The sequence below is a fragment of the Anser anser genome (assembly GCF_964211835.1).
Source record: "Anser anser genome assembly, chromosome: 5".
Taxonomy (NCBI): Eukaryota; Metazoa; Chordata; class Aves; order Anseriformes; family Anatidae; genus Anser; species Anser anser.
This window is the reverse complement of record NC_139725.1, coordinates 5672472-5910674: the sequence shown is the minus strand read 5'-3', so window position 1 is coordinate 5910674 and position 238203 is coordinate 5672472. Positions and strand designations below refer to the sequence as shown.

The 238203-nt window shown below is 39.6% G+C and overlaps 4 protein-coding genes and 4 long non-coding RNA genes across 51 annotated transcripts in view; 3 read left to right on the top strand and 5 right to left on the bottom strand.

Moving 5' to 3' along the window:
- Positions 1-16840: 16840 nt before the first annotated feature.
- LOC310901120 lies at positions 16841-25518 on the bottom strand. 4 transcript variants are annotated; one of them, XR_014585619.1, is made up of 5 exons: positions 25310-25506; positions 24998-25099; positions 20980-21227; positions 20165-20334; positions 16841-19368 (listed from the first exon to the last, which is right to left on the bottom strand). It is a non-coding gene; the product is annotated as an uncharacterized lncRNA (long non-coding RNA). The 4 variants fall into 4 exon arrangements; XR_014585616.1 differs by having other exon boundaries at positions 16841-19452; positions 20165-21227; positions 25310-25518; XR_014585617.1 differs by having other exon boundaries at positions 20165-21227; positions 25310-25518.
- On the top strand, positions 17937-23978 carry LOC310901122. Of its 2 annotated transcripts, XR_014585621.1 has the most exons (4): positions 17937-18071; positions 19898-20349; positions 21734-22165; positions 23869-23978. It is a non-coding gene; the product is annotated as an uncharacterized lncRNA (long non-coding RNA). The 2 variants fall into 2 exon arrangements; XR_014585622.1 differs by lacking the exon at positions 23869-23978 and having other exon boundaries at positions 21734-23855.
- A 55-nt stretch (positions 25519-25573) lies between the features above and the next one.
- PLEKHA7 (pleckstrin homology domain containing A7) lies at positions 25574-175442 on the top strand. Of its 21 annotated transcripts, none has more exons than XM_083838639.1 (29): positions 25591-25754; positions 25866-25942; positions 26047-26104; positions 105920-105967; positions 113049-113132; positions 121105-121216; positions 124280-124384; positions 126153-126225; positions 127400-127500; positions 134680-134798; positions 136818-137303; positions 141037-141556; positions 143606-143692; positions 145989-146042; positions 151399-151467; positions 151657-151737; positions 152821-152970; positions 154805-154906; positions 158657-158765; positions 159839-160077; positions 160520-160708; positions 160930-161047; positions 161655-161734; positions 162129-162329; positions 165480-165638; positions 167751-167884; positions 168747-168889; positions 172095-172203; positions 173903-175442. In XM_083838639.1, exons 1-28 carry the CDS (start codon positions 25672-25674, stop codon positions 172190-172192), a joined length of 3879 nt encoding a protein of 1292 aa, XP_083694765.1. In that variant the 5' UTR covers positions 25591-25671; the 3' UTR covers positions 172193-172203; positions 173903-175442. The 21 variants fall into 21 exon arrangements, with proteins under 21 accessions (XP_083694763.1, XP_083694767.1, XP_083694764.1 ...); XM_083838634.1 differs by having other exon boundaries at positions 134620-134798; positions 159839-160074; XM_083838623.1 differs by having other exon boundaries at positions 134620-134798.
- Positions 175443-183345: 7903 nt separating this feature from the next.
- On the bottom strand, positions 183346-189236 carry LOC310901118 (small acidic protein). The gene is made up of 5 exons (XM_083840250.1): positions 189078-189236; positions 188762-188842; positions 188088-188148; positions 186184-186293; positions 183346-184943 (listed from the first exon to the last, which is right to left on the bottom strand). The coding sequence occupies exons 1-5, from the start codon at positions 189135-189137 to the stop codon at positions 184737-184739; spliced, it is 519 nt and encodes a 172-aa protein (XP_083696376.1). The 5' UTR covers positions 189138-189236; the 3' UTR covers positions 183346-184736.
- Positions 189237-208838: 19602 nt separating this feature from the next.
- LOC310901119 (uncharacterized protein) lies at positions 208839-220934 on the bottom strand. The gene is made up of 2 exons (XM_083840251.1): positions 220524-220934; positions 208839-213067 (listed from the first exon to the last, which is right to left on the bottom strand). The coding sequence occupies exons 1-2, from the start codon at positions 220917-220919 to the stop codon at positions 212981-212983; spliced, it is 483 nt and encodes a 160-aa protein (XP_083696377.1). The 5' UTR covers positions 220920-220934; the 3' UTR covers positions 208839-212980.
- A 474-nt stretch (positions 220935-221408) lies between these two features.
- The window catches only part of SOX6 (SRY-box transcription factor 6), a 482345-nt gene continuing 465550 nt past the window's right edge, over positions 221409-238203 (top strand). For 4 of the 20 annotated variants that reach the window (XM_083840231.1, XM_083840215.1, XM_083840214.1 and 1 more), the window contains exons 1-2: positions 221409-221696; positions 222193-222372. The gene's annotated coding sequence lies outside the window, so the exon portion shown is untranslated. Of the gene's footprint in view, positions 221697-222192; positions 222373-226606; positions 226745-227348; positions 227487-227833; positions 227988-228851; positions 228983-229696; positions 229809-238203 lie in introns of those variants that run through there. The other 16 variants (XM_083840212.1, XM_083840228.1, XM_083840239.1 and 13 more) reach the window with 11 other exon arrangements.
- LOC310901121 lies at positions 222496-226917 on the bottom strand. Its single transcript, XR_014585620.1, has 3 exons — positions 226781-226917; positions 226018-226441; positions 222496-224151 (listed from the first exon to the last, which is right to left on the bottom strand). It is a non-coding gene; the product is annotated as an uncharacterized lncRNA (long non-coding RNA).
- LOC310901124 overlaps positions 227720-238203 on the bottom strand; it is a 14069-nt gene continuing 3585 nt past the window's right edge. The window contains exons 1-3 of the long non-coding RNA XR_014585624.1: positions 230613-238203; positions 227927-229825; positions 227720-227850 (exon numbers count right to left, since the gene is read on the bottom strand). The exon at positions 230613-238203 is cut by the window's right edge and continues 3585 nt beyond it. This is a non-coding gene — a long non-coding RNA (uncharacterized lncRNA). The remainder of the gene's footprint in view (positions 227851-227926; positions 229826-230612) is intronic.

The window sequence follows — 238203 nt, the reverse complement described above, 5'->3', positions numbered from 1 at the left end:
TTGTATATACCCTTTGCCAACAGGATTGTGTTATAGCTAAATTGTGGTATGTAGAGCACCGATATTTCACTTTAAGTGTTTGCCACAAGAGAGCAGTGTTGGTGTGATATGCTAGGGGAGTGTGAGCTTCTGGCAGCCTAATTCTTCCATCAAAATGTGCATGGAAGTACTGCAAGAGAAGTTCACATACAGTACGACAAATCTCCTGGGAGTTCAGCAGGGTTAAGGGATAAAAATGATGTCTGGTGCTTAATTTGAGGTACTGAGTTTTTTAGAGACTTAATTGAAATGACTGTGAGATCTTTGTGGAATTTCGAGGAATTTATATACGTTTTTGTCGCACTGTGCTGATAATCTAAAGATGTTTGCTCCAGCATTCACTGGTGCAGGTCAGTGACATCAGTGCTGTTTCTGGTATAGCTAAGAGTACAATTGCTGATGCACGCAAGTTTGTGCATTGAATAGCCAGTTCTTCAGACCTGCAGACCCGCTTTTGCTGAGTGCACTGAGAGGTGAGATTCCTCCTCTGTGGAACTGCAGAACAGGAGCTCTCCGTGGATACGTCTAATGCTGAACTGGGCTCATCAGCACCCAGACTTTGCCTCATTTACAAACACGGAAATTAATCTGCTGAACTGTGTGCTGTTGGGGAAATGCGAAACTACCGCTCCTCTGCAGGTGCCCAGGCGCCACATACACAAACCATTACAGCTGTGCCAGTAGACTCGCTGCTCCCTGCCCCTTTCTGGCTGGGGACCAGAGCTGCAGCATTAACTGAAACACTACTGTCAACCCTCCCTGTTTTCAGAATTTCCCCCCCCCAACCCAGGAGAAAAAAAAAAAAAAAAGTTCTTATTTGGAGAGAGGGCAGATTTCTTTGGAAGGAATGAACCTTGATCCGTGTGCAGTTTCTTAATGATATTTTGTTTCAGTTTCACAAAATATAAGTACATTTGGGTGTTAATCAAAATGACTCATTTTCACTGAATTGTGCAAAGATAGCTTTCTATCAACAGAACGCAATGCAAATTTTTGAAAGTGTGGATACTGTAGTTTCTGAGTTGAAAGCCCGGAGTCTGATTTTAAAACTACCACTGTGACTTGACTTGGAGCTGTCAACGGTCTAGTCCATGTGACAGAAAAGTTGCTGTCTAAAAATGACAAGGAAAGTATGTGTCAAAATGAGATACAACGGAAGGTGGGCTAAGAAAGTAGGAAGGATTACCTGAGGATGAGATGTGTCTAATGGAGGGATAGATATAAATGAGGAGGAAGTTGCTATGAGAAAAAAAAAAAAGTTAAAGAATGATCTGGTCATGGATCAGCATTTTGAGCTTGAAATAGTGGAAGAGAGAGACTGCAATATCTTTTGATAAAATAAAAGGCTGAACTTAGCAGAAATACATCAACAGCTAATTTGATCCCTATGGAGGAGACCAACAAAAGCATCTGGCTGAGAGAAGAGAAAAGTATGGGAGACCATGGCTGTAGTATGGCAGGGTACAGTAGACTAGCAGGCTGTCAGCATATCTTGAAATACCTCCTGTTGGATGTTTAGGAAAGGAAAATGGCAAATTTGGTTACTTTTCTCTTGCTTTACCGGTTAGTTTTCAGAAGAGTAATATGCAGAAGTAGTCACAGTATGTGCTATCTTGTCAGCAAGGATGAGAGCTGGCATAAAGTGTATCTGAACTGATTAGATGAATTAGAGCATTTCCTAAAGTAGCCAAAACTGAGCATCGTTTTGACTAAAAATAGTTATCTTTCCTTATCTGAATGTCATGTATCTACTATGCCTTCCACTTCCGAAATGTTATCACAGCTGCAGTGTCCTGCATCCTAAATTTAGAACCATTCATCCTACTGAATTTTCCACTACAGCACATGGATGCAGAACAGCAGCTTTTTTTAGAAAATAAAAAATAAAAATAAGGTAAGAATAACATAATGCAGTGCTGCTAAACTGAAATGCCTCTACTTAACCTTCAGTAGCTGTTACTGGCTTTACTTCAGCCCTCATATTAAGTAATGGCTATATAGAATAGGTAGGGACTTTGCTGTGTCTTGATTGTTAGTGGTGCTTCTGTTTTTCCTTTTTCTTTTTTTTTTTTTTCCTAGCGTACTTAGGAGCGTCCTTGACAGCCCTTCTGTAAAACATCAGCTATAGCAAGCGAAGTCATACAGGACACAAATTGTGCTGGCTAACTGTACCGCCGCAGAAGAGGTCAGGCTATGATGCTGTTTGTTGCTGCAACTTAGATTTGAACGTGAAATATATACCTAATATGCAGTGAGATGAGACCAGGGGTTTCTAGAGCTTTATCAATTTATGGCATTTTATGACCCTCAGAAGCAGAGGTATTTTTTTCACCAGTACATGCAGGAGTAAGGACATAATCTTTTTTCTTCTACTCATACAGAGTCGTCAGGACAATAGCCCCTATAATATCTAAGAGCTGATATATTTTCATATTTTAGGACTTCCCAGAATACCTTTGACTAAGTCCAGGCTTAAATTAAGGGCACATACTACTTTATAGGTTTCTGTTGTAAAATGCTTGTAAACTTCTCTTTTGTCTTTTGTCTAATCAAAATGTCTCTCAGAGGCTAAACAATCTGTTGCCAGAGCAGGTGAGTAAGCCTTTATGCTTGATTAGAAGGTTGCCATTCTGCTGACAAAATGAGCACAGTTCTTGATACATTCTGAGTTGCTGTTAGGTCCAGTAAATGTTGATTTTGTTGTAAGGTTTTGCTAGTTCTTTTCTGATTACCAGCTAAAAAAAATGTTAGTGTTATGTGAAGTGTGAATTTATAGAACAAATCTGCTTTTTCATTCCTGACAAAGGATGCAGAAATCTCAAGGGACTTGTAGATTAACAGAAAAGTGCTTCTCTGTAATCTTTACATCTGTTTTCCTTTGCAAACTCTGTAAACTCCAGTGACAGCAAGAATCAAGTTCTTTGGCTGGATTCTTAAGGTGACATTGGTAGAACACAAAAATCCTATGGATGATGGGAGAAAGAAGAAAAAAAGTTACTTTCTGACATTTTGAACATCAGAATGCAGCTCCTCACGGTGGCCAAGCCAAAGCGGTCTTTAGACGCAGCTATGCAGGGTGAGCAGTGCTCAAAGTGGATTTCATGCTCACGCGTCCTCCTTTGTGTGGCTGAAAAGAGCGGCTCCTGCCCAATGCGGGGCCGCGGGGCTCAGATTCCATTCCCAAAGCAGGCTGGCTGCGAGGCCACCCTTCTCCCTGCGCTGCCTGCTCCCAGAGAGATACAGTTTTGTTGTCATCCACAATTTCAGCGCTTTTCAGAGCGCTGCAAATCCCTTGATAGAAGAGTTGTCCTAAGTCACTTTTACAGGGAACGGCCGTAAGAGCTTGCAGGCGTGTTGCTATTTTAGTTTGCAGGGATTGAATGGGGCTCCCACCGCAGCTGGTTTGTTTGTGTATTCTTTTTAGAATTCAGAATTTGATGTTATTTTTAAAATGTTTCTTCTTATATTTCAGAAGAAATAGAGAGACGGATTTGTGCGTCCTCCCTCAGAAGCAGTGCAAATTTTGTCTAAAGCCAAATTGTTCTCATCAAAAATGGATTTAATGATCATTTGCTTTCTGCCGGACCAGATCAGTTTGATGTGTATCTGAGCTCTGTCATTATCTTCTACACCTCCAGACATCACCTCTGACCCTTCTGCTAAGCGTCTCTTCACTGACAAACCTGAAATCTCAGCTGCTGGCTTCCTCACTCAAGTTGTGTTCAATTCTTGTCCCTTAGCTTTTGGGGTAAGCCAGTAAAACCTAGGTCCACACTGCTGTTTTCTGTTGAGAAGGGCACAGTGCCACTTTTCAACGATTTGGCATTCTTGCAGGGCTCTCTTTTGTAATCATCCAGGGTAACTGTCTGGAAAACAGACTTAGTCATTTCTTTCTTAAAAAGCCACTCAGTTTCTTAACATAACTACCTCAAACAGTTCTGTGGCAGTTTCACAGTCAGAGCAATCATTGGGAATGTTCATTTTTTCATTCTTTATCGTGGTTATGTTTAGTCAGACATTAAATACATATCATGCTCTGAAACTCTGCAGCTCTCTTTGTGCATTGTGTGACCCCATACCTGGACCTTTAATCAGCCTGTGGGAGTGCTCGTGTATCGCACTTCCTGAGATTAAGAATAGGTCTCTGTAAGAGAAAGTGACTCAGGATCAAAGATTAATAATCACCCTTTTGTTGCTTTTGCCATTTGTCCATTTCAGAATAAAAGGCATAGGATACAAGGGGAGGGAAGGTGGAATTTCAGGCAGCACGGTTTATTCCTGCTGTATTTTTAGATTGCTTTAAGCATTTTAGTCAAAAAGCTGAAGGTTGATGGAAGAAGGACTGTGGGATGCCTGCTCACAACTGGCTCAAAGGGAGGAGTCCATTTACAATAGAAATGTTCCTGTTCCTAAAGGCAGATCCGGATCTGAACTTCTGCAAAGCTTTGAGATGGGCTTCAGTTCAGGTTTCTCCCCAGTCTTTATTTGCTCTTACAGTGCCTGAGGGCTCCTGGTGAGATCAGGACTTCCTTTCGCTGAATGGTTTATAAGAGACAGGTTCACGAGATGAAGAAAAGGACAGAACCAGCACGCAGGAGAGGAAACATTATTTTCCTTTGTATATTTGTAAGATGACAACTGAGTCACAGGGTCCCTCTGAAAGTCTATGAAATGTTTGGGAACTGAGCTCAGATGTCCCCAGGTCAGTGTTCCAACATAAGACATCCTTCCTCTGTTTTTCGTGGTTGTCGCATGGTTGGGATGAGAGTAGAGTGAAATAAACTCTTGGAAGCTACTTGGGAGTTTTGGCAGCACTTTCTTGAGCTTCCTTCTGTATGTGTTTTTCTTTGCCCTTAGTCCCTGTTCCCATACGTTGAAATTTCGCTGCAGCAAAATTTCAGTGCTCCAATAATAAAGACATTCTGAAAAATGACAAAGCGCAGGTCTCTGTCTGGCCTTTCACCCTGCCAGAATTCATCGTTTTTGTCCGTAAGTAAAGTGTAAACCTGCGAGCTTTTATTAAACTTTGTGTTCTGCTGCGTTAGAGCAGCTCTTAGCAGTAGAATAATTCTGGCTGTTAGCTTTATCAAATATAATCCTGAATCGAGTATCACTAATTTTCATGCTTTATTATGTACTTCATAGCTTTTCTCTTTTTTTGAGGCCTTCAGTCATGTTATTTGAAGATGTAATGCTTCCAGTTCTTACTGGGGTGGGTGGAACCTCAAGAGTGTGAACCTGGGGCTTAGAAAACAGAAAGCAAATACAGTCATCTTTATTAATATTATTTAATCAAAAAAATGCTGCTTTGCTGGCAGCCGCCCTTGACACAAAGTGCTCCACTGCAGGGCGCTGAACCTCCTGCGGCAGCTCGTCCTTCACAGCAAGCCTGAGTCAGGTGGGAGAAGGGGGCAGCCCCGCCGTGGTAACTGCCTCTCCTGTGCCCAGCCGATAAAGCCAAACTGCAAATTAAATCAGCCTTAGGGGTGGAACTTTTGTCTTGACCGGACGTACTGTTTGTATAAAAATGAGGGAAAGCTGTGACTGAGTGTGATCAGGGAGCAAATACCAGCTACATGTCTTGCTAAGGCAGTGGAATTATGTTTTTTCTTACATGTCCTTTTAGTGGAGTAAGAAAGGCAACTTCAGGCACATCGTTTCTGTTCCCGTTCGTCTAACACACACATTTTAAGACATACACTTTTGGGAAGTTTTACCTGCTTTGATATGGCTCTTTCATTGTTGTCTTTGTCTTCTGCATCCCTTGTCACTGAGAGCAGCGTGCCAGGGCTGTGGGAATTGGGGCATGGATCACGCTGCAGATATCAGTGGGAATTATGTTTGCGCATCAGAGGGAAAACTTCAAAATGCTAGAAACAGAGATGTTCGTGATCTCCAGTACATAAAAGATGCATTGTATTTCCTTTAAGTGGTCATCTCGCATTGCCCTCACATCCTCCCAGCCTCAGTGAGGGATAAACTCTTCTTTCAAATAGACCAGAGTAAACTCACAGTAGCTGTGCTGAATGTGTATGGAACTTGACCTAGAATACCTGCTAGCATCGTGTCTCCATTAGCATGATCCATAATCTGAATGCTGTATACGACAGGAGCTATGGGGTAACAGCCTTGCAACAGGAGAACTTTGCATAGAAAAGTTTTAAATAGTACTAGTCTTTTTTTTTTTCCTGCTGCTCCAAACTTTCCCTGGGGCTATTATCGTGGATTGTTAGAGAGTACAGTGAATTCATGTCACGTATGCCAGCAGGTAAACCAGCTTAATTTCAATAAATTGGCTTCGATAAGCAACAGCAGCAGGCAGTATCCTTTGCTAACCTTGGAGCTGATGAATACGGAAGCTATGTATTCATCTCAGAAGGTGCCTGATAACCCCAAAAGAAGTCATGCCAGCGCCATTAAGTAGAAAGTAAGATCTTGAAGAGACATTCTGGGATAGTCACAGGTAGGACTACTCAGACACGCTATCAGTTGTCCCTCCGGTTTTATGTACATGCACCAAAAAACTCCATATTAGCTCTTCCTCTAACTTGGTGGTGCGGTCGTTCAGTTAGCGTGAACGTGACAATGACATCTCCTAACCAGGACAACAGCAAGCCCTGCTCCTTTCCCCAGGGTTTCAAGGAGAGATTTTGTGCTCTCCCCTCCCCAGCATTCACTGAAGGAGCCAGTGATGCTCTGATCTTGCTGTCTCTGTAGATGGGATGCTCTAGGCCTTGCCAGAGGTGACTGTGCTGGTAGAAAACTGAGTGCTGTGCAGGGGGAAGACTTCAGCAGAGGGAGACCTGGGGGCTTTGTACTCAGTGGCACCATGACAGCTACCCCGGGGCAGTCTCCTCCCAAAACCCAGGTGCCAGCCCTCACTGCTTGACTTCTTGCAGGTGAGGGCAAGCCTGACCTACAAAACGAGCCTTGAAGGCATCTTTGTGGTGGGCTGTGAAGAGGGATGAACTCTGCTGGGCTCCTGAAGTGACGGTAGAGGTCCATGCATGAAACAGGTACTCTGGCAAGCTGAGTTATTGCGTAGCCAGTTTGTTCTACTGAGAGGGAGGGTGGATTTCTGGCCCCACCATGAGCTCTGTTTTGCCAGGAGATCCTGGGTATACACCAGGAGCGTTTTGCTGTGATAGTTTCCTGGGCTGGTGAAGCAGTTCTGTAGCACAGAAAGCCTTGAACCTCCTTGTCCCACAATATGCAACACTTTATCGTTCTGGGATCATTCTGAGTGTGCCAGCACAGCGACTATGAGCTGCTGGCTCTGGTCTCACCTCTCGCTGTCTCAGCCAGAGGAAGGCACTAGGAGTCCCCACAGCCACACCAAATCCACTTCATGAAGGCATAATTTGTTTGGCATGGCAAGGAGTTTGCAGAGTATGGCTGGAAACAGCCTTGTGACTTTAACTAGGACTTTCGTTCCTTGGCACTTGCTTAAAGACCGTGATAAAAAGCTGTTGGCCGGTGTTGATGCGTGTTAGCACGGCTGGACCATAAGCTTGGGCTTCGCTGCATCCCCCCTTTATATTAGCTCTGTCCATGAGGCCTGACGGTGCAATAAATCCACACAGTTAAGTCATCTCATCTGGACGCCAAGTTTTTTCACGTAAAAGCACTTTCCATTGACTTGTTAGAAACTGTACTTCAAAACCTACTTGTTTAGGCAAAGAGGATATAAAAACTAAAACTAGGAGCGGATCAGGCTCTCTGGACTCTGCTCTGTGAGGATCAGTGTGTTCCTTTAAAAACAGATATTGTGAACTTAGGGCATAGGAAACTGGGAAACATGCCAGCACAGGATAGAATGAAGATTAATGCAGGCAGGTCGTAGGCAAGTTTTCCACATTTCCTTTACAGGATGTCAATATGTTAAGATTATTTATGAATTTATATAGGATATTATTACAAAGGCTGCCAACAAAAGACCCTCCTTCTTAGCCTAAACTGTAGCACTTCTTATGTTCAGTGTGCGGCTTCTCCTGTACAAAGCTGCTACTGTGCTGAGCCATGCTCGTTTGAGGAGAATACATTTCTGAAGGGATTATGTTGAAATTGCCCAACTTGTTTCCATTTAGGCTTAGGCTAGATTTAAATTTTGGCTTCTGGATGTGAATAACAAATGCATTGATTTGCTGAATTGCTTCCCATTCCCAGAGAACATTTCCAAAAAGTAAAGATGAGATTCTTCTGATTTTTTTTTTCTTACACCCCTTAATATAGGAGTGAACGCCAGATTTGTCCCGAGACAAACCTGCCACATTAAGATAAATATTAGCACTCACACATACCGTGTCCCAGTTTTTTATGGATGCTCCAGTTTTACAATGGTAGCCAATTATGTCTGAAATGAGCGGTTTGTCCCAGTTTCACTAAAATAACACATCACATTTATGAAGTGCCTATTATCTCAAGTTCTTGCAGCATTTTACCAATGACAAAAATATCTCTTAATACCTGTACAAGCTGCTGGGAGATGGAGGTGGCAATTGGAAATGGAATAACAGTGATAATATTAACAAGAGAAAAAACAACAAAGTATCATACTTTGAATTCTTAGAATTAATAAGTTCGAAGCTACTTGCATTTTTGCAGTGTCTGAAATCAAATCCTGAATCAAAGTCTAGGAGAGCAGAAAATGTTAAGATTCTTCCTTTACATTTGTCAGAAATACCTTTGATTTCAGCACAAAAACCCTCGTGAGCGTTGCCAGGATTCCCTGTGGATTTCTATGACGTCTCCTAGTAAAAAATCCATTGTTGAAATGCTTTTTAACTATGGGATTTCTTCACTTTTGGTCGATTTTTACCAGCTTAATAAAAAAGCTACTGTTCTGTCTTGATTTGGAGGACTGTGTCTGCCAAATGAAAGTTCCTCACAAATTAATTAAAGATTATTTCCTGCTTTGCCTGGCATTCCTCAGTAATAATGCCATTTTTTTTTTCCAGAATTCGTGCATGACCTTCTCAGTGAAGCTCTGTTGGGGGGGGCGGGGGGGAGGGACACAAAACAAAACAACCACAATAAGCTTGTCATAAGTGTATCTTTGACTCAGTGCTATTCAACATAACGCAGTTCCATTTTCCTATTTTCTTTGTTCATTGGTGAGACAGGATTATGCCTAATCCTCTCAACAGCCTCCTATTTGTGATGTGCTGGCATCTCTTCTACGTATTGTGTTCTGTCAGTTATTACAGAGGCCATTAGAGAGATGTGTATAAGACATTTCAAATTGTTGAGCTGGCAAATGTTTATTCTAAGTGGCTTTTGATTCCTGAGGAAATTCCAAGGGGATTTGAATTAGTCCTTTGCTGTTTGCCTTGTATGTTAATTTTCTGGGGTGTTTTTTTGGCGGGGGTATACTAAATATTTATGTCAATGAAACTGTTAGGTTAAAAATGCCACCAAATGTAAATCAAAATGTTTTGTGAGGCATGCTTAGTAAACCACAGGCAGACGTGATAAATAATCCACAGTGCAACCATTCTTATAGCTAAATTTCCCTTGTGCCCACGCAGGAATAGTGTTATCCCACTTCAGAGATGCTAGCCATTGTAGGTGGCCTTACTGCAGCTGTAAGAATTGCATCCAGTTCTTCTCAACTTGGGATTTCTAATACCGTTCAGCAGAAATGATACAGCAAGCTGCAGGAGGCCACCAAGGAGATGGATCCCTTTCCACTGGAAACGGCAGAAACATCGCTTGTTCCACAGTGGGAAACTTCTCCCCAGTTCGCAGAACATCCCAAATCTCCAAGCAGGTTTTTAGGATGTGGGAAACTTTTGCTGCTTAGAATGAACGCGTTATTCTCTTCCCTCTTCCACCTCCAGGCCTGCAGAATATAGTTATAGCTCAGCAAACGCGTAACTCTTTGCTGGGAATCTGCCAGATCCCACTAGCTACAATGGCTGGGATGCTGTTATACCCTCTGCAAAACAATCTGTGTACTTGATTTAAAAATTCTTCATTGTTCCATGTCTACCTCTGGGTCCTGATACCCACCAAATTCAGTTGAAGTGGACTTCCACCGGATGGGTTTTGGTCTGAAGATCTGGAGGTAGAAGGAAGGCAAGTGAGATGAGAGTTGTTGAGTAGATGGGGCACTGGCCTTACACTCAGGAGACTGCTTGCCTCTTAAAGTCTGTGACTTTGGCTTTTTTCCATGTCTTCTCTTTCCTTGCTTTTTGTCTTCTATCTTGTCTTTTTAAAGGCATTACTCTCCTGAGTAGGAAGGCTCCCTTAGCACACATTTGCATGGCATGGTGTAGAGGCACCTTGATTATGGTTAAGGTCTCTAGTGCCACCACAGTTTCTTTCTTGCTTTGTGATGTTTGCTTATCTTCCAAGGCGAAGGAGCTGTTAGATGGCAGGGACTGTGCCAGCCCTGCTGGGTCACGCGCTCCTCTCTGGGAGGCTCAGCAACCCAGCAATGGAAGCCACATAGAAGCACGTATGTTAGCTAATGTGTAACTAGCTTCTTTTTATTGCTGCTCTTTCCAAGACTCTTTTTTTTTTTTTTTTTTTCCTCCTGCCAGCACTTCAGTGCTTTCATTTTCTTCTTTGCTTAGAAATATTGGACTTCTTGGATCATTGGATCCAGCCTACTGCTATCACAGGTAAAACAGCATTCAGTCCCTTTCTGAAATCTGACAAACTCTGTCTTAAAAACAGTTACAATTATTCCCACTGGAAGGCTGTTTTAAAACCTGCATCTCTCACACTTGTAAGTATTACCTGAGTCTGTGCTTGTGCACCCAGGATAGCAGTCCCATACTTGAAGATACACTGTGTGACGGAGGGAAGTTTTCCTGCTGGACTTATTTCCCTGCTTTCGTGAAAGTGATACAGTAAAACAAAATATTCTGTAATTTTTCCAGTTTTATAAAATAGACCAAGCCTTATCTGCAGGTAACAATTGTACCATTGCAACTGCATTGTTTTTAGAAGATGCTTTAAGGTATGGGTCAAGTCTGAATGCAGGATTTGGTTCAGGTCAGTTGTGGGAAGGAAGGGGATAAGGGGGGCAAGGATATCACCTGCAAGGATAGGAAAATGCCACACGAGGAGCCTGGGTGAAGGACAGCAGTTTTTTCCCTTGCAGGTAAGGTGGAGGTTATGCTTAACCCTCCATATCTTGTCCCCGTTGCTACGCTGCTGGCATGGGCACGTTGACCAAACGGGACTGGCAGCAGGCTGTAGCTGTGTGCAGCTTTGTGATTGCTTTGCTGTCATAACCGGATCCTGCTCAGTCATTTGCCTTTGCTCTTGGTCAAAACAATACATCTGTTTTTTCTGGCTGTCTTAAATAATCTGACATGCTCCCACAAGAGGAGGGTAACGCTTCACCAAAGAAGTTGCTAAACGCATTTAGTTGCATTGGTAGTTCATGTGAACAGAAGCCTTAGTAACATTTTAAGTTTAAAAAATAAAAAAAAATGACTGTGACCTTTGGTTTGGTATGCATCTGATTTTTCTTGTTCCTTGAAGAAGCCTTTCAATGCTCATTGCTTCAGGGAATGGGAAAGCAGGAAGCTGATCAACAGCAGCTTTCCGACAGTGATTTGCTGCCTCTTTAGATGACAGCAGCTTTCACTGAGAGACTTTCCTGCAGGAGCTCAAAATTAGGTTCTGGGAATGACATTTCTACTTAGGCAAATAACGAGACAAGAGGATTTTCAAATTGCAAAACACATTCATGACATGTAAAACCAGCAAAAATCAAAGAACACCAAAAACCTGCCTGAATCCCTGCGTGTTAGGCAGGAGCTACCTTTCTTGTTCTGCTCCCCCATGCCTGTCTGAAAGAGCTTTCCTCATTTTTCACTATGTACCTGCTCTTTGCTCTCGGGTCATGAGGCACCCGTGGTGAGACATGATTACAAATATTTGCACTCGTTGTATACTGACATATATTGCATTGATCGCTTCAGACAGCTAAGCTTGGGTATGAATTCGAAGATGCTGCATCATTAAAAGCACCCACCAGAATGCAACCTGGGCACAGAACCCCAGCCTGCAGTGGTGCCCCAAGACCCTTCAATCACCACAGGCTCTAGTGGTGCCCCAAAACCAGAGCAATTTAACCGAGTCCTTAAGACGCACAAAACAGGTGTGAGGTTTCAAAGTCTCCTTCCCTGTGCATCCAACACCTCTGCCAGGCATGGCCAAATGTTTTGGAAGATCTACAACACAGACCTTCTTGCGGGAGAATGGGAAGTCCTAGTGCCCTTTTGTATGTCCTTACTAGGGAGACAACTGAGAGCAAGACGTGGGTGCTGTAGGCACCTATAGGTTCTTACGCTAGCAGGGTGACTCATTGACTTCAGTGGCTGAATGTACGTAAGTTCAAGATGCACTTAAATGTCTGCAGGACTGGCTGTAGTTTTAGTTGTCCTGACAGTAAATTTAGAAGGACTGGTCATGCTGGGTGTTCAGACGACACTTAACTCCCTTTGGTCAATCTCTCCATGTACTTGGGTCACTAATGTGATTAGCTGACAAGTTTAGATGTAGAGCTTAGGGATATGGTTTAGTGGAGTACTTAGTGTTAGGTCGGAGGTTGGACTCGATGATCTTGAGGTCTCTTCCAACCTAGAGAAATCTGTGAATCTCTGTGAATCTGTAATTACTATTATTTAGAAGAGTTTGAGATTTACTGTTGGAATGTGCTGTGTGCTACATGCTCCTGCTACTAGTAGTATTGGACACAGGCACATTCTGGAGACTTGTGCCAAATCATTGCCTTTTATTTAAGCAGCTAAATTGATCTTATCTTTGTCTCTCTGCCTATCCATTTAATCACACTGATGTTCTTCACAGTTTCTGCATGTTTCCAAAATATTTTAAAGGATGGAATATTAATATACTTTCTTCACGGTGGTCAGGATGTTCCCACCCCTCAAGGAATTAAAATGAAGGTGGTGATTATTTTTTAATTCGTGTCTCCTTCATCTAGAATACTTTGAATACATGAGTCTCTGAAAATGCCATACATACTTTAATATCCATATGCAGTGTAATTCAACCGTAAGTATTTACAAGAAATTGTATATTTGTCACAGCTGGGGTAAAGCAGCAATGATGCAATTGAGAACTGTGTTGGGCTGTTTACAGTAATTTACCCTGGGTATTTGGAATGCTGGAGTGTACTGGTTGTCTGCACGCCTGGCTTTTATTCTGGACTGATGCAAAATTAATTACAACTCCTGATGCCCTGTGTGTAGTTGTTATCCCTTTAGAATACGAGAATCACACTGGGGCAAAAACTTATAACGAACACTGAAAGATCAAGGTATTGGCACTTGAGTTTGCAACAATGTGAGTAACTCTGCCAGTAGAATCAAAATCTTCAGTGGTCCACATGCAAAAAACAGTGACTCCAAAAGAAAATCATTAGACATAATCTTCCTGCAAACTGGAATCAATAAAATGTAATCTTAGGCTACCATACATTTTAATTAATGCCTCTTTCAGATGGATGGTGGTTTCTATAAATCCTATTTGCATATACAGTACTGCCAAAGAAGTTGGTATAATCTAGAATTCTGGTCATCTTTCTTCTTCACAGTGACCCCTAGTACTCAGATTATATTTTAGCCAAACTACTTACCATGCTTGGCTAATGACAAAAAATGGTATTTGACTTTAAAGTTGGCTATTAAAAAAAAAAAAAAGTTTTATATTTCTATTTGCCCATGAGGCTAGCATGAGCTATTGAAAAGTTTTTTTGTTGTTGTTGTTACATTGGCATAGATGCATAAAATCTAAACTGTATCTTCTCTTGTGTCCTGAGATATAGTAGGAACTATGTATGAGGAAAGTAAGAGCAATTGTAAGAAAAACAAATTAATGTTCAGAAAAGTACAATTAAAAGCCAAAGTTTTGCCTTTCCTGAGTTCTCAGTCCAGAGCACAAATTCCCATAATGTAGAAAAAAAATGCTTGGGAAACAGACAGTTAATATGGGAAGAAAGACTACTTAATTCCACACTGTTTATTGTACCTGATGTATCTCTTTTTGTACTAAAACCTGCTCTTACAAAGTCTTAGTCTGCCTCTACAATTAATGGAACTATTCATCATCATAATTACCATTATGTCAATTTTTATCACTGGGAATAATATGTAATTATCACAGTGTACAGATAACGTTTAAAAAAAAAGTTTAAGAGAATTACTATTTCAGAAATCTTAGTTTCTCCAACAGACATATAACTAGTTAAAATTGCACAGAGCATCTTTAGCAGACGCAGTGGTACTGCAACAATGGACAAGAGAATTGCATCATCGTGCAGATCCTGCCTGGAAACGAGATCATCTTGTTTGCCATTTCTGCTGACGGAAGTCAGTGGCATGTTATCTACTTTCAGAAATGTCTATTTCAGAAAGCTGGTCTCCTAAGGAGAAACATGGCTGTGCAAGAATCGGCAGCTGACTTCATTAGTGTGCCAAGGTGGTAGAGATGGGCTGAAAGAGCTCAGCTCTCCTGGTATTCCATTGCTCTTCTCTTAATGTTATTGATAGTGATAAAAGTGCTTGAACTCACAAAGCATTGAGAAGAGCTTCAGGCCATATCAGTAAGACAGTTATTGTCTTTTAGAAATGAAGGGAAGCTGTTTCCAAAGGCAGTGATATAGCTATTTAACCTCGTTAGTAATTCTCTCAGATGTTCTTTAAGACATGATACGGCATTGCCCCCGATGGGGAAAAACAAGGGTGAAATGGGATGAAAATAAGAAAAGAGACCACATTACCCAACTTCTCCTTTCTCTGTGCACTTCAGAGAGGACTCGGTTGGAAGGAAACACACTTAGCCTTTCAGCTGGATGGGATGGTACCAGAGGGCTTTCCTAGCCTGTGAAGTAATACACCCTTCAAATGCACATGCTGATGAGCTTTGGTGGCTTTTCTGAACCAGTAATCTACACTACTTCATTCATTGTAAATGGTGTAATGTTTTGCATTTAGAGAGTGCATTTCAGCCAGAGCTTTACAAATAGTTGTTAAGCCCCGAAACACTGCTCTGGAATAGATGAATAAATTATATGGGGAAAGGAATCATTAGAAACCAGTGTTGTTTTGTCAAATGGTGTACAGTTTTCATGTAACCAAGGACTTAAGTGCAGCAAGTCCTTGACACCTATTTTCACTTTCCTATATGAATATTCATTTGGCCTAAGTTAACATTTCATCCCCACATCTTACCAGAATTCAAATTCATCCTCCTCTAATGGAAGCCGTGCTGTTGCACTGCTGCAGACAATGGTTGGCATCAAATAAAATTGCTCTTTGTTCCATAACCATGGTTAGAATTCAGTGGTTAATCAGATGCTGACAGCAAACACTCAGGGCTTCCTTTACATCCACGTGACGATACAAAAGACAATTGATATGTGGCTAACATGAGACTAACTCTTGACATTCCAGGCAAACTGGGTTTTGTCAATATACCAATACACAGCTTGTCATTACACGTCTCCTTATTTTGAGCTGCATTTCTTTCCCCTAGTGTGAAACAGTTGTGTACTGAATGCTCTTACAGATACATCTTAAATTCTGCAAGTAGTCTTACACTTGGCAAGTGCTACAGTTTATTCTTAACATCTTTCCAGAATGTTAAAACCCAAAGAAAGGATGCTTCCAGGGACATATGGTGGGCTATTAAACAGTTTCTCCTACATATCCACCCCAATCTGACCCACTTTGTTAATCGCCAGGTGTTTCCCATTACATTAGCATCGACTTGAATGAAAAAAGTTTAGTCAGGGTGCTCATGCCCTTTTTTGCTAGTCTTGTCACTGAAGCTGATGTTTGAAGGAGTGGAGCTGGAGCTGCTCTTGATGCTGCCACCAGGCCCTTTCAGCCTGGCACTCAGATGCTCGCTGAGCCCAGGGTAAAAGCCTGCAACATCCTAACTCTTCTCGTGACCGCTTTATGTACAGTAGGATACCTTTTGTTCTTAAGCTTGATTTACAATCAGACCAAACAATCTTAGAAAAACATTCTCAAAATAACTACAACTGGAAATGATAAAGCTGATTTCCCATGCACCAAACTTTGATTATTTTCAAGAGTTTATAGGGCAGTAGCTTCATTAACAGCAGCTGTTTTTCACAGTCCTGATGGAGGTAATGCTGATAGAAAGTAGAATTTTTAACGTTTTTATCTGATTTGCTTTAGCAGCAACAACAGCCTCAAAAGCAGGGTTAATTGTAATAATGACCTTCAGTTGAGGCATTTCTTTGGAAATTAGTCTGAAAGTGGAGAGAATGGCCTGAAGTGAAAATGTTAGCTTGTTTTGTCTCTGGAAATACCTCAGCCTGCTGCTGCCGTTACTGCAGCAAAGCTGTACCCTCCACTTGGGAATTAGCACGTCCCTGACAGATTTGCATACAGTGGAAGAGTAGTTGTGATGTTTTCTCAAAAAAGTCTTTGTTTTCACCATGCCTTTGCCAAACCTGAGCCAGAAATGTGTCATGTAAGGATTCGTTTATGTATTTAAGAAGAGTGCTGCTTTTACACTGTTGCCATGGGACAGCTATGGCAGGAAACGAGCAAAACACCCACATAATTATTGTTGACAGAATACAGTTCCAATTTTATCAAGTGTAACCCCTGTGTGGTATGTTGTTAAGGCAGCCATCAACATCTCAGTGAATGAAACACTGATTTGCAAAGTATGCAGTGCCCAAAAGAAACATACAGTCGTTATGCCTGAAAAACAGAACATGTGAAAGACATCTGCTTGACTGAGATGACAGGGGAGTAATTATTGCCAAGTCTCTGAAGAACACTTAGAGTTGTTCTTTTTATTAAATTTTTGTGTTATGATTGACATAGAAACTGAATGAATCAATATGTAAATCCAGATTACGCTGACCTAAGAAGATACTGCGAAAGATGATACTTTGCAAAATCATCTGTGGAAAAATTACAGTGCTGAGCCAAAAACCTAAATTTATCATTTTGCGAACTGTTTTTTTTTTTTTTTTTGTATTTATTCTGCTTAGCTACTATTTAAATTAGATTTCAGAGGACTGTGTAATTAAGAAGTGGGATATAATTCATCATTTGTAGAGATTACATCCGTCAGATATCTAAATAATAGAGGTTATTTATAACAATGTCTTATAACAACCATAGAGATTTTTAACTATTATATGATAACAATGGAAAGACGTCAAAGTATAAAACTGATTCAGGTATAACAATATTCCAGTTGTTAGGATGTAACTTGCTGAAACACGTAATTCTTTCTCCTTAATTGCATGGTAACTTACTTCAATGATTAAAAGGAAATCTATTTCGGGTGGGTTTTATTGAAAATATGAACACATTTATGTGTATTTAATAGACATATGGAACAGTCTTAGACCCTCAGAAAGGGAATATCAAATTAAAAAGAATAATTTGTTGAAAGGTGATACTGCAGTAAATAAAAAAAAAATCATTTCTTGTAATTTGTGTAAAATATGGAGTTCACTAAACATCTTTTTTTGTGCAAATTGAGCCTGCATTGCTTATCTGTTTCCACGCTCATATTTTAAAAAGAGAGAATGGAAAGGTGTGACATGTATAAATGCACTAAATTACTGAACAGCGTTTTGCAGCCTGCTGACCTGTAAAGTAATCTGAGGCACCAGGTCTATTTTGGTCCTTTCTGCGGAAGGCCACCTACACAGGTTCTAGAGGAGTGAAGAATATATGAGTGCTGAAAAAAGCACCTTTTCTTTAATACCTTTATCGGTGCAGTGAGGTTCAGGAGCTCTTCTCAAAACTCACAGAAAGCTCTTCTGGTTTAAAAGTTACTGTTTTAAACGATTTCTATTTTAAAATTTTGAATTCTCAGAAACTGCAGTCCAGGTTTGCGCAACAGCAAGCTGTGTCACCAGCATCGGCAGGCAGCCTTCCTGCTTTGGGACGCAAACAGATAGATGTCTTCAGGCAGCGCAGCACCACTGTGCTGTGGAAAACGTCCTCTCCCAAACCCTGGCTAACCTCCCAGCCTCCTCCTGGGACTCCCTGGTGAGGCCATTGCCCTTAAACTAGGGGGGGGGGGGGGGTGTTTTATTTCTGTCTCACCCTGTTTTGGGCTAGGGAGGAGATACAGTTAAGTAAAGATACGTAGGAGTATATTTAGGGAACCCTGCAATATTTGGGGGTAGAGGGAAGATGGGAGACCTCTCTTGGATTTTATTTTTGTTTCATTTTTGTTTAAAGTATGCTTTTCTGTTACTATAGCTACTGGCTCTGTCATGCTCACACAGAGATGCTTTATCACATTGCCTTTAGAAACTGACTGATTGCTGTTCCAAACCATCAAAGCCTGGGGTGAAGGGGATATAGCTGTGTAGCAGGTGACTGGAAAACCATGGAAGGACCAGAGTCCAGCATAGGAAGAGAAAAAAAAATGGGTGCAGAGGATTGGCAAAAAGTCATGGCTGCTAGGCTTGTAACAGAAAGATGGAAGAAACAGAAAAGAAGTAGGGTATTGGGAAACCTGTGATGAAGTATTTACAGTGTGAGAAAAATCAAAGAGCTTGGTTAGCCCTGCATTATCTCCTGCTCCTGGAGACAAGCAGGTAGCCAAAATTTAGATTCTCCTGCAAAGGAGTCTTTGAAAAAGGAACTGGGAGACCTCTGTGAGAAGAGATTGCTCTGCCAGGCAAAACTCATTTAGAAAGAGGGCTGAGACCTCGGCGAGTTATGAGCCTGCTGAGAAAATAACATCTCTGGGAAGACTGGGCAGAAGACACTAAAACTGAATTTTGTCTGGAGATTTGTGTGGGGTTTGTTATTGAGGGGACTCCAGGGAGGTGTCTCGAGTCTTACAGTGCAGATGAGGAACAAACTTCAGGAGGAGCCTGGATATTGAATTCAGTGACGTTTAGTTTCTCTAGAAAACAGGTCATAATGAAGATTACTGGGAATATGTGACATTCTCCTTGCCCTGGGTGTGGTATGCAGTTGCAAAAAGGCAAATATAGTCATGACAGCTGCCAGAGGTCCTGGAAAAGGGTAATGCCAGCCAGGAGCTATTACACAGGATGGTGGGCTTGAAGCTGGGAAAAAAGCTTTGACCGAGAAGAGAAAAGTGAGGTCTCTAATTCTGGGGAAAGGAGCAGGAGGAAAGTGCATAGTCAGTGAGGAAACTTGAGAAAATTCAATAGTTGGATTTCAAATTTTAAGCTTTTAGTCTTAGATGGTCAGTTAGAGATGTCCATCTTCTATTTCATGCCTTTTCTTACAAAAGGATCTCCTCTTCATGCCCATGTGCACATGGCTGTGGGATGACACACGTGAAACTGGCTTCAGGTCTCTGCTTTGAAAAAAAACATATGTTGACAGCCACAGATGTGTAAATGTTGAACTCAGTGCTTCTCAGTGTTGTCAGGCCTACAGCAACCTTTGCCAAAGAAAGTAAGAAAAAGACCCTTAACTGTTCATTATAAATCTTGTTTAAATCTCTGGAAATGATCCTGTACTTTGACATGTAATTGTTCTTTTGCATTTTTAATGTATTTCTCCCTTCTACAAATAACTCGAACACTGTGCAGCCTGATAACTATAGACACTTGTGTTATTTTGGAATGATATGTAGACAAAATTATGACTGTTACTAGTTTAATTATTGATTATGAAATATAACTTAGTTCAAGGATTCTAGGCATGAGATATGTAAATTATTGGGAATTTGGGAATTGAAAAAGAAAAAATTGAAGAGAACTGATAGGACTGTGTTAAATATAGTAACTATAAAAGTTCATGTGACAGAAAATTGTAAATTGACATAGTCATTAGGCAATGTTTTCGTTCATTTTTGCTTTCACATGCTTTTTTGTGCATTTTAGGGGACAAGCTTAACTTGGTTCCTGAAATAAAAAATTTCTAGGCAACAGGGTATTCAGGTGAGTAAAGGAATTGGACATATATTCAGATATTAGCATCTAAAAGGTAAATCAGCTGGATAAAAAATGAAGATTTGTATGGAAAACACAAACAAGTAAAATTCTTTTGAAGTTATCTTCTGGATTCCACAAAGGTGCTTTTAGCATGAATACAATTCTAAACACTGACAGTGCTTTGGAATAGAAAACCATTTGACTAAAAATAGTTACCTTTTTTGTTTTGTTTTACTCCTAGGAGAGTTCAGCATGTTTTGGAAGGAGAAGTTTGGATTTGTTATGCAGCACGAGTGTTGCCTTCTCAATGTCATTTTCCCATCTGTCTTGCTCAGCAGTGTTACAGACTCAGCTGATCCATGTGTGCAGTCATCAGTCAGATCATACTGCATAGTGATACAGTAAGCCTGAATAATACCCTTGTGCAATGTCTGCCATGCTCCATAATGTTCTCAAAGGAAACACGGTTACAATTTGAGCTTGTTTATATTCTTTCCAGTGGTCAGGAAAATGAATAATTCCTTTTTCCGTATTTGGAATTCCCTCAATAATGGATTTTACATTATTTAATCTTCCTTGCTTTATGAGCTCTATTTATCTTCTGGCACTCTTGCCTGACACTAGTCCCATGGAAATTTAGGGTAACCTCTTAATCTATTGCAACGGAAGCAGGCTCTAAAAATCTTACTTTTGCTAATATTTGCCATCACTTTCCCCATGGCATAAATTGCACTGTCCACAAAATGCAAAAGATCTGTTTCATTTAATATCAGTGATTACAAAAAGATGAAACGCAATCCATCAGTGACAATACCTTTCTGGTTCTCTTCAACATTTATTTGGAATTGCAAGCAATCAGTTATTAATATCTTTTTGAAACTGAATGCTTTCTAATATCCTTCATGAAAAGGCCACCATTGTCACTTTGCTTTGGATAGTGGTTTTGGATATATGTTAATCCTGTCCTGAAAAGTACTTAGGCTGGAAACAGGCAACATCTTGCAGATGTTTTGCCTGACTTTTGTACATACCTCCTGACTCTTGCCACCTCTTCCTTGTGTCCAGCTCTTTTGTCTTCTGTGGATCATGTGGTTACCACACGTTCTTTCTGTGAGCTAGGTAGCCACTTGATAATGGTGCTCTTCAGTAGGCAGCAGGTGATGAAAATTTTTATGTCCTCTTATTTCTAAAAAAACTTATAATTTTGAATCAGCTTCTGTTTTCCTGGAAAGGTAGGCTAAAAGGGATCTTGTGAGATCATCTGCTCACAGCTCCTGATCTGGAAAACAACAACAACAACAAATAATACTTAGAATCTCTCTGACAGAAATTTTGTCTGGACCAGCCTTTAAAAACTGATGATAAAGAGAATATCATGACATATTCCTACTTAATCTATTTTATTGAAAATTACATTTGGGAAATTTTCTATGCAGTATCTATCTTCAAATTTATCCTCGTATAAATCAAGATAATTAATATTCACCCTAAAATGGGTGAACAGGGAATACAATTGGTTGATATGTATTTAAAAAAATACTATATTTTTATTTTGGAAAAAAGATATTTTTGCTTTCTTATTTGCTTCTCATACCTAATAAGGTAGTATTTTGTCTGTGTTAAATATTTTTTATTGGCCATCTTCTTGATGAAAGCAATTTTTGTATCTCGGATTTAAAAAAAACAAAAAACTGTCAGCATGTTTGATCTTTTTCTTTATGGTGTGCTGTAATCATACGGCACGGCATGAGTTCTAGCTTTGCATGGCCTTTTTTGATTTTTCAGGTTATTGAAGAGCCCTGTTGATGCCACTAATATTTTTACTCTGCACTGAGATACTGACATTAGGTAATCAACAGCAAATGGTCTCCTTTTTTCTTTATAATTCTTTTTGAAGAGACCCTACCAGGAAGTGTCTTTAAGTGTTTGAAGTCTACCATTTCTGTGGGTTCAGACTTATAGCAATCAGGGACCTCAGCATGTTTCCTTGAGTTGCCTAGAGATAGGCAAACCTGTTATTCTTATTGTGCTATTTTTGGAATCATTAATGCTGTTATCTGAGATGACTTTCCCATGCTGTTTGAGAGTTTAACAGTGAAGTTGTTTTCCTTAATTTGAATGAATAAACCCTACCTGTTCCTTAGTGAAGTTCCTCCATCACCTGAAACAGTGTTGCAATGTTGGCAAAACAGTATCGGAAATGTTCCTGGAGTACAGGTTAGCCGAATTTCTCCAAGATCTTTCATGTTTTCCCTATTGTCTGATTAACATATTCTTCTGCCTGTAAGAATTTAGGTTTTGATTTCTGGTCTCTTAAACAATTGTCACTTCTGGATGGAAATCTCACTGCACAGTCTTGAAGAACAATTCAGTTGCACAGCCTATGTTTGAGTGTAATGAGAAAAAGAATTGGGCAAACTGCTCCAAAATGGTCTTCCAAAATAATCTCTATCACTACATAACTTATTATCATTTTAATTCTCAGCTGTTCTGAGCAGAGCTGGCAAATCACGTTAAAAGGCATATTATACATTTTACAACATGGCTTATGAGCCTTCCTATTCAGAATTCATTAATTTGAATTCATTGCTTCTCAAATGCTCTGCCTCTGACTGGCCTCTCACCTTTCATAGGTTGTCTTTGTCCTTTAAAAAACGTTCAGACCATGAAAAATTATGAAAAAGCCATAACTAGCAGGTTTTTCTATGTATTGTAGCTCACTTCAGTTAAGTTTTCCTGCAACAGCAGCAGCTCTTGACCTCTAAGACCACCAAATTCAATTATACTCAATTCTCAGAAAAAATAGAAAATAGATCATTAGAGTACACAGCCAACTGCGTGAAATCCAGCTGTGATTCTGTAACCTCCTAGACACTGGATCTAATTGTGACTGATGGAAATCATACTTGAAGACTTTTTTGGTTGGAGATTCTTACAAAGCATTTCCAGTGTTATTTCTAGATTTCTCTGTATATTTTGTTGAAAAGTTATATGAAGGGTTGAAAAAGTGCAGGGAAATAAGCTGACCTCAATGAGGCAGGGGAAATAATACAGAATTGGGGAGAAAAAAAAAAAGAAAAAAAAACAGAAATGAGTGAGATATTGGTGATCAATAAAAGTGGACTGTAAAGCAAAAGGCTGAAAAGAAAGTAAAAGGGTGCTCATATTTGGTTGTTTGATTTTATTCTTGAAGTTGCAAAGTGTAGATAAAGATTTTGGTGTACCTTTTTAAATATATTACTGTCCTCCCTAGGCAAAAGAAACTTAACAAAAATTATCTGAGAAAGTGCTTCTTAGGATGCAGACAGAACAAATAACCCTAGTAATGCATTCAGATAGAGCTGCCAAATGTGGGTTCAAACCCATAGTATTTGGGGACCTCAGCATATCTCCTTTGGTTATCCAGTTATCGACAAAGGGAGCCTGGAAACTCTTAGCTTTTATTAGACTCTTAATCTTGTTGAATAGCACATTTCATTCCCATTAGCTGAATTCCTGATACTGTGGCCTGAAACTCCTGATTTAACTCCGAATGACTTACTCCAGACAGTTCCCTACAAGAGCAATAAATGATATGTAAAAGAAAATAAAAGTGGCTGAGGTCAGCCAGGGACAACTGAAACTAGAGCTTTAGCACCAGCTATAAGCAGGAAAAATAGTCAAAAAAAAAATCAGAAGAATTTGGTAAACTTATAAATGAATGATACCTGGAGGCATTCTTTCTCCACTGCTCTAAGTCATAAACCTGCCTCCTGATGATGAACCCAACACAAGTCAGCTTGCGAACTTTAATGAATTTAGATTGTTTTTATCTTGATCTTAATTTTAGAATAGAGCTCTGCATGTTACTACAATAGAACATGGCTTTTAAATACTGCATTTATCTGAAATTAACTGATGTATGTATTCTAATGCTACAGGCACTATGATAGATCAGCTCAAGATTTGGTAATATGACAAGGGTCACAAATTGAAAAAAAGGGAGCTTCGAACTTGATGCAAAGAAAGAATCTTCTAAATTTAACGTTGGCCCTGCAGAAGTTGGACTCTTCCATTGCCAGCACTGAGGGGAATCAATTAAATTGGAGCTGGGTTCAAAGCAACCAAAAGGAGGCGATTCTTCATACACACTTCAGGTAAGACGAGCGTCAGGAAGAGCTCTCCACTGGCTGTTTTGGATGTAGGCTCTAAGGTAGTCTGGACACATTCACAGAAGAGATCCATTTGGCCAAAGTGTGGTGGAGTTACCTGCTAACTTTAATGAGTTCACACAGCTGACAGAATGAAATATTTGCTCCATGGCATCGAGGTACATTAACCTCTCTAGAGCATGAGATTCTTATCTCTTCTGTGCAGATTTCACATGTAATGACGCTAAGCAACTAGTATTTGATTTACTGTATAATTGCATGAGAACTGAACTTACCGCAGGTACTTTGTGTGTTAATTCACTTCTAATCATATTACCAACATGTCCCCAAATTGATAGGGTTTCAAAGAAAAGCAGCACAGAACTTTTGGTTTTGGAAGCTCTGATCAAAACTTTGACAGGATAAAGGGCTAGAAGTCATTCTCTTCTGCTTTTTAATCAAGCAGGATAAGTGAAAATTCTGTGAATTTCCTTCCAGTAGGAAGATGGAAAAACTGAGAAAGAACTATATGATAGTGTAATGTCAAGGAAATCAGTCTGTAGAAGTTAGAAATAGTTCTGCAGCTGTAAAACTCTTGCTAGATTTTCACAAAATCCCCACCAAACTGGACTTTAAACCCATGTTTCCTCATGTGTAACTCAAGTCAAACCACTTTGCAACATTTCTCCCATAATGTGTCTCACGGTAATGCCCGGTGGCCAAAAAGGGTGAAGGACCAACCCAGTCACTTCTTGGTGCTCTGCGTACGGGCTGCAGCCCCTCCAGGAGCCCGACGTGCTCTCCCCATGCTGGAGGGCTGACACTCGTATCGCCCTGAACCATCCCGACTGCAGCCAGGAGCAGCTGGTAGGGGCTGCGTGTGCCACAGCTCCACACGATGCCATCTAGATGCACATACCTGCGTGTTGGCTGAAGGTCCCGTGAAGCAGGGCAAAGTCCCCCCTCTGTGCATTGCTGCCACTTTTCATACCTCCTATTTCCTTCTGATAACATCTTTTGGCTACGTAGAAGAAGAAAAAGTACACGTGCGTTGTTTTTTCCCCGTAAAGCAGTAGTTTCCCCTCGTTCCCTTCCATATTACCGCGTTCTCCCTCACAGCTGTGCCCTCAGTTTTCTCCGTTTTCCTTCACTCGCTGCTGTAGCCGAGCGCAGTGCTGACACCCGCTACCTGACTGCGCCCTCTCAGCCCCGCGGCCACCTTCCCTCCTACCTGAGGGTCTCGCTCCCTCCGGCCTCTCCCTGCCGCCGGGAGGCCGCCGGGCACCTCACGCTCCCGCCCGCGCTCCCCATCCACCTCACGCCTATCCAAGCGCTCCCCTCAGCGCGGGCGGCGGCGGACAAAGCCCCGGCGGCCCCTCAGCCCCCCGGGGCGGGCGCCCTCCTCCTCCTCCTCCTGCTGCTGACGGGCGGGAGGCGTCGCCCCTCGCCCGGGCCGGGCCGGGCCGAGCCGCCGCGCCTCCGGCGGCCGCGGGGGCGCTGCCGAGCAGGGTCGGGCACTGGGCGCCGAGCGGCGGCCGGCGGCCCGCACCCCCTCCCCGGCCGGCCGGCCGCCTGGCTGCGCGCACGGCGAACATGGCGGCGGCGGTGGGGCGGGACGCGCTACCTGAGCACTGGTCCTACGGCGTCTGCAGGGACGGCCGCGTCTTCTTCATCGAGTAAGGGGGGGGCGGCGGGAGGGACGGGGACGGGGGGCGGCGGGGAGGGGCCGCTCGCTGCCCGCCCGCCCGCCGCTAACAGGTGCATGTTGTCCGCTTCTCCCCCCGCAGCGACCTGACCCGCAGCACCACCTGGCTGCACCCGCGCACCGGGGAGCCCGTCAACTCCGGCCACATGATCCGCTCAGGTGGGGCCCTTCGGGGTCGTGCGTGCGTCTGCGCCCCTCCCCTGCTCCCCTCCGAGGGGCCGAGCCCTCACCCCCTTCCCCCTTTCTCTCTGTGTCTCCCGCAGACCTGCCCCGCGGCTGGGAGGAGGGCTTCTCGGAGGAGGGCGCCAGCTACTTCATCGAGTGAGTGAGTGGGGCGGCGGGGGGCGCGGGGCGGGACGGACCCCACCGGACCCGGGGGGGCGCCTAAGCCCGGCGGGCAGCCCTCAGGGAGCGGCCCGGGCCCGGCACCCAGCGGCGGCCTCGCCGCTCCCGGCAACAGGTTGCCCCCCCGCGGTTGCCCGCTCGGGGCTTTGTTCGCTCCTCGCCCCGACCTCCGGGGGGTTAAGGCGCGTGGCCCCGTGGAGATCCGGTGCGGGAGGGTGCGGAGCCGGGCCCCGGGGCCGCCGCTGGTGCGAGCCGCAGGGATGCTGCAGCGAAACAGGGTGCTCCGGGGAGCCTCCTTCGGAAATGTGAGCGCGAACTCGCACGCGTGAGCGCTGCGGTGAAGGTCGGGGTTCGGTCAGGTCGGTAAAACGCGGAGGCGCTGCGGGTAAGTGGTTGCGTGTCACCTGCGGTGCCTTTGCGTTTTCCTTGGGAAGTCTAAAAGTAAGATGAGTTCCAGGAAACTAACCGTAACGGGCTGGAAAACGCTCAGAGTACCTTGCTGCTTCAGTACGGGGCTGTTACAGTAACCCAGGCCGCTGCTGGCACCCATGTGACAGACGTTCAGTTTTGATAAGCCAGAGCGTGCCCCAAAACCTTTGACAAACCTGAGCTTTACAGTAAAGGTCAAACTTCGAAACCGCCCTGTGCTAGGAGAAGGAGGGATTGACTGACCGAAAGCATCTGGAATACCTCCAGTAGTAGGATGTTTGTTAAACACAAGTCCAGGTGATCCGAAAACATGCATCGGGCCCCACTCTACAAAGCAGGGAAAAGCCAGGCAGCGCTGACCCAGGGAGCCCTCAGGGTGCCGGGCGGTTAGGTTTGCCTTCGGCTTGTGAACGCGAGATAGCAGCACAGCGCTGGGGCACGGCTGGATACTGCGTATGGCAGCCGCTCTTAAACTGCAGCCAGTGTCTAGTGCCTTGAAAGAAAGGAATGAAAGTCCTCCTGGTTCCACAGGTGGCCAGTGGAACCCTAAAATATGGTACCTATCCAGGCTGTCAGTGTAGTGTAAACAGATCCTTTACACAAATACAGAAACACGAACTACTGCTTCTCAGGAATACACCCATTTGTTCCTCTGTCCTGTCCAAAAGTTTACTGAGGCAATTTTTAGATCAGCTTACGGTTCCTTTTCCCAGCTGCTCTATTTGGAAGAGTGTTCTTGTATCTTGATTGTCAGGCAATTACAAAACTTTTAATTTCAGATCCATTAAATTACACTTGTGTGCAGTGCATTGTCATAACTTGCGCTAATAGCATTCTTTAGCTTGAGTTGGAATTGCTGCAGGAAATGAAATTCGGAAAGGAGCATGTATTTTACAGAGATAAATAAAAGTTAAAGTTGGTCCTCTTCAGTCAAGAAAATGTTTTGCGAGGGGCAACAGCAATTTTTGACAGAACTCAGTTCATCTGTACTATTTCAGACCACCGATTCACCTGATGCAGTACCCTTGTCAGCAGTGATAATTCCCCCAGGACAGCTCCAGCCTCTCTGTTTCCATCTCAGGGTGGAATTTCTCTGGAGTTTTTTTACGTGGATGTGTTGAGCTCCTCTTTTGCTCGTGTAAGCATCAGCATCCTTACATAAGGATTTCCACAGTTCATTGCTCTGTGCGTTCCTCCTATGTTGCTTCCACGTGATGAGTTCTCAGCTTACAGAAAAGGTTACTGGTCCCTAAATGCATGATTTCACGTCGTACTATTAAATACCATTTACTAGCATTCCTGTCCACAAAACTCATGGGCTCTTCTTTAACTATCCAGTTCTCTGTACCTGTGATAGTTTCCAGTTTGGTGTCATCCACAGAAATTTCGTGACCACGTACTTAATTCTCACTCCTTGATTACTAATTTATTGAATGGGGCTAGGAGGAATGCTACAAGTAACCACTGTCTCCTGTGACAATTTCCACTTCGGTGCAACCTGTTGTAACTTCCTCGTTGATCAATTTCTTTATGTATCTTTTAAGTCTTATTCCTATTTTAAATAATTTCCCCTGGGACATGTTATCAAACATTTAAATATACGTAGACTAACTTCACTTATATAACTAATTTCTAGTGCATTAGTAATCAAAATGCTAAACGAAATATTAGATGTGAGCTGTCTTTCATTTTAAAAATCAACGATTTCTGTGTCCATTTACCTCCATGTATTTATTCTTTCCTTCAGTACTATGGACAGTCTCAAAACATCATGTAGTAAAACAAAGGCTTATAAGGTGGTCAAGCTTAATGAAACCAGTTAAGCTGCTTCTCCCCTTTCCCTGTGCTGGGAGCTCTGAAATTTCCAGGGGGTAGGATGGGTAGGAGCTTCCTGAATTGATGTGCTCTGGTTTATAATCTGTTTTTTGGTTTGTTTTGTGCCAGTGCTGTTTGATAGTTTAGCAGCTGTCCTGTACATTAGGGTGGGCAAAAGGGGGCTATTTTCCCTTTGGTTGTTTATATAAGATGTTTGTATGAAATTGCATGCCTTCTTAGTCTTGTTTTGCTCAACTAAGTAAGCGAGGTTCTTTGTCCAGTCCCCTAAAAAGGGCTCTCCATCTGGTGAATTATCCGTAGTCCTTCTCTGCACCTCTTGCAGTATGAAGTCATCCTTGCTGCATGTGAGCGAGCTGAGTTGTATACTGGAATGAGCTTTTGTGAGTCTCAAACAACAAAAGTGCTTTCTTGGCTTTACAAATTTCTCAGCTTTCTGTGTTTGAGCTTGTTTGCCTTTTTGGGGCAGACACCCACACTGACAGCACATGTGAATGCTGCCAACTGACTGATACATCTAGAGCCTTCCTTTCCTTAGCTGTGTTTACTTTTAGGACTGTAATTTCTGTTGGGAAGTCATCTATGAAGCTTCATTCTAGTTCTTCCCAGTGCTGCACATCCAGGTCTTCCTGAATGACTGTACTGATGATTTTTCAGGTTTTCTTGATAATGGCAAACCCTGTTGGGGTAGTCCTGCCTTTTATACTGAAATCACTAAATCATTGAATAAATGACATGTACACTGATCTTTCTGGATCTCCATTTGGTAGTTTCAGTAAAATCACACTTTTGCAGCTTATTTGCAACTTAAACAGCTTGCCGTAAGGAGAAAATGGGATAACTTTATATGCAGCTTTATGTCTTTCTGTATACATAACCTCAACATCTTTGTTAATCAAATAGAGTCATGGCATGCTCAGCTCTACTCAGTATAGATACCTATTATGAAAGGTTGCAATTTCGTCACCTTTGCCTGAACTGTGAGACTTTTTTTTTGTCTGTATGACTTATTTCCTCTTTTCTTTGGATGACAAGAATGTGCGAAAAACAGCAATTTAACTTTTTTTTTTTTAACCCCAGAAATGGAGTATTCAATTTGCTTAGCATGCCAGCCTTTGATCCACTTGAAGAGGAATATTGATTTAGGAGTGCTCCTAGGACCGGGTGTTGCTTTGTCTAACAGTATGACAGGCACCTTTCCTGACTTCACGATTTCCTGACTTGACGATTTACAACACTTGCTAGGGTTGTTTCAGGTAGCTGGGTTGCTGATACGAAGCACGGCTAGCAGATGCTTTCGGGGGAAGGAGTTGTGACATGCAAGGAAAAATATAGGTGATGCAAAAACAGTACATGTATGCATTATAGTTCAAGCTTTTCTTTCAATTTGCTTGTTGTCTTTTTCTGATCATCCAAAAGACTTTGGGAAGTTGAAAGGCAGTGAAAATCTAGAATCCTTTTTTGTTACCTTCTTACAGCTTTGAAAGATTGAGATGTCTATGTATGTAAAAGGATCTGTTCTTCCACTGTTAATACCTGGCAGACTTGTATTAAAATATATTTAAAAAGCATACTGCAAGCTGTGGAGGTTGTTTTAGAATGCCGAAATAATACTGCGTGTCACAAGGGTAATACTGCATTCAAAGTGTAGCTTGAAGTTAGGCACAAGCACGTGGAAATCGGCACTTAAACAGCCAAAGTTAGCCCTTTGACTGATTCCTGAAATCAGTTTTGAGGTGAACCATATGCAATTTGGGATCTTCATCAGGTAGCAGCAGATGTACAAGAGACATTTTTAAGGGCCATTGTTCGTAGCAAAAGTCTGTAACTGTTTGCATAATGAGCCTTTTTTTTCTTTTTTTAAAGCTTTTATTGTGTATAGAAAGGTAGACAGTATGTGGTTTCAAGCATTTGGAAATATTAAAAAGGGGAATTAGTGAGCACCCAATTGAAGCCTGTGTTCGTAGCTGTGGTTCTGTTCTCCAAACGCATCCTTTCAGGTACCTTGTCACTGGAAACCATACCGGAGCTTGGATTCGCTTCATGTGGGCTGTAGATGATACCCAGGTAATGATTATTTAATCGTAGGAGGCGGAAGGGGAAGAGACCATCTGGATTGAGTTCAGCCATTGTGATTATCTGAGAAGATTGTTTTATAATCTCATTAATAAGTGTAATCACCATGTTTCTTTTGCCCTACAGAAATTGATGTCTTCTCAGTTCCTAGTAGAATGTCAAAGGCTGCTGCGTTTTAGTGGCTGTCTAGGTGGGCTAAAGCACTACTTACTGCATGGATGCCATGGCCTGCTCTAAATGCGTTTGTTTGTTTGTTTTTTCTTATGGTGTTTCCTGTGGTGACTATTGCTATAGAAGCAGAAGGTATTGGGGCACGTAAGTCCTGTGAATGAGGAGCAGTGACATCCCTCATGATGAGATCTTTGAAACAAAAGATGTTCTTTGTGGTTTTTGGACCCGTGCTTACATAAAAGGTTTCAATTAGCGTGTAAGTAAGTACAAAGTGGTGTGAAATCCACCTGCAAGGAGCTGGCCAGAGTGTAGTACTTCGCTCTGTCCTTGCTCTGCATTGCCACTTTGAGTTGCGTGGAGCTCCTCAAGTGGAAAGAAATGCTGTAGCTGGGACCACGTGCCCACTTACCCGACCAAAGCACAAGCTGTCACCACCATTAGAGCATTGGAGGGTAGTCTTTGGCAAAGTGCAGGGGCTGTGCGTGTTCTAAAGTGTCGTGGAGAAACTTTTGTGGAAAGAAACGTCTGGTTCCATAGCGCCAGCTGAGGCTCTGGTTTGGATAAAGCTTGGTAGGGAGTGTATGCAGCAGTCTCTAGGTCATGAGCGGCTCCTAGAGCTCAGAGTTGCTCTTGAGGGGACTGGACTTCATCAGAGTAATTTGTAGATGGGTGGAGAAACAGATCATAAATTTACAGGTGGAAGAAAAACGCTAGAACTGGGTTTTGCTGTGGAATGTAAGGGTAGAGAAAGCTGTCCCATCCTGCAGCTCTGCAGGAGCAGAGACGGTCTTCAGCGGCCTCTGCTGGTTCACTGGCAGGAAATGGGGCAGCAAGGGAAAAGCTGCTGGGTGAACCCATGGTGGCTTTTTGGATTTTTTTTTTTTGTTTTAAATTTATGATTGGAAAAGTGATCTGTTTGGAGAGTGAGGAAAAAAGATCTGTATAAAAAAGGAAATTGTATTGCTTGCACTGTATTGAGAAGCACTCTGTCCTTAGCTCCCAGCCAAAGGGAAGAGGGGACGCGGGTGCAGCCTGAATTGCAGGGCGCCCTTTGGAAGAGCAGGGTTGGAGCTCTGCAGAAGGCAAACACCGTGTGTGGTTCGATTCAGCGGCGTGTACCAAGAGGAACATTGTGTGCATGCCTGGGGGGGCAAGGAGTGTACGGGGGAGGCCCCAGGTTTTGTTTGTTTCTAAACAAGGCTGCACCAGAACTACTTAGCTGGGTTTGTCTGTCCCCATTTGCCCTCCTTCCAAAAGACACGCTTAATTGTTGGGAAAACTGAATTTTGGCTACCTGAGGACACCAACAAGACCTCCTTTACATGACATTTCCAGCATAATTCCCACTTAGTTGAGGTGTCGTTTGGGCGTTGAGTGCTTCTGACAGGTAAAGTTTGTCTGGGAAACAGAGGAATTTTCTTTTGTCGTGGTTAGGGTTATTTGACTGATGTGTGGTAGCTCAGAAAGCAGGGTAAGATTTGGTTCTCCAGAGCTGCTGGCATCCTCTTAGCCTGTGAAATCATTCTTCCAAAATCCCCACCTATTTTGGCACACGTTCAGCTCCTTTAACATGAATCTGTCAAAACCACACTTGAGTCATTCAGCCTGATTCCTGAAGCAGGATCCACTTCTGCACTTGCTGAGTCTGTGGGCACCTGAACATGTGCATGTGTTTGAGGTATGTTGCAGTGAGGGTTTCAGTGCTTCTGAAAGTCTCACTGAAATGTAAAGACTAAAAATAAACACAATTGTAACATACAGGTTTAGATTTAGCCTTAAAAAATGTTTTTGTCATCTTGCGTTACATTTTAGACTGATGTTAGAAGTGTGTAGTATGTCTACTGCATCGGGTGAGGAAATAGATAATCTATTCAATGCTTCTAATTTTGTTTAGTTTATTACTCATCTATCAAAAAAAGATAATTTAACATATATGGAACAGCAGAATTTTGATATTAACAGTACATCTTTTGTTGAAGAAGTTTGCTTCATCAACCTATCAGTAACCATTGAACTCTATAGCAAGTAGACCTAGTTAAAAGAACTTTACTGATTTGTGGACAAATATATCATACAAGATATCTTTGCATTTTATAATGGATAATAAAAAAGTACATTTTACAGATGAGTCTGGTGATACTAAACAGTCTTAGCAAGTGCTTTGGTGAAGGGAGAAGTGTGTGTGTGCTTTGAAGTACATAGGTGCAGGTTTTTCTCCCTGGTTCTGTGCCCTGCATTTTCGAATCCTTCCATTCGCTGCAGATGGGTTACACTAAAGTGAGGTTTTTATCTCACTATTGATCAAAGTATGCCATCATCTCGAACATTTACATTTCGTTGGTACAGACTAAGTATACTGCTTTAGTATTGTTATGCTGCATCCCTGCAAGGACCAGCTGGAATGATGTAGTTTCACATGTACTTAACATCACGTCTGATGCTATCCAATATGACTGTACATTCAAATTTACTGTTAAATCTAATTTGTTTTGACTTTGCCTTCTAGATGTGCTTTTTAATTTCTTTTATGACCTTGGCTTGCATAATGATAAAAGATGGGGCTAAAACCTCATTTTATTTGTAGCTTAATTGTCTTTTCCTGCAGCATTATCAGACAGTTCCAAAACTTCTGCTTTGAGATATTGTCCTTAGAAGCAAATTTCTAATTAAAGAAGTTAAAAACCAAAAAGAATCTGGTTAAGCTCCCAACCCTTCTTTTTTTTGGGTGTCTGCCACGTAGTACTTGGCAAGAACATCACTGACTTGTCTAGACAGGTACAAAAGCTTGTTGCCAGTAGGTAGTAGGTATGTGCTTTTCTTCCTTTAAGCCTTTGTTTTCCTTGTTGCCTATCTGTATCTCTGAAGGATTTATCTTTAGCTTAAAAAAATACAACCACAAATGCCAGAAAGTTTTGAATGAGTTCTGGATACACTGCTGAAATGAAGAATTTGAGTGATACTAAATCATATTTACAGTGCTGTGTCAAGCCAAGACATTTATTACTACTCTTTATTTACTTCCTAGAGGCCAAATATCCTGACCTAAGAAGAGAGTACTGAGCACTCTATAAATGTGCATTGGTGTTGCAACATGCAGGTGATTTACCGGCAGCTCTGTTTAGACCGGGACTGTCAAATATGACTAAGCAGCAAAGCTGCTCATAAGTTTCTATTTTATTTTATCCGAAAAAAATGTAGGGCTACTGGCTTTTTGCAAGCCACATATTTGTTTCAAAATGTCATAGTTTCACAGTAGTCTTCAAACTGGCCAAGTGCTTGAGCAGGAACTTGCTTTTAACTGCAGCGTATCTCAACCCTTTCTCTGGGTGGAAGGCTGACTCATTTTGGTGAACTAAAGATGTTGGTGTTAACATCACGGAGAGCACAGAAAAGCTGGAGGGACTGCGTTTGTTTATCAGCCTGTGTAGATCAGAAGTCAAAAGGCCATTGTCTTTTTTTTTTTTTTTTAATGTGTCCTTAAAAGCTGTTTTTTTAGGTGTTTTAGATGTGGGCTCTGAGGGTTAATTTCTTGATGCTCAAGTTCAATGCCTACTTTGGATCAAAGGGAAAGAAAATGGGACTTATCCAAATACTTAGAGTAATAAATTTTCTATTTTATCAGTGTCTGCACATCTGCAGACAGAACTGTACTAATGAGTGTGATTCACTATATGTCATTTTCATCGATTGGGAAAGCAGCATTAATATTTTCTTCATATTTTTCTGGAGATTGGGAGAATATCTGAAACTTTTTCAGAGAGTGATGAGACTTATTCCTTCAACACTGTGCGTGTAGTCTCAGTATTCAATTTTGAGTAGCCTGATCCCCTTCCTTTTGCTGGTCCAGTTAGTCATGGAGTGAGTCTCAGTTCAAGCTCACTTATAAAAAAATGTTTTTTAAAAAGACCAGTGGCTTATTTTTACTTGTCTCGTGCGAAATCATCATATGAAACTATTTTAATAAATACATTGCAGGCATCAAATCAGGCTTTGATGTATTTGTTTGACAGCGTACTTAGAGTTCTTAGTTAAAATGCAAAGTGATGCATCTTTACTTACCAAGTGTTAATATCAGTGTGACGTTCTTTAGGGTCACTGCCTGTTTGTTTTGCTCTTAAAGCTAACTGGGTTGAGAAGCTGGGCATCTGCCTCTCGGACAAAGGCTTTCTTGCGAGTCGCATTTCCATACTCTTGGAGAGTACTGGGTTGTCTAAGGAAATATTGAAACAACGGAGTGGGGGAAAGAAAAGTGAATTACTGAGCTGTCTGGCAATGCCATGTGATGAAGAAGTAAACCAGTACTCATGTTTTTGACCATCACGTTTGTGGCATGTTCTTCAGTATGTGGTTGGTTGGTGTGAAATTCAGAAGCCATGTTTGTGTTGCATACTGTAGACTGTTTCAAAGAGAGTTTCTGGGGGATTTAAAGGGCCTTGGAAAAAAGGAAAAAACAGCCAACACCTAAGCAATTTTCTGCAACTTTTGCTGCATCAGTATTGCTTGTAAGGAATCTCAGTCTTTTACTGTTTCTGTAGATGTAACAGGCAGCTCTTGTGCTTGACATGCTCGTCGTTTCACTGGTCAAATCTGTGGTTCTGGTAGCTTGGGGATGGATACCCGGGTAATGAGAAGGTCTGGAAGCTGCAGGAGAAGATGAGCAGGCACGGATGAAGGCGTGAACGATGTGTGTGTGTGTATATATGTGTGTGTATATATATACATATATATATATATAAATACATATATGTATGTATGTATCTGCCACCTCTGAGGAGAACAAATTCTTGACTGGTGAACAGGATGTAAAATTTAATGATGTGAGAGGGTTGGAAAGCTTTGCTTTGAATTAGTTGCAAATAACCAGTTTTATGGTATTGATAAATAAAGAGGGCTGAAGAGAGAAACCAAGGGGGAAGTTGAAGTTTCTTTATGAGAATAACGTGACTTTTCTATTCCCTCACCACAAAAGCAGCAGTCGCAGGGAAACGATCTACAGATGCCAACAGGAGTTCAATTTTTACAGTTCGTCTTCCTTGACAGACCTAATTAAGGAACTACAGTTAGCACTTTAAGGGGTGTCTCTGATTACCAGCGTGCTCTTCCTGTGTCAGTGTGGTAGGAAGACAACAGAAGTTCAAGGAAAAGGTGATGTAGAAGTTGAATGAAGCACTGCCTGAAATCTTTTTTTTTAAAAAAGCAGATGCAGATTGTGTTTTTAAGTGATGTAAGGAATAAAGCAACAAGACTTTTTGAATTATTAATGTACAGAAGAGAATTTTGTTTGTGTAGGGAGATGAGAAGGCTTGGAGATTTGTTTAGGCTGTCATACAGCTCTTTCCAGAGTGGTTTCTGTAACTATGATGAGGTACGTTGTAAATAAGCCTATTACATTTTTTTATGTGGGTGTAGGAAAAAATACATTTTTTACTGTTAATGGCCTGTTAGTGAGTATTATGTTTGTTTCCTGTAGAGAGAAAATTTCAGATGGTTTATTCTTGATGAATTTTTAAGGTTTACGTGATTAGAAGCACAATAGGAAGTTCTGTTAATGAGCTGAATAAACTGTGATGATTCCAAACCTGGGCAATGCAGACAGTCAGATTAGGAATAAAGTTCAATGTGGACAGTTTTTTTTTTTTTTTAAAGTTAATGCTAAATTAACCTTTTGTCATTTCATCTCACCTTTAGGAGTTCTGGTACTGATAATGAACGTGTTTTCCCCGTGTTATCAGGTCTGCTTAATGGTTTTGGGTGAAACCGATTTAAAGAAACATGCTGAGAATGTTGTTCTTAGTGAATTTCAGCATTTTGTAAAATGCATAGGTGAAAAGATAAAATAAATTAAGCACAATTTTATGCTTGATTAATTTAACCAAGTTCTTAAGTATTCTGCCACAAGGTTTCTTGGTTCTAGAGATATGTAGAAATCTGCTGACCTCTGCAAATATATGAAAACTTACACTTCTATTGTATTACTTATTTTTGTTTTATTCACTTAGCTCAGCAGCTTCCATGCCAATTAACTTGACATTCCATTTATTTTGGCTGCTGAAGTTTGCAGTGAAAATGCTAAATTGGTGTATAAGGCTTGTCTACCAGGGAGGTGACTAGAATTTTGAAGAAGGTACGAATTCTGAGTGCTACAGTCTGTGAAGAGTGCCCACGTGAAGACTTAGAGTAGAATAAGAGTGTTAAGAAAGCCCTTGTGTTTTCATCTGGTTTGAAGGTAGTTAACCTGTTCTTCCAAAGTTTTGGGGTCGAGCCCTGTTCAAAAGGTATGAAATAAATGGTTAGGAAACATCTGGACCTGCCATGTAGGAATGGATTTGTGTACAAGCAAACAACCTTCCTGGAAGCTTTTAACTACTTGTGAGGTAGACAAAAACAGTTTCTGTCTAATAGGCAAAGAAAACTTCTTTTTTGTGCAAAGTGGAGTCTGTGGAATTTAGCATTAGTTGGAACTTCTGACTTCATAAGTGAAATTACTTCTATCTGTTAACCTTACCCTTCTTAACAATTGAAGTAGCTTTCTTTATTTGTAGCTGTTTGTGTGTCATGTTTTGGATTTTTCTGAATATGGTATAAGAATTCTTTCAGAGGTTATTTCATGCTGCACCCGTGTTTCCAGAAATGAATGTTTGGTGATCTGGAGTAGAGGTCCCAAAACAGCTTAAGTCGTGGCAAACAAATATGTGGGTCCCACTTGAATTTCATTTCTGAGTTGAGCTGACATAAATTGTTTCTTATGGATACGTTATAGAAATAGATTTGTGAATTTCTTGATAGACTCTTTATGAATGCCTCAGATCACTGTAAACAGTAGATCTTGATGTCATGTTCTAATTTCAGACTGCTTTTAATCTCAGTCTGTGAATTTGTTCTTCTGTTCCTACCTGGTAATAAATTGCAAAATGAACATGAGTGTAAGTGTTTTCCTGTAGTTTTTCTCAGCTTCTGACATAGCTGTAGACTAAATTAGCTGAATAAGAAGAGGAAATATTTTCTCTGTGCCTGCCAGGAAGCTAAAGCATTAAACAAACTTTGCAAAGTAGCTCAGAGGTACAAGAATTATTTTATCACCATGTGTTGTGGGCAAGTTAAATTAACTCATTAAAATGTGAAGTTTCTGATAGTGTAAGAAAGATTTGTGCAGTATTGTCGTGTTTAAAGAATCATAAGTGCATACATTTTGAATAGCTCCTGATCACATCAAGCTCTTAAAAACAAGCCTTTGTACTTCGTTTGCTATTAGGGGGAAAACAACAACAACACAACAACAACCAAACACAAAACCCAGAATTTTAAATTGTATGTATGAAAACTAAAAATCATGTGACTTTTTTTTTTTCTTCATGTCATTCCATCTAAGATAGCAAATGCATTTATAATGGCTTCCATTCTTTAAGGAAGGTGCAGAGCTCTCATCTTGGAAGATTTGAACAGTGAAATTATTTTCACTACCTAATCAGTTGGTGTTTAAATGTGTTTATGTTAAAATACATTTATGACGATGTAGCTAACCTCCTCCTCGTGCTTTAAAGGAAGTATTCTTCAGAAAGCTCCAGCAGGTCAAAGACTCTGAGGGTTTGTGTAGTGGAAGCTTTTTTTGTATCTCATACTAGGAAAATCTTCCGAGAAGTGAGCACTTGCCATCTTTGTAGAACAAGATCATCAAAAAACTCTGCTTATTGAGACAAATGGGTTTAAGGAAATGTTTGTGTTTTGGGTATTTTGCTTGATGCTGAGGGAAAAAAAAGATCCCAAAGCTTTGGAAAACAGTAGGAAGAATTCTGTCTGTCTTTCTTGATTTTTTTTTTCCTGTTTCAGCTGTTAAAAGGTCAGTAAACTTCTAGCTTGTAGAGTTGTCCTGTTAATTTTCCATTGTTGTTTGAAGTGTGGACCTTTTATGTTCACATAGACCTGGGCAACTCTTACGGTGAAGCATTTATTTAAGCCGGTTAGTCAAGAGGATGGATACTTGCTTCTCAACAGATCTAAAAGTTAGAGGAAAGAGTTTACGCCTAATCTGAAATTCCACAGCAGAGGAATGGCCTTTCAAGTTTTCTAGCTCTCGATTGTCCCTCCGCCCTGCCTTCCCCAAAGGTGTTAAGAACAGTTTCTGCAGGGCATGAAAAACAGGTTTATACTTAGGTAATGCTTCTCTGGAAATAAAGAAAAACTTATAGAAATAAAAACAGCCTTTGGAGATTTTCTGTTGTGGAAAGCAAGTATTTGAGTGCTTGGGGAAAAAAGGCAGACCAACCCACTCAAATGAGCCACTGCTTAGTATGTACGTAGAGAAAAAAATCAACATTTCTTATAAAAGTAGGCTTCTCCTTAGGTTGGCTGCTAAGGAGGCTTATCTTAAATATCACAGCTGCCTTTTTAAAGGTGGCTTGTGTAATGGTGTCTTATATCATATGTGGTCTTAATTGTTCGGAGTAGCTGCAAACAAGTCAGGGATCGACAGTGGGCAGCTAAATGCTCGCCTTCTGTACAGAGTTGGTACTGGCCATGGCGTAGGTGCTGCTGCTGCTGGGGAAGTGTTCCTGTTTTGTTAGGAGGTCAGAGGCAGATGCTTGTGGCCTGCGTAGTCAACACAGCTTGTTTCAGCATGCGCACGCTGAAGCGAAGCTGCAAATGGCAGACCTTAGCACTCAACTGCTCGAGGGTTGTGAGGAGGTATTTCCTGTAGGGCTTGGGAAAAGGCCTTCTCTGCCTGCGTGGGGAAAGTGGCGCCTTGCTGGGTCGAGATGGGTGGGTACGGAGGCTGAGGGCTTCCTTCCAGGAGCAGAAGGCTAAGAGAGCTGCCGACATCTGGGGACAGCGCGCAGGTTGGTGGTCTGGGCTGAGTTACTGTTACCGTATGTACCAGGAACGCTGCTTGAAGAGGAAGCTGTGCAAAGCTGCAGCACCACTGATCGGAGACTGAGGTGTGGCTTCACAGCTGTTTTGAGGCAATAAGGAAACCTGGTGATTTCTTTTTCCCTTCTTTCCTGACCCATACCACTCCTTTTATATGGGCGTGTATATGTGTGTATGAGTTCCTTATATTCTGCAAGCAATGAAGGAGAGCTAGATAAAACTATATGAAAGACTTTGGCTTTGATAGCTTGGGGTTTTGACCAGATAACAGTTTTTTTCCTATGGGATAGTTTTACTCAGTGTCTGGTTGTTAACATTTCCTTTTAGGTAGCAGGGTTGTGATGTAGAAAACAGACACGAACTAGGATAACTGTGAAAGAGAATATTGATTTATTGATTTCAAAAGGGTGGAAAAATTGATTAATCTTGGAAACAAAAGAGCTGTTGAACTTGTACGCCTAGAAGAGTACAGCTTAATGATTCTTGATTCTCGTCTCTTTGAGAATCTTTACTGAAAATGCAGCATGAGCACAGTGATCAAAACCACCCCAAAACCTTCAGATCTCCGGTGTTGGCATGCTGGGTTGGTAAATGGTCTCACGATTCTCCTGCGTAGTTCCTGAACTCTCCGAGGAGCTCTGCAGTGTGGTTAGCGGGCTTTGTCCCGGGGAACCTGCTTGTATGCTCAGTGTCAGCCGTGTGCGTTTGTGCGTTTCCATGACCACTGCATAAGCGGATCTGCGATTTGGGGCTGGGAGGCGGTCCCAGGCTGCTGCAGGACACAAGGCAGTCTGCTGAACAGTGCACGCATCCGACTCTTTGCAGGAAGACTTGCACCACAGCTCCGTACAAACCAGTTTAAAGAAAATGCTTAGTGATGCTTGTCCATTTTTTTTTATCTGTGCTCTTCTGAAGTGACAAAGTAATTTTGCTGATGTTTAAGTAAAAACTTTATTAAAAATATTTTTAATAAATATTTTTAACAAATTTATCTCGTAATTTGGAACCTCAATTGAGAACTTTGAAAATGCCTTTTTATAAACCAAACATAGATGGTTTTTTGTCTGAAAAGAGACAGTTTCAGATACTCAAATCATTAAAATGTTTTGTTATTTTTCTAAGGTTGTATGAATATTCCAGCTGAAATTTTGGGTTTTGGTTGAGGGATTATAATAGGCTGAGAAGGAGCTGTGTATTTTTTTTTTGGTTGTTGTTAATCATCACACTGAGGTAAAAATACTGACTGAATAGCTAGTTTCCTTTTTGAACAAAAGGGGTTTTCGGCTCTCAGGCTTGCTTGTTCACTCCTCTGTTCTGCTGAGCAGTGCTGCGTGTGGCATTTCGAGCGTGTTCTAGGGAAATACGACCATGGTCTGGGTTGTCACAAATTCCCTGGCAGCTGAAATCTGGTGTTCCTGCGCTTACAAGCAGTTGTTTCCTACTTCGGCTGCATTTGGAAGAACGGAGCAGCACCTTTCGCCTCTGACTGCCTCCATAGGAGTGAGACTGTGGAAACGGGCTGCCGGTGACTCTCCTCAGCAATAATCTGGCCCGCGTCCCCAGCGGTGGGCAAATGCAGCCCGGGGTGATCTGAGAGTGAGCTGGGAGCTGTGCTGGATTGTCCGTGCACGGGGAGACCCCTCCACAGATAACGGACCTGAGGCCTGCCCGGTCACTCCTGTCTTGCAGAGAAATAAGCAGTGCGTTAGCTGTGCTCCCTGGGGGACAACGTGCAGTGATGCTGCTTGTCGCTTGTTGCTCTGCCTGCAGTACGGCCCTGGGGATCGGCAGTCTGTGGGATGGGAGGGAGGCAGGCCCGCAAGTTGTTGCCTATTGTTGGCGACGTTGAAATGCACCAGTACTTTCCCAGCAAAGCTGTTTTTACACACAGTCTTTAAAAAAAGACTTGAAATGGCATGATAATTCCCCTTTCAGGAATCCATCAAAGGACCAGTGCTCAGTTCCCAGAACAGCTTTCCTAAGGAGTTTGATTATCCTTAGATTTACAGGAGGGACCAGATGCTCCCGCTACTTACAGTAACACTCAAAAGCACCATGTAGAGAAACCAAGTTCAAACATTTCTTCAGATTCTGGACAATGTCTGCAGTTTAAGTTCAGTTTATTACATGCTTTCCTATTTCATTTTAGCTTCAAAACAAGACCTGAGAAATACATGCTTGTTTTAAATTGTTCTTTGCAAGAATTGAGTACAGGCTCTGCAGGCTTCTGCTGTGCCACAAGAGGGCGGTTTTGGTGCCAACTGTGCTGCTACTAAGGAATAAATGTGCTTTTAAATGTCTCACTTTGGGTGTATTGTTGAAAAATAGAATTGACATGATGCTTCTTTTCTCCAAGCTCCTTAGTTTCATAACGAAAAAGCAATAGTTTGGCATCTTTGTGTTCCTAGTTAGCATTGAATTGTTCAGTGCTTTTTGTAGTTACACAAAGCCTAAGTATTCAGAGTAGATTCTTTTAGATTCTGTCTTCTGTGCCTTTAATAAATAAAGTTAATAAAATAATTAAAATAAAATAAAATAAATTAAAAATAAAAATAAAATAAAATAAAATAAAGGTTAATATATAAATGATTAAATAAATGGTCTGCCTGGTAGTGATTACAAAGAATTAAATGGGATATGGAGAAAATATGATGCTGTAGTTCTTTCTGGAACAAGTAACTTTAGTAAGGTGATTCAGCATGGAAGATTGTACGCATAAGAGCAGTGTATCCTTTTGTTCTAGTTATATAGAATACAGGAATAATAAAAGCAGAGGAAATGTAACTAGAAGTATTGTAAGTACTGCAGTGTACTGCAACAAATGCAAGATACCATCATGCTAACCTTTTATAGAGTTCACATTCTATTGCTGTCAGTCAACAATATCGTAAACGGGCGATATAATTGGACTCACATACTGCATGCGGTAAGTATGACGTGCTGTGTCCTTCAGAGATGCCCACCCGTTGCAGTCGGACAAGCCAGGTTCTTCCAGTGACCCCAGAGCCCGATGCTTGTTGCGTCTTCACCACGGGTGGATGCTGTGCGCCGTTGCTTAGCGTGTGGTGGGATGCGTGCTGTGCCAGGTCCATGTGAGCATCTGTCCTCTTACCAATGCACAGGCCTCTCCCACCTGGCTCTCCTCTTCTGAGAGGGCATGCTGAGGCACTGCGGTGGCTCGTCCTCATCCCCACGTCCCATTGTCATGGGGGAACGGGGCTCTCTGCTCGTAAAAAGGAGTTGTAGGAGCAGAATGCTGGGAGAGCTTATTCCACATGAAATCCCTCATGTTTTGTGCATTCCTTAGGAAACATGGCAGTGAGGAAGAGCACATAAGCCAGATGAATTCTTCTGACGGGTTGGATTTGTTATGCGAGCTCAACTAATCTGCAGGGGCTTTCCGATCTCACTGAACACTGAGCATAATTGTGGTAGGATTTAGTTTGTTTGTTTTTTTTAAATGTGTTGATTTAAGCCTTGCAAACCATTGCTCATGCTCTCGGGTTGGTGGGAAGGCATTTACAAATACTACAAAAACAACAGTGGAAATGTGAAGCAACAATTCTGTCTGCAGCAAAACACAGATAGGTTGTTTAACATAGCTTTTGCTCAACCAATTTCACAATGGAAGTGAAACAAACAAACAACACCCCTCCTATGACTCTTATAATCAACCCATGCATTATTAGTCTCAAAGCATTAAAGTATTCTACAGATTGAAAATAAATATCATATCTATGTCCACGAAAAGTTAAGTTACGGGAAGACCTTTAGCTTTATTTACTTCAGTCACTGGCATTTTTTGCCCTTGAACTAGCATTCTAAAATACACAGGTTCATAAATCAAATTCATACTGAAGTTGTGTCTTTAAAAGTCAGTAGTCAATCTGGACAGACTGGAGAGCTGGGTGATCACCAACCGCGTGAAGTTTAACAAGAGCAAGTGCCAGGTCCTGTACCTGGGACGGGGCAACCCTGGCTATACGTACAGACTGGGCGACGAGACGCTGGAGAGCAGCCCTGCAGAGAGGGATCTGGGGGCTGTGGTTGACAGCAAGTTGAACATGAGCCAGCAGTGTGCCCTGGCAGCCAGGAGGGCCAACCGTATCCTGGGGTGCATCAAGCACGGCATTGCTAGTCGGTCGAGGGAAGGGACTGTCCTGCTCTGCTCTCCGCTGCTGCGGCCTCACCTCGAGCACTGTGTGCAGTTCTGGGCACCACAGTACAAGAAGGATGTGAAACTGCTGGAGAGTGTCCAGAGGAGGGCTACAAAGATGGTGAAGGGCCTAGAGGGGAAGACGTACAAGGAGTGGCTGAGGTCACTGGGCCTGTTCAGCCTGGAGAAGAGGAGGCTGAGGGGAGACCTCATCGCGGCCTACAGCTTCCTCACGAGGGGGAGTGGAGGGGCAGGCGCTGACCTATTCTCTTTAGTGACCAGTGATGGGACCCAAGGGAATGGTGTCAAGCTGCGGCAGGGGAGGTTTAGGCCAGACATCAGGAAGAGGTTCTTCACTGAGATGGTGGTCACACACTGGAACTGGCTCCCCAGGGAAGTAGGAAGTAGTCACTGCACCAAGCCTGTCGGAGTTTAAGAAGCGTTTGGACTGTGCTCTTAGTCATATGGTCTGAAATTTTGGGTAGACCTGTGTGGTGCCAGGAGTTGGACTCGATGATCCTTATGGGTCCCTTCCAACTCAGGATATTCTGTGATTCTAGTTCGCTCTGCATCAGGAAAACAGACAAATGTGGTTTTGTTGTGCTGTTCTGCAGCACGTCTGCATGGTTATTTGAAGGGTGGTTGAAGCCTTCTAAATACTTCTTGTGGAGGGGTACACTGGCACTAATAATTTTCTTACATCAGCTGAATAACATGGATGCTAACTTTTAATAATGCTATTCTGTAAGATTTGCCATGGTTCATTATGAAAAGCATTCATTCTCCTGCTGATGTGGTTCTCTCTTGGGATTTTATTTTATTGTGCTGTATATTTTTCCTGAAATTTATGTGCTTTTGCACTTGGCGTGCCTGGTTTTGTAGCTCGCTTGCCTATAATGAGATTATTTCTTCGCTTGTTTTATTCTTTTAGAAGAAAACCTACTTTATTGGCTTAAAAAAAAAAGTATGTGAAAACACTGTTGTAATGTACGTGCTTTGCAAAAAGAAATAGCAAACTGAATACATGCTGAGAGAAAGACTGTCCTGAGCAGATTGTTCATCTGGGTTGTGCAGTGGCTCCTGTGTCTTCTAACAATTTCACTTGGAGGCTGTTGCGGAATTTTAATCTTGTTGGAATGAGCAAGTGCGTGTGCTGGTGACTCGCAGTGTTTACTCCTTGGGAACAATGTTTTAGTCATTAGGAAGAATTTATTAATGCTAGGGTGGTAATTACAAACATTTGATGTATTCCTACTTTCCCAGTTTTAGATCTTTTTAACTTGTTTCTGCACAGAAGTGCAAAAAGAAGTGGTTCCAAACTAAAGCTGGGTTCTTTTCACAGTGTTAGGGGCAACAATGAAAAACGTAGAAAGCTACTGGAGATTAGGGTTTGCCATGTGCTTTTAAAGAAAGTGTGACTGAACAAAAGTGAGTAAAGGCTAACCAGTCTTTGGCTTCCTGGATTCTTAAAGCGTGTCCATGGAAGAAGTACTGTCATAATTGGCACCAAGTAATTATCATTTTGACAGTGTTAATTGAGGCTTTGCTTGGATTACTCATGGAATCTGTGTTGTCCTCCTCTATAAATTCTGCTATAAATTGGTGCTAAACTAAAGGGGAAGTTGGTAGCGGTCCAGAGACCTCTGCAACAGATGTACGTGCCTACAGATACACGCGTGGCTCGGATCTCATGCTGCCAATGAAGCGCTCTGTCAGAAACCCTTCTGGTCTCAATCGAGAGTCTGGGAACGATGACAAGTTGTGCTAGCTGTATTTAAAAACAAACATACCTTCCCTCTTCCCACGCACACACGTGTGGAAATGACAGGACTTACCATTAGCATCAGCGTAGAACTACAGAATTTGTTTCCATACACGTGAGGAAAAACCACATGGGATTTGTAGAAAGTAAGGCACATTAAATGTCTTGTCACAAGTCACGTTCTGAACAGCACGGTCTTACGGAGATGCTGCTGTGTTATCTCCAGTGGAGACCTGGCCAGCAACCGAGCAGTGGATTGCAGGGAAGTTCTGTTAAAGCTTCATTACTGCCAATTGCTGAAGCTGTTGGGTAGTACAATAACGGGCCCGTTGTAGTGTATTTGCAGTCAGCCTTAGGCAGACCAGACAATGATTCCTTTTGTTCATATGTGTACTGTGAATGGCACTGCTCAAGTAGTAACCGTGTTTAGCTTCTGATGCCTTCCAAATGGGTTTGGAAAACAGTATCTTCAGCTAAGATGATTCATTATTGAATAGACTGTGCTTTATAGACAGAGTATTTTTCATAAGAGTTTTCTAATTTAACACTATAACTTCTTTAGAAAAGCTCTTGATATGTTCCAAGTCATACGTGCTTTTTACACTTTTTCACTGTTAAAACAATGGATGGTGTGTTTGTATGGTGCCAAACAAATTTTACATTTCACAATTTATAGCACAGGAGAGGGAAGGAATTAGTGGAGGGACAGAGTGTGAGCGACTGTTCCCGAACACCCCACGTTTGGACACAAGCCTTTCTGCGATGTTGTGAGGAGACTCATCAGCTGTATCCTGGTCTATAAATGAGTAAATAGTAGTTCTCACTTTACTTCTGGGATTACTGTATCACTTTTTGCGGGAAATAAAATATAGTAGTTACCAAAATAAACGGTATGGCATTACAGGATATAACAAGCATGTCTGCTTTGTGGTTTAAAGCCAGGGCCAAATCCTGGGAACGTTCATTTGGCCATGATGTACGTGTTACTACCTGCGGTGCTTTTCAATGTATCATGTGCTGCTCTTTTATTGCAGACAAAATTGTTTTGTGTACAGAGTAGAGTGCCTCACCGAAGGCATTGTACTTTAATAAAATCCTCTATATGTGACGTTCCAGGGTTTTGAGGAGGAGGAAGCAGGGGAAAATAATTTTATTTACCCTGGACAAAAATAACCTTTTGACTTGAACTACGTCTTTTCATGTGTTCCTTAAAATACATCAGTGGCTTCCAATTCCTGCACTTAAAGTAGCTGAACAATTAATAGCAGCATATATATCAAAGCTTCGCTTGTTTACAAAGTCTCTTCTACAAATATTTAATAAACAGAATAAGGAAAAGTTTAACACCATATTATTTATGATATTTGGCACAAAATAAGGTGTCTGTATTGTCTATACACTAAGTGTATATACTGTTATAGATAAGGGCAGTTGCATTTGCTGGCCTATTTCCTTGATAGTTGCTGTGGGGTATGTTGTATCTTCGACTATAATGGATGATGTCCTGGTTCGTTAATGAACATAAACGTTTTTTGGTGATGATTCAGCTGGCGAGACGACCTCAATGGTGCCTTTTTAGAAAATGTAATTTCTTTAGCAGTTAATGTTCAAACTTGTCATGTGTTTTGTGGCATTTCGTTAGGCCTTTTGTTTTTAAGCTAAATAACGAAATTGGATGATAGCCTGTGTGTGTGTTCACAGTTTTGAATCTTGTTGGAGTTGAGCTTATGTGAATACTTAAATTATCAAATGTATATAGCTAAACAACTCACTTTTGAGAAAATAGTTACTGCTGCTTATTTTGGAAGAATATCACAACCGGAGAGGTTTCATATATAGTTAGTCTAACGTTTCGTAGGAAGATGGTAGGTTGGTTTTCTATATGCACATTTAATTTTGTGCAGAAGACTTGGGTAAATCTTGTCATGTATTAGGTTAGTACAGCTTACAGTAGTGCTGATGTACATGTTTGTCACGTCTTGCGGTGTTTAACATGGTTGTAGCATACTTGTTGCTTTGTGCATGAGGATTTGCTAGGTCTGCGTAGCTGTTACTGTAGCTGAGATTTTGTGTGACCACAACTTCAGTTGCATCACGTCAATATAATTAACTCTCATTATGCGTGCCTCGTAAGTTCCATTCAGTTATCTGAGTCGTAATCATCTGAAAAAGTAGTGGAGATACTGTTGTGTTCTGCAGCCACGCAGAAGAAATGTAGGAATGTGTAAACAGTGCTCTGATTTGTGTTGGGCAGTGCTGGAGCTCGGCAGGCAGCACGGCAGCCTCCAGGACAAGGAAGCCGAGAGTCCTGCAAAGAAGAAAAAGGTGTCGGTAAGCTACAAGAGTATTGACCATGACTACATGTAGAAGGAAGCGCATAGGGAAATGCTTCACAGTAGAGGAACTGAATGTACTGCATTTTTTTGTATTAATTCTGTAGATAGAGATGTGTCCATTGCTCTTACGGTGATCGCTGAAACAGTCCTCTCTTGAACCAGAAGTCAAAGCTGGCAGTTCAGGAGCTTTGTATGTTGCCTGTAAGTAAGGTACTGATCTTGAAACTACGCTTTTCAGATGCCACCACCCTTCTCACCAGTGTTGTAAAGCTAGTGAGTTCTCCATGCCTACAACGTTTATCCAGAATGTGCGTGTCATCCTTTCTGATGAGATTTCTACCACAGTACCCGTCAGTAGTGAGTATTAGTGACTATATGTACAGAAAGGAGGAGAAAATTGCGTGGGAAATAGAGCAAAACTTTTTAAAAGTGTATGTTTGTTTACTTGCACAGTAGAGATTAGCATACTTGAATGAAATGCTGAATAAAAATTAAAGGTTTTATTCTGTTATTTTATATCCCATGACTTTTTCTAGAAACTGTTTCCATTCTCTGAGGTAAGCCCACAATCTGTCTCTCCCTTTTCCTTTTAACGAGCTTTTAGTTATAGTCTTCAAAGTAAGCTGAGTGTGCTGATGGTTGTGAGAATTCTTAAGTGAAGTTTTAAGCAATGGAGAATGAGGAAGGCCAAATAATGTTCTGTTGAAATGAAAAAACTAAATTTCTTGAAAATTAATGTATTTATAATTGCATGTTGCAGATTCATTTCTGTATGTTGTCACACTCTTGACATGCATTTTTACTGCAGTTTAACGCTTGAGGTGTGCGAAGGAATATATTAAAACTGGGAAAACTTGACTCTCAGAGTTCTGTATTTTAAAACTGAATGTTTTTATGAAGGAAACATCATTTCTGCCTATTCAGAAAATATCTTACTTTAACATAGCCAAACATTTTGTAAAAGAGTTATGTTTTTAGGCTATGTGGAAGTTGCAGCAAGTCCTTTGAATGCCAGTGTACAGCTTGGACTTCTGTAAAAGTCCTTAATGAATGGAATAAGTGACAAATGTTGTTTTTAAGACAGTTTTCCATATACCTTTCTGTCCATTTTTAACTAAGCTTTGAAAAAATTTTATTTGTGCTTGTTACAATGTTTTTATGCATCTCTGAAAATGGGAACCTAAAGTGAAAAGCAGTTTGTAAGGTAATGTTTATTTATCAGATAGAGTATTTGTTACTCTGTGTGCTGCGTCCCCCTGTCACAGCCTGCAGATTTCTCTTGTTCCTCTCCAGTATTTTGATTAGTAATGTTTTAAAATTGTCACTCCGAAGAGCTAGTTATGGTTAGTGATGCTTTCCCTTAATGTGGTGACTAAGTAATTTTTTTTCAACTTTGGAGTACGAGTACGACCAACTACTTTAAATGTTCTAGGTGATTTTGTTACAGATAGAATCAAGTAGTCAAATTACAATTCAGTGTATTCTCCCCATGTATATGTGTGGGAGTTGTATACTGTGTAATGCCTTCATTTTTTCAATTATTTCTAAATCTAATCTAGCACAAGCTGCAGTCCTGCCTTAGAAAATGGTTAAATGCTTCTTTGCTAGGCTTTCATGTGATATTAATTTAACCTTTTAAATGAGCTTTCAGATTCGGCAGAGATTAGTGTTCAGTGTCTCCTTCCTTCCTTTATGTTGCTGGCTATTCCTAACGTAATCGGATCCTGAAGGCTCTCAGTAACCGACCGATCTTAGTTATGCTCTTCAGTATCTCTGTATTCCTATCTCTATAAACCTCCTCAACAGCATAATTTGGTTGGCAAAATATGCTGCTGCAGCGTTTCCTCAGAAGCATTTAATATATAGATATGCACATATATTTATTTTCGATTTTTTATACCATATATATATAGCTGTTGATTTAATAAATCATTAAATTTAAATAAATAATTAAAAACGTGCAAGTTTTAGAAGAGAGAAACTTCCAGGTGTTGAGTGAATGTTGTGTGGTTGTATCTGTCAGAATAAATACTGTGCGATCTGGGGGGATTCAACAGTACGCTGATCTTGGCTGAAGAACATTGAGCTGTTGATTAAATAAATTATTTTGGTATTTAATATTTTAGCTTATATATCTCTTCATTGCAGTCTGAGAATAAGGAACTTTGGTAGAATATTTATATTTATTTATGCATTTAAGGACAGGTTTGCATACATGTGTATGTATATAAAGCCTGTTAATACAGTTAGATTAAAAATGTAAATGGAGAAGATTAAAGATAAATTTGATCCAGTCTTGAAGCCATTAGCTAGAAATCACGCACTTTTTTTCTTTTTGTCCAACTGTAGACGTTTGTAACACAGATGGCACCTGAGATTGTCGCTTTCAGGTTCATTTGTAGGCAGCAGAAGAAAGGCATTTCTAGGGCAGGTTCATCCATCTTAAAGTGCCTACTATATATCAGATATATCAGATAAATTATATATCAGATAAATTGTTCTTCCCAATTCCCTTTCTTTCCTCTGTGAAGTGCAGTGCATGACTAGCTCAGCTACTGACATTCAGAGATGTACAGGTAAATCCCATGCTCTGTCTTAGGTGCAAACTGAATGTGCCGCTGCTTTCTGCCAACTTAGGCAGCCAGTACAGGTACAGGACTAGAAAAGTCACGTACTTCTCTAACTGTTCTGGGTAAACAGCTTTTCTTTCCTCAGTGCTTTCAATGAACCTCCTAAAATTAGTACCCACTTGTCAATTCTGGGGCTTGTTGATTTGGGTCCAGAGGGGAGAACTTTCTCCTTGTTAGCCAGTGCTTTCAGCTTCCCTTTAGTATGGGACTGATGGAGGAATGAGTGTGAAAGAAAATAGTAGTGTTGGCCTTTTAAAATTCATGTTATTCTTTCAAAGTGAATATTTGCTTCTGTGTTGTAACATTTCCTATTCTTTTCTTATTTAGTTAAGATACTCGCTGGGATTAATCAAAGTTTTGATTCTAAACAGATTCAGATATCTTGCTGTTTTTCAGCGCTTGGTTTGGCTCTAAAATGCATTTTGCCTGCATACAATTAGGCTGTTCAATGAAGTCCCCACTTTTGCTTCTCATTTATGACAATAGCTGTTGTGAGCTTTCAAATTCCAAAGCAGTGGCAAAATACTGTCAGCATATCTAAGTGAAAGATGAAGAACAAGATTGACTGTGGTCAGAAAATCCATGAAGAAAGCACTGGGGGTAATACAGTACCTATTTTGAAAGCAAGATGATGGTAAAACTCTTCTTCAGATTGTAAAGCGTATGGGGAGAAGAAACAAGGCTTTTGAAAACAACTGACCTTGAGTTGTTTTGTACTTTTGTTTTCTCTTGTGTACCACTTGCTAAGCCTGCTCTCCTCATCCCGTTAGAAGCATGTGCATGGTATTTTATGAGAAGCTTTAAATGGTGCCCTGAAAAAAATCTTGTTGCTTTTAAAAACTTGGCAGGAATTTCTTTCTTGTGGTGCTGTTTTTATTAGGGGGGTACTATGTGCTTGGGCCACCAGGCAGTGGGCTATTTATATCCAGCACGTGGAAGTGTCAAAGGAATTAATATGCTCCAGGTTCTGAGCATTTCTATAGAAGCAAAGGACAAAAATAGTAAATTATGTGCTTTTACCGCTCCAGGTCATTAAAGGTACAATCTCAAGCTTGCTGATTTTGGTGGGCTTTGGAGTACTGTATGACTGTGTTATGGAAGCCAATTAATTCAACTTCTTCACTATCATTAGAAGAGAAAGGTGTGAAGTCCCATCCTGGCTGCTGTGGATGAGAAGAACTCAAATTAGCTAGCTAGTAAGTTTCGTGAGGGACTAAAACTGGTTTAAAGCTGAGCTGTCAGTGAAAGGAACACTAACGTTTCCTTTACAGCCCATTCCCAACCAGTCCTGGAACGCTTGTTTAGCAGCCTGATGCTTCAGCTCACTTCTCTGATCTATGTGAAAAATAAATCCTATGAGAGATTAGTTTCAGCTGAATCATTTGCTCCTCACCTCACTGGATGGCTGCACAAGCACCAGTGGTGGTGCTGAGCAAGCACTGGGAGCACAGGAGGTGGGACTGTTCTTTCCAGTAGCGATGGGACCTTTGTTGGACTTAAGCCCTTCACAAAACGACCATTTACTGGGACTGCATGGCAGGTGAGAATTAAGTAGCAGAGATTTAGAACACCCAAGAGACTAGGCGTTCCTTGAGATTTGGCAGTTGCCCCTTGAACAGCTGCTTTATACACTTCCCATTTGAAGTAATTAATTTGATTATCTTTTTACACTCGTTTTCTGAAATATCTCTTGCCTAACCATAGCTTTTTACACCTGTCACATCACTGAGCCAAACTGAAATAGTTTTAAGTAAATAAAAACAATGTATAAGAAAAAAAATAGTTTACTTGTGAAAGCTTACCTTGGTTTTCATGTGAGCTTTGAAATGAATTTAGTGTGCCAAAAATCCTCGGATGGAGATAGGAAAGATTAACAGTTTTTTAAATGATGTTTAGGTTTATGAGAAGAGTTTTAAGCTCTTGAGTGTTTTTTTTTTTTTAAATAAATGGGCACTTTACAAATGCTTTTAGTTAATGGATTCCTTGTGCAGTTTTGAATACAGATATGCATGGTTTCAAAATAGTTTAGGCTTTAAAGTACCATTTACAGAGTCTGATTGTTATATAAGGATGCACAGACACTCAGGCTAGGTCACCGATAGGTTCGGGTACATAGTTATGGCTTATAGGCTTCCCTGTAGAGAGATGTGGGACTGCTTGGCATTTGATTTTTTGCTCCCTTTGAGATTGGGAAACTGAGTTTGTTTCTTTTTCTAGAACTTCAGAAAATGCCAAACCATTGTTTTGGTGTGGAGAGAGTTACTTCTGTAAAAGTTGGATGTTTTGGTCCTTTCTTCCAAACAAGAAATACAAAGAAACGCTGAAATATCCAGCCATGGTGGGTGTTTGTGGTTTCTGCAGGGACACCACGTACATTCCTTCTCGTGGAATGTACTTGGTGTGACATTTCACAAAACAGGGCGCCTAACAGTTTCAGACAAGACCAGCTTATTTCCAAGGATGCCCGTCCTGCAAGATGGCACGTCTTCCCTACAGCTCGAGAGAAGACATTTATGCTAAGGTAGAAAATGAGATTGTGCTGCTGCTGAGTGCTCTCCACAAATTCGCAGCCTAAACCGAATTACAGGGGTGTGCTTCTAGGTATCCCAGAAAGCAGGATTACCCGGCCGTGTGTGGTTCCTGGTGAGCAAACTGAAGTGATTTCTCTGCATATGTAGCAAGGATTGGTTTTTGTTTTTGTTAAATATTTCTGTAGTCACGTTGAAAATTGCAAGTAATTTGCAGTCTGCTACAGTCTGCTTCTTATGCTAAGACGGTTTTGTTTGCAGGGGTGTTAGAGGGAAGCCTGTTGTTGTGTTTATCGATCTTTGGGGTATCCACAAGCTGCAAAATAGTTTTCACAGATGGCAAAACAAACTCAGGTGTCTAACGTAAGGTGGTGAATTTGGATGTTTTACTTCTGTAACTCAGTGAAATCCAACAAAGAGCATAGGTTTTGTCACTTTTTGTTGTTGCAGAACAAATCTTACCAAAACACTTGGTAAAGAGTTGTATTTGACAAAGCCTGTCTATTTTCCTGTTTGGGGAGGGAGAGTTGGTAAGAGTAACTTTATCTCCAGAAAGAAACCACTTGGGTAGAATGAGGTGCTGATTGTGGACTGTGATCATTGAGAGATTACAAACTTAAGTTCCATGGTGTCAGTTGTGAGGATCTGTAAATAACAGAATACAGTTTAATGTAAAAGTTGTTTTTTTTTTTAATGGAACAGGCAGATTGCCTAAAGATGTGTCTATCGTGCACTCCATTCTCAGCATTTCTTCCTCACTGGAAACATCAGATTTTAATTAAGGCAAGATCAAAATGATGTTCGGTTAGCCCCTTTTTGACGAGGGGCTAGGATTTTCAATATTACAAAAAATAGTTCAGAAAGAATAAAATTACAGAAGCAAATTAGACACTCCAATTTAGACAAAAATATACTTACAGATTTGGCAGTGAAGCAGAGTATAAAAATAGATGTTTCTGGATATGTTTTACAGAATGTGTTTAAGCCAAGAAAATTTCTTGATGACTCTGTGAATTAGAATGGTATATGGTTATATATGGTCTCAAGTATTCTTGAGACACTGAGAGAACAGCAGTACTGAAATAAAGTGTAATAAAAATTCTTATCTGAGCCTGTTTTAGAGAGACATCATATTTTACAAGTAGAAATAACTTAAAAATCTTCATGCACCAAAGAGCTCACTGTTTGTACCTCTTTCAGATAGGTCACGAGCATTAATAGTGTAATTTGACTTTTGCATTTCTCTCTGCTCAAGCTTCATCTTTGTTGCAAATGGGAACATTGAGCTCCTTGAAAGCAGTGCAAGTGTGTTAGTGCTCTGGAGAGTGCAGCTGGCGCGCCGAAGGAGCTCAGCGCGTGAGGAAGGACCTTTCGAAAACCACAGAAGCTGAACCTTGTTGGAACTTAGTTTTGACAGATCTGTTTCCAGGGAAGATGGGGACAAGGAACTTCTAGTCTGCAAAGCATGTTGAGGCTTCTGTAATTGTTTTTGTCAGCCTGTGCTTTTCTCCACGAGCCTGTCAGTCCTCATCAGTGAACCAGTTTATTTTGGCGTTTCCTGTTTCTGAGCAGAAGGAAGGTTATCTGTCCCTTTCCCCCTGCTTTCTTGATACCGCTTGTTCTATAAAACATCAGGTGTGTAGACTCTGTCATATTTTTTTGTTTGTATTTTTTCTACTTTTCCCTGTTGTAGTGGAGAAGAAAAGATCTAGAATGAAAATTACACAATAAATAAATAGCGTTCAAGTTCTTCACCAGGACCCCTAGGACCACCTGTATGAAGCTGCTTTCTAGCCAGGCAGCCTCCAGCCTTTGCTGCAGCGTGGACTTTTCCCACCCCAGATGCAGGAGGCTGCATTTGTTGTTGCTGCATGTGGTAGGTTTCCATCAGCACATTTCCCAGCCTGTCAGAAGCCCTCTAAATGGCAACTCCGTCCTCTGGTCTAGTATTGTTGAAAACCGTGTCTTGTAGCAATTTTTGAAGGCTTAGTAGGCTTGGCTTTTGGTCAGCTCTTGCTTTGGGTTCCTCTTTAGTTCTGCATTGTGAAGAATGGCTATAAGAAAGTATGGTAAATCAGCAACCTTCAAGGTGTAGGAATTTTAGCATCTTACTGCGCTGGAGCACGGAGTGCTGAGCCGTTCTGTCTCAGTTTGCTTATATAACATAGCACAAGTAAGGGACTTTGCATATTTGACAAACGTGGAAGATGAATGCTTTTGTGTAAGAGATTTTTGCGTGTGTTTGAAGAATGGTAGAGAGCTCTGTAAGAGGTGTTTGTCGGAATCTACATTCTTTGGTGCTTTCCTGTGTAGGAGCTAAAATATTTGTAAGTAAATATTTAAGCTTTCAAAAATCTGCTGTTTTTTTAAGTCAAGCTACTGTTACTGAACTCCATTACTGTCAGCGATGCTATAGCAAAACGTCAGTCAAGTTAGAGTAGAATTAGAAATGAAGAATTTAGAGAATAAAAAAAAAGGGGGGGGGGAGGAGAGGGGTTTCTGAGGAGTATTTCCTAGCTGAGGAAGACGTCATTGCTTGTTTGAGACATCCAACTGGACATCTGTGAAACTCTCTTAAGCCAAGAAATAGGCATTGCTCAACCAGAGCTTTGTTAGCAGTTTGAAGCGGCAGAACAAAAACCTACCTGTAAGAAGACTACAGTGGACTTAAAGAAATTATTTTCAGAATCTAAGCAGTTTTTAACACATTGTACATTACACAATGTAATGCCTTCACGATGTGGGAAAACCATATTCTTTTTCCAGCAAACTAAAACATGACTTGAACCTTTAAGGCTTTGCTGCCCTCTGCTCTACAGTAACGCTCATTATCTCACGCTTACCGCTCATTTAAAGGGCAACTAAAAAAAAAAAGTTAAATCTTAGCCCACATAGTACCTTAGCATAGCGAGCTTGTAATAGATTATCTTCTAATATGCTTCTGACAAAGTTTTCTTTTGCATGTTCTTGATTCAGAAGAAAATAGGTTCTCTGGATTTTTAAAGGATTGCCAAATGTTCTGGAGCTGGAGAAGCTTAATTTCTCAGGGTCTACTGATACAGGAATTAGTGGCATGCCGTTTTGAAATAGTCCTTTTTTTTTTTCTTTTCTTCACTGAGTTACATTTCTATGGAAACAGATACATTGTAAGATTCTTGTAGAGAGGTACTTAAAATTGCGAAGTAGTAATAATAGCATCTGAAGAAAAGATGGAGGTAGCTAAATTAAGCATTCCTTTAACTTTCTTATATTAACAGAGTATGTTGCAGTCTTGTTTATGTGGCAGTTCTTTGCTGCTGTAATGTATGGAAGTGTAGTTATATCAATGTTACATATGGAAAAAATAATCCATTTACCAGTAACTAGCAGGTGACTTTCTCTGATGTAGCAGTTAATTGGTATCCAGTGTCCTTGAGAATATTTCATTTCAGAAGAAGTACCACTGCTTACAAACGCGCTCTGTTTTTCACGTGTCTTACTTTATTTGAAGTATTTTGTTTGGGGGTGGCAGTCCCTGTCTCATCTCTGGTCTCGTACGTCTATGCACGGGAATGACGGTTTTGTGACCCATTTCAATGCTTGGCATTCAGGCCTGCCAGCTTTTAGCTGGTAACCTCCTCCCTCCAGGAAAGCTGATGAGAAAGCAGCACAGCGTGTACAGGTGAGCCCACATCCTGCTGGTAACCTTCCTGTGCTCCTGTGGCTTGGCAGGTAGCAGCTGTCTCTTCTCCAGCCGGCAAGCAGGAGCAGGGAACAAGGAGTGAACTCCGCACTCCTTCGGTATAAGGTGTTACCACTTCTGCCTGCCAGCCCCAGCGCAGAAGGCAGGTGGGCAGACACTCCTCTCCCAGGCTACACGAGAAGTCCTGGCAGTGTTTTTCCTCTTGTGGGGTCAGGCAGAGCTAGAAGCATTAGCCTGAAGAAGGATTCACGTGAAAAGGGAGTGCAGGGAATTAGGAGTGGGTGCAAGCAGGGCGGCTGTTGGGGTGTGGATCATGAAGAGGCACACGAGGACAGCCGTGCCAGGTCGTGCCAAAGACAGGGTTCTGTGGTGTAACACTGATGTTCCCTGCGGCCCAGGTGCTTGGAAAAGGATGCAAGAACAGGACAAACAGATGGGGAAAGTTCTTCCACTACAATTTGAAACGCAAGTTGCTGGAGGGTAGGAGAGTTTAAGCCAGAGGCTGTGTTTTCAGCTTCGGTGGGTTTTCCTTCTGTGATTAAACCAAACTGTGTCATCAACAAGATCCTTTAAGAGTTTTGAAGTTTAATTGTGTATGGAATGAAGAAGCCTGTCTGTTGGACCCCTCCTGCCCCCGAAAATTATTTTGATTCTTAGTTTCATTTGACATCCCCTCATTCCTGTACCCAGTTATGTTCTCTGAGCTGTGGAGTAGGGAATAGTCCTAGTGAGATGGTGGTTAGCAGAGGACTGTAAGACTCTGGAGCCAGTAGAAGAGCTATGAGACTGCAAATATAACTGCATTGCTAAATATTTTACCTAGAGAACTAAAGCTACCTGGAATCATTGTGCAGGAGGCTTGGCAGGGACACTGGTGTCTGCATGTTGTGCTCGTAGCTATCTAAAAAGTTTTCCAGGAAAATAACAATAATAATTTTAAAAAGCTCTGAAACTACATTTTAATTTAGAATGCAAAAAGTTAATATGAAACTATTGTAATTAGTTATACCTGGCTTAAACTTTTAAGTCCTTTAAACCTTTAAGTCCTTGATACTATTGAGGCTTCTTGACTACATTATCAAAAGATAATTGTTTGAATCCTTATTCATGTTGATACTAATGCAGGCACATGTCAAATATGCTGTTGGTAACTCTGCTTTCTATCAGCTTATTGATTGTAATAACCTCTTTGCTTCCACTTGAAAATTTTTTCTGAACGTGAGCTCGTGGTTTTTCTGCAGCACCGTAGAAGACAAAAGCAAATAAAAATACCGTGGTTCCGTCACCGCTTTCTTCTTGACTCAATAATTAATATTCTGATTGCTTGTTTTAAGTGATGACTACCAATGGCATTTGTTGGTAATTTGAGTGAGAAACGAAGTCAAGGAGCAGCTTCATGACAAAAGGACTGTTTACTCCTTGCAAGGTGTGCTGTGAGATTACATGGTTCTTTTTCATAATCTTGTCTGTAGTGAAAATAGTGAGTGTGCAGTACTAAATTTATGCAGCTGAGCTTCACCAAATTGATTGGATACTCATGTAAATTGCGTTTATATTATTTCTCCAAACCATGTCAGTGACAGCTTTCAGACTTCGATTCAATATTGCTTTGCTATTTCATAAACGTTGCAGAAGAGCTATTTGGCAGAGAAGATGGAATTTCACGAACATGTTACTCACCAATCTTCAATCAACAGTAAATACTTTTAAAGGGTTTGGGCTTGAGAATTATCACTCTTCATTCTTTGATTTATAATACAGATGTCTACAGTAATAGCTGGCTTTCATTGATAAAGGCCAATAACCAACCTGATACCTGAAAGGCTGACTGTAGTCCATGGATAAGTCCAAGTAATAAATTTTCCCATAGAAACTTGGTCCTAGATATGTTGTCCTTTAGCTCTATAGAGAGAAGAGCCTGTTTATTCATCTTTAAAACAAACCAGCAGTTGCCAGTCCTTTCTAAAATTTATCCTGTCTCTGCTACATTGAGCAAACACAAGAAAAAGGTTTCTTTGTTAGGGACTGTGGTATTTAGTTTTTCTTATTGATTAATCTGTTTCATGTTATCCTGAGAGAAAAATCTTACTCTTTTCTTAAACTGTTTGTTTCAATGGAAAATTTTTGCCTTTTAAAGATTATTTTAGATGTTATTTGTAAGATCTGACAGTTAGAAATGTTTGAAATATTTGCAGGTTGATTGCAACTTGAAATAACAATTAAAAAAATCCAATTAGACATAGTTGGAGCAGAGAGTGGTTGGTAAGTATGCTAATTACTTTTCAGTTTGTATTGTCAGTTGTTGCCTGTGTTCATGAGCACAATATGAACAAAATGGATGTGTCTTACTCATAAAGATTTGGACGTCCAGATAGGTGTTGATCTTATACACCGCTCTTGTATTTCACAGGAAAGAGAGGTTATTACCAACCAATTGTCTGCAAAAGAGATTTCTGTTAAAATGAACCTGCAGCAAGCTACTAAATTATTTTGAAAAGCTGAGAACTGGAATTTTAGACTGTTGTGCTGTAAGAAAGGAAAAAAATCTCATTCTTTTATGAAACAGTTCTTGGGAAATCAGTTGTCAGGGTGCTTGCTGTGCACTTGGGGTTACCAGTGGCCTTCAGTAGCCTATAAGTGGGTGGCTAGGTGATATTACTGTGCGAAAAGCTAAGCTTTTTGCTCTGTCTCTTAGGGTTTAATTCAAATCTTGGAATTGACTTCATTTCAGAAACGATTATGCCATTTCTTGAGCCTTTTCAGATCCCGGATAGGGATTGTACTGGCTCACTTAGACAATGCAAAGACAGACACGAGATAAGCTGCAATGGAAAAGTTAGAAAGGACATTGAACTTTTTTTGTCATCCCTTGGCTCCTCTACCAAGCGGAGGAATGGCTCTAGCTGGGTTTCTGCATGAAGTGAAATAGGTTCACGCTCCTGCATGTGATTCTTAAGATTCCTGTGTTCCGACAGGTCGGCATTTTTTTTAACCAGGGTACAGGCACAGCAGTGTATTTAAACTTGTACTGAAGGCAACTTTTCAACAAAAGGATACAGATTTTGCAGAATGAAGTATGGTTATGTACTAATGAAAGACTTTTAAAATAAAAATATTTCCCCCTTTCACTTAAGCTTTTATCCTGCCTGAGCTTGCTTGTGTACGCTGGTTAAATAGGATGCTGCTGCTGCTGCATCTAAGGTTGCAGTGCGGTTACGTGGTGTTCCTGCTTTGAGTAGTTTTGATTAATATAACCAGAACTCAGGAAAAAAAATATCCTAGTTTTGATCTATTTCTGCTAAAGCTATTTTAACTGAGGTGCCTGAAGTAAATGAACATTATCACTTTTCCAGTAAAAGTTGGATCCAGTCGCTTCTTCTCATGGGTTGTCTGTTCATTTTGTTACGGTGCTGGCTGCCTGAGGTCTAACAGCTGGGAAGGCGCTTACGGGACTTCTGTCATTCTCTGCTGACCGTGGCGGGTACGTGGGATGGTGGTGCTCACACAGAAAGGTCAGGGGAGTGGAAAATAAACAAGATCTTATACTGAGACTAACTTCTGGGGGAGTAGTCTAGGCTGCCCCCACCTGAATACTGGGACATTTTTAGTGTTTCTGTTCTGTGATTGTAATAGTGGCATGTAATGCAAACTGGGTTAATCTGTAATCTTAGTATATGACAATGCTAAAGCTTTGGTTCCGTCTTTTCAAATGAGAGAAATTCAGAGTTTTTCTTCATTCTGCTTGCTGATTTTTGCCTGTCTGCATTTCTGGTGTTGCGAATTTTTGCAGTATCTAACCTACTTACACTCAGCATAGGTACCGTGCATCGCGCATTTCTTTTATTTCTCCTCACTTCTTATGCTGATATTTATTCAGCAAAATGTTACTTAAGCACTGTGCCCTCTGCCTTCGGATGGACTAGTTTCTACTACTGGTTATGCAGCAAGACAGCAGTGCTGGCTCGTTGTGCTGGAAGCAAAGCCACGACCGACTGTCTGGCTTATCTGATGGCTGTTGGTTCAAAACCGCTAAAATTGCAGCTGGATTTCTCTCTCTGCACTTACCAGTCCCATAATACTGCAGCTGCGTGGATTTCACTTGCTGAAGCGCGCGCTCGCAGGTCCGCAAGTAGGTGTTTGCGCATTTTGAGAAGTTTTGTGGCTTCAGAGATATAAGAGGATCCAAAATATTTATATTCTTAATGAACAGTCATGAATTCTTTGCGTGAGTGGTGTTATGAAATACGAGTAACTACATGAGTTAGCTTTTGTTTCTAGTATTTGCAGACAAGAGGCTGGTGTCTGCAAGCACCTACTGACTCAGTCGAGCTCTCTGATTTTCACCACATCATTTAAACTCCCTCGTGGACTGATTAACTGGCATCTGTCTTGTTTTGTTTTCCCTTGGAAGGGTGAGAGTGTTTGTTTGTTTCTATTTTCCTGTACCTACCGGATTGTGTTAGAACAGCATTCCCAAAATTTCTTCATTTCCAAGTGCTGGCTTGTACCGACTCGTGGCAATCTAGCATCTGTTGGTCTCCTGCCATCCCTGCTGTGTGATGTAGGCAACTTTCCCTCCTCTGGTATTTGTGTTGGTCAGTTTGTTTTCAAACAGAGCAGCCCTACACCCTACAAAATAAGGGGCTGAACGAGGTGCGTGTTAACGCTTGTCTTCCGCGTGCAGTGGGTCGACCAAGGCCCAGCTGGTGTAGCGCAGCACCGGCCGGAGGCAGCGGTTCTCGGCCCCGGCAGCATGGCCACGTCTGCGTGGGGACGTCGGGGCGATGCGGTGCCTGGCCGTATTCCCCGACAGCCACTCGGGGTCACACCAGATACGCCAAGTCCTTCTTTTTACGTGCTCCTGTTTGACATTTTCTAAATCTGGATGATCTAGAATGGCACATGATATACCCGATCAACTGTGTTTCAGCAAGACTTGAAGACTCTTTAAAATATTTCCTTGTCTTTTCTGGAAGTACCTGTCATGATGTACACTGGCATTGAGTTTTGTCTTTTTCACTTCTATGTCCAATGCTAGGGTGCCTGCTGCTTACAGAGCAGCGTATTGTTGGATGTACATTAGGTATCGTCTCTGCATTTATCTAGTTCAGTTGTTAGCTCATGCTTTGGATCTAATTTTGAATGTTGTATTTCCCTTGCTTTTTAAGCCTGTACATTTCTTTTACTTAAAGTTGCGTTTGAATTACGTCCTTCATACGGAACTCTTTGTTCGATAAGTAACAAAATTTCTTTGTGCTATATTAATTACACACTTCCACCTCTATTAAAAAAAAATAAAAAAAATCTGCTAATCTGTAACAGCGGGATACAAGACTGGAGTGAAAAATAACTTGGGAATGAAAGTTTGTCTTGCCCAGTTCGCCTTTTTATCAGATTCCCCCCCCCCCCGCCCCCCCCCGAATAGACAAGCCGTCGTGCAGTTACTTCTGCTTCTTTTAAGTTGATTTTAGGCTTTTCTATCTCAACATGGCCATGACTATTTCATTATATGTTTGAAGAATTGCTTTGTTGAAAATGGTGGAAGTCATGGTTTCTAATAGCTTCTGGGTAATTATTTTATATAACCTCAGCTGACCTCATCATGTTTCTTAAACCAAACAGTACTTAAAAGAACAACAAACTGCAGGACTCTTACTATTACATTGTCATTGTTACATAGTAATACACACAAATGTATGTAACAGTTTTAAACCTAGTAAATTTTCTTTTAGATGAAGAGCTTGATTTTTTCCTCTACCCTGTTCTGATTCTGGCTGCTTGTAATGAGGCAATCCTTCTCTGGAGCTCCAGCTGTTCCTAGCCTGTGCTGCTCATTGAAAAACCCTGCTAGCAGAGGAAATGTGGTAAAGCCCTGTTTCTGTCTTGGCCAGGCTAGGTGTACGGGGAGGAAGAAAATGTGAGGTTTCTGGAGGAATAATAATTCTGTTAGAAACCATAAACGTTCAGGAGATGGGCTTTGACTTTGCAGCTACTTTGTCTTTGATGTGGTAAGTGTCTGTTTGCTATGCAGCGAGTATATTGCTTAAAAACAAGGATGCTGCTGGTTTGTTTTAATCTTCTTATTGTAAACCCTCAAATTAAGATAGGGTCAGTCTTTCCATTCAGTGTAATCTGAGTCTGATTTGAGAAGATTTGAGAAAATTGTTGTTAACCATCCTTCTTACCTTAGCGGAGGTAGAATTGCCAAGACGTGGTTAAGAAAAGTTTAACTACATCCAGAAAACCTTTGCTGCTGCTTTTGGCTGGTGTTGGTGTGCATGCACGTTTCTTTGCTCTGTCCAGAAGCACCGTGTCACTGGGACTGCCAAGGCATGCACAGTGCATGCAGTATGCCAAAACATACTGCACGTTAACCTTCTAGCATATCTGTTCTGCATTTTTTGGGTTGAAAACCTTCATTTATGTTTCTTGCAGCTTCTGTTTTATCAAAACCAGTGTTGTTGTTGTTGTTTTCTTTTTCCCCTTTCCTTCTGGATGTTTGTTCTTTCAGTCTTCGCTAACATCTAGGAAAAGGGCAAGTGGCAGTTTATCTTCACTTTGATGGAATCTCAAGATTTCTTCCTTTAAGCAGCGGTTGACTAATAGGAGATGGTGTAAAACTGCAAATCGATAAGGTTCTTAGGTAAATTGAAGCATGGAACATGAAGTGAATAAGAAATAAATAAAGATGCACTTCTGATGTTTCAATTCTGTGTAGGTGTTCTCGAAGAGAAAAGAGTGAAGGGCTTAGTGCGTTTTTAAAGGCCATGTACAGGGACAAAACTCTTGCAGTTGAGCAGGAGGTTGTGACGGCATTGCACTCGGACTTTTGGCACTCCTTGCTCGCCTGTCTGCTCTCCGCTGAGAGTTAACTGTCCCTGTGGGTCTGCCAGCATAGAGGCATTATGTGGTCTCTTCCTAACCTGGTCTGTCAGTGGGCTGGCCTACCTTATGCTCTCCAGCATAGTTTTCAAAAACTAAGATGATTTTGATGGGACTGGACCAAAGAACAGGTACGTGGGCAGTTGCAGTGGCTGTTCGGAGGGGGACGTTGGCCTTTCCAGGAGTAAGGCAATGAGCGTTCGGAGGTGCTGGCTGCAGCAATGCCTCAATTGCAGCACAGTCTGAAAAGTGTGAATGCACTCGTGGGAGCCTTTAAACCAAGTTTTTCCAAGCATGGTGATCCTTTTAATCTCAAACCTGCTGTTAATCAGTATAGACTTAATTGATACAACTTACTTATAAACTGAAATCTATGCAGATTTTGAACTTGTTGATTTCATAGCTTATAAAATAGTACAACTGGCTTTGTTGTAGATTTTTGTCATTTATACACTGTGAAAGGCCAGAAATATACGAAGTAAGACTTTCACAATCCTTATAGCTGTCCTGGCAGTTTTAAAATTACTGTTCCTTCTAAGAAAACTGTGGAGTCTTTGAAGCCATGGTATTGTCGTCTTTGTAAAGGGGATGAGAAGAACACTAAGAACAAACAAAACTTCTTGGAAAATTGTTCTTTGCAAGAATTTCATAGATCTTGAGTGAAGCCTCAACTCAGGGACTCAGGCCACCGCGTAGATTCTGCAGTTGTCATCATCTTTTCAAAATGTATGGAGTATGGAAATGATACGCAATCTGAGCGTATGGGGTAGGTGCATAATTATTATTTTATTATTATATATAAAATTATTATTATATATAAAATTATATATCACTTGTCTAAATACTCATTAGTGTGGTACTTCTTGAAAAATTATACGTGTGAAGTAGTATAGTTCTCCTATGAAACTCTGGGAACCAAATAAGAAGACTGTGAAGTAGTGTAGGAATGCTAATGTGAAGGGGGGAAAAATGAACAGCAGCGATGGCTCGCTCCAGAGCAGCTGGGATCTCACTGTTTTGTACGAATAGCAATGCGTATTGTCACTTAACACTTGATCAGAATGGTTTGTGCTGCCATCATGAGGAAATGTATTACAAGTAGCTGCTTCTACCATGCGGTTCTCATTCATTATTTAAGCAGTTTTAAGACAAGACTGGTGAAGCTCCTTTTAAGTTTCTTTGAGTATGCCTACAGAATTAAGAGCATATCTTGGATAATTAAATTAATTAAAAAAAAATCTTTAAAAATATTTCAAGCACCAGCATTTGGAAAATACAAGGTAAAATGTGAAAGTGAATCTGGGCAGCTCTGGTGTTTGGATTTCTGCACTTTTGGTGATTTTTTTTTTTTAAAGATATCCTGTGAAGCCTGCAGTATACTTTTCTTCTGAAATTTAGAAGAAAAAAGCATAGGACACCTTCTGTAGCATTCTGGATCCATTATGCTGCTTTTAGCCTGCAATGCAGAAGGAAAAATCATATAAAATAACCCATCATTTATGATGTGAAGTTTATGACGTATGTTTAATCTGAACAACCACTTGGAAGCTCCTTTAATGGGATTACAGTGGTTCTCTCTATGTTAGATGGCAAAATTTGTTTGTTGGAACAAAAATAAACTGGGAATGATTTTGTCTTTAGGATGTTTTTAACAAAACTGACTCGGGAATAAATCAAAATTTCAAGTCTTTTGTAGGATCTTAGAGAGTAATAGATTACAGGGTCTCTGGTATTCCATCTGTAATTTCTCTATAGCACCAAATGTTTACCATGTGTGTGGGAAACGTTACCTTGGGTCTAGAGAAGTCCTCTGGAGGTTTTTCGTTTGTTTTTAAGTACTTCTAGAGCCATTATAATTTTGAGTTTCTTGCATAATTTTTCTTCCTTTGCCAAAAGCATAAAACTTATGCAAGCTTTTCACGAGGCTTCATGTGGCTTCAAGGTTTTTCTCTATGCAGAAAAGCAGTTTAGCTTGTTGGTGCTTCCTTCTTTTTGTACATTCTTTTCTGGATGACACAGCCAAATTGGAAGACAGGTCCACAAATCGTCACATGCATCTTATATATGATCTTGTTCCTTTCTTTTTAGGGGACATCAGTATCACAGATGCCATAGTTTAATGTTCCCTTCTATTAACTTATAAAGCATAAAAGCTGATGCAGTTGTATTGCTTTTTTCATCGTCCTAGTTTGAAGACTAATCTATCTCCCTTTCCCCCTTTTTAAGTGAGAAAACCACTGAAGTGTAATAGAGGAGCCTTGAAGTAAGTTTGAGATCTTTAATTTGTTGAATTTAAATGCGGGGGGAAAAGAGTGCTCACTTGTTTGAGGCGGGGGTGGTCCTGCTCTGTGTGATTTTGGTAGTATATTTATCAACCATTCCCTTTTAGAATTAAAAATTGACGTTAAAACAATGTGTACTTCTAGGTAATGAGATGATTATGATTTTTGAAGAATGGTAAAAATACAAACTTCTAGGCCAGTTGAGAAGAAATGCTTCCATTAGGCAGGGCCAGGATTTCTTAGTCTTACATATTAAACAAACAAACACACAGCAAAACAACTTTGTTTTTTTGCAAATGCCTGAATATGATGAGCAGACTTCGTGTGGTAAATGGATCCCAAGTTCTGAAGGTGTCAGGGACAGAAGCAGCAGCAAAGAAATTATCGTGGAGATGACAAGGAATGTCTGAAAAGGGAGCAGAACAAAAATGAGTGATTGACCAGGGTGGGAAGGTTGTGACAGGGAGAGCTGGGAGCCTCAAGGATGGGAAGTGGTTGCTTGAATATCTAAAATAATTGGATAGGGCAATCTAAAAAACATCTCTTGGCAGGTGTATTGATGAAAAGTTCCTATAGGAAAAAAAAAATTCCTTGTAGTCAGGGCTTGTGGGAATTGATTTTTCTGATAGCTCAGTGTGGAGAAAGCATCTACGGCAGGTTCTGAAAAGTGGCTGGAAGGATGGGAAACCAGGATTTCAGCAGTCACATGTAGCTGGGGCACCACAGGAAAAAATTCGTCCTCTTCCACCTCGTGCAGTTTGTGGGAAAAAACAATGTGGGAACTGGTGTCAGGTCATGCAGGTAATCAGTGAGACTTTTGTATAAAGTAGAAGAGCGAGAGTTTGTCAGCACCGTGCAGCCAAGATAGAGCAGCTTCTTTCTGATGTTGCTCTAAGCCCTTTGTGTGCTTGTTTCTATTTTTAATGCACCCCTAGGAAGGACTGTCTGGGACATGTTTGCTGATGTAACATTATGTAAATTTTATTTCAAAGCAAAAATAAGGTACTGTTGACTAATTAACATGATGATTCCAGCTTAAAATAGTTCATACTAAGCAGAGATCGGTATTAGTTTGTAAACTTCATGAGCACCTGCAATGAAATGTAAAGTAAGTAAAAACAAGTGTTGAGCTATGATGGACTGTAGCTTTCCTAGATCCCGTCGTCTGGTCGGTGTTAATGGAGCCACTTGTGTAGCGTTTACTCCTGGAACCGCTTCTTTGCATGGATTTGCATATCTCATTTATTAGGTAAATAAGAAGTAATGGGAGTATTTCCAAACTTTGAAGTTTTTGATCCTGCAATGATGAGTAAAATAAAAGCTTAGAGAAAAGTTTAGTTTCTCACCATGTATATTTGGTGACCTGGAAGGGAAACAGAAGCCTTGCAGTTCTCCAGATTTTTTAACGTTTCCCTTAAGAAAAAGAGCATGGTAGTTTCGCCTTTTATTATTTACATCACATTTTATTGCAGTCAAAACACTTTTATTTAAAAAAATAAACTGTATGTAACTGTAGCAAATATATGCTTATGCTATAAAGACAGACCTCTTTCAATTTTATACTGAAAAAATTTATACCATGCGGGCCCCTGCCCGCTTCACCTCCCGCACACGGTAAGTACGGCGCTTGTGCTGCCAGGAACAGCGGCACTTGCACAGAGGCTGTGCTCTGCACCTGCAGCATAGCTGAATTCATCCTAAACCCATCTTCCGCACTATGTTGGAACTGGCAGAGTGCGTGTTGAGTCTCTCAGAGAAAGTGGGCTGCATAACGTATAATATTACACGAACAACTTTTTGGAGAAAAAAGGCACAACTTTTCTTGCAGCTGGCTGTAGTAGGAAGAGCTTTAAGGCAAATTTAATAGAAGCAGCGTGGCCTACTTCAATTAGCATGAAATGCTAGATAATTATCTTAATGCCAGGTGTTGTTGAGACTTGGCTACCAAGAGCAGTTAGGGTGAGTTTTTTGGTTGGTCTGTGAGGAAGTTTGTTCCAGAAAACTTAGGAGCAGGTTGAAGTGATCGGACCAGTCCTGAAGGCAGTTTTGAAACAAAGCGTAACAACTCCTGATAATTTAGTTACTTTAAAGTAGGAGTCAATGGGACATGTCAAGGCTCTTTCAACAAATTGAATATCTTGCAAAATTGAAGCGATTTTGAATTCATGTCTGAGGAGAAATTTACGGATTCAACCCACCCATCCCCAAGTGCTCCAGTTTCAGAAGAACACGCATTAAAATCATGCCTGCAATAACTGTTTCTGCTCTGCTTAGAGGAATTGATCCGAGGAGGGATATTTTCTTCAAAGATGATATTTAATTTGGCTTTGCATAACAAGATGATTAACTCGTTCTAGATGGGATGAAACCCAGAAAGCGATCGTTTGCAAATGTAATTTTGCAAAGCTGCTGTCATCGCCGTGAGAAAAGTGTGAACAAGGCCTAACGTAACAAATCCAAATAATGAAACTCTATTAAAACATCCGTTTCCTGGGGTTGAGAACTATCTGGGACATAACATCTTGATTATAGTTTCTTTGGTATTGAAATTAATTTCCTTTAGCTTGAAACAGAAAGTGGATCTCCAGCAGTGAGTGGTTCTACCGTCAGTGCAAAATCAGCTAACATGAAATGTACAAATTTATGTCGGTTACATCATGTGAGCTGATTACCTTTCGTTTCTCTTAACCTACAGAACCAAAGCACCTTTAGTCCTCTGTCTGCGTGCAGCTGGCCTGTTGGGGGGAAATAGCGACTGCAGTGAGTTGGGCAGTCTCTGCTCTGGGCTTCGTCCCTCCCCTTTCTTTCTTCCCTAGGCAGAGGGAGGGCAGCGGTGGCGTTAATGAATTTTTCAGCAAATGGGGAGAGAGGAAGCATGGTCCTTTTTAATGACCGTGCTTCACTTTTGAATACTTTTGAATGCTTCGGGCTTAATCATGAGAATGGTTAATGGCTGACTGAAGCTGATGGTCTGTAAACACTGCTATGCAAAAATATTATCTCAGGTATGTATTGGTGTTCAGCCCTTGCAAATAGATTGTAATGCTTTGTTTGAAACCCTCTATTTTTTCCTGCGTTTTGTGTACCGAATGCCTCAGATAATGTATGGGGTTTGTACTGATCTCTAGCTAACTCTTTGGGCTTTTCCATGCTGTAACTTTAAAAGCACGGTGTTGATTTAGTACCACGTTTTTCAAAGTTTGTTTTGTGATTAGAATACCTGCCTGGAAGTTGAGTGCTGTTATCTGAAATAATTATGGCGATGAGTGCTGGACACTCCTGGCACATACTGTTAGCATCCAGTCTCTCCCTGTGCTTACATTCCACATTTGTGAAGGACCCCGATGCGAAGGGTAGGATCGTTTCTTCGTTATTGTGGACTTTGCCTTCAAATCGATGATTAATTCTTATCAAAGTGAATAAATATTGTCATTATTTCAAAAGTGTTTAAATAGATTTTATTAGGAGGGATGAAGATTGGAAGTATTTGTAATGCCTTCTGAAGTAATTAGGTTGCTCTAGCAATCAGAAGCTGAGTTATGAATGAAATCATGCCCTATCTCAGAAAATATCTAGCTATTTCTTACAGTGGTAAGTCAGAGATGTTATTATCCAGGTTTGAGTCTACTTTTGCATTTTTATCCTTGTAGTTTTTAAGAAGGAAAATAAAGCTTTTTTGGTGAAGCATCTGAGGTTACCGAGGTATTGTAAGCATGAATAATTTCACAGGCTTGAGAAGATGATCAAAATATAATCAATTATTTTATTTGTGTATGTATGTCAGTGTATGGTTTAAGGGACGTCCTGGCTGTGTGCTTTATTTTGCATAGAACTGCATTTTGTGTCCTCGGAAAGCATGTGCCTTTCTTCTTTTGCACACTGCCATCCAAGTTTGGAAGTTAGGGTGCCTGGAGGTATTTCATTGTTTGGCTTTCCGTAAATCCCAGTTCTTGCAGAGTTCTGTGCAGCCCATTCGGTCCTTAACAGCCTGACTGTGATTAAAATGTGTATTGTACGTTGTATGATTTCATGCTTGAGCTTAATTTCTTCCGTTTCAAGGTAGTGTATAATAATGGAAACAAAAATAGCATAACTGAATTAAAAGGATTCCTTAGCATTATTTTTTTCCTGATATCAAAGTGACGTATGCCAAAGTTAAATAAATGAAATAAGTTTTTACACCAATACAGAATGGGGCGTTTAAACAGCTGAATGTTTAAAAAGACTAGTATGAATATTTGAATTTCAGAGAATGGAATAGATTTATCTTGTTCAGTCTGTAGTGCCCAATTGCCATTTAGAGGCACATGAATTGACCTAGCAAATAAAAAAGTTAGGCTAAGCAAATTAAAATTCTTGAGCGTATTGAATAAATATAAGTACAGTAAAAAGCACCATCTGTCTAATTAAGCAAATGAAATATTTCTTCAAGGAAGCTGGGGTGACAAAAGCTTTATTAAAACTTCTTATACAGCATTTCTGTCGTATAACCAAAAGGCACCCACCCTGCCTTTAGCAGTCCAGGTGTGCCTGTAGGGACAAATAAGTAGAACTCCGTGGACGTAGTGCAAGAACCGAACGATATGTTTGGTTTCTTTCTTTTTTACTGCTCAGATTATAATGCATTAAGACAATGGTTACAAACAAACATTTAACCTTGAACTGATTTAAATATAGAGTTCTCAAATTTTTTTTTGCGGGTTTAGTGATGAATTTGCTATCCATCCCATGTCTGACCTTTATTTTTTTTTCATTCCATAACGACCTTGAACCGATTTTAATATGCTGGAGTCAATACTAAAAATAGTTTATCGAGAATATTTCAGATTACTTGTAACAGTGATATTAACTGAATGCAAGCCAGCTCTGGCTTAGACGCCTTAATTAGGAGAGCTTATTTTGGAAGTGCTTTCATTTATCACCCTGACCTCAGGAGTTTGTACACCCTACGGTTTCTTTTTACTCTTACACTTTTGAGCCATGCCAAATTAAAGAAACTGCAGACTTTGAAGCGAAACACCAGTGTTTCATTTGTCTCTGTAAGACTTTTCAATAAGCTGCTATTTCATTTGAACGATTGTCAAGGCATTAGCCACAGTTGATTTGTTGGTAAGAATTATGAATAGGTCATCCGTATAGATACGAATTTACCTGGGCTGTTACCATAAAATTCCTTGCAGATAAAAAGGATGCTATGTGACAGTTCTCTGGTTTACAGGACTTTGTCTGATTTACCCTGATGCCCAAAGACTCGGCCTGCCTTATTTGCAGTCCTGGGAGAGCTCCAGCAGATACTCTGCAGCTTCGTGCAGGGGTAGCAAAGCAACGTTTGGATGCCATTAAGTAGGCGTCTGTTTAGTTTGTATTAATGAGAGTTGTAGCTGTTGGAGAGACAAACTTACTACATTCTGGTAGCTCAAATAAATTAAAATTCATTTGGGTCATGGGAGAGAGAAACCAAGGGCTGTCTTCTAAATGACAAGTTATTTTAAAAGCTGTTGTAATATCGGCGTTCTGGCTTCTACATATGTTCCTGGTGACTGTATTTATTTAATCACTTCAATGCAATTTGCATGCATCCATACTCGGTTAAATATTACATTTCCTGTTAGCTTTTATTAGAAATTTATTCCTTTAAAGTTTCTTTCTGACTCATTTTTTTATTCAATTATTTTCCTTGTTTTCTGTTCAATATTTTAATGTCACCTGGAGGTAAGTTTTCATCTCGATCCAGTATAACTTATTTTTATGTAAGAATCCCATTTCAGGTGCTGGTTTGTTTATTTATTTATTTATGTATATGTGTATATAATAATGCCTTCAGAAATGGGTTTGTTTTAATGTTGTTGTTATTTAGAAGAGTTATTTGTGATGAAAGAATCAGGAATTATTTCATGCAGCAAGAGAATGGAATTTGATTCTGTAACTCTCTTTGAACAGAAATGTGGAATACCTGCTGAATCTACAGCACGCAGGATTTATACTCTTCTTTTTTAAATGCAGTACCCAGAAAATGGAATGCTCACTCCCAAGTGGTATTTGAAGATGGTCAGTACCTGGTACATGTCTTACAAATCGTTGCCACCCAGAGCTGTTTGGAAGTCTTGCACAGATCGGTCAATTTTGGTGAAGTTCTGCAAGGAACGGGGTGGGGTTCTGGTTTGGTTTGGGCTGCTTTAGGGGTTTTTGTTCATTTTTGCTTGATTTGTTTTGGAATTCTCTCCCCTTTTTCTGGCCAGCCACAGTGCTGGCACGGATTCTCAGCCTTGCAGCGCAGATAGCCCTGGCTTTCAGGCGCGCGAGTGCTGCAGCCTTTCTGTGCCAGGCTGCTATACCCGACCTGCGCTCCCGCGGCGCATTGCAGGCGGCAGCCCTTGGGCTCTGTGTGCGCTGCAGTGCTGGGGGAAGCGGTGCCGAGTCCTTCAGCCACCTCCTTCCAAAGCCAGGCTGAACAGACTCGACTGATGAAATGCTGTGTCACTGGTGCCTGCTGCTGCAGCTGTGCCTTGGCCCTGAACCCCTTGCTTTCCAGCAACAGCAGTCTGTCTGTTCTGCTCTGCTGGCAGGTGATGGATGGCTGGTAACCAGCAAGGCTGTGTGGCCAGATGGTGTTTGCTCTGTACCCGGAGTAAAGGTCGCGGGGAGGATAAGGGGTGATCCCGGTGATGGAGGACAGCCCTTCCTGCTGGCAGTGGGGATGAGAGCATCCTCCCAGAGCTTAATGAGTCACCAGGAGGTAGGTCAGACTTCCGAGACACGCAGTAGGAGCTGTTCATGTGCACAGGTACAGCGTGAGGTCTGCGCACCTCCGTCTGTTGGTAACAATCAGGTTAAAGTTGGAAATTAGTTTCCAGTTGCAGGTTACTTGTGGCTGTTGGTTCAGCTGGAGCTGCTGTTGGAGAGGAAGGCAGGGTCATAAGGAGGGTACGTACCCTCTCCTGTCTCCGTCACCGTCAATGGATTTGTGTCTGTGAGGTTTCATGAATTGCACTAGGTTCACTTCCAGCCCAGATACTCCCCTTCTGCCCCAGAAGACATCCAGATGTTTTATTGTCAGCAAGAGGCATTTTCCTCGCTCGTTCTGCGAGCAGCTGTGGACTCATCGAGCCAGCTGCAGGGCAGGATGGTCTGGTTGAGGACAGGGGACCTGGCGATGCAGCAACCTGCCGGTGGTTGTGGGTTTGCAGCCGGGGATTCGCCGTGGTAATTCTGCAGGTCAGGGCTCTGTCTCTGACAGGCAGGGTGCCAGCCGTGCGTAGTCGCTCCTGAATCAGTTGGGAACCTTTGGCCACAGTGAAGAGTTGTTTAGCTTCCTCCTGAGCTCTTGCTTAGCAGTAAAGAAACACGTGTTGGTTTTCTGAAATCTAGATCAAGATTGCAGTTTATACCTCTCAGCTCTAGTGCGTGCTTTCTTCCTGTATTTGCTGTCAGGGGTAGCAATGGAGAGCGATTGGGAATTCATGGCTGACAGGACAAAGCCTTGATGGAAATGAATTCCTTACATTTTGGACACTATGCTTCAAGGTCCTCTTTAGTCCTGCTTTATGGAATTCCACCTCTTACACCAGGCGGCGTGGTCGCAGAGAGGAGTGCGTTGGCAGCCTGCCTTGTCCTTAGGGACATGGTTTTAGTGACATTAGTAGCACGGTGATGGTGGGACCAGATGATCTTGGAGGTCTTTTCCAACCTTAATGATTCTGTGGTTCTGTGATTCTCAGCAATGTGAGTGGTGCAGAGGCAGCTGAAAGCTGAGCCCTGCGTAACTGCTCCAGGCTCTCACATCTAGAAAATGTTTGGGAACACATTTTTCCCTCTTTAAAGTGTATGTAAGGAAAAAAAAATTGTGAGCATCCCTTCCTTCCATCAGCTCAGCTGTGTGCTGTGGCTGGTGCTGGGCTGGGCTCCTCTGCTGCTGGCTGGGGGGAGCGAAGATGGGCTTATGGGGATAGGTGACGGACGACTGCATGGTGTTTGGGGACTCTTCAAACTTGTGTGTTGTTTCTGTGCTAGTATTTGGGCGCAGGCAGTGGAGTGTTCATCTCGTGCCAAGGAGAGAGTAAATCTCTCATTTTCTTCAGTACTTTTTCATTTGATCTCTCTAGCCTTTCAATGGCTAACATGGGGTCGGCTGCAAATCTAAGGCTCCTTCTAAAGGAGATTTCACTTATTTTTATGTCATGAGAGATGCCAAGGTTGTGTTCCAGTTTGAGAAAGCGGCTTTCCACTCAGTGCTTCCTTCTAAATACCAACGAGAAACAGACAAGCTTGAGAAACTAAGAGGAGATTTTTGCTTTTCATACGAATTGTGCCTACTGAGTCAGTTCTGTGTCATGATCGCTAGACATACTTCAGAGAATGGCAGTATATGGACAGGGAGTATATGGAGAAATCAAGGGGAAAGCTCCCGTTTCTTTGTGAAGACCACGTAGTTGTTCAGTCAGCTGTTGCTTGCTCTTTGACGTCTGGATGTTGACATAAAAATTTTGCTGGGAGTGATGCAAAGCTGCTGGAGGCTGAGGACAGACAGCAGGCATCCGTCTCCAGGCTGGGCAAAGGGACTGCCGAGCTGAACAAGCTTGTAAATAGGCTTCCAGGGCAGAACCACATGTATGGTCAGAAAGCTGCCCTAACAGGAGACGGCATGATGGAAATAGTCCATGGGGGCTGGAGGAATGGAAAGCTACTGAAAGGTAAATGGAGGTGTGAGGTGGTGGGAGGGCAACTAAACAGGGCACCTGAGAGACTGGAAGGCAGGGAGGAGAGGTGGAGGAAGGTGGATGTGTCTTTTGCTTCGAAGAACCCGGTTTAATTGAAGCCTGAATATGAACACTTTGTATGCTGCCTGTTGTCTTACAGAGGTTGCTCGCTTTTCTTTATTTTTCATGGGGTGACCTACCTGAAAGCAGCAAGAAGCCTGCCTATTCTGCACCTCCTCGTGCGGCAGGGATCCCTTCAGTGTTCTTAGGAAACTGGGCTGAAAATACCTTTAGTTGAGTTATTTCAACAAGAAGTTAGGAGTCCAGAGCTGCATTATCACTGAACCCACTGGTCTGCCTCAGGGAAGAGAGAAAGCCATCTGTCAGCACCTCGATCAGGTAGTGCTTTGAGGTAGACGTTTTCTCTCAAGTTCTGGTGGTGTTCAAGTCCTCTTTCCTTCCTTCCAGTGGTTTTTCTGTTACCACTTCTGGCTAGTTTTCTTTTCTATGTAAATACCCAATTAGTCTGTTTCTGGATGAGTTTGGAGTTTTTGGCCATAGTGTCCTTCATCAGTTTTGAATTTGCTATTCTGCAGTGTTGTTGAATGTTTCCCTATCACCGTGCTTTGTATAGAAAGGGAAAAAAAATCCATTATGTCTTTTAAGTACCATTCATTATATCAGATATCTTTGTAATATTTTCTTTGTAAGGGTTTTTGTATTTTCAAACTCTGTGTAAGGGATTTTCCTACATTTCCTTTAAATTTTTTCTTCTGTTTTAGTGTCTGCAATATATTTCTTATCAGATGGGGAAAATATTGAATAAAACATTTTGTATGGGGGTAAATTACTGATTTATGGTATTGACATTACAATAATTTCTGCATGGCACTTCATTCAGCTTTTTTACAAATACTACCATTTTATATGCATTTTGATATATCGCCACATAACTGTGTGCAATGTGTCGAGATTTGATGAAGCTTCTGATCTAGATTTTATGAAGTTAATTTAGATTCCAGTAATGAGGTTAGCTTCAGTTTCTCCTTCAATCTGCCTTTTCAAATTACAATAATTTTGTCAGCTTACCAAGAATGTCATTTGTCTGAAGTACCAGAAACCAGTCACGACCTTTTTAATGTGTTTTTCTTTTTTTTTAAATTGAGTACTTGTTCTCCTCCTGTCTTTCAGACTGTCCCTGCTTTTTAAAGTGCAGTTACACCTCAGTTCTTGCATTGCATACATTTTCACCTAGCAGCATTAAATGCTGTAACGGGTCAGTTCCTGTTCACTGCTAAGGTCATTGTAAATTCGGGAGCACACAAAGCTGGCACCTCAAACTCAGTTTCCTTGTTTAATTTTGTTCCAGCAAAGTCCTATGTACTACATGGCACGTTCTACCAAACAATCCTAATGTGTTGGGTTTTTAAAGAGTTCGTTTGCTGGCACTGAAACCTGGAAGCAAAATGCAGCTGAAGAGGCCTGTGTTTGGAAGGGAACCCATTTGCCGCCTTAGTGCTGCTGGTGGCTGGCAAGTGGAGATGGGTTCCAGCCGTAATCCAGCTGCATGTGCCAAGAAGCGAAAGGGGCACTTGGTAATTGTGGGTATCACTGTCTGGAGGTTTTCCCTGTGGTCTTTACCAGTTTTTCTCGTCCCCTCTCCCTTCTCCCTCTTGTGCCGCACATTCCCTTCCTGTTTCCCAGTCGCCGATCGCTGGGGAATCACCAGCCACTGTGTGATGCTTACAAATGCAGGATTCTGCTCCTGTAAAGATCACCTTCAATTCAGTTTTTGCCTGTCTATTGTGATCTCAAATATTCCCATGTTTAAATGCTGCTTAATGCTGTCCACCTGTTTAAAATCTCAGTAGGTTCTACCACATTTTAAAATTTAAATGGCTTTTATATTTAAACGGAAATCTCAGCCCTATAACGCTTCTGTTGTGTTAGAGCTAGGAGGAGGAGACTAAAAGAAACCTCTATTCCCAATATTCCCACGCATCTTTTCCCTCAAATACAACAGCTGTATTATCCCTTCATAAAACTTTAATCAAGGGATTTCAATACTTAATTACAAAAAAATGTAGCCTCCCATCATTCCTCTGCTGTCAGCGAGTATTTTCCTTATTATGTGGATAAGCCAGGCATTAAGTGGCTGAGTGACTTCTGCAAAATGGCGTAGCAAGTCGGAGGCAGATCCTTGTTCAGGAGCCTGGGATCTGCTGGCTTGATGTTACCGTGCTTGTCAGCTGGCAAAGGAAATGGTTCCCCCCAAATCCTGCTTGGCGCTACCAAAAGCTATTCTGAGATGAGAATTATTGGATGAATGTGTTAATGCTGGCATTACTGCTGCTAAGCAGGCGCCGAATGAATGGAGAAGAGAGAAAATGAAGCACTTCAGGACAGGGCAGCTGGTGGTGCCCCCGCACAGCGGTGCAGCAGGGTGTCTTGGTGGCAGCAAGGTGTCTTGGTGGCAGCGGGCCATACTCGTCCTCCCAGGGAAGCGTGGCTGGGCCAGTTTTCAGAAGGAAGTTTTCCTCTTGCACTCATGTACAATTTTTTGTTCTTACTTGTGTGGTTTTTGAGAGTGGTGGTTTTTGGAATTGCTGCTCCGTGCTGTACATGGGAGAGATTATATTTATAATAGCTGGTTTTCTAACCTATTTGTAAAAGCTCAGCTGATATCATGCCGTTGTTTGTGCTCGACTTGCTTTTTCTAGCTTTTTCTTTAGAGTCAGGAGAGGCATAAAAACTTCTGCAAAATGATGTGCCCAGCAGCCTGTTTGTTTTTCCAAACGTATCGGGTAGGCTAACAAAAAGTTACTTCTCCGGGCAAACCTTGCTCCGTTTGTGTCATTCTGGCGTTTTGATTGGACTTGAGGAATTGCTGCCTTACGCAGTGACCTGTGGTGTCTGAACATTCATCCGTGTGCAAGCGCGTGTTGCGTTTATTGTGCAGAATGGCTTGTCGTTCCTGTGTGGTGGCTGGTGTCGGGTCAGTCACTTGATGGAGCTGTGTGCGTGAGTGTGCAGGGCTAATTAATCAGCACTCCCAACTTCTTGAGGCCCAAGTCCTTGTTCTGCAGTCTTTGATTGTTGTTGGTGTCTTTCCCCTACTGTTTTACTGCTATGTGAAACGCAGATACCATGTTGCAAAAGTAAAGCCCCCTTTTTTACACCTTGACAAGTACTGGTTAGCAATGAAAACGTCACAGTGATGTTCAAACCCTATGAAAATAGTGGAGTTACATCAACAAGAAACTGAATGTTTCACTGAGATCAGATTTACTTTAAATTTTCAGGTACATTTAGGGTAGGAGAACAAGTTCCCATTCCTCTGTGTCAGACTTTAGAAGTTACCTAGAATGGTGACAAATTTTTGCACCATTTTCCTAACGACTGAGATATTTATTGGAAACTGGTAATAAACCAAGTGAAACTGGTTCGGTTGTTTTCCAAGACTGAGAGACAGAATGTAAATAATGTGTCATGGTGTGGATGTATTAAATTCCCCTTTTTAATGTTCTCCAGTGTGCTTAGTACAGATAACAAAACACATTTTAAATCCGTCCTATATAATGTTTTGCCAAAAGTAAGCAAGTCTTCATGTGAGGGCACTGTATGCCTTCTTTGCTCTGAGAGTTGTGCAGGTAAGTAATCATTTAATTCTATTTGACATTAGCCGTGCACTAGGCTGCCGTGGCTCCTCACGTCTTCCTGCTTGTTAATTGTCTTTTCCCTTCCTGAGGAAGTCATGCGCAAAATAAACTTTCATGTCACTTAGCGTTGTACTGTATATCAAAAGAAATCTTGCTTTTGATATTTTTTTGATTTGAACTGTGGTAAAACACTAGAGGAATGCAGGCACAGAATTTTATTTCTGTATTCAGTAGCTTAAGTAATGTGGTTTAACATCCCAGCTCCCTGCCTTCCCTCCTGCCTTCCCGTGGTCGAGGGGCTCATGGTATTGTCCTTTATTAGCAGGGGGAAGCTCAATGTGATTTTCCTGACTCCTGTGAAGTGCAGAAATGCAGGCTGATGTCGCTTAGAAAACAATAGGATGCATTGTACATTTAACTGAAAATCGTGAAGGAAATCCTTGTCACCGAGCTGAAGGTCACAGATCTCCTGCATTTTCAAGGAAATTCTTGTCCGGGCTACAGTCGTGCTTCACCTGCAGTCCCGATCCTCATTAGCTGATAGAGGGATTTGCGGCAGTGGCACTAAGTTGTGCTGCCTGCTGGCCGCCTGCCAGTGCAGGGCTGCTGCCTGAGCCGCCAGGTTGCTGCCTGGCTCCAGCCGGCGAGGCACCGCGCGTGCCGGGGGAATGCGGTGCGGGGTCCTGCGCCCAGCCAAGGCAGAAGAGCGGCTGCCCTCGCTGCGCTGAGGCAGTTGCGTGTGTGTGGTTTGGTAGTACGTGATGTCATGAGGGTGTTGGCTCGGAGGAATTGCACTACTGAGGAAGCAGTTTGATATGCAGGCAGAATTCTCAAACCTTCGAACGTGCGTTTGGTTTCTCTTTAGTTAGCTTTGGACAAATGTACAGATGGATACGAGCACGTGTGGTTTTTTGGTAAGGCATTAACATGTGGAATACAGAAGCGAATTAAGTGGATACAATACCCGAAGGCAATGTCGAGTCAGTCTGGGTTTTCAAACTCTCTTCCTCCACCAGGATATCCATTCTACCAGGTGTCATGCAGGTATGTCGCGTGTTACATTTCATGTTTTAATGCTCTGGCATATGGAGCTGTAGCAGATTATCAAGAGATTTGTGCTTCCATTTGTTTGCTGTCTGAAAAAAAGAAAACAGACAAATAAGATGATGAAAAATATAAATGCATTTTTAAGTGCTTTGTGCTGGACTTTTTAACTAGGATGGCATTTATTTAAAGCCAATATTTTTTATTTCTAAATGTACTAAATGTTTTGTGAGTTTTTCTGACTGGGAGAATTAAGTTGTAACCTTGGAGATTTTGAAAGTGACTTATGTATTCTGATTTCTCAGTCATTTGCTAGGAACTGGGTATCTACATTGCTGAGAATCAGAAATTACGCAGATTTCTAGAAAACACGAATCATTTTAAGTATTTTCATGAAGAATTGTGTAAAGTGAATAAACAGAGTACTTAGCTGTCATTGTGCTTTTAAGACAGCAATTCACAAAATATATGCACATGGGGAAAGGTGCTAAATGCCAGTGTTACGATAAAGCTTAACCATGCAGGGTTCTTGCTGCTTTATCTTTTTGATTCAGCAGTCCTGTTTTATGAAAAACCTTTCCTGCCAAGAGTGCTAGAGAACAGCCTTCGAGAGAACGGGTTGGATTCTAACCGTGAAATTGCCGTGCCTGCCGTGGAAGACTGTAATGTTGCATAATAATTAGAGGGAATGTGTTACAATACTTCTTTGGCTGGGAGGTCTCGGGTTTCTGGCACACCTTAATAATGGAATGTGGTCTCTGTTTATTGTGTCTAAATCTGAAGTCCTGCCTCTCATGCTGCAACAATAACAGAGGGAGGGGAAAATCTGAGTCGGAACAGGAGTTTTGTTCTATTACTCATCTTTCTGTAATGCATTTGAAGAGTAGGGTAAGAGAATAAGTTAATTATTAACATGTTCATATGCAGAGACTGTACCTGGCAAATAATCTTTGTAAACTGTAGAATGTGTGTGGGTTAGTTTTGTAAGGCTGGAATGATAAAGAGTCATTTGTGAGTAGAAACAATAGTAGTTCTGCATATTGTTCATTTAACCACCTTTCTGTGCGTTACTTGAAATAAAGTCCTGCACTCACTTGCTTATTTATTTCCTTGTAGCACTACTAGGTTGTCTGGTCAAAGGTACCAGTAGGGTTTTATTGAAACCAGAGTTAGCCATTTAAGGTCAACTACAATGATTGCTCGTGGCTGCTGTTCTTTGGCCTAACTATGGAGGATGCTGAAGTCTAGCCTTTTTCTTCCTTTTTGTTTTTTTTTGCCTTTTCCTTTTTATGTTAATAGGCATGAATAAGCTAGAAACAGGCATTCAGTAAATGGCAGCTGCTGTAAAAGCCTGCTTTTCCCAGAAATACGTTAGATGCTCAGTCAAGTACTTGCATTTTCATTCCTGCTCCATAGGATCAAAATGAGCGTAGCCTACCACCCAGCTCCTTGGTTTCCACAGTTACCTTCAGGACAGAAGGAGGGGCTTGGAAGTGAGTTCCGACTCCTCACCTCTCCGTCGCGAAAAGACAGAAATTGAAGCTACTGAACTTTTGGCTCCCTGTTGTTTACCTGCATTTTTGGTTTTTAATTCACTCCTCCCTCTTTCTTACGTGGTTTTTAAATAGTTGTTCTGCATTTCAATGAAGCTTGCATTTAATAATGTTCAGATAATTTCTGTGATATGCAACATAGATGATTAAATCCTGTTTTATGTATGTAGAATTGCATGGATTTATTTGTTTTCATCGCTAGGTTATTCCAACCTTGCAAGTTTACTTTTGGTCTGGTACCTACAAAGACAGTTTCTTTACATATCGTATAACCATGGCTAACTTGACAGCTCCAGCTAGATCAAATTAGTGTTTCTGCAGTCATTTTAGAGCTTGTGCTCAGGTGCAGAATATTCCTTCAGCACAGTAACACGCGGCCCTTTCCGACTGGGGCACAATACGCTTTGCGGAGAGAGGGCTGAATTAGGATTTGTATTCTCTGCTAGTGGTTATATTCTGGTGAGTGAAGTTTTTCCAGTAAAATTAATCAGCGGCTAGGCTACTGTTTACCGTCAATGCTTTATGATCAGTCTGGAGCGGGGTTGATTAGTATACGTTATGTGAAGTTTGTACGTTGGCGGAGTCGTGTTAATCGGATGTGGCTTGCATCTGGGATTGCGGGAAATTGGTGGTTCCAAAGTCTTCAGCAGAGGTCTGGAGAAGCTCTGTCTTCATGAAACTTTGTCTTTTGTGTAGACAAGCTTCATTTTCTAGAGGTGTTTGGAATTACGTTTTCTGTTGCACATACGGAGTAACAGTATTGGTATGATACTTACGTGGATGTGGTCTGAAGTATTGATGCCAGCCTATTTTGGAGAAGCGTGCAATCAGCATTTTGTTAATGTGTGCTTTTGTAACGTTTGCGTGTAGCATTGTTCATACTCCATCTTGGAGGTGACCAAGGTGCAGTCGGCCCCCGAGGTCACTCGGCGTGGCTGGGTCTGTGGGCTGGCTCTCAGTTATGGAACCGCGTAACCGAGGCGCTCGTCCAGGTGACTGCGTTCCTGAGCCATATCGTAACTTGCCTTTGATACCCGTGCAGTGCAGAACTGGGATTTCTGAAGAACATTTCCGTGTTTAGGAAAAAAAAAAAAAAAAAGAATAGCATTTATGTTGAGTTTAACAAATTTCTTCTTGATTCTTTCATGGCACGACATAAGAGAGCTGATCTGGACAGTAGCTATAGAAAACGTTCTGTGTGACTGGAAAACTTCCACAAGTAACTGATCTTTCTTTATAGATTTGCTGTTTAATATAGAAATATTACAAAGAAAATATTACCATCTACGATTCCTGTAGCTTAAGAAAAGTAGCAGCAAGTGCAATGTTAGTATTGGTGGTTAAACTTTAAACGTTCCCCAGGGCACAGCGCTAAACATAGGCGGTGCAGCATACGGCCTGCTTGTGGCAGCCGGCGTGGCACCGGACAGGCAGCTTGCATTTTTGCAGCTGCTTGCTGTTGTAATGCTAGTTTTGTGTCATATTTCATATAGGACAGCACTGAGCCTATTCAAAAAATAGTCTTTGAAAATATGGTTATCGCTCTTCGATTTTACATGAAGCTTAATCGGTAGAGATTAAGAACAAAGTTCTCTCTGGCAGGACTTGCAAAGACTACGCTCGTGTCTTTCTCCCAGTTACCCGGGCAAGGCAAGAGGCATTTGCTGTAAGAACATTTGCTATTTCTCATTGCTCTAAGCTGCCAGAAGATATCCTTGGTGGTAGCCTTATGAGGTTTTCCTTAGGCAAAGAGAAAAGGAAGAGATCTAGTGTCCTAGCCATGTTTGCCAAGAGAATCCCCTGCAAAATGATCATGATTTTTGTGTTGGCCTCAAAAAAAGACGCGTTCAAAAATAATTTTGAGTAGAGAAGGTGTTTTTTTGAGTAGGAGGAGTTACATAGCTGTCCTCATGTGGAGAAGTGAGCTAATGCAAACGCAACCCTGTCTCAGCGGTGGAGCAAACGCTGCTGTTGCTGGAAGGTAACTGGAGCTGGGCTGGAGGACTGATGCTCTTAGCAAAGTTCCTCTTCAGACAGAATCTGCTTGTTTCTGACACAAACGCATAGAGGTCAAGACATGTTTGTTCTGCATCACATGGAGAGCTTACTGTTTTCAGTAGCTACATGCAAAGCAGCAAAACATTTTTGAGGGTTTGTTAGGTCTGGCATAGTCCTTTGGCCTAACTAATATCAGAGCCTTCTGCAGCCCTTTGTAATGCTGGAATTTTGTCTTCTAGGGAACGTGCTGGAAACCCTATTCACAGGAACAGGGTGCTGTTCCTGTCAAGACTTCCTTGAGTCAAATGTGCTGTTATACTGAATAAATAAATCAGTAAAAGATGGCTGTTCAGTGAGGAGAAGGAAAACTTGAAATTTTGTGACTTGAAGATGAGTCAATTGCATCCGTGCAGTCGATTCAAAATGCAGTGTTGCAGGTCCCAGCCAGTCATAGCGATGTCCTAGGTAAGCAGTTGTAATTGAAACTAAGCAACAACCTGACAGCGCTCAACTGTGGAAAGGGAAAGAGATGTTGCTGCATGAATCTGCTGCTTTTTCTTTGAGGAAGACGCCACTGTCCATTTCAAATGTTGGTATTTAATTAGCATCAAGTCCTTAAATTTAACAGAAGATATTTCTTACTGCTGTATGTTAGATGGAGGTGATCAAGATTTATTCCTCTGTGTTGCTGAGTCTTAGGAGAAAGCCATTGCTTTTAAAGAAACAAAGCAATTACTGAGCTTCCTTTATAGCATAATCTGGCAAGCTTAGTGGAACTAAAATCTCTAAGAAATAATGAGGTCAGGCAAAGAGCAATCAAGAATAAAGTGAAGGACAAAAATTATATTAAAATATTTGCTTGCTTGGTAGCATGAACCAAGCTCCTGGGTAACTATTTAATGCAACTGTTCTGAATATTTGGAAGTATGCATGCATATGACCAGAATTTACAGTTGCATTTTCTTGGAATAATTAAATCAGTTAAGCAAAACTTCCTGTATTTTTTGTTCTTTGTTTGTGCAGAGCCATTCCCTTTCCCTGTAGGAGGAACAGGAGTTGAAAGGGGAGGGCAAAGTTATTGACAAAATAAATGCAAGAACATGGTGTGCTACATTCTAGCTGGCAGTAGAAGCTGTTTCCCCATAGAATTTGATTTTATATATGCCTGCAGTAACAGTAGCTTTCATACTGGAGAGAGGGAGATGGGTGTCTGCTTTTTAGATAGATAATCCTTTGTCGGGACTTGGAAAGAACTGATGAAGAAAGCTGGTGCTGCTCACACTAGCTATCTCATTTATGTCAAAAAAGAATAGGTTAAATTCATATTTGAGAGCTAATAAACTATGAAGAAGAAAGTTTTATATATTTTACCCTCTACAATATTTAAAATGCAGGCAGGCTATTTCTATATTAAAATGGTTTTAATATTATATAGTTGCTTTGCAGGCAAATATAAAGATTGCTTTTAAACAAATCACACCAAACCAAACCAAAAAAAATTTCCAAGGAGCCCCATGATTAGAATGTCAGCAGTTACTTGGGCTTGACAGAACAAACAACACATTAAAAAGCTTCACGTAATAAAAAGTAACTCATTAAGCAAGATTGAACTTGAAAAAGAGTTTTGCTTGCAGGGAATAAATCTTAAGTACAGGCTGCTCTCTGAGAAGACAAAATAGTAGGAAAACTGTTAAAGACGTGGCAGGTTGCAAGATCACCACCTCTAACTTTTGTCCAGGAGATACAAGCACAAAACCGGGAGTAGGAGATGTTGATTAAGGTACGGGCTGCAGTTTCTGTACGACTTTCAAGTGCTTCCTTTGAAAAGTACTGCTAGGTAAGAATGTTTTTCGTATAAAATGTCTTTGTTATGGGAAGTCTCTTCTCTCTTCTTCATCTCCTGCTCCCCGTTTTTTCCCCCTAGTGTATTTTATTCACTTCTTTTAATCTCCCCTCTGCTGTCAGATCTCAATGGGAAATGAAAACCCCCAGCTCCTTGCAAGTGGCCGGTAGGTCAGTGATCCCAAATGTGGCTCCCTTGTGATCTACAGGACAGATTTGGAAACTGCCAGGGTCTCGATGCTGTACCAGTGTTGAACTGGGCACTTGCAAGACTGTTTGCAGTGGAAGGCTGCTGGTTTCACCTCTGTTGAAGTGTACTGGATACTGCCTTCTGTAGACATGCATGTCACTTGATTAACCCACGTTACTTTCTGGCTCCTCAAGTCTCTTTCCACATTCCTAGCATGGCTCCGGTTACACTTGGCGGTAAGGGTGTAATCAGATGAATGCGGTTGCAGATTGCAACAATTCATTATAAATCATTCTGTCAGAAAAGAGGAACTCTGAAGAAAAATGGGAGCATTATAATAATGCTATCTGTTAGCCTCCTCAGAAGAAGGCAAGAGTGTAAACTGCATATGATTCAATGTAATAGCTCTGATTTTAATTCTTACTCTCTGAATTAATTCTTACTGCAACTTTGAATATTTCTTTGCATTTATTTTGTGATATCTGGTATTTCAGGCTCTTGTGCACAGAACTGTAATGGTAATTCTTCTAATGACATTGATATTTGGCCAGCAGAACCAGTTACAACAAGTTCTGTGTTACTTTTTCTTCTAACAGCTATCTTCTAGCATATCCTTCAGTATAAAAAAAAAAATCTAGTGTAAAGAAAATGTCTTGAGATTCTGATGTAATATTTTGTATTTTCATTATTCTGGGGATTTCAGCGTGAAAAGGCAGTTTCTTTCTTGAAAAAAAAATTGAAAATTTCTCTGTCGGTGCAAACATATACCACCACCTTGTTCTTCTGAACAATACTGGTTGTTCCGAATTCTGTCCAGTTCTTCTCTTCTTTCCATTAACATTTCTATCTCAGCAGTTGACTAATCTACTTACAGAACTGAGCTAAGGAATTACAGTTCTCACTTCAATAGCACGCTTCCCAGGAGTTACACTGTGATTACTTCTCTTAGAGGTGAAACTGCCTGGATACCTCTTGGATCCCTTAGAAAACCTTACAGGGATGTGCCATGAGCTTTTCTGAGATTTACGTGATGTGTTCAGAGGTCCTTATGCAACAAAATGAACATCAAAGAGCCATCCTACAAAGCTGAGAGTTTATGCTCTTAATACATTGTTTTTGAACATAAATATTGAAACTAACATTGAGTGTGTTTTAGAAACTGAATCCGGAGAGAAATGACCCTTCTTTCCAGTACAAATAAAGGAGACGTTGACTTGTAATAAGCATACAATTTAAAAGACGGTCCTTGAAAAGTCCTGGTTCGTGCAGCACTCCAGTTGGTCGTTAGTGAAATGTGAAGTGTAGGATTTAGTTGCAATTTGGTTTGGAGTTGAAGCACTGGTAGAAAATTTCTAAGGCATAAATTTGCAAGTTTCTTCTTTGTGCAAATTCAAAGCTTCTTATTAAATCAGAAACGAGGACATTGCAGTAGCTTAAATGTGTTATTTTTAAAGTAATTAACCATAGAAACATTTTAACCAATGTAGTGATTTGTGTTTAAATTTTAATAAGTGCCAGCTAATATTTGAATTATAACAAATTGTTAAATACAGATAGTATCTATTCAAATAAGGTGTAGCTTATATTTAGTCTCACTTTCTATGCTGTTATTTTGACAGGTATTTGATATATGACATTGTTAATCCAGTTTTGTGAGTCCTGCAATTCATTTGGAGGACATTTTCCTGCAGAAAATAAGTGTAAATTTGAGCACTCAATAAATGGATACTTACGCATTCCGTTTTTAGATTTTTTTTCAAAAATAGCCTACCGCTTTCTCATGCGCTGAGGAGAGCCATCTTAAATTAAAGACATTTGAAACAGACGGTCAGTCCTGTTGACATGCAAATGTGCAAATGCCTCAGTACACCGAACAGAGGACTGCAATGCAGATAATACCGATGCCGCTAACGTTTTTAAAATTTACATCAGGTTTTTCAGCTCTCAGTGGTTTCATTTATTCATAACTTTAGGTAAGGAATAATAATCTGCTGAAGACGCGCCATGGTAGTGGGGAGGATTGTGATGGCTGAGAGTGTGACCTCGTGGGGAGGTGCCAGGCAGTACATAATCGTGCCCAAGGTTGTTCCTGCTTCTCCAGTGCGTCTGTCTGAGATATGACTTGCCCCAAGTGAAAAAACAGACTTCTGTCAGAAATTAAGACCCGTCATTTACAGACAGCTCTCTGCATTAGTCCTCTTTCCTTGGAAACTCTTGGGTGCTTTACTATTATGTTTTGCTTGCTGTGACATTCGTGATGTTAGTTGTGTATTCCCTGTGTCTATCACTGTCTTTTGATGGGGTAAATCATCCCTCCTGTTCTCTTTTACGCCCCAAATTCCAACCTTGCCCACACATTGCTGCCCCTTCCTTTCCTGAAGTTGTGTCCCTGTTTCCGAAGGATTTACAGAGCCTCCTGGTAGACGCCTGATCACTGCTGGGTGATTGTAGCTTCTCAGTGCTCTACAGCACTTCCTCCCTACCCTCTTCTCCTTATTCCCATGTAAGTAATCCACATTTTACCTGCTGCTTTAACTGCATCACCCATTTTAGAAAATCCGTTTCTTGGCTCTCCTGTTATACTGCATCAAGTTCAAGCTTGTCTTCCTTGCTTTAAAGACATGTCATTAGCTCTGTCCCTACTCTGGTTTCTTGCCAGGTTACTCCCTCTGTTTAAGTCTATTCAAATGGGGCTGTAGTAAAAATGATTTTTACATTTGTCTGCTGTTGGGTAGGTAAGACTTCTAGACTTGAAATATGCCATAGTTTATGGTACTTGTAATTCTCGGTGTGTAAGAGTAATTATTGACTTATTACTGTTCTGAAAAGTTAATTATCTTTTGTCTTTCTCAGCCAGATTTGTTTTTTAACTGATTTCCTTTCCCTCCTCCTCTCCCCTTACAGGTAAAAGCTAGAGTGTTTCCCTTCATTTTCTTACAGCCTGTCTGTTCCATTGCTTGAAAAGATGCCTGAAGGAAAATAGAAGACAATGTTAGAGCATTGCCTGTAATTGCGAAGTCTTTTAATTCTGCCTCTGATTTCTGTTGGCATGATGCAAGGAAAGATGGGCTCCAGGTGATGTCAGAGATCTAGAAACATTTTTTCTCAAGGGTTTCTCCATGGCAAGTTGCTCACACTATTGAAAAGAGTCCGTGGGTGTACATGGATTAGAGAAATGAATGTATATTATTTTGCAGGTCAACTGGACTTTAATGAGAATGATGTTCAGTTGTGTTGGCTAGGTACCCCTCTGCTTTATCTCTGGCTGGTGTGAGTTGCTGTGTGATGTCTGAAGAGCGGTAACGATTTTGGTGTTGCTTTTGGTTGAGGAAAGATGCAGTCAAGTTGTTGTTCAGATTCCGACCACAAAGAAAATCACGTGGAAAGCTTACAAGCAGATTTATTTTCTCCCTTCATTGTGTTACCATAGGTGAATAATAAATCTTGTAAAATGCAGAATATTCAGTATGTGGCCTGTGTCAACTTGTAATCCTAAAATCTTGGTTCACAATTAAGAATTGTTCAAATTGACGAAAAGCAGTCCTGATCTATTAATACCTACTGAGAGTCTTTTGTTTTCCTTCACTGGCAGAATGTTTTTCTTTTATGGATTTATTGCGTCTGTCTGTCAGGTCTGCCTTATTTCCATGTGCTGAAAACATTAGACAAATCTGCAGTGGATTTGCTAATGTAAACTTTTCTATTGCTATGCACCATGGCCCTTAATTTCACTCCATTGTGCTTTCTCTCTGTTTTTTCTACCCACTCTCACCCCGCTGGGTCATGGTTTGCTGTATTTCAGATGCTAAAAGCTCCTAGAGACAAGCCCCTTCTTTTTAAGCACAAGCTGTTCACAAAACCTCAGTTGCTTAAATGTCATAATTTTCCAAGTTTTAAACCCAAATTTTCCTGAAGCCTAAGCTGTTGGATGTTTGCAGGTAGTAAGTTTGGGTAGTTTACATAGGAAGTTTCTTTCAAATCTTTGCAGTATGTAGTTTACCAATATTAGCATCCATTAAATTATTCTTGGTATGGCATCCTTCTGTATTCACCTTAAACCTAGGTAAAGCGCGGTTTCTCCAAGTTCACAAGCATACCCCCATAACCTCTGTTTTTTGTATTATGACTGGGAATTTCCAGAAGTTAGAAGCCTTACAGATATGTCATAAGTGGCAGCTTTTCTTTGCTACATCAGTCCTGGATGGGCCAGGAACTGCCAAGTGTTTGAAGTAATGCTATTGCCCTGCTAGTTAGTCCTGTTAAGTGCTGCTATTTTTCTCTTCTTTTTTTTTTTTTTTTTTTAAACCAAGGAAGTATAGTTCTAATACATGAATCCATTCCCTGCTGTGTTATTTTTAAACTATTGCATCTTACTGGTTGTTTTTCCAGTTGTGCATACCCACGTGTTGTTTGTTTTTCTTGACAGTTTATTCAGCTTCTCATTGCATCACACAGAGCGTGTTAAGCCCAGTTTAATATGGAAGTGGAGATCTGTAAGTGTTAGGACATGCCTTGGATCCCGGCCATACATGTTGATGTACTTCATAACAACCTGACGAAATATTGGCAGCTTTGACTGGAGCCCAGCTGGCGTCACTGTGTATTGTGCAGGGGTTTGTGATTCGAGTTCAGAAACACAGCTCAGAAGGTTGAGTTAGTTTTCAAAGCAAGCTTCCCCTTCTGGACAGTGTAAAGCTATTAATATACTACTGCCCAGCCTTTCCTTAAAAAAAAAAAAGTACCTGGGACCATGCTGTTAAGATCTGATGCTCTGAATTCTGCACCTGACAGTATCCATCTTTAAAAGTTGGATGTCCAAGCTATGCCCTTAGCACTAAGGCCGTTGTTTTTGAAACATCATCATTTGCTTCCAAATAGCATCTGTTGCTTCCTTTCTGCTGTTGATTTATTCTGAATTCAAAGTCATCATGATAGGGCTCAGGTTCATCATTTGCACATCTTGCTGTGTTCTTGTATGGGTAATTCTCACGTATGCAGGATCTGAGGAAGTTTTCTTTTATAAAGAAAGGGCAGAAAGTGAAATAGGAGACACCTTTAAGACTGGGTGTCTTTGCAGTCCTTGTATCAGATGTCTGTAAAGCTGCAGCATGGCCTTGAATTAATATTTTCGGAAAATATCCCATGTAACGTACGTGCAGGGCACTGGTGCTTTGCAAAGTTAAAGTATGTTTCAAAGATTGTGTAGTCTTGTTTACTGCCCGTAAGGATCTCTAAGTTGCAGTGCTAGTATATGAAAATACATGGAAGTTTAATCTGACAGTAAATGTCCATGTGGTCATCCGGTCAATCACTAGGAGCTCTCTTATTGAGAGGATCTTCAGGTTAACTCCCTGAGGATTTCTTTTTGTTTGTTTGTTTTATTCGATTAGTAACGAGAAAAGGATTTTTTTTAACTACAGTTTATTGCGAATGTATAGGCAAAAAGGACTTTTACAGGAAAAAAAGGGAAACAAATAGTATGTCTGAATAAATGTTTGAGGCAAATAATTTTGTGGTGTAAATAAGTGAATAATTCTTCCTGTAAATATGAGATATACTAAGTATAGAACTCACCTTAAAAATGTGGCACTTTTCTGTTTGCTACTTTGAAAGACCTGGTTATAATTTTAACTTGGAACTTACTTTAACCAAAATTGTAACTCATGCTGAAATTTTGCACCCTTTTAAATCGAGTATTTGTAATTTGCTCAAATATACTCTTTGCCTTGTATAACCGATCCCGATGTTTGTGAATTTGGAAGTTCTTATTAAGATCTTTCTGGAATACCAGGTAATCATTGAAATAGTTTCCGTAACCCTTGGGCTAGCAGTAGGTAGCCTGGTTAATATTAATATCACTGGTATCTGGAAGCTGTTGTTTTTAAGACACTGCACCTTTTCAGTAGTAAAACTAGTGTTTTGCTTTCTGACATCACAGAAGTTTCGTCTTCTGTACGTAGTACAAATTGCAGCATTTATACGATTGGATGGATTGCCAAACATAAGGGCTTTTGAATTAAAATCCCTTGCTGGCTTATGTTTTTAGTTTAATATTATGAATACGTATTGGTAGTTGATACTAGCTTCCATCACTTTGTACTTTTATCCAAAAAAAAAGTAAACTTTAAAATTCAAAGAATCTGACATAAAAGTGAGGCAGAGCACAAAGAGAATTCACTGTTGCTAACAGATGAGCTCTGTTTCCTGGTGCACAGGAGAGCTGAAGGTTGCAGTAACAAAATCGTTCTTCTTACACCATCTGTGTGTTATGTAGCCAGTATATGATTAAAATGGAAGCCCAGGTGCTGAAGATAGCCAGCAAAATGTTTAGAGTGATTTAAGCTAATAATTAAGAGTTGGTAGGATGGAAGAGTTGGCAGGATGGAATAGTTACTCCTCTATTTCAGATGTGGCTTTCGGGAATGCTTCATTTTCAGTTAGTTAAAGGTATAGTAAATCTCACTGGAACTAAGAGCACCAGTTTCTCACCTGGCTTGTGATGCTGCTGGTTAAGCCTTAAACAGGAACAAATTGTAGTATCAACAGGAAAATACAGCTATGATACATATGTGCATAAATCTCATTGCTTTTATTACCACTCTAATGGCTACAGATAGCTCTAATGCCAGTATCACAATGTGGATTTTTCATCTTGAATTCTGATCTTTGTTTATCTGTTAGGCTAGAAAATCTTACCCGTTGTTGAAGTGAAATGTCCTACATCTAGCAGATTTGGTTTCGCATAACACAAGTAACTTGTGCATCCATGTATTTCTTCCTAATAGGGCGTGCTATGAGTGATCAGCTGTTAGATAAATAGCAAATTCTGACACTTCTTAAAAAGGCTTGGATTTCTCAAGTGATGCTGGCAACTTGTATCACTGGAGGCTTTTGTGGTAAGGATTGATTACATTAATATTTCATAAAACCCTCTATCCAGGTGCTATATGCTAGTGATTTACTGTCCTTACCAGCCCAGTCTGGATTCAAGATACTGATTTAAATAATCCCATTAGTACCCCAGAGTCATTTGGTCTCTGTAGGGAATTTGATTTAAATCAATGTTTGTGATAAAGACTCTACAGCTTTTGACCATTAACTTCTATAGCATGGTGGTTTAAACAGAGTAAATACAGGTTATTAGTGCTATAGATTTTTATTTATATGATTTTCTTTTTAACCAGCATACATGGCAGAGTTTGTGTATGTGTACTGATTTAGAACATTCTTCCTGTAGAAGCCTCTAAATTGCATGGACAAACTTGTGTCACAACTTGCCTTTGTTAAATGTGCATTTCAGGAAGGCAGTTGGCGCTCAGCATTGTTTGGTCATGATTTGGAAAAATATGCAGAAATAAAGGGCTTTGACTCACTACCATTTCTTGCCCTCATAATAATAAGTAATTAAACACTAACTCTACATAGAAGGACATTTTTAGTAGAAAAATAGGTTTGTGTTTTCTGAGAGTAGTCAAGTCTACTCTTTGTCCTTTCTACTGGATTGAGTCCTTTCTACTTCATTAAGTATCCTTGGAGAATACTGGATGACAATAGACATGATGTCCTTGATGAAGAATTTCAGGTGAGTAGAAATCCAATTTGTAGAAATTAAATGCCGAGACTGGAAATTATTAAGTACTACATGTAGCAGCAGTAGACCATTCAGCATGCACTGTGCTTTTTTCCACCTCTGCCTCTTCTTTTAGTGGTTTAGATCACTTCCTGCACAGAAGTTGTTGAGATGCTAGCTCTAGAGAGATTTGAGGCTTCTGAAATACTTCTGAAGTACTTTCCTTCAGTGTGGCATTTTCAGTAAGTTTGGCCAGGCTCCTTAAGTATTTGTTGTATTAATGAAACTGTATTTAATTTGGAGTTTAATTCTTCCAACACTGAGTTTAATGCTTCCTTCCAAAATTTTAAGTTTCCTTTCATCCTTTTTACTTTTTAAAGACCAGTAATTAATTTGTCATTCTGCATGTAATACCATCTTTTCATTGATATGAAGATCTTCCTTTCTCACTGTGTTGAAAATGTGGTTTTGTTCTCCACATTGAACTTGAAACTTCACAGTATTAAAGCTTCCCATGTGTTCTCCTTGAATGTTGGTTTTGGAACTTTTTCCCTGGATGACTCTTCTAGGTTGAATGTAGATTTCCTACTCAGGACATCCTGTAATATCAGAATAAGTAACTTTTCTTTATTCTTCTACACATTTGTTCTGTTGCTTTTTTTTTTTTTTTTGTGTGTGTGTGTGTTGTGGTTCATCATGATGGTGGTAATCCACATTCAAAGTTTTCATTTAAGCTTCATGTCCTGGGACATTTGAGATCATTCTCATTCGTTGTGCCTTATTCTTCTCTGAACTTACTTTTGTATTTTATTTGTTCAAGCATGGGATTTAAAATGTCATCTATTCACATATTCTGTAAAGAATCCAATTGTATTATTGATACGTACATTCTGTATGAATTTATTTGCATTACCTAAACTTCCATGCCTAGTGGTCCATTTTTTTCTTGTGCCATAAGCCAGCATCCTTAATATTAAAGGGAAGAAGTTTTTGTAGTTGTGGCTGGGAAATCTAACTGCATTTCCAATTGATTCATATCCCTTATTTGTCTACGATAAAATTTCTAAGCAAAGAGATTACTCTGAAATCTATCCAAATACAATTTTTCTGCCATTTTGGATTTTAATGTATATATTCTTCTATTGCATGAGTTTCTTTTTTCACATTTTCCCATATGACATTTGATGGTGGATGAGTATCAAAAGAGGAATGATCTCTTTGCTCAGTGATCCAACCTGATGTTCCAAATGTGCTATAACTAAGGGCAAACTATGAGATTATCAAGCTGTATCCATTTGCCAGCTCGCTGGAGAAAAACATTGCTGTGTGGTTAAACTAAATAACTCCTGTGGTCTGTGTATTGTAGTAGCATCAGGAAGAATTACCACCAAGTGCTCCTCTTTTTATCCCCTCATGCATTTTTATCAGGGAACTGAAAATATTTTCTGATCCCCAGGCTCGTTTCTGCATACTGTGACTAATGAATGGCCTTGCAATGTTTAAGAATCTACGGGATCAGAAACATGATTATTTTTCTCAAAACAGCATGCAGAATAGTATTTAAACAAAACCAAAACCCAGTCACTTAAAAGAACATTGTCTTTATTTTTCTCCAAGACTAAAATCTTGTATGCTGTTGGGAGCAGCTGGGAAAGAGATGAGAAACCACTTCTGCAGCTTTGCCTACAGGTTTTTGCAGTAAACTCTCCGGGATGATACTTGGCTAAGTTAGTCCCTGACAAATATCTGAGATTCCCCACTGAGGTGACTTCCAAAACTCGCTCTGCACTTACGTGGAGAGAGTTCCAATGGCCATCTTATAACCCATATTCACAAATGTAGTTGGTAAATAGCAAGCGTTAAATATAAATGTGGAAAAAAAATATAAAGATGTTTGAGGGAAAACTCGTCTTCTTCTTGAAATCTTAAATCGGTATCTGTACTTCTTTAGAGGAGAACTTTGTCTTACTCGAGGTGTCAGCAGAATGAATGGCAGTAATTAAAATTCCTGTTATCTTCTCCAGGGGAGCAGAGGGGTTTGTTGTCGTCACAGGGACAGCTGAGCGACAGCTCCGAAGCGAGCAATTGCTGCTGAGAGTTCTAGCATTGACGTTTGTGATCTTTCAGAGGGGATTGCAGGACAAAATGGAATTTCGGTTCTGGGCTTTCAGAGCATCTTTCTTGAACCTAATGTTTTTGTATAAGGAAGTACTGTCTAGATGACTTTGATTCAGAAGCTTCTTTTTAATAACCATGTGAAGTACCATTGCTAGTGGCTGTTTCTTGGCCTGCTTTCATCAGAAGGACCAAATTCCCTGGAAGTGCTACCTGGTACTGTTAGAATTTTCAGTGTCCCACAAGTCCTTTATATTGCTTTTTTTTCCTCTCTAGCACGCTTTCCTTTCACAGCATGGGTATGGAAGCATTTTATCCTAGAAGATGCACGTCCTATGCCTGCATGTACAGTCTGTATATATAATGTTACTGCATTTTAGTGATTTGTCATGTGTTTCAGGTGGCAAGTTTTAATGGATCCTTTGTCATAGAGTAGTGTTGGATTATAAAAACTTCATTGCATGTACAAATGTTTTATGAATTCATTTTTGTAGGATTTTACTGGAAAAGTTGCCTTAGGGTTATACTTGCTTTTTGAAGCTGAAGAGTTTCTGCGAATCCCATTTCTGAATAGTGGACATTACGCATTTAGTGAGAAAAGCTGTATTCTTGATTTTGCAGTCTCTACATGACTTTTTACCTCTATTAATTCCATGATTTTAAGAATGGCAAGGAAGTAAAATGTGCAAGTTGTAAGGGTGCTTGTAAACTGTGCTTTGTCTTAGGTATTACTGCGCTAACAAGTGCGTTGGTCTCACACATGGAGCAGGAACCTGGTTACATGCACCCCATTTATCTGTATTTCCAACTTCAAATTGGGATTATTTTCTTAAATTCTGGGAGTCGTTTCAGGAAAAATATTTTAAATATAGCTTTCGTTTCAAATGTATAGAATTTAGTGACATCAGGTTAGTTCAAGATCCCTTGAAATAAGAATTACACATGATCATTGCGGTGCATTGTGGTGCCTGGCTGCATGACTTTGTGGTCTTCTGAACACTGGCAAGCACAAATTAGTTCACAGGAGTTTCTGATATCTCAGTAGCTTATTGATAATAAGATGAATTTCAGGTCTGCTGGATTTTAACTCCTTCATTCTGTCTTGCTAGTGCTGCTTGGATTCATGTGTCTACCTCCTGTGTCTGGTCTCAAAGTGAAAACCTCAAGTATCTGCACTTGTGCATACACATGCATGCCCATGTGCTCACTCTTTAAAACTGTGTGTATGTCTATATTTATATAACAGTACAAGTAAATATTTATTAAATAATTATTACAAGTAAATATTTATTAATTATTTATTAAATGTTTATGTAAATATTTTGTTTATTTTTATTGTTAGTAAAAAGCAGCAGGAAAAGGGAGTAATTTTAATCTTCTTTTTTGACCGTGTAAGTTCAGGAAACCTAGTTAGCCATACTTTAAGCAGGCTATTAACTGGAACAACTGGAGAGCTAAAGGACTGCGTGTTTGTAGAGGAGAGGTCTTTGAGAGTATGCTATGGAATTTTCTTCATAACTATGAATTCAGTCAAATTTGGTCAGACTTTTCTTAGTGATTGTGAAGCATCTTAGATCTGAGCTGTCATTCTACCCCCCGTAAGCCCTGCCAGATTTCTGTTCCGTTTGCCAAGGAATAAGTGAAGTAAGGGTGTTCAAAGTACTCTTCTGTTTGTGTCTGGTACGTAGCTTCATGAGCTCAGCGATTTAGAGTAAATTCCTACATGAAAAGTGGTGTTTAAAAATGAGGCCCAATACATTAAGAGCGCTGAAGTATTTTTTCCCTTCATTGCAAACTGTAAATGTTATTGTTTCCTATGTGTTTTATAAGGAGACTTTCATTTTATTAGGTTATCTCTCTGTTTTGATCATCCTGGGAGAATATTTAAGTATTGATTTTTTAAGATGTCTTTTTGCAAAAATCCTTTACATACAGACAAAAGGAGAGGTAACTCAAACTACAGACATACTAGGTGTTAAAATAAGTGTTGAGTTTTTCTAGTGTGAGGGGTCATTTCTAAACATTTTAATTGAAATAATGTATGGTGCACTGGTTCAGAAAAAATAATGTGTGACGTTAGTCTTCGTGTCTTGGAGAAAGAGAAAAAAAATGTGTGCAGAACTTTGTCATTTAAAGAAACAAACAAAAGGAAAGATTTCAAAACAAAGCTCCTTTTAACATGGGGAATATATGCAGGATGAAGCACACCTGTTTTTTGATCCAATCAGCAGGTGATGCAATCTTTGTTTTTTACATAAAACACCCATATTTCCCATCGGATAGTGCTATTACCCCACTTCCTTCATCAGTCCTCTGTAGGAAAACACGCTTTTTGCCAGTTAAAATAAATGCAAAATACTTGATGGACAAAAGCATACACAAGCCAAGAAAAGTTGGCACCTTCCAAGTTCTGCCATAGTCCGTAGTTTGCTACTTGGGTTGCAGTAATTCTTAATCTATGATCTGGAAGTCTTATCTACTCTAATTCATGTGTTTGAGGATGTGTAAGTAACTTAGATGGGTTCAGCTGTAATACCTTTTATTCATGCTTTTTAGAAGTACTGGCTGTTGAAGTTTGCTGTAGATGAGAAATTCTACAATGGAAGTCCTGAGATGCTTTAATGTGGTTTTACTTCTGTGGTCATTATGACCCTTCGGCAACAAGGTAAAAAAAAAAAGGCCTTTCTGACAAAGGTGAAGGAAACAGACAAGGGAAGGGAAACTGTGCAAGAGCAATGTTATTCTGTCACTCAAGGGACTGCATTCTCTTTATCTTTGTGTGTTTTGGTGCCAGCTTGTTACAGATGCCTGATAGCTTCCTGTGAATGAAGACTGGGGAAAGGTAGTGTAAAATATTCTTTAGAAAGCTGGATATGGATGCATCTTGAACTTCAGCTGGTTTTTGGGAGATAAAATACATCTGTGCAGTCTGTCTGATCCTAATTCAGGATTTCTATAGTGATCACAGTGGTATGGCAGACTAGTTGAACTAAAAGTAGTGCAAAGGGAAAATCCTGCTTGGAGGTGAATAGTTTACAGAGAATGGGGGTGGGAGAGCCTGGAGCAATACGTGCGCAGCATTGTTATAATATTTGGAGATACGAGTGTCTGAAGCTTCTCATTTACAAAATAATACTGCAAATGCAGGCTCTCAGAAAATGTAACAGGAAAAGTTTTCTAAAAGTCTTTTGTGTTACGGAGGTTGCAATAGAAACAGCATTGTAAAGACTGAATTGAGAATCCCATTTTAATTATTTCCTGAGAAATCTGCTAATTGATACCACTGAGATTTAATTTGTAGAAAAAACCGCTGCTAATGCCCCACATTCAGAGTTCTGAACGTCTTCATTTTAGAAAGCATTCTCCATTTGGAATCTCACAGGTCAGTTAATTTTTGATTCTTGAATTTAGGAATGTATACTGATCATGATTATTAAAGTTGTGTAATTATACATGCATATAATATACATGATTCTAATACGATTATAATGCAGTTATAATGCTAGTTATTGTGTGAAGAGGACAGGATATTTCTTTGGTGAGCTGGAATAACCTGTACTCCAGCCCCAGGGAACAGCTGGGAGCAGAAGATAACATCTCACTGGTGGAGGATTAGGACACAAGGAAAATCCCCATAGCGCTTACATAACTTTTTTACTTGCTGGAATTTGGTTGCTTATGGTTTGCCTTAGGAAAAGGCCCGTGACTTGTGCTGTGTGTATTACGTTGTCACTTGCCTATTGAAGGACGCGCAATTTCTTGCCAGTCCAGTCTGCCCCATTATTTTTGACTGAATGCAAACTGAATGTGATGGATAGAAGTGAAACGTGTGGCCTCCACCTTATCAATAAGCTGCTTGTGGTGCTAGAGCAGTGTAATGCTGTAATTATCTTATGGATTGAGGTAGTTTGTGATCTGCAAGTACTTTTAAAAAAGTATGTAAGATGACAGTAGAAATAATGTATATTTCAGGTATTTCCAGAACCCTTTTTTTATATTTCTACCAAATACATGGACATGTCAGTTCTACAGGCATGTAGTGGGGTTGAGTTGTATAAACTGTCAATGCAACTTAATGGAAAAACAGCCCTTAAAAAAGTTGGTCATTCCCTTGTATTTACTTATTGGTTGGCTTATTAATGATTTCATGAAAGGATTTCCTGAAGTTTTTCCCTCTTCTGTTGGTAAGCAGTTGGAAGACTGGCTTCTGGCACATATCTTTGGTACGTTCCACTTGGCATTAGATGAAGGTTTTGTGCTTCCAGAAATAGTTGGTGTTGCATATCATCTGTGTGAATTTTCCTCTCCACTTAAGAATCTGCTCTGAACTGTAGCAAGAAATAACCTTAAAATGGAACTATGATCCTTAGGTTCATGATTCTGTGGGTTGGGTAACGTCACTTGGTTAAAATGCTGGGCCTCTTTTCTTTCTTTTCTTCTTCCTTCAGATAAACTTCCAGGGAAGACTGTTAACAAACATAACGTGATTCTTGGTCCTGCTGTCAAGGCTATTTTTGGTTCCCCCCCCCCCATGACTGTTCACTGTACAATGCAGGAGCTGGTCTCACAATCCACAGCAGCGTGTCGGACTGCTCTCCGCTGCGCCGCAGCTCACTTGGTGCAGCTGGGTGGTTGGGGTCTTCTGCCCATGGGGGAATTCGGGCTTCCCTCAGCTGATGGGGAGTACTCGAAGGCTATTACTGATAACAGCTAAAAGTAAAATATTTGTATCTAAGTCATGGGAATCCAGTTTCAGTAAAACAGCTCTTTACAATGTCTGCTAAAGAGTAAGTTATCTGCGGTTTCCTAATGGAAGTAGGAGTGTGTGCTGGAGTCTGGATGGATGAAGGCGGATCCCTTTCAGTTTCATCTCAGAAGGTGAGATTGTGAGGCTTTTCTTCCCCCTCTTTCTAATATTTCTTGTCCTTCATTGTAGGGCACGCTGACTAATCAGGAACATTACTGTTCAAACTTCAATCAATTATATTGCTAATTTTCTTTAAACCATATTATTTAAAAGAAAAATATTTAAAGCCGCTCGTTTCTGTCCCTAAAATGTGATTGACTACTTCCAAACAGAACTACGGAACTTTGGTGGTAGGGGTTTTTTCTTTTTATTTTTTCTCACAGTAATTCTCAACTGTCATTTTCTAAAGTATCAACAAAATAGCTTTCATGTCTATTTTCTAGTTCTCAGGCAGATAAAATTTGCATGTCATGCATATCATGTCAATATAAATATGTGAGAGTGAAGACAGGAAGGTATGTAGGACCAGAAATTCCAAGATGTCAGAAAGGTTGAGTTGCTTTTTCTTAATGTCCTGAGAACACAGCAGCTTACTCTGCAACCTGTTCATGTCAAAGGAATGTAAAATATGCACATGGTATTTGCAGAATTGGTAAGCTGTCTGAAAACAGTTCAGTTCAGAGGTATTAAAACTTAAAGTAATGGTGTATAATATGTATAACATGCAAGTCCCAGAATGCTGGGCATAAAACAGAGATGTTGTCTGCATCACACAAGATGAGAAGAATTCATTATCTTATTTTTCCTAGAGAGAGTCTTGTTATTCAGAAGCAGGGCATTTTCTGTCCTTTTATTCTGACTTGACATTAGTTTGCATTAGAATGTAGTTGTCTTTACAGTGCTGTACTTTGAGATGAATGAATATTGCCACTCATTGCTTTTGGAATTTAATTTACTGTATTAACATGGCTAATTTAGATTCTTAGATTGTTTTAAAGAAGTTGACAGCACCAAGAAGACAGTATGTGATACCACAAAAGCAAACATTCAGAGGCATCTTAGGCTGAACTTGATGTTTTGGTGCAGTTATTTTTAAGTCATATGCGGGTGAATTAAGTTAATAGTGACTGGGAAGTAAGTAATGGAGCAAAAAGATTTTGCTTAAGTAGTACTGGAAGGGTAATCTTCGTGGGTTTAATTTTGGAGACTTGCATACAAAGGTGCAAGTTTCAGATGGCATTGTTGCTTGAGTTTTGTAGAACCTCTCTGGCAATTTAATCATGACAAATAACTTTATTAAATTTACTTTATGGTTATTGTAATGCATTAGGCTTTATTGTATTTGTACAGAATTGTATTCTATTGTACGGTTTTACCTCACAGCTGTGAAACGTACATTAGTAAAAAAAAAAAAAAAAGCAATAATCTTCTTCCTGCATCCATACACCTAGTACTCGAAATAAAATGAATATCAATAGATAGCCAAAGTCCTGCCTTCATAATAAGGAAGGTTTTGTGATGGCTACAAATATTATAAGGAAGAAAATTCCATGCACTGGAAAAGATTTTCTGTCGATCTTTGAACAGTTTAACTTGGAAGAGAGCAATGTGGCATGTTCAGCTCGATTCAGCATTTCCAGTCTGACTGACCTCTGAGGTTTGCTGGAATTCTTTGGGAAGGCCGAGGTAGTCCTTTTTGCTGTTGAAAACAATGAATTATTTTGCATTTATGTACTGTGCCCAGAAAGCTGCAAACGAGGTTAAGACTCTAAATTGGTAGGCACTTGTCTGTCTTTTCAGGGTCTTAAATGTGAATAAAACAGTGATTTTACAAAAATAGGATTACTCCTATTAGGACCTTTCACACAAGAAATCTGCTTCAGAGCTAAGATCTGAATCCCAATCTTCCAAATCCTGATGTGGTACTGCCCAAACCATTAACTTCTTTTTTCTGTTACGGATACAGAAAAACTTACTGCACTAGAGATTTTACAAACATAGATACTTCTTTCTCTTTTCTTGTGGCAGAAGCACACTTCTGTGTAAGGACAGACTCCGAAGTCCTGCTCCAGTGTCCAAAATAACTGAAATGCCATCACTCAATGAATTCCAATTGTTTCAACTTTCTAATGCAAAATGAATTTAACCATTAAGCAGAATCACTCTGTGAGTCAGTGATGACTCAAAAACTGCCACTCTGAATTGCCACTCTTTTCCGTGCTTCTTGCAGATTGATTTTTTAATTTTTGTTTTGTTAGTGTTACTGAAGTGTCTAAAGTGAAAAGCAGAGAAACTTAAGTATGTCTTATGGAGTTAAAGCTAAAAAAAATTATTACAGTGTGGCACACCTTCCAAGAAGGTGGAAATAGCTTTGGTTTCCATTGCAGTAGTGTCCAATATAGTTTTAAAGAAGAGGGGAAGATCCTAAGAGTTACTGAGAAAATTGTTGCAATGTTAGTGTCTGGAGGTGCTTTAGTTGTACACGTTTCATTATGTAACGTATACAGTAAATCTTCTTTTGAAAATAATTGAAGTGCTAAATTATATACTTCAGCAATTTTTATAATGTGTGTTTGCTATAGTTAGTAAGTTAAAATGCAACTGAAACACTGAAAGCTTGAAAAGGTACTGTGCTGCTTCCAATCCTCCTGATCAAATGTATATGCATATAATATATATAACGTTCATTGTGTTGCCTTTTTTTTTCTTCTTTTTAAAGCTTAGCATTGAGTAAAACCATTTTCGCTGTAGTGCTGGCCTGGACTTATCTGGAGTGTGGAGTGCTCAGTTCTGGCACGGCTCAATCAGGTGCTTTGGAGCACTTTAATCTTAATGCATTTTAACGGGGATAAAGCCTTTTTAATTCCCCAAATAGTGAAGGATTATTTAATAACTGTATTTTGAGAGATAACAAAGTTTTCTCTAAGTGGAAGATGTACAGTTTTCTAAGTCATTCAGTCATTGTAAGTGTCGTTAAATAATTACCTAAAGAACAAACATTTCATGTTGAGTTACTTCACCTTCCTAGCTGCCAAGTTTCAGTCACATGCTTGATAGAGGCTTACTTGGCATCAAGTGGAGTTAACGCAGGATCTGAAAAAGTTTTTGGAATTTCTTTCGATCTCTAATCCTGCCCAGCTCTCCCTGTCCTCATCCCAGGCCTTGTCAGCAGCGTGAGAGCTTGCTCGCTGCCAGATTCCCTTGCCTCAGCGTTGCTCCTGCTGTGGGCCGGTTTGGGGAAGTGGCGGGGAACTTGTCCTTGCCTTGTGAAGGTGAGAAGCTGTTCCATCCTCACCGATGGCAATGCTGTAGGTCTTTTGACCACGGTCTTATGTCAGGGCATGTTTCTTTGATATTCAGCTGTGCAAGCTCTCTTGTGGAGCCATAGGGGCTGTGAAGGTCCCGGGGATAAGGCTGCAGGAGTTGTACTCCCAGAGGCGTTATCCGCACCAGCTTTGTCTTGGTGGCGAGGGAGGGCTCGGCTGCGGGTTCAGCATGGTAGAGCTGTAGGACAAGAACCAGACAAGAGACCGTAACGTGCTGCTCAAGTGGTGCAGGAGGAATGTAGCTGATAGCTCCGCTATATTTAGTGATGTGCTAAGAGCTGTTGGGTTTTGCTGCGGTCTTGCTCCCCGAACCAAAGTCAAGGAGCTTGATTTTATGTCTCCTCTGCCAGTTTTCCTTTTGGCTGTTACATTTGGCTGTTGATTTCCAGGCTTATTGTGAAAGGTTGTAGTTGCTTCATCCTTCCAGTTAATTTGAAAAATAATAGCACTTTTCATGTATTTAAGGAAGAATTTTTCATCTTTCCCAATGGGATAATGTGGTTTCACACAGAGCCTAATTCAGAGCTGATTTTAAAGATGCATGCTGTCCCCAAATGACATTGCTACCAACAAAGTGTGTCGACATTAGTTGATATAAATGTAAGCTCCTTACCACTGCATAGAAAAACAACAAAGTAGTTTTTAAAATGTCTTTGCTAGCTAAAGCTTTGTTTGAGACTGAAGGAGCACAAATGTTTCTTTCTACATTCATTGTGCTGTTTTTCTTAGCCACTAGCTCTTCGTATTGGCATCACCTTTGTCTTCTGGGGACTTACTCAGAACTGGCTGTTTGGGCACCATTGGTGTGTCTACATAGAGGCGTTAAGAAAATCCAAATGTGTCTTCCACTGGTGCCTTGTTGCCTTGTTTTCAGTGCCACTCTTCTCACAGCTGTCTTTTTTGTATTTTATTGTAATGTTTTATTCTCAAATTTTCACCTTCTGATAGTGCAATGTCAGTGTTGATTCAAAAAATTAAACACAATGTCATTATACAAGAGCTTTCATATTTGATTTACATTTGATTCACATACATAGACATAAAATATACTAAATTCAGCACCAATACATTATGCCAACAGTATAAATTGTTATTAATTTGTTATAGGTTATATTGTGACTCAACGTGCTTTGATTACATAGCAGTGGGTTTGAGGGTTGGGGAGGAAACAATGCTTGACCAAAAATAATTCATTCTCTTTCTTTGGGTTTATTTTGTTGGTTTATGTTTAGTAAAGGAAATTCTGGCATTGCATACACCAAAATAGTTCATTTTCAAAACAATTTACTTGGGTTTCTGCATCAAATAAAGTGGTGAGTATTAAAAACAGAAAAGTTTTACAGAGTTCAGAACTGTTTAGTATGTTGTTATAATTCCTTTTGCTAATGCTATTTTATTGGTTTGCTGGTTGTATAAAGTTTTATCTAGCATTAGTGTGTGTATCTTAGCATATTTTCCATTGTATAGATGCCATAAAGACTGCTAGAATTTAATTCCATGGCAATATGTCTGTGATTGCTTGGAAGTGTCTCAGACTTTCTCTGCTTGTCTGACTGGGAGCCACTGAGCATTTCAACATCTCTGTAAGGGTGAGTTTGGTCTAGGTTATATTTTTGACTTGGTTTTACTGAAGTCCTGTAAACTCATAGGGCTATAAATCTCTTTTTAATGCCAAAGAGCTTTTTGTTGAATTAAAAATACATTTCTGGATAATTTTATAAACTCTGTATAATCTAAAAAGAAAATCTTCCACATCTGTTTTACAGTTTTAATTCCTAAAATATTAATCTGGGATTAGTTTTAGGCTATGAAACATAATGTGTCTCTCGCTACGCAGTGGGGATATATTTGAGTAACGGTATGATGGAAACATTTGGGTAAATAACATTTTAGTACAGTTTTATCAGCTTTATAGCCTTGGCTTCAGAACCATTTTCTATGAGGCATGAAAGACCTCGATTAATACACAGTAACTTGTCATACTGTACCGATTGACTGAAATTTATGTGTTTTTTTTTTCTAAAGCGGTATTACTCTTTGACAGTGCACCCCTTTTTGTCATGCTTGAAGCCACATTGCACAGCGTGGCAGCTCTGAAGTGCTTTTCTCTTCTGACCAGCGGGACCCCTGCCCACCGCTCGTGCGTGCCCCACACGGGTCTGCTGCAGGCCAGGCTTCGGCCCTCACTGCCCCGGCTCATGAGCCTTCTGTCGGTATAAATCCAGAGAAATTCGGCTCTGGGTTCATACAGGATCACGTATGACTTGTGCCAGGGGCCTATGAACTGATACTAGAGTCATGGCTTTCATATGTCAGAGTATTTCAGTTCTGTGTGTGCCAGGCCTCTGGAGACAGGAGGGTGAATAACCAGTGTCTGTCCAACTCAGCTCTGGAGAGTGAGCCTGACAGGATTCCTCAGTTTGCCCTTGTTACCTGAGGCAAGACGTTCTTTTATTACCAGTCTTCTCCCAAGCAAAAGCTTGATGTGCCTTGCAGGAGTACTGTGGTCCCCTTTATACTTAAGATTTGATAGGGGAAAAATTCTTTTCTTCTCCAAATGCATTTACATCTGGAGGAGATGCAGCATGTTTAATCCACCTGTGAGATGAATGAGGGTGGGGATGGAGGAATTCCTTTTAAACAGTCAAGAGTTAAACAAACCAAAGGAAGCAACTTCATTGCTGTCATTTTTTACGTTGTGGCTTAAGCTTGTCCTTAGAGTATATGTATAGAGTTCGAAGCATTGCAGAATTAACCGCCAGACACGCTAGAACAGCTTGTTGCTAATGAAGGCACTTTCTGAAGTATATGTGCCAGTGAACACCACAAGCCAACCCACAAGAATAGGTGTGTGCTGTGAGAACTGTGGTTTGTTCCTATTAAACTGTACTTCGGGGAATGTGACGCTCATATCCTTGTTTATTCTTCAGCCTGATGTCTGAAGGAGATGGAGTTTGTAGGATTGCCTTTCATGCCTCAAGATGGCTGTCAAGTGGCAGAGAACAGGGGTGGGGACGGAGAAGGGAGTGAGACAAAGCCATGAGCATTTTGTATGTCCTTAACTACAGGGAAAACTTCGGCAGGGACATGTGCCCTACTAGATAAAAAGCACGTAGCCACAGGAACCCAGGCTGAATAAATTTTCATCTTTCATGGAATTTGTATTGGAAGAAATTAAATGGACTCAAATCGGTGTCAGCTGTGAGGTCAGACCAGCTTGCTCAGCTCTTCCTGCATTCTGGGCTTGGTTGAGAACTTCCAAGGGCAGAGACTGCGCAGCCCATGTGGGCAACCCATGCCAGTGCCCTGCCATCTGCTCCATCCATCTTTGTATCCTTGAGGTGAAAAAGTTTCTCCTACGTGTAGCCTGAACTTCTTTTGGTTCAATGTATGCCTGTTTTCTCCTGCTCTCCTGTCAGGCACTGCTGTGAAGAGCCTTCTCACCGTCTCCTTGCAGAAGGCCGCTGGTAGGTCCCCTTGAAGCTGTCTTTCTCCAGGCCGAACAATCCTGGCTCCCTCAGCCTCTCCTCGCAGGTCAGGTGCTCCTGAACATCTTGCTGCCCCTCTGCTAAATCTGCTTCGGTTTGTTGATGTCTTTCCTGTAGTGGGGTCTGAAATTGAATGCAGTACCCTAGGCTGTATCTTTGAGAGAAGTTCATTGATAACAGCTATAATTCTTTAATCCTGTTCTGAACTCTTGTGATTGTGTAAGAAAACAGTATTTGAGTAAAGCTTCGTTCTTCTGATACAGGTTATGGATAAAGCGTTTCCATGCTATGGAGGGAGGAGAAGGGCAATGTCTTTCTGCAGTCTGTCTGAGGTCACACACAGCAGCCAAGCAAGGTCTCTTAATCTGCAGTGTTGTCCTCTGACGGTTGCTTAGTCACATTATGCATTAAAATCAATATATCAGAAGTGGGCAAGACTTAAGTTGAAATCTCTGTTCAACATAAAAAGCTGGCAATGAGCAACCTGTGTTTCTCTCTACGTGTTTCTTTTATTGTGGAAGGACTGGTTTATAGCAGCATTTTGTGTATAACTATTCTGCAGCTTGACTACTGAAATACGGTTGTGTCATGTCTGTATAGTTTTCTTACGTATGACAGCCTATCGGACAAGTACTGCTTCATGTATGGTATAGAATTTACTAGTGATAAAAGGTGCTGCTTCCCTGTCACATCAATGACCCCAGTACGAAACAACCAACCACCAACAACAACAAAACAAATCCATGCTTCCCAAAAATATTTGATTAAAAGAATACTTGCCTCCTAAGTGAGCATCCATTTTCAGAGTTTCTGAATCTAATTGGACCATTGGGACCATTTGTAGGAAGGAGGGATGAAAATTAAACCCAGAGGAGCCAGTTATCTACATCATTGAAGAAACAGCTGTGCCAGCATTGGAGATGATGACTGGAAGAAATACATTTATATACATTTTTATAGATCAATATTCATCTCATAGATACACATTTATATGCACATATGTTTGTGTATGTGTATGCATTCAAATATATATATGCATATGTCATTGATACATGTATTTAACTGTTGAACCTACTCCTGTTTCCATTTCAGACTTTCAAAATTTGCCATAGATGTTCACATGGTCTCTGTAAAGTACTGTACAATCAATTAGGTCTGCTGCTCTCATCGCGATATTGCTGACATTTTATTGTCACTCTTTGTCACTCATTGTCAAAACTCTTTTGTTTAGGTCACAAGGTTCCGAATTCATTTAGATATTTTTGAAGGTACTACATTTTGTTTGTGGAGACATCACCTGACTAACTTCAAATACTTGAGTGGGAAAGAAAGAAAGGAACAGTCCTAAGTGAGTTACAAGCCTGAATTATTAAGATGATGTGATATAATAAGGCGGTCTTTTGCTTTTCTAATTTTATTTTGGTATGATCAGAGAGTGTTTTTTTTTTCGCTGAAATTTTGAAGGCAAGGAGTGTAGTTTTTCTAAAACTGGGAAAGTAAAGAAATAAAATCAGATTTGACTTTTCAGGAATGCCCCCTTTTCTGAGGATTTTCTTCTCTTAAAAACTTTAGCTAGCATACTTTTTTTTCAAATACAAAGAAAAGTGGGAATAAGTGATACAATCTGATGTCATGCAAGTGATCCCCTTACCTGTCTTTGGGCTTTTGTGTTCGTTGTAGTCGCAGACAGAGCTGCTCAGGCTAGTTACAGAACTGTGTTCTGACTAACAGCTAAAAGCTTGTGATGTTCTAAGGAGGATATGAGATTTGAGAGAATCGCGTTTACTCTGTGATTCTTCCCTAAAAGTTAATGGTCTAAGATGTTAGTTAAACTATCCTATGATTCTATAGGAGAGGGTGATGGTTTTGACCTTATTAAATCTACTGGACATTGATTTCAGTGGACCAAGGATTTTACTGCTACTCTGAAGAGGCACCTAGCTATTTTAAACTAAAATCCTGAAAAGATGTTTGTGGTGTGCGTCTAGCTTGTAGTAGTGGGTACTATTGGTATTGATTAAAATTCTTCTAAATTATGTCAGTATTACACTGCATTTTTCTTAGAAGAATATTCTTCACAGAACTTCTGTGGCACTGATTTTCTTGGAATGTCTTAGATTTTCTTTCCAACCAATTCTCAAAGCTGAAATGAAAATACAAACAAAAACCCCTCAGCAGTGCTTAAGCTGTTTTGAAATTATTTGTGTATTTCAGCAATACGTTATGAAATAAAGCAACCCATACCTGAGTGGTTGCCTGGTTAGATACAAGCACTTGATCCTTTTGGAGAACTCACTCTCACTGCAGACCAGCAGCTCTTCACCACTCAAGTTCTTCTGTCAGCTGCCCCCACAGCAGGGTCTCCCTTAGAAGCGCAGGTGCTCACCCCTAACTCTCACTGCCATTTGGGACTTTCAGCGTAAAGTTGTTGGTGCTTGTGTGGTCTTGAAGATAAGCATAACGGAGTCAGCCAGCAGGAGAAGTAAATATCACAGAAATGGCTTGTAATAATTTATAGGGTAGTCCATTCAATGACAGCATGAATTACTTTTGCAATCTGTGCATTTGTTGTTAAGGTGATGAGGTAGACTCAATCAGTAGTTGATTCACACATTTCAAGATTCATCTGTCTGGGCATTTAAATTACTCTAGAGGCAATATATAAACTTGCTTGACTTCAAATGCAAGGTCATCAACGTAAGTCATGGCCAAAAGTTAATTATTAAAATCTGGCTTCACTTCAAATACAAAATGAACTGAAAGATAAAAATAGGTGAAGTTGTGTTGATTATCACTGAGTTGGGAAAAGGGCCTGCCCTTGTGAATTACATTGCAGGACTGGAAACTATTGCAGTTGTGAGGTTTTTCAGTATTTAAATTGGTTAAATTTCAGAATACTATAGGTTACGTTAGTGCAAACAAATAGTAGGCAATGCTAAATTTGCAGACTTGTTTAATCAGTAATACTTGAGAAATCTCGTAGGCTGTACTCTGATGGCAAGCAGCAAGGTGTCAGCAAAGGCTATCGGGCTGTCACGCTCCCACCCCCCAGGAGGATGATAAATGGCTTTCAGGTTGCAGGAGGTTTTCTGGTTCCAGCCCTTAGCCCAGGGCCAGCTTGGAGGTTATGTTGTGTGTTCAAGCAGCCAACTTGCAAATGTGGCTAATATTAGCCAGATGAGTGAGTGGTAGATATAGCTTGAAGGCCTCGAGTCTTTCTGAACTGCTATAGTACATCGGTCTTAAGAAATGTAGTGGGTTGCTATCGGTTCTTACGTGTGTAAATGTTGTGTAAACTAAAATGTTAAAGGACGATGGCTAACAAAAATACCACGACTGAATCACACAGCCTGAAAGTTTAGCATTTTGAATGTGCGGCGGTGTGCTAATGCAGATCACGGGGCCTTCAGAGCTCCCACGGCAAAGTGTCAGAAGCTTTCCCCCGTTTTGTCAGGGGTATCAGGTCTTCCTCTGGAGAAAAAGGGAAAAAAGGGGCATGAAGAGTGACAGCAGCATATCATGTGTCCTTTTATTAAGGCTCGCTTGTTGTGCCTGTTACACACGGTAGATTTCTGGACAACAGAAACTTAGCAATTGCTATCTGGAGGAGATGCAGGTGGTGAACTGCCGGGAGGCTTGGTTAGCCTGTGTGTCTGAAGAGCAGCTGTGCCAGGGCTTTTCTTCACGTGTGCTTGGGAACAAGGAACAGTTTTCACTGTGCGGAGTCACTAGGTCACTGTCCCCAGCGATGTTACTGTTCTCACTGGCACGTAAGCAGAGAAGTCACTGTTAAGCGAATGGCTGAAAAACATGAACACGAGAAATACTGTGATCTAAGTCTAAAAATCTAATACCAGTTCGGGTTTTATTTCATTCTAATCAGAGAGGTACTGCTAATATGCCTGGGCCGCATCTATTTAAACACTGGGAAAAGGTTCACAGGGACTGTAAGAACTGGATGATATTTGCAGAGGTGGGAGCAGCAGAGAGTGACAGAACAGAATAACTTGAGTGGGAAAGGAACTTCAGGACCCCTTCAGATCCGGCCCCTCCTGTGCAAAGCAGCTTCAAAGATGGAACCAACCTAGAAGTTTGATGAGATTGCTCGGGGCCTTCTCTGGCCACGTTTTGAGTATTTCCAAGGACGGAGATTCCACAGCCTTGCTAGGCAACCTCTTCCAGTGTCTGACTGCTCTCATTGTGGGCAAAAATCTCCTTGCTCTCTAATTCCTTGTTGCAAGGCATTAGCCATCTGTTGTATAGATTGTTTTGAACGGTATTGCTTATTCTTAATGGGACCTATGAGGCAAAACATTTAAATTCTTACTTTTCAAATTCAAATAAAGCACTGTGTTCCGCAGAACTGCCTGTGGTGCTGTTTCTCTCCTCCTAGTCAAGTGCTGAGTATTGAACTTGCAGATTTGCAGAAAGTTTTGGCCTGGTATGTGTCTTTGTCTGTGAAATTACTAACCGCTTTCTCTAAGAACATAGCTGTGCTTCTGTTTCTCTGCTCTTCTCGTTCAAAATGGAAAACTATTCCAAAATGCAGTTGCTCAAATACTGAAGAGGTGTTTGCTTTGCAGCTGAAACTTTTATCTTTAGCAAGTAGTATTTAGTCTATTACTAATGAACTTGCTCTATAATTACAGCAACAGAACCAATTCCTATTCCAAAGGCCTGGAGAATTTATTTCAGGGGAAATAATAGAAGTTGTGTAAAAGTGCAAGTATGGTATAATGGATAACTTCATTTCCCAAATTACCCTGGAGCACTTCTGGAATAGAGTCCTTTTTCTTAGTCTTAATTATAGAGTTATTAATGACTAAAAGCCTGCAGATGAAAACTTGTTGACAGTTTGTCAGCCTCTAGAGAATAAAGCTGACAATGTACTTTCGTTCTTACGGCTGACAATGTAATTGCGTTTCTGGTTGTACTCCTAGCCTACGTATCAAAGGTTAAGCGGACTGCTTCGGTCCTGATTTGAAAGGAAATGCTCTCAGCGTAAAACTGTTCGGACTGTGTGATGAAAACGGAACTTAATTGTTACTGTTATAGTTTATTTATTAATTTCTTTGAAGACATCTGCAAGTTCATATTCCTTTCTTGGGGCGTATACCCAGACCTAGAATACAAACTGAGGTTAAAGTGCTGCCTCTTCAGAAAACGATGCTTCTCAATCCTCTTAGGAGAAAAAGACCATGGCTTCTTTGTAGATATTTGCACTGCAGGGTTACTGTAACTGCTTTCTCCCCACCTCTGGTTTCAGGAGCAAGCTGAGGAGGTAGAAACTGACAACTTCTGTCACACAGCCACCTCTACAGCAGAGGTTGGCTCTCGCCAGCCTGGGCAATGAACGCTGTCGCTGCTGTGCTGGGTGGCGTGTGGCCTGATATGTTGGTCGCAGCTTGTACTGGCTCTAAGGCTAGAATTTTCATTAGAGCTGGGGCTTGGAAAAGTCCTTTTGGTGCAATATAAGTTGTCACTGCTCTCGTTTTATCACTGATGTTTATTATATTAGTCCCTTATTTATGGTATTCTGTAGCAAGGCAGATTGGAAGAGGGGTGAAAGGTTTACAGGACAGACAGCATCCTCTGCCGCTCATGGTTTAAGTGAGACTTTGTGGGAGCAGGTATCAGTAAGAACTGAGAGGAGACTCAACTGCATATTTTTTTAATCCAGGCACATCCTGAGCTATTGACATTTGAAAGTTATGTTTGCGTGAGCTGTTTGATTTTCAGCTGTCTTGTATGCTGTAGAAAGGCTGTAACCTTTTTGGAATTTGTTTATCCTGAAACCCGAGAATACTTCCTTATACCCTATTCTGTTTCTGGGTGGACATCCTGCTATGCTAGACTACTAGGTCAAATCTGTAAGACCTGAAATGGCTGGTCATTACAGGAGAGGAAAAAAACCACACTTTAAAACAGAAGAATGGAGAAGTATTTGTTTTTGAATCTTTGAGGTATAAATCATTTAACAGACTTACTTTTTTATAGTTTTGTTTTATTGTTTTTTGTTAACATTTTGCTGCATTTGATGGGAATTCTGCTTTGGGATATTGTTGATATTGTTTACCTAAACGTTGTTAACAACTAGCATAGAAATTCAGAACATTAAATAAGTGAACTGGTTCATTACTTGTTCATTCTAAGGCTCTCTAGCAGTGAGTCAGTGACAGTCTTTGTAATTAGGAAATAAGATCTTAAATATCATATTTCTTTAAGATTTGTAATTTGTATATGTCTCCCACTGGGAGGTAGAAAGACAACCAGTTTATCTTGAAATAAACTTTCTTCACTCCACATTCTTGCATTATATGAGTACAGTTATCCAGGTAGATAAAGTAATTGCCTTTAATGGACAGTAATAATTTATAAAGGGTGGTAAAACACGTAGATAGTACTCTGAGGGGGGAAGGTTGATTAAAAAAAAAAAACACAATTTAAATTCAACTCAGCTGAAATACTAAGTTATGTTGCTTTATGTAGGCTATGCATCTAAACAGTTAAGGTTAAAAATAATCTTGTGTGTAGAGGTACAAAGAAAAAGCACTGAAGATATACTAGGGAGGAAAAAAACATCTAATAAATGGCTTCCGCAAAACATCTCTCAGTGATCTCATTAAATATTACAAATTGTGTGGGACTGTGAACTGTCCAGCGGCATTTTAACTTATTTGACTAGTTTGCTGGGTGAAATTTACAGAAATATGAATCAATAATTTATGTTGTGTAGATTATATGTTAGTGTTTAAATAATACAGTAATAGTCAGGTATAAATATTCATAAATTCAAGTGCGTCTCCCTAACTAAGCTTTGTAACTAGTTTACTTTTAAAACATTAACCTCCTTAATAATTAAAAGATACAGTATGCCATTGGCAGTCAACAAGAATGCAGCAAGAAGCTTGAAAAGTACCTAAGAGATACGTTAGAGTAGCAGAAGCCAAGCGTCAATATAAAACGTTCTGCCTTTTTAGGTATCATTGGTATATTTTACTGAGTTTAGCACTTCAATATTAATTTTTTTTTCTTTTTTTTCTTTTTGTTTTCCTTTCAGCCATAATCAGCAGACCACGTCATTTAGACATCCTGTGACAGGACAGGTTTCTCCAGAAAATATTGAATTTATTTTGCATGAAGAGTAAGTAGTTCTATACCTATGGCAAGAGATCTAAAATAATAACACATTTAATTACAGTGGTTTAGTAGTTTGACAATTCTTCTGGTACTGTAGCAAAAATGTCATACAGCTTGATGCTTAAAAATGTAATTCTCATTGAGATAGCATGTTTTTGAGTCTAGCACTGTTCCACATAAGGGCTGGAGAGGAAAACTCCACCAGTTCTTTATTTAAGGAAAAAGAAAAAAGAAGCATTTAAATAGGATATTTACATAAATTGTCATTGTTTATGTGTCACACATACATAACAAAGCTTTCACATCTTTGCAGGAAACTGAAAGGTTTGTACTGAAACTGAAATACACAGAAATATTACTATTTTATGTTGTAATTCATTGCTTTTCTTACGTTTTAGTTTTTCTACGTTGATTGTGTCTTTGGACTGTTTTTTGTTCAAAAAATTTTTGTCCATTCATTCTTCAATTTATTCTAGAGAAATAAAATCACATATATTTTCAATGTATTTCCTACTCCTGTCATCCATGCTGCATATTAGGTTGGAATAGGTAGGAGATCCTGAAATCCCTTCCGTAGCTGGATGGCTGGGTATCCCTTCAGTGCTACGTCACTTCTAAAACTACCCCAAAGAGCAAGAGGCAGAGGACAACACCAGATATCTTTCCCCGTTCCAGCCTCGTCTTACAACACTGTTTCAGCAGCCTCCAGCCCTCACGTGCCCCTCTTCACACAGGACAGAGCCCAGACACCATGTTGCAACACCCTGCACCTGGTGGTTTGTAAGGTTGCCCTCACGATTTTGAGCACTTTGTATTTCAAATTATGTGGCATTTTAATCCGCTTTACATTTAATTTAAAGCAATATTGCATTAAGGGTGGTGAGGTGGTATTGAATTCACAGGCCTAGAGAAGGGCCTCATGAGGCTCCCAGGAGATTGAGCCTTTTGTGGCAATGCCTTCTGCTGCGGACCAGGAGAGGAAAGAAGAGGTAGAGCATGACGATACGGCTTTCTGCTCAGGGCTTCTGATACAGCCCTGAGAAGTGCCTGGTTTAATGGTTTTAAAAAAAGCCAAGCACTATACAAGCTTCTCACCCAAAAGCCCAAAGCAAATCCAAGGGCCAATCATATGTTAAGGCCCATGCTAAGAACCAGCACAAAGTAGAATGGCGGCCACATTTTGCTGTGATTAGGTGTAAAGAGTGTGGAAATGCTGCTGGGCCGGAGGCCACCCCAAGTGTTCAGAGGTATGTGTGTGGCTTGCTGCTCAGGAGGGGGGTGGCTTGTTACAGGCATGCAAACGAGCTGTTCCCAGTCATTTAGCGAGGAGAACAGGTATCTTGCAATGGGCAAATCTCCAAGGCAATGTAGACAACAGCCACTGTCCATCTGTGATCTGGCTTCCAGCCATTAATAGATATTTAATCTGCTGGACAGTTTCAATCAAATTTAGGATGGAGAAAATTCATACACGTGTCAAGGAGAGTAGGTGTTTGGACAGAACTCCTTGGAGCACTTCCCTGGGTTACACACGCTTCCTTGGGTTGTTTCTGGTTTTGTAATTGCGGTAGCAGAAAAAATGCTGTAAGAATTGAAAGACTAACTGGCTGATGGCATGTGGTTTTATTGATCTTCTGTATATATCAGAAGCATTTTTAGAAGAGAAATTGAGGTGTTTATTTGGAGGGCAAACAGATGAGCAGGCATAACTTGTCATCTGCAGACTTCAATTACTCATACTGAGATGATATCAAAAGCAGAAAAAAAAACTTGCAATGCAGTAGAATTAATAGAGACAAGTGGTTTTTATTCCAAGTGAAGAGGGAATGACCGGAGGGATATAGAGAGGGGTATGTGTTTGTAGTAACTACTCAGGAAACGGTCTTTGCAAGAACGTTTTTCTGAGCTTTGTTATTGGTCTGAAGTACAAGCAGAGTGTTTTTAACATTGGATATTTTTAACATACCAGTTAAAATTGCTCAAAGGATGACATTAAGTGCCTGAGATGCTCTGATTTCCTTAGTTTTGTACTTCTGCTTGCAGCAGTGTAGGTTTTATACAGACGCTGTTCCTCACCATCACGTCTGAGTTTCTGGCAGATGACACTGTTGACATACGTGGATGTCTCTGCTGAAATCAAGGGAGCTGTCAGCACCTCTCTGTCTTTCGATGTAGGAATTGTAATGGGGCTGGGTGACACTTTCGGTTCTTTTCTGTCAGGCATCCAGGATTTGTATGGCATCACTGTTGTAGGTTGTATATTAGTTTGGAATTAGTGTGGTAGATCATATCCTGTAATGAAATTAATTTCACAGACAGGACACAGTCGAAAAGGTAGTCCCTGGGTTTGCATGATCTGTGGAAACTGTTTCCATTGTAAGATCCTTTTGACCAAGAGTACTTTCTCTTCTACGTACAAGTTTCTTTTTTATTCTGTAGCTCAAGCATTCTGACTGAAGTAGCAGCTCTCTTAAGGGTTTCTTATACATCAGTTTCTTCTTCAGTGCTGTTGTGACATGATTTATTACTTAAAGGTTGATTTTAATTTCAGATTAGGGCCAAAGTCAGGAGTCGACTAGTACTAGTGGGGAGACCTAGGCACAAACTTGTTCAAGTTGCAACAAACATATCTGTTCAGAGGACACATTTAACATCAAGAAAGTAATTTACAGTAATCTAGAGATGATGAATGTATGGACTGTTCAGGCCATTTCTTATCCGGGAAGCAATGTACTGGAAAAAAGATTTGAAAAGAAGAGTTTTGGGAAATGGTGAATGATTTCATCCTAATGTACTTACGATCGGTTATGAACCAGAAGCCCTTGTCTCACTTGATCAAATGAGAACAGGGATGCTTTCAGTAGAAGGTTGATACTGTGCCTCAGTAGTGTTTTCCAAGGCATTTCGCCTTTTAAGCAATATCACATCAGTCTCGATGCTTAAGCCAAACTCCAGTTTTCTCACATCCATTGTAATTGGAAGACAAACACAAAGAGTATTGCTTGGAACCTGTAACTTTTAAGTTATGCTATCTTTTTGCTATCCTTTGCTATCTTTATGCTATTCCTGCTTCCTGAAGATATTTAGATTTTTATTATTATTAAAAGTAGTGATTAATGATTCCTTATTTCCTAACCCTTTCTTAGCTAAGACCACTGTCAAATCACCACCTCTCATTCTCAGGCTGCTGGACAGGCATCAGATCTCGCTTAAACCCATCATGTGTTTAGCACAATACAGGCTGGGAGGAGAATGGATTGAGAGCAGCCCTGAGGAGAAGGACCTGGGGGTGTTGGTTGAGGAGATGCTTGGCATGAGCTGGCAAAGTGCGCTTGCAGCCCAGAAAGCCACCCGTACCCTGGGCTGCTCCAAAAGCATTGTGGCCAGCAGGGCGAGGGAGGGGATTCTGCTCCTCTGCTCTGCTCCCATGGGACCCCACCTGGAGCCCTGCATTCAGCTCTGGGGTCCCCAGCACAAGAAGGATGTGGAAGTATTAGAATGAGTCCAGAGGAAGGCCACAAAGATGAAGCGCTTCTCCTGTGAAGACAGGCTGAGGGAGTTGGGATTGTTCAGCCTGGAGAAGAGAAGGCTCGGGAGACCTTATAGGGGGCCTACAGGAAAGCTGGGGAGGCACTCTTTGTCAGGAGTGTATTGATAGGACAAGGGGGAATGGTTTTAAACTAAAAGAGGGTAGGTTTGCATTTGATATTGGGAAAAAATTCTTTACTCTGAGGGTGGTGAGTCAGTGGCACAGCCTGCCCAGAGAAGGTGTGGATGCCCCATCCCTGGAGGTGCTCAAGGCCAGGCTGGATGGGGCTTTGGGCAGCCTGGGCTGGTTGGAGGTGACCCTGCCCGTGGCAGGGGGTTGGAATTAGATGGTCCTTAAGGTCCCTTCGAACCCAAACCATAATTCTATGATCATTATATATGCATTTCTTTGAAAAACCTATGATAGAATTGCTTAGCTTAGATGTGTGCATGCAATGTTTAGTTTTCTTCTCTATTATTTTTCTATAAATAGCAGTTCTTAACTTTATACGGGACGGAATAAGCAGGCACTTATAGGGACATATATAATTGCATCTGTTGCTAAACACCAGTAGTTGTGTATTAGAAATGTTACAGTATATTTGTGATAGAATTATGCTTGCAAATGAGAAAACAGTACGTTAAAGTTAAAAAGGATAAAACTTCAACATAAATGTAGAAATACAAAAAATACATTATGCGTTTAATGCAATTACTGTTATCCTTTTTTGCCTGTTTTTTTGTGCAACTGATAAATCCTGTGGATTATCTTTGGAGAGAGAGACATCCTATTTTTTCTATTGCATATGGTTACTATAGCAGCAAAAATATCAGGTGGATAGACAGGAGGAAACCTAAGCAGCCCCAAAATAAACATCTGGCATGTTTACGTGTATAGAAATACAAAGACAGTTAATTTTTATCTAACCGAATAGGAGATTTATTAGTATGAGAACTAGATTAACATAATGTTATTTTGTTCCAACAAAATAAACTTTTTAAGTCACTGGTATGAACGTGGATCTTTTTAGTCGACTAATCTTTACGATTCTTTAGAGAAAAGGAGTTGCTTCTCTCATGAGTATCGCATTTTTCGATATGGACTACTGGTGTAAAATCCCCTTTTGTTCATTTTTTTTTAAAAAATAAACTAAATACTGGCCATGTGATTCTTTTAGGTAGTAAAATGTGATTTCTTTATAGACATCCCAGCATGGCTTAAGTAGAGCAGGGAGTTGCTAGACAGGAGATATATTATGTAGAGAGTTATTTTCAAGTATTTCATAAAGATTTACAAGGGACTAGAGCACCGAATGCACACACTGCCATTTTGTGTGTGTATGCACACCCCTGGGGGAAGCAGCAAGAAAACTCTCCAGAACACAGACAAAACCCAGCACTGTGAAGACAAAATGCAGTATCTTGAATAACAAACATTATGAAACGTTTGGTAATAGTGATTCTGACCTAATGCTTCTGAATGCACAGGGTTAATGCTTTATTCACTTATTTATGAAGATGAATCTGTAAACACTGTTAAGACGGTCTTAACTCCATTAAGCATGTTGGGCTGTTGCAGGTAATTCCATACATTCTCCATATTTTTCTTTTCAATTTAAAACAGACTGAGAATATTAATTAGCTATTAAGAGACTTGAGCTTGAGTTTGGTTTAATGCAAATCTGTTACAGTATTTTATAATTGAAATGCTACATTTGAATATTTTAAATTCATTGTCAATGCTGTTTTGTGTTTTCTGTTACATCTCAGGTACAAAAAGGTCGGATCACCAGTGTTTGCTACCAAAGGCATTGTTTTAGGGGAATAATAATGTTTTGTTGTGTGGTTTTTTTTTTCTGTTTCAGTAGACTTACTGTTCCTTGTGCTGGCTATGTGAGTTCTTCCATGGCAACAACCTTGCTCTTTTATTTTTTATATATTTTTTAATTCTGTTCTTTTTCCAGTTGAAGTTCATCATTAATCTTGGTACTGCAAACAAATGAAAGCTTTGTTTATTGACAGTGATTGTTTTCAGTAAGAAGTGGAAGAGAAATCACCAAATGGCAAAATTATCAGTTCTTTAAAATTGTGCACTTGTTGTTCTGTATTGCATTGCAGTTTTCTGGTAGTGCTAGTGATTTTCTGTTAGATCTCGTTAAATGTATAAAGCTTATCTTTTTATCTTTGTAGTTCTGAACCTTGTTCTGTTACTCCTTTTTTTTTTTTTTAACTGCACAAAGCTTGACCTACTGTAAAACAGTATCTTGTTGAACAGTGGATATGCTTCAATTTGAGTTTATCTACTCTGATTTGTAATTAAAGGCATTCCTCTGGGGTAATTTATTTTTCCATATTAATGTTTTTATTGCAAAAATTAATTTCTAATATGTTAAAACTTTAGTTTTTATTCTTCATTTTTCTCTTTCCTGAGACAATTAGTGTGCTCTCTCTCTATATGAAATAGGTACTCCATAAAATGAAGAGACATAATCTAGGCATATTGTCCACAGGCTTCCCAGCCTACAGATTTTCTGAATATGTATGTTAAGTGTTCCTTTCTCTGCCCTTCACCTCCTCCATCTTCCCTCCTTGCCCCAGTGAGTACCTGGACAATCAGTAACATGCAGTAAGTGACTCTCCTACCCAATAGCTTGTGGTCTGGAAATTGTAGAGAATCTAAAGGAAATATTAGGAAAAGGCAAGTACCTTGTTTTTGCAAGAAGAATGCAGACAGTGTAGCTTCGTGTTTACTACCTGTTCTGAAAGTTTATAGAGTGGAACCGTAACTGGTGAAAGTTGAGGCAAAAGCAGATGGTAATAAGACTGGCTGATCAACAGAAAGCATGGTCAGGCTGTGTTATATGCAGGAAGTGTCTTAATCTACTCCTTGCTGAGACTGGGGATTCCTAAAGCTGGTGAAATGCTAAAATAGGGTGCCCTATTAAATATGCTAAAAATGCTAAAAATAGGGTGCCTAGGAGGTAAGACAGATTGGCTCAAACTGAGGTGATGCAGCTCTCACACACTGGGGGCTGGTCTGGCATTTTTGGGACTTGCTGTAGTTTGTTCTCATATATGGGACCTGAATTTACGTACAAAAGCTAGAAAGAGAGAACTTAGGCCAGATAAGTGATGCGTAAGGGAAATTGGATTAAAGTTGCGGTATTACTTCCTGGCAAGCTTAATTTAAACTGTGGTCACAAATGGAAAAATGTGCTTTCTCTGACATCAACTATAAATGCTTTTGGAGAGGTAACTGTTCAGGTTTTAACTGAGATAGAGCAGTGGTGGCAAGCACCTTGTCCTCCTCAGTTAAGCCATGTATTGGTCTGCTGCAGCCAGCAACCTCTCTGGTCTTGTGAGTGAGACCACTCACAATTACTGGTCTCTGCCACATTGAGAATTTGGTTGAATTTTAGTGGCAGCAGCAAGAATGCTTGGTGTGGTTTGTATTATGTTTTGTTTTGGTTTAGTTTTGTTTGTTTGTTTTATTTTAAATGAATGCTTCAGTAACTTACTGAAAGGCAAAAAGGAGTTTATTTGTTAACAGTTTTTTTTGGTGTGATTGTAGTGATACCTCCTAATGATTTGATGTTTCTAAAATATAATTTACTAAACTGCTCTTAATGATTTTTGGAAATACCACCTGTTGATTTAATTCACAAGCTTGGCTGCTGAGGCTTATGCTAACAATCCGCATGTGGAATTCCACCAGAGTCTGTACTTGCATTTGTCCTCCCGCTTCTTCATCTGGGCAGCTGTACTGAATTCTTACTTGTCGAACAGGTTCTTACAGTAGGATTCATCTCACTATGATTTAAATGGGTATCTCTATCTGAGCTAGTTATCTAGATTTCTTGTATCCTAGTATGACTCGGAGGCTATTTCTAACAATATTTGCCATGAGTTTAATCATTTCACTTAAAAGATGTTCTTATTTTAACAATTTCTATTGTAGTGTGGCTTGTATTTTGGGCAGAATGAAAGATCAAACATTAGGGTGTCCACACTTTTAGTTTAAACAATAAATCTGTAATTGCAAAGTGTGCTGACTCCTACCCCTCCCTTCCCACTACTGTCTCTTCCACACGTTTGTGGCCAAGCCTCTAGATTGGGCATAGTTCAGTTTCTGTGCATGAGCATTATCTTCTCTGAGTGCTCTTTGTTACATCTCGATTCTCTGTTGGGTTTGCAGTTTGGGAGGTTTCTGCCTCCTGATACATTGGCAAATACTAATTATTAGATGTCACTGACAGAATCTGCTTGAGAAATACCGGAAATCAAAATAATAGGGGTAGTGCAATGGAAGTGGGAAATGGGAAATGTTTGCCTTGTGTTTGACTCGCCTGTCATTCATTTGCTCACTGGGAGTCTTAAATATAAAAAGGCAAAGCTAAGTGTTCAAAAACCAATGTGCTTTATAGTATCTGTTTGTTTTTGTTTTCTAGACTAAATTCACCTATGTCCAAGCAACAAATAAACCAAAGACCTTCAAGCATGGTCAGCGAATCATCCACTGCAGTAACTATGTCTGCTGTTGATACAAAGCCTGGTTCTAAGGTAAAGGAAACAGACTGTTGTTTGAACTTGATGATTAGAACTTCGCTTGCCTTAAGGCCAATGCTATTTTAGCGTTGATTTTAATCGGTCCATGAATTAAACTAGAAGACTAGGACTTAACAAGGTACTTATGCATTTGAGTTTACTGTTTTTATGCTCATTGTCATTTTTTTTAATGCCAGCATTAGAGAGAAAAGGTTCAGTTTTTCACTCTTAAAAATCAATTAACTTAATGGGGACCTGGTACTCTGCTTTGAGATGAGGAATTTTTCCAGTGATGCAGTTGGCTTTAAGTTATTTTTGATCACACTTTTGCCAGTAAGTGTACACCCTTGTCACCTGCTCCTGCTGCTTTCCTTTGTCATGTAATTGCACTCATCTAATCAGGCTTTGCAAAACATAGAGAACGATAATGATGACTGGATACAACTTAGAGGCCCAACCACGAGAAAGAACTAATTCACAGGAAACATGAGAACTGCACAGCTAAATGTGATAGTAATGCTCTTTCCATCACAACTTGGAGAATATCCAGAATCTCCTCCCAAAACTTCAGCTGATCTGTTTCTGGTCTCTGCTGTTATTTTGTTTGCTGTCCAGTAGAAGTGTGGCAGTGTATGCTTCTGCCAGGCTGCTAGATGTGACATTCTTTTAAATACCCTACAGCTTTAGAATTCAAATAGACATCTCATAGAGGACTTGCTTGTACTTTCCTTCTCCACCAAATTTGTTTATATGAGATCCATCCAGCTGTGGACCCTTGATAAATACTTTACTTGAGTTTTAATTAGGACAGAGAACCATAAGTCTTTCTCATATACACTTTGGTTCAGCATTGCATGTGTTTCCAAGCTTGAAAACACCCCCCATGTTCTGCAGAGTCAGAAGGAGATCTGTTAAATTCCTTCACAAACTACCATATCAGAATTAATTCAAGTTAACCAGCACCAAGAACAAAGGCTGTAAAGTGAATAACCGGTGTCCTCCATTTTGAGGTCGTTTTGTAGCATTCCAAGAGTAGATTTTAAGAACCTTTCCTCTATTTTCTAAACATTTTCCTCCATGAATTCTATAATCATTCTTTCTGAAGAGTGAGTTCCCAGACACAAAACTGGGAGACTGTCATGAAGCCAGAGGTACATTCTGTTTATCATGGCAAGTTCCCGTAGCTACCCATAGCTAGTTATTACCTTTCATGAAATGCTTTCACTATTTTGTCCTGCAAATGCTATCACAAAACTGACACTGTGTAGGTGTAGGGTTGGAATCCTGGCCAAATTCAAACTGATTTTTATAGAGAGCTATGTGCACTGGAATTGTACCAAATCAGAAAGTGTAGAAGCAGGTACAGGGCTTTCAGCTTGATTCTTCTGCAAAAAGCTGACAGCTAACAATTGCTATGTTTCGGGTGGAGAGGGAAGGTAAGCTGCCAGCTGCATGATAGATTTGTCATTCTCGGTTCAAGATGAAAGAAACAAAGCCTACCGGCTTGCTTGCTGCAGTATTCAAGTCTGAACTTGGATTGAATAAAACTTCTGAAATAAGAAGTAATTGTTTGGAAAGAGGATTTCACATGCACTCTCCAACAATGTCAGCTGCACGCTGCACAAGGAAAGGAGAGTGTTGGAAACAAAACAAGCAAAACCGCTACCAACTAAAACTAAGGCTTATACTTATCAACCTCTCATTCTGTTTTATTGATATACATATAAATACATAATTCCTAATTTTCCAAGACACATAATATGGGCAGTTGCAGAAATGTGCATAGATTCTTGGGGTGGGCCTCACCATTTACATGCTGGCACTGTCTGAATAAGTCATCTCAAGACTGCATTTAGACCACTGCAGTCATTACAGATGAGGATTTTCACCCATTATGAACCATGTTAAAAGCCATTCATACTGATTATGAATAAAGGATATGGAGAAATAAAGGTCTAGTTCAGTTTGAGAATAATTTGGAATTCATTTTTTTTTTAAAGCATCTAATAGTGTGAATGGAAGCTTGCAAATGTTACTGTGTTTTCCTGTACTTTGTGTTCCCCTTCCAACTGAAATATTCTGTTCTGTATATCGCTGGAGTATTTTATGATGATATGTGCTGTCTTCTACTCCAGATGTTGCCTGACAGGCAGAAGCAGTACACTCAGGTATCTTTATGATATCATCCCTTGCGTATGACAGATGTGTTAATTTTCCAGAGCTGCTGTTTGTCTGCAGCTGAAGGAACATCAGAACTGGTCGATTCCCTGACCAGTTGAGAGATTCGAACAAATGAGACATTGCAGGGACGTGGTGGGAAGGAGACAGGGCGTGAATCTGGACAGCTCTTCCCTTGCAGAGATCGGGTGCAACTGTAGGGGTGGTTTGTGCCCCTCAGGTTCCTAAAGCAATTGCAGTAGCAAACTGTGCTGAGGGTGGAAAAGAATAGGCAGACCATTTATGAGGTTCTTGCTGTTTTTTTTCATAGACTGGTAGGCTTTCCCTTCTTGTTTTTGAACTCATTTTGCCAGGGTGAGTCAAAACCAAGGTTGCAGTAAAGCAAACCATTATGTAGCCCTCGTGTTTTCCACTTACTGCCATCTAGGTCTCTTCCTTAGCAGTCATGCTGCATCTACTCCTTTTGTTTGCAGGGTCAAAGTCCAAGCATTTTATTAAATTGTCAATGTTATTTGAATTTAAACAGGAAAAACAAACGAACAGAAAACAAGCAACAAAGAGCAAGACTAGGATTCATGCATACAAACTTCTGTGTGTGTATAAGACATGTGACATGTTGTAGAGAGAGACTTGCATGTAGTGCCCTCAAAAATACTTGCCGATAGAACTTCAGCAGTTCTGCCTTTCAGACTGGAGCCACACCAGCCTAGCACTGATATGTTGATGAGAGTGGGAAATTGGCTTTGCTATGTTGTAAATGTTATTGTCTATTTACTTGCCCTTGAGAATGCTATAAATGCTTTGTTACTGTGTAATGAATTACTGCAGTGAAGTTATTTAAAACATGAAGCGTGTGTCAGCGCAGTTTAAAAAACACTGCTTTGTTATACTTCCTTACAGGTAGTGAAGACTGGAAACAAAGTTCATAGCTTTGGAAAGAGGGAGCAAGCTATCAGAAGGAACCCCAATGTTCCTGTTATAGTAAGAGGCTGGCTACACAAACAGGTAAGTATGCAATCCTCTGTTTCCGTCCATATGCAATCATCAAGTAAAAGCTAGCGCCTTTCAGATCACTGAAAAAGCAGAAGCTGGAATGGCGGCGGTGGTGGGAACACCCATGGGCTTCTGTAATGAGGGGCTTGTGCTCAGCAAGTACCAGAACTGAGATTTACATACAGGTTTGATTCAGAAGAGGAAACAATGATAAATGGACACAGTTATCCTGGTTAAATGCTGAGGCTATAACTTTGTTGTCCAATTCCGGTTATTTTGCCTGTTTTATCCCAACTGCTTGTTGCCATGCTGATTTCAGTCTCCCTCAGAACACACCGCTAACCTGAGGTTGGCTATGAAGTTCATCAGTTTGGTTACACCCTTATGCCCTAGATCAAAGGCTTAATTCCAACTCATTTGCATTTTGTTCTCCAGAAGCAGGAGGGAGAAGATGAAGGGAGAGACAGGGACCCATTCACCACACATTCTGTCACCAAGGCCAGTGTCCAAGCAATGAGTGGATTATAGAATTTCTTTCAACAAACAGAATTTTAAAGCTGCTGCATCTTGAACTCTTAAGCTAGCAAAAGCACGTCCTTGAGTGCAAAAAGTAAATAAAGCCAGGTGTTCTGTGAAAGTATTTCCCTGCTTTTAATTTGGCAATCAGTGTCCACCAGACTATTATCAGAGATTTAGCTGCTAAATTAAGGAATGAGTAGGAGAAAGCTGAAATCTAAGGCTTAAAGTTATGATTCTACATACAAAGGAAATTTAAATTGCTGACAGCCATTCACTTCCTCCTGTGTGGAGCTCTGTCTTCCATGATCAGTTCTGTTGACATCCACTATCTGAGTCCATTAGTTTTAAGGACAAAAACGGAGGTCAGACGCTATATGTGTTGGCAGCATTGTAGCATGAAAAAAGAAAGGAAATAAAGTCATTGCATACTTAATATGACTGCAAAAGGAAGGAAAATAAATTGTATGTACCATACTCCTCTAGCTATTTCCTTCTGTCACCTACCTCTACTTGCAAGCACTTAAACACCAAAGATGCTTTCTATACTGTCGGTCTCATCAAAGCCTACTTCAGTTTAATGAGTTGTACTTGCTGACGTTACAGTTTGGCAATTTTACAGGCTTCTGAAATTAATTTCAATGTAAATATTACTCATTTTGACAAGGTGATGTATATTATATGGAGAGAGATATATCTCTACAGGCATATTGAATTATACTTCATTAAAGTTTTCACATTAGTGCACCCTGTATTATTTCATAAGGAACATTTGATTAAATTACATTTTGAGCAAGGGTAACATATGGGAAATTGACTGTAGAATTACAAGAGATCATTGTCTGAAATGTGAGGTCATACTTCACAGCTGTGTAGTGACTTTCATCTCAGTGCACAGGCAATCTTTGTTGGAGTTTGTGCCATCAGGATGCATACATTTGTTTCTTTATTGTGGGACAAAGCTGTCTAGTAAAAATATTCATTGATTGTGTATAAGGTTAATCTGAATGCTGTGTGGAGGTGAGTTTAATTACTTAATGAAAATCAGCAGTTTGAATATTCTAACCTGATTATTTTATAGTTGGATGTGTTGGCTCTTATTCTGTGCCTCTTATGTATGTAATATTTCACTAAAATATAAAATGCATATTTTTGCAGTTAATACCATATGCAGACGTCTGGTAAGCTACTCATTGATACAACATTGTATGATAAACTGTTATTCTCATTAGATGAAAAGTCTATCACCTTTCTTGCATTTCAGGATAGCTCTGGTATGCGATTATGGAAAAGACGATGGTTTGTGCTTGCTGATTATTGTTTGTTTTACTACAAAGGTGAGTAGATAATAATAGCTCTTTTAAGTTAGTCTGTTAACAGTTTACCCGTTCAAATCACACTGCAATTGAATTTTTCAGATACATTTAGGTGTTCTGAGATGCATCATGAAACAATGACTTGCCTATCCGTCTTTAATGTGTGACAAATTTCAAGCCGGGGTTGGGGACTAAGTGGGTGCTGTATGATCTTTTGTCTTGTACCTCGTCTTTGGTACATGCCAAGATTTACATTACAAAATATTTGGCAGCAATTCCTGTTTAAGACTTTTTCTTATCCCTGTTCTGTGTACCTCCTTAATTGTGATTGCATACTTGATTTTAGGAATGCACTTTGGCCCTATCAGGGCAGCTTTAATCCAAGTGATAATATAAGAGTGAGAAATCCTGAAGCTAGCTTTTCTACCAAAAAAGGCTAGGTGTAGTCTTCCTCTGAATAGGAATAACGGCATAATGGTTACATAAGGTTATTTGTAAGTTTTGAATGTTGTATATAGCATGTTACAATTTTTGGAAAGCATTGTAGAATGTGGAGCTCAAATTCATGTTTGTAGGCACAGCACTTCTGCTGATTGCTTTAGAGCCAGTGGTAATAGAGGTTTCTTAATTATAGTAATTAGCCTACACGTAGAATGCTAAATGGAAGGTCTATTGTGTTACACAACCTATCAGAGTTCATTTGTCAAAATAAGCATTATTCAGGAAGTGTGTTCTTTTGTGTGAACCAACAGAAAACAAAACAAAGAAAAAAAATATATTTTTTTCCAAAATGTCAATATTACTTCCTTAAAAATAAAACATTTTTCTGAATTACTGGCGTTGAGTTGTAAGAAAATTCAGACTTCAGGAAGAGCCCTGTCCAACCTCCTGGTCAAATCTGGGTCCGAAAAACAAGGACAGACCAATTTGCTCAGGGGTTAACCCTGTCGCACACTGAAAACCTCCAAGGATGGAGATGGCAAAGCCTCCCTGGTCAGCCTGTTCCATTGCTGCTCTGTCCTCACAGAGAAATTTCTTCTCCTTATATGCAGTCTAAACTGCTTTTCTTTCACCTTCATGCCTGCTGTCTGTTGTCCCTCTGTAGTACACCACTGTGTGTCCAGAAGGGAGAATGTATTTATTACCCTATTGAAAAGTGCAATTAATTAGATTTTTTTTTCTTTTTATTTTACAGACAGCAGAGAAGAATCTGTGTTGGGTAGCATACCATTGCCTAGTTATGTAATATCTCCAGTTGGACCTGAAGATCGCATAAATCGCAAATTTTCCTTCAAGGTACAGTTAAAAAAAACTTATTACCTCTTCATATTTTGAAATACTCAGTTGCATTAGAAAAGATACCGTCGTAAGCAGAAACATCTGCTTTTCTATATTTTTTAATTTATTTTTGAAAAGCAGACAGGCTTATTGATGGGCTATTCAGATGTCACAAAGCAGTTTTATTATTTATAAATTGATTTTCATATATCTGTTACTATGTAAGTGTCTTCAGAGCTTAATTATGAGTCTGTGAGTAAGGATGCTGTTTCTAAAATTAGAAATTAATGCTGATAAGTTGTTCCAGTACTCTTTTTCATATTGAAAGAAAAGTTGACTTTTTTTTTTCTTTATAGAATACTTAACCTTGTAGCAGACTGATGGCCTTTTTTTTGATAATAAAATAACCAGCTCAGTTTTCACAGTGAGAAAATGACAATACCTTGGCTTTTGACATATAATTTCCTCCTTTCAAGGAAAGAAAGAGTAACCAATTTATTCTCCTTTTTTGTTTGGGAGCAATAATTGTCCTAAGTGACAAGGAGCAATTTTCTGAATTTATAAGGTACAAATACTCTTGTTTGAATCAGCTCACATTTGTGGGTTTTGTTTTGTTTTTCCCCCCTTGTAATTGTATCATTTACAGTTCTATTCATTGTTACAAAAAACTAGGAAAGTCTAATAAAACATGCATTCCTTCATGACAGTGGAAAAACCTGCCTCTCCTACTGATTGTTTGAGCTGCAGTACTAAGACAAAGTTTAGAAATGTCTGCGTTTGTTTGCAAATTTAAATTATACTGATACTTGGAGCAGAACCTGGTTTTATATCAAGCAAAAAACTACTACTAGTAAAAAAGAAACAAACGAAAACTCAGTTTTCAGTCGGGTATAGCTTGAGATATAGAAGAAAACTGTTTAAATCTTTGCTGAAATTACAAAGAATGTCTTCTCAGTTTACGCTTCTCTAGGCTTCTCTTGTGTTTTGATTCTTGGGGTGTTTTAAAATCACAGACTGTCCTTTGTTGCATTAGGATTTATTTTCAAGTGGGTAGTGGTTTGAAATGTATTAAACAAATATTAACCTGGGAGATGTTTTTAAAAAAGACCTGGTGCTCTTTATGGAAATATTTGTTATACTTTTTCAAATACATTGAATGTGAGATAGCAGGACAAGCTACAAAAGAGCCTTTGTTAAAAAAGTGAGTTCACTCTAATATTTATTAAGTGTGATTCATGAAGTTCGTTTCTCAAGCCTTTTCTTAGGCAGAAGCAGATACTAAAAAAAGGAGGGCCCAATGTATGTTTAGGCTTCTACATGTCTTACTGTTAGTGTAGGCTGGGGAAGGAGATGAAGAAACTAGCAACAGTATCTACTTAAACCATGTTGCTTTGGTGTTTTAAAAATATCTTTTTAATTTCATGGAAGGATGTTTGCAAATGTTCAAGTGCACGTTAGGATTGTTAACCAGTTTAAGACATCAGTGATAAAGGGAAAAGAACCCTGGTGCATGAATGCGTATGTATGTACACACACACATATATACACGCACACACATATATTTTTATGTATATGAACATACATGCACATGTAGTTCCTATGTGAGCTGTTCTGTAGGCAAGGTCTCAGTCACTGCTGCCTCTCTCTTCCTGCAGAACAGAACCCATGGTTGTGATCATGGTTAAACATTTCAGAACCAGTTGCAAGCTTTCTCAGTTCTGAATATTATACCTATACGAGCTCTACTAAGTCTTTAATCTGAGTCTTCTCTGAAAATTAGCATGAGCCAATAGCCTGGAATTTTCAGTGTAAGATTGTTAGTAAAAAGTTGATAGAGAAATAAGGAGTTGTTGGTAAAACAAACTCTATGCTAGAAAACTGATAGAGAAAATCCACATCATACATTTCAGGTTTTGAAGTTCATTGGGCCAGTCTTGACTCTGCTTGAGGTGTTTGATAATTGACTGCAGGCTTGACGTTGCAGTTTCATGCTTTTAGAACCAACTCCTAGGGCAGTAGGAGGATTTTGTGTGATTCCTGTCACAAAGACCCAATCCAACGCTGGCGGCATCGGCTGTGGGTGCAGCGTGGCAGGAGCCCGGCCGTGCTGGCATTCCATCACTCACCAGCCATTACCTTTATCTAATCTGCTTCGATAGCTAGAGCATGGGTGGACATTCTGTCTCACAACGTAGCACAGCCAGAAATAGAAAACACAAGAAGATTAAGCCCAAAATAAAGATCGGACTTTTTCACATTTAAGTCCTGAATGAGGAGGAGAATGCGCCACATCGCTTCTTGCATTTGGCCTGTCATTTACTCCAGTTGTTGTAAGCTGTTTGGTACAATAGAGGCCTCCATTTTCAATGACTTTTTTAAGTAGCAGTGAGTTTTTTAAGCTAGGTAAGCGGTCAATCTCTGAAAATTTTATTTTGTAAAACTAAAAGAAGGAAATTTACTTAGCAAATACATGGATGCTTTTTGTATGATTCAATTAGAAGACTGTTTGCAAAATACATGCTTAGTAGGATATATGCTAAGCCCTGTAGCAGATAAAATGTACCCTGTTGACATTCTCAAACTTGTGTTCCTTCCATCACCTCCTAAAGTCCAGTTTCGGATTTTTTTAAATGCTTGACAGTGACAGGCCTGTAGAATAGTGTATGGGCTGTTCAAATCCCATCAAGACCTACTTTGAAGCGTAGGAATTTGCATATTAAATTGTTTTGTTTAGAAACTTTGCTTCTTTGTCCTTGACAAACTTTTCACATTGTTCATTTGTCCCAAGCAAAGTCCTGTGATTAGCTACAAGCTACTCACCTTAAGCTGTGCCTTCAGACTGTAAGATCTTGGCTGCACATTTACTTCCGCAGCTAACACAGGTATTTAATTAACTGCTCTATTTCTTCATATAGTAATTTTGTGCTGATGCAGATGTGAGGTATCACGAATCCTTTGTCTGGACTTTACTGTGAAAAAGTGTGCACAACATTAATATATAACTGAAAATACTCCCTGTGACAGAGAATTTACTGTACTTCTTTGTGTTACAGTTGTAAACATTAGCAATTTATGAAAGTTAAAGTCATTGCAGTCTCTTCAGAAGCCTCACTGTCCTCAGTTAAGATTATTTTAATTGATCTTGTGTGTTAAAAATATGAGAGAATACTCAAAGTAAATTCATTATACAAATTTGACTTTGATATAAATTGAGAAAATTGGAAGGCGTCCTTGTGTCTGCTGTAAGAAAAGCAAGAAAACTTGCCTGAAAAAGCAAGAAAAACTTGCTTGAAAAAGCAAGAAAACAAGCAAAGCCATTGTATGCAAATATATGTCTGCATTTAGGTACATATCTAAATGCAAATAGAATCAATGAAGTATGCTCTGACACTTGTCTAAGAGACAGGAAGTACCACTGGAGTTAGAAGTGAAGAAAACAAAACTCCTTTTGATACTACCCATGGCATTTTTTCAGAGATCTACAGAGTCAGTGTGAGGACACTCAGAGCCAAGGAAGCCAGGCCAAAACATTATTTCCAGAAGATGCTACTGTGCCTCTTTTTTTTTTTAAACATCTTTCCATTATTGATACTGAAGACATAATGATGCAAGTATCTGTTCATTGCTTAGATGGCACCAGGACAGACTTACTTCTTTGCCTGTGATCTCACTGGTTTTCTTAAAAAAAAAAATCTCATGTTTTGTTCCTTTGTGTTCTCACAACAATTTTTGGTTCCTTAGGCTCCCATGTTACTTATAAAGCTTCACTGGGTCTGGGGAGTCATTTAAGAATTTGAAAGAGAGGAGGGAAGGTACCAGCATCTAGAAGTTTTGAAAAAGCTCAGTATTACTTGATGGGGAAAGACAAGTTAGATTGTAGTGTGTTGTTGTGTTTATAGTAAAGGGACAGAGTATTGTTCTAATTTTTGTTCATAAATGCTTCATAAATATCAAACTTTAGAAGAAGGATGGGTTTCTGGTATTTTATAGCTTATTGGGAGCACTAAACTTGAAGGTTGCAATTATTATAAAATTGTTCCTTTCCCTCTGTTCAGTAAACTCTGCCTTTTTCTCTCGTAGGAATTTTAAATTAATGGGAGTGAACATAACAGCTGTAGACTTTAGCTACTGCATACTTTTATTACTACAGTCTTTTGTTAAATATTTTCTTTGGATACGTGAATCTTTACACAATTTAAACTTGTTTAACTTTTTGTCCTTGTCTTGTTCTATCAATATGCTCTTGGGGTTTACTCTCCATTTCTCCTTCTGTGCATTATGGGAGAGAGACTGCTTCTCTTCTCAATCTATCCACATTAAGGCATCTGAATGCATGAATAGGTACCAATATTATTTTTTTCCCTGTTGTGTATAGTGTATGTGTGCGCATGTGCTGTGTTTTTGGCTTTTTTTTGTATGCTGTAGTCATCCTAATAGCTTTTGCTTTAAAAACAAACAAACAAAAAACCGCTAGCTTCTGTGTCTGCTAGCAGTGACAGCTACAGGACATTAGCACAAAGCGGCTTTCTTGCATATTAGATATGCTGCTAATAAATAACTATAAGGTATATGAATTTTCCTTTAACTGGTTTCATACATTAGAAACTTAAGAATGTCAGGTTTGTTGATAATAAAAGACCATCTCCATTACCCCTTCTGAAGCTATGAATGTTTATAGTTGTGATAGCTTCAGTCTCTTGGGAATGGTGCAACATGCTTTGTGTTTTTATTCCGTTTTACCTGTAGCCTCTTAGGCAATGCTTTCAGCTGTGTTCATCATTCACCACTGAAAGAGAACGTGAAAGGCAAACTGATTATGTTGATCAGGACATACAGGTGAATTAAATCCGTTTATTGATGCGGTATGCAGTCTGCACAGTTAGTTATCCAAGGTTGTGCTGCTTTTTTTTTAATACAGAGAGTGAATAACCAATGGAAGGCTAAGGTCCTACTGCGTTATCCACAGTGGGGCATACACAGTCTGCTTTTTGCAGAAGTTGATTCACTTCCATATTCTAGCATCTTCTTCTATAGACTCAACATGGGCACACTGTAGTCATAAGATCTGGTTTTAAAGTTACTGATTTCTTTTACATCTGGAGCTCCTTTTCTTGGTCTGTTCTTGCACTGGACACTACTCATAAATCACAGTGAATTAAATTCTTCTAAACCATATTTGTTTTGAATATATCTGTAGTAGTTTCAAGAAGGTCAATTAAAAAAAAAAAAAAGACAGACCCCCAACAGCAAAGAGAACCCAAACCCAAAAAACTCAACCGGTCGAACACAAATACAAACCCTTTGATTCCTAAATATGCAACTGATCAGAGCTATTATTTCACATATGTAAATCCTGCTTTACTGTGTTAAGGTAGGCGATAGTGGGAAGGAAAACACCACCTCGTATTGGGTTGTCAGCCAGTGCTGTTAGGAAGCAGAGAAAAGTCTGTGCAGGAGAGTCTTGGAATTGTATCAGCCCTTCCTCTTCCTCCTCCTCTTTGTGGCTGGCTCGTGTGCGGCAGTCTCAGCCTTGCCTCTATGGGCACAGTGGCAGTCCAGGGGCTGACCACTACAAAAACTGTACTGCCAGAGTTTTCGAAAGAAATTTCCTTGCTTAAGACCTGCAGCAGAAAGGCCACATCGTGCACATCTGTAAGAACGGGATGCAGTAGAACGGGAGTAAATTTTCCGCAAAAGTTAAAGCTGTAAGAACAAGCAAATATTTTGCTTGTCAGAATTGTTGATATGAATCTCTAAGATTACAATATCAGTGTAAACAGCTGAAAATACGTCTTTTAGGGAAGGCTTCAACAAATTAAATAGCCTGGGTTTTGTCAAAACTATTGCTGTTTCCAAATCCACCTGTGATTGTAGAGCAGTTTTTATTTTGCAATAAGGAAAGGGAGAAGATTTCATCAAAATAAAAGGACCAGTCTTTTAGGGAAAACTCATGAAATATGTTTAACCTTCAAAAGAAGATGTAGCGTAATGAAAAAGCTGAGAGAACTTTTTCCTTTTAAAAATAAACCAAACGCCTGTCTCAGCAGTGTTTTATGCCACTGGCTTTCACATGTGACAGCAGTCTTAGTTTTACTGAAAGCAGTTTAAATTATTAATTTAGTTTTAATATTGTTACAAGAGCTTTCATGTTGAATATGCGAGCTTCAGTTTTCTGAAAAGAAGTAAGGAAACGAGTCTTTTTTCCTACTAATTGTGTTAACAGTAGTGAAAAGCACCTGAAGTGCTAGGCAGCAGCTGAATCTGTAAAGTAAGATGGAGGAAATATTAGTCCTGAAGCACTTCACTGTAGAATTTAGTAATATCTATACTATCACTTATACAAAGGTGGGTAAGATTTGATTAAATTCAACTGGCCTGGAGTTATAAAGACGTTTCATCTTGAATATTGTTTTGAGCATGACATTAATATTTAGTCATTTATTGTGTTTATAGAGGGATTTTTGAATACCTCTAGTTTTCAGTGGAATTTCATGGGGTATTTTGGTATGAGGAGGTAGTTGTCAGTATTTTAGACACTTTGATAATTCCATCAGTATTACTAACTCTCAGTAAGACTTGTGATTTTGCAGCTAATATATAGATGCTCAAGTGCACGCTTTAACTGAAAGATCTTAACATGCATTATAATCAGTTCTTAAGTAAGCATTTTAATTGCTTGAATTGTAAGGTTTTTGTCTGTGTTTTGTCTGACTAAATTGCTTTATGAAACGAGCTGGGAAAATTCGCTCACTTACGCATGTCTCAGTGAGAATTACTTTAATTTGTTTTGTGTGGTATTTATGGTAAATGAAACATATCAGCTAAGGGAAAACGAAAAGCTGAAAATTCCTACTCCGAAAAACAGAAGTGCTGCATTTGTAGTTTAGAAGTGAGAGAAAGAGGTAGAAGAATTTCAGTAACAATTAGAGTGCTGTTGAAGTTGGCTGCACAACTGCCAGATGTGGCAGGATAATAATTTTACCCTGAATTCAAGAAACAGTCAAAGAATCTTGAAAATTTTATTCATTTATTTATTTTTAAGATATCAGGAAAAGTTGCAATAAGCTTTCTGGGAAGAAAATGGAAGTGATGTCTGATTACTATTTCTTTTATTTCTGTTTTTTATTTTGGTGACAGGCTGTTCATACAGGAATGCGGGCATATATTTATAATAAGAATTCTGTTATTGGCTCTCAGGCAGAGCATTCAGGGATGCGGACATACTACTTCAGTGCAGATACCCAGGAGGATATGAATGGCTGGATCCGGGCTATGAACCAAGCTGCTCTTATGCAAACACGCTCTTCACTGAAGAGGCAAGTTCAATACACCAATTCCTAGCTTAAAAACAAACAAATACTGCTAAAAATCAGAATGATGGTGATTTCTGAAAGCAATATTTGTAAACATGTGCTATGAAACTTATTCCAGTTTTAAAGAAATAGTTCTGTTTAATTTACTTTCTGCAATGGTTTCTTCCTGTTGCAAATCAGTTAGTTAACAATTAATAAAGGCTGGCGTTCAGTATTTGTTTTCACATACAAACTATATGCCCACATTGAATGACACGGATTTATTTATATATATATGTGTATATTTAGGGAAATTCAGTTAAAGGGTTACGAATTTTGTGAGCAAATTCATGCACCTGCAACAGCCAAATGGCAGCCTTAAGGAAAGTAAATAAAAGGGAAAAGACAAAAGAGTAAAGAGTTGTTTCAAATGAATGTTTAGAACAAGGATCAAATGCTGTTATGCAGGAGAAGAATGTTAACGTTGGATAAACTGCAAATGCATGGTTAAAGATATCAACTAATTTATACATGTATTAACTGCTTATTTTTGGCTTACTTTGGTGACCTTTAGTACTTGTAGGAGTTTTACGTTTCCTTGGTGTAGAAAAAAGCACTGTTAAAAAAGGAGGATGTCCTTTTGGTCCATTGTTCTTAACCAGTGCTTGAAGCAAACAAATTCAGCTGTGCCTTAGTGTGCTTCCAGTTATTCCTATTTATTAAACTGGATGTAGCCTTCTCGACGGTTTGACTTTGGGAATGTGATTCTTTCCCTAAAACCCTTTGTGAAAGAAGTCTCTGTACTGTGAGGTAGCCCAGCTTTTAACCCTTGGGGCTCTGCGAATTAAAATGTCATGGTGCAATTTCTCAGAATGTCTTGCTGTAGTGCTTGCTTCTGGTGAATTTAATCTAATATAAGCAGAGATTCTGTATCTCTTCCAGACTTTTGGATTCTGTATGATTTTGTGTTAGGGTTTTCTGGATTTAATTTTAACTTCAAATAATATGTAATCTGTTACTTGTTCTTCTTTATCTTCTTTATAAGGATAGGAGTAATTGAAAAAAAAAAAATCAAGGAAGCCTGGCAAGTTAGATGTATTGATATAGTGTCCTTGGTCCTAGTAGGCTATTCACTTTGAGACACTAAATAGACTGAAGATAAAATAACTGTTTTATGGTGCTTGCTTGGAATCCACCTCCTATCAAGCTTTAAAGAAACTGAACTTAGTTTCAGAGAAAATGAAGCAGTACCCACAGATCAATGATTCTATTAAATTGTTAGAGAAAAGTCTTGTGCGGAAGCTTATGACTATAAGTAGATGAACAAAATTGCAAATGAAGTGTGTTATGTGTCAAAAGCAACATAAAGCTCTTAGGACCGTGATAAGTTTGATATCAAGAATTCTGATATGGAATTTTTCAAATATTTAGATGATAAGGCAAATTAGTAAACTAGTGTGTATGGCATGTGTTAGGAGCAATGTAGGTTTAACTTTTTTCATTTTGTTTTTTAGGAATAGCAAAATTACAAAGTCAGAGATTCCCTAGACAGTGATTGTATTGACTCAAGTGTAGATGCTGTTCTGTTTTCTTGGCCAGAAATAACTAGTCCTTAGGACATCTATGAAGATATGAAATACTTTTTTGACTTTGAAATGTGCACTTGGCAGTTCATTTTCTGGTTTTTGGCTTCCAGTGCTTCCGAGGATTGGAAGATGACTTTTTTTTTTTTTTTTTTACAGTTGTATGTACACAATATTATGAAAGTTCAACACTTTTCATACAGTCTTAATATTTTCAGTCATTTTTACAGATGCATATAAATGATTTGTGCTTACTTGATAGCACTGTAAAGGTAACTTTTGTCTGACTGTGATAACAGCTCGAGTTTTGGTGAGCATATCTGTCTTAGCATACTTCAGTTGGATTCATCACAGCCTGGAGAAGGTGCTTTTGTAGCTATCTTTTCTAAAATATTAACAAGACCACATCAACTTCTGACAATTAAGCAGTGTTCATTACCAACACTTTTTTTTTTTTCAGGGAAAATGAAAAACTGGATCAGCAGGCTGTTCCCCAAGTCAATCATGTGGATGCCTGTAAAGTGTGTGTGAAGTCAGAGAGTACAGATACAAAAGAAAGTTATCAAAAATCTGCTGAAATGCTTGGTTATGATAAGCGTGAAGAAACAAGAAGAGAAAAAGAGGAGGAGGAGCGTTATATCCTCAGAAAAGAAGCTCTGGACACTAAGAAGGGAAAGGCTAAGCATGCGTTAACAGAAGTTGATTCATTATTTCCCGATTTAACAAATGCACCACGGTCTCAAGCAGCTCAGCCTCTGCCTGTTGAGAAGAATGGAACGCTTCCTAGTTCATTAAGTATGAGTGCTGGCCTAGTGGAGCAGAATGGTACCAGCTCATATAAAAGAGGGTTTGTTCCCAGAACAAATCCAGATAAACAGATTCAAAGAAAAAGTAATATGGCTCAAGTGGAGCACTGGGTAAAAGTCCAAAAAGGAGATACAAAAAGGTTAGTAACAGGCCCGTCTTTAAATAGACTGCCAAAGAGAATGTTCATAAATTAAAGGAATATGCATTTGGAATATGCTTTGTGCAAATTAGAACAATATTTTACAGAGACAATATATTACAAAACTTGCTTTCTCCTTCCCCAGTACAGAATGGTATTTTTCAGGTGTTTATCTCATGAGAAAGTCAATATGGGATTGGCTAATCAAATTCCTTTAGTGTTGTCACTACATTGCAAATAGAAAAGGTGAGATTAAAGTGCTACTTTTTTAAAAAATGTTTTTAATCACTGTAGATGCTTAAAACCTTTTAAAATTTGCTAACACAAGGGAGAGAGAAAGTGAAGTGGAGCCCTCAGTTACCTCTTATTCAAAAACAACTAGACAATGTAAACATAATCATTTCTCCTAAAAGTAAAAAAATAAAGAATGCTGTTTTTTTTTCTTCTGCTCCTCTTCCCAACATCCATTCACTTCTATACATACCATGACTGCATTTGAAGTCACAATGTGTGCATTGCATATTGAAAGGTCTCTGGATATTCATTTAATTAATTAAGAGGTCCTAGGATGTTCCCATGGTCTCCAGGATTCTCTTTTCCCTTTTCAGTCCCTGAAAATTACATAAATCTTACCAGGAGCTGGAATGCATGCTGGGATGCTTTTGTAATTTGAAAATCTCATAATTGCCTTACTTTCAAAATGTGCAACCAGATTATGAACCAGTTTGAGAGAATGAAGGGATGGGTATGTGCGTCTGGTGTCACCTTGGGTCAAGCGGCAGGAAAGGCAGCTGCGCTCTCTGCTGAGTGTGAGGGTTTTTCAGATGTGGGTAACTGTCTGAGTTAGTACCTTACATATTTGCTAAAATCTTATTGTAACGTAGAACAATGGGAGACACTAACGTGGTTTTTAGGAGGAAAAAAACATTTTGGAGTTGTTTTTTTTTAATGGTTATTGAAGCTAACATTTGTCACCGCGGATACAGTGAGAAATTGAAGGCTTGCTAATTCTGTTTGGAAGCCCCTTCTACTTTCTTACCTTTGGAATTACTGTTAATGAAGCTCTAATACTTTTCAGTATTTAATATTCTAGAATACTAGAGACAGTTTACATTTGTATTTTTTCCTTGGATATCAGTCCGTGCTTCCTGTAAGAATATAACTTTAATGAAAAAAAATACTTAGCACGTTAGTTCTTTACATGCATGGAAGTATCAGTCTAAAATAATATTGAAAACTATCTAACTGAATACCTGGAGTTTAAGAAAACCTGTGTTGAGTTTATTCACATCACAAATAGAGGCAGTGACCAGGCTTGACTGATCCCTAAAGAAGTGCTGTTTTCTTCCTGATTACTCTTGCCAGTAAACGAGCTTCAGACATGTATCAGGCGTAGTGTTAAGATAGTTCTGTTGCAGGTGCCAGCCTTTGCTCCAGGTAGAAGCAGCTCCCTCAGCTGCCAAGTATGCAGTGAAACTTCTCAAGGGTTAACTGCAGTGCTGTAACCAAAATCTAACCTAACATGTATTTTAGTTATTTTCTTCTTACCTTAAGAACTTTCTTTATGTTCTGTTCTAGCTCAGGTGACCTTGTTTTTCTTGTCTTCCCCTGACAAATGCTGTTGCATTCTTTGCATTTGGAATGAATTGCATGCTACCTTTCCAAGGATAAATGGCTCAGTCTTTTAAATGGCACCTTCTCACAACCTGCTGAGGTTGTTGCAGTGCACTTAACTGGTAGATAAAAGTGATATGATAGTTGTCAGCTGTGCTATTGATTTCAGGATATAGACATTTAAAATAGAGATGATCATTTGATCAAAAGGCTTTCCCTTTTGATTTTGGTTAGTATGAGTGGAGCACTCAATTTCTTGTTGCTCCATGGTTATTCCACCTGAAATGTTACAAATAAAGAACCTCTTAGGATGTAGAAGCCTTTAAAATTTGGAACACAGTATGAGTACAGTTTTTCTCCTGGCTCAGGTGTATTAAGACGCGGTGCTTGCCAGCAAGTTGATTATGACAAGAAAGAGCTCTTTCAGTTAGATGCCTCACACAAATACAGCGGTAGTTTGTATAATTATTTGCAGACATTACACCCTTTTTATAGGTATTTAGATCTTTCAAATAAGTATTTTACTTTCTCTTTTTGTAAAGCACTCAGCACTGTTTGCTAACTGGTAAATGTTAGCTGTCAGTCACTTGGGAGATTCATCTCTCCTAAACAACTAACTGTTAGATGCACTGCAGTCCAGGGGAGTCATTTAAACCCTCTCTGCTCTCAGCAGAGGGGAGTAGCTACTTCAGTAAGGTTCATCTCAGCCTTTGAGAGAAATCTAGAGCTTGGAAGGCAGCTTGAAAGGAATTTTAAGTATTTAAAGGTTGGGACCATCAGCCAGCAGCTGCCCAGAAATTATTTGTCTTTGAGCTGATTTCAGTGCCTGGATAGACACAGTGATTGCACAGTTTATTCACACTAACAAAAAAATCAGTCTGATGAAAGTAAGCCTAATATTTTCCCAACTAAATAATGTCGCGTTGAGGAATTTCTTTTCTTGCAAATAAAGTGTTAAACATACTTATTTTCCTACCATGTAGAAGTCTTCCTGAGTTGGATAGGAAGAGACTTTACTTGTCTTTGTTAGCTTCTGTGTGTTGCCATGAATGGACATCATGTTTCCAATAATCGTATTTGTCTTCTTTTGAACAATTAACTGCTCTCTCTACAATACCTTCTGTATAGATGCTTACCATTGCAGATCCTGAATGACTTTTGTGGTAAATAATCATATGGCATAGACCGTTTTTTTTCACTCTTCACTGTCTGCTTTCCTTTTTATATTCATTATACCTCATCATTTAAGAGAGGGAGAGTCTCAAGAACATCTACTTCTGTTCATTTTACTCTTGATTGCTGAGAAAAGTAAGTGTCCACAGTTCATTAGGCACTAATTTGAGTCATTCGGGATGCTGTTCCTTTCCTGTTCTAGATATTGGTATGTTGTCATAGTGGTTGTTTTTACATAACACAAATTACTTCTAAGGGTCTGAAACCTAGTGTGGTAGGAGGTGCCACTTGATTCAAGCCTGTTGTCTTAGCTGGAGGTTTCTCCCTACTTCATACACGGAGGAATTACAACCTACTTGTACCTAGGCAATTGCATCAAAGTTTCATGGCTTTCCCTGTGTGATGTAATTTTTATGTTCATGTAAACAAAGCAAAAAATGTGTAAGATACTCCTTCTGCAGTGGGTGAGATTTCTCCCTTTCTTGAAGGTATTTGTTTGCAATGAGCGTGTATTTGTTCTTCGCAAACTGCACCACCTGGTGGTGAACGAGCTTTCAGAAAAAATGCATATTAATTTACGGATTGCTCTTTAAATCTAACAATGATGCCTTTCTTCGTGTTCTTCACACTCTTTTTGGTCTAAGTACTGATAATCAGCTGTCCCTTAAGATTATTTCTAGTAGGCCATTCTAGGGCAGACACTAAATTAATAGCCTCTATTTATGGTATTATTATCAGACCATGGATACAATGTAATATTTTTGTGCAGGGTACGTTTCATCAATATTACTTTGTTAATGTTGCTGTAAATTCTTTTTAAAGGACTCCCGTGTGTTGTTTCCTGTAGCTAATGTTATTAGAATATTTTATTTTATTTTATTTTAATCACCCACTCTTACTCATCAATATATGCTTAATTTTTACCCTTCCCCCTATCCCTTTACAGCCTTGCTTCTGATCAGACTCTTACACGTCAGGGCCCCAATCCACCTTTTCCTGAAAACTATCACACTTTGCCAAAGAATACCAGGCAGCCTTCAGGGAGCTCACCACCACCACCAAACCGCAATTTGCCGAGTGACTACAAGTATGCACAAGACCGTGTTAGCCACTTGAAGATGTCCCAGGAGGAAAGGAAAGCAAATAAGGACGGAACTGTTTGGCAGCTCTATGAGTGGCAGCAGAGACAGCAATTTAAGCATGGCAGCCCCACTGCCCCGCTGTATGTAGGCTCTTCGGACTTTATGGATCGGGGTAAGTCAAAGAGTTCATTGGATGTTCCACGATCAATATCCGTTCCACCCTCTCCATCTGATATTCCTCCACCTGGGCCACCGAAAAGCTTTCCCCCGAGGAGACCACACACTCCTGCAGAAAGGCTTACAGTTAAACCATCTGACGAGAGACAGACTGCAGACAGCCCTTTCACTGGATCACCCAGGAAGATACAAAGTCATGCTGTAAAGGTTTGTATGCAGTATAACAATAATTTCAAACTACTTTACATGTAGCATCATATATTATTTCATTTAGTAATTTACGTTGCATCCTGCTTTGTGTATGAAAGATCATGCAAGTTGTAAAAGTTAATACAATGAGCAGTTTTCTCCTAAAATTCGTATCTTTGGGATCATTTCGGATTTATTAATTTGCCTTTCCAAACAAAAAATATTTGTGGCACATCACATGGATTTGGAATATTTTTGTTCAAAAGCTGGAGGTTTACATGTGTGTATATAAAATGTACAAATTGTAGAATTTTAATTTATAGAGTACATAGGCAAGAATATAAAAGACAGCACGATGAACTCTTCCTTGATTGTATATTTATGGCCATGGTCTTAAGTGTTTGCCATATCTACTTTCTCTTAACCTTTTGCTAGTATAGTTAGTCTTGGAGCTGATTGAGTTTTTAGTTACAGCTAAAAGCATTGTACTTTTTCATGCACTTGATAGTTTATGCCCTTTGTGGAGTTGATAGCACTGGGCTAACCAAAGTCAAATTGTGTTGGTCTGAAACTTTAACCTTCTGCAGAATTGTAGAGCAGTTGATTGTAGTCACTGTTTTAAACTCTTATCTGGAGGTTTTCTAACTCAGTACTCCATGTGGCTCTCCTTGCCTGAGGAAATTAGGGAAATTCAGGATTGAATAAATGTAGAACTTGCCTTGGTAGCTTTTACACCGGAATAAGTGGAAATGAAAGCCTCTGTATTCAGCCAATTCTTTAACTTCATCCGTGGGCTCAGATGGGGAAAGTATTTGCAGAGTCTTGCACATGCACATACAGCATGGCTGTTCAGGACCATGAACTGAGTTTGCATGCCAGCTTCATGCACAGCTGAGATTTTTCCTAGTATGTGCTATGTAACTGTCAGATGTCTTTCGGCATCTCTAGATTTATAATATTCTGTCAGAGAATGAAGTAGTCTGGTGATGTGCAGCACTGAAAATTATTACTATTTTTTTAACTCCTGATTATGTTATACCAGGCATTGGTTTCTCCACGTGTAAGTTGAAGCAGCATTACATCCCTTATGAAGGAATGTGCAGAAGTCTCTTCCCTTCCTGTGTAATGTAGCTGCATAAATTTTACTCACAGAATAAAACTTTTTTATGTCATATTGGTTTTACCAATATATGAAAACAAAATTTTCGTTGTCTGTAAAACTTTTTCATAGACATTTCTGGAGAAAAACATTCATGTTCATGTAAGTCCACAGCATCATTTTATATTTAAATGCATGTGTCTACAGAAATCTGTGATACTTCTCCCTCCCTGGAATGCTTTACTTAATTCTATTCGATTACACTTAAGGGGGGGGGAGGGGGGGGGCAGAACAAAACAGCATACAGTAAAATTCAGAGGAACAAAAATAAATCATCAGACATTTAGTCTGTGTTGAAGAAAGCCGAAGAGTTTGGCATTGAGGAAAAGATGGAAGAATGGATGTGAAGTAGGTTTTTATATTATAAGCAGAAAGAGGCGTATCAAATATGATTATTTAATAAAACCTGGTATTAATGGGACCCATTACCACAAGGTGTCACTCATGTCAGGAGCTTAGCGGTGGAGAACTGTTCCATGGCTAAAGGAGGGCATTCACAGTTGTTGCTGTCTGGAGTACAAGCCTGCTATTTAAGGGCATCAGCCAAGTAGCCTTTCTCTGGGAGACATTACGTGTGTGTGTGTGTTTGTGTGCGAGACAGACATTTTATGAATATATTTTTTTTAACTTGCTGAAAAGCACTATGCACAAGCTTCTGAAGTATCTTGCGCTGCCAGAATCCACTGCTCTGTCCAGCATCACAGGTTCTAAGCTGGTTGCATTTGTTCTTTTATAAGTTCTTAATCCTCAAGGATCTGGCTGGCCCATGAATGTTCCCTGATCTAAGCATGGCTTGAATTCAAATAGAAAATTTCTGGCAGAGGTGCATATCTTCTGAATTTCCCCTCAAGTATAGCATACCTCTCACCTGAGACAATCCTTACAATTCTGCCTGTGGCTTCTTACAGAGCTCAGCTCACATTGATCGACGCTCCATGCCAGCTATGGGCTACATGACCCATACTGTGAGCGCGCCCAGTTTGCATGGCAAGTCGGTAAGTTGAAAGAGCAATTTCTTTTCCTTTTTTGTCATCATAATATCGTAAATTTTTAAAATTCTGCTTATTCCATTGCAGTTATTTTTATTAGTTTAAACATAAATAACCTGAATCTGAAACTTGATCTTAGCCAACCTATAGGAATAATAAAGCCTGTAGGAATTTTGCTGTTAACTTGCAATGTGAATGGGAGTGAGCTGTCTCTTATTACAGGATTCAGCTTTTATTATGTTTATTTGACCAAATGTGGAGTTAATGAAATAATTGCTTAATCATGTCAAGTAACTGTTTTCTGGGCACTGAGGTGAAAAATGTAATTACAGTTACTCTCCCTGAAGACTGCTAATTTCCTCTTTACAATGTGTCTAAATACCTGCAGCCTGAAGAGCTAACATTGCTTCTCATTCGATTAAGGAGACATCAGGCTAAGTTGGCTAGTATACGAAATTATACAATCGCACAATTGCTGCAGCACTTGCCAACTAATTCCACCTATCAGGTCAGCTGCTGCTTGGCTCTTCTGTGCTGTATGACATTTTGTGACTCTGCAAATGCTTCGTCAGTGGCATGCTCAAGTCTGTGCTTTCTTGCCCATTCTTCGGAGTTCTACAATTCCCAGGTTGTTTGCAGTTTTTCTTTGCCGCTGTACTCGCTCTAAGAGATAAGCATTTTAAGCTATAGGGTGCCAGTGCATACGCTACAAAGTGTTACATGTCCTTCCTCTTTATATTATTTCTGAAAATGCTGCATCTTCAGAAATGTGGGTTAAAAGATTATGCTCACTCTGAGGCAAAACCATTTCTTTGTGCTGCTTTCATGATGGGATTGGCTCCTTGTTCTACATGCTGTGTCACCTGCAAGTTGAAATGCATCAGCCAGTTTGTACATTCATACGAGCTTGTAACTGTGTCAGTTCTGCAGGTGAACATTAGCTCATAAAAGTTTGTGGGCATCTTGAGTCATAAACAAAACAAACAGTGCTCTTGATTGCACTGATGTTTGAAACATTAATGTGAGATGAAACAAATGTACTTGTTGAGCTCTTTGGCCTGTATTAGAGCTGCAAAAATAGGGATAAAACATTTGTAATTGGTGGAGGCTTTGTATTGGCCTAAACTTAAAGGCTTTTTATTTTTAAATTTGGAAAAGTTTATTTTCTGTACTTAACCTCACCTACAGAACAATTTCACTAAAGTGGGCTATAATAACAGGGATTTCTCCTTAAAAATGGGCATACTTTCTAGTCAAGTCCTCAGCCAGATTTACAGGGATATTGGACATAATTGTAAGTGAACACCTCTGAACAAATGCAAATGTGATGTATTGATTTTATGGCAAAAAAACGTTTTCTTCTTTAAATACACATTCTGATTGGTTCAAAACTTGAATAAGGTATAGTTGTATATTTCTTTTATTCTGAAGTTTAATGAACGGAGGATATAAAATTATAACAATTTCAGCAAAAAATGTAGGAATTTTGGCTAATTCAAAATCAATTTGCAACAGTTAAGTTTTACTTTGTTACGTATTGCAAATACCTCTTATATCAAAAAAATAAAAAAGAAGAAATAACTCTGTTATGACTTGTGTGCACGCTTTTCATTAAGTGACTCTAATGAAGATGTTGCTAGATGAATGTAACCATAACATTAAGCTGACAGCAGCTAGGAGTTAGCCACTGAGAAACAGGGACCAAGTTGAATGCTATCACTTAACAAGTGAAGTGGATTCTCCAATCGCATAAGTGAGATCTTATTCAGTATTTTATTAATTAAGCTTATTTCTTATATTCCTTAAATAAAGGGATGCATATCTTAACATGCATATGAAATCCGCTCAGAAGTATTCTAATGATTCAATACATAGAGGCTTCTATTTATATCTGACATTCAGTTAGGTAAAGTCTTCTCCCGAAGGGACATATTGTGTTGGAGGACAACCCCGTAAGTTTTTTGAAGAAGGGATAGTCAGCAGAAAAAGGTCTTGAAAAAATAACTTTTGAAAATCTATTGTTTAAGGTAGTTACGTGCCTCATTAGATCTGGAGGATTCAAATCCATATCTTCAGAGGGTGGGCATGAGGTAGTAATGTACTCAGGAAATATTTTGCCCATCTTTCAGCTGTAAATAGCAATATGCTGGTGGAGCAAATGTGCTTTTCATGTACTTTCTACTCTGTTATTTTCGTTCCTCTTTCATCATTTTTGTATACATAGCCAATCCAAGTATTCTGAATTATTTTTCAAACCTTCAAATATAATGTGTTTTTTTTTTTTCCATGTAATTACCTCAAGGCTGATGACACTTACATCCAGCTGAAAAAGGATTTGGAGTATTTGGATCTGAAGGTAAGACTTTATAAGAGTCAACTTCCATCATCTTTAACTCAGCAATCTTTTATGTATCGTCTTTGTTCCTTCAGGTTTTCAAATCACTTTGGGTCCAGGGACAGAAACTCTGTGTCTTTTGCCATCACTTTTGTGCTTAAAATGTTGAGTGAGTTCATATTAGTGGCTTTAGAACTAATGTGCAAACTCAGAAAATACAGGTGCTTCAGTTTGTAGGTAGAACTTGTATTATTGGTACTCCAGATGAATGGTATTTTGTTGGTTTAGAGAAACCAGATTAAAAAATAGATTCAAAATGCTTTTTTGCTGTAGCATTAGAACCAATATGAAGTCAACTCCTCTAAGTTAAAATAAGATGTTCTTTCAGTTCAGCTTTTCCCTTTAAATCTACTTGAGCTTTTTCCTTGTTTTTAAAATATCCTGTATTTATAATCTCTTACTTTTTTTTGGTGAAAATGTGGTGATTAATTGGCACCTTTCATTTATTTTCATGTTATTATGGCTAAGAGATACAAAATCTATTTACCCATGCACAAATATGTTTGTGTAATATTATGTAATATTTCCTAATAATAACAAAATACGGTACTGAGCATCAAAACATCCATCTAAACTAAATTCCTTCCGTATCTGGTACACCTGATAGTTGGCAATTCAAAAGCAAATCTAGATTTACTAATACCAGGTTTTGAAGGAAAAAAACCAACAAACAAACTGCATAATCATTTTGCTTAGTGAAGCAGTCTACCGCTTTCCATGCTGTTTAGCATGTCTCACCGTATATAAATCGTATGGTGTTTCTGCAAACCAAGGTGGAGTGAAATGGGACACCTTATTATCCTTACTGTTTGTATGCCTGTGGTTCTCCCTGATGCCAAGGGAGCATTGTGTATGGGCCACTAGTAAGCTACCTGGACCACTATTGCGTGAATTTCAATTTCATTTGATGTTTGAGTGGCTGAATATACAACCAAATATAGCAGTGGAAAATATGAGCAATATGTTAGACGTTTTATGAATCACATACTATATGGGGTATACGTAGTGAAAATGATTGCATATATAAGCTGTTATAATCACAAATATACAGATTTAAAATCAGTTGGACATGTTTCCCTTCAGGCCTTGTTCATGGCTGTGCCAAATTAACTGTATCCCAGGTGCAGCCTGCGTAGCACCTACCAAAAGTAGCCAGGAAGAAAAATGTATGGGGGCAACCTGCTCTTTCTGTGAAAAGATAATGTTAGTTTGAACTCCCTCATGAAAAATCTTGACAGCCGAAGTGTCAAGTGTGGTTCTGTAAGAGTGATCTGGTTTTTCAAGGTGGTCATGTCTTTCTCACTTAAATATCCTCAAGCTTGGAAGAATAACCCTCTTTCAGTTGTGGTCCAAAAATGTAAAATTCAGGTCAGGGTGCTGAGAGATTAAAGAGACCATGTGAAAATTGAGTAGGTATCTTTGTTTTGCTTGAATTTGTGTTTTGCTGCTTAATATAAATTACTGAAGAGAGACTTTGTTTAGCAGCTTGAGGAAAATAGAGTGCTCGATGAAACAAAGAAAATTACATATTGATTTGGTAACGGTGGAATATGGCAAATTCACAGTTAATATACATGGTATCTTGCATTTAAGACACTGAAGGCTTAGATATAATGCCTCTTATTTCAAGTCTGTCTTTTGAGTTCAGTGGGCTTTGAGTTAGCTCCACTCTGATTAAACAATTTCAAATAGGATTAAAGACTTCAGAACTGAAGCTAAACATTTTTTTACTTCATCCATTATCTCTGAAGATATTTCTTCCTAGAGGTTTTGAAATATAACTCTTCAACATGGAATAGTGATTAAGCATTTAATTAACTGCATAATTCATGCCACAGTATTAAAACAGATTGCAGTAACTGGTTACATGGCATTTAGTAATTTGTCATAACTCGGATGTTTTGTCTTCAGAGAAACATTGTTCTTATCCTTACTTTATCAGTCTATTTTTGAGTATTATTTAAAAGCTTTAAAGTATTATCTAAGAAATATTTTGATGTTGATACCACAGTGGTATTGTTCAGTATTATAGTGCGTTGTCGTGACAGTTGTATGAATGAAATAGATGTACTTTACAGACATTAATCAATTTCAGTATTTTTCTCCTGCAAGCAAGATACTTCTGACATTTAAGAAAGGAAAACGAATAAACCAATGACTCTATTCCTTTTCACTCATTAAACAGAGGTATATAGGGCGTGAAAGAAATGTTGTATCTCTATGCTATAGCATAACTATGCCTTTTCTGCAAATGGATTTCCACAGTTATGTGTTATAGCTTTTTTTATCCCAAAAATGGAGGTGAAAAAGTGTGATCCTGTATTAGAAAAGCAGTAAGGAATAGTAAGGGGTAGAAAAACACATTTTCCTACAAGCTTCTAGGTGAAACAGAAACGGGGAAGGAAGTTTCCCTTTTCACGACTATGAAACCAAATGCAAGCAGCCTACAGGAGGGATGGGGACGGGTGGTCTCACTTCAGAATAGTTTCCAAACATTCCTCGGAGGCTTATGCTACTCATGAATAAGGCCTGCTGGAGTAGAGTAAAGTTTGTGCTGCTAGGTATAAATCGTGCAACCAGTTTAAGCAAATCTGGGGCCCTCTCAGTGGTTTAGCAGCGGTCCTGCTTCGTTCTTCTGCAGTCACGCTCTAATACCTGAAGCTGTTCTGTTTCTGCTGCAGTTGAAAGAGGTTGCTAGTGCTAGGTTGTGCCACACAGGTAATATTTATTATGGGAGTTGTGGTAAGTGTGATTGGAGTGACTTGGGTCACTAAGGTCTTGACTGGGCTGCTCAAGTTAGCAGCACAGAGCTCATGGTGCAAGTGTTAACTTTATATTACACAACAGAAAATGTCTTGCTGTGATTCCTGGCACTTCTTAAACTGCAGCTGGACAACTCTGAATAAATCTTGGGTTGTGTTGTGTGTTTATGTGTGCGCTTTGTGAAAGGAAAGAAGTCTTAGGGTTCAAGACAACCTATCCAAAATATAACAAGATAGATAGGTAGCCCGTTACAGCTTCTGTAATGGGAGATTATATAGATCCTAAACCTCGAGGATGTGTGTGAAAGAAGAGCATGAGATTGCTGCTGCTCATGGAGTTTTGTGTGCTAAGGTTTTGTTTTTTCGATCTATAACAAGCTATTACTAAACTTTTGTTTGAAACAGATAGAAAATAACGGACCTCTGATCAACATGATTTACAAAGTGCTGAAGAACTCAGCACAGGGGTTACTTTCCAGTATACATGTAAGACTGCTTGCATCTGAAATGCGCTCATCCCATTGCTTTTTCACTTAGCAGTCGATGTTTACATATCCTGGCTTTTACAGGTGTCTTGGAGTAAACAGTAGAGCTTTCTGTAAGATTTTCTTCCTTTTTTCCTTTTTTTTTTTTTTTTTTTCTTTTTGGTTCCTTCCCACCTCCGCACTTTGGAGTCTGTATGCAAAGTTATGGCTGACCTCAGTGTTTGGTTTCATTTTATCATGTTTTGAAAACGATTGTGTCAAGTAGTGACTCCGATGTGTAGTTCTGAAAATGTGAAAGCATGCTGAATCTTCATTATGTCCTCATGTTCACGGCTTGAAAATTAACAAAATCTTTACAGTTGTGATTATGTAATTTTAAATAACCCCCAAATCTGTAGACTGTATCTTTGTGTTAATTTCATTGCTTTGAAAAAGGCTTTTGCATCCTGTTAATTTGCAGGTAATTAAATATGCAAAATTAATATTTGGACATGCTAAAGTTCTGTTTATATGCAATTATTTCTTACTGTTATACATAGGAGTTAGTATTTAAATAATTTCATTAATGTCTTTAAAAGACAGGGGTTTTTCTTAGATAAAGCATAACACTGTTGAAGATGAAAATATTTGAAAATGGAAATGTTTCTTTTGAGAGGTAGTGAATGCTTTTGATTTTGGTGGTGGGGAAGTAGCAAATGTGTAACTTTCCCCACGTGAAATCCCATGATAAGTATGTGAATGGAGACCAGAGTTGGAGGAAAGGAGACGTTGAACATAAATGAGCATAATCTTCTGTCTTAAATGTAGTTTTTTTGCAAATATTATCTGTAGCTGTCAAACTTCGTGCACCATATTAAAGGAGAAACTGAGATTGTATCAAAGGTTTATTTACATTTGCAGTAAAATTCAATTACTTTAAAGAAAGGTAGTGTGATCCTGTAGAACCTGGGTAGGTTGATAAGTAAACCGTGTCGTTTGAAATCTGTACCAGAGTCAGCAAATAGCAAACTGCCCCTTCTCTCCCACTAAAAAAAAAGAAAAACCAAACAAACCCACCACAAACAACAACAACAAAAAACCTTTTGATTTTATATTATTGAATACAATAATTAGGCGAACATTTATTCATAAATCCTTGCCTGTATGAAAGAATACAATATATATGAGTGCTATACTGAATGCCAGCTATTTCTTTCGTAAGACAGTATTTGCTTTAATGAAATATAAAAGTGTTCTAATTGAGTAACGTTTAGTCTTTTGATTTTAAAGCTTACAAGACGTATGTGATTTGTGAGCTATACTATATGACAATTCTCTTAGCCTTATTTATTTGCCAAAAGGGTCGAATAGAAACAGTGGAAGTAATAAACTTTTCTACGGGGATAGACATACCTTCCTTTTAAGATTGCTGGAAGTATAGTATAGTATAGTTTCTGTACTGATGTAAAAACTGCGTTATGTGAGAAGATGATAATCTCACCAGAAATGGCATATGGAAGCAGTGATTTATGGAATGAGAGATTTGGTATATTATAAACATGTCAAAATAGATTAATTACATTTAAATTCCACCCTAGCACTCTTTTAGCAGTCTATCTTTAATAAAATTCACCTTGTACTATGGAAGAGACTGTCCTTTGTAGAATGAAATAGTTGCCAGAAAGGTATATTTTTAGTCATTAGTTAATGCTGTTATTCTTGCAATCAGACATTTAAATGAACTATTCAGGTCCTTTGGGTTCAAGAAAGGTATTAAAGGTGAACAGTTAAAACTGTTAGTTTTTTCAGGAACAGGACCGTTGTAATCATAGACAGATGGGATTATGCTATTTTGTACAGAATTTTAAGCTACGCTAAGAGTAATTAAATAGCCTAATATAACTAATAATCCTTTCTGATTACCTCCCTGAAAAAATAGTGGCATTTTTGAAAAGGCTTGTATCCAAAATTTTGTCTATATTTGTTGATAAATTTGAATATTTAACAAAACTTTTTTTTTTCATTGCTGAAGCATAGTTACATTTTAGTTTGAAACAAATTTCTCAGATCTTTAAAAACTTTTCCTCTTAGGTGACAGGGCGTGACACATTAAAAGAACGAAGTACAAAACCTGTCAAGATTGCAGAAAGTGATATTGATGTAAGTATCAAATACCACTTTGGAACCTCTTACATTGTTTCGGCTATTTGTACTGTTAATTGTTCGTATTTATTATGCTCGTTGGGGTAAGTTATTGTTAGTGGACACTATTCTTCTTCTTTTTAGAAATTTAATATTATTACGTTAATTTAATTATTATATGTAATATTTAAATGATTTTATTTTCAGGTCAAGCTGAGCATTTTCTGTGAGCAGGACAGAATTCTGCAGGACTTGGAGGACAAAATAAGAGCTCTTAAGGAAAATAAAGTGAGTACATTAAAAAGATTTTTATAAAATAAATACTTATAAACTACAGAATTGCAGACAAAAAAATCAAATTACTGGATGCTGTTTACATTGCAATTTTTTTTGAATGTATATATAAACATATAAGGAAAAATACAATGTTATATAATGTTAGGATTGAGTTATGTACTTTCAGAAAATGAGGTTTTGAAAGTAAATGTTTTAAAACTACATATATTTACTTTTCTGGCATTTTTCAAAAATTGGGGTGCATACACATTTCTGTATACTTCTGCTTAATGCCTCAATAAGCATGTGGTGGGAGGCAGAGTCATGTTTCATTTGCACTTCTTCCCACCTGCGCAAACATTGTTTGCATAAACAGCAGTGTGCTTCTGTGTGCTAGCAAGATCCATATTGAACACTCTCTGTAACTTGTGTGGTTGTTATTTAAAGAAAAAAAAAAAAACGCAATACTGATCTGTAGTGATTTGAGACTTATGCTTGTTTATTGGTAGTATGGTGAGCCTTCTTCTGAGGTTTTTGACTGAAATGCTGGAATATTTTCTGTGACAAGTTTAGTTGGAACCCTCCTCCTTTCCTCCATGCCCATTCGGTCACAATTTGAGTTGTGAACAGTAACAAAAGGGTTTCCTTGACTTCCCTTGCATGTGTGCACCTTTATCTGCTTCCCTGCCTATGAGCTATAGCAGTGAATGAGAAGCTATATATAAATAAACAGTTAATGCTGTGCTGTGGCTATCACAATTCTGTAGTACTTGAGGGGATTTTCTGAAACTGTGAATTACAGTTTTGCACAGACTGTAAATAGAAAAAATCTCACTGCTTTGGTTTTTTTTTGTACAGGTTTGGCTATTGAAGCAGATATAGTGGAAAATATCAGAGAATTTTGGTTATCGTGATTAATTAAAGCTCTTGCAGGTTTTCATTTACATCCTAGTCTCCACAATAGGAGGTCAATGCTAACCTAGTAGCTTAGAGGAAATACTGGGGGCACGAAAAACAGCTTTTATATTCACACAGGTAATTTAGTGAAGTTTGCTGTAAATGCTGTAAGCTTACTGCTGCCTGCTTCTCTGTTAGGATCAGCTGGAGTCAGTTTTGGAGGTTTTACACAGGCAGATGGAACAGTACAAAGACCAACCACAGCATGCAGAAAAAATTTCCTACCAGCAGAGACTTTTGCAAGAGGATCTCATACATATTCGGGCTGAAATATCCAAAGTTTCGACGGTATGTGGTTTTGGTTGTTTCAAGGAAACAGTAACTAAAATGCCAGTTAAACTGTATTTTTCCCTTTGGGTGGGGAAATTAAGTCCTATCGTGAACTGATTTTGTTAAGGTACAGGACACTAAATCAGAACAAACAATTTAAACAAACTACTTCTCCAGCTTTCCTCTTGAATGCACCCTTCTCGTTCTGCCCTCCCCACCCCCAAAAAGTGCTTGAAGTTTTTTTTATAGTTCTGTCATTCATGTATGGGGCTTAAACTGCAAATCTTTCAGGTAGCCCTTTTTGCAGTGGAAATACAAGCATTATTCCATGGTATTTTTCCAGGGGAAAAGGGCTTGGGAATGTCTGTTTATATTTCAGTCAAAATTTACTGTTAATATTATGACTTAATCGAAAATTTTTAAAACAAAAATATTTGTAAGAATTGGCTGTGAAAGAGAACATTTTAAGCCCAGGTGTTGTGCACTCACTGTATTATTCTTACCTCTTAATGAATATGGGATCATCTCTTTGTAAGATTGTTTCTAGAACGCCTTTTCTATAGTAAGATCTGAATGTTAAGATGCCAGTAGTATTTAAATGTATATGTACAGTGTTTTGTGCCTGTAGAAAAATTAGTAACTTTCACAGACAGCCTTTAAAATCTGACTGGGGGCATAAGTAGCAAGTAATCATGAGAATGGTTGCGCTGGTCCAGTCCTAGGTTCCTTCTGGTCCAGGGTTCTAGCTTTAGCAGTGGGCATAAGCACATGTTTAGGGAAGAGTAAGGGTGGGAGGTGTGTGTGGTATTTCCTGTGATGATCAGTCCAGCTTATAACTATTTGCTGATCAGAGAATTCCTCAGACTGTTATTTTTTATCTATTGCAGTAATCCTCAGTATATCTTATATCAGAGTATCTGTCCAAGACTCCTATTAAATTCTGTGAACCTTTTGTATCCAAAACATCATTTGGCAAAGTATTGCATAGAACAGTTCCCGACTGTGTGGACAGCCACTTTATTTGTTTAGAGCCTGACTCACACTTGTTTGATGTGGTAGACCCATATTCTTGTATGAGAAAGGATGGGGAACAGCCAATTTCTCTGTGCAACTCAGGGTTTTGTAAACCTCCATTATTTCTTCCCCTCAACTCCCAAGTTATGTCTTTGCCAAACTTCAGAGAAAAACAAACAAACCAAAAAAAAAAAACAAACCCTACTCCATCACTCCTTACATAGAGACTGCTCCAGACTTTAGATTTTTTGCACGTCTTGGTCAGAAGGCAGGCTGTGGTGCCAGGGGTGTTGGAAGTAGTCTAAGTAACGTAGGGATGATTAGGATAGCTTTATTTTCCAGGTGTCTGCTTGTTTATTTGCTTATAATGACATTGCAGTACAGTCAGTAGAGCTTTTAAAGAATATCCTACTGTGTGTTTCACAATACGAATTCTGGTTTAGGTGACTGTTTGAATTCTAATTACAAATTTATTTTAAATAGAGGGGGAAGGTTCAAGGAAATAGAACTGGAGTAGACTTTCTTCCTTCATAGCACGGTAGAGTCAGTTCAAGTGTTAAACGCCAGTTTTATGCTTAAGAAATAGCTTTGTGTCAGAAAGCTGGCCAGAATTTCTTAACTAGGTATTGCTGACTTGGTCTTGCAAAGCTGTAAGGCATTTTGAAGCCTACCTTCAAATAAGAGTGAAAATGTAGGCCACAAAACATACTTTTTTTTTTCTTCTTTTTGTAAAGGAACAACACTGTCTTAAAAACATATAATTGCTCAATTAGAGAATGGATAGAGTGATATCCAGGTTTATCATAACATTGCATTAGAATATTTCATTCGTTATTAGGAAATGGAAAATGCCTGGAATGAGTATCTGAAACTAGAAAAAGATGTGAGCCATCTGAAAAAAGCCTTACAGGAACAGATGAATAGTTCTTTGGTATCTCAGGTGAGTCTGTTTCCCGACACTGGCTTACTTGTGAGAAAATTTTATCTGAACTTGAAAGCTATCATCTTGTAAGAGAGAACCTCTGCAATTTTTGCACTGTATTCATCTGTCACATCTTAGTTTGCAAAGTTCAGAAATTGTAACAGCATAGTTGCACAGTAACTAGCTGTCTTCCAGCCTAATAGTTTCTCATGAGTTGTCTCTGCAAATTTGTCATTATTTTATTATGTTTTTATTACATGCTGACATCTTGACATTGATAACGTATTTAATTTATAAGACTGTGCAGGACTTCTTAGTCTTCCATTTATTTGATCTGACGTTGGCTTCTTTATCCATTTTTAAGAACATCAGCCTCTAGCTTGTTATTGTAGTTACTTGTTCTTTGTCATGTTCTTCTATTTATGGGAGAGTTACCTCTGCAGCTTGTTTTGTGAAGTGGAATAAGTGTTTAACAGCCATCAGTAATTGAAAGGCATCTTGGTTTTAAATCAGTTATTCTGTTTTGAATCTTACAAAGAAGCTTTGTTTGAAGCTAAGCTATTCTGCTTGCTGAACTGGATGTGGTGTATGAGGTTATTTCTACATGCCTGCTAACGACTGATTATTTTTTTCATAGAACAAGGAATAGAATACAGTCCAGATTGCTTTTCCTGTGTCAAAGCAGAATAGTTTTATTTTAAACGACAAAACACAAGGAACAAGCTTAATGTATATAATTTGCTTAACTCTTAGCCTACTTTTCCAAATATCCTGGAACAAAACAGCTCACTAGTTGAGTTTTTAAATGTATATATTTGCAACAAACATCCGATCAGATGTGAGTTAGTCTTATTTGTTTTTGCCATTAATGTATAAACTTGTATCAGAACAAAAGAGGTGTAAAACCTTTTTAGATTTCATCAATCTTAAAATTCCATTTTCAGCCACTTTTCATTTTCGGGTGTGTTTGTGTTTAGTTTCTGGAGCCAGAGTGTTACTCATTTGAGATCAGCTGTAGAATACATCCCTCCAGAAAATCCCAGGAGTAGAATAAGATCATCCCTGTATGAAGTTATTTTGATTAACAAAGGGAAATTACAGGTTTACATGGAATATACTTTTAAAAAGTACTTTAACAAACAGTTTTCAGTTTTGCATTGAACATGCTTAAAATACTGGCTGTATGGCATGTGACTTAGCAGTACACAAGATGGTTTGCACTGAAAAAAATGTGAACTTAGTTTAGCATCTCATATCATGTACATACATGCATACATATGCATGCACACAGACCTACACATGGGATGTGTTTTATGTGTGTATACCTAAATATGTACATGCACATTTAAATATATGCAGAGCTAAGTTTGTCTTTGGCTAAGACTTTTAAAAATGTTTCTGAATATCCATTTTGGAGATATTAAGGGGAGCTGATTTTTCCAGAAAGTACTGAATATTCTTAAAATCACAGTCTTTCAAAGAAGACTGATTTTTAAGTGCCCATAATCATTAGGGTCTTTAGGTGTCTGTCCAAGAGTGCATAGGCTCAAGACTATTTAACTAGCATTTTACAGTAGCATTAAATACATGTTGTATTTAAAAACAACAACAACAACAAAAAGCAAACAAAAACACACACACACACAAAAACAACAAACCAAGCCAAATCAAAACAAACAAATGAAAAAAACACAACACCGCACACACAAAAAAGCCTGCAGTCTTCATGGAATATTACTGAAAAATCAATAAAATTGCAGGCTCAAGCTGCCATAGGAAATGGCTAGTATTGTTTTTATATGTCATTAATTAAGAGGTTAAAAACTAAGTAGTTCGACCAGCTTGGTTGAAGTAAATCTTGCTTTCAAGATTGTAGCTTCGTTGTCTTTTGCTTAAGGGTTGGGATCTGGTCATGCTGAAATTAACTTTGAAGTTATATTTTGTCAGTGATGACTTCTCAGTTGTTAAGTGTTTCTGCTCTGGTTTTATAAATCATGCTAAATTATGTTTCTATGTGAAGGAAGTTAGAGAAATTAATTTATCTCTCCAAGCTAACTTTTCATGCTTGCCCATAAAATATATTTATACCCTCTGGTAAACAGCAGTCCCGGTTTTCATAATTTAAAAATAAATTCATCTGTTTATCTTTTGGATCTATTCCATTTTTGGTTTAAAATATTGTCTTCACATAAAGATTTAAGTAACGGGAAGAAATAATATTAAAAGATCTCCTGTTTTTTGTATATTACTGATCAAACACTTTTCCAAGTTGTTTCAGAAAAAGAATTTTTGTATGTGTGTGTTGTTTTTTGTGACCAGTCTTGAGGCTTGATTATTGTAAATCCATCATTTTGTTCCTTGTAGGATGATTAATCTCAGAAAAATGAAATTAAATTTGTAAATTTATAGTTTTCATCCTGACAATCTTTCAAGATATGTCCCATCTATCGAGTGAGTTTACTACAGGCAAATAACGTTCTCCATCATTTAAATGTTTGTGTTCTTGGCACCCTGTTTCCTGATCTGTTACTTTGCTGGACATATTTTCTGATCTAAGACAGAAAGTAGAAAGCAATTGATATGTTTTCCCTAGTTCTACGAGGTTTAAGAGCTTTTACTAAAGTTTTTCTCTTTCAGGTTTATAGGATTAATTAGTGGTTATTTTGCAGCTCCTGGCAAGTGATGGATTTCTAGGGTTCTTAAGGAGTTTGTAAGCAATTCCTAACTGAAGTGTTGCAGTGCCTTCAGCTTTCGTTATAAAACCACAAGGAAAACAATATCATTAAGTTTATTCTTAATGCCGATTTTTGAAGGAAGAATGATCAGGCATTAATTCCTTAGAAAATAATAATGGCTTACCATAAAGTATCAAGATTACTCCCAACCTGGGGAAAATAAAAATAGAAATCCACAAACAGAGGGGAAAACAGCTCTTTATGATGATTGCAATAACTGCATGGCTGAAGTGGTGGCTTCAGCAGCCAGGGCTTCTAGCCACAAGATACAGTCAGAGGCAGGATCCAGACTGTAGACAAAGCTTCCCGTTCTTGTCTGTTGGAAAGGATCAGTAGAGCAAATATGGTACAAGATGAGACTGAATCCTGGAAGAACAGAGGTATATTGTTTCAACCTGTAATACATCATGTCCAGTAGGTCTAACCACCCAAGTATAAAGTGAAATTAAATTTGTCATCCTTTCTTAGTTAATTTTATATTTCATCCATTAAAAGCCGTTACGTAGTTCACAGCACTAGTCAGGCAGACTATACTTTTTTTTTCTTTTTCTTTTTAATATAAAACATATCCCCTAAATGCATGAAGTTTTGTAACACTGCCTTATCAGCCTGAAGTGTGTTAGAAAGATGTGAGAATTTAATTTGGGGTCAAATTAAAAGGTTCTGTAAGCGCACTTTATGTAGAATATTAAACTAGGTTTTTGTAGTCTGAATAATAATGTAGAGAACAATATAGCGATGTCTCATTCCCCATCTCTTTTCTAGAAAGTCTCCCATGACTCAGAAAATGCTCTAAATCTTATGGGCCTACGTGCAAGATATGTTGGTTGGGGGTGGTTTGTTTGTTTGTTTGTTTAAATTTTAAAATAAACATTTAACCCATTTCTAGACTCCTAAGTTCTCGTGTAAGTTCTGGAAAATTAGTTTGGCTCTGGTATCAAAAACAGCATAAGCCCATTATAAATTAAAATGGGTTATTTATATATATATATGTGTATATATATATATCTTCTCTTTTATTATAAACAATCAGGAGAAAGCACAAATACAAAAAGACTTGTGGAGGATTGAAGATGTTACAGCTGGCTTGAGTGCAAATAAAGCAAATTACAAAACCATAGTAGACTCTATCAAGAATCCAGGTAAGGAGAACATAATTAAAACATTAATAATATACAAATGCAGGTGAATCTTTGGGTCTGTGGGAGTTGTCTAGAAGTATGTTCTAATGCAGAAAATGCAGGTAATTCTGCACTGTAGCAGAAATCTCTGTAGCTTGAGCACATTATCTTGGTGTTTCTTTGGTTGAGGTCTTAAAATGTTTTTCATTTGTTTTGACATACTAAAACGTAACAAGCCATAGAAAAGGCAACAATAATAATAATAGTGGGGTAAGCTGTGCAAGATGCAGGAAGAACTTCTCTCACATAACAAGCTCATACAATAGCAGTATCTACGCTGCATTCCATCCTGGAGCTCCTCTCTGCCCTCTTGTCTGCTGTTTTTCCCTTGGATGCTACCCAGCTGCCCTTGCCATAGTTGCCTTCCCCCTCCCTCTTCAGGCAGGTGTTTGGTGGGCAGAGCAACAACATCAGCTATGGAAAAGAGGAAGGGAAAGTGTGTGTGGTCTGCATTTCAATTGCTTTATTATGTTTCAAAGAAAAGACCTGACACATTGGGATAGCAAGAGGCTGTTAATGCCTCCTGTAAACTCACTTCATACTTAAAGTATCTTTGCTTAACTTGTATGCACAGAGATAAAATTGTTCTCAGATGGTGAGATTTTATTTTATTTATGGTATGGCTATTGTGCTTAGCCATGTCTAGATCTATAGGCATCTTAAGGAATCTGTTGAGTGGGGCCATATCCAGCTGGTGAACTGCTTGCATATGACTCATGGGCTTTTCCTTCCTTCTCACCCTCTCTCCATTGCCAGGGGATTTCACTGGCTGATATTAAAGTGTAGGTTTTTATTTTTAGCCTGAAGGGCATGTCTGATCCTCATCAAGAAAATGTTGCCCATCCTTCCTATAATCTACCAATCATAGATTTTTATATTCAAAAAAAAAGCAAACAAACCATTTGTGTTGAAAATAACATGCAGTGTTAAGGCTGTTTTTTAAAGCCTAAGGATGTTAATTTCTATTCTTATGAACATAGCTGATAGATATAAGAAACACATATATAACAGTGTCTAACATATTTCTCCCCTAGAGAGAAAAATAGTGCCTTCATTTTCTCAGTCTACAGTGCCTTCCTTACCAGCTTCTCTCGCAACCGTGGAGAGCAAACCCTCCATTCCGCAGAGCCCTCCACCCAGCCCGGTCAAACCTTCTTTGGAGGTCAGGCTGTATCCACAGCCTTATTTCCAGGCCAGAACGCAGCACCAAGCACCGCAGCTGAAAAAAATCGAGCCGCCTCTTCAGTCGCCAGTTAGGCTAAAGCCAAAGGTTGTAAGTACTGCTGTTGTGAGACTCCTTCACCACTGTTTCCATTTGCTTCTGGCAGAAACACTGAAAGCTTTCATGGTTACTAAGTGCACATAGTGTGGAGGCACAACAAGGAGACACTTAAGGTGTTTGTAATGAAACTGAGCTATAACAAACACAGGAGAATGTATGTCTCTAACTGGGAGGTTTATGCACAGGGGCTGTATACTGCTTTACAGCATACCAAGGCAGAGCCTTCCTTGCTCTTCTTTGGAAATGCTTTTTGGCTGATTGGTTGTTAGCTTTCTTGGGTCGTGTTTGCTTTTAACACCTCAAGCCCTGGAGGACAGTGAAGAGCATGCTAAAGCAGTCATAAATAACTCATGTAATGTAATGAAATTTCAGACAGTTCATGCCAGACAGTTTGCAGACTATTTGCCAAATACCTGTGTTTTCCTGTTACCAGGAAGATGAAGCACCACCCAGACCTCCTCTCCCTCAGTTATACAGTCCTGAAGATCAGCCACCAGCCGTTCCACCTCTCCCAAGAGAAGCCACTGTCATCAGGCACACGTCAGTGCGGGGCCTGAAACGTCAGTCAGATGAAAGAAAGAGAGACAGAGAACTAGGACAGTACGTAAATGGAGATTATAGGGTGAGCACTCACAGACTTATACACCTGCGCTTTAAGACCGTGTGAACCTATAATGCAAGATACTGTTTTGTAACAAAGAGACAGAGAATGGATCTATGCTGTATAGTAAGGGCAGAGAGAGATTCAGTAAGCCATAAACAAAACTACTGGGATTTGTTTTAAGACTATTAAGACTTGCTGTCTGTGATTTCATTTGAGCCAGTAAGTATTTTTCCACACAGGTAGAGCTGCGTTCATATGTGAGTGAACCAGAACTAGCAACGATAGGTGGTGACCTCAGCCAACCTTCCAGCGGTTTAATAAGCTCTGATAGTGGATACCAGACATTACCTACCCGTGGTAAGCCAGGATTTTACACGGCTGATTTGTAACGGTACTTTCTGTATAGGAGCTTTACTCTCCTAGGATTTTCTGGAAGTGGTCTTTATTTTAAGATCATTATTTTTAGGTTAACTGTGTAATGCTATGGAATTCTAGAAATGTTGTGGTTTTTGATGGTGCCATTATAGATAACCAGCCTTTTGCAAAGCAACTTCATCTATAATGCTTTAAAAAAATAGCAAAACATGAAGTTAGGTGTTAGAATGTCTCCTATATTCAGAATTATTCTTCCTCATAATTTCTGTATTGTATTTACAAAGTCAAGTATTTTTTAAAACACTTTAATTGCCTACGGAAGTCAATTAAATGAAAGCGCTAAAGAATAAGAACATAATGCCATCAAACACTACACATGACTTGCCACGATGTTCCACTGCGCTACAGTTCTGTAATTGTTTAACAAATGAAGATAGAGAGGATATTTGGGAAAAAGGGGTTCATTTTTTATTTTCTTCTTTTTTCTTACCCCTCTAACTGCGAATGTTGTTAAGATTTGACTTCCTTCACAGATATCTTCCTTCTATCTGTCATTTAGTTTTAAAGCATTCTCTTTTTCTTTATGAAGGTTTATCTGGATCAACTTCCAGATTGCACCAATCATCTACCATTTCATCATATGCAACGCTTCGAAGGGATAGGTCCAAGGTAAGTTTTAATTGAACATCTGAAAGCAAATGTCTGGATTGTTCAAAATATTCTTAAGCCCAGAGTATATTTTGCCCAGCAGGAGATAGGTTTCTAATAGCATGGGAGAGAACCCAACACCTGTGATCTAATCAAATTTTTCTCACTTTCTTAAATGAATCAGGAAGTAGACAGACAATGTATTGCATTTGTAATAGATTTATAAAGCAAGGTTTAGAACCAAAAATCACCAGTACTAATAGAAACTTTAGAGTTTAAATATGCAAATTAATACAAAGTAATAGAGCAAAATCATCTTAATTTAGTAATAAGATAGGAGAAAGTGTTTTTTTTGTATACTACTTATGAACTATTGATTCCCACACATGTTTTGTGTGCCTTGTGACTTCTTCAGGAGAGACCAAAGAGTGCCTTGGAACGTTTATACTCTGGAGACCACCAAAGAGGCAAGATGAGTGCAGAGGAGCAACTAGAAAGAATGAAACGACATCAGAAGGCGTTAGTTCGGGAACGCAAGAGAACTCTTAGCCAAGGAGAAAGGCAGTCTGTTTCATCTCGGTCTTTCGTCAGGCCCATTTCTGCAGACATAGGCTCAGTATGTTAGATATGCCTTAAAAGGACTAAACTAAAAATATCTTTGGATTTTTTTTTTCCTAGCAAGCACTTTCACTTGAGCGTGTGTGATGCTTCTAGTCTAATTAAATTAGTGTTATACAGTATAAAATGAGGTCAGAGAGCTTGAGTAACAGATGATCATTTTTTACTAGTAGTTAACAGTATATGTAGCAGGTTCAGCAGGTAAGTTGGTCAGAGGTTAGTGCGCTGACTGGAGATGAGAGTATATTGGAGTGATTTCGGAGACATGGTTTTGTTTTTTATTGGAATTGTATTTAGAAAGTGTAAGAAGCTTGTATGGTTTTTAAACTGCTTCATAATGGAATGGGCCTTTTAGAATGTTCTTATTCTCCAAGGTTATTTTTTCTTTTAAATTCATAAATTAGGCTGCAAGATAGTAATGTTAATATCAGGCCATGCAGTTTGTATATTTGTTTGGTTGGTTTTTGTGTGTGTGTGTGTGTTTGGTTTTGGTTGTTGTGTTGTTTTATTTGTTTGTTTTTTAAAAAGTGAAATGGATAAACAGTTTTGAAACCTAATAACACTTATTAGAAAATTTTCTAAGAGCTAATGTCTTTCAGTTGGCACAAATTCTCCTTTAAAGCTCAAAATGTAGAATATTCTAATAAGGCTCAAATTTAAGCTGCTGAAAAAAAAGGACTTCTCTTGCATTCTGAGATTAAATGATGTACAGAATATAAGTTTGTAGTTATATGGTTTGGATACTAACCAAAGCAATTCTAATTGGTGAAGCTACCCAGTTTCTCACTTGGTGCTAAACCAAGATTGTACTGTAATTGCACTTACGCTGTAGTCTTTTAATTTATTTTTCATTTGGTCCACTAGAGCTTTAGAATGATCACCTTATTTTACCTAATTCATTGCACAAGATCTCTTGCTTTTAGATTTGTCACTCATCATACCTAATGCCTCTTTTTTTTTCTTTTGTTTGCTTGTTTTTAATTTGCAAAATTTTGTAGTTATTTTACAATTTCTAACTGGACTACTCAATTTTTACCAGGCTTAATTGCATTTAGTATGTGTGTGTCAATTACTAGTGTTTAAAAAACTCTATAATATTCAGCCTTTCATTCCCACCGCTCAGTAACACATTTTTACAGCTAGTTATTTGTATTTACTTTCCCAGTAAATGAGTGCACTACTTGGAGACATTCATCTATTTTGTCTTCTGTTTTGCAATCACAAATTTATTAAAGATAGTGCATAATATTTGGGAATTGTAGAACTATAGGATAACTGTTACTTTCATATTTTAATTAGAACTAAATCTGAGCTTCTAATGTTTCCTGAGTCTAACGTAACATACACGAGCTGAATTTAAACATTTTTGTGACACTCCTTATTAACATTTGTGGCAAATACTTTGTCTATAAATTTGGGTGCCATCTTGGTCTTTTTCTTGCTGTGAAGAATTAAAATTGAATTCAGCCCTAGCAGTGTTTTGTAGAGGTCATCTCTTGTACCTACAGGGCTTCAACACGCAAAAAGCATGTTTGATAGCACAGTTACTTACAGCATTGCAATTATTTAGCAGCCAAAATGGCAAACAGTTAAATGTATAATTGAAATGCTGCTCAGTATGTAACATTTGCTTTAAACATACATTGTATATGTAACTTGAATTTTTAATTGGTCAGCTCGCAAATGTAGAATGACATTTTAAGTATTGATCACAGTACATGAATTCATTTGTTATATAAAATGCCTTTTTAATGTAAAAGTTGCAACATCAAAGCCAATAAAAACTCTGCTTTGTAATAATGGTTTGATGTTTTTCTTAATTATATTTAATAAATTGAAAATGATAATGTGTATTTGAAATATACTATGTCAATCAGGCCTGGTTCGAATATGAGTAGAATAAGAAGTTTGGAGTATTAGAATGAGAAAACATTTTTTCTCTTTTGAATTCTGGAAAAAAAATCTTAATTTTTGAGATGTAATTGCCTTTTAGCTATTTAACTTTTTTAATACATATGGAAGACATATCTTTTGAGTGAAGATTGAGAGCTTGTGCATGAATAGGTTTCAAGTAGATTTAATAATGCAGGTAGTGTAACGGAGGCTAAGGACTTCATATAGAGTTCAAAATTCAACCAAAACAAGCTAGAGATTTGTAATAGAAATTTTAGACACGCTTTTAATAAACATAATGGCACATTCTCCTGTTGATAGCCTCAAATACTTGAGGAGATAATTTGGTTGTTGATTTTGTCCCTTTTCTTTCTCACTGCTTTTAATACACTGTTTCAGGTCTGTATGGTAAAGTTGCTGAGATTTGCTGGATGGAATGGTGTTGCAGCAGAACTTAATTTTTTGATATTTATGAACAAAAATGTGTTGGTAGGGTTTTTAAGCGTGAGTTTATATGCAGCTGTATTGTGGCTGTGAAGGGGCTACTGTGCAATAATTTGGGAACTCCAAAAGATGCTGTTTAATTTAAATATGCTCTGAATTTATTATTGCTCAGTCTTTCTCTTGTAAAGGCAATATGAAAGATTTTTAATCTTTGCAGGTAGCTAGTTGAACAGAATGGCTTTCAGCAAAGTCATAAGAGCTTAGAAGTTATGAAAATTACTATGAATTCAAGACAAGTTAATGCTAGTACATAAAATATCAACTTTAATCACCAAGTCTTTTTCTAGCATACAATTTACGAATTGCAATTATCAATCTGCAGTATAAATGTCCTTTGTGTGGGGCCATTCAAGCTCACACAGCACTGCCTGGTTGTAATGCCTAGGGCAAGGCTGTCACTCCACAGACTCACTTGTACTGACATCTATGCTTCCATGGATGTTGGTGCTAGTGCCATGTTAATCAGCATATGTGAATTGTGGTTAATATATTTGTTAGAATTTAATACAGCTGAACATTGACTGTAGAATTAAACACTACTCTGAAATCCATGCAGCACAGCTAGAGATCAAATCTCACAGCCAAATGTTCCAGGAAATAGAGTAGCGTATTCTTTTTCCTGTCAGTTAAGGAGTTTGCTCTGTGGATTCTTTCAGCAATATAGCATTTGCAGCCATAGTTATGTACATTGCTAAATGTTGAATTTGTCAGTATGGTTGAATGCTATTAATTGTTTTGTATCTATTACCAGTGGAAACGAGAGCAAGAATTTGATTTGCAGTTACTTGAGAGAGCCATTCGTGGAGAAGACAAGGATGAAAATGAATGGCTAAAAGTTCAGCCAATAGCAGTAGCAGTAACAGAGACAGACCTGGAGCCTCAAGACTATGATTTAGATATCAGCAGAGAGGTAACACTCATAATTATTAGCTTCCTTTCTATCCCCCAAAGTATTAACCTTTCTCTAAGTTCTAGGTAGTGAATTCTGTCTTTTGTTTCAAAAGTGAGCCGCAAGTCCCAACGAAAAGGAGTCATTTGGGTATTAAAAAGGAAGCACATTTATGGCCTGGCTCCTAGAGTTTCTGTAAGGTTTGTGTTCATATGGTATTCTAGTGGAGAGAACAAACTGAAAGGTTGGCTTTACTGTGTGAAATACATGTCATGCTTTATAGAGAAAAAGTTATTAAGTTAGGCAATGTTATGTAAAAATAGGGGGGAAAAAAAGATGAGATGGCAACATGAAGAGTATTTAAAATAAGAAACTGCTAGGAAGTAAAAGCGCATTCCACAGAACTGCATTACTCTTCATTTGATCTGGCAAAACATATTAGAGAAGAGGGAGCGCTGCTTTATACTGGTCAGAACAGAAGAAGCTTTTTTGCTGGCTTTCCAAGTGATTTTGTGTTCTGGACACGAGGTTTGTTTCCACTCCAATGAGTTCAGTATTTGTTTGAAATGCGATTGAGCCATCTGGTGGAAAGGAAAGAGTAAAACAAGTGGAAAGATAGAAGTATGCATTGTGTAAAATGCCATGCTAGATGGAAAGTCAATGAAATTGTTAATGATAGTTAGACTAGTAAGCACCTCTACTCTGCTTAAAGCAGCTGCCAGTGTACCATTTTAGAGAGACATTTTTAAGACGATGAACGTGAGCCATTATCTGTTGATCGCTCTGTACAAATGCGTCGTTCATTAATCTTTCAATATGTTCTACACAAAATGCAGTGCTCTTATAAACTTCAGAAATAGAAAAAATGCTATTACTGCATTGCCTTTCCTAGTTGCACTCTATTAAAATATTTTCCAGAAGGCCTCCAGGGCTTCTTGAATCACTTGTTACATCCAAACTAGCACCTCCAGCCTAAGATAGGAAACGTTTGTGTGTAGGCATTTCTGTCATACCTCAGAGTGACTGAAATGGGCCTGAAGATCTGGATTTAAAGCTTCTTTCTCAGGTTACCCATGCTGTCCTTTTCCATTTCATTTACCCGTCCTCTTCACCTGGCCACTTCTGTACCTCATAAGGCAAGGTACTCAGTTGTGTCTTTATGGCCAACTTTTAAAACTTTGAATTTTGGAAACTCATGGCCTTATGAGTATTTTACAGAAATCCAATGGGGATGGGAGGGATAGTTCTCCTTTTATCACTTTTGTTTATTCATGCATTTGCTGTTTGTGCATTTTGAAAGTAGTCTGTTCTACTAAGCATTCATTTTCTAAGTCCATTTCATGTTCTAAGCATTCATTTTCAAAGTCCATTTGTAAACTGAATTTTCATTAGGTGGTTTAGAAGCAAAATTTTTCCGCAAAGAAACTGATCCTGACAAAAACTTGTTGCTAGCTTTTGTGCAATCGGTTCAGTTATTAAAATTTTCAGTCTACATCACCGTGTGTATTCGACATGTTGTTAAATGCCCAATGTAAGCGTATTTCTGGGTCAGTTCCCTAGACAACTTTTGAACACCTAAGGTTTCAGAATCTAGAGTCAAGGAATTTCCAGCAATGATTATAAAGTGTTGGTTTGGGGATTTTTTTTTCTTTTCTGCTGCTCACAGAGAAAGAAAATGTGGTCTCAAAAGAGCGGTACCCTGGATTAAAACTTCAGGTGATATCTCCTTTCAGTTATAGGAAATCCTCACTGGCATGACATAAATATTTTCCAGTGTTCTTTTAAAAACTCTGTCCATTCACTCTTGTATACGGTTTCTTCTTTCTACTGCAGCAACTTGAGGTAGTGCCCTACTTTGGGCTCTAAACTGAGCTGAAGAAAAGGTTACCTATTGATTCTAATTTCTTTTGTAATCCCCCTTAATATTTGTTTGATCTATCTTCTGAAAGAAGGAAAAAGACACTGTTAAAAGGGCATCAGCTTATGTCCAAAGGGAATGTTTAGCATTGGCTACAAGTACTGACCGTGAAGACCTCTGCTTTATTGTTTCCATTGTGTTCTCACATTGAGGAGAGTATATCTCAAGGTTTAAGTCCTTGTTATTAAAACTTGATGCTTGCTTTCTTTCCACAGCTTTCAAAACCTGAGAAGGTTGCAATTCCAGAACGCTATGTTGAGATGGAGCCAGAAGAACCTCTTTCTACAGAAGAACTGGCAGCAAGGCAGCGTAAAGCAGAGAAGATAAAGAGTATTCTTACTAAATCAAGGTCAGTTATTTTTCAGATCGTATCTGTAGTTTGGTGTTAAACATTGGAATCTGACATTATATAACAGTCTATTTCCTGTTCAATTTAATTGCCTGAGTGTGGTGGCTTTTTTTTTTATCTAAGCGTGGTGGAAAATGCATACAGTTTAGTATACTTAGTACACTTAAAGCTCCTTTATAGAACAGGATACAGGAGAGATATTAATAATGACAGGTTTTGTATATGTCCATTTTCTTGTTCAGAGCATCCTAAAATAGGAGTGAGTCTTTACCAAACAGCTTGTAGATGAGGGTGAGGAGGAAGGAAAGGCACAGAGCAGAATATAAGTCAATGTGAGAGCAAGCTTCTGTTGTCTGCAGAGAGGTGGAGTTCTAAAAGAACTCTTCTGGATACTTAGAGCTAATGTAGAGTCAGCTGAAACATTCAGTTTCAATAATTTGGTTACCTCAAATGCCTGCAAATATAGTTTCTTTGTAAGACTGTAGAAGAGTCTGCATCTGAGGACCACCAGGTTACATCTCTTCCTCCGAGCCCTAACAAGAAATTTTATTAACAACTTCAAATAAATAACATTTTTATAGTGCTTTCATGTAAACAACCCGTTTACTACAAAGGACTTTCAGATGTACTTAAGGGTATGCAGATATTGTGACCAAATGTGTAATGGCTGCATCATTTGTCTTTGTTTGCTATGGTCATTTACATACAATATCTAACATTACTTCAAAGAACCTCAATGAAATACGGAGTTTGATGTGTGAGATCCAAAACTTGCTGTATGTATTGAAGCTTGTTCTCATCTGCAGAGTGGATTTTTCTTTATCTTTGTAAATGTTAATGTTGTTTTGCACTTTCCTACTAGTATGCACAATCTACAGCCTACTATTGCCCAGGACAAGCACAACTCAGTTGATTTAGATTCACAGCTGCAAGAGCAGGAACGCATCATTACCATATCATACGCTTTGGCTTCTGAAGCCTCTCAGAGGAGCAAGGAGGTAGCAGGTAATACTTAGTTATTTACAACATAACAGCTGTTTCTTACTTGCTTCTAAAGTTGTGTGTGGTTGTTGCTGAACTTCTGGCAAAAGAGAGAATTTTAGCCATTCACATTCAAAATAGTGAGAAGTGTGTATAGGTAACAAATTCAGAGAAGCTAAAGGTTTACATGGAGTAGTATCTGGTATTCAGTGAACAGGGTGAATGGGAGAAAATAGTGTGATCAGAAAGTTCAGAACTTGGAAACTCGCTGTTACTAATAGCACAAAGAACATTTTCTATGAATGTGAACTATGTCTGAAGTAAGCTGTATCTGTAATCACTTTTAAAAGTAAAATGGTTAATGATGTATAAAATGAAGGGAAAATATTTATTTTTAACAGAAAGATTCACTGGGCTGATGATTGAAACTATAGTATAATCATTTGCAGCTTGAGCTATGTAAAAACAGACTGAAAAAGACATTGTAAAATGGGTATTGGTATGTTTCTGTCTGGTGACCAAGATTAGAGATCAGAGCAAGACAACCATGCATGAATTCTGCTTGATGCCTGGAAATCAGTAGACCCTTTGTAATATGTTATTAAAGATGATAATTTCACTCTTGATTGCTTTATAGTTGAAATAAGTAAAAAAAAAAAAAAAAGTTAACGGATTTGTATGGCATATTAATACATGCAGCAGCTATTCTAGCAAGTACTTGACTAGCCATTTATAACTTGCACAGTTCACTGTTCCAGTGGAGAATGGAAATAATGGAAGCTTTAACTATGATGGAGAAAAAATATGCACGTTTCTCATCTGAAGTTGTCAGTTTAAACACTTGGTACTTGCCACAGAAGCTTTCAAGGCCTTTCCATTAAAGACAGATTATTCCAATACTCAGATGCGTAACACACATCTGTAGTAACAGACTGTGGATTGAATGTGGCTGCATACTCAGATGTGGTGGCAGCTAAACCTAAGGGTAATGTGATTTTTCAGGGGAAGGGATGCATTTTCAGGTTATCAGACTTGAGATTTTGGAGGGGTTCTGTGGGAAATTAACAGACTTGAAGGAATAATAAGGATTCACTGAGGAGGCTAGATATTATAAATAAACAGAATTGTAAGGTGTTGGGAGCATTTCAGGGAAAACCTTCTGGAACTTCAGGCATCTCTGCATAGAAACGGCTTCTCCTCAGGCAGTCTGGTCCCAGTTCTAGTAAGCAGGTCCTCAGTACTGTAACACTGACTTGCACGCTTTGGTTATGGAGCGGGACTTTGTGTTTGGGAGGTATGAACCAACACAGCATTTTGCCACATGAGTTTTAGCTTCTTCTGGGAAAAGATGGCACCAAAACTAAGACCAGCAAGCACAGTCCTTTCTTGACATTATTCCTGTGTCAGTACAGCAAGAGTATGCCATAGTAAACAGTCTTCATGTGGACAGCTAACACACTTCTGTGTGTGTGTGAAGGTGCAGTAGTTGCACGGCGCTGAAATACGTTTGATCTGTCTGTATTTTATAGTTAATGTAGTAGTTGTGAGGTAGCTAGTAATAGCTATGCAGTACAATTTTTGCTTTTACATTTTAAAGTTTTTATTATAATTATTTCAAAGTGAGATTAACACATATTCTGGGGTATATGTCACCACAGAAATCCACTTAATTCTTTACTTCTCCCTGAAGAGAATTAAAATGTGTCTTCCCTGAAATGTTTAAGTGCTGCTTGAAAAATACATTTGCAGTCAGTTGTGAGATGCTTGTTTTAATATTAGCTTAATACCTTTGTGAAGCATAGCACCCGGCTTATTTTTCTTTCAGACACTTAGCAAACAAACAAAACCAAAAAAAAAATAGGTAATAGTCACGGAATTGATTGTTTAAGGAAGTCCGCATGTTTACACCTGTGCCCAGTTTTCTTTACCACATTTCTACCTCAAATATTCATTTCTTATACAACGATTGCAATTATTACTTTCTCCTTTAAAAACAAAGAAGAACAAAAATGTGGATAATTCTTAAAAAAAAAAAAAAGCAAGCCATATTAGTTTGTTTTTGATTGAAAATATACAAACCATAAAAAGAGCTTGGGGTTATAGGAAATTTTAAGATGATCTAAAGTGGTTAAAAAAGAAAATTATGTAAGGTGTTGAGCTTCTGATTGCACATTCTGATTTAATTTTACAAATTCCTTCACATTGTTATTTTTGTAGTTTGAACTTAAAATATGTATTGCCAAAGTTGTTTCTTGCTGATGAAGCAGACCATATCTGAAAATCCAAACCTAAATGTCCAGATATAGTAAAAAAGATTTGCTTTGAAAGAACTAAAGCTTAATTTTTCCTATTTTATTTTTGTAAAGCAGATAACTTGTGTTAGGATGCTGTGATACTATAAATCATTTTTAATATAAATTGTGCATTTGTCTAACTCCTGTAGTGCAGCATGTTGAAAATCTACCTTGTAAACAGAAATCATGCCAAGAGTCCGAAAGATTAAAGTCAAATGTACATGTCTCAAGAAGTCAGTTCCCAATATCTCCCTGTTTTTTTGGAAACAGGTCTACCTTTGGCCTTCCAAAATGAAAAAGCAGAATTTAAGATTGAGTTTCAGTCTCTGTAGTTTTAAGATTGTCCTCTAATACTACACCATTGCTCTACTTTATAAACAAGTATACTTATATTGTTGCATTTTTTTATTCTGATGTTTCAAGCTGAGATCTGAAAATGTATTTATCATGCACTATATTAAGCAAAATATTTCTATGCATCTATAATATTTGTGTGTGTGATTTTCTATATAGCACCCTTATGTCTGTTTTTTGGCATGTAACAAATGAAATGTTGAGAGCCTGTACAACTGCAGTAAAATCTTGAAACCAAGTAAATTTGGTGCTATTCCAGAACTGTGATTTTAAAAGGAGAATTTGATTAAGATATGTCAGTATTGTGTGCCTTAATATGTTCCAGTGAAACTTCACCTTAAGATAATTGTCCATATTCTCATCAAAACAGGAATGTTTATTTGCATAACTTAAGGCAACTAATAGAAAAAAATAGCAAGTAGAAATGTTGTTTAAATTGTGTTCCATGTAACTAAAATAATGTAACACCTCATTGCGGTACTAATCAGGTTTCCTATCCACATGGTAGAAAATTGAGGTGGCTCTGTTTTGATACGAATGTTTGATTGTGCAGCCTAATTCGTGTATGTGATCCCTTCTAGCTCAGCAGTTGACCTTTCCACCTAAAGCACCCTCACCTTCTGTACCACAGCCATCTCACTCCCCCTTAAGCAATGGATTTCACTACACATTTGTTTAAACACCTTAAAAGTAAGAACTAACTGCTCTTGGCATGTCTGATTTGCCATTGTATCTTTGCTGTGGCTTGCTGAATTTTAACAAGTTTTACTAAAATCGGATCCAAATGAACGCATGCATCCATTTTTCAGAAACCTTTCATTCCTGTGTAACAAATATTGCTACTAATAAGCTAACATGTGGGCTAATAAAGTCTTCAAATAACTGCTGGAGCTTTACAGATAAGGACCTTCCATAATCTTACTGTGGTGAAGGAAAGAGACATCTCTGCTCGTGGCAGCATGGGGCCAGATTTTCAGCCGCAGCTTGCCCTCCCATGGCTAGTGGTGTGTCCTGCTGTGGCTACAGCTGGGGCGTGTAGGGCTGTTTGCCTGCACGTGGCATGTATGTTTGCTTCCTGAGAGAATCCAACGTGCAAACAGAGTTCTGTAAGCAGGGGGGTTCATTTTTGGGGCTGATGTCTAAAAGCACGTGGACTAAAATTTGAGTCTTAATTGAGGTGAGCTGAAAATTTGGCCCTACGTAACTAATTCTGCAATAGTGTTTGACTGTTTTGTGCCTTGGGTGTGTTTTTCACTGAATTGTGCTAACAGAATAATTAATTTTTGCCTCTGAGTAGGTAATTTTGACATTTCAAGTATTCAGTTAATTTTGTTGCCCTTATAAAGAAGCGTGGATCATCTCTTCCCCGTAGTATTTATGGTGTTTTCTCTATTTGAAATAGGGAAATGCAAATATGATACTTGCCTGCTAGAAGTGCCCTAGTTATAGCACTCACCATGTGTCCCTAGTTCCCTTTGAAATTATTTTCATCTTTCTGATTTCCTTCGGCCAAATTTTATTGCCTGACGCTGGACAAAGCCACAAAACACAGATGAAGCAGTAAATAGGATTGATTGAGTGAACACCTCAAATGGTGTTTATCTTTAGTGAATCTGAAAACAAAGGTATTTAAAGTAAGAGTCAAATACCTGTGCAAAATATAAAAATGTAAATAAAAGAGCCCCTTTGGGCCTTTCATGAATGTTCCCAGTGACCTGTCTTCAGAAAGGCCTGGGATAAATGCTACACACAGAGCAAGAGAGAACGTATGCAGGCATTTGGAGCACATATACTGAGCTTGACAGAAATAGCTGGTTTTGTTCTGGTGCAGTTTATCTTTCTGAGAACTAAATTCTACTACCTTTGCTATATCTGAGTAACACTTGACAACTAGTGAATACACCAGTTGGTTATCACTGCTTGTGACATGACATCTTCACATGTGAATAGGGGGTACCCATGTTTGGCCTCGAGAACCCAAAAACATAGTGTGGTGCCAGGATATTGTTTGACTTGAGCAGGGGTTGGACAGGGTGACTTTCCAACCAGAGGTCTCTTTCAGCCTCAACCATTCTGTGATTCCAGGCAGACTTAAAATGTATTGTATGTCTGTATAAAAATACATGCATGCATGTGTATGTATGTGTGCCTGGAAAATTGCTAAGCAAATAACTGCAATAACCAGCAATATGCAGGGGACCCAAGAGTTTGAGCTTGAGCTCGGTGATGCCATGTGATAGCTGTTTGCTTAATGTGTCTATATTAATCGTTCATTCTGTCAAACTGCAGGAGGCTTTGACACAAAAGTACATTTCCTGAAAGTGCTTGCTGCTTGGCGTCGGTTTGCTTGCTTTCATGTTTAACCGTGTTTCGTTTTACTTCACGCCAGCCAAAGCAGTAAGCGAGCACTGACGTAAGACTCAAAGCAAATCCCACCTAGTGACACTGCAGAGAAGAAAGAGGAGATTCATTACCTGCTTTCTGTGGAGATGCTCATCGGCTGATCACACGTTCTTTTGGAAATATGTTCAGAGAATAATGGGGGGATTTTCTGTGAAAATGAAGAGAATTGCAAAACATTTTATTCTGAATTCAGCTTAGTTCAGACTTTTTATATGAATAAATGGCACTTTTAATAAACTCTGTAAAATACTGACAATGTATTTTTAGAACAGAATGTATTTTAGAATTTGTTTAAATCAAGGGCTGCATTCATTTTAAGAGGAACTACTTAGGTAGTTGTTACAGGATGCTGTTACTTCCCCCTCAGGCTCAGATGCACAATGTAAAGTTTCATGAAAAAAATGTAAATTGAACAATCTTAGATGCACATTCATAGGGTATGGGTAGAGCTAACTCAAGTGAGAGGTTTAATGCAAGGGTGTTTTGGATCGAATATTTTTGTAGAGTTAATCACCCACCCTTTTGCCCATGAAATGATATTTTGCAAGGAACTTTTAGTTTGATTTTCTAAATATTAATAACCACTGTATAGATGAAATTTTCCATGAAAGCCATAATGATAACCAGTTTTAACTCCTGTCTCCTTTCTTGATTGTGTATGATTAACTTGATGGTATCGATATACAGTCTGTTAGGTTGCTCTTGACAGTAGTAACAAACAGTTAACAAATTATATATATTTTTTAAAGTTGAGATGCGGAAGAAGAAAACTTTAAATTACAATATGTGAAGTAAGCAATAAAAAATAGGGCATGCCATTTTACTAGAAAATATATTTTTTTCTTTTGATTTTTTTTCAATAAACAGTATAATATGATGTATTGACTAGTATTTATCCTGGAAACGGTAAAACTAACGTAACGTGGCACCTGTTAATTTTGTACGTAAGCTCTCCTGGTGCTTTACTTTGCCAAACTTTGAAATTCAGTGTTTTACTTACTTATAGGGCAAAGGGTGAGGTGGTTACATAAGGAGAAAATAAGATTAAATGAATGGCTGCAACTGCTTTACTTGAAGAAGACAAAACAGAACTGAGTGCAAGATACGCAAAAATTGCCCAATACTATGTAATGGTTAGTTGAGTTCAGCTCTAGATGAGAAATGGCTGACAAATACTTCTGCAGTATTTTGTGAAACCACTAACTTGTTTTTTATATCCAAGTGATAGATATAGTCCCCTGGAAACTGACTGACCTTCAAGTTTCAGATTTTGACAGAAATCATATTATATTAACACTGTACTCAGAAATACTCTTAAAAATATATATTTAGCTAATGTAATCTATTTTACCTCAATACTGCCAGTATCAGCTTCAAAGCCTTTTGCCAAAATAATGATTTATTTTTGCCTTTATAAAAAGTTTTGAAAGCATAAATGACTATTTTGCAAGAAAACATTAATTTAAATAAAATGTAACAGTTTGGAAAATGGTATATGTACAGATTAAAATATTAACATAACTGCCTCCTTTCGCCTCTGTTTTATCTGCTCTCTTACCAGCATCCATCCAGTTGGAAATCCAGAGTTGCTCGTGTTGCTACCACGTTTTGCCCTTCTTTGGTTCAATGGGTTCAATGGGTTCAATGGATTCAAATCCCATTGAAGCTCCCAAAGTTTGCACTTGTATTGTTAGGATGTGAATCAAGTTCCCCCCTACATAAAAGCTTCATTTTTTTTTAGAAATGTTTCTTACCATCTGATTAAATCTGTTTATTCTTGAATAGAAAGATTGTTCAGGGTACTGCCTTAAATACAACCAACTACGATGCTGTCCTTTCTATTTTGCAGATGTGTGTTTGTCTGACACTTTCTTGGTCCTTTAGTTTCTGGTGAAATGAAGTATCAAAAGTAACTCACAGTCACTCACTCATCACCTAAACGTGGAGGTGAAAGTGGCATTGGCCAAAGAGCTGGCTGGTGGTCAACTGGCCGTGCAGATTGCACTTAGCTACTGACCAATACTGATTTCTGCTGTAACTCAATTGACAGGAGTTTGACGGAGGCCACTGGAAACGTTTGCTTCTTCTGGAACTTGATATCTAGAACAAAATGTAGAGAAGCAGTTAGAAGTATTTCTGTGGCTTAGCATTGACTCTGCGACCTCGAGAGCAAGCATTTAACAATGGGAGCAGCTGAGCTCCAGACGCATGAGGCAGGAACTCAGGGTTGAGCTGCTTAGGACGCGCTCCTCCTGTTTCTCAGACACTCGGGCTGGAAACACAAAGGAGCCTTTGACCACAGGTTTTGTGGTTCAGTGAAGCTGCATTCTTTCTCCAGAAGCTTTGTTATGCAGGCTGGAAGAGTATGTGGCCATAGCTGGTGGGTGAGGAGCGCAGTCCTCTGCTGCTCTAGCAGTGAAGGGGAAGGGCTGTGGGCAGTTTTGCTCTGCAGGTTGCAGGAGATGTTCATTTTCTTTCCTTCAGTCGTGCACACAAAATCTGCTCACTCAAGCTTGCATGAAAGAGGAGGATTTTGCCCTAAATGGTTATACCATGAATGTTTTCAGTGAGATGAGCCTCTCTAATGATTTTGCTCCATGTCCGCAGTTAATTCCGTACTTCGGGAAAAAAAAAAGTCGATTGATTTTCTTCTAAAACTTTTTATTAAATATGTGAAATGCTATTCTTCAGTGACTATCCTTTTACAGGGATGGGTGTAGTCTTTAAATAATTACAGCTAAGTTTCATTTGTATCTAGTGTTTGCTTTGGGACGATTTCCTTTTTCAGTTTTGTTTCCATCAAAATGTTATTTTATAGGTCTTACTTCTGATATCAAGACTAGAAAAAATGATGACTACTTGCAGACTACTGTTCAATATCATTTCAGTCAGAAGGCAACACTTTTCCACTGCCTATTAAGAAGCTTAAGTGTAATTATAATTAAACAGAAATGTAATTAGAAAGCAGTTCTTTTGAAGGTACTGTTTTCACTGTAGTGTTTTGTAATGTTAGACTAAGCAAAAATTATGTAGAGGGCATTCTTTCCTCTTCAGCGTTGTCAATTTCTTGTACTAACATTATTAGTGTTTCATTTATTACACAGCTGAATTTATAAAACTGCAGCCTAATAGTTATAACTAGCACAGCTTTCACCTTTCTGAACTTGTGTAACACCCCCTCGGCCCCCCCATTTTTCACTATTGTATGTATGGATAGGCTGTTACGAAATCCTGTTGAGCTGTTGCCTGACTTTGTATGAGCGTATAAAGCTGTGTGTTTTGAAGGACTGGGTAATGACTGTACTCGGAGGCATCCAGACTGTTTTGGAACAGTTGGAGGAAAAACAAAACAAAACAAAACAAGCACACTTTCGCTAGAGAGATTTTTCAGGAAACAATTGTATTGAGGGATGCTATTCTGGAAAGTTGCATATGTCTGTAACTAGAAGCTACTGAAAGATGCCACTGAACTTGTGTGTTGCTATTTCAAAAAAATTGCCAAAGGTCAAGTGAGGTGGCCTGAGGCACCCCTTTTGGAGGGGAGGTTGGTGCTGGGCACAGGCAGAGCACACCCAGCATGTTCACAGGATCGTTTTTGCACCAGCCTCACTTGCCCATCCGATTTCCAGTCCTTTAAATATGTGTATTTATTTTATATTGTTGGGTTTTGCTCTCTGTAAAACCGCACGTTTCCCATGTGTCTTAGCAATTAACTTCTGGATGTTGTATGAAGGAAAGACTGGATTTACTTAGTGTCAAAACTTAGAAGATATAGAAGGCATGATCTGATGTTACTCCTCTGATTTATGTCTGTCTTCGGGTATTTTAAAGTGTTTGCTTGTGGTGTGTGTGTGTATGTATTGCGTAGTTATAAAAAGAACAAAGATGAGCACAGGAAAGACATGAAAAATAGCTATATTTTCCACACCTAGTAAACATTCCCATTGGTTATTTGGCTGTATTCAAAAGGCTAAGACTTTTATTGCTCTACTAGCAAAAGCAACCTTTCTTCATAGTGGAGCAGTACAAAGAAAGAGCACAAAAAGTACACACATCACAGTGCCTGAAATTCTGTTTGAACAAGTGTATTGATTGGGTCTGACCCCTTTACATTTTTTTTCCATTATTTGAAAAGGTGCATCTAACTGTGGCTGAATTGAACCAACTGAGATGAACTTTCCATGAAAACTTCTTGAGATATTTCTTTAGTTCAAAGCTTTGGAATTTTAAAGAGCATTTTTAATACAAGTCTGTTGAGGTATTCTGTGCAACAACCATACTTTGAATGTTAAGCTACAGGTATACCTAAGAGGAAGGTAAAATTATAAAGCTTACCATGAAATTACGGGGAGGTGACAGAATAACTCGGGGTGCTAATTATAAAAGAAAATAAAACCAGAAGGCATTGCATATGCACACATTTGTGCCCTGTTTACCTGTTATTTACTTGTAACTGTTCCTGGTTGCTTTACAGAGAGCGTAAAACAGCCTCCAGACAAAACATTATGAAATTATGAATTAGCTTTTTTTTTTTTTTCCGGCCAGCAGTTATTGATGAAACAGTTATAAGATGTAAGCTTAAAGAATAATGTGTTTTGTTTTTTTTTTCTTCTTCCCACTAAAAGAAACCTTTTACCAGGAGCTAAGCATAAGAAAGCACTGAAGGATGAAAGAAATTAAGAAAACGAGGGTGAGTAGTGAGTTGTAGGAAATAATGGCAGAGATGTATCTGCAAACAAGACTCAGTAAGAGGCTGGAGGTGAGAGAGGGGAACAGCCTAGTGGTTTGAAGTGAGATACCTGTAAAAAGCTTGAAGGAGCTGAAATACATTGGCTCTGGCAGAAACAAAACGCTTTGATAAAGGGAGTTGGGCTAAATTGTAGAGGGGGAGGTAAGAATACCTGGCAAGTACGTAAGTCCATTGTGCTAGTAAAAACAAAACAAACCAACCAAACAAAAAAACACCTTTGTGAAGGGGATAAATAAGAGTAGTGTTGATGGTGGCAGTGGATGGAGACGATCACCGATGGCATAAGGTAGTGTTTTGGTTATAGGAAGGTTCTTTGCTGTTGCTAGCTGCTTTGCTTTGTTCTTTTCGGCCAAATTCCAGTTAAGAATGGCTAGTATTGGTGAAACCCTCCTCTTCCCCATGGCAACAGCTTGTCCCAGAGCCAGGGGTAGAAAAGGCTGATCTCCCCTGGCCCAGAGCCTGGCCCCAGCGAGCGTTTCTCTCTCAGCCACTGTGCTCTGCTGTTGCAAGGTGCGGTGCTGCGGGGCCTGCGGTGGTCTTGGGCTGGGCTGCCTTGTTTTTATCTCCAGAGCCAGAATTGAGAAAAGCCTTAACGTTGTTTTCTGGTTCATCTCTTGATACATGAGAGGCTTTTCTGAAACGCTGGCTGATGGGTTGTGCAAGGTGGAACCCGGATGGAATGCAGCAGTTGGCTTTTTAGTTGCACTGAGCTGTACCGTGCTGGGGGGAAAAGCTAGCCGACAGCAGAAACATCACTTCAAATTCTGTTTGTCTCCTATATTGTCTCTGTTATTGTTTTTTCTGGCCACGTTTTCATGTTGAGCAGTTTGTCTGTGTCCTTGCTCTGCTTCTTCCATACTGAGCCTTTGAGGATACTCTTCTCCGCTCCCTCCTCCCCCAGAGCAGGGTTTTGTCTTCTGCCCAGCAGAGGTTTGCGGTGGCTTTGTGCACACGTGTACACGTGTTGATCCCGTTCTCTTTTCATTTGGTGCTAAGAGGCAGAATCAGCAGAAGCCGAGAGACCATCGGACGAGTGCCAGAACTGCTCTGCTCACTCTGCAAGTCCTCACCTGTCCGAGACCCTGAGGGAACAGAGGAGCAGTGCACGGGTATGGCCGTGTTCCCTGCTTGCCTCAAATCCCTCCACGTGCCTGAGAATTCTTCACTTGTCTGGATGCAGTTTAAAAGTGACTTGGCAAATGATTTTATGTGCAGATCTTATTTGGGCTTTGAGTAGCATGGCTTCTTCAGTTCACTACTGAGTAAACTGGGTCTTTTTTTCTTTTCTCTGTCAGGTATTGACTTCTTATGTTAAGATTGTCACTTTTTTAACAAAAAAATATTCTTTGGAAAGAGAGGTGCTGATGGCATACTTACAAACAGTTCACAATCACTAGATTTTAGTGGCTGAGAAGAAGGGGACTTGGCCCCAAACATTTAAGGATCAAAGCTTCACCTGCATTTGGTGCAATTTATTTAGCAATAAATCTGTGGGTGGAAAGAAACCAGTTCAGATTGTCAAACTTTTTTCTGCAGTCTTTAATATGGCTTGATACACCTGTGATGAGCACACATACTTCAGTGGTTTAAGAAAATTTCCCTGCAGGTCAAGGTGGGCAGTTGTGTAAAAGTTCAAAGTGAGGAAGTGGTTTTTATATGAGCTCTTGTATTGCTTGACTGATGATATAAAAAACCTCTCTTCTATTACATGTTAGTTTCCATTCTTCTGGTAGGTGTTTTTTTTTTTTTTTCCCTGTGCTAGATCTTCCTGAGCTATGGACACCATAAATGGTACTGGATTTAGACAGATAATAGCACAAATTGTTGGTGTGAGCTCATTCTGCACCTGCACTTCAAACCCATGTCAAATTAGATTAAATCACTAAGCATTTTGCTTCTTTAATGCTGTGCAAAAACTGAGGAAACTTTTATTTATCCATCATGATACTGAACACCTGTATACTACTTAGACATTTTTCTCAGGAAAAAGTGTACTTGAGGTGGCAGTCTTAAAACCAAACAAAACCAACTTCCACTTTGTCCCTTCAGTGAGTGTACCTTGACACATGTCCCTTCTCTTAATCCCCTGACAGTTTGCAAGAGACCAATGCAAATAACTGTGCCAGGCTTTGATTATGAGATATTGCACTGCCACTTATTCTCTTTGTCTCCTGCAGTTTACAGAGGCAGCTTCAGTGCATAATTTAATCCCTGTTCTGGGGACTGTAGTAAATCCACAGAGATTTCTGCCAGCCGTCCTCTCTGACATCAGAACAACATGTGCACATCATCTTTGATGTGAATTCCCCAACCAGTGCCTCAGAAGGACCTATAGCTTTGAAGCTGGCCTATAAATTGTGCTTTCAGGAATCAAGTTGTCAGCCTCCTCTTCAGGAAAAAAAAGGAGAGTAAACTGTAAAGCAGTTGCATAAAGGTACAGGGCACCTTACAGATCAGGTTTTCTTGGCCTTGAAGAATTCCTGTACGATGGTGAGAATAGAGATCCCTTTTTACTTGGCTTAGAAGCATCCTCTTCTGTGAGTGCAGGGCCTTGTGGGCAGCGGGGCTGTGATGGTACTCATGAGGGGTTCCCTGCTCCAGGGCAGGTGGAGGGGGGACAGGCGCACCAGTTCTTCCCACCTGCTCAGGTGTTCTCGGTCCTCGAAAGCCAAATGCTGGTACTGTGCCTGCATTAACCTTTGTGTAGGTGAAGTGTCAGTGTGGTTTAGAGCCTCTACCAGATGTGGTGGTTGCTCTGTGACAGATCGTTCTTCAGTTGTTTCCAAAGGCATGTACAAGTATGGGCAGACTTCTGCCTTTCTACTGAGATGGTCTTTGAGTTGAGGAATTTCAGTGGCCAAATCGTGTTTGAAAAGACAAATGCAGTTGGCCTCTTTGATTCAGGATCTGTGTGTGTGTGTTCTGCTGTCATCTCTGGGAGCAATTTCCACATCAGCCTGAAAAGGCAGAGAACTAACTACAGAAGCAACCAAAACACAATCTTGATTTTCGTCTCAGTTCTCTCTCTGCTGAGAGCTGCAAGTGTTCTGCTGCTGCTGTAAGTCACTAATCCTGGTGCTTTTATAACAAATATTGCTAAAGCTGACTGTTGAATTAAAAATTGCAGAATTTACACTGAACTAAATCAGCTTTTCTCAGCATAGAAGAAATTTCTTAGCGGTGCTGATTCGTAGATGGAAGTGCAGGTGCTGACATAATATGTGTTACACAGAAATGGGTATGACTGTGTTCTGAGCAGGTTAGTCTTAGTTCAGCATTAGAAATGCGTTGCACCAAACCTCATCAGATGTTCACTATATTACTGGCTGTGCACTTCGGGAATGGAAGCTACACTGTGCTGACTCTTCCTGGTAACAGCTTTTATCAGAAATGCCTAATTTCAGTTTACTTTTTATTCTTATGTGAACTATTTATTTGTATTTGGGACTGATGCCTAAATCTGTTCTATGAGGCAGGAGGCTGCAGTCAGTTCAGGGCAGAGCTGGGCAGAGGAGGCCCCTGGCAGTGCTCATTGTGGCAGCCTGTTCTGTAGGCAGAGGCCCATGTGGGGACTACCAGTGGGATCTGCTTTTCCTGGGTCTTCCCAGGTTGGTTGCACTGTGGAGAAAACCCCACAGGTGAGGGTTTAATACGCCCTTCCTTCAAGGCTAGTGGGAAAGCAGCAGGGCCTGCAGGGGTGGATTCCATCGCTTTCTGAGCCCCTGTCTAGATGCATGGTGGCGTTAAGTCACAAGAGCCCTGTGGATGCTGAGCAGCTGCAGAAGAAACAGTTGCATGAGCAGCACTGGCTTCAATGCTGGCACAGAGAAGGCAGGTTGGTGTATATGCACCATGTTGCAGCCTGCACTTTTGTGATTGCACACCGCTTGAGGCAATAAATAGTAGGCAGCAGCCAAATCTAAAAGACTTTAAAAGTGAAATGTTGGTTTAAATGTAGCCAGAGTGTCCAAACAGGAGGAAACTGATCTCAGTCTGATAAGGAGAGTTAATCAATCAGCTTGACTGGGGGACGGAGGGGAGAGCGTGACCTAGGCAGAGACTGCCTCGTTGGTCTGATTTCTGTCTTGAGGATCTCACAGAAATGGGACATGTCTGGGCTGGCACTTTTGATACAGCCTCTTCTGCAATGAGGTTGCTCAGTGGAAAAAAATAAAATCCAAAATTGAGAAAAAAAATCCCAAAGATCTGGTAACAACACAGGTATGCCTATACTTTTATTCCCGAGCATCTTTCTCAAATTTCCTACCTCCACTAATTTAGGCCTTGGCCAAAGCCACATCTTGATGAAGATATGAAAGGCTTCTATGAAAATATGTTGTCTGCAAAGTTGTCTATATAGTGTGAGTTCAAAGCCTGCTTTCAAATAGGAATAACAGTTCATCAACTTGTGTGCTTTCAAGTGTCTTAGACACTTTAAGTGTCTTAGACAGTAGCTGCTCCGTCTTTAGGAAAATTAAGTCATGGAGAGGTTTTTCTTAACAGTGTACAAGCAACTTTAATTTCTACCTACATATTAGAATCTTGGAATATTGGAAAAACAAAAAAAAATCCATACAAGTCAAGTACAAATCGCTGAACTTGAGAGTGGCTGCTGTTCAAAGTTCTTAAAAGTTAATGACTTAATAAATTGGGATTAAGCACAACTATAACGAAATAGCTACCTTAAACTTTTTATTTACAGTCATATTGCTTTTATTTTTTTCCATAGTGTATCTTATTCCAAGTCCTCCCCCAACAATTGATGCTGCACTGTTTATGTTTGTTTATTCAATAAACCTATACGATAGCACATACTGTTGCTTTCATGTAAGCCACATGGCTTGCAAATTTTATCTGCACGTAATAAATAGCACACAGAAATGGAAAATTCCCCACAAGCATCTGGAGTGTTTCTTGAAACACTGTTGTAAGAGAATGAAGCTGCGCTACACGTACAGGTCTGCTGTTCTGTCCTCCCAGCAAAGAGGCAGCTCATTCATTCATGAGGAAATTAAGTCTAAAAAGTTCTGTTATTTTACTGATTACTTTAGTATGACAAGCTATAAATTTGCAAAGGAATGGATACGGTTGATTCTTGTTGGAAGGAGTTACTAGAAGTCCTGACTCTTTAAGCATATCAGCTTTACTTGAAAGGTACAACCTTTTTGTGGTAATTTACATAGACATCCAAGTGATGTGTGTATGGCAAGGAAAGGAAGAAAGGCTCGCATGAAACTCTGTACTCTCTATATTAAAGAGCTAAATGATTTTTATATCCTTTTCATTATTAAAGTATATTTTCTCTTTCAAAGTAAAATGATTTCCTCAGGCGGTGTTATTAAAAATAACAGCTTAGTGTTATAACCAGGTGCCAATCATTCAAAATCACTTTTTTTCTAGTGAAAGGTATAAAGGACTACAAATCACCCTCCCTGCAGTTTCTTTTCCCCATCATTATTATAAACTGAAAAAAAGAAGCAACTCATCTCCTACTGTATAAAGCATTTCTAAACCATCTTTTCCCAACAGCTGTTGTAGGACTTCAGATAGATACAGTGATTAATGCTGTCACAAAAGTGAGCGATTTCTGTTCTTAGCCCTGTCAACACTAGCATCTATAGACAAAATCATTGTTTAAAGCTCTAGCACATCACAAAATAGTGCTGATATTGGTATTTTACAACTACTGCAACATCCAATAATTCACATGTAATCTTATAGTTAAAAATTCAAGACTAGGGTGCTAACTGAAGAAGCCACTAACAGGAATTTTCCTTTTCTGGCATGAAATAAAGGGAAGGGTAGTTTAGATAACATATAGTACAGATTGGGCAGGAACAAAAGGAATTTATTTCTTCATCCAGTATTTTATACACTTTACAAAAACCAGGAGTCTCACTGTGCCCATAAAAACATTATCCATGGCAACTGAAAGCAAGTACTACTTTTTGTCATCTAACAGGGTCTTTTTAAAATCATAATACAAAGATTTGTGCTGTAGCAGTCCTCCACTTCGCACTGTAACAATAAGGCTTACTGTACTTTAAATACAAAGCTGTTACATCTGCAGTTATGAACCACTAGCTTTAACAAACATCATCTTATAATTGTTTTTCGCTTCTTTTTTGTTTTCTGGAACCTCAGCTTCATCATGCTTTTCAGCAGCTTGCAGCTCCTCTGCAGACTCGTCTTGCTCTGACTCAGAGCCGCTTTCGGAGTCCTCTGAACTCTCGCGTTCAGAGGAGTGTCCAGCTGCCTCTTCTTCACCTTCCTGAAACTGGAAGTTCAGATTATGAGACAGATAAACCCTTATTTCCTGGCAACTCCATTGTGGCTCTTAGATGTGCCCAGTGAGAAGGCTGTGCTAAATGGCTCCTTTCGTATTAGTTCTAAAGTGGGCTAGCTTGCTAAACACAGGTCTTTGATACACAAATTATTAGACAGAAAGGAACCCCACTGGACTGGTTAACAATACTGACTGTAACAGCCAGAGATTCTTCGGCCACTTTCCTATTTCGTTACAGCAGAAACTCTAAAGACTGCATTAAATGAGTTTGAAAAGTTTCAGTTTCCATCACTTCTGTAATTCTTTACTTTTGCGTACCGGGTACACAATGACACTTAAATGCTTGTCAGGGAATGAGACACGCTGACACTAACTGATAGATCATCAAGAATTCTGACGATTAGTCATGATTAATCTTTGAAAATAAATTTAGCACAGCATTACAAATCAGCGTTAGGAGTGCTGAAGTAATCCAATGCTACTGCTAAAAAGAAGGATCCAAAAATTGAATTTTGTTCATGCACCTAAGGAGCAATGTGTCCATGTTTTAATATTAAGAACTCTAAGCACGAGTTGTTTTACTCTCTCTGGAAACATTATCCATGTTTTCATGCCATAATAGGTGCCAGCGGGAGGAAAAAAAAAAAAGAGAGACATCAACTGGCAAATAAGGACAGCTTCCTAATAACCCAATTTGGTTGTTTTTTTTTTTTTTTTTGGTCACACTTCTCTTTCTGCTCATCCCTATGTAATTCCTTGCAAGTACAAGACCAGGTGGGTGTCAACCCACTGAAGCACTGGTTTCCCTCCTCTGACCCCTCTATTTCTGCTTAGTTTTCAGGGCCATAGGGAGGTATGCACCTCACAGCAGCAAGAAGCCAAAACAGATTAATTAGCTCTCTGTGACAATGCAGATGGTTACCCCCCCCCCTTTATGTATTCCGTGACAACACTCATTTAATATATTTGCAACTTTGTCCTAATCAGTCTTGACTACTATGGAGTATGTCATAGCACTTTTCAGAACAAAGGAAAGCATCCATCATCTCCAGGCACCTACGTGGCCACAACAGCGCACACAAATAAGGGTCAAGCGACTCCAGTGAGTTTCTCATTTAACTGAAACCGTGCAAGTTCACCACAATGCACGGTTATTAGATTTTTAAACCATGTATCATCTTGTCTCACTGAAGTGGCAGCCAAATCATGAGAGAAATAATTAACTTACTACCTCACTGAAACCAAGTCCACAATGGCGCCGGTTTCGTCCAGACATGGTGCTGTCCATGCTTTGTTGGTACTGAGACTCCAGTTCTTCATTCATTTTCTTGTCTTCTTCCCCTGCATGTCCAGTGTACTTTGGTTATGGTTCATTCAAATTAATAAAGACATCAAATTACACAAAGTCACCAGATTTTCAAAGTTTATCACAATATAGGTGAAAAAGTTTAAATGTAGCCACCTTCCTTAGAAACTACTGGATTGGGTATTATTGTATACAAACCATTCAGATTTAAAAGCAGTGTTATCAAGTGTGCAAGCAAAACTGCTGTGATACATCTGTCTGATGGGACAGTATGTTCCTAAGACCTGACGCCTTCAGACAGAGATGTACCATGCACAGTGCATGTTCTACTCAACAAGGTAGGTGCAACCAGTATGACTTTTCTGTGCTTCCCCCCAGTACTGCAACATGTCACAGCCAGGACAAAGTTTCTGACCTTCACTGTATAGCACACGATTACCATAATTAAACTGTAATTAATATATTGCATTAGCAGTTAGAACAATACTACCACTCTTGTTTATAGAGCTGCACCTGAAATTATTTCATGCAGCCTGAATTATCAGGAACAGTTACTCTTTACTCTTGCCCACCTTTAGGAATTAACAGGAAAACTAATTTTCTTATCTAGTTAACAGAACACGAGCTACTACTTCTACATGCCCTTTAGTACTACTTGTTTGTGTAAGTAAATAAAGGAGCATTTCTACTGGGGGGAAAAATATGATCCAAAATAGTTGAGTATCCTCTGTTCTTGTGAAAAGTAGAAACCTCTAAATCCTCCCCGCAAAAAGCTCTACAACATTAGTTTTTAACCTATATCACTGTAAACCAAAAGTATATTACAAACTTTTCCTCATTTAGAAGGTAGAGCCATCTGTTACTCTAGGAGGAGGAAAACCTTATGTTGGAAAAGGAAGTAAAGTGTTAAGAAAATAGCTGTCCTGATTTTTTGTGAAAAAGCAGCACTTCTTGCTAATAACAATGCAGTTCTGAGTATTTATGATTCCTTAAGAAGCAGCACCCTAGGAAATTCAGGTCCAAGGAGGTGATTCACAGTCACTCTGCAGGCTAATAGCAGAGCCTGGAAACAATCCCCAGGCTTCCCTTGGTGTTTTGGCCTGCCCACCATTTTTCATCAATTGAAAAATGACTTGTGGGGCATATCAGGGAAATAAGTTTTCTGAACCTCTTGACAGTTGCTCTTCTATACAGTTTTATTACAGCTTCTGTCAGACAGTCCAGCCCAGCTTCATTTTGGTGTACTTTGACTGAGCAAGTCTGATAAGGAGTTGTATGTTATATAACATCAAATTAGTGCTAATTCCAAGATGACCTTGCATATCTTCCCCTCTTCTATCTCGTTGCTTCAAGGTAGAGATATTTCCATTCAATAGGTAATCAGGTTGGAGGAGAAATCGATCCTGGTTTTTTGTTGTTCTCTTCCCCCCCAACACACACACTGAGTTAGAGGTGTGGATATCCATACCCGGCAACACAGAAGCAGCGTAATACTGCTAGGTACTAAAAGCAATAACACTTTACTTTCTTATTTTGATAAGAAAATACGACAAGGACCTGCAGACCCTGGTTTACAAGGCATTCGTACACAAGTTTAACTGACCATCAAGTACTTTTCTGACCCTGGGCTTCAGAAGGTGAATGCGCACGGTCAGAGAAACTGTCAGTACTCTAACGAGAAATTACCAACTTCGCAAACGGATCTGTCTTCACTTTCAGCCACAAAACCTGAAATCCCTCCCTGCGACATTGACCGTGCTCAAAGTTCTGGGATGTTCTTAAGTGAGCATTTGATTTCCAACTTTGTAGCAGCTGTTGGATAAACTGACCTGTCCTGAAGTGAGAGGTTGATCTGTGGTCTCCGATAACAAGGCGGCCAGTATGTTCTTTCTAAAAGAAAATGCAGTTTGTTTTGGAGCTTTAGGCACTGACAGCTCTGCCAACATTCTGGAAATCTCTAGTGGGAAACATTTCCAATCAAATCTTGACAACCAACTCTAAGACTGTACGATTTGCTAGCTAACTACTGCTATCCATTGATGAAGCTCATTTCGTTTTTATGGTTCACTGAATTTTTCTGGAAAAAAGCCCCCACAACTAGATATTCTTTCCTCTTCCCACACCCCAAAGCTGTCTCTTTTCTTCCCTGTTTTTTGCCACTCCAAAGACAAGCCATGCTACTATGCTAGATAAGGAAAGATGGTGACCACCTGATACGAAAACTACGCGATAGCAACACCAGAGGAGTGCGAATCCAGGTTCCAACAGTTCACCCTTTGAGTCTCTGACATTATGCTCAGCCTTCGCGTCCTATTGCAGTCCCACTTTGGGACTGGTGCTCATCAATACGGTGGCTAAGCAGTCACTCATTAGCAAGTGTCTCCCTAGAGGCACGAAGTGGCGTTAGACGGCAGGGTGCTTTGAGCATTTAAGCAGGCGTCACGGTTAGTGGCGGCGGCACGTTTTAACACCGTGGTGCTTTAACGCAGCGGCGCGGCCTCACCTTGGCGGCGCCCATCAGCCTCAGGAACTTCTGCTTGCGCTCCTCGTTGCCCAGGTCCGCCGCCTCCCAGCTGCTGGAGCCCTGCGGGGAGCACACGATCGCTGCGCCCGGCCCCGGCCCCGGCCCCGGCCCCGGCCCCCGGCCCCCGGCCCCCGGCCCCCGGCCCCCGGCCCCCGGCCCCGGCCCCCGGCCCCCGGCCCCCGGCCCCCGGCCCCCGGCCCCCGGCCCCCGGCCCCGGCCCCGGCCCCGGCCCCGGCCCCCGGCCCCCGGCCCCCGGCCCCGGCCCCCGGCCCCCCGCCGCCCCCGCTCCCATTACGTCGGGCGAGGCCGCTCGCTTGAGGCCGTGCTGAGGCTGCGAGTCCCTAGCCGAGCTCATGGCCGCGGCTGCTGTCTGGGCCCCTCCGCCGCCTTCCTGCCGCCGGAGCCGCTCCCTCCCACAGCGCCGGGTCGCGGCCCCGGGGCGGGGCGGCCGCGGGGGGAGCCGGAACGTGTAGTTCTCCCCGCGGCCTGCGCGGCGCGGAGCGCGCTGGCGAGGACTACAAGGCCCAGAAGCCTCCGCGGCGGCAGGGACGGCCCTGCGCGCTGATTGGCGGGGGGCGGGGGAGATGGGGTGTGCTCGCGAGCGCTAGCGCGAGGAGGGCCGTTAGAGGAGCGCGAGGCGGGCCGTTGGGCGGGCCGTTGGGCGGGCCGTTGGGCGGGCCGTTGGGCGGGCCGTTGGGCGGGCCGTTTTTTCCCGGCTCTGAGGGGCGAGGACTGAGGGGCGGGGTCGCTCCTCCAGCTCTCGGGTCACTTCAGCAGCCGCCCGGCCCCCAGCGGCTCTCGCACGCCGCCGTCCCTCAGCTTGCCGTTAAGAACCCCCCTTCTGTTTTAATATCCTCGTCCTGTAGTGACTTGCCGACACGGCAGAGCTATAACAGACTAGCCAACGCCAGGAGGTCCAAGTGTGCATATGGAAATGTGTGAGCGCCGTGTGCCAGGTCACGTTGCAGCTTAGGGTTAAAGTTGTTTGGTTACAGGTTTTCAAAACAGAACTGAAATAAACCGCTCCGGATGAAAGCAGCAGTGAATACATGTGAATGTACTCAGTCCTGTTGAAACCTCCTTAACACCTGGTTCAAAACAAGTGATTGCAATTTTCTTGTTTAGTGAAAGAGCTAAACAGGTAAAGTCTTAATTAGGTCTTTTTTGAATGTTTTTCAGTCTGTGTGTTCACATTGTCTTTGTGCAGTCATTTCAGCCACAAACTTTTCATCTATAGCTGTACCCCCAAATCTTCTCACGTGTGCACGTACAGTATAGATAGTCAGAACGTGCCCCAAATCTGCTGTTCTTCTCAGTAGTTGGGGTGAGTCTGAACTTCTTTTTGACTTGCAGAGATCAAAGCTGCGTTTCATTCCATCCATTTGTCTTTAGTAGTTTGTTTTGGCTTGGTTTCTTCTCTTCCCAAACTGTTATTTGCACTTTTATTGTTTTACTTTGTCACTACAACAGTGAAACATTTCAGGCTTGAGGCAGTAAGTCTGCCCCCTCACCCCTCTATCTCTGTGCTAGATCAAGGAAATTTTGGGGTTTTGAAGGTTAGAGGCAAGGCAGGATGAAGTAGGTTATGACTGCAAACACCACGTGTAGTCACCTGCAAGGCAGAAGACCACACTGCAGGGACTGACTAAAGGTGAAGAGCCCATAACACAGGGGTCTGCACACGGTGTAAAGATGCTGATGGACAACTTATCTCATAAAGGGTGCTCAGTTCCTTGCAAGTGGATGAAAAGTTCCTGTAGAAGTCTAGAGGGCTTCTACATTTAGGCTTCTGCTCTGACTCTGTGAGAGGAATCTCTGTGCTTAAAGGATGACCTGCTCTCAGTTAAGTTGGTCTTTATGAATATCTTCTTTACAGAGGAGGAAAAATAGAGGAGGTTAAGAACATGTCATTACGATGCACTTTTTGTTTCTTTGTTTGAGTATGGCATTTAAAATATTTGGTCATTTGGATATTTTTTAACACTTTTCCTGAGCCTTGTTACTCAGATGTCACCCATCATTCCTTTGTAGGACTGAAGTACAGTGAAAGAAGAGTTAATAAGAACATATTCTGGAAGACGGAGCACAAAAGCTCAGCAGATCTAGTAATGTAGAGATGTGCTGATAGAGCCCTGCCACTCCTGGGTAGGTAGATTTAGTTACAGATATTTGTAGATTGTCATTATTTTCAATTATTTTTTATACAAAATAACACTAGGATAATAATATTTAAAATTCATGTTCACGTATATTGTACTACCCGAGTGTGCAAAATCAAATAGAAAGGCACAGCTGTTACGCCTGTTTTCTAAAACTTCCATAATTGTTGTTTGACAATGATAAAGAGCAGAAGGGAGCATTAATATGAGAGAATATTGTATTTACAACTTTAATGTCATTTTAATGTATCTCAATATATAATTATATAATGATTGTAATTGTGGCTTAATTGAAATTCTGGTACTTTAATAAACAATTTCTCATGGAAGGGGTACAAAATATAAAAAATAACATCACTATCAGTATTTTTTTTTTGTAGTATCTAGCAGCATTTTTAGTCTGTTAATAGGAATTGTGGTAATCTAATACTAGTGAAATTGTATCTTTTCTATTTTTTTAGTTAAGCTTTTATTACAGTTTGTGTACTACTATGTTTAAAAGACCTGTTCCTTAAGAAAAACAAGTGCAAAATTTGAACTTAATGGTTGTGGTTTCCTTACGGGACAAATGGAGAAGGATTGCCATTGGAAAAAAAGGTGCAAGAATATCAGACTTTGCTGAAGTTGAAATGAGTTTTTTTAATTGGGTCTAAGTTGTGGGTTACAGTTAACTTCAAGTTCTTTTCAGGATGACTGAAATATATGATTGTTTATATGGCTGCAATGGTTTGGTGTTTTGTTTACATTTTGAATAAGATGTGCTAATGACATTTTAGTAAGGGGATTTTATAAATATTTGTCTTTCTTATTTTATTGCTCGTTTGGGATAAAAATGCTCTGGTTTTGCAGAAAAGTGTTACCTTAATTAAAAAAAAAAACAAAAACACAAACAAAACAGATATATCCCTAGCATTATATGGCATCCGTCTACATATGGGGGAACTTAAAATGGAGTAATCAGGCTGCTAGCAAAAATGTGGATTGTCTCAGTAGAAGACTGATTATGCAAATGTTTTATTTATCTTTATGGAGATATTACAGATAATTCTGAGGAAGTGAGACTAAGGAGCTAGATTTAATTCCAGTAATAATAGAAAATGGTAAGAAAGGGCAAAGTTAAGAAAATCCTGTCATGCTAAGATCCAGTGTTGTATTTACTGTAGTCTTTGAACAACTGAAAAATATAATGATTCACAGGATAATAAGACAGATTGGCTTTTAAGAAGAAGCATGTCTTCTTGAGTGTCTGTGAGACTGAGTATATAAACGAAACAGTGGGTAAGGATGCGGGGCAACATTTGTGTGAATTTTCCACAGTTCTGTGCATAGTCCTTCAGAAGAGACTATCCGGAAATTAGCATTCCAGTCACAGGAGCTCAGGTTTTGTGATGGAGTAGAAACTGGCTGTGACGCAGAAATCAGACTTGGATTAAGTACCTGTCCATCGGTATAGCTAAGGAACAGTAGGGAGGAGCAAAAAGGCTTCTGGTTGGAATGGTAAACAGAGAGAGGCAGACGATACAGTGAGACTGTGATGTGGTGTAATGACCAATAAGATGACACAGTTATGCACTGTTATGTACAGTTACCATCTCAGGCTTTTCTGTATAACTCTGCTTTGGTGGTGAGCTCCAGTCTCTGGATGGGAACCATCTTTGGGGGTGGAGGGAAACCAACCCTGTTACAGGAAAAAAACTACCTTAATGAAGATTTTCTGCACCAGTCCAATTCCAAGTTTTGAACCTCAGCAATAAAAACTTCCAGGCAGACAACAACTTAGGATAGGTAGGTATGGGAAAACAGAAGCTTAGCTAGGTCTGGCAGAAGTAGTTTTATCTTTGAAGAATCTGATGTACAATCTTTGAAAAAAAAATAATATATATATATATTTGAGATGTCTTTGTCGAGGTAGGGTAGATTAAAGCACAGTTAGGTCTGACAGCCAGAAAGCTTTTTTCATTGTGTGATGTGATAAGGATGTCTTTGCCGTGCAGTCATTGACTGAGCTGCAGTAATGAGACAGGACAGACCTGCCTTGGTTGCAGAGCTTAATCTTCTCCTGTAATGGTCCTGGCTCTGCCCAAGAACAAGTGGCCTTTGGCATATCTCACCTTTCTGCTTTATCTACAAAATGCGGACAATGTATCTCCTTTCCAGCCTTTAGACTTAATTAATGGTTGCACAGTATGTTCAAAGCAATGTATACTTGCTAAATATTAGCTACAGTGTAATTGGACTACTGTAATTTATAATGTGCTAACTGACTTTGGCATATAAAATAGGATCAACCTCTTCTCAAGTGCTGTAGAATTTTTAATTGTTACTAATGAACTTCTGATATTCAAAGTACCTATCCCTGTGAGACAGGGAATGCTGCCAGGATTTGACTGTAGGAAAGCTTAGCAAGGCAACTACTGATTTTTTTTTTAAGCTTGAAATAAAAAAAAAAAGTACATATCATATGTACACACACACACCTACATTAAGTGCACAGTTTAAATTACGTTTCCTTTTAACAGAAAGCTCTATTTCTTTTTAAATGGAAACAGGGCATTGCCCTCGCGTTTCAAAAATGTTTCATCTCTTTCAGCATATTTTAAGATTAAAATGCTTCTTGATTTCTAACCAGCTTTGCTTAGTAGTTGTCAGTGCAATATATAGAGGTTACCCCTGAGAAGAGTGGAAAATATTCTGTATATCACTGGAGGTGTGGAAAGATTTTTTTTTAATTGAAATCTGACTTATGCAACATACTTATTCAGTATGTTTTAGTGTCATGATGTCTGCCAAAAGTTCAATTCCAAGCTCTTGCTAAGTTTTGTTTTAAGGAGTTGGGAAGAAGGAGAGACAAGCTAAGAGCAAAAAAAGAGATGTCAACAAAAGGATTGCTGAGAAGGGAGCATCAGTTGAGGGAAGGCAGTCATAGCTGTTAACATTTAAAAAGCCCTTTCAAGGCCTAACGAAATAAAGGATAGAGATGTCCTCATCCTGAAATGGCTTTTATATTTCTGAACCTGTTATAAAAGCTTTTCTTAGAACACTTCCTTTCTAAAAACAAAATAGTTTCTGTCGTAAACAAGACAGGCAGCACATCAATACAAAGACTATCTTCACTTACTTTTATTTCTACTCTAGCAGAGCAGGCCATTATTCAATACCACAGCAAAAAGAATTGTTGCCCCAGTTTAACAAATGACGAAAACAAAGAATGAAGAAATTATGTCCTTGAACCTAGCACTGTGCAGGCTTCCACTGCTATTGTATGTATTAGGCTTTGTTCTCAGTACAAAGATTTAAAAATCCTCATTTTTAACATGATAAAAGGTAAGTTAGTCCAGCTTTCTCTGGGTACAGTCCTGGTGGAGACAGGACCCAGGTAGTTTTTATATCTGTGTAGCCAGTCAAGGCCAGGCATATATCTCTTACTTGGAGCTGATTTGAACAAGCTACATCAAAATAAGAAAACATAGTGCTTTGCTTCCACTAAGATTTTACATCGTATTAGACTGACTGGGCTTCACTGTTTACCACTGTACCTGGCATAATGCTAGAATAATGTACCCGAGTAAAAATCTTTTTTTTTTTTTAATTGCAATGAAGATATAGCTTTATATATCTCACTTCTTTTTCTTCATTTTCTTTTGTGTTTGATAACACATAAAAGCACTAATAAAGACAAGGCATTTTGCAGAAAGTATCTGCCAAATTTAGTTATTCTACTGTGAGTCTGAATGATGAGACAAAATCTTCAGCATTATCAAAATGAATTGTTTTTGTTTAGAGTGAAAACTTAGTAGTTCCTCCGTTTGGTATATCTTCTGTTTCATCCATCTGTAGCAAAGCAGAATATTTCAAGGAAAATCAAAAAACCTCGTGGGAATCTAACATTTCCATCTGTTTCTATTAGGGAATTTAAATTATTGGGTAATTTGAAAATGGCATGGACAAACCACTCCTTTACATACTTCAGTGAAAATTCTCCTCTGGAAAAGGTTGAACAAAATCCACATTGTACTTTTTTGAGTCATGTAGCACTGTGAAAGCCAAAGTCTCTGAAGTCAGTTGAAAGTTGTCAGCATACAGAATTTGTCTTTTCATATAATTATTCCTGTTCCTAATACCTTTGAATCTTTTACTGTATGGGCAAAGAGAAACTACAAAGAAATGTAATTGGTAGGGGAGAAACCGTGGCTCTGCAGGCTCTGCATGCTCTCCTTCCTCGCCCTGTATGACTGTAGTAGTTGCTCCTCCTTAGGGTCAGTACCATTTGTGGACGAGTCAGTAGAAGGGTACAAGAAATAACACCAGCTATCTTTATATGTATAATTTTAATTCAATCCAAAATGACTTGGAAAAGATTCTAAAGGTTTGAAAAAAGGGGTGTGTTAAAACCCTGATATATTTGCATAGCTCCCAAGTCAGAGTCCTTTTTGAAAATAAATGCTTCTGTTTGACTTTCATGCTCAGTGGAACACACAGGCTTTTCATGTGCACCCAACGTCCAAATAAACTTTGAAGATTGACAATAATCTGCTTCTCCATGGCAGAGCTTTACCACAGTACTGTCTGTGGCCACTGCATCACATTTTTTTTTTCCTCCTGCAAAAATCTTTTCATTAATTTGTGTCCCAATTGTGTTAGTTCCACATATGTGATCATTCACTACCTCTCTTATTTACAGGAGCCTGTAAGTTGAATCAGGTTGATTGCAGCCAGTTTGTCCATATTTTGGTGACTTGTGCTACTTCACATGTAGACAGCCTGTCTCCTTGGCAGTGCTGAGTTTTGCTACAGTAAGATTTTCACTGTATGAAAAGACATACAAATAGATAATTGCTCTTTCACTTTGTTCGTGTACTGGGCCCATGGATTATTAATTGGGTATCAGTCACGGCCTGTTGGTTTTGAGTGACTGTAATAAATACAAAAATAAAAGTGAAATTCATTACCCTCTTTTACCTGCTTAACACCAACATCTTATTTCTTCCATCAGGTCTTTAAAATTAATGTAGTAAACTTTTCAAGCTATACACAGTATTAATAAACTATAAACTATCTGTCAACTTTGCCAAGAATCTACTGTGCATTCTGCCTTACACTGCAGCTGACTTTAACATTTTGGAATGTATTCTCTTATAATAAACAACATTAAGTTGCAGGTGCAGGACTGCAGCAATTTATGTACATTTTGACTTTGAGCGTAGGAATTTGTAGCCCAGGGATCAGGGTATTTTTAAGTGTTTGAAATAATAAATCTTATATTAACCTAGGCATGAAAGATTATGTCCTTCTTTATGTCACGATGTTTATGATTGGTCTGAGGCTGTAACGGTATCCTGCCTAGAAAGCAGCTTTACATCAGGACACAGGCACAATGTGCCAGGAAGAAAAATACGCTTTTCTACTGACTTGAGGCCATCGTCCTTGTTGTTGCCCCCATGTCTCTGGGGGCATACCAGGTGCCTTTTCCTATTTTATATAATCCATTAGTTCTAAAACATTTGGGAAGGCTTTGTAAAAATGCCCCATATAATGCTGTTAATTTACTAGAAGTATGTTTGGTACAGAAGACTGATGTTTTGTTTGTTTGAATGGAAGGCTGAAAAAAGCAAATGTAAGGCTGTATGCTGTCCCTAAATAGCTTAGTGAATGCCTCGAGTGTGGTACTAAGAAATACCTCTGTATATGGCACTGCCAGAACTGGTAGGTGTATCTTACAAACCCATGTGTATCACAGAAGCATAGAATCATGTAGGCTGGAAGGGATGGCCAGGGCTCGTCTTGTCCTGCCTCCTGCCCAATGCAGGTCCCATTTGAGCAGGTTGCCTAGGGCCACGTCCTGCCAGGTTTGGCGTATCTCCAAGGATGGCGATGCCACATTGTTTCTTGGCAACCTGGCCCAATGTTTGACCACCCTCATGGTATTTTTTTTTTCTTTATATTGAATTGGAATTTCCCATAATTACCCTTGCATCCCATTGCCTCTTGTCATTTCACGGTGCACCTCTGTGAGGATCCGTGTTTCATCTTCCCTAGTCTCTCTCATTCAGCAGTTGCAGGCAGCAATAAGCTTTCCCTTTCATCCGCAGTTCCCCAGGCAGTGCAGACCCAGCTATCTCAGCTCCTCCTTGTATGTCTTGCCGATTGCCTCGGTGCTTCCACTGACGTGCTCCACTCTTTCAATATCTTTCTTGAACTGGGGAGACCAGAGCTGGAGACGCTGCTCCCGATGCAGTCTGACAAGTGCCAGAAAGAGGGGAGTTATCAGGTCCCTCAGTCTGCCAGCAGTGCTTCTGTTAAAACAGCCCAGGATGCTGTTGGCCTTCCTTGCTGCCAGGGCGCACTGCTGGTTCACGATGAGCTCTTCGTCCACAGGAACCTCTAGTTTTTTTTTCTTGCAAATAGGCTTTCTAGCCACTTGGCCCCCAGCCTCTCCAGTTGCATGGGGTTATTCTATCTCAGATGCAGGGCTCTGCATCTTAATGTATTGAATTAAAATTATAGAATTCTATGTATTGGATTATAATTTTGTGTTAGTGAGAACTAATAGCTTTGAGTTTGCCATTGGGGAATAGCAGTGGCATATTCTCAGCATAGTCTAAATAATGCAGAATTGTGCATAACGACTCTCATTTGTGGATAATCAGTTTAACAAAATCACCTAAAGCTGCTAATATATCAGGTGCATCCTGGGATAAATAAATTACAGAAATCATAATAAATTGCCAAAGAAGGGAAAATGAGTTGTTTCCGGAAAGGCGGTATTTTTTTTTAGACTGACAGTGCTTTGGTTTTGTTGTGTACATTTATATATCAAGTGAGCTAAGCTAATTTGAGAGCAAAACCAATACTATTTTTGGGTTATTCTGTTTATTGATCAAGTGGATATTTAATTTTTCTTTTTAGATTAAAGAGTGTGGAATGTTTTCATTAAAGAAGGGGTTTGAAACATACTTTATTCTGAGGATATTGAGATACCATTTAATATTAACCAGTATTTTCATTGTATATTGAATAGTTTTCATTCAATGGCTGTTCATTACTAGTGTGCTTTCACATCTATGTAATTTCTCAAACTAAAAGCTAATTTAGGATTTTTTTTGTATTTTATGTCAAATTTTCTTATAGAAAAATCTGATTCTCTCTTAAGAATTTTAAAATTATGTGAGTACTTTGGTGGTTGATAACAAGTGTTGTTGTTTTGTTTTTGTTTTTTGCCAGTCATAATAAAGGTAGTTTTCTTTGTGTTGCCAGCAGACCCCCTTAAAGATAACACAAGTCTTTACTTATGCTTTTCCCTCACTGTTAATTCACCTTCCCTTTTTAAGAATCCTGGAATTTGTCAGAATTGAGTTTTGGGGGATGAATTCAACTTCTCTCTGCCCATGGTCTATTGCAGCTTTCTCAAAAGGGCTGTACGTCCGCAATGTTAGGAAAATCTGGTGTACTATAAATTAAGCCTCAGAAGCTGAAGACTCACAGCTAGGAGATATTACAGAGGGAACCAGCATTTCTGGTGCTGCCTATGATTTTCAGATGACCCCCTTTGTTAATGAGGCATGCAATCCTATTTGGCATGGGTCAGAGGTAGGACGATCTTCTTGCAGGTGAAATGTCATTTGCCGCATTTTGCAGAGTATTAGCCTGAACCTATATTTGGTTGGCACCTGTGCTCCAAAACTGGCATCCCACCTTGTGAGAAGGCAGAATGCCACTCTGACAGATGGGGAGGAATGCAAGCATGCCAGCAAACCAGTGTATGCATCAAGGGGTCACATTTCTCTCCAGGAATGTTGAAATACCGGTACATGCAGAGCTTCTGTATCTGAGGCACACGTGTTTCTTGGCAAGGACCAAAGTTCCTGCTGAATATCTTGGCACTGTACGTAAGGAAGCTTAGTGAATTTTCATGGCTTTCATGGGGTTTCTACACCATGGGAGCCTACATATAATTTCTGCTAAGAATGGCCCTATGAATATAAACAGAAGAGGGAATATCTCTTGCAAATTATTCTTTCTTATTAATAGATTAAGAACTGTTAAAATGCCATCATAGCTTTCATGGATGCTGATTCTTTTGATTAGTTAATGGTTGGTTTATCCTGGTCTGAGAGCAATAGAAAGTGTGGTTTGGCAATCAACCCTAAGTGAGAATATCACAGCTTAAACTTCTACCATTTCTTTTTCATAGTATCTTTTATTTTAACTTAAAAGTAAATTATGGAATCCCCTCACACTTTTGTACTTCATCAATAATTTTTTCCTGTGTTCCCCAAAATGATATAATGTATTAAAATTAACTCTAGGGCATTCCTTTCTTTTGCCGAAGGTAATTCTGAATGGTTTATTTCAATGTTTTTACTTTTTTTTTTTTTTTCTCCAGAATTACTGTAAAGCTTTTCTATTTCATCCATTACAGCACAGTGTTTTTCACATTTGAATAGCTGCATCAACATGAATCCTTTATAAGGACCTTAAAAACAAACTTTGCCAAGTCCCAGAATACAGAAGCTAATTCACATCCCAATACTCAGCTGCCTCATGAATAAAGGAGAGTCTGTGCCTGACACTTTGAAGCTGTAGCTGTTAAACCATACAGACTATTTACCTCAATAAATCATTATAAGAAACTAAGGTACAATTATACCCACAGAGAAATAGAATTCAAAACACTGATTTATGTGGTTCAGTGCCTGTTCCCTTTTCCATCATGTTTTGAATTTTATGCATGTTTGTCATCTTTGGCTGCTTCCATGTATCTTTAAACTAATGGGTCTTGCTTTTTTAACATTCCTCATTAGGTTTGTTATTTTACTTTGACATACAGACATGATTTGCACGCTGTACAAAGTTTTGCATTTAAAATTAACTATCTAATTTCTTATGGTATAGTGCAAAAATGGAAAATGTGAGTAATTTGTTTAAACTAACCTATAGCCCTCTCTGGTTAATTTGTGACCATCTAAGCTGAAATTCTGTATTATAAAATTTTTTTTGGTGCTTATTTGTGGGATCTGGAGAAAGATTAGCATACAAAGGAGTGTATCATTGTACTTTTAATACTGCCCCTACTTATCTAGAGAGCTATCACAAAGAGATGGGAGACACATGAAGTTACATTTGCAGTTAGTTCCTGCCTTTCTTTATCCCTTGAAGAGACAAAATCAAACTAAAAGATAAAAATTGAGCAAAATGAAAGCTCTGGCTCAGAGGAAGGAATGGCACTGAAACTGACAAATAATTCCATATGAAATGGCAGAAGTAAGGTAAATATATCTAGCAAGTGGAGTTTGAGACCAGCCACAGACTCTGTTAGGCCACCCAAGCCTTGAGGATGAATGAGCACGCAGTGTTGTCCTGTAGAGCAACAGAGTGGAAAGTGATTTAATAACCAATAAATGTTCCTTAATAAAACTTCAGAAAGTTTCAAAATATTTAAATTGAGATTTTGAATATGAACAATGGTAAATATACCGCAGTTCCAAAAGCCTTATGCCATGCTAATAACTTTGAGAGCTCTTGGATCTAAACAATACTGAATGAGGGTATATCATGCAACCTTTCTGGTCTTGAAGTTGTTTCTGTTATTGAGAGGGAGTTATAAATCCATTGTTATTTCAGAAGGGATTTGAGACATGAAAGTTCTTAGACCGTGTATCACATCTATATACCTAGTAAAAAAACGTATGTTTGTTGAAGACAAGTTTGACCATTTCAGACAGCTTTTGCTTTACAGTGGACATCAGAAATTAGAGTGAGAAGCCTAAATGCTTATCTGTAAGTGTTTCTACATTTTTGTTACTTATGCTAATTTTCATAAGAGCTTCAATTCATACATGAATATGCATATATAAGGTGTATAATGCTCATATGATATCCATTATAAATAACGTACAAATAACAAAAATATGAGTAACAGCACACAACCTTTTGCATCCACCATGTCATTCACATATATATCTAACTCTTACGCTTCTGTGTGTTTTTGCCTCTCTGAATCTACAGGCATTTTGTGAGGAAACAATATAGTACCTAAAAGTTTCCATATATAAACAATGTTATCTATCCATAATTGAAAACTCATCTAGGATATTCCATATCCTGTTTCCCAATATTCTGGGCTTCCATAGCATGCTGCTTTTACAGTCTGATAGCATTTCAAGTGTTTCTGTCATTATATCCATATAGCTGATAACATTTTTATGCTACTGAAGTAGCAAATTGCTTAGCACTATTGGTGATGGTGGAATTTAACAAATCTGTGGATATGGCATTCTAATACCAAATGTTGAGGCTGCGTAACATGAGACCTTATGTACAAATCTGACATAGAGGGACAAAGTTTAGGAATCTGGAAGCAGAAAAGCATGACAAGCACTTACCTCCAGAAAAATTCTGTATGTTTACATTCATTATCTGAGTGTATTTTCACCTTGTTTCTGGAAGGAACACATCTGCAATGTCTATGCCAGTCTGTATTTCAGAAAATGTTAGCTGATTTCAATAGAATTTGACAGTTGGGCAGAATCCTAAACTTTCCAAGTTTTTGCAAGCTTCAGAAAAATTGGTGACTAGCTAGGAAAAGAGAGTGATCCAAAGTGTTCCTCTGTACTGGTGAGACTGAAGCAGGCATGCAGCAGGACTTGCAGCCAACCAGGCAGCTTGTCATCGTTTCTGTCCGAACTGCGTGTTGCGTGTTGCCCTGCTGAGTAGCCAGCTGCATTCCCTGGTGAAGGGCTGAAAGGAACCAGAGCTCCTGGTATTACCGCGATCAGGGGAAAGTGGAGGGAGAGGTCACAGGAGATACAAGCAGAAAATGGAAATTATTGTGGTCGGACCCATGTGAGCGTGATAGAGCGTAGATCTGGTAGCCCCTCTATGAACCTTTCCATTGCTTACAGAGCAATTTGTTCATTAAAACTGTTCACATCTGTTGAAATTCTATTAATGAAACTGCATTTTATAGGAGCCTTGTAATACCTAAATATTTGTTGTTCCCCCCCTCCCCTCATGCTTAGTGCCCTAGAATGGAGGTTCCTGCTCATTTATAAAAACAGTAATGCCATCAACAATTAAAATTTCTTATCAGATATTTCCATTAAGAAAATTTCAAATTATTTAATATTTCACATTGCTACATGGTAGCACTGGCTCTGAACTATAAAAACGAAGAGGCATTATATTCTGCAAAATGCTGAAATCTCATCCTAAATTTAAAGAAATTCTGGGACATTTTCAACACTTTATGAAATTTCAAATATTTACTAGGATTTGTTAGATAACCTGGCATCTTCAGCCTTTCATTTCCTAGGCAACAAATATAAATACATCCTGAATGCTACTTAAAAGCATTCAAAGTTGGTGATTGTTTGCCACGTAAATGGAAACACCATCTCAGCCGTTGGGATGACACAGAAACTGAGGGAACTGGTTCTGCCGGTACTCATTCCATTTTCTCTTCCACTAGAGACTAGAATATCTGGAACTTTCTTTCAGCACTATAATGGTACACATCAAAAATAATAGTGTCTTACTTCCTAATGAAATCTCTTACCAAAACCTCTGAGGAGCATCTGCTCTTTCAGGTTTATGTTTTGTCCTAAACACAGGTTCTAGAGAAGTGTAAGTGCTTTGGCTACATGTTAGGTTTACTGAAATAGCTGTGCAGGTGTAACCTGGATGGGGATGCAGCTACAATAGCAGGAAAGGGCCATGTCTTTCTTCCATAACACGAAGAACTTCACACATAGAAAACACTCTTAGGTCTCATCACAGTACAGGGCCTGAGCTGATTAAGTTAAATCAGCGTGGTTAAGCATAACGTTTGTATGTAGACAAATCTCAAGCATTGCATGAACACAGAACACAAATAGACTTGCACGGTTTACAAAACAGCCTGTTAGTTGCAGCCTCTCACACAAATAGGGTGAAAAGTTTTTAAATAAACTTAATGAGATAATGATGCAACTCTGGCAGTGCTAAGGAGGGCAAGATATGTCCCAGGAAAGCCCTGTGAATCTTAATCTTAGGCACCTGAACCAATTTGTTGATGTTACCATAGCACACTTTTTTAATGGCTTGTTTGCAAAAAGTGGTAGGAGTAAGGAGGCATAGTCTTCTGCAGTTTTTTTTTTGCTAGTCTTTTCTTCTAATGGCACATGCCTTTCAGTCACCAAAACTTCAAGTTCAAACAAAAGGTCTTTAATTTTAGCAATGATTTTTCAGAACGTCCAAGGATTACATATAATAGATAGTGTATATAGGAAGAGCAAACAAAACATCAGTAATAACCTTCTAGCATGATTTTATCTGGGTGTACTGAATTACAAGGAAAACAGTTCTGGATTTTTTCTTAAGTCTTATGGATCACAGATTGCGTGTTTAAAAGTGAAAAAGGAGTAGCCAGACAAAGGAAAAGAAACAACATAAAAAGCCTTAAGTTTGCATGAGTTACACTATGCTGAAATCCTGGCCTCAAATCAATAAGGAATCCTTTATCTGTCACATACTGAGGGATTATAGACTCAACATTTTAGAAGATGTGTTTGAATAGCATTGACATCAAAACCTTCTGAAAACTCCAGGTGGATTATGCACTGTGTACTGTTTGTATCTGTAAGTATAAGCAGCTGAACAGCTGTTTCAGTCTTATCTATGCTGCAGTTTTCAAGTATGCTATGCTTATTTCTTAGGAAATAATTATTAAGGAGCAGTGCGGTGTTTATGTTGGTGGAGTGGTTAAGGCATAAGGATTCAAGAAGTCAGGGTTTTCCTTGCAGTTATGCTACAGACATTCTTTGTGAATGGGCTCAATTAAATCCTCATTCTATAACTCTGTTTCTCTATAGGTACAGTGGAGATGGTACTTACAGTGTGTGATGGGGTATTACTTACTTTATTATTGTTGAAAAGTGCACACATTTACTTTTAAAGGTACAATATAGCAGTTTTGGGTGTTGGGATTTGAAAAATATTTCATAGCAGGCAAAGCCACTCTTCCAAAAAAGTAGTCTTGGAAAAACAAGTAGTTATATCTTTCAGTAATCTCTGCTTGGTGAGTCTGAAAACCACTTTGAGGGCACTTTGCTTAAGCAGTCGTAATTTAGATCGACCAATATAGGCTGATCTCTCCATCTTAAACTGTTTAAACAAGCTTGTTTTGCTGTGAAGATGCTGAACAGCGCAACAGCTATTTATCTAAGGGGGAGTTGTGAGTTATGTAACATACCTTAGGACATTTAGAAAAACGTTTATTAGATAAGTTCTTACTACATATTCAGGGATTTAAGGAAGGCAATAGACCCAAATGCGTACTAGAGACAAAAACAAACAAAAAACAAACCCCCAAACATGAAAACAGAAGGGAGGGAAAAAGACTGTAATGAACAAGTCATTGGACTGTATCTCACACATTATAAACTCAGGGAAAAGCTTAATATTAGATTTAGAAGATACCCATACAAGAAAGCTTTTTGGAGTCTGCACATTGTCCTGTCAGTTATTTTAAGTGTTTCAACCTGTTGCTCCATACTGATGCCCAGCTCTCTTTAAATGTGGAGAAATGAGGGGGCCGGACTTTTAAAAATGAATTAGATAATCAGTATCAATTACCTCCTTGATGTTTATGAGGAAAATGTTGTTGTTTATTGGGAAAAAAAAAAAAAAAACAACTGTGGGGGGGTACTTCTACCATGATGCTTACATTATTCCTAAAATTAGTTTTATATTTGTATTCATGTGACATACAGTAGCAAAAAGACTGTCAATGGCAGCAATCTAGTTAATATAAATCAGGAGAATTGTGGACAAGTGAAAGTGAAGAGCCGAAGATCTGCTTTTGTTTGACAAGTCTATGCACTTTATTTCATAAGCTTGCTTTCTGTATTTAAATGAACATCCAGAGTATTCTTCTTGAGCGCTACTGAGAAATAGGACATTTAGTTCTGTTTTACAGTGATGAGGCTTTTTTTTTTTTTAATCCAAATTTCATCAAGTTTATGTCAGAACAAATAAAAACGTTTTGAGGACTGATAAAATTCAAGCACCTTTCACTTGTGATCAGGCTTTAGGAGGTAAATTTTTAGCATGTCCACAGCTGTGTAAGAGGAGCTTACTTGGAACTGTTTGTTGTTCTGCTTGTTGCTTTAGGCAACAAAACCAACAAAATCTCTGCAGGATAAAACAAAGAATAAAACATGCAATAATTTGGTGATAGACAAATTGCAACACTGGATAAATATGCCTGCAGAAATACAGCTTAAGAATAAGGACAGGTTAAATCGAAAATGAAATCTTACCTTTGGTTGAAAGGTGGTTCTGAATTTCCAGTCTGGGAAAGCAAGTATGGCACTGTGAATTCTTCTAGGGCATTGGTGCCTCTAGTACTATACAGAGCTCCACAGAATAAATTCTCTGCTAAACAGTATTCCCATTATTTTAATCTGTTATTTTGTGAATACCTGGCCTCAACAGCAGTTTGATGACTGCAGTGGTGATACCCATGCGTGCTGGAATCAGAACAAAGGTGTTGGTCAAAGACTCTGGAGGCCAGAAGGGAGGTTTTGCCTGAAGTCATGTTAAGGCATGGTGCTTGAGATGGAGGTGGGCTTTCATTCCCACATTTGTTTTGACCTATGGGAATACTGTACTACTAACGGTTTTGCTTTGACTTTCACAGGACTTGTAGCTTCTGTCATAGAGATGAGGATTAGTATTAGAGAAATGGCAGAGGAAGGAACACCACATAGCCTGGCATAGGAAGAGGTGTGTCAGAAAGGCCATAAAGAACCCAGCTGTCTGGCCCCTCTCAACTCTTTTTGTAACAGGCACTGATTTCACTCCTCGGTGCTAGAATGCTGAGCATTGATTTTACTTATGCAGGTGCTATTCATTCAGATAGAAGGGGCATTTTTAGTTCATATTATTGGATTACATTACAAATTTGCTGAACAAGTTTTTTTATTTTTTTTTTTTTAATATCTATAGTAAGGGTCATGACTGTGTATTTTCCTAAGAAAAGCCTGAACAAATGGCTCATTGACAGGTAATGAGTGTGGTCAAAATTTTCTTCTTTCAAATATTTTGATTTCATCCGGAAGTACACATATATATGTCTGTCTGTATAGTGTAAATGTACTGGTCTTCCTGTGTCTCCATGCATATAAATATATATACATACACACATATGAACGGTTAAGAATGTGAATGCATGTATACTCTCATGTGATTATTATACTGTAATGGAATGATGTACATTCTAGCTTATGTATTTCTTGTTAGGTGAATGGATGAACTAAGAATTAGGAATGTCATGAGGAGATGGGGATAATGCTAGCAATTAATTTCCCCAGTCATACTTGTGTGATTATATTCTAAGATGGCAAAGGAAAGTTTCAGGTGATAGTTTCTTCCTTTACTCACTAGATGAAAACTTGTTAGTTCAAGCATTCTTCCATGTGCCTTGAGTGAAAGGAAGCTGTTAGCAGCAAGTAAGGGACAAGCTCACATTGTGGTCTTGACAGGTGATGCTTGAAACTTGCTGTTTAGCTTGTTAATTTTAATGTTAAGATTTTAATTTGAAGAAGAGCATAGAGGTCCTAAATATCTTGTTTGTCTTGCTCTGAGCTTTAATAATTCGTAAGTTCTGCTGAAAGGCAGGGAAAGCCATATGTATGCAGATACCAAGGAAGGAATTCTTCTGTGTTAGAAGGCAGCATGAGATCTGCTGTAATATTTAGCTGTGCCATGGTCTTCCTGTGTGAGTAGGAAATGCTTGCTTACTTCCTTTCAACTCTACAATCTATATTTTTATTTATGTGCTACATTCTTTCTTCTCTTTTCTGTCACTGTTCAGGACAGAATCTACCTTTTACTGTATATCTCCTGTCTATATAAATAGTGCCTGGTATAATGGGATGCAGTTGAGGGTTTCAGTATTTCAAAATTACAGTAATTTTGTAATACAGTTAAAAATGAATTAATTTTTTTATGTAGGGGACGTTCAAATGGGTTGCCAATGTTGAACTATTGAGCAATTGAACAGAGATAAGTCTTACATATCTAATGAAATTAACATGGAGGCAAAGTCCATTTTTATTTTTGGTGGTTTTGTTGTTTGAAACTTACATTGTTCTTGGATAGCAATATAATTAATTTCATTTTATTTGTAATGAAGCTAGTATTTGCAATGTTATTAAAGGAACAATTGTTTTTGAAATACTTTGTTTTTGTTGGTGAAAAATAGGTAAGGAATTTCAAATATAAGGTTACTGATTACTGATTTTGGAGTATGTGATAATACACTGAAGAAAACTAAAACTGCAACAAGTAAGGTGAATATTATTGTGTAACTTATTTTTGCAGTCCAGTTCAATGTAGTCTCTGTGCAATAGATACTTTGAAGCGAGAGAGAAAGTCATTGATAGGGAAATTCTTTACTTGATTTATAGACCAACTTTCCAACTAGTTCATAAACTTCTGGTCAAGAAAAATTGCCTTTTTTTTTTTTTTTGTAAATGCTAATATAATAAAGTGCAGTGCCCACCAGAATTATGCATAACTGATATTTTTGTATGTTATGAGAAGCAGATTGGAACCATAACCATTTCCATTTTAACATGTAAATATGCAACTACTGTATTTTTAAAATCACTTTAAAATTGTGAGAGACCAAGAGGCAATCTGTAACTACAAGTAATTTAGTTAAGAAATCTGAACTTCAAATGTTCAAACTTATAATTCTTGAGAAATGTACGCTGCGTACACATACTTGAAAGCACTTAAGATACTTAAAGATACTTAAGCCTAGTACAGGACAGCATGCCTGAAAAGTGAACCTTCAGTGTGGTATAGTTTTAAGTTTACACGTTACGTTACCAATAAGCAACCTAGCTCATATTCTTGCATTGTAATTAATTGATTTGTACATCCTGGTGACAGTTTAGGATGGAGGACTTTGGTTTTTCTTTGTTGTCTAGGGATTTAGCCTTTTTATGTCTTTCCATGGGAGTATCTAAATTTTGAGAGTGAGTTGAACATAGCTTCAATTTGTTTAAAAACAATAAAATTAAATACAACCTTGGTATCTGACGTCTTGGCATACTGATTATCTATCTATTATCTATCATACTGATTATCTACTTCACAGTTTTTATAAGGCAATTTATACCTGCTGCACTAATAAGCATTTGCAGACCTTCAATTCACTTTTTAAGTTTTTATTTATTTATTATTTTTTTAAGGCTTGCCTTTTTTGTGTGTGTGTACCAAAATGTCTAATCAAGAAACATCATATTTAGTGTATTAGAGGAGGTGAGTGACAATCCATCAGACTTTAAAAGATCACTGATTCACCCATGAATTCTCCTAATGGCTGCCATTTGATAAAGAGGCCTTTCGATATCAAGATTCTGAAAGGAGACCAGTGATCTCCCCTCAGTAGTAACATTGTTTAAAAATGTTAGGTGGGAAATGTGTTTTGGTTTTGGAATACTTTATGAGATCTAGTAATTTAGGGTGGGTACTTCCTAATTGTGTTATTGCAATGTTTTCTGCATGCATACCGTAATTCAGTGTGATGGTAAGACTGTGAGGAGGTATGTTGGAGTGGGTAATCCTGTGGTACACAGGATGGGGAGTTGCAAAACCTTGCCTGAAGCATCCGATGTGAAGGCAGCAGTTCCAGGCCTTCCTCAAAGGTACACAGCTGCATACCGACACACTGGCTGGAAAGGTACAATCAGCTGCAATCTCTGGACTCTGTGATGGCTTAGACAAGAGATGTAGCTTGTACATTAAAATACTGTAGATAGGAAAGACATTCGATGGTTTTTATATTCTTATACATATCTTTTACTATCTTTCCACTAAGATGAAACTGTGCCTTTTTTTTTAAAAAGAAAAAAAAAAATAGTGCCCTATCTCTGTGACAAAGTCCTTTAGGAAAAATGTTCAGATGCTGAATCTAATTAAGTCTAGCCACTAAGTGTGGTTGAATCCTCAAGCTGTGCTCTGACAGGCAGTTTAAGCTCAACTGACTTGATCTGCTTGACAAATGAGAACTCCGTTTTGAGGACTGCTACCCAATCTGCATAAAGAAAACAGACTGGAAAGGCATGGGAATTGCAGGTGGTTTTGCATTCATATCATCAAAGCCCATGTTTCCTTTTCCCACATTCAGAGATGCTGTCCTATTCTCCTGGTGGCTATATATTTTCCCTTCCCAGGATGCTTTCTGCTTGCTAACCAAAATAAATAAAAAAAAATAAAAATCGGATTAAGTCAACTAAACTTGTTTTTATGGCCTCCTCCAGGACAGGCCAGTAATCAAAGCTTCATAAGGCTACTTCCTTTCCTCTCCTCTCCTCAACATCTGTACATAGGTCCAAGGAAAGTCACATATGAAAAGGCTTCAGAGAAACTTTCATTTCTAGAAAACTGTAATCCTAGAATTCTCCAAATCTGAAAACAGACTGATTGCACGTGAATTACTTCTGATCCCTTTTCTCTCCTCTGAATTCATTTGACAGCTCTTTTCCATCATTTCCCCTTGAAGTATCCTTTATACTCTTTCCTTGGTATTCTACTGCCATTCTCCAGAAGCAGGCATTTTTATCTGATCTTGCGTTCAAATCTTTGTGTTAACCTTTAATGTACCTTGACCCTTGTAATGAACTTTCCGACATCTTTTTATGCTGTCATATAATTTATACAGGGTTACTAATTCCTTAGTTTTCAGGGGAGGACCTAGAGCATTTGTAATTCAGTACAGGAAAATACTACAACAGTGAGAGCACAAATGTATATGTAAATGCAGCTTTAACCTACTTAGATGTAGAGACCTGTCTACTAGTCGATATGTATTCTTGGGACCAGAGGTTTCACGATGCTAAGCATCACTTTGGTGTCTATTACAGTCCTTCATTCTGGGCCTTTGTGGCGAGTCAGGTGGTCAATATCATTTTTTTTTTTTAATCTTTTCATGTGTTTCCCTCTAAATCGGTGATAGGTTTTAGCTTCCTTCCAACTAGTACAGGCTGCAGATAGAAAAACTAAACCTACTCACTAATACCTATTTATTTACATACCTTGCATACATAAACTAATGAAATACTTCAATGGTCTGAGCCAGTCTCCATGTAACTGGCTTACTGATCTAATCAAAGTTACTTTCAAAGAGCTTGTTCTCTTTCAGGAATTAACATGCCAATCCTTTATAGCTTCCCTTCAGCTTTTGTCTACTTGGAATTTCCAATGCTTTAAGAAAATTTATCTCTTACAGAGATGTTGATATTTTTCTTAGTATTGCTACTGTAGCCACCATAGGAGATGTTGCTTTTTTATTTACAGTGTGAATGCAATACTAGAAATCTGTTTGTTGTTACTTCCCCGTAAATAAAGATTTTTCTCCCTTCTTTTAAATTCATTTTTCCAACACTTGATCACATCTTACATAGTGGCCCTTGCAAACTTAAGTTAGGGTAAATTTGTTTGTACTGAAAGGCTGTACATCCTCAAATAACAAAAGATTCACATTTTTGTTTTTGTGGGAAGGCAGAGTTAAGATGCCTGCATAGAGAAAAAAAGTCCTGTCTTGAGCACCATTAATTTTCCAAATGCAGGCTCTTGGTTTTCTCAGTCTCAGGTTTTTCCAGTCTTTCTGAAGCTGTCTCTGCCTTATCTTCTCATCTCAGTGATGACTGCATTGCAAACATTTGTTTATTTTAGTTATCTAAAAAATAGTATGTGGAATAATATGTTCTATAATGATGGTGTTACGGAGTCCTGCAAACTATAAGTAATACTTTCTGAAGTCACTGCTAATGTCTTCCTGTCAGCCCAAAACTACACAATGAAGGCTTAGAAAGTGGAAACTCACTCAAAAGTGTGGTCTGTATAGCTCCAGTACTTGAGTCAGGAATGATTTGTCCTTGCTTATTACATTCTACAGAAACTATGCTAGACAACTTTAAGACCATGGTGTTTTTTCTTGTTTCTTGTCTCATTCAGTGTATAAGTAAGCTTCCTGATTTTATTTCTTGTTTTTCTTTGGCATCTTGGTGATTCAGACTCCATATACTTACTCATTCTATCACAGTGTTTTCAAAAAAAGTGCAGAGGTTTTAGAGGAAGCTTGTAAGTGGTCAGGCTGGCTCTGGCTTCGGGTCCATCACAGCTGGAGTTGATCTAAGTTTGGGCTGCTTTGTCCTCTCCTCTATTGCCTCTGGCTCTGTGTTTCTACCTTCTCCATTGTGCTGGCACTAGCCCTAGTGTGATCATTTTGTGAATTGCTTCTTGGAGCAGATCTGGTTGAAAAGTTTTTTTGTTTGGTCTCTTTTTTTTTCTTTTTTTCTTCACTGCTGTGGGGTTAGCTTCCAGACAAGTCACCTCCCTGAATTGGCTCCTGCACACTTGCGTGGGTGTTAGTGCTGATGCAAGGGAAAGAATAGAAATGCTTAGTTGGTACAGAAAGGATGGGAGGCAGGACTGTGTCAACTGACTGTTTGTCTGTTTAATGGGCCACAGGATCACGTCCTCAGGCTGTGGTTCCACTCTTCCTTTAAGCTCAAAGCAGTGGTATGATCTCTGCACCAGCACCCACACACTCAGCTCTGTCTCCCATTGTGCCAGCACTATTTTTTGTGTAGCTGCTTCCTCATCACAACAGCCCCTCTCCCCTAGCCCAGTTCTGTTTCTTCAGCTGACTTAATGTGGTAGTGGGATTGGAGCAATGAAGGTAATCTCTCTGATGCCAGCCATTAAGCCACGGAAGTAACCGTGGAACTGCAGCTCGTGAAATACAGAGATTACATTTTACAAATGACACCAATCTGCTTAGCCTTGATATTACTTTCAAGAAGGCTTTTCCTGAACAGAAGATAGTTCCCCCCACCTTCTCCTTCAACACACACAGCTCCCAGTTCAAGTCTTTTTGCAGACACTTGTAGGTCTATGTCAATGTACAGCCCAGCTCTGGCATCTCTCATATTCCAGAAGTTTATGATGTGTTTTTATGCAGAAAATACAGAAAACAATAGGGTTAAGAGAAGGAGTGATTTAATCAATTTTCATTGAAATTTTCATAAATGGTGAGACTAGACAAGGGCTGCAGTAGTCTTGCAAGATAGAATTCATCTCATCTGCTGTAGTCACTAAAAGATAGCTTTAGCCTAAATTAATTGTTTCGAAGTCCTTCTTCAGGAGAAAGGGGCAAAATCCTCCAGTGGCCAGTTTTTCCTTTTCTACTTCAGTTTCTTATGGGCAAAGCAGGGCAATTCCGAAACATGTCATGGAGATACCTCTCTGCATGTATGTATTTGATTATAAAGGAATTCTACACAATTAGCTTAGACTAGACAGCTACTTTTAATTTCCTGAAGTTATACGAGTTATAATTGAGTCTCAATGTTAGTTTATCATATGCACAATTTTTTTCCACCCTTAAGTGCAGAAAACCTTTGTAAGACCAGCAGCTTTTTTGTATTAAGAAACTTAAATTATTTCATCAACTTATCAGCTACTCTTTATATAGACAGAATTACATCCACTTTAAAGAAGCTCTGAATTTGTATGAAGTGTAGTGATTCAACCCAGAAAGAATTTTTAAGCAAACATCTGAGAAATCACATTATTTCTGAATTTTTCATTCAAAAATCTGAACATAATACTGGAAACTTCATTATAGGTCAGAAATAAGTTGGTTATTGAACACAGGGCTGTTTATTTTGTCCAGTCAGTATGTTCATGAAATTTTGGTAAATTTTTGAAGTCAAATAGCAAATTTGCAAGTAGCATAAAGCTTTACCTGGCTAATAATATAACATGCTCTGCATAACTGTAGTAAAAAACAAAAAACAAAAACAAACAAACAAAAAAACACCAAAACTCTTCAAATCTTAAGGAGTAGTAGGGCAAGAGTCTAAATCTGAATGTAAGTATAAAAGCTGGAAAAGATTGAACATATGTTATTTCCCACCAGCACAATATTAAATGCAATTATTTTCTTTCTGCTAAAATCTTGAATATATCTTGCAACACAACCTCAAAGAGTCCCCTGCTGCTGTTGATTATAGTGAATCCCACTTCCTGCCACCCAGTAAGTCTTTGCAATTTTCTCTTTTTCGCCACCCTGTGGAGATAAATAATGTATATTAATGTGAAAATATCAACAGTAAAATCCCTTAATATTCTCCACAAAATAAAAGTTCTCTCTAAATCAAAGGATTCCTATCTTTCATTAATTTCTTGAGCAAAAAGAAACAAGTTCCTCATGTAAAGACTTTGAAAAGTTTGAATCCCACTCTTAGAAAACAAGTGTGCCAAATGCACTGTAGGAGAGGACCGAGCATTTCAGAATCTGAAATTCAAGAATTGAAAAAAATATTCAGTATGGGATACTACATTTAAAGCAGCAATTTTAGTCTTTTCCTATCTCACTTTTTCATTGAATTGGCCTTAACAAATCCTTATGTGATGCAGAACCTTAGAAAGCATGTCTGCATTTTTTAGGAATTGCTACCTGTGCCAAACACAACGATTATGCAGGATATATTACAGAATTTTCATAATTTGTGGCCACAATAGATGTGTGCATTCAAGTCTAATACGTTGTTAATTCCATGCTGAACTCTCCCTAGTTTTGTACATTAAAAACCATAACATGACAATTTTTCCTTGCAGCTGTGAGATCTAGAAAGGACAGGAAAAGCAAAAGCAGAAGCTGTGACCCCTTGAAAATATCTTTACAATCCACTCTGGGTTTCAATGCTTAAATGGAAAATTACCACACTAATAATACTTTATAATTTCTGATCATAAGAGCTGGGGATTTGAGGGTGGTGGTGCTGACCATATTGATTGTAAAGTGCTCTCCTTTTGCTCACCATAATTTTGTTTAAAAATCCAACTTCCACGAGCATGAGCTCCTTTGCTGAAGACTGTGAACATTTCCTATTTATTTTTTTCAAACTAAATGTTCACCTTGGGCATGCCTTTCTATTGCATAAACTAGAACGCTAATTGAAAAACATGTTAAAAACCAAAAAGGAAAGGGGAAAGAAAAAAAAAAAAAGAAGAAGCCTTAGTCACAGACATTTTAGATGTCTGAGAAATCTAACCAGTCCATATTATTAAAATGCCATCAAATTAAAATAATGGCAAAATCCTGAGACAGAGGCAAATCGTGGCCCCCTTGCCCTGGGCTGTGGCAGGCCAGAAGTCAAGGAGGCAACCAGGAGTATAATTTCTGGGGGAAGCAGGGGAGGGAGAAGGGACGATACCTTCTGTATCTCAGGGCTGAGGAAGCTGGCAGTACTAAAAACAGGCAGTTACACGATGCATTGTGCTGCCTGTTACAGGACTTGGCATTAGTGCAGGCTCTTACAGACTGAGGGAGAAGTTTCCTCCTTTTGTCCCCATCTCCCCTACCAATAACTGCTGCTGAGAAAGTATTTTCCCCATGGTGTTCTTTAAAAGGTATACAAAATATTTTCAATAATGCCTTGCTGTTAGATTTCTGTGTAAATAATTTGTGTTATTTATAATTTGTGTAAAAATCCATCTAAATCAGGAAGACTGTTTGCTACTTTCTGCCCCAATTCTGTAAACATTGATATTCATGTTTAGTTTAAACCATAAGCAGTCCCCATTTGGGTGAAGTTAAGTATGGCTGTATCTGCAAATTGGGAACTTGACCTACTTTGCATATCATTATATATGTAGCATAATTTTACTCCAAGAAAGTAGCCTATAGATGGGAATTCTGAGTTGTTTAAGAGTCCATCAAAGAAATTAAATCTGGCCAACTAATATGAATTAAATATTTTTGTACTTCAGTGCAATATATTCATTCCTAACAGAGTAAATAGTAGGAAGAACATAAGCATTAACAGGAATTTGAATTTATTCAGTGTCTGAGGTAAAATCAAAACCAGCTTGGATGGTGGTAACACACAGGTGATTTATGAGTATCTCTTACGATTAGAACTAAAGTTTTTTTTTGAATTATTTTATATGGCACAAGGAGGTATTTGTTTGTTTTGAAAAGGTAGATGTGATAAGATAGCCAACATTTTTAATGTCAAGTTGGCTGTGCATCCTCTTGCTTCTATTAGGTCATGATAATAGCAATATCTAAAGAATCCTTCTATAGAATGTGATGTAGGACTTAAAGGATGTGAAGTCTGAGCCTCATTACTAACTTGTATGAGTATTTTTACATGTTACCTATTTCATTAACCTAGTTCCTGATACTGCAGAAGTTTATATGCCTCGAATTATACACAGTGAATAATTCTATTAGAGTAAATTGGACTCCCACAAATGTGTGAAGTGAAATGTGCATGTGAGTCTTTGCAGGGCTGGGACTTTTAATGGTGCTCTCGTTACACATAAATATAATTGATGTGAGCAGTCTTTTATGAATTACATTTCCCAACAAAGGAATAGGATAAGAAGATGAAAAGTCCAGAAAGGATAGGCCCCGGCTTTTCAGAAACATATGCCTACATTTGCATGCATCCGATATAAGCAGATAGGGATCTGTCTAAATCGAGCTTGAGGCATGCATTCTTTGAATTTTTTTTTTGCTCAAGTGACTTGGTGTAAGTGACTTGTTCAAAAACACTCTGTAGGTTTGTAGCACAGCCAGGAATAGAACCCACATCTCCTGACTCACAGTTGTAGACCAGACTTCTTCTTTAATTTGTGTGAAAAGTTAATTTGCCATATTTCAATAGCAGAGTGAACTGGTTCGTATTATTGCTACCGTCCAGTGTTTCATAATTTTCTTGCTATGATGACATTCAGTGAAGGTGTAGAATTGAATGTGGGCTTATCCTGTGTAGATGCAGAGCATCTGGCTGATATAGACAAATGGTTTGCCACCAAAAAGAAAAACTTGGAACTGTAGATTTTTAATGCACAGATCTTGTGCTGTTGCAGTGTTAAGAAGTCCTTGTTGTTATGAATGTGCATTATGAGTATATTGTACACAGTCCTGGTATGCAAATGTGTAGCATTCAGAGAAGTGAAATAATTCTGTGTTATTATTATCTTTGTAAATTGCATCTTAAGAGTTTGCTGAGGACTTTATGACGGCAGTTTTCTATAGCCACAGCCATACAGCACAAAGTGTTTCTTTCATTATTAACAATAACTGAGCCAATGAAAATGCTTTTAAATATACACCAGACAAGCAGTTATCCAGCTCTTCCTTCTTACCATCCACAAACCATCTTTTAGCATCTTATAAACCAGCATGTAAAATAGCTTTGTAAACATCTGCTTTTCATTGTTAATTGTCAGGGAAAACTAGAGATTTAAATGCTTTTGTAGCATTCCTTAATCCTATCAGAAAGGATAGCTCTAGATGCTTCTCCTTTCTCACTTCAGATAGCGTCTTTAGGCTGCTGCTTTTTTTTTTTTTGCTTTCCTTTTTTTCCTTTCTTTGGTTTTGTTTTCAATATTGGTAGTTTCCATTTACTTACAAACAGCTTGTTTCATGTCTCAGTTTGAAAGGTCTTGCATATTCTACTCTATGTAGCAACTCCGTAAGTTTAAACAAAATATACTGTGTAATTATTGATTACTGTGTAAAATGTGTTGAAAACCTACATTCCTTCTCACTAGGATCTGCTCAGTATTTTCTTTCATGTATAAACTATTGGATTATTATTGTATCATATATATATGCAATACAAAAACAAGACTATATGCTGATGCTGTCCTGTAACAGAAAAAAAAAATTATACCACTAAAACACAATTATTTTTAAAAAAACAAAACAACAACAACAACAAAAACCCACTGCCTTTATTTTGGTTAGCTTTTCTGTTCTAATAATCAAGTCATTAATGTCAGTTGAGTGTGTCTGGCAATAATTTACTTAAGGTAGCATTCATAACACACAGTAGCTGCATTATACAGGAAAAATAAATCTACTCATGTTACATTTCCTACCTTTAAAGCTTTTTTTTATTATTATTGTATTTGGTTCTGGATTTGTAACATTTGACTTTTTGCTTCTTACACACATAAAGGGACCATTCATGGTTTAAAACTATTTAATATTTTATATTTCTTAGAGGAATAAATCTTTTTTTTTTTTTTTTTTTTTTTTTTTTACGTATTTTGTCAAATCTGCTTCATTGGGAAATGATACTATTTTCAATTAGAGTTTGAATGTTTCTGTCTTTCCTCTTTTAACTTCACTGGTTTTGAAGTGAAAGTCTACTAGTTTCTTAACTAGTTTTTTAACTATGTGCTGAATTACAGTTTTAACAATATTTAGATTTCTCCCTGTTTTCTTAATTAAATAATAGTTGAAGGGAACTGTTACCTCATAATAATTCATATTTTTATTCCTGCTTTTCAATATTTACTTCAATAACTTCTTAAAAAAAATGTTACACAGACCTCAGCATCACTGCATGTAAAAATAATTGAAATGACATATTGTTGCAGTTTCTATGACAACCATATCATGATGTCGATGCTCTCAAAAATTTATAAACTGCGATTTCAACTATGCTAATACTGAGCAGAGTTAACATTTATTTACTTAGTATTCTTGTTAGAATTAAGATTTCAATACTTCGTTAAAAAAAAGAGAGAACAAAGTGTATTTTGGCATTTTTCGTTTGCTTGATGTTGGTGTTTTTGTAAAGGAGTTCTAATTTTTATAAGAACATTTAAAAAAAATCTAACTGTACTATATGCAATGCTGATGAAGAGCTTATGCAATCAGACAAAGAAAATGTATATCATCAGTCACAAACTTAAATACGACATTCCAAAACAACTCCTACACTGTAATCCACCTTAATTGAGTTACAAATAGCCTTGTTTTGCTAGTGGATTATTTAAAGCCCATTTATTCCTATTTCTTTTGTCCTAGATGCTAAACCTCAAATGTTTGTGACATGAGAGTACTGATTCACTTTCATAAATAAAATCACAAGCATAAGAGTCTGTATGACCAGGCACAGAATTATAAACCGCCTTAAAATATCTGCGTAGATTACCGCTTCATTTTATTGTAAATTTTAAAAAGCTTTTGCCTGGTAGCTTGAATTATTTTTTCCGTATTAAATACATACCTTCAGTATAATCATGCTATTCCATCAATCTGCAGGCTTTTAGAAGTTAGCTGATTCTAACAGTTTGACAGGGAACTCTATTACTCAGGCAACACTCACATTGGAATCAATGAGTGTTTTACTTGAGTAAAAAATTTAGGACCAATGTAAGATGCCTTATTCAAGTTACTTCATAATTACGGACTGCAGTGACTTAAAAAATAGTGAGTTTTGCTCTAAAAACATAGTTATTTTATTCAGTTTAACTTACACGTATTAAAAAAGTGTGTTTTATATTCCAAATTCATGATTCTCGTGTAGAAGACTTATTGATCATTGATTCAAATAGGAAATAAAACACCTTTCTCTTCTAGTCATTTGTCTTAGGAAGATTCCAAAGCAGTCAAGTCACATTTACTTTACTTCAGTCTTAAATTTGATATTATGTTGGAAAAAAAAAATCATATAATTGAATGTTCGCATATGTTGAGATCATGTCGCATTTTAGTTTTTAACAGTCTGAATAGTTTCAGCAGTTTCTGCCCAGTGGTCCCAGTTCAGTAAGCTATATTTAAACATGTTTTGAAAGATTTATACAGTGCTTTGCTTCTTAGTCAACTTTAGTGCAAGAAGTTACTACTGCCTATTTTGGTTAGAAAATGTGAGGTGTTCTTAGGGGTGATCAAAGAGAGGAGACGGCCATAGTGCCCATTCAGTATGCCATCAGCTTCGTAAGCTTCGTGCAAAATGGGACCATCCAAAACAACTTTGTACCCCCAAATTTCTTTGTAGGCATTTTCACCTTTTTTCTTGATATTTTCTAAACCATTTATCCATTTTGGCATGGTCACCTTGATCCTCACGACAAGAAGCACGCACTTTACATGCACAGCATTTGGGCTTGAGGGTGAAACAATTGACAGTGACACAGGCCTACAAGTTTAGGCTGGGTTATCACAAAATCACAGGAACATCTTAAAACTGATGCAGTTTAGAAGTGCACGGCAGTAGTGATATAAAATACAAAATCATTGGCCTACCCTGAGTACTTTTATTTCTGTTCATGCAGCGTATGTATGTGGCTTAGTGGCAATGTATTTGTTTGTCATGTGGGCCAGTCCCCAGGTCAAAGACAGCTTTGTGTATTTATTCTGGCCTTCGGGGTTTTTTGTTTTTTACATAGTATCTTGTTTGTAACATGTTAGTTAGGTCAGGAACTTTAAAAATTGTGCTTTGTTGTTGGGATTTTTTTTTTTGATGTACCAAACAAAAATAAACTGATAGGTACAGTGCTATACTATAGAATTTATACCTCTCCAGCTGAATTCCAGCAGGCACTGTCAGGATGGGACGTGGTAAGGAGAAGAAAAGCCCCATGGTGGGCTGATAACCCCTTACAGTAGCCCGCAGGGACTGCAATAATCACGGTGAGCCAAGGCTTTTCTGTGAATGAGATTCTAGGGAAAAATATTCAGCAGTCTGCACATTGTATTGTGACCTACAATTTGCTCGGGGCTGTAATACAAAATAGGAGCAGCGTGGGCTGTAAGGGGTCTTGTAGCATGCGTGCCCTCCCAACTCCTCAAATGTGGGGGGCATGGAGGGTGCCAGTATTTGTCTGGCTGTCCTTCCTCCTTCGCAAGGCACAGCCCGTGAGCCTTGAGGCTGGGGACACTGGTCCAGCAGACGCCCCCCAGGTGCGTGCTCGGGGAAGAGGTGCCTTAGTGTGACTGCCATGCTTGCTGCTCGTGTCATCTGTGTGGCCCTTACGTGCTTCTGAAAGATACTTTTGAAGTGATCGTTCATCTTGAAGTGCTTTTTTATATGATAACAGTGTTTTGTGGTCATCCTGGTATACCGGCGTGACAGTAGAAAAATTATCAAGGTGACAGCTAGACAAATCCTGCTGTTAGCTGAAATACCCAGACGGGGAAGAGCAAATGCTTTTCAGTGGAAGAAGCACCTTCCACACACAGTTACTTGCACCACTGCTTCTCTTGTTTTACTCCATACCTGCACAGGACCAGGTATGCAGTCCTACTATCATTTCTAATCACATCTGAATGTAACTGCCTTTTTTTTTTTTCAAACTTCTTAGTGTTCTCACGATTCATAGCAGAACTTGGTTTGCCAGTGCAACTTGTGACCAAGAGTTCGGTGACTGGGCTGGTGCAGGGCCCCCCGCCGCGCTGGGCGCTCTTCGGCACTGGGGGGGCAGCAGCGTCCCCCTGCTGGCAGTGCCCCGGGAGGGTCCCTGCCGGCCCTCAGCCTTTTTTTTGTCACTGAGGACGGCACCATCGTGTCCTGCCGCTGAGCCTCTGCGATGGCTCCCGTGTGCCTAGAGCGTGCCTAAAACCCCCCCTGCGCTGAGCCTTGCCACGGCGGGAGGCGGTGCCACTGCACGCGCTGTCCGTGGGTCACAGCAGCCCCCCCCCCCTTTTTTTTTTTTTAAATTCCCCTTCTGTTGAAAAAATGAATCAAACGCAGATTATAAATTTAGGCTCTGACCTGCGAGCACCCGGAGAGCTGGCGAAGCCCCGGCCCCGGGCGAAGCCCCGCAGCGCTCCCCGGCGCCGGGAGCAGGGGGTGGCGGGTGGCAGCGGAGGGGGACGCGGGGCGGCCGGGTCGGGAGAACGCCTTCTCCTTCTCCCTGTGCGTTCCCCGCTCCGAGCCTCGCATTCCGCCCCTCTTCCTCCCGCCCGCGGCCCCGCGCGTTGCAGGGCCCGGCGGCGCTCCCCCCGCGGAGCCGCCCGGCCCCGCGCCCGCCGGCAGCGGGTTCTGCGCTGCCTTTCGCGCTGCCGCTGTTTGTTTTGCTTCGCGAAGTGCTAATCCGAGAGCTCCTTGGCAGGCGGTTGCTCTCGCTGCTGTATGTGCGCTGGCCTCACGGTGGCGTTTTAAGCACATAAACAAAGCCCGAGCGAGCGGAGAGGCAAGCGTGTGTTCTAGTTTACCTTTATTAGAATAACAGTTCCGTTAATGTTTTGGATAAATCAAACCTGCCTATTAAAGCGGTTCAGGCACGGGAGATGCGCTGCCCGGCGTCGGTGGAAGGTGCTCGCATCTTCCCGGCCGCCGCGGAGCCGCGCTGAGGTAGAGCGAGAGCCCGCCTCGTCCTGCCGGCGCGGTCTCACCTGGGGCTGTTTTTCTTCCCTTCTCTCTCTCCTCCCCTAGCCCCCCAGGAGAAGTTTACAAAGAATGTGATTGAAAGTGCAAAGCAGCAGATGCCGACGTTAAACTCCAGCTTGATTTGAGTGTAACGATCTGAGGAGACGCAGCCCTGAGCCGCCGCCCTCATTAATCCCGAAGCATGCCCCTGGGACCCGAGTTACCCGGCGAGAATAAACCCAATGTAGAGTCATCTTACCTCCGAGCCGGGAGCGCAGCGTTAGAGGTAGGAGAGGGAAGAGCGCGGCTCTCCGCCGTCCCAGCCCGGCCGCTCTGTGGCAGGGCTCCGGCAGCGCTGCCGCCTGCCCGGCTGGGATCCGCTCCCCAGCGTGCTCCCCCCGCCCCCCGGCAGGCAGTCCCCAAACTCAGCCCAGCGCAAATCCCGAAGTTGGGGGCAGCGTTTCGAGTCGATCCTCGCTGGTGCAAATCCCCCGTGGCTTCTCTCCGCCAGAGCGTGGAACAGAATTGCCGGTTAGCCTGAGTTTTTGTCAGGCTTTATTGGCAATCTAGGAGCAGGTAAGGCGGCTGCCGGCTGCCAGCGATTCCCGCTGCACTTGCAGAGAGCAGCAGAAGCCGGTGGAAGTGGGAGTGTGGTCTGCTCTTCATTAGGGAGGGGGGAACGGACCCTGGAGGTGATGCGGTGAAACACTTCTACTTCCTTGCATTGTGTTTGTTACAGATCACGGGCGCTGTGCTTTTATAACATTCACTTCAAGCATTCTCAAACCCAACCGGAATAAGTTCTGATCCTCCCCTTTAGTTTACATTGGGGTTGTCAAAGGATTAAATAAATGAAACTTTATTTGACCGTGGAGTTTACAGACCCTGGGATCCCTGCGCGCTCTGGCCTTATTCTAATTCTATAGCGGTAATTACCCTTCGTTTCTTTAAGTGCAATAGATTTATTGCCTTAGAGACTATGCACAGTTTGATTGAATTATTCATTTTTTTTTCTTTGGTGTAGACTGCATCTGGGGACTGATGTGACGTGTAGATTTTTTTTTTTTTTCAGGAACAAAGGGAATGTGGAAATGAAAGAGAGAGGGAGAGAGAGGCTGGCAGATGTGATGAGATGCGGTGAAGGTGTATCCAGCTTGGCACTCCCACTCCTCTCTTCTCCTCTCATTGCAGCCCTGGGTGACTCTCAGGCTAACACAAACAGCTTTTCTTCCGCAGCCTGCCCTCTGTCACTGTAAGTACAACAGCCTTCTCTTATCAGCATGCAAATTCCAGCCACTCACTACCTTAGCCTGGTGTTTGCACTTTAGATTTACAGAGGGGACCTTTAAAATGAACTTTCCGAGACAGGAAGGGGTTTTCATATTAAACTTGCTTTTATTTTCTTTGTAAAAGTTTATGTGTTTTTTCCATTTTTCTCTTTTTTTTTTTTTAATTTTTTGGAATGGGGGGTGGAGTGGGGAGGTTGTTGCTGCGGCTTTTTGCTTTACTGTCAAGATGATGCACAGTTTCAAATGAAATTAAAGTCTCCTTGATCCTGTTTCTGCCAGGACAATACACTGTATTGGCAGATGACGCTCTAAGGAATTCAGAGGTTTTTGTTTTCAGTTAGATCTTTAGCTTTGGGCGTTACAAAATGCAAACATCCCCTAAATTTTGAGGAGATCGCCAGAGGTTCTGGTTCTAGGGGAACTCGCATCAGCTGATGGGGCTGCTTGTGAAAAAACGTGCAGTGATATGCTTTTATCTTGTCTAGCAAAACTTTCTCCCAATCGGATGATCAGGCTTTAACTCTTTTCCTTTAGCTTTCTCTCAGATGCTGTTGATTATTTTGCAAGTTTCTCTGAACATCTTTAACATGCCTGTGAAAAGTCTTCATTGTCGGAGAGTGTCAGGAAAGGGGATTTTGAAACGTTCCTGTTAATTGTCCGGCATTAACTGGGGAGAGAGGGGAGTTTAGAATTGTGTGAATGACTTTTAAGGCGGAATTTCTTGCTCTTTGAATCAAAACTTCAGAGACTGTTCCACCAACTCTACAGGAGTTGTAGGTTTGTTCATCTGTTTAAAGACGGGGTATGTAAAACTTAACGCACAGGCAGGTTGCTTTGCTTGTTGAACATCGCTTTACTTTTGTGTATTTAATGAGAGAGATGGCGCAAAATGCGCTGACAGCTGCGAACAGGTAAGTGCCCCGACGTGAGCTGAGAGGCTCCGATTCCTTCCCGCTGCGGGGACCCACAGCAGCCCAGCAGCCCCCAACATCTGCCCGCGCTGGCTGCTGTGGCTGTTTTACCCTTCATGAAGAAAAAGCTAGAGAAGTAACTTAAAATGCAGTCTAGTCTCTAAACGCATGGCAACGCTAGAAGTAAAAGCGTTTTCTTGTTTCTCTGCACGTGTGTACGTATCTGCACGGCGGATGTTCACTTATGCAAACAAAGAGGGAAACGCAATTATTCCTGTGCAGCGCACATACACGCATATTTGCATACAATGCCCACGGAGTCATCCTTTTTATACCGCGGAGAAGTTGAAGCGCTCTGGCAGTGTGCGCTGCATATGGAACTTAATTGATCACACAGGGGAAGCAACAAGCTAGAGAGTATTACTCGCGCTCCGCTTGGGAATGCGGATGCATCCCTGCGCTGTCCTGCCCCAGCTGAGTGTCATTCCCTGCACGGGATTTTCCGGAGTGCAGAGGGATGCTCCTCTGATTTGGACCTGGGTGGACGGTTGTTTTTTTCTGATGCCTTAATTATCTCTTGTCCCATTACCGCCTTGTACTTTATAAGTTGTTCGAAGGAGGATGCTGCATTTGAGGATGTAGGTGTTTTTTTCTTCTGTTTTTCTTGAAAGAAAAACACTTCCAGCAATAAATTGGTGGGGTAGTGAACTCGGATAGGACGGGTCGTCCTTGTGTTCTGCTTACATCTGCTTTCTTGCAGAACTCATTTTTTGTGAGCCAAAGCCACTAGTTATGCGTAAAGTCAGGTTGTTTCCTTTACTTGCAGCAGGTCTAAATGTATTACAAGGAAAGTGTTACTGACCTATTGCAGGAATTCTTACAATTAAAGATTAAAAAGGACGTAGCAATATCTGGAAGGGAAGCTGCTTCCTGTTGTTAAATCCATACCTTAGATAACTGCAGCAAGATGAATAGTTTGAATTAGCTGAATGCAGGTGAATACACACCCAGCAGCTGCAGTCTAACAATTTACCCCGTCTCCGAACTACAATTTTTTTTTTAATCTTTCATTAAAATTGAAAGAATGCATGGAAATTAGCTGCTATGCCCTCAGCCAGCTAATTTGACGGTAAAGCCTTACTAGATAAATTTCAAGTTCTGTTGCAAGGTGTTTGTTGCTTGCCGAATAAGACTCGATTGCTCCTGTTATCGTAGTGGAATTGCCACAAATACTTTATGAACTAGGTCCGTTATTCCACGAGGTTCTGACTTAAAACTTATTTTCCCTGGACTGGACTAGAGAGGGACGATGGTACCTCGGGTAGCAAGGTAGAGGCTACAGTGTGCCCGACTCTCGTCGTGCTTTGAGTTTTACAGCTTGTTAACAAAATGAAATGGAGCCAGAGCAGATCAGTTCTGTGCCATCACATTGCTGCTCGATTTTCAGCACGTCCTTAGAAAGCAAGGTTCATTTGTGGGAAGGCTGAGTATACCTCTGGTTCTAACCTATTCTGCAAATTTCTACTTGAGAGAGGAGGAAAGCGAAATGAGGCTTTCTGCTCGTCTTTTTGGCCTCTATAAGTTAGGAAGCTATTTTAAAATTAAAAAGTTTCTCTGTTACTAACTGTTCCAGGCGCCTTCTGGAAAATGGGGAGAAAGTGCCAAAAATACAGAGATGAATCAACAACTTCTCTCTCTCTCTCTCATTTTGTGGGCTTGAGGTTGCTTTCCGCACTCCCATCTTAACAACAGTTTAGCCTAGGTGTGAATAATATCAAAAGAGGGAGACGCTGGTTTTGCAGCGCTGTTTGCCCACCTGATCTGCGGGCCCCTGCCAGTTTGAAAGGACCTTTTATGTTTACCTTTGGCATGTAAAAATACAGGGGAGAGACTTGCTGGGTTTTGCATTACTCTGTGCCTTTGGTTGATTCTCTCCTCAGAGTTTTCCCCTTCTTTCTCCCGGATTCCGCCCCCCCCCCCCCCCCCAATTAGCACTTCCAAGGGAGCGTGAGTTCCTAAATTGGCATTCAAGTCCCTGTCTGTTGCCTTTTGATAAGGGAGAGGGAGCGAGATGTGCGCGTTGCCGCTGCTAAAAGCTCTCCCCGCCGCGAGGAGAGCAGCTGAGGCTCCAGCCCGCCCTGCGCGGGTGCCCGTGCCCGTGCCCGGCTTCCCCTGCCCCGGGCCGCCCCCGCGGAGCGGGCCGGCGGCTCCGGGCGCCTTCTCCCTCCTCCTGTCCCGCGTGCTCCCGGAGCCAGGCTCCCACCCCGGGTGGCATTTACACTTTGTTTCATCTGCTTTTCCCCCCGAGCAGGCTCCTCAGAGCCCCACTTATCAGCTGTCAGTCAGCGCTCCTCGAGTGCCTTCCTCCTGCGTCCCCGCCGGCCCATCCCGTGTCCTGCGGACCGGCTCCCCCCCGCCCCCTTCTCGTTTTTTTTTCTGTCTGTCCGTCCTCTCCTCCTCCGGGAGCAGGAGCCGGCCGGGGCTCGGCGGCGTGTGCCCGCCTCCCTGCCCGGGCAGCGCCGCGCCGGGCGGGGGGCGCCGGGGGGGCCGCGCCGGGAGTTCCGCGCCGCTCGCCCCGCGCAGCCCCGGCCCCGCAGCGGCTCTCCCGGCCCCCCCTGGCCGCCCTCCCCCTCTTCCGGCCCCCGGCCTCCCTCCCCCTCCCCGCCCTCGCCCCCCCGCCCGGTAACTTTCTGGTACCTTTCCTCACCACTCCGGGCAATCAGTGGTCATTAGAGGAGAGAGGTTTTAGGTTTCATTTGTCTAATAGCAATGTGAGTGGTGATAGCTTCTCGGGGATGCGGCTGGCAGCCTGGGGTGATTTCACTTTCTGTTTTGTGCTCACTTTCTCTGCAGTTGTTGCTTTCCCCGCTCACTCGCTCTGAGCCTCCCTCTCCCTCTCTGCCTTTCCCTCTCTCTCTCTCTCTCCCTCTCTCGCTCTCTCTGTGTTGTCTCATCTTGCCTGTGCTGTCTGGGCGGGGGAGCCCTGCCTCCTTTTGCCTTCCTCAGATCAATGCCCTGGCCACTCACTTTCTGATGTTGCACGACGGGAAATGCTTTGAATACTTACGACATGGCCGCTCACATTGATTGCCAAGATTGACAGCAGTAACCATCGCCTTCACTTGTTTCAGGAGGAAAAAAAAAATAATAATGAACCTGATTGTAACCAAATCTCCAGGCAACCCATCCGCAAACTTCTAACGATCGGGATCCTGCACATCCATGGCCCGGAGAAACACCAGCAGACTCTAGTTCTTTTCTTTTCTTTTATTTTACCGAATTACTACCCATTTATTCCCCCTTCCCTCCCCCCTTTCACCTCCTGCTCTTTTTTTTTTTTTTTTTAAATGAAAATTACCGAAGCGCGTTGCAAAAAAAAAAGGAGGCTCTCCCAGTGCTTTGTGCCACACTGGATCCCGAGGAGGTAACCAGGAAAAAAAAGCCCTATTGTGTTGTATACCTGTTGTTTGCTGTGGTGTGTAGTGCTGCGTTGCTTGGTGGCGGCGGTGGTGGTTTAATGGGTTTTCGCTGGATTTATGTCGCTTTGCAGGAGAGAATCCGGTTCCCCCTGCGCTGTCTTTAATGGGTTGTTAGTTGCAATTGAGTAAAGGAGCAGCGTCCGGAGGTAGATGTGTTGTTTAGCTTTTAACGTTGCTGAATTCACCCCTTCCCCCCGCCTCCCCCTGCACGATTATTTACTTTTGTACCACGAGTTTTTTTTTTTTTTCCCTTTATCTTTTCTCTTTCCCCCTTAGGAAAAAGTAGTTATAGTCTCGTCCCCGGGCGAGTTTCCGGGGCTGTTTGAATCCCGAGGTTTCAGAGACATTAAGGGACCTCAGTGCCTCGAAATCACAACACTTTCTCATCCTCCCCGAGTAGAGTTTATTTTAAAATGTAGTGACAGATCAGCGCTGTATTTTAAGATCACCCACGGCAGGCGAACACATGGTGCTGGGAAGATATTGTACGTAAGGAACTAACACGAGAGGGAGAAAGAGAGAGAGAGGAAAAATAAAATCCGAAATAAATCTTTGAGAGCAGAGCGCTGCTGTCACTGCTCCCAAGTGTTGGCGTGGGCTTCTCTTCACGGCTCACCCCGAAAGACGCGGGCTGGAGCAAGGCGAAAGGAGCTTAGTGGTGCTTTTAAATTCTCCGTTAAGTTCGAGGTGGGTGACTGCTTTGAAGTTGGCCACAAATGAGTGCTGTGCGCGGAGCGGGGAACCCTACAAAGCTACAGGACCCGCCGGCGGCGATGCCGGGTTCGGCCACAGCGGGGCACTGTCCCGGGGAGCTGCACTTCTGCGGCGGCGCCTTATCTCTCCAAGCAGGGGGCTTGGATAAAGTTATACGGAAAACTTTAAAATTGATATCGCACCCGAATTCGTGATACACGAGGGGGGGGGGGAGCAGTCCATCATCTGCGAGCTCTGTTTACACCAGGAGAAGGGGCGATGTGTGCCGTTTTGTGGCAAGGTTCGGCTTGGGATTTCTTGCTGCCGTAGCTCTTTGCCGGAGGTCATGCAAATCGACCTTAAAAGAATGCATAAGCCATAAATTAAAATAAACCCTTAGCCAGAGGCTGATCCATAAGTAGACAATACCTAACCTGGACAAAACGGCTTCCTTTGCGAGCTGAAAAAAAGACTAGTGCCTAAACTAAATGCGAAGTAAGTTTTCAGGAAGTATTTCACTTCTTATTATTACTCTTCTTCTTCTTTTAAAATGAAGCAGTGACAGTTGCAAGAGCACAGCGCAGCTGTTTGTAGACAGTGCTGTAGGATCCGAGGAAGGCAAGGTGTGTCTGGCGGAGAGCTTGCTCGTTTCCTGGCTTTCCCTGCCTCCGAAGCTGTTTGTTTTTTGATCGGGGATAAGCAGCCTCTTTAACCGTATAAGCGATGTAATGTTTTATCTCGAATAACGCTCAAGAGTTTACGAACAGATCTGGGTTGCCTGCAAATGTCACATGCGCGCACACAAGCTGTGTCTGTATATAATAGTCTCAGGGCTTGTTGTTTTTTCCCGCAGTTTTTGACAATTGTTCCATTCACGATCCTGAAAGGACTCATCAGTGGGAGCTAATGAGTGTGCCTCCGCGGCTCGCCCTGGCGCGGGAGGAGCGGGCACCGCTCGTGTAATGCATGCACGCGGGGACCGGCGGCGGCAGCCGGCCGGGGAAGGCAGAGGCGCGATGCGAGCAGGGAGCAGGTACCTCCCGGCGGCCGCTCAGCACCGGCTGCCCCTCTGCCCCCAGCTCCCGCTCCGCTGCCTCCCGGTGCTCCCCAGCAGCGCGCAGTTAACCCGCTTTGCAGCAGGGGCTGTGTGCAGCCGCAGAGCAGGGCCTTGAGGTCACTCGGAGGCACTGATCGTATCGATTTGATTGCTGGCTTTGCTCTCGGCAGGCCGTTTCGCAGCGCGTTTTTTTTTCTTCTTCTTCTTTCTTTTTTTTTTTTTCTTTTTTTTTAATGACGGGAAGGAGGGAAAGTGGCAACGTGAGGAGACAATTAGCGTTGTGTCTGAGGGTCGGGAGGTTGCGGGGAAAGCCAGCGTTTTGGGAGCCTGGGGACGACAGATTACTTCTGTCCTAGGGGTGTTTCCCAAAAACACAGACGGCGAAACTTTCTGTGATAAAGTAATATATCTTCGCCTGCTGTTTGGAGATAAGGTATATGTTTATTAAGCTAATTTAAATAGCCTGCGGCACATGAGCGGCACTTTGTTCCTGCTGTTTTCTTTTTCCCTCATTTTAACACTTTCGGTGTTTCCATCTTCAGCACTGCTGCTGATCGTGAGGGCAGAAGAGTTTCATCCAGTCCTCAGATAAGATTCCAAGTCCAAAAATTAACGAATTTCCCTTTCTGTATTCGTGTAATGGAGTAATTTTGAAACCTGTTTTGAGACTTCTACTTGACTTGACTTGTTTTATTGACGTGCTTGTGCCCACTCATTTAATTAAGCCATTATACCATAAAGTAAATAATAAGAATGAATGTGAGATATGTGCGTGCAGTCTGCCATTATATACAAATATTTCCCTGGAAAAGACACTTGAAAAACTTTTTCAGCACACCGTGAGCTCTTTGGCAAAATCTCATTGCAAGATTTTGCTTTGAGCCAGGATATTTCGCGTGTTTCTGTTCTCGCAGTGTTATATGCACTCTCTACTCGGAATATAAACAGCGAGCGTACCTAGCTGCTCATTCTAGTAAAACTAAGAAATAATCTATTTATAGTTAGTACATTTAAAGGAAAATCATGAGGTCATTTGGAGTATGCTGCAGTTTGAAGTAGCTCGACACCTGGCACAAACCACATACGCGTTTTCTTCAGACTCTGCACTATCCATAACTTTTCCTTATAATACATTCTTGTGTTAAGTGAGAAAGGCTGTTTGTAAAACAATCCCCTGGCTAGTTCCAGTGTTGGGTGAAGCTGATCCTGTAATGGCATTTTGTTTTGAACAGTTGCTGTAGTTGAAGTTCCCTCATAAGGTAAGGTGGCACTGGGTCTGAAAGGAGGTCCAAATGCCACATTTATAATTAGACTGCCAATTCAGCACATTGTATCTATTGCTATACAGGGATATACTGCTGTGTCTGGTCTCTCAATAGACTGTATTCAGAATTAGCCAATTCAACCGCTTCAACTTCGGAGTCAAATTTAGAATAGGCAATGAGAGAAGGAAAGAAGGAAAACAATAATGCTTTCTTTTTTCCTCGGCTAGCTATTAAAAGCCAAAGAATATACGGAAACCGAAGCAGGCGCACACAGCGCCCGGTCCCGCCGCGCCAAGCGCAGCCGGGCAGCCTCGCCTGCAGCCCGCTCCCAGGCGCGCTCCGCCGGGGGGGAGGGGAAGGGAAGGGGAAGGGGAAGGGGAGCCCCGGCCGCCGCCGCCGGGCCCCGGGGGCACTCGGCCCTGCCCCTGCCCCGGCCGGCGGGAGGGGCCCGGCTGCCCCGCCGCAGCGCCCCGGCCCCCGGCGGCGCCCTCCCGGGGGGGGCCGTGGCGGCGGCCTCAGGGGCTCCCGGAGCCCCGCGGGGCGGGGGGAGAGGGGGCCCGCGGCACCCCGCGCCTCCCAGGGCCGCCGGACTGCGGCTGCTGGCGGCTCCCCGCGCTGCCCCCGGCTGTGCTGCGCCTGGCCCCTTCGCTCCTGTCATGCCTCTCGCTTCGCTCCCTCCGATCGCTCCGGCCTCCTCCCCCAGAACTTTAATTCATTCCGCGATGGGAGCGCGAGAGGCCCTTTGCTCCGCAACCTCGCATCCTCTGCTAAACGCATTATTTTCTGTCTCCTCCTTACAGTTCCGCTCCGCTTCGGTACTGCTGCGAGACTTAGCTGGGCTGCCTCGAAGCTCGCTTCGTTCCTTGCTGTATCGTAGGGTGCAAACTAGTGGCATGTCTACTGCACGTAGCGTGAGGGGAGCGAGATGGACGGCTGCCTCCCCCTCCTCCTTACTGGTTCTCCGCTGAACTTATGTAACGCTTCGCTTCATTTTTTCCTTCTTAACGTTTACACGCTGATGAAAGCGGGAAGAGGAACAAAGTGGAGCCTGTCTGTTTCCTTCGTTAGGTCATCAGTGCCTGACCTGTAGAAAATAATAACTGATGTCCAAAGTTAGTTGCCTCGCATGCACGTTGATTTTGTTCCCAAGTGGGCACTGCCAGTGCTTGTTCCCTAGCCAGTGGTTTTTAATACGTGGCCAACAATTGCTAGTGGTCACTTCCAGCTGAACTTCTTTTGCACAGTGGGGAAAAAATCCCTTCAGACATGTTTTTGCATCTTTGATCATATTTTTAGTCGAAAGTGTCCGTGTATGTCTGCTGTTCTTAAAGGCCTTGAAATATCTCGTGGTAATAGAGGCCAGAGCTTTGCATGATGATAGCAAAAACAAATATTTTGTTCTCAGTGGGCATTAGAAAGTTTCTTAAGTCACGACCTTATATCTGCTAAACACTGTAATCACCTTGGGAGATATCACTTCAGGAAGCGTATCCATTAATCTTTTACACTTGGTTTGATTTCCCCCTTAAAAGTGTATGGATCATACTTAAAAGGCTTCAGTCTATTTATTTATTTATTTAATGAAACAAAAATTACTAAAGAAAGAGAAGCAGTGATGCTCTTTTCTTCATACCCCATACAATGGGGTGATGAATATTTCTTTCCATAGTGTGACTTGAAAGATCAGTGGGCTTGTTTGGCAGAGGTTGTGTGTAATGACTAACGTTTTAAAAGTTATGTAAATAGGGGTGTTTGTGTATATATAAGCTATGTCAACTGAAGTGATACAGCGACATATTTTTAAAACATTTCAGTTAATATAGTAAATCAAGGAGACAGGGCTTTGAAACATTTCTACAGGATGAACCTGCGAGAGAAGTACCGCTGTATAATGTGTTCTGTAGTTCACGTATAGCTTATTCGCCAAGTAGCAGCAAAACACAAAGGTGCATGTTTCAAGTTTTTACCATAGTAAGCTGATTTCTATTTGTCTGTTTTCACTGTCTTTCTGTGTATTTTTTATATATGCCTTTTTAAATTTTTTTTTTTTTATTTTTTTCCCTTAGGTAGAACAGCAAGGATGGGAACTTTAGGGGACTTCTTACCAAAACATAGAAACTGAATTTCCTTTTATTTTATATAAGCTATTCAAAAATTTTTAGACGCACAATTCTGTAGCAGTATTTGTTGATGTATCATTACAAGCTGTGATACCATATTTTAAAAACAACAAAATACGGTAAAATCTTATCACTAGTAAGTCTGTGTACTAGGCTGGTGTGATGTCTATGTGAAATACGTGTATATTTATTTTGATGTAGTCCTGTGCAGAAGGGAGAGATCTGATAGACGGATTTACTGGAAAGTGGCCGATTTCTACAGTGATAAAACTGGATAATTACACGTTCCCAAAGCCTATTCAGCACAGAAATAGGTGTTCTTTTAAAACATTATTCTGTGGCAACAACAAATATTTGTGACATCATTGTAAGAGATTTCCTGCCAATTTTTAGTTTACTGTCTTTCAGAAAGTCTGGAGTTCTTTGGCACTGGTGAAACTGCTGCACATACCCATCATATATTCAAGTATTCAGTGAAGTTTTAAATAATTCTCTTTCAATTAGTACAACAGGAACCTGAAAAATGGATTTTCTCTTAAAGAAACAAGAATCGGTACATAGACATTTCTTTCCTCCTCTTGTATATTTTAAAATCCTCATATCAGTTTTATGTTTACTGTTTTGTCTCCTTAAATTAAGAAGAAAGAAAACAGTAGCATGAGTTTGAAAATCATTGCTTGGAAATTATTTTAATCAAATATTTCTTGAGCTTTGTGAATTGGTAAGAGTAATATAAAATTAGATGCATTGGTAAACTAGGTTAATCGGAGTCATTCATTTGTAGTGGAGAATAAATATCAATCAATTGATTTTTTTTTTTTTGAAGTCGGGTGAAACATTCCATCAAGTTAATGTGTTTAAGGGTATCATATCAGGCACAGACAGGTACTAGAAGTGATAAAAAACAGATAACTTGCAACAAAATGATTTACAGATGGGTCATTATCTTCTATACAGAGGTTACACAGATCATATTCTTTATAAAAAGAGAATGTAATTCTGTAGAGCTAGGAGAATTATCTAAATAGGTCTGAATATTTAATGTTTTCTGAGCGACTGGTAGAATTTGTCAAAGCAAAAATTTTCAACCTTCTTGCAGACAGCATATTAATATGAAATATGGAGAAGTACTGCTTTTGTATTTTAAATATTCTTTATATGTTTATTTTACCTGTTTGATAAAGTAAAGCTTGGGAAACATTTTGCTTCTTTCCATGTGAACCTCGTTGCATGCCTTTAAAATATACAGAAAAATGTTATGTCCAAATTAAAACAAAATAAAAAGGCTGGAAAGTTGCATGTTAGGGATTTATTAGATTTTAGGGCCTATTTCATACAGTGAATGCCCAAGTTGCATCTTTTCTATAGGTGGTAAGACGGGATGTCATTTAAATATTGTCGTCTTTTTTCTTGAGTGAGACAGAAAGGTGTAGTCAATTGTTTCTCCCGTCTTTGGTAGACTGACATGAGGCAACAGGAAACTCTAAAACCTCAGAGGTGCGTGCAGTATTGATTTGATTCCTAACTGTAAATCCTTCATATCATTGCTCGAAATATCTAACTTTACACCAATATTATCCATTCTTTTTATAGTGACACCATGCTTAGTAAAAAACTTCTAAGCACTGAGGTCAGGTGTTGAGATTGGATTCTAGTTTATTTTTTATGAATCAGATAAAGATTTCTGTGCATGAGACCGTATGTGAAGATGAGAGAACAAGAACATTTCCATATCAAAGGCAATATATCTGAGGCTGCATAGTAATTAAAATGCAGTGGTTTGGACTCTGTGCACTAGCACTTACGCAGAGCGTTGTTGGGACCTTGTGCAGCATGCAGGCGGTTGTCTCTTGCATACTTCTAGAAATATACTTATAATTTTGTACAAACATTTATGCCAGTCCACACTTTTCTGTGGATAATTTGTATTTCATCCAAACCATTCAAAGTAGAAGTTATTTTTTGAGCAACCCCCTCATTATGGCTTTTGTGCATCAACTATTTTTATTCTGGTTGTTTGTATTTCTTCTTACCAGAATGATGGCTTGTTTATAGTCGTCTTTTTTTTTTTTTTGTGCGTGCGCGCTTCTCTAAGACCCCTTCCATATACCACTGAAATTTTACTACTTGCTTGAAATATCTTTTATTGGAAACAAAAATGATGATATCTTTCAGATTTATTGAAGATAGCATGATTTCCTACATACCATACTTTATGGCAAATTAAATGCATGTGCTGGAACATAATCTTTTTAGTGATACGGTATGTATTTACTAATTCCAACTAACTGTTACACAACATAAAGACAATTAATACATTCCTCCAAAGACCTGCTGATGGAGTGTGGGGGGGAATCAGCCAAAATATTGCAGGGTGCTCCCTATCTGGATACTCTGTTTTGGAGTAAATGTGACTTTAATTCCAGAGTAGATCGTCCTGGTGAAGAGCTGTTCCGAAAGGGCTGCTGTTGAATTGTTTACTTCATAAACTGTATTGGTCAGTGTCCCAGTGCGGAGGAGGCAGTAAGTGCTGCAAATTTCCTCATTACTCATAGATACTTGTTCTACAGAGCATCTATCTGTTAATGCTCCAGAACTATTGAGGTGAAGCTTTTGGGAAGTCTTCATATTTAAACAGATGTTTGTACTGTGAAAGTATTGCATTAAGGTAATCTTGCAATCTCACTTCATTTTGCCTAGTTTTAGATTACATTTGGTGTATGAATGTGTGAGTACTTTGAGCTATAATACTACACTTTCAGATGATGTTGTGCCTGCTTTTTACATCTGTATTGTTGTTGTGGAAGGGCTTGTTAAACTGAGATCCTGACCATTTGTGGTTAGTAAAAACCCATGGTATTTTTGCACAAGTAGGGGGGTTAACCTCAATGTCATGGCCTAATTCCAGCTAAGATAGGATGTATTTGCCCATCTACATTCTTCTTATAGTTTTAACCATCTCAGTTAATCCTCTTTTCCTCTCCTAAATGCAGTAGAGTAGCGTGCTAAGGACATTGCTGCATTTTGCCTCAGAAGTACCAAATCCAGCTACTGAAGTAGTAGGTGGAACTAGGTAATCATGTTTTGGGAGCTTTCTGGATAAGAAGGGTTTCATGTGCCTGACTGGCTTATTGTTACTAGAGTGAACATTTTGAAGGATTTAATACACACAGTGTTTGAATCTTGAGTTATTTAAGAGGAATATTTTAGACACACAGGGACATTCTCAGCAGGCATAAGCCAGTGTAACTCCATTTACTTAAGTTGAAGGGTTCCGTTTTACTCCAGCCATGAGTGCACACCTTAGGACATGATCAAGTTCCTCCTGAATTCAATCGAAAGATCATTCTGTGACTGTGCTGGGAGGCAGGGGTTGCATCTGAAGACATTGCATTGAATTCAGTGTAGAAAGTAACTTGTTTCGGTTTCAGTTAGGGTGGAGTCAGGTTCACCTACGTGATGTTGCTTACAGCTTTCAGCTGACATTAACAGGAATTCATCTCATGTAAACCATGTACTAGATCATCTGTCTCTCCATATCTACTTTTCCAAGCAGGACTTCTGCTATAGTATGTGCAGTGCGTGGGCATTCTGACTGTTGACTTCCCGTAACTGTGGAGGCTGTGGCAATGCATTTTCTTTTTTTCTTTCCATCACAGCTGATTTGATGAGGGCACACTATCTTCCTTTTATTTTTTTTTCTACTGCTGAGGGACTCACGTAGGTCACCACATTAAGAATGTACTTTACTCAACCTTTACTGCAAGTACATGGTAGGTGTGCACATGACGTTTTTTAATGTACACAAGTAGCCATGTTTAGGCATGTTTCAACATATTTTTAGTAGTATTTTTGTTATGGTATCTGTATCTATTCTCATAGCTTGCCCAAAATGTCAGCGATGAATTCTAGGAAAGCTCTGTCATGCTTTTCTGATTCCATAGGCTTTAGTTCCATTTATACTGCCTGTTTATGCTATATCAAAATTATGGTACTTTTGATATTTCTTTCTGAAAGTAACAGTGGACTCTCTTCATTTATTTCAAAACAAGTTAGATATGATCAGCTTTTCATCGTGATTTCATGGGCTGTAAGGCAGTTAACTGGTGTTGGGATGGAATGAGGGCTACCTAGGCTGCGAGGAGTAGGTTTAGAGATGTGTAATGAGATGGAAAACTGTGAAAAGAAATGTGAAAAGTTTCTTTTCAGGAAAGAAATGTATTGCCACCTAATGTTCTAGAAAAAGGAGTAAGGTAAAACTTTCTCCTTTCTGCTGAACAGTAGGACAACAGATTTTTTTTTTGTGCTTTTCTTAGTGGTGTTTTTTTATGTATTTTGATTGCTCTTAGAGTACCCCAAGTTACAAAACTGTCAGCATACCCTCCTGAGAGGAAAGGAACGGTCCCATGTTGGAGGATCTGCCTAGATCACGAGTATTGAGTGGGGAATCCCTTTGATGCCTCGAGGCAGAAGTCTGAGCTAATGCTGGCTATTCTGGTATCTGGGTACCTTGGACTTGGAGAGCAGATGCCCTTCTAATTCCAAGTTATATATTGTTGCTGCAGGTAAATAAATCACAGACTCCCTGTATTCTTCAAGAATGGCTTACACAGTTTGGGGGTAGATTAGCTTGTGCTTTTTAATGCCCTTGGACGTCTTCACCTTATACAAAATGCTCCTGGGGGATGGCAAGTTTCAAGCAGCCCCTGTTAGGTGCAACAGTCTGTCTGGCTTTTCATCCCTTGCTGCCTCTGTATGCAAACTCCTACAGGCATGGCCAAGCCATCCCAGGGGCGTCTCTATGCTCACCCACAGTGCTCGCCCTCAACTTCCAGGCACAGTGTCTACTGAGCGAGTATTCAAGCAGTTACATGGGCCTGTCTTTCCAGCTTTGGAGATCTTTCCTCAGCCTTTGGAGAGAGCCTGGAGAAGTCTTTTCTTTCCTTGCTTGTGTACAAAGCCTTTTCTCACGATTCCTCTTTTTTTCTTTTTTTTTTCCTTACTCAGTGAAAACTCTCCATATTATTTTAATCTTCATCATTGCCTCTAAACAATAATGATTCAATCTGTAATGTTTATTTTCAGAATGTAACAAAAACTCTAATTAGTGATTTTAGTGGAAATAATGCCATGTATTGTATGGGGTGAGTGGGTGTGTCCACTAACAGTTGATATTAAAACAGGACAGGCTGATGGGAATGGGATCAAATTACAGACCCTAGGTCAAGATGATGCCCTAAAAATGAAAGGCTCTGATTCTTTCGAGCACTATACAGAGTGTTTTTTTTTTTTTTTTTCCCCAGGGAAAGAGGAAAAAAAAAGGAGGGAGAAGGTAGATGAAAGAAAAATTGAAAAGTAAAAAAGAAAATTGAAGAGTAATTCCTGCAGATTAGGTTTAATTCCTGAATTTCTAATTTATGGAGTCCTGCCTTGGACAGACTGAATTCAGGTGCAAATGTTAAGGCATAAACTGTTTCTGATTCTACTTCTGATGTACTTTATTTTGTGAAAGTGACACAGAAATGACTAGGATAACAAACATTAAGAGAAAAATCCAACCCCAAATTGTGTTTGATTACTGTGTTCCTTTTGTGGAAGACTTTCCAATTAATTTTTTCAGTATGGGATGATTAGATAAAGGTGAATACTGGTTTCCCATCAGACTGTTTAAGCATGGCTCCCACATGATACTTCCTGTCTTTCTTATATTGTCTCTTTAGTATCAATAGCAACTAGATGCAAATCAGCATGGCATCTGCTAGTTTGTTTTCAACTGACCGAGCTAAACAGCAGATATGGAAGTTATCACCAGGAGGTTGTGACCTCATCACAGACAAGTGGCATTCCCACAAGTAGGTAATGAAGCACCCCTATTGAGTGTAGCTAAAGTCCAAATCCTCAGTAGAGTTGTTACATATTCAGTTTAAAAAGCTCTCCCTAACTTTAAAGCTGTCCCTTGATTTTTTTTTTTATTTTTATTTTTTAAATCCACTCACTGTTGTGGCTGGAACAGCAGTTGTTGCTGGTCTCTGCTGATGTCACACTGTGCTGAACTGAGCCTTCTTGAGAGTGTATGGGAGAAAAAGAAGGGATGAAGAAGCAAAGGGAGAGGAAGAGGAGGGGAAGGGATATGAAAGGACAAAGATGGGAGGGATGAGTGAATGTGTTGAACTGAATAGTAACTGTAATGGTCTTATTGCGGTTGAGCGTGCATAGAGAATTTCTAGAATCAGTATTTGGTGATAGATTAATACATTTATATTATTACA

Coding starts and splice junctions, on each gene's coding strand:
- PLEKHA7 (XM_083838623.1), top strand. CDS start 25,672: ATGGCGGCGGCGGTGGGGCGGGACGCGCTACCTGAGCACTGGTCCTAC. Junction 113,133..121,104: donor GAATTTATTTTGCATGAAGA/GTAAGTAGTTCT, acceptor TTTGTTTTCTAG/ACTAAATTCACCTATGTCCA. Junction 121,217..124,279: donor ATACAAAGCCTGGTTCTAAG/GTAAAGGAAACA, acceptor ACTTCCTTACAG/GTAGTGAAGACTGGAAACAA.
- LOC310901119 (XM_083840251.1), bottom strand. CDS start 220,919: ATGTGCTTAAAACGCCACCGTGAGGCCAGCGCACATACAGCAGCGAGA. Junction 213,068..220,523: donor AGCTCTCCGGGTGCTCGCAG/GTCAGAGCCTAA, acceptor TTATCTCCACAG/GGTGGCGAAAAAGAGAAAAT.
- LOC310901118 (XM_083840250.1), bottom strand. CDS start 189,137: ATGAGCTCGGCTAGGGACTCGCAGCCTCAGCACGGCCTCAAGCGAGCG. Junction 186,294..188,087: donor AACCTCTCACTTCAGGACAG/GTCAGTTTATCC, acceptor CTGGACATGCAG/GGGAAGAAGACAAGAAAATG. Junction 184,944..186,183: donor GTGGACTTGGTTTCAGTGAG/GTAGTAAGTTAA, acceptor CTGAACTTCCAG/TTTCAGGAAGGTGAAGAAGA.